Source organism: Oncorhynchus kisutch, linkage group LG26, assembly GCF_002021735.2.
Source record: "Oncorhynchus kisutch isolate 150728-3 linkage group LG26, Okis_V2, whole genome shotgun sequence".
NCBI classification, from domain to species: domain Eukaryota; kingdom Metazoa; phylum Chordata; class Actinopteri; order Salmoniformes; family Salmonidae; genus Oncorhynchus; species Oncorhynchus kisutch.
Window position 1 is genome coordinate 9818569 of NC_034199.2, and position 271377 is coordinate 10089945.

The window sequence follows — 271377 nt, forward strand, 5'->3', positions numbered from 1 at the left end:
TTATTTATTTCAATTGACTGATTTCCTTACATGAACTGTAACTCAGTAAATCATTGAAATAGTTGCATGTTGCTATTATATTTTTTCAGATTAGTTATCATACAAAGAATAATAAAAATGATTTCTATAAGATATGTGATTGATTAGTTGTTGTTTTTTCAAGACTAAATCGTCAACAATGTTTTTTGTGTGTGTACCCCTATAATTGTTTTCACCATGTACACAATTTTCTGTACATTTTGTCACAGGTAAAGGGTTCTAGTCAGGACCACTTCTAGTTTCCAAATCCACAGAGTTTCACCCAGAGGAGCGTGCTGCTCATTTTGTGGTCCTTAAATGAACTCAGCAACAAACAAAATAGGTCCTCTCAATGTCAACTGCGTTTATTTTCAGCAAACTTAACATGTGCAAATATTTGTAAGAACATAAGATTCAACAACTGAGACATAAACTGAATAAGTTCCACAGACATGTGACTAACAGAAATGGAATAATGTGTCCCTGAACAAAGGGGGGTCAAAATCAAAAGTAACAGTCAGTATCTGGTGTGGCCACCAGCTGCATTACGTACTGCAGTGGATCTCCTCCTCATGGACTGCACCAGATTTTTCAGTTCTTGCTGTGAGATGTTACCCCACTCTTCCACCAATGTACCTGCAAGTTCCCAAACATTTCTTGGGGAATGGCCCTAGTCCTCACCCTCCGATCCAACACGTTCCAGACGTGCTCAATGGATTGAGATCCGGGCTCTTCGCTGGCCATGGCAGAACACTGACATTCCTGTCTTGCAGGAAATCATGCACAGAACGAGTAGTATAGCTGGTGGCATTGTCATGCTGGAGGGTCATGTCAGGATGGGCCTGCAGGAAGGGTACCACATGAAGGAGGAGGATGTCATCCTTGTAACGCACAGCGTTGAGACAGTGTTTAAACATTGGAATAAAACAAGCTTTTATTTTGGGTTCTGATTGGGTACGATAGTTGAACTAAGCACATGTGGTATGAGTTAATCGTCAAGAATCAAAATGGGTGTGTGCATACACAATTAAGTCAAATGGATGTTGCAATGGATGATTACATTTAAAGCTGTTAACAATAAAATCAATGATATAGTATTATTTGTGCTATAAAGGCAATTAACTTTTCCCTTTTTTTCATATTGTTAAACAAAATTCTAAGTTTGCCAACATTTCCACATAAAATGTAATGAAATTCGACCATTTCTATCGATTTTTTACGATCTTCATTGCGGGACTTTTATTTTGAAGGGAAATCGCGGAGGTCACGGCTTTATTCTTGCTGGTGGAAGAGGTCAAATTAGCGCCTTCACACCTTTGGCATGTGATTGGCTGTTTGGAAAGTTAGTTCCTAACTAAGTACATCCGGGTCATGGATTTTTTGAACTCCTTCAGAGTAAGAGTTATGACCTGTACACTTTATAAATTAATAAAATGATGACAAATGTGCACAATTACTGATATATTTTATACTAGCTATACTAGCTATAATTTAAAGTATTTCCATAAGATATGATGTGATTCATTTGTATATTTCTTCAAGCCTAAATGGTCACAATGTTATTTTGTGTGTGTGTGTATTTCCTATCATTTATTGCACCTACATTGTGTCACAGTAAAAGGGGGTTCCATTCACTTGTAGTTTCCAAATCCACAGAGTTTACACCCTTAGGAGCGTTGCTGCTGATTTTGCCAATCAGTTTAAATGCAGTACTTGTTTTCATATTGGGGGGGGTTCAGGAGCACTTCTATATATGTCATTTATACCATACATAGATTCTGTAGAACCTACTAAGTACTCCCAACCCCCCTTTTACTTCGGCACATATATTAGTATTTTATTTTTTCAGCCAATGTGTAATTTATAGGCCTGTAGGGGCCGATTCTGACTAAGGAAATGTAAGCCTTTTCTATGCACGCCTTTCCTCAGCACTTCTCAGTCGTTAGTATTCAGACACCTTATGCAGGTGCTTAACGGGCTTTGCAGGCGTGGTTCCCTTCCGCGCTGAAGACATTTCATTCAACAGATTTTCTTGTGGCATTTTCATTCAATAGGGTTTTCAGGAAATTTATCTTAAGCCATCCCTATAAATGTGGTGTACCTTTAATTTCAAGTTTGTCAACAGACACTAGAATACATTGAGAGAACAGTGTCAGAATATAGGGATCAATGAAAGAAAGCCATCTAAATATATGCATATTAGTCTCCGCCTCAGTACCAACTGGTAGATTTTAAAATACTCTGATCTTGTAGATTATTTAGGCAAATTTAAGGGTTAGGAAAGTATGTATGAATCATACAAAAACATATTTGGAGAGCCTTTATACACTATAATATATTGAGGAATAAAAAATATAGTTTGAATTCATCCAGACTTTTGTCATATTCAAGTTCAATCCATGGAACATTGTAAGGTGGATAAAAGTGTACCATAGGGGTTGAACAATAGTCTGTCACTAATCATGGAACTGTATGACAATGGTGTAGTTGTGAACCATACACCAGGTTTCATAATGATTCCATAATGATTCAAATTGGCTGCATGTCAGCATAATATCATCCACTAACGCTAGCGAACCTCAGGAAAAACAAAGAAATTTAAATGGAATAGAATAGAATAATGCAAAAAGATAAACTACAAATTGAAGAAAACAAACACTAAAACACTGACAGTTATGTGACGGTGGCTTCCGAAAGTGGCTAACATTTAACATGATACAATTTGTCAAATAAAATAGAGAAAAGCCTGGGCATAGTCTATAATTAAAACATTCTAAAGTGCATACATCCTCTCAGCAGGTTCAGCCCAACAGCAGCCTATAGCTTGAGTGTCCAAATTTCATCCACGCAAATTATGCGGGCACACAAATAAAATTCTGAATAACGGCACAGCTATTTACAGCCTATTTCACTGTGGAAAAGGGGCTGCAATACCTCATGTTGATATTATTTTCAATTTGCTTCCATATGGCTGGTTTCACATTAATCTCCAGAAATAATAAGGAATAATTCTCTAAAACAATTGCTATGTGTATTTACAATCCCCTTTACCTTACTAACTTACCTAGCTCTTATCAATAGCTCTTAAGGTGCATGGAGAATGCTGTTATTTATATCAGGGGGAAAAAGTAGATACCTTTTCCCACTTGGAACCGGCAGGTTCACTCTACCTTATTCATGGTTTCCTTGCACGTAAAGGTGGTGGAATTATGAGGGCATTAAGTCAAGGTCAGAATACGACTTATCTGTAGACACATCCACCACACCTTGAATTCTTAGATCTCCACCACGAATTAATAGCGGGTGAATAACTCATACTTAAATTCAAGGTCAGAATACACAGAGAGAAAAGTACATAAAAGGGAATAACGTTCCATTTACATGCGCTTAACTTGGGTCGGAATCAGGGCCATAGAGAAAAGTGCATAAAAAGTTAATTATGTTCCATTTATGCACTGCTTAACAAGGGTCGGAATTGGCCCCATAGTGTTTTGCTTGGGACCAATGGAGTGAGTGCAATAGAAAGTGCTGCTAGGTATTTAGACCTCAGTCCCCCAAGTAATAATAACACCAAAAAATATTCTACAGACCCTACTGTGTAATCCCAACCCCACCTTTACTTCGGCACATAAAATAGTTTTTTTACTCTATAAGCCAATATGTAATTTATAGACCCAAAGTGTATTGCATTGGGACCAATGGAGTGAGTGGAGTAGCAAGTGCTGATGATTATTTAGACCTCAGTCTCCATGAAATAACTGCATATATAGATACTACAGACCCAACTAAGTATTCCCAACCCCACTTTTACCTCAGCACATAGAATCGTTTTTTCTCTACACCCCAATGTTTTGAACATACCAACCTGAACATTGTATTTTTCGAGAGTGGTCTTATTTTTTATTTTATTTAGGAGCATATTTGTATAATTGTTTCCATAAAGTCCTCTTTGCATTTGCTTATACGCACAATAAAAAAATGACATTGATTCAAATGTAATATCTTTGAATGAGTTATCCACATTGCAATGTTTTGAAAGGCTGTCTTTTATTTTTTTGGAGATTCCTAATTGCAACTCAAAAGTGACGTCATCGTTTGTGCCGCTAGTGAAGGGGAGCTTGGCCTTCTGTCGTTCTTACTGCCACGTTTAAAAACCGATTCATAACAAGGTACTCCAGTAAGTACATGACAATATCTGTGTTGACTGTTTGGTAAAATATTTGATAACACTATTGATATGCAAATATTGTGACTTATGTGTTGCTATTTTCACGAAAAAATAGCTAGCTAGCAAGTTAGCAATTCAACTGGTGTTGTTTCAACCATACAATACTTCACTTGACTTGTTGAAAGTAGCTGGAGCTTGGCTGTTGGCTAAAGTAAGCTAGCTACTTAGTTTCCAGCGGAATCGTTAGCTGGCACTTAAAGACATGTGAAAGTAATGGTAGATACCTAGCTAATGTTAGCTAGTGCGGCTAAGCTAACTAGAAATTAGCCATTGATCGTGACTCTCAGTTCCATTGCATTAAACATAAGTCATTGGATGAAGGCATCTTCTGTACGGGGGCGTTTTGTTAAAAGCCCCGACGCTCGGTCTGAACATTTTCACGCATGGCTTGAGTCATAAGGATCTTATCTTTCATATCAGTGAGAACCTTTTTGTTTTTTGAAAAGTATTTAAGTGGATATACACATTTTTATAGGGTTAGTGTTCCCACATGGCCATATCTCCATGTTATGGAAAACAGATGGAAGACAGGCACCACCTGTGCTAATTCGCTATCTAACGTTAGCATGATCGGGTGGAGGTACCCATAGCTGTATGGATCTGTGCTAAACAGCTACAATATCTTATTTTATTTTAAGGATTTTGTTTATCGCCGATGAAAGATGAGGGACATGTATACATACACCTATAATACATAAGACTTAATGTTTATGGATTTTTTATTTTATTTTTAAGAATGCATAAAAAGCGATTAAAAACCACCCCTTAGTACCGCAGATCACAATCAATCTAATCCCAGCCTATTGCACCAAACTACAACGGGAAGATGTGGTCAGAAAATGGGAGAATGATGCCAGTGAGACCTTAGAGGGCTGCTTTGACTGTGCAGACTGGAGTGTGTTCAGAGGGAGCAAGTCTTGAGGCCACAAATTCAGTGAGGATATTATTGTTCCTTCCAAAACTTAAAAGTTATTTTCTAACAAAAAACCCATGATCACAAAGGATCTGAAAAGAAAATAGCATTTACCACTGGCAACAAGATTGAAGGTAAACTAATTCAATCCAAATTAAATAAACAGATGAAACGGGCCAAGAGAGTGTACAAGGATAAGGTGGAAAGGCTCTTTCAGGAAGGTAAAGCCAGAGGTGCTTGGAGAGTGTGAAAACACTGGCAGGCCTTAACACCCAAAATAAAAAGATTTTGTTGACTTTGCAGAGAAACTCAAGTTTTTTTAATTTTTTTTTCGATTTTGACCAATATGACTTTGCAATGGAAAAGAAGGAGCTGAACTCTGACCTAACATGTCACACACTGTAACAAATGTTGAGCTTCAACCAAAAGATGAAGATGCTGTATTTAAAAGGATAAAGTACCATGGCCAGACAACATTAGTGGTTGCCTACACTCAAGTTTGCTTACAAGCGGCACAGGGGTGTTGATGATGCAGTTCAGTCCCTACTGCAGAATGGTATTTGTGGATATCTCGAGTGCCTTTTTAATATAGTCCTCACTTAATGGGTTAAAAGCTCCAGAACATGAATGTCAATCCACATCTGATTCTCTGGGTCCTCTCCGTTCTGACAAATAGAGAACAGCTGGTCAGATTCAATTGTCTCATTGCGGCTTGTCCAGAACCATCTTTACAGAATCACCACAAGGCTCCGTCATCTCACCTGTTTTAGGAGCTCAGACCCAGAGATGATGTTCATCAAGTATTCAGATGACACAGTAATTATGGACACAGCAGGCAACTCAGAAGGGCACCTCCAGGCTGAAATGGACATGTTTTTACTGTGGTGTATACAGAACTACCTGGACCTCAATGCAACCAAAATCAAAGACCTGGTCATTGACTACAGAAGAGACCACCCTACCATCCCCACCACTGGAGATGAACAGACAGATCATTGAGCGAGTGGAGGACTACAAATTCCTAGGAACCATCATTGGCAACAAGTTAGCTCTCCGACAAAAGAAACATTGAACACATTCACTCAATGTCAACAATGTCTGTTATTTATACGGAAATGGAGAAAGTTTAATGTACAATCAATCCTCCAAGCATTTTATGCAGGGCATTCGGGAAGTTTTCAGACCCCTCGACTTTTCCCACATTTTGTTACATTAGAGGCTTATTCTAAAAAGGATTACATAACCCCCCCCCTTCAAATCTGCACACAATACCCCATAATGACAAAGCAAAAACAGGTTTTTAGACATTTTTGCAAACCTATTAAAAACAAAGATACCTTATTTACATAAGTATTCAGACCCTTTGCTATGAGACTTGAATTTGAGCTCAGGTGCATCCTGTTTCCATTGATCATCCTTGAGCTGTTTCTACAACTTGATTGGACTCTACCTGTGGTAAATTCAATTGATTGGACATGATTTGGAAAGGCACACACCTGTCTATATAAAGTCCCACAGTTGACAGTGCATGTCAGAGCAACAACCAAGCCATGAGGTCAAAGGAATTATCCGCAGAGCTCCGAGACAGGATTGTGTCGAGGCACAGATTTGGGAAAGGGTACTAAATCTTGGTCCCGGGAGGTGACCAAGAACCCCATGGTCACTCTGACAGAGCTCCAGAGTTCCTCTGTGAGGATGGGATAACCTTCCAGAAGGACAACCATCTCTGCAGCACTCCACCGATCAGGCCTTTATGGTAGAGTGCCAGACGGAAGCCACTCCTCAGTAAAATACACATGACAGCCCGCTTGGAGTTTGCCAAAAGGCACCTAAAGACTCTCAGACCATGAGCAATGAGATTCTCTGGTCTGATGAAACGAAGATTGAACTCTTTGACCTGAGTGCCAAGCGTCACGTCTGGAGGAAACCTGACACCATCCTTACGGTGAAGCATGGTGGTGGCAGCAATCATGCTGTGGGGATGTTATTCAGCGACAGGGACTGGGAGACTAGTCAGGATCGAGGGAAAGATGAACGGAGCACAGTACAGAGATCCTTGACGAAAATCTGCTCCAGAGCGCTCAGGACCTCTGACTGGGGGCGAAGGTTCATCTCCCAACAGGACAATGACCCTAAGCGCACAGCCAAGACAACGCTGAGTGGCTTCGGAACAAGTCTCTGAATGTTCTTGAATGGCCCAGCCAGACTTGAACCCGATCAAACATCTCTGGAGAGACCTGAAAATAGCTGTGCATCAATGCTCCAACATAACAGAGCTTGAGAGGATCTGCAGAGAATGGGAGAACCTCTCCAAATACAGGTGTGCCAAGCTTGTAGCGTCATACCCAATAAGAATCAAGGCTTTAATCACTGCCAAAGGTGCTTCTACAAAGTACTGAGTAAATGGTCTGAATACTTATGTTAATGTGATTTCAGTTTATTTTTATACATTTGCAGAAAGAAAAATATATACTTTTTTTTATTTGTCGTTATGAAGTATTGTGCGTAGATTGAGGGAAAAAATACAATTTAATCAATTTTGGAACAGGGCTGTAATGTAACAACTTGAAAAAAGTAAAGGGGTCTGAATAATTTCTGAATGCACTGTATATGCTTTATAGAGTCCATCTTTGCCTTTTTAATATTACGGGTTTTAGGGAATATTGTTTGGTGCTCTAGGGAACAGATCAGATTCCATTTAACAGGGTAATAAGAATCGGTGGGAAGGTCATCAGAGCAAGCAAGTGTCTGCCATAGCATTGTTGCTGCACTTTTCAAATGAAAAGCCTCCGTGCAGCTGCTTTTGAATGCATGACCCTCATGGGACATTTGCAAGTGAATAGGTTGGTTTCCCCTTTAATGCTTGAAAGCGAAAATGCTACACACTTTCTCCAAATGGCTGAGATACCAGCAAACCCTATTCCAAGCATACTGGTATATAAACAAGGATAGCTACTTGCCCACAGTTACGTTTTTCGACATCACCATTATCAAGAACTTGAGAAATCTGAGAATTTATGACGCAACTTCAAACTTTAAATCTCAAGCCAACCAGTGGTCTGAAAAGCAACTCTCAGACAATTTAAAGTCCAAATAGGTTACAATATGTCATGTTGTGGAAAGTGTAATTTTAATGATTTGTCTGAAAACAACAGCAAGAGGTATTGTTGTGCAAGAAAGGTGAAAGTGTACTACATAGCCTAAGCAGATCATGTTCATTTTATTTGCGTAATCTATCCTGTACCTGCAGGCTATGAACTTTGTGTATTGCAGTAGTAATTGGCTCCCTGTTGGGATAATTTATGAGTGACACATTTTTGTGATGTTTTCAAAGGAATAAGGTGTATTCATCAGTAACACAATCCTCATACTCCTCTTGTTCACAGAAACAAAATGAATGTTGGCGTAGCGCACAGTGAGGTGAACCCCAACACTCGGGTCATGAACAGTCGAGGGATCTGGCTCACCTATGCCCTCGGTGTTGGAATGCTTCACATTGTGCTCTTGAGCATACCCTTCTTCAGTGTACCTGTGGTGTGGACTCTCACAAATGTTATACACAATTTTGTAAGTCATTTATCTTCTCATGCTTTAATAGCCTATCACCAGTTTGTTCTTCTTACTTTCAGCCATATCATGGTAACCCCCCCCCTTCCTTCAAAGTTGTTGCCTAGACAATTGTTGCTTCCTCATTGCACTGGCCTCTCATTGTTCCTTGCACAATCTGTTGAATAAAGAAACAAGGTCACTGACATGACAACTCACTATGTTTAACTGTTGTCCCCATATTGGAAAAGTCTTCTGTATCATGGCCCTAAGGATATATATATCCTGCTATTTCAGTTCAGCAGCTTATTGTTTACTGTATCTTTCGCTTGCCATTAACTGCTAATTCAGCAGGTATATGAAGACTTTTCACAGACCCTGTTATTTAATAGAATGTAGCATTCTCATTCAAATGACCTTATGTTCTCAGTGCCAAGTGTTGTAAAGGAACGTAGGAAGTGAATAACCAGAATATACTCACTCCAATGTCCCACGTATGACCTAGTAGTTCATAAAGTATCAGTTGAGGTAATTGTGAGAGGCTTTGGTCAGCTTTGCACCAGTAAGCAGATTTCACACGCACTCCGCTTCTTAGCATAAATACAGTTCCAATTCTATCCCAGCTCATTCCAAGGAAGGATGAATTCAAATAAACATTTTATTTTAATGAACCAAAAGGACACGTAGTTGTGCTGCAACATCTACCCTCAGTCTCGGGCACCATTTGCTACTTTATGATTAGTTTGTCTTGTCTTAGTGGACTGTCTCTCATCATCAAGATTTGGACTCATTCACTGTGTGTCTGTCTTGCAGGGGATGTATGTCTTCATGCATGCAGTGAAAGGCACTCCGTTTGAGACCCCAGACCAAGGCAAAGCACGGCTCCTGACACATTGGGAACAGTTGGACTACGGCGTGCAGTTCACATCATCCAGAAAATTCTTCACCATCTCCCCAATCATTTTGTATGTCGCCTCCCGTCATTTAGAACAAGAGGTTACATTTTTGTCCATTGGCTTTAGATACCCATTTTAGCATCCAATGCAGAAATAATTGCAAACTGTATGGGACGGTTTCCCGGACACAGATCAATCCTAGTCCTGGACTAAAAACCACTTAAATCCTCCATTGAGAATGTGTTTTAGTCCAGGATAGGCTTAATCTGTGTCTGGGAAACCGGCCCTATAAATTCCAACTGTTGACCATGTTGCAGAGCTTTTTTTAACTGACACATTTGCTAACTTGTCTTATTTTTTCTCTCCCCCTAGATATTTTCTTGCAAGTTTCTACACGAAGTACGACACTACACACTTTGTCATAAACACTGCCTCCCTTTTGAGTGTGCTGATCCCCAAATTGCCACAACTACACGGAGTCCGCATCTTTGGCATCAACAAGTATTAAGCTGAGTGTTGAGAGTCAGTGGTGTGACAAACTCTCAAAGGAGCTATTGGCTCATAGCAAGATGAATAGTTGACCCTATTTACTCTGTACCACTGGAGTTTGTACTGAGCAGTTTTGTACGGTATGTGTAATTGTCACTCATTGTTTAGATACGCCAGGTTAAACTATAGTGAGAGACTTGGAGAGCGACGATAATTCCATGTGCATTACTAACTTAAGTAAATATTTAATTATTATTATTTTTAATCTACATAGACCTGGGCTGGCCCATGTTTAAAAAGTGGAGCTTTTTTTGTTCTGTTTTTGTTTGCCCTCACTTCACACAGTGACAAAGATTGCGTTCCTCCTTGTTACAATAAATGTTTCTCATCGTAACCGAAAGCCTTGGAAATATCAGATGCATTTTTAAAGATCATTTCTCCATAAAAGTAGGAGCCTATGGTTCAATGTTTGACACTTATTTTTAGATGGGTTATCATTGCTGAAAAGAACTGAACAATATGAAATACACATTTTGTATGATGTCCTTGGTATATGAATCATTTCTCATTGTTACTCAGTTATATAGGGCAGGCATTTTTTTCAGTGTATATAGTTGTATGTATAGGTTCATGTCTTTCTTGATGATTTTTCATAAGATGTTTTGTCAGATGAAAGTGTTTACTGAGAGGGGTCTACGGTTTGCCTATGTACCTATATTCATGTAGCTGTACTTGTTTAGGAGATCTCCTGGATGGTATTACCAAGGCAGCTAGTCCTGTTCTGTTTGGTCATGGCTTATCCACGGTATTCTTGGAGCTTTGTCAGCCCCTGTATCTAACATCATTAAAACATTTGTGCCCTTAAAAGCAGTGTGTATGTCTTAACTGGCTAAATTTATTGAGGGAAATGGATGGAAACCCATATTTTGACATGCACTGACTACAGTGGGAGATGAGCATAAAAACAAGCTGTGAATGCTTTTAAGTGATGTCACAGTGGCAAAAGCTTTGTTTAAAATGAAATGCAATAAAGTAAAACAATTTATGTAATCCAAAATGTCGTTACACCTTGATCTTATTCCTAAACCGTGTGTGCATAGTAATCTGACATGTGAGACTATCCAATTATAAAGGCAGAGCATTCCTGTAACAATTATGTGAACCGTAGGAATTAATTTTGGTACTGTTGGCTCAAAACTCCTTTGAAAACCTCAAAGCGGTGAGTCCGATATTTTTGAGCATCGATTTTATATTTACTCCCAAATGCCACATCGGTAGAGGCTGTTCCATAGAAGACTTCCTGGACTGGACTAGCAGCGTGGCACAAAAAATACAAGGCTCTCAAGTTACATACAGGTTGTTCCCGGTGCAGATGTACGGCTGACCGCTCTCCTCTGCACTGTCCTTGTCCCGCAGGACCCCACAGGTTGGCATGGTGGTGGTGCCATGTATTTCAGAGGGTGAGGAGTCAGGCAAAACAAACTCTTCAGGAGGGGTACTTATCATGGGTGTAGGCCCCACCACGCTGCCCACGTGCCACAAGGTCAATGCAGACCATGACAGCATGATTAAGTGGGTGAAAGCCTTTCCAGCAGCAACAATCCTCACTGCCTCGGGCTCAACGACTGCAGCCCCCACAGCCTCCATGCCTCTCTCCTGCCCTGCTCTGCTCTTGCTGCAGCCACAGCAGGCATGTAGTCCTGCATCTTGGCTTTCATAGAGGAGGTGAACAGCTGGCCTTTTAGTGCCACCGTCACTTGCTTGTCCTCATAATAGGACTTTGATCTGGTCAAAGGAGGGCATGCTGGTGTCTTGACCAGGAAAAGGTCCCCTAGACCTCCACAGTTTATTCTACCTGAGGGCGACAGATCAGATATGTGCATGTCCTTACTGCAGTCAATGTCTGGTGCATCACTGGCAAGGCATATAATGATCCCCAGAGGGTGAGGGTTGCCCTTATCCTTGCATGCCCCGTACTCTCTTGATGTGCTTCAGTTCAGGTAACGGGTACACTGTGGCAAACTCCTTTATCAAACGAGAGGTTTCTTTCTTGTTGACGATGGGAGCTGCAAAGGCCTCGATTAGCTCAGCGTCATGTGAGTGAACGTTGGACAGCACAGGATTAGCGACCCAGGAGTCTATGTCACACTCAGATTATTTGATGCGTTTGGACTGTGGCTCCATTTCACATAGTACCTGTGTTAAAAAGATTTTCAACCACAAATCTGGCCAAAGAACTCAGATCCAGACAATGTTTACATAAAATGGGTGATTCTGCAACTTTGGGCACTTTGGCCAAGTTAAACATATTCAAACACCATTTTACCAGTATTTTAATTGTCTTTGATTTGTCTAGAAACAATATCTGAAAACAGCTGCATTTGTACTATTTTTGTCATTTTTCCCAGACAGCCAGACAAATGTAATTTGCATCATGTCATTAATCATCCATTTTAGTTGAAAATTAAATGAACTTATTTTTAACACATTTCTTATGTGTACATGAACTTGTATTGAATATTATTTTTTGTGATTAAGGTTTTCCTAAAATGAATAATTCAACACGACGCCTGAATGTATAAACTTGCCTTGGTGACAGCTGAAAACATTTATGAAAAATAAGATACCCAACCTTTTTGTGAGATTATGATTTCCCTATCTAAAACAAATCAATCAATGTAAATGATCAATCAATGTAAATTATACATATACTCATTTATTTAGAAATATGTGTTGTGGTCTATGTAAAAAAATGAACGTAGGAAAACAATATTTTATTGCTAACATTTTGAACCACAACCATTGTTTAAACATTTAAATAATAAAAGACAAAGTAAGATTCTAAAACACTGGACCTAGCACCTTTTTAACATGAGAACAATGTTTTGTCTTTGACTACACTTAGATGCAACAACTAGAACTTCCAGCACCTATATATTGAGGGAAAAGTTAATTGAGAGCTGCACATGTTTTATTTAATGCATGATTTTATGTCCTGCTTTGTACTGTATATGAGTATCTAAGGCTTAGAAATAGGGCCACGTTCCTCTCAGACCAACCATCCAGCTCCATGTACCTCTTGGTCTAGGGGTCGGGTTCAGGTGCAAGTCCAAGCACATGCTGTGGTCTGTACCATATGATGTTGTCTCTCATCGGCCCCCAAAAAAACAGTTGGGGCCAACGCAACTCATGGTTTTAACAAGAGCACCACTCTCTGTGTGAATGTCTTGCACGATGCCAGGGTAAACGTCCTGATCACACTCCACCCCACACCACTTTCCAATCAATGCTTCACTTAGATCTTCAACGGGCTGGAAGGCGCTGTGAGATGTGTTGGATTTTCCATCTTGGTCTGCCTCTATTTTTTCAAACAGAGTCACAGTCTGTGGAGTGCAGTGATGTGGAAAGGAACAGAAGCAACTGAGTATCCTCTGGACTGTCGCTGACGATCTGAAAAAAATCATTTCTAAAAGTTATGCACATTCAAAATATGTAATGATAGCATAGTCTAGTGATAATGTTTGAATAACAAATGGAAGATTTGACATAAAATAACCCACAACTATTACCTGGTGTATCTTCATTGTCCCACAGATTGTCTCCAGGTGATCTGGTGGGAGGGCCTCCATGCTCTTTATCGCCTTTGAGATATATAACAGCCGACTGATGTGATACTGTAGTTTGTCTGCCATGAACTGGAGGTTGGTGTAGGTTTTGCAGAGGCATGTGTCCCTATCCTGGACTGTTAGCTTGACAACCCAAAAAGGACGTATTCTGCAGAATGCATAGTAGGAAGAGGTTCTGAATTATGACATTAAAGAAGCGCTTCTGCTTTTTCCTTCATAGTGTGTCCTTTTCCCCTTTTGTTGCTCTACTGTTGTCATCACGTTCATAAAATCAAGTGATTTTCTCTTCTGTGGCTGTGCTAATTCTGTTACACTGCTTTTTCCTGTCATTGCTTTTGCTGAAAATTCAAATGATCCGTTTGCGGCTTTGACCAGGCCATACTTTCTCAGGATGTTGCCTCTAAGCATTTTTTAAGCCACTTGTTTGTCCTTGGCAATGCACATTTTTTTATATTTTTGCTTTAACTCTGCAAGGATGGCATTTTGAAACAATAAAATAAAATCCTTCTCAAGTTCTTTGGAGTTCCCTTCAGTTCCCTTTCTTCTTGTCTTTGGGGAATCTTTCTCCCCATTTTCTTCATCAGTTTTTCTCAGCTTTCTGTAATGCATTATCAAGTTTGACATTGTCATGCAAAGATCTGTGTATGTTTTTGAACGACCCCTTCCAACCTTTTTACTTCCAGCAAGTATTTGACTTCTCATTCCTGTTGCAGACGATGAGGAAGGGGCATCGGGGTGTGCATCAGGGGCAGGTATGTTGGCCTCATGTTTTGGCTTGCAAGTCATGTGGTGACTGAGGTGTTGTGTTGCCTGATAGGTAGGTCTCCATTGCAACTGCTCTCTTTCAAGCCTGTCTTCTATTCCGTTGGTTGCATTTCCATTGCCTTCTCTTGCTTCTTTTTTCTGGCTTTGTCAGCTCAGAGATAGATTTCACTTCTCCTTTCTCCTTTTTCTTCCAGCATCTCTCCCTGTCTTATTGCGAATGTTCCTGGTATCATATAGGATATTTTTTTTGTCATGTCTTTGACTTCTGTGCTGTTTTATGTGGCATCTTCTAAAAACAAAGAAAAATACACACCTTGGAGAATTTTCGAGATTAAACAAATTTAAAACAGGATTAAATAAGCCTAAAGTTTAAAACGAATAAGATAATGTTTTTTTTGTCATTTCCACCACTGTTAAGTTTGTAATAGAAATGACTGATGGAAATTATTCTACAGTTTTTGGAGAAAAATGACAGGCTGCTTAGCATGCTTTCGCTAGTATTACAGCTAGCATATAGTTTACACTAAATACATAAAATATAAAAAGAAAATATAAATATAGATATTTTTTTACTTATAGCCTGTTTGGAAATGACTGACAATAAAAATATTCTCTATACAAGCAATATTTACCTAGATTTTTCTTCAACTTCTGGACATTACATCTGGAACAACTGCAAGCTGCAGCCATGTGCTTCAGTGTCACAATACGTTTCCATTGTAACTAAATTAAGTCTTTTGAAAAAACTTTATTAATGAGGAATTTGTCCTCAGTGTAGGAAATTACACAACTACCAAAGGACAGGTATATTTTGTGTAAATATATATATATATATATATATATAAAAGGGCATACTCATAATAAATATTGATATACATTTCATTTAATTAACTCTCACTAGTAGATAACATTAATAATTACACATTATACAATGTTTTCCCATAGAACAACATAGTAGAAGCTCAACATTCTGGGTCAGGGACAAGGGCAAAAGTGAAATGTAGGTATAAAATAAATGTGAAAATATGCTAAAATTCTTGATAGAGAGGTGTTAAAAAAAGAATGGGGTGATTGTCGTGTGAACTTAGCATATAAAGAATTTAAAAATAAAACATTCCCGAGGACATAGAAGTGCCCGTAGTTGCAAAATCATCCAAATAAGATAAACATTGGATGCAGTACCGAAAAGATGTGAGGATACTTTAACATCAGACGAACAAAATACAACAAGTACACATTTTGAATTCCTATCGCATATTGATTGCCGAATTAAATGTGCCTTGTTGACCAGCTTTGATTAGAGCTGTAAAAAGTGAAATTTCATCCAACATTTCCGTAAATGCTTGTTGATGTCCAACTGCATATAATGTCCCCTTGAAACAAAGGTTATCACTATTCAGAGAAACCCACAGTTTTGTTTTCTAGGTTAATAAAAAAAAGTAGTTATTTAATTAAAACATATTCCCGTCGATATCCGTACAACATTTTAAAATGTTCTTTCATATTTTCAACTCGGAATAATGTAACTGCACCTAACTAGAAAACTATTTGATGTTTCATGGAGGAATTGTTTACATGTGACACAAGCTCCTCAGAAGTACAAGCGTGAGGTCGTGGAGCTCCGCACAAAAAAATTCAGCACCGCAATTTTAGCTTTTGCGACAAATGCAAACGTATTTAATTGTCACTGACAGTGGCATTGTCGTGAGACTTAAAATCAAGTTATTAATGAATGACATACCTTTAGAAAATACTAATAGACCATCGTAATGGTCCCTGGTAGCAGAGCTATTTTCCTCGCCTCTTGCGAATCTCTACGGATAGCGGTGCTTACCAAATTTCAGTAATTTAGCATGTATTTTGGCTAGTGCAGGAAAATCGGGTTTAGTGAAATAACATGTTTGCATATAAAGCTTCGGCTCAACAGGGCACACGTATGTTTAGAGCCAAGATTTTAAGCAAATGTGCTTTTAGAAGAAAAATGAGTTCCAGGCTTGTTCTCGGCATTGAGACGAGCTGTGACGAGACAGGTGCGGCTGTAATGGATGAAACAGGCTTAATCCTTGGAGAATCTCTTCATTCACAAAAAGAGGTGCACATGAAGTGGGTACAATCTTGTATTTTTTTCATGTTCATTCAACAAAAGTGATTGTCTTATTTATCAGTGCAATGCCCCCCATGGTCAAGAATCAAGATAAAACCTTGCAAAGGACATCATGTTCTCCATTTGTATTTGATTGTAGGACTGGTGGGATTATTCCCACTGTTGCCCAACGGCTCCACAGAGAGAACATAGGCCGCGTCGTCCAGGAGGCCATGGAGAGGAGTGGCGTCACCCAGAGTCAACTGTCTGCTGTAGCCACCACAGTGAAGCCGGGCCTGGCCCTGAGTCTGGGGATAGGCCTGGACTTTAGCCTGAACTTTGTAAAGCTACACCAGAAGCCCTTCATCCCCATCCACCACATGGAGGCCCATGCCCTGACAGTCAGGATGCTCCAGCCTGTAGTATTCCCCTTCCTCGTCCTCCTAGTCTCCGGAGGTCACTCTCTCTTGGCTCTGGCCAGAGGAATCGATGACTTTCTTCTCCTGGGTCAAACACTGGATGAAGCTCCGGGGGACACTATGGACAAGGTAAAGAGTATAACTTTTTAGAAAACACTTAAGAGGCCGGTGGGTTTTCTTTGTCTTGAATTTGTGACATTTGTGTGTTCACAGGTGGCAAGACGTTTGTCACTCATCAAACACCCAAAGTGCTCCATGATAAGTGGGGGTCAAGCAATAGAGATTCTGGCTCGAGATGGAGACAGGTTGAAGTTTCTCTTCAAGCCACCAATGGGAGCGCAATATGACTGTAACTTCTCATTTGCTGGTCTGCGAAATCAGGTGACGATGTCAATACAGAAAAAAGAGGAAGAGGAAGGTAATAAATAATTCATAAAGATATAATATGCATTTATATCATAACCTTTCCTTAATCAACTAATATAATCAGATCACTTAAATTGAAGGACAATTCCACCCAAAAAAACAATCTTTTGGTATTTGTTTCATTAGTCCATTGTTGATATCGGCCCAACATGTTTTGCATGTCAGCCAGCCGTCAAGGTTTCGAGATGTATAACTTTCAAAATACAGAAATCCCAGCTATATTTCTTTATTTTGAAAGTTATATCTTGATCCTTGATTGCTGATATGCAAAACATTTTGGGACTATATCAACAATGGACTAATGAAACAAATACCAAAAGACAAGTTTTGTGTGAAAATGCACCTACATGTTTTTTTTCATCCAAGGTGTGGAGCAGGGAACTTTGTTGTCATGTGTTAATGACATAGCTGCTGCTACGCAGCACACAGTGGCCTCTCACATTGCCAAGCGCACACATCGTGCCATTTTGTTCTGTAAGGCCAAAGACCTTCTGCCTTCCTGCAATCCAACACTGGTGAGTGAAATCCAATCATTGGATAGGGGTTTTCACAGCTATCAAGATTATCTAATCCACAATATTGCATTGAATTATCTCCTTCAGAAAGTATTCACACCCCATGACTTTTTCCACTTTGTTGTGGATTTAATTGTCATTTTTTGTCAACGATCTACATAAAATACTCTGTCAAAGTGGAAGAAATACTAACATTTGTAAAAAATGAACAAGAATAAAGCACTAATATACACTGAGTAAACAAAACATTAAGAACACCTGCTCTTTCCATGACATAGAATCCAGGCGAAAGCTATCCCTTATTGGTGTCTCTTGTTAAATCCACTTCAAATCAGTGTAGATGAAGGGGAGATAGGTTAAAGAAGGATGTTTAAGCCTTGAGACAATTGAGACATGGATTGTGTGTGTGTGTGCGCCATTCAGAGGGTGAATGGGCAATAAAAAATATTTCAGTGCCTGGTTTGTGTCAAGAACTGCAACGCTGCTGGGTTTTTCACGCTCAACAGTTTCCTGTGTGTGTCAAGAATGTTTCACCACTCAAAGGACTTCCAGTCAACTTGACACAACTGTGGGAAGCATTGAAGTCAATATGGGCAAGCATCCTTGTGGAACGCTTTTGACACCTTGTAAAGTCCTTGCCCCGATGAATTGATGCAGTCTTCAGGCCAAGAGGAACTCAATATTAGGAAGGTGCTCATACTGTTCGGTATACTCAGTGTACAATGAACTCCAAAAGTTTTGGGGCAGTGACACTTTTTTCGTTTTGTTTTGGCTCTGTACTCCAACCCTTTGCGAGGCATTGCAAAACCTCCCTGTTCTTTGTGATTGAATCTGTATTTGAAATTCACTGCTCAACTGAGGGACCTTACAGATAATTGTATGTGTGGGGTAGAGATGAGGTAATCAAATCCTGTTAAACACTATTATTGCACACAGAGTGAGTCCATGCAACTTGTTAGGCACATGTTTACTCCTGAATTTATATAGGCTTGCATAATTTGTAACAATTTTGAAAAACATAATTCCACTTTGACATTATGGGGTATTATGCGTTGGCCAATGACACAAAATCTCAATTTAATCCATTTTACATTCCGGCTGTAACACAACAAAATTTGGAAAAACTCAAGGGGTGTGAATATTTTCTGAAGGCACAGTATTTCTACAAACAATTGTATGGTGTCCATACGGTGTCCTAAATGTTTTGCTCTGTTAGGTGGTGTCAGGAGGAGTTGCCAGTAACCAGTACATCCGAAAGATTTTGAAGATTGTCACAGACACCACTGGATTACATTTGCTTTGTCCTCCATCCAAGTTTTGTACTGACAATGGAGTCATGATCGCATGGTATGTAGAAGACTATTAGTTATTTTGGTTTTGAAAATATTAAATTAAATAAATAAATAAAATAAATTAAAGTTTTATTGTCACATGCACAAGTACAGTGAAATGCTTAACTTGCATGCTCTACCCAACAGTGCAGTAATCAATATCAAAATAGTATAACTAATTAAAATATATATATATACACACCTACTCATTCAAGGGTTTTTCTTTATTTTTTACTATTTTCTACATTGTAGAATAATAGTAAAGACATCAACACTATGAAATAACACATATGGAATCATGTAGGTACCAAAAAAGTGTTCAAACAAATTAAAATATATTTTATATTTGAGATTCTTCAAAGTAGCCACCTTTTGCCTTGATGATAGCTTGGCACACTCTTGGCATTCTCTCAACCAGCTACACCTGGAATGCTTTTCCAACAGTCTTGAAGGAGTTCCCACATATGCTGAGCACTTGTTGGCTGCTTTTCCTTCACTCTGCGGTCCAACTCATCCCAAACCATCTCAATTGGGTTGAGGTCGGGTGATTGTGGAGGCCAGTTCATCTGATGCAGCACTCCCATCACTCTCCTTCTTGGTCAAATAGCCTTTACACAGCCTGGAGGTGTGTTGGGTCATTGTTCTGTTGGGGAAAAAATTATAGGCCATCCCATCTAGTTTGCGCTTAGTAAGACTATCGTCTCACATAGTGCCTTGAATTCTAAATCACAGTGTCACCAGCAAAGCACCCCCTCACCATCACACCACCTCCTCCATACTTCACAGTGGGAACCACACATGCGGAGATCATCCGTTCACCTACTCTGCGTCTCACAAAGACACGGTAGTTGGAACCAAACATCTCAAATTTGGACTCATCAGACCAAAGGACAGATTTCCACCGGTTGAATGTCCATTGCTCGTATTTCTTGGCCCGAGCAAGTCCCTTCTTATTGGTGTCCTTTAGTAGTGGTTTCTTTGCAGCAATTCGACCATGAAGGTCTGATTCATGCAGTCTCCTCTGAACAGTTGATGTTGAGATGTGTCTGTTACTTGAACTCTGAAGCATTTATTTGTGCTGCAATCTGAGGTGCAGTTAACTCTAATGAACTTATCCTCTGCAGCAGAGGTAACTCTGGGTTTTCCTTTCCTGTGGCGGTCCTCTTGTGAGCCAGTTTCATCATAGCGCTTTGTTTTTGCAACTGCCTTGAAGAAACTTTCAAAGCTCTTGACATTTTTCACACCTTCATGTAATGGACTGTCATTTCTTATATTTGAGCTGTTCTTGCCATAATATGAAATTGGTATTTTACCAAATAGGGCTATCTTCTGTATACCATCCCTACCTAACTGATTGGCTCAAACGCATTAAGAAAATAAATTAAGGCACACCTGTTAATTGAAATGCATTCCAGGGGCCTCATTTAAAAATGTTGCACAGGCACAAAAGAAGGCGTACACCACTTTCGAAGCAAGCTTTTTGGGATTTATAAAAAACAAACTTGACAGGAGAATGTGCGGTCCTCCACCGACACTTTGACCCATTCCTACGCACATAACCTGGAGAATTATTAAACAATACTTGCATGTTATGAAATCTATTCTCATAAATAAAAGGTGAACAGTAGGACAAATTACGTTTAAACTGATGCCGTTTACGATGCCTCAGTCGGACAGATACGAGTGCAGTTTCATATGTTATCACATGTTCGTTGCCCAGAATGTGATAATGGCCCTGTCATTGTCAGTTACAATCAGGGTAATTACCACACCTGAAGGTGTTAGGCAATTGGGTAGCTTTGACAATCAAAATCATCCGGTACGTCTTGCATGTCCCCCTACTCCACTCAGGAGGGATTCCCATATAATACTGGCAAGTCGCTCATCAAGGGGATTGTGATACGGTGTCCCCTTTCCCCCGCAGCACAAACACTTAGCCTTGCACAGACAATGTGCCACACTGTGTCTACCAAACAATATATTTTTTTCCTTGCTTCAACCTCCCCTTCAAGAACTTCCATTTCACACTAGGCCTTTCTGTTGCGATTTGCCATCATGCAGTCAGTATGGATGAATATTAATTAGGGGCGTTTCACTATTTATAGGCAACTTTGGGTGTTAAAAGGGACAAGATGCTCGCTCATTTCGCCCGTATGCCACCTTTTGACGTGAATCCTCTGCACAGTTTTATGAGGCCCCAGGTGACTACCTCATGAAGCTGGTTGAGAGAATACCAAGAGTGTGCCAAGCTGTCATCAAGGCAAAGGGTGGCTACTTTGAAGAATATAAAATATATTTGAATTTGTTTGAACACTTTTTTGGTTACAAGATTCCATGTGTGTTGTTTCATAGTTTTGATGTCTTCACTATTATTCTACAATGTAGAAAATAGTACAAATAAAGAAAAACCCTTGAATGAGTAGGTGTGTCAAATGTTGACTGGTACTATATATAATAAAGAAAACATGACAAATAAGCTATAATACACAGCTTATATATGGCTTTGGAGTCCAGTGCATTCAACCACACTTTATTTCAGGAATGGAGTTGAGAGACTGAGGGAAGGAAAGGGCATCCTGTCCCATACTGAGGAGGTCAACTATGAGCCCAAGTAAGTAAAAAAAAAGATGACTCACTTCAATTGAAAACAGTTCTATAACTTAATTGTTGCCCCTTGTGTTCTAGAGCTCCCCTGGGTGTGAACATAACAGCAGAAGTGAAGGAGGCAGCTATCAAACTTCCACCATTAAAGCTGAGGGTTACGGACTGACGTTCACTTATGTACATATCCATATAATTCCTACTATTTACCATTAAACTTTTGAAATACATCCTGGCAGAAAGGACTCCATTCTGTGTTAGGTGTTTCATTTAGTTTTTTTTATTCAATCGACTTCCAATATATTATACCATTAAGTCAGTCATTCCCATTAATAATATCAATGTAATATATTCATCTTGAACATAAATAGAACGGCTCCCTGAGTCATCATTTCACTACAACTTTAAGCTAGCCCAGTCAGGCTAGATCCTAGGCTGACCTCCAGGGTCACTGCTTTTGCCGGGGCCACTGGCTGTCCTTATCCAGCCTCAGTGACTCCAGGGTGGGCTGGGAGCTATGGGTTGGCCCCTCTCCCTGCAGCCTAACCTTGGGGTTGGCTGTCCTGCTCCTCTGGGGTTGAAGCTGGAGAACTGGAGCCGAGCTGGTCCTCCCAAAGTGGCCTGCAGACACTGACAGGCCAGGAGTGCGGCTTGTCTTTTTGGATAAACCTGCCGTAGGTAGAGGCGACAAAGACGATTGCGACTTTTTATTATATGAAATAGATTCAAATAATGATGTGTACAGCATAACAAAATGTACCTTTTTTGTTGCGCTGAGGAACAGGTGGGCCACCATTTATCTCCAAACTGTTTTAAAAAGGACAGAAATGATTGTTATCCCAGTTAGAAATATGAAAGCATAGCTTTTTAGGGCAAAAAAAACGAACGTACCTTAGTGATGGCAGCCCCACTATTTTCTGCCTTTCGAACTCTGCAGTAAAAATGTGTGAGATCTTGGCATCCTCGATGAGATGCTGGGTCAAAAGGTTGTACATAGATGGAGTGTTTCGACATTCCACCAACAAGAGGCGATGTGCGTGACGGTTAAAGGTGAGGTAGCCGAGGGCACTTGAAGATGCCGTTCGCACCTGAAGATATTCAAGATTTTACCACAATGCTTGTATCAAAAATCTGCACATCGTAACCTGAAATATGTCAAGTTGGATAGCATTTGATGGTTGTAGAATGAATTATCTTGATAGTCTGTTAGATTTCAGGCAATAGTCATAGACAGGAATGCTCCCCCTCACCACAAGTCCCATCCTTACCTCTTCCTCCTCAGAATACAGGTGAGCACATAGGTGACCAACAGCTCCCATGGTGACAATAGCATCAGGAATACCTGCCCGGGTGTGAGCCAGACTGGCTAGCAACTGAGCTATGGCAGAAATGTATGCAGTAAGGTAAGACTAGTGTTCTTCTATACTGAGCAAAAATATAAAAGATTTTACTGAGTTACAGTTCATAAGGAAATCAGTCAATTGAAATAAATTAAGTATGCATCTGTTGGTCACAGATAACTTTAAAAAAAAAATGGGCCTCAGGATCTCATCACGTATTTCTGTACACTCAAAACTGCACATTTTAGAATGGGTTTTTGTCCCCAGCACAAGGTACACCTGTGTAATGATCCTGCTATTTAATCAGTTTATTGATATGCCACACCTGTCAGGTGGATGGATTATCTTGGCAGAAATTCTCACTAAACAGGGATGTAAACAAATTTGTGCAAAAAATGTGTGAAATCAGCTTTTTGTGCGTATGGAACATTTCTGGAGTCTTATTTTAGCTCATGAAACATGGAACCAACAGTTTATATGTTGTGTTTATATTTTTGCTCAGTGTATATAATGTTCTTCCCATACATAGTACTGGGCTGAAGTTACCTGTCAGGACCACAGTGTTGGGATTAGTGGACTGCAGAAGGTCTACAAGGACAGTCACCCCTCTGGCAGACAGAGTCACCTGGTCCGTGTCTGTGATCACTTTGGCCAGCACAACTATCTGGAGAGACCAGTTACCACAAAACGAAAAGGTAGCGATAAAATTACCATTACCTAACACTAATTCCGTGTCAAGTCGGAAAACACATACAAATCAGCAGCTGTTAATGACTCATTGATATTACTGTGGCCCTCAGGTGATTTTTTTAATGATCTAGTTCTACCTGAAAAGCAGCTTTGGCCCTCTCCATCTCGTTCCTGGAGTTCAAGAAGGGCTCGTACATGGCTATGGGAATGCCACCATTCTGCAGGATAGCTGCCTGCTGGGTGGTGTTGTTGTAGGCAAACAGAGACAGGGCATAACCAGCCTCCAGGCAGATGTCCTGCTGGGAAAAAGGCAAACATGACAAATTGCCATGGGGAATGCACTTTACGGAGTGTCAACACCCCTTACTGCTTGAGCAGTCCTTGACCATTAAGTGCCAGTAGTTCATTGCACATTGCGATAACAGTATTGTATCTTGGATGCTTTTCTTTCTAATCTCTATTAGACCCATATCTTGTTCCACCTCATCTTGTTAGTGACTGTGCTGACAGCTGACATACCGAAAGGTTCTGGGCTAAAGTTATGAAGTAGCCCACAAACAGCCTTTCAAATGGTTTACCTGATCTGGCACTCGCAGCAACTCTAGAACTGTTTCGTAGGTAAACTCCTCTTTTTCCCAGAAGGTTGTTTGTAGTTCCTGGTTTCCCAGCAGCACACAGGCCAGCGTTTGAGCCACTTGGACCTGAGGGAGAAACAACATGTCACCCAGGCCTCAATTTCTTTCAATGGAAAGTCTAGTATTGGACGCCCTTGTTTGTAGGACTTTTGTGGCACTACCAAGGACATTTAAGGGGAGAGAGAGAACGCTTTTTTTTGTGTGTGATCGATTTCCAATGTATTTACCTTGACCTGCAGTGATTCTTGGTGCTTCACAAGTTCTAACAGAGTTGGAATGGCTTGCTCCTCAGCTATGACCCTCTGGCTGTTTGGGTTATTGGTGTGTGCCCCTCCTAAAATTAGATGTACAAAACATGCATGCACTAGAAGTTATGGTATATTATTAGCTTGTATACCATGACTTGTTTCCAAGTCAAGTCTGAAAGCCATGTTACTACTGTAGCACTGTTAAAACTTCAATGGTCAAAATCGTCAAGTAGTATCATGACAAAGGTTTACTCAAATCGCCCATTGATACCAATGCATGGTTTATGCAAACCTTTGATTGCCTTAATCTTATCTTGAGAAACACAGTACATGCAACAGTGAGAATGTACAAACCAATACACAGGATGCCCAGGGATCGTATAACACTGAGGAGGGTACGCTCTGTGGTCCGGGACCCCCGTAGTAGACGAACCAGCGGGGGCACCCCATTTTCTTTACACAGCCCGTCCTGGTGGCTCCGACTGTCCCTGCTCAGTGCTATAACTGCCTGGCAGCCTAAAAGACAATACTATTTGTTTACACTTTACCAAGCTGAATTGTATGTAAACCTCGACTTGAATTCTTTCATACGGTCCCTCTCTGGCCTGACCAGATCTGAAACCTCCACACCACATTTGACAATTGGTGGCAGTGCTGGGATGTGAGTGAGTGATGCCTTTATGGAGTATCGGCCAGCAGTGGTGTCCATCAGTGTAAAGATGACAGGACGAAGGCATAAGTTGCTGTCAGATCATGAAAGAGTCATGGCGGAAAATATTATCTAGGTAAGCTAGTTGGCTAGAGTTTTGACCTGTCAATTAGTTGGCCCTAATAACAATTTTGGGTTATGCATAGTGTAAAGTTAGTCACTAGGACTATAAGCTGACATTAGCAGTCATGACTGTTAGTGCCATTACTATGGTGGCGTTATGTAGACTTTGTGACAGACGGTTCAGGTAAAGTGTTACCTAGAATTCAATCTGTACATTCACTTTTTAAACCATTGGTCGGGGTGTTACTGTGGTCAGGCGCAGGCCTACCATTTCCACATCATTAACCTCAGTTCGTCTCCCTTTTAAGAGAACGACAGGCATTTTTTTGGTGAAAAAGAAGGCTGGAATGAAAGAACCATCTGTCCTCTTGTCTGGACAGAAACTATTTCAGAAGCTGCTGTACAGATGTTCTGTAGACATGTTTGACAGACCGAGGACCTGAGGGAAGAGTAGAGGCTCTTAAAAACTACCCGGGAACGCGTGTTTAAGGAATGACAGAGGTATGGGGAGTGACCCATCCCATTTCAATTGATACCCCAGTTCTTCCAAATCAACTTTGGGATATTGAAATGTTTGACTCATTCAAATTTTGTTTGAGATTGTGTTCCTCTTATTTTCAAGGTGTTGGGATTCCCAATGGAGGGATAGACAGACAGGCATTCCTGACTGCATGCCTTCCTGTGCTCTGGCTGCGGGTGATGAGTCTAGCAGAGGAAAGCCGTCTGGGGGCAGGAGGCGGCTGGTCTTGTGGTGACAGAGGTGAGCCTCGCTCCAGCACAAACCTCAGGGTGCCTGTTTATGGTACAGTCAATCATTTATCCGCATCGCCTGTCAACAGCGCATGGAAGTTTCGTTGTTTTACGACACTCAGTGTTTAGTTTCATCGATCCCCGGAGACGGCATCCCCTTGACCCGAATAAAATGTCTGGAAAAGCTTGATGTCAGCGAGCCAACTCTGTCCATGAACCGATGATTGCCATTTAACTTCCTCTTGTGAGAGAGATTACTTTGGTGTAAAATACCTATTTTGCATAAGAGACTTAGCAAGTACAGAGGGGTAGCGTTTAAAACAAAAATATGAGAAATGAGAGAACCTACCGACATATTGCATCCTGTCAGAGGAGGAGAGGATGAGCTCGAGGATGAAGTGGTAGCCAATGTGCTCTGCCATGAGTCTCTGTTGCTTCAGAGTGTGTCCTGCCAGGGCCCATAGAGAGACGGCCCCCTGCTCCCTCGCCTCCACCTGGAACACCTGGGTCACGTTCAATAGGGAGAAAACTTTTTTTAAAGATTTAAATGGGGAGGTACTATCTGAATTTGTCCCATAAGAGCACAATGTTAATTTTCTGTGGCAAAACAGTTTGATACAGTGTGCCCTACTGAACTCAACCCTGAACATGGCCCAGGGGACACAACTTAAAGTACATGAATATAAAATGTTCAAGAATTCCATAAGCATATTTAAAAATGAGGGAAGCAATGATTTGACTTGCTCAGGTCCTACCTTTAAGAGTCGTAGGAGGTGCTTGGCGGCCGACTTCTTCAGAAAGCGGGCCTGAATGGCAGGGTTGTGATCAGCGATGGCCTCCAGGGCTCTGGCTGCCGTCACCTGCGCGGCTATCTTCCTCCCCCGCAGTATGAGCACCAACGGGGCCACGGCGCCCACTCCACAGATGGTGTCCTGGTTCTCCCGGTGTCCCTTAGCCAGCTCAGCCAGAGCCGCACACACCTCCTCTTGCAACACTTCTGGAGATACATGGCCAGAAAGACGATTCATCATCATGTTCTATAACATCATGATCATCGTCTTACTCATGATTTAACAGTGTACCTGATCTGACAGTCAAGAGCTCCACAAGTTGTGGAATCCCCCCAGCCAAAGCCACGGCCGTCTGATTGCCGGGGCTACGGACACACAGCGCCTTGATGCACCGCACAGTGTTCACCAGCACATCATGTAGGTCCGAGCCCAGGAGCCTCACCAACGGGGCCACTCCACCCTGGACACACACAAATGAACTGTCAAACACGCATGCACGAATCGTCAAACATACACAAATACAGACAGACAGACACACACACACACAAGCCTGGTTATAACTGAACCCACCTATTAGTTACAGCAATACTAACCAGATGGGCTATGGGAAAGACTGATTATATCAGTAGTACTAACCTGCTGGGCTATGAGGGACTGGTACTGGTCACTGTGCCCTGCCAGGTCTGCCAGTATGAGGGCACAGCGGGAGTGGAGCTCGGCCTGCTGGCTGCCCAGCAGATTTACCAGAACCGGCACGGCACCATAGCGCACCAGGGCCTCACACACGGGTGTCCTCTCCGAGATGTGACACACCACGGCGGCAGCCATACGTTGCAGCGCTGGTCTCGTGCTGCGCATTAGCTCCAACAGAGCCGGGATCCCTCCTACAGAATAGGTCAACTGCTTTAGGGTCCTTCGATATTTTGATTCTATTGCAAGTGGCCTAGCTTTGTATTCAGTAGTACCAAAAATGTTTAATGCTTTAATGTTACTGTGATATGGAGTATAACTCTAAGGATGGTTAAAAATGAGCTAAATATAAATTGGCAATACAAAGCTAGTATTCATGGCTATAGTATAAAACAAGGCATTCCTGTCTGATATAGGCCCAAACTCTCCAAAAACTCACTCACCTGCATCCATGATATCCCTCCAGAAGGACTTGGCCGTGACACACAGAGCTTCCAGGCAGCGGATGGCCATCTCCAGCCTGCGGTGGTCCTCGCTGTGCAGCATCTCTGCTCCATCACACACACACACACACACACATATACATACACCTCAGTATCCGTGCAGACTCATCGAACGGATACAACCTGCGATCCAAACAAACATTGGCCTCGCTTAACCCTCGCTCGCTAGCTAATTCCCATCTCTTCCACCAGGCAGCGTACCCACGAGGATCTTCCAGACAGGCAGGTCCGCCAGGCCCAGCGAGATGAGGTGCCTGAGGACTTTCGGGTGGAAGTAGAGGGCGGCCAGCTGCACGACGTCGTTGCCCTTGCTGTCCCTCCTCCTCCAGTTGGCTCCCGCAGACAGCATGTAGTCCAGGGCCTCCACGGAGCCAGACGTGGCCGTCAGGAGCAACGGGCAGCTGCGGTACCTGAGGAGACAAAAAAACAACACCGTCAACCTGTGTGCACGTAGAAGCAGATGCATCCGTACCGCCTCCAATGCATTTTGTGGCGTCTGTTACTTGTATGTCAGTGGAGGCTGCCGAGGGGAGGACCGCTCATAATAATGGCTGGAACGGAGTCAATGGAATGGTATCGACGACATGGAAACCACGTGTTTGATACCATTCCATTGACTCTATTCCAGCCATTATTATGATCCGTCCTCCCCTCGGCAGCCTCCACTGTTGTATGTGCTGATTACAGAGCAATGTCATGCTAGTGTTACATTAAATGACACTGAAAGCTTCTGTGAACGATGCCAGTGGCCTGCTGTTGCATCCTACTGAATCCTGTTAGACATGTCATCTATTCTAAACCTAGAAGTGCCTCTTCACTCACTCGGCAGTGGTTTGCATCTCCACCAGCTCTGGGTCTTTCCTGCAAAGGGCCTGTATGCAGGCTACCTGGCCGTAGTAGGCAGCAAAGTGGACAGCCATCCAGCCCCTGCGGTCCACTAGCCGGTGGTCGGCCTGCAGAGCCAGCAGACAGCTGATGGCCTCCAGGGAACCACACTGAGCAGCCAGGTGCATGGGAGTGGAGCCTGGAACAGGTACAAACAAGTGGAAAGCGGTGTCTGAAAGCCCTATTTCGTTACAGTAGAGTGAGGCTGGCATGTTCACACTGGTATGTGCTTACCAGCTCCTTCTTTTGGGGGCCCACCGCCACCTCCAGATTTCACTGCAAAATAAAAGGTGTTTGTAAACAGTTTTGAGGACAGTGTGTAAATGAGAGTAAGGGAGAGAGAGGCATGTCTCTGACCTGTGCGGCTGAACCTGCCACTGCTTGTCTGGTTGAGGTTGACCCCGGTGGTGGCCAGCTGGCAGATGATGTGAGTGTGGTTGTGTTTGGCGGCGTGGTGCAGCAGGGAGTAGCCCTGCTCGTCCAGGACTCCCAGGTGAGATGGAGAGTTCCGACGGCACAGCGAATAGAACACAGCGGATAGGCCACGCTCTGCCGCAGCACGCAGGCCAAATGGCACACTCTGAACCCAGTGAGAAATAACACACACGATCATATAGGCCTTTTACATTTACTTAATACAAAAAAAAGAAAAAAAGAACAGCTTCCTATATTGCTATATCTTCTTCTCCATCAGCACCTTGCAATTGATGGCCTTTTTGTAGCCAAATGTCTTCTTGAACTGCTCATGCAGCTGGACGTCAGAGAGAGGCAGTCTCTTCCCTCTCAGGGTTTTGATGGCAGTGTTGAGGGCCTCCCACCATGGAACCACGTTAGGCTGAGGGTAGAATGAGCCCACCTCAATGGAGATCACATGATAGCTGCCAAAGACATCAAGCAGCGTGTAAGAGCCTGACCATTGGACACTGAAAAGCATGGGTTTGTGTTCTCTTACAAGTGCATCTGTGTGCGAGTGTGTGGGAGTGTAAGGCCTCCGAGCTCAATGTAAGTGAGATGTGTGTGTTTATGCGTGCATATTAAGACCGCTTCTCTGCAAGTGAACTTAACATACTTATTGCCGTTGACCTTGTGGACTGGTACGGGGAAGTGCTCTTTGTAGGTGGTGTCCTGACTTAGCAGATCTCTTAGGTGATCCACTGCAAGACTCTGCAGTGCAGCAAAGGCTTCCTGGAGGGAACCACAAGACAACCTGATTTCATTATGAAACTAGGGCCTCACTGTGGAAGTAGATAGCTCTTAAGTGGCTATTGACGGCTCACTAGTAAGTGAATCTAACTCTCACCTTTGTTTCCTCAGAGACTTCCTCTAGCTGAGGGGTTCCGATGTCAACTTCAATCCCACCGTGAAGGTGAAAATACTCATCTGACTTGTACGGAAAATGTTTACAGGCAAACGCAGGTCCAAGGAGCAATGGTGGTAATTCCCTCTCTGTCTTCAGTTTATCATCTACAAAAACAGAATGAAAACAAAGATAAGCACATCTGTTGCAACCCCAAAGTCAATGGTATGATAGCCATAGGGAACCTAGGCACGAAACGTGGCATCGCCACACAAGTTGATGTTAAAACATTCCAAACAGTTCCTACAAGTCAGAATGTTGAATAAACAGAATTTGAACATACTCTGCCGATTGTCTTGTGGCGTTGGTCCTTCAGTTGGTTGAAATTTGAGGCAATATCCAAAGGAATTGTTATTAGCCTGACTTCAAGATACGTATCTCTGTGTGTGGCAATTAAGATTGGTTTGCTTGTGACCAAAGGCACGTGCACAAGATGGAAGTACAGTAACCGAAGTCTGCAGTTGTTTACATGGTTTTACACGTGTCAGGTGATATACATTTCAACAGCAGTACTGGCGCTTTAAAAAAAACGCTTTACTGTGGATATTTTGTCAAACGTTTTGAGCAGCTGAAGGACCAACCACACAACCGGTATTGTAAGTTAAAAAGGAATTGTAGTCATTGTTGTCAACATTCTGACTTATAAGGAAAACTTTGATTTTGCATTGCTATGTTTCAGACTGTATATTAAGTATTGGTTATAAAAGTCTGATTTATTAGGCAATGGGGAACCTAGTTGTTTCAGTGACAGAAAATTGGCCTCAGTCTAGAATTCAAATACCGTTATGAACGCAGTAAGTAAGTAGCACAGAGATGTAGCTAGTGTTGCTCATGGAGATCCTGTAAGTTATATTTCATTGTTGCGCTGTAGCAACTGACCTGAGTAAGCCGGAAGCATCTGCGCCAGGTCTGGGATCTTCATCCTCTTCTTTAGCCCTACCAGGAAGGGCACCAGGAAAGTCAGGAGGCGCAGGTAAGCCAGGTCTCTGCACACCTCTGCCTTCCTCTCCAAGCAGCCCCTAACCAGGCCTGCCTGTAGACCCAGCCTCTGCTGCAGCCTCTGATAGGTGGCCAGCTCCAGCCTTTCCTCAGTCAGCCTCACCACACTGGCCAGACTGTGGGCGCCCTCGAACACAAACAGGTTGCCGTGCTGTTGGACAGAGGACAGGTAGGATGTCAGCTTAAGCAGGATGCTCTCCTGGTGTTGGGAAAAAAGCCTCTCCTCCTCTGCACTGTTGGGGTCGTAGGTAGGATCCACATTGACTTCCATGTTGTATATGCCCTGGTAACAGGGCTCCTCCGAGATGTCCTGAAGACCTGGAGGATTCAACAAGCATCACCAGTTGAGGGGAATCCTATTTCTAAAGTAGGCATGTTCAATTGAATCTAATCAACATCATTATTAAAAAGCAGACACAATTTTGCCTCAAAGTTAGGGCATGCATTTATCTATGTCAGTATTGATCTTGCATTACATTACATTTCGCTGTCACCCAAATTACCTGCAGTGAGAAACTCTGCAAACACATCTTTCTTTGTCTGGGGCACTCCATTTGAGTCTACACCCATGCTGCTTCTCCAGAGTTCAGAGAAGCGAATGCGATTTTCTCTAGGAATATTGGCTCCATGCCAAAGAGCCTTGATGGTGTAGTCAACATTAACCAAAATTTGTCCTACTCTCGTATCATAATATGCTGGAGACAGTTGGCACGAGGTGCTCTGGTCAAAGTTGGGCTCAAGACTTATACATGGCACTTGGTTGAAACAATAGATGCCAACTGTGAGCTCTCTGACTATTTGATGGACCACCTTGTAATCAAGAGGGACTCGCACATCCACAGGTGCGAGAATGATACAGTTTGAGTTAGTGAAGTTCCTCATTTGTTTGATTATGCCCGGCGGCATTTCAACTGGCTGAGTGAAGTCATCACCACCCAGAAACCAGTTACAAGAGGTCAGGCTCAGCAACTCCTGAACTTCACCCTTGTCGTACTTCTCAAAGAAAGCGTTGGCATTTCTTTGAGCTGTCAATGCAGCAAGGTAGGCCGTGTCATCCTTCTCCTCTTCAACAGAAGAATGTTGTAATCTGGACGAAGCACTGGATGTCAGTGAGCGCGCCATTACGTCCATAGTTTACGTTAGCTAGCAGGCTATTTTAACCTTTGCTTACACTCTAAAGTACTTGCATAGACCGTTTTAGAATAATGGGTTAAACTTGTTGATAGCATTACAGCACAACATTGTTGCCTCAAAGTCCAAATGAATGTGTAAGATTCTTTGCTCTTGGCAACCAAGACGCTCAGCCTTGGTTACGGGCGCGTTTTGTCTACAGACTTGGGGTGCGTTCGTAAATTCGTTAGATATTCTGCTCCCTGGCACACTCAAAGAGAGTGCTCTGAAATCGTAGTAGATAGCCAGAGTGAATTTTCGAACGCACCCCTGATCTCCTCATAAAGTTTTCCAATTTGTGACAAATGGGGGCGCTGTTCAATAACTTTTGAAGGCGTTGCTTTGTTTAGACTTTGTACTGTAACCTACAGCGCACAGTCGGTTTTCCCCCCCCAAAATTGTTTTTTTACGTCGTGGAGGAATGAGATTCTGATTGACACAGGTTCGTGTATTCACTATTGCACACAGATGTTAAGTCGTATGTTATCATTGCTGCTTTGATACGTATTCTTGACCTATAACTCACTGCTTTTAGGTAACTGTTTACAGCAACATTTGAACTAGCGTCTTATTTAGCCACCTAGCTAAATAAGTGACTGACGCTAAGTAGCCCACCCTGGCACGGTTGTTTAAATGAAAGCGGTTATTCTCGCTGCGGGATATGGAACAAGGTTGCAGAGAGATGTTGATAACGACACGAGCGGAAGATTCAAACATCTGGCTGGCATTGCCAAGCCACTGCTTCCTGTGGGGCACTGTGCCTTGATATCTCACTGGGTCCAAGCTTTGAATACCACTGGATGCGTGGACACCGTCTTTGTCATTGTAAGTATCAAAGTACATTAGAGAGAGTATTTTATGTGAATTATTTTACTCCACATGTAACTGTACCTGGCCAACAGTTTCAACATTCATCAGTTCGATGAATATCGATGACTATCTTTTTACCTTAACAGACCAATGCCCTTCACCACAAAGCATTTGAGGAGTGGGCCCTGGACTTCCCTAATGTCAAAGTACTAAGTGATGGAACAAAGAGCAATGAGGTTCGTCAGCTTGCATGATTTCCCCTGGGATAGTGTTGTCTCATGTTGATCCATGTGCATTGTCCAGGTCAAATATGAATGATACATTTGACCATTTTTATTCCACAAGGACCGTCTTGGTGCTGTCGCATGTCTTCAACTAACAGTCAAGCACTTCAAGATCGAAGACCATGTAATAGTTATCGGAGGGTACGTTTGAAAAAGCCTTCACTTGACTCAATGTAGAAAACATTTACTGACTCATGCTGACAGGCTCTTCTCCACACAGAGACACTTTGTTCAAGGAAGAGTTCAGTCTCATTAAAGTTAAAGAGAAGTTTTCTGAACTGCAAGCAATGTGTGAAGACAGCAGTCTGATTCTTTCCTACCAATGTAAAGATGAGGGTGAGTGAGAAGTCAGATTGTGTGCTTTTGAAGTTGTCATGCTAGCTGTAGCCCCAAAGAACTCAATCTATTTTGTATCTCTATCCTGTTTTTTTACACTAAAATCTTTCAAATGCTGCACAAATCACACGACTTGTTTGAAGCACATCCAGCTGGATAACATTTGTGAGAGATTATCATTACATGTAATAATATTACATTGAGTATACCAAACACCTTCCTAATGAGTTGTATTTCTGTATTTGCTCCCATAGAGACACAGAAGTATGGTATTTTGGAAGTCGATGAACACCTTCGGGTGCTCTGTATGAAGGAGAAACCTCTTCCCTCTGAGACAAAATCAAGGAGAGCAGTATGTGCAGACTAACACTTTTCTGTCCCTCCCTACAATATATATACAACCAAGACTTTTCTTACTTTGGAATGTTTATAATTGCAACATTGAACACAGCAGATAAACCCTTTGGTTTATGTTAAGGGCTCAAACTAGGAGCAAGTAATCTATTTGCTGATAAGCTCAAGAAGCATTTGCGACTTGCTACTAAACCTCCCAGTTTCCCAGAGTGTCTACATATTCGCCTATCGATAGTGTATGCCTTTTCTTTTTTTTTTGCAGTGTCCATGTTTCTACTTGTTTTCCAAGAAAATCCTTCATCTATTGGATGCCTTTCTTGATGAAAATAAGGTAAACAGTAATTTCCTTAATTTGCGCTGGTAATCCATCACTTGATATTAAACTAAAGCAGCTCTTTTGTCAAAGGAAGCACCAATCGAAGAAAAGGACGCACCTGGAAACTTTTTGTCATGGCTCATTTCAAGGTACTATTTCAAAATTGAGGATCAACATTCATGGCTGCAAAAACAATACATTCTCTCAGTATACTTTCCCTTTTCCTACCACAGAAAGCCTGTGTATATTCATCAGATTTCTGGCCGTTTTGATGTGGGAAACCTGCCCTCCTATGTTGAATGTGACCGGTACTTCAGAGAAAATCTTCAAGATGTGAAGTCTTATATGATGTAATGTGCACAGAGCCATGTTTGAGATTTACAATTTTCTTCACATTGCCACTTTATTTGTGCCTTAAATATTAAACATTTTGAAAATATTCAAATTATATTACAATCTAAATGTGTATATTTATTGGAAATTAACACGTCTGTTCATATTGTAGTTCACAGTGACCCTAATTAAGAGGATGACTTAGTTGCTTTGTCAAGTGTAAAAAAACATTTTGGGATGAAATGTTATGCTGATCTAAGGTGTAAGGAGTCTCTTGCACTTGTCTGAGGCCTTCTCGTGGCTGTTTTCCATCTTTGCAATGCGGGAACCAAACTGCATGGCTCTCTTAGGCAGTAGAGCAGATGCCCCCAGACCCAGTTTCTTGGCAGCCAGCCTCAGCAGCAGTTTCTCCCCTACACCTCGAGGCAGGGACAGATCTGCCTTATCAGACACTGGCAGGGCATTCAGGAAACACACCACATCCTCGTCCAAATAGGGAAACCTATACAAGGCCAACAAAAACATCCAGCATATCACCATTAATTCAAATACACAAAAGTATGTGGACACTCCTTTCAAATGAGTGGATTCGGCTATTTAAGCCACACCCGTTGCATTAAATCGAGCACGCGGCCATGCAATCTCCATAGACAAATATTGGCAGTATAATGGCCTTACTGAAGAGCTCAGTGACTTTCAATGTGGCACCGTCATAAGATGCCACTTTTCCAACAAATCAGTTGGTCAAATTTCTGTCCTGCTAGAGCTGCCCCGTTAAACTAAGTACTGTTATTGTGAAGGGGATAAGTCTAGGAGCAACAACGGCTCAACCGCAAAGTGGTAGGCCACACAAGCTCACGGAATGGGACCTGCGTGTGCTTTTGCGCATAAAAATCATGTCCTCGGTTGCAACACTCACTACCGAGTTCCAAGCAGAACTGTTCATCTGGAGCTTCATGAAATGGGTTTCCATGGGCAAGCAGCCGCACACAAGCCTAAGATCACCATGCGCAATGTCAAGCATCAGCTGGAGTGGTGTAAAGCTCGTCGCCATTGGAATCTGGAGCAGTGGAAACGTGTTCTCTGGCATGATGAATCACGCTTCACCATCTGGCAGTCCAACAGACGAACCTGGGTTTGGCGGATGCCAAGAGACCGCTACCTTCCGAATGCATAGTGCCAACTGTAAGGTTTGTTGAAGGATGAATAATGGTCTGGGGCTGTTTTTCATGGTTCAGGCTAGGCCCCTTTAGTTCCAGTGAATGGAAATCTTAATGCAACCGCATACAGTTACATTCTAGACGATTCTGTGCTTCCAACTTTGTGGAACAGTTTGGGGAAGGCCCTTTGCTGTTTCGACATGCATAAAGCGAGATCCATACAGAAATGGTTTGTTGAGATCATGTGGAAGAACTTGACTGGCCTGCACAGAGCCCTGACCTCAACCCCAGCGAACACCTTTGGGAAGAATTGGAATGCCGACTGCGAGCCAGGCCTAATCGCCCAACATCAGTGCCCGACCGTACTAATGTTCTTGTGGCTGAATGGAAGCAAGACCCCATAGCAATTTTCCAACATCTAGTGGAAAGCCTTCCCAGAAGAGTGGAGGCTGTTATAGCAGCAAAGGGGGGGGGGGGGGACCAACTCCATATTAATGCCCATGATTTTGGAATGAGATGTTTGACGAGCAGGTGTCCACATACTTTGTCATGTAGTGTATTTTTGGTACTGGAAAATCTGATTGCTTCTAATGACCGAGACTTGCCTAGCCTCCTTCCCGTGGTCCCCTATGATTCTGTCATCTCGACCCAGATTCCTTGTGGAGATTCTGCCTAGCTCCATGGCCAACTCTTGGACCAGACCCTCTTGCCCAGAGGTCTTGAAGCGGACTCGGTGTCTGGAGTACCCTGCCAGCTGCTCATCCGCTCCAATACCGGTCAAAATCACCTGCCATCACAGAGCAGTGGAACAGACAATTTACTTGAAAGGTTGTTAATTGTGTCTGATTTATAATAATTTTTTTTTAAAAGGAGTTAGAATATGAAACAGACTTTATTCACAACTTGTAAATGGAATGTTCCTTATTATTTTACCCATTTGATACTCTACTGTACCTTGGCAGATGATGTGAACCCCCTCTCTTCGTTGCTTTCTGTGAGGAAGCCGGTTCCTCTCGCCGCAAACCACACAGCACATCCAATGCTGTCATCCAGCACGGTATCCAATGGGTGCACCAGGTGACAGATGTGCTCCTGGCGCATTTTCTGCAGCTCTTCCCGAGAAACGTTGATTTCAACAAAATTCCATCTTCTCTCTGGGTTCAAGTCCTGAAGCTCTTGCAGACCTGCTCTACCAGTGATCCTGTCTGGAACGCCGAAGGGGTTGTACACATTGGAATCAGGAACGTCAGTTTTAGAATCCATTGGCTTCGTTTTGTGCTTTTTGCTTTTTTTGGTAGACTCCTTCACAATTTTTGGTTCCTGCAGTTTGAATGCCACATTCAGAAGATCGATTGGTTGGTGGGTTGGGATGTGGCGGTCGGCCAGGGCAGCCAGAACCATGGAATCAATCCCTCCTGAGAAAAGAATTGCAATTGCTGCCTGGTCATTGGTCAGTGGTGATGTCACCTGTGTATCAAAGGGAAGACATTGCACACGCCTCCGTACTGCCTCACTGAGAACATCAATGAGACGATTTACCACAGGCTCTCTCACACCAGACTTTAGCAACACCTCCAGGTCTTCAACTGAGGACTGTAAGCTTGGAACATGTTCTATCTCCAACAACTGAGGGATTGACATGTTCAGTGGGCAAACTGGAGACGTGAGGGAGAGACCTGAATTGTTCATCATTGCTGAGGTGTAACTTGGTAGACCCTCCCACTTAGATTCATGACTAACAGACGATAGATTATCGCCTGGGTGAACCCATGGATAAACCTCAAAGGTCAAACAGCCAGACTCTGCAAACGCCCTCAGATCAATCCTGTAAACACCAACTGCTGGAACCTCTTGCCACTGTGGTGGTCGGTCAGAGCCAGGGAGACAGGCAGCCACAGACGTCAGAGTCAAAGACTTCTCCTCAGCATCATATTGCCAAAGCAGGCTTCGCCGGCCAAAGAAGTCTCTCCCAAACCAAAGATAGTGTCCAGCCTGTTGGTAATAAGTGAAAGCCCAGGGTCCTCGGACATTGCCCAGGACAGACAGGATCTCTGTAGGGCTGTGGCAGGCTGCGAGGTGGTGGGAAAGAACGTCAGTGTCATTCTCTTCTGGTCTCAATAACAGTCCTCCAAAAACCTCTCCATTCCACATCAATACATTGCTGTTACGGTCTTGTGCTGGCTGAGGGGCAGGGCAACCTCTCATGTGAAGTACGTGAGCAGAGAACAGACACTGGTAGTGGGGATTTGAAGCTGTTTTGGTGATGTTGCAACTGGAGTTAGGCCCTCTTTTCCTTAGGTTTTCATGCACACGCTTCTCCAGCACAAGCTGGGAGGGGGACAAGCTCAGTACACAGCAAATACCACACATATTTATAGCTAGTAAGGCCGTATTTGTAGTTCCGTCGCAGATTGAGTAGATTCTACATATCCTTCTTCATGTTGTCGAGTTCCTCTGATGGAAGAGAAGTTCACATGTAGTGTATCTCACAAAAATAATGGTTAAGAGAGAACAAAACTTTAACACAAAAATGGTAATTCTTACTTTTGCATGAAGCAAGAGTCTGCCCTCTGTCTGCCAAGAAGAATATGTTACTGTTGGGCTGTTGAACATAGACCCTCTGAAAGGAATATGCATCAAGATTAGCATTATCTTCACAGGAACATCACACCGTAAAGAAATTAAACTAGGTTTTACATTTTATTAACCACTTCTCACCCGGTTTTTCTTCAGATTGGAGAGTTCATCAAACACAATTTTCTGTTCCTTGATCTGCAGACATGCAAACATGACTTTCAGTGAAAAAAAACAGATAATATAGACATGAGTTCAGTTCAGAGAACTTTCATGAAAAGATGGCACAACCAAAGACAGACGGCCATTAGCCTAAAGATTGACTTTACTCTCCCAATTTCCCTGTAAGGTCTGAATGGCAGGTCAACCAGAATCTGGGTACAGCAGACTGTCTCCTTTAAGCCCTGGAAGCAGCCATTCACCAGCTTTTCAAGCTTAATACATGTCAAATTACGTTCTGTACTTACCAAAGAATGGAGTTTCACTGAGCAACTACCGTCATTACTGCCGTCCCGGCCGGTATGTACAAAAAAGGTCTACATAGAAAGTTACATGCAACCCAAAAAAAATTTGTCTGGAAAGAATCCAGTTGTTTTTGAGAAGTTTTTTGAAAGAAGTATTGTTTTTGAGGAAGTGCGCCTGCGCCTGTTCTGCACCCCCTGCAATATTAGTAAATATAATTCAAATACACTAACTAAAGCATATCTAGAAATATACAATCACTAAAAAGATACCCTATATTGTGTACTTAATCTTCTTACATATTATTGCATTCCGTGTAGCGCAGGTGAAACAGATTGATATGACGTTCATAGCATGTGTTGTAGTACGAGACCGGCCTCAAGTCCAGTCTCGAGACCACAAGATTGTCTCGGTCTTGTGTTGGATACATTTGTACTCAGTCTTGAAAGTGAGGACTCATTTCTTCCTGAGACCAGCGGGTAATTTTTTTTTTAAAAACTCAGAATTAGCTTCCATTTTGTCAGAGCATAAAACCGCATCTGCAGGCCAAATATACACACTACTTTCTTGAAACAATATCTTAACAGCCTTTATATCTATTATAGACATGTTTGCGCAGTGGCGAACCTATAGGGCTTCAGTGTGTGTGACAGGTTTTTGATTCTGAAAGAACAGCATCCCTAATACCAATGCACTCATGTTTTCATTGGGCGTTGCATATGCTCACTTCTTAATCCCCACTGATGCGTATCAAAGTAGTCTAGTGGAGGAATACGATTTATCTGTAGTAAAAGAGAGAAATCATGCACAAAGTAGCCTACACAATCGCGAAGCATGTGAAATACATTCAACTGTGCGCCACACACAGCCTAGTTTCCACAGAATATAGTCTGCAGCCAGCAAGAATATGCACTTCTCAACTGGTTTTGGCATGGAGCAACTCACAGAAGAATGACATCGGTAGCCGGGAGGTTAGGAAAGACGTTTCAACTTATGACATCTACCAGTAAACCAGGTATTGAAAAAGGTTAGTCTGAAGTGTTGGTTAGTAGGCTATTTGTAATGTACAATTGTCGTGCTGTTTGCGTCAGGGGCGTAGACATGGATGGACCTGGGTGAGCCAGGCCCTGACAGGCCCATCCAATCAGATTTATGTGGTTTAAGCATTGTTGTGGACTTAGAATAAATACAAAAATGTGATGGTCTAAATAAAAAAAAGTGTGAATGAGTGAAAATGTGCCTTTCCTTTCAGTGGGCGAGCCGTTTGGGAACTTTCTGGCAAAATTAGAGTATACCCACTTCTCTAGGCACCACTACACAGGGCCGATGGAAAGACACCGCATGGTGTTAATTAAGTACTGCAGTGCATCTCCTCCTCATGGACTGCACCAGATTTGCCAGTTATTGCTATGAGATGTTACCCCACTCTTCCACCAAGGCACCTGCAAGTTCCCGGACATTTCTGGGGGGGGGCCCTAGCCCTCACCCTCCAATCCAACAGGTCCCCGATGTGATCCGGGCTCTTCGCTGGCCATGGCAGAACACTGACATTCCTGTCTTGCAGGAAATCACACACAGAACAAGCAGTATGGCTGGTAGCACTGTCATGCTGGAGGGTCATGTTAGGATGAGCCTGCAGGAAGGGTATCACATGAGGGAGGAGGATGTCTTCCCTGTAACGAAAATGTCCTGCACAGAAGCAGAGTTCGAGCATAACCTGTAAACCCAGGTTATCCTTAGGGAGAAACTCGGATGTGTCAGACGACATGAACCGGCGAGGGCAGCTAGAATAACTCTGGTTTATCCACCCCAACCTCCCCTCGCTGAGCCCATCGAAAACGGCGTCTCTGTGTGACCCAGAGGCCGCAATATGTCCAAAGCATGTTGAAATCACTACTACTCAGGCTTCATTCCGGGCCTACTTTTTGCACGGTAACAGCTGTCAGACTGAGCGAGTTACAATCAAGTGGGGCACCTCGACCTTGGCACGGCCTAGAGAATACCATGATGCCATATGACAACGCTTTCAGTGTTGATTTCAGCCTGTCCATTTGGTGATGGTTCATCACTGTTTAAACTTATTGGAAATGGACAAAAGTCAGCCATCCATCAGTCAATAAGATATCATACTGACACCGAAGCAAACCCACTTTGTCCAACTCGTTTAGAAGCCAACTATCCCATTTCAGAGCAGGCCAACAATTCACAGCGCCTTCTGTTAAAACCATTAAAAAGTCTTAATAAAACACAGTTACGTTTTAGCTGCGGGTCCAGTTCTGACATTGTCTAGACCTAGCTGAGGTGACCCCGAATGTTTTAATCTATTTGTACTGTATTGCGATCTGTCTCATGTTCTACAGATCATCCGCATTAAGATTGAATTCTGTGGAATTGTGAAGTGGACTAAACTCATTAAAATAACATTGCCTCTCTTTCAGATCTGCCAAGCACACCTCTGCCAACTTCTCCCTGTGCTGACCACCAATGGGCAGTGCCCAAGAGAGCTGCCGATGATGGGCTCCTGGCCAAGCACCACAGGGAGAAAGACATCCTGAAGCAGGTGGATGGGACATACAGCTGTGCCATCAGCTCTACCACCAGTATCAAGACTGTCATTGCCATTAGCTGCTACAGCTAAACTAATTTACTAAATGTTTATTGCACCATATATTATTGTTTTTTTTCCATACAAGATCTAGGGCGACTGTGCCTCAGAGTTGTTGGGTAAGCTCCTTCCTGGTTGGCCATGCCTGTTTAACAGGCCCACAGTCTCCCAACCCATCAGTCCCCAGTAATTATGCTGCAATAAGCTTATGTGCCGGGGGCTAGGGTCAGCTTTTCTTATCTGGGTTTACTGTGGGTTCTTAGACATGTCCCACTAATCCCCACCCTCCCTGTGTGTCCCCTTCTGGACAACCTGAGCTCCTGGGTCGTGCTGCTGCTCCAACTGCAGCTGTGTACTCCTGGCCTGATTTCACCGGGCGTGCTACCTTATCCCGGACCCTTGATTGAGCTCAGCCAGGTAGTCACTGTGCTTCTGCATTGCCTGCCCTTTACTGTTCTAGACTGGGTAACGAACGCACTTTGACAACTGCTGATGTAAAAAAGTGCTTTATAAAAATAAATTGGATTGATTAAACAAGTTCTGAAAACATGAACGGTGTTTGTAGGACTATGTACCGATTTCTTTGATTTCTATGTACTGATTTCTTTTGATTTTCCCATGATGTCAAGCAAAGAGGCACAGAGTTTGAAGGTAGGCCTTGAAATACATCCACAGGTACACCTCCAATTGACTCAAATGATGTCAATTAGCTTATCAGAAGCTCTAAATCCATGACATTTTCTGGAATTTTCCAAGCCATTTAAAGGCACAGTCAATTTAGTGTATGTAAACTTCTGACCCACTGGAATTGTGATTCAGTGAATTATAAGTGAAATAATCTGTCTGTAAACAATCGTTGGGAAAATTACTTGTCATGCAAAGTAGATGTCCTAACCGACTTGCCAAAACTATAGTTTGTTAACAAGAAATTTGTGGAGTGGTTGAAAAACGAGCTTTAATGACTCCAACTAAGTGCATGTAAACTTCCGACTTTAACTGTATAAACTCAGCAAAAAAGAAACATCCCCTTTTCAGGACCCTGTCTTTAAAAGATAACTTGTAAAAATGCAAACAACTTCACAGATCTGCATTGTAAGGGTTTAAACACTGTTTCCCATGCTTGTTCAATGAACCATAAACAATTAATGAACATGCACCTGTGAAATGGTAGTTAAGACACTAACAGCTTACAGACAGTAGGCAATTAAAGTCACAGTTATGAAAACGTAGGACACTAAAGAGACCTTTCTATTGACTCTGAAAAACACCAAAAGAAAGATGCCCAGGGTCCATGCTCATCTGTGTGAACGTGCCGTAGGCATGCTGCAACGAGGCATGAGTACTGCAGATGTGGCCATTCTGTGAGACGCCTAAGACAGCGCTACAGGAAGACAGAATAGACAGCTGATCGGTACAGCCGAACATCACACCTGCGGGACAGGTACAGGATGGCAACAACAACTGCCCGAGTTACAACAGGAACACACAATCCCTCCATCAGTGCTCAAACTGTCCGCAATAGGCTGAGAGAGGCTGGACTGAGGGCTTGTAAGCCTGTTATAAGGCAGGTCCTCACCAGACATCACCTTCAACAACGTCGCCTATGGACACAAACCCACCGTCGCTCGACCGGACAGGACTGGCAAAAAGTGAACTTCACTGATGAGTCGCAGTTTTGTCTCACCAGGGGTGGTCAGATTCGCATGTATCGTCGGAGGAATGAGCGTTACACCGAGGCCTGTACTCTGTTTTCAATTTGGAGTTTCCGTCATAGTCTGGGGCTGTGTGTCACAGCATCATCGGACTGAGGTTGTTGTCATTGCAGGCAATCTCAACGCTGTGCATTACAGGGAAGACATCCTCCTCCCTCCCTCACACTGACATGACCATGCCACCAGCCATACTGCTTGTTCTGTATGTGATTTCCTGCAAGACAGGAATGTCAGTGTTCTGCCCTGGCCAACGAAGAGTCCAGATCTCAATCCCATTGAGCACCTCTGGGACCTGTTGGATTAGAGGGTGAGGGCTAGGGCCATTCCACCCAGAAATGTCCGGAAACTTGCAGGTACCTTGGTGGATGTGGTGTAACAGCCTTATTAGTTTTGAGCTGGATTATGATCTGTAAACGAAATTAACACTTTCTGAATATTTGTTTTTGCTGTCTTTTGAGGAAGTGAAGTGGGCAATATGGAATATATTGGCGGAAGGGAGAATTAGTGAGTGACTTCATGGATGTATAAACAGAGCGCATCCCTAAATGACATGGACAGGGAATATGCAGGTAAATGTAGAGCGTGTCAATGACAACAACAAAAAACGGTTCAGAGAATTAACATTACTTAGGATAAAATTAGATAACGTTACATATGTTAGAAGGACGGGGCTAGCAAGTTGTTTTCAAAACATTGGACCAACTTGAGCACTGATATCTCAATTTTCTAGATAGCAAATACAACCAAACACGCCTTAACAATAATTTAACAACAACATAAGTACTTCGACCGATTTCTCTGTAAAACAACGTTAGATCCAGTCTATGACATTAGCCAGAAGGCTCTGCTGCTAGCAATCAGTCAAGTCTATGGAAGAGGTAGCTAGCTAGCATCAGCTTTGTAGTGGTTATAACTACTACTATGTTGAAACAGTCGTTTTAAAATGTCCTTACATTTCTCACAAGCACAGTATTGTAGATTTTAAATTACGCGAATATAATTTAGTAATTCTTACGAATTTAAACCATATTTAACGAGATATCCTCCCTGTTGGTTAATGCCTGACGCACCGGAAACGGCTCCCCCAGTAAGAGGGCTTGGAAAGTTCGAGCGTGTAACATGTATTGAGGCAATTGAGAGTTATGATGGACTATTTGGCTGCCAGAAACTCCGATTCTGGCTAATTTAGCTGACTATCTGCTCATTTCCCACACCAACAATCTGGAATTATCTAACGTTACCTTTTTGTTTAATTCCTCCTTCAGCGTAGACTCTTCCTCATCAATGTTTTCGTTCTCTCGCTGGTTCTTTGCAGACATTTTGATAAGGTAACACACAGCGAAGATAATATCTTATTTATTACCTAGCTAGCACTAGCAGACGAAAAACATTGTACAAGCAAGAGAAGTCAACGAGGTCTGAGTACTTTTATATATCATGGCGGTCCGCAAACAACCATGTAAGGTGCATGCCGCCCCCTACTGTGTTGGAGGTTGCGAGCAATCATGTTCTGCCTAATTCTGTACTACTACGAAAATCAAATGTAAAAAACAAATATAACTTCTACCCACCCGTGCGGTTGATGTCTTCGATTATCTGTTTTGCCTTTCTTTGACATCAGTTGCTGTAGGTGTCCTGGAAGGCAGACAGTGTGCCCCTGACAGGATGCTCTCAATTGTGCATCTGTAAAGGTTTCTGAGGATCTTAGGGGCCAAGCCAAATATCTTCAGCCCCCTGAGGCTGCCATGAATGGAACGGTATCAAACATATGGAAACCAAGTTTGACTCCGTTCCGTTGGCTCCATTCCAGCCATTACAATGAGCCCGTCCTCCTATAGCTCCTCCCACCAGCCTCTTTGATGCTGAAACAATCCACCCTTAGAATTATTCAGCATGTCAATAACCATTTCGACATTAACATCTGTTACCCCAAATAATTATTTTGCCATATCCACTATGACCTTCAATCTGGCATTCTGCTTTCCACATGTTGATAACCTTACCAATGAAAGCTATGAAGTTTATTCACTATCAAACTGTCCTCTGACACAGCACATTCATGATCTCAAGATTTCTGAACAGGTCTCGAAAACATGCCAGGACCAGCAGAAGCACCAACCCCAACAGTAGATCCACTTAGTACAGGAGCAGCCATGGAAGCGCCATCAGTTCACACTGTAGTTCCACCAACGTCTCTTACAGCCTGTGCATATGATACATCATGACTGATTCTATATTTCTGGGCCTCTCTAGCCTCTCTCCACTTGGCATCCACCAAATGCTGCACTATGTCGTCGTCGTCCTCCATGTCCCATTTTTTGGCATTTAAAACACCACACTGGGGATGGGAGAAATTCTCTGACAATGAAACTAAAGAATCCTATCTGTATTTTTCCAGGCAAAACCTTCTGAAACCTCAGCAGCTCTGATAAACTTTCACTTCTTTGACACTCTTTCCTACTGATCAACCCTTTGGCCTCAATCTTACAGAATCCCCCTGCCGAGGGTGCTGTAGGACTAATTTCCAGCGGGTGTTGTTGTTTTTGTCTGCCTGGAGCTGCAGTGTCTGACTCTCACCCATCCTCACCCTTTCTCCCACTCACTATAGAGATTGATATCTCTTCCAGCTCATGGCTTCATCCAATTGGACAAGCCATGTGTCTCACCCCTGGGCACACCCTGATTGGCCAGCCACCCTGACCCATGCTCTCCAAGGAAGTAAATATTGCCCGTACCTGAACGGTATTATTCCAGTCTTTGAGTAGACATATGTGCATGGAATGTTTGACTATAAAGTAAGCCGGCCAGAGGTAGGCCTGATCACCGACAATAATGAGAGCCTATAGGGAGGAGGTCAGAGAGCTGGCAGTGTAGTGCCAGGACAGCAACCTCTCCCTCAGTGTGAGCAAGACAAAGGAGCTGATCGTGGACTATAGGAAAATGAGGGCCGAACAGGCCCCCATTAACATCGATGGGGCTAAAGTGGAGCGGGTTGAGAGTTGAGAGATCCTTGATGAAAACCTGCTCCAGAGCGCTCTGGACCTCAGACTGGGGCGAAGGTTCACCTTCCAACAGGACAACAATCCTAAGCAACAGCCAAGTCAATGCAGGAGTGGCGTCGGGACAAGTCTCTGAATGTCCTTGAGTGGCCCAGCCAGAGCCTGGACTTGAACCCAATCATTGGATTTGGATTGAGTACATACCGAACATGAGTTGACATAGTGGGCGACGTCCTGAGCCAAGGTGAGCCACCAATATTTATTGGAGAGGGATTGGATGGTGCAGGTGATACCTGGGTGTCCAGCGGCAAGGGATGTGTGTTCCCAGGTCAACAGCCGTTCTCTCACCCCCGTGGGGATGTAGCTGCGCTCTGGAGGGCAGGTAGAAGGAGCGGGTTCCCTCTCCATCTATGTCCCAAAACATGAGCCAACGATATGGGAGGATCGATTGATGGGCTGGAGGACACTCACAGGACCCTCCACCGACGTGGAACCACAGGGTGCGGGAAAGAATGTTCTCCAGCATCCTGGCCCCCGGGCAGTGATTGTCACCTTTGACCTTTGCGGTTATCAAGTTGGAGCCACGGGAGACGGAAGGTCACGGGGTAGGCGTGGACCCCAGGTTGGAATGCACCGGACACCTCCTGGCCGCAATAGGGACAGAGTCTCAGCTGTCTAAGGCGACCCCGCTTTGACGTGAAGAAGTGTGTGGCCCCGACCTCCATGATTTCAGGCTCTGCCTCAGGACAGCCAAAGGAGGGAGGTGAGTGACGAGGTGGACACCGGAGCTCCCGAAGAAGATTTTCCAGACGGATGGCCATCACGATGAGAGCGTCCAAGGATATTTTGTCCTTTGTCTGACATGCCAACTCCATCTGGACCTCTTTGCGCAGTCCACTACAGAATAGAGTACAGAGCGCCAGCTCCTTCCATCAGCTGGAGGCAGCCACAGTCCAAAAGATGAGGCGGTACTCCGCAGTGTTCTGGGCATCCTGCTGGAGTTGTGAAAGTCACTCACCTCCCTCTGCCCTCTGGAGGATGGTTGAAGACCACCTGAACGGAGCCATGAACCTCTCATGGGAACCCAGCTCCTCCTCTCCTCTCTCCCAGATGCCGTAGCCCACTCCAACACTGGTCTGGTCAGCAGAGAAATGACCGTGGTAACCTTGGACCTCTCGGTGGTGGGGGATCCCATCTGATAGGCGAAATAGAGGGAGCACTGGAGTAGGAAGCAACGGCATTTCAATGGAGTGCTGTTATACTTCTCCGGAAGGGACAGTCGGGCATCGCTGACCTGGGTGGACGGCTGGGTAGGTTGGGGGACTGGCTCACTGTGACGACCTGTGGTAGGAGGCCCTCCATCAGAGGTATGGAGTAGGTCAACCGATTAATTGGAATGGCCGATTAATTAGGGACGACTTCAAGTTTTCATAACAATCGGCCATCAGCATTTTTGGACACCGATCATGGCCGATTACATTGCACTCCACGAGGAGACTGCGTGGCAGGCTGACTACCTCTTATGCGAGTGCAGCAAGGAGCCAAGGTAAGGTGCAAGCTAGCATTAAACATATCTTATAAAAAACAATCAATCTTAACATAATCACTAGTTAACTACACATGGTTGATGATATTACTAGTTTATCTAGCTTGTCCTTCATTGCATATAATCGATGCGGTGCCTGTTAATTTATCATTGAATCACAGCCTACTTCGCCAAATGGGTGATTTAACAAGCGCATTCGCCAAAAAAATCACTGTCGTTGCACCAATGTGTACCTAACCATAAACATCAACGCCTTTCTTAAAATCAATACACAAGTATATATTTTTAAAGCTGCATATTTAGTTAATATTGCCTGCTAACATGAATTCCTTTTAACTAGGGAAATTGTGTCACTTCTCTTGCGTTCTGTGCAACAGAGTCAGGGTATATGCAGCAGTTTGGGCCGCCTGGCTCGTTGCGAACTGTGTGAAGACTATTTCTTCCTAACATAGACAGCCAACTTCGCCAAACGGGGAAGGATTTAACAAAAGGGCATTTGCAAAAAAAGCACAATCGTTGCACGAACGCACCTAACCATATTTAGTTAAAATAAATTCATGTTAGCAGGCAATATTAAACTAGGAAAATTGTGTCACTTCTCTTGTGTTCATTGCACGCAGAGTCAGGGTATATGCAACAGTTTGGGCCGCCTGGCTCGTTGCGAACTAATTTGCCAGAATTTTACATAATTATGACATAACATTGAAGGTTGTGCAATGTAACAGCAATATTTAGACTTATGGATGCCACCCATTAGATAAAATACGGAACGGTTCCGTGTTTCACAGAAAGAATAAACGTTTTATATTCTAAATGATAGTTTCTGGATTTGACCATATTAATGACCTAAGGCTCGTATTTCTGTGTGTTATTATATTATAATTAAGTCTATGATTTGATAGAGCAGTCTGACTGAGCGGTGGTAGGCAGCATCAGGCTCGTAAGCATTCATTTAAACAGCACTTTACTGCGTTTGCCAGCAGCTCTTTGCAATGCTTCAAGAATTGCGCTGTTTATGACTTCAAGCCTAACAATTCCCGAGATTAGGCTGGCAATGCTAAAGTACCTATTAGAACATCCAATAGTCAAAGGTATATGAAATACAAATGGTATAGAGAGAAATAGTTCTATAAAACTACAACCTAAAACTTCTTACCTGGGAATATTGAAGACTCATGTTAAAAGGAACCACCAGCTTTCATATGTTCTCATGTTCTGAGCAAGGAACTTAAACGCTTTTTTACATGGCTGTCACGCCCTGACCATAGAGAGCTGTTTATTCTCTGTGTTGGTTAGGTCGGGGTGTGATTAAGGGTGGGTTATCTAGGGGAATTATATGTCTATATTGGCCTGGTATGGTTCCCAATCAGAGGCAGCTGTTTATCGTTGTCTCTGATTGGGGATCATATTTAGGCAGCCATTTTCCCCATTGTGCTTTGTGGGATCTTAACTTTGCATAGTTGCCTGTGAGCACTATGTTAGCGTCACGTTTAGTTTTTCTTCTGTTTTGTTTGGTGAGTTTTATTATTTATTAAACGTGGAATTCTACACACCCTGCGCCTTGGTCCAATCCTTATGACGATCGTGACAGAAGATCCCACCACAACAGGATCAAGCAGCGTGCTCGGGAGGAGATGGCATCCTGGTCTTTGAAGGAGATCAGGGAGAGAATAGCCTGGACTTGGGAAGAAATAATGGCAGGAGACAATAGACTGCCATGGAAGCAGGCGGAAGCAGCGAAGGAGGGACAGCGACAAAGTCGGGGAGGAAGGCCACAGAAACCCCAATAAAAAATTTGGTTGGGGGCACATGGAGCAGTGGGCGGAGCCAAGGAGTGAACCAGAGTCAGTCTGGGAGAAGAAGGAGACATTGGAGGAGAGAGAAAAGGGAGAGTTGTTGAGTTGGTGGAGGATGCACGGATTTGGACTAAAGGAACGTGTTATCAGTTTGGTGCCACATGAGTCAGCTCCCCGTACTCGTCATGAGAAGTGTGTTAAAGTTGCGGAACAATTGATGCCGGCTATACGCACCAGGTCTCCAATGCACCTTCACAACCCAGTATGTCCTGTGCCTGCTCCTCACACTCTCCTTCAAGTGCGCTTTCCATGTCAGGTGCGTCCTGTTCCTGCTCCTCGCACTCTCCTTGGAGTGCATGTCCACAGTCCAGTACGTCCTGTGCCTCCTCCCCGCACTCGCCCTGAGGTGCGTGTCATCAGCCCGGTACCACCAGTGCCGGTCCCATGCATCAGGCCTCCAGTGTGCCTCCACAGTCCAGTACGTCCTGTGCCTCCCCGCACTCGACCTGAGGTGCGTGTCACCAGCCCGATGCCACCTGTTCCCGGTCCCACGCATCAGGCCTCCAGTGCGCCTCCACAGTCCAGTACGTCCTGTGCCTGCTCCTCGCGCTCATCCTGAGGTGTATGTCACCAGCCTGGTACCACCAGTGCCGGCCCCACGCACCAAGCTTCCGGGGACAGTTCCCAGTCCAGAGCTTCCGACGACAGTTCCCAGTCCTGAGATGGTCCACCGTCCGGAACCTCCTGCGACGGTCCACGGTCCAGAACCTCCAGCTCCAGGGCAGGAGCCTTCCTCTGCGCCGAGGCCCAGTCCGAGCATGGCGTCCAGTCCTGCTCCATGGCAGGAGCCTTCCTCTGGGCCGATGCCCAGTTCAAGCACGGCGTCCAGTCCAGCTCCATGGCAGGAGCCCTTCTCTGCGCTGATGCCCAGTCCAGGCACGGTGTCCAGTCACGCTCCATGGCAGGAGCCTTCCTCTGCGCCGGTGCCATTCTACCCGGTACCGCAAGGGAGTGGGTACTTCTCCCCGCACTGGAGCCGCCCCCGACGTTAGATGCCCACCCGGACCCTCCCCTACTGAGTCTGGTTTGAGTCCACACCTTTGGGGGGGGGGGGGGGGGATACTGTCACGCCCTGACCATAGAAAGCCTTTATTCTCAATGCTGGTTAGGTCGGGGTGTGACTAGGGTGGGTTATTAGGTTATTGTATGTCTATGTTGGCCTGGTATGGTTCCCAATCAGAGACAGCTGTTTATCGTTGTCTCTGTTTGGGGATCATATTTAGGCAGCCATTTTCCCCACTGTGTTTTGTGGGATCTTGTTTGTGTGTAGTGGCCTGTGAGCACTCCATGACTTCACGTTTTCGTAGTTTTTTTGTTGCTCTTTATTGTTTTTGTGAGTTTCAAATCATAATCAGCTGACCTCTAGTATTGAGAACCTTGCTGGTGGTGTCGAGGCGGTGGAGAAGGCGGAAGATTTCCTTCATGGTCGTACCCAGTGGAGCCAGCTGGTCGTGGAGTACGGTGTCCATTTCCCAACAATTGTGGTATTACAAAGAGAAGGTAAATGAAGTAAAATAGGTTACGCATCATTCTTTGATAATTAATATATTGTTCAAACATGTTTCAAATATACGATGTAAAGAGACCATACTCTCACTTGTTACAATAATCTGCTCAGAGTGGATTGTGAAGCATGAAGCAAAATGATTGCAGACACTTTTTGCCAAGTCATTCTTCGTTTGTGTGCCTGCCAGGGGTGTATATTTAGATGGAAACTGAGATGTTGTTCCACCTCTAGCCTGGGAGAGGTGCTCAGTGAGGCATACATCCAGGTCATGTGATCCCAACATGAAACAGCAAAAGCCTTACTACTGAACATAGACACTGACAATAACAGCCCACTAATTGGACCAGTTCAGATGTTTTCACTGCTTTGAATGAGTGGTTGAATTTAAAGTATGGAAACATCTGATCATGTTTACATTTTGAGTGAACTATCCCTTTAATCCTGTATTGGCACATGACTTGCTGCACTTACATAGTACCAAGTTGGAGATCTACCTCTTGAGGGAAGTTTCACACACATCTTTAGATCCATGCACTAAGAGGAGAAGGGGGATATCAATAACCTCCTACTTTACACATTATTATGATACGCAGAATTATTCATCAATAACTAACCAATGTAAACATGACAAGCTCATTTTAAAGAGCAACACGTGCACTTGGGTATACTTAATGATGAATGCACAGCCATCATTGTTGTGTAAAAGGACTTCTGCAGCTGCAGCTCCAACTGCTTATTTAACCTCTAATTCACCTTCCCCTTTCAACAAATGTACTGCTTGCATAAGATCAGATATACAGTGAGCTCCAAAAGTATTGGGACAGTGACACTTTGGATTTGAAATTATACAAGGACTATGGGGTTAAAGTGCAGACTGTCCACTTTCATCTTTGGGGGTATTTTCATTCATATCGGGTGAACCATTTAGAAATTACAGCACTTTTAGTACATAGTCGCCACATTTTAGGGGACCAAATGTATTGGGACAAATTCACTTGTGGTTAAAAAGTTTAGTATTTGGTCCCATATTCCTAGCACACAATGGTTACATCAAGCTTGTAAACTCTACACAGTAAATTTGAAAGTGTTGATTTAACAGTGTTAAATGTAACACTGTCGGCAAGTACATATGGCCCCACTCTACACAGAGTAAAAAGTGATCAAAGTGTTACATTTCTAGTGTTGAGTTAAAACTGAGGAGTGCAAAAAGTTAACACTGCACTATACTGGCCGGTGTTATAAAATGTAACAATAAGAGGTAATCAACACTTTGAGTGTTATGGTGACACTCACGAGTGTTGATCTAGGGTGACTCCTTTTAGAGTAAAAATGTGTTTACTCTATACAGTGTTCATTTATTTACTCTTCCCCCATGTAAATATAAATTATATTTTGTAAAAGCACTTGGAATTTCACAATAAACTCAAGCAAAGCTGTTTCAACATTCAAATATGTGTATTATGACCAGCCCTGGCTTAAACTGTTATCAAGTAAGAGTACAATGTAGTCAAAAGAATCCCTTGCTCCATATGACATGAGCAAATGAAAAGGTTTGTGGTAAATGATATCATTTACATGAAATACCTTGCATGGTGGACTTTGCTTCAAAACAACTTTAAATGCATGCAAATGATCATCAAAACATAAGGTTTCAAGAGCTGACTCAACCCCCAAAATCATGTTCCTCTTTCAGAACAATAGCCTTTCACTGACTACTTCACCAGATATGACCAAATCAAGACGATATTCTGTACCATGGTGCTATACCCATTTAACTGACAAAACATGTGTGCACTGAGACATTCAGCTTGGCAGCAATCTAATGGCTTTCTTTCAGCTCATTGAGCCTTGACATATTTCCTGGACCTATAGCTAGTCTATCACCCGACTGAACGTTTCCCAATTATATGCCATGTCATTTTGGTGTTTCTTGGTTAAGGTCATTAAAACTCTTCAGTTGCTTTTTATAGAAATTATGTTTAGCCTCGTAGGGCATACACCACGAATGAAGAATGGGCCCAATATTCCTTATACGACGAGGATAATGCATCATGAAGTGGTGTTTCGGTAACAGATTTATATCAGGATACACAAAAAGCCTATGATGTTTAGCAATGAAGTGTGTCAGATAGATAGTCATGCCCTCTATTAGTATAGGAGAAAACACAATATTTACCATGTGTAGTAGTAACAAAAGCAGCTGCCAGTATTTATCATCTTTCTGTACCAGATCACCAAATATCAATGGCAAATTACAGAAAAGACACCAAGACTGAATAGCCTTTAGACCCAAATCATTGCCCCCATCATCCAATTTGAGTGCAGGTAGAAAATTCCTCCTCTCTGTGTAGCCATAGTAAAATGAACGAACTCTACCGTACACATCTTTAGCAGTCACAAAGTTGGCTTGTATATATTGTAACACAAGTTACCTCAAGTTGTGCAAATCCTACTAAAATGTCATGCATTATATCAACAGAAAAATTGTCTGTAGTATTGAAGCACTGCATAGAGTTCAATAAGCAAGCATGCTTCACACTGTACACATGAGGTAGTGTTGAGTTTGACTGAATAGTTTGACAATGGTCTGAGTGCATTTCCCAGTGTGGCAAAAACAGCAACAATAACGAGCACTAAATGACTCCACAAAACCGAACAGGTAATGTATACCAAGATTACGACCACTGAAGAAGGCAACTTCAATACCCTCAGTCTCAAGCACTTTCAAATCACTTACTATTGGCTCAAGAATGGAATCCAATCCATAAGTTTTAAGGTCCTGGGTATGGAAAAGTGCGCATAAGTGAATATTTACCTAAATTAAATTCAACTTTGGGGTAACATTTCTCAAAGTAAACTATATACCTTCCAACTTGTGAATATCCTTTTTTGATCCCAATGGATCAAATTAGCGGTCTCAAAGTCATAAGAATTGAATTTGCAACGCATTTTTCTCTTTAGAAAAGAGAGGATGTCTCTTGATATATAGTCCATCTTCCAAATCAAAGTTAACTCCATCTTTAAAAAAGCTCTGAGCTCAGCAACCCTTGGAGTCTCCTTAACCTTCCCAATGTCTATGTTGTACACAATTGTTTGTATGAAGGTGTACATGTTGCGCAGCATTCTATTGTAAGCAGTACCAAGAACAAAGTGAGTCTTGCAAAGCTCATCGAAGGCAACAAGAGCTCTCATTGACTTGCACAGCAAGGCTCGCTTGTCCAGGATGATGAAGTAAGCATGGATGCTGCTCTTCCTGGTCCCGACTGCAATAAGATATGGTTGGCGGCTCTGGTCAATCGCATCAAGGTGCTCCTGGATACTGGTTCCTGCCTGAAGAAGACAAAAACTAACACCATCATTAGTTCATCATAACGGCTGCAGCACTGTCCATGAATAAGAATGTCAATACAAACCTTTTGGAATATGACAAGATGCTGTTCAACATCTCGGTCCCCAAGGCAAAAACCCTGTGCTACCCAGGAGCACGAGTACAGGACATAAGGCTGCTTCCGACTGTTCTACCATAGATGCCGGGAGCTGACACTATTGTAGTCCATGGTGGGTCAAACAATATTAGGAGGCCTAGCTCGAAACATTTGAAAATGGATTTTAAAGAACTGATTTTAGCATTAAAAGACTCCAAAAAATGGCCAATAATTTCAGGTCCACGGGTGTAAAAGATTCAGCAGACTGCTGGAATTACACATCTGGCTAAAAGACTACTGCAGCTCTGCTGGAGTCACTTTTATTGATAACTTTGACACCTTCTGGAAACAGAAGATACTCGACAGGAATGATGGAGTCCATCTAAATCATCTGACCTTCCTGGACTCTGTCCACCCATTTCAAGGCTGCATGGAAACAATGACTGGTAAATGATCAGTTAATTCCTACCATTGCGACAATGAGTCATAATGCTGCATCAAATGTACATGATCTTAAGGGCATTGGTAAACACAATGTAAGTAATTTAATGTATGTACTCCTAATTGCACCGAATACATCTGTTTATCCTACAGTGATTGTAAGCAGTAATCATGAGCTTATACACCAGAGTTACACTGTTAGCACTGAGACGGTGTGCAATAGTAGGAAGACCCCTTTATGCAGCTCACCCTGCACTATCAGTTCCAATGTAAATGACATGAGTAAGTCTACCTCTGATAAGCTTCCCAGTAAAGCATTAAAAACAATCAAGCAACCCAGAAAAGTGCTAGAAATAGCCCATATTAATATATGTAGCCTAAGAAACAAGGTCCATGAAGTCAATAACTTGCATGTAAACAGATTACATTCATATTCTGACTCTCTGAAACTCACTTAGATAATACCTTTGATGATACAGTGGTAGCAATACATGGTTATAACATCTACCGAAAATACAGAAATGCCAACGGGAGGCGGTGTTGTGGTCTATATTCAGAACCACATTCCTGTAAAGCTTAGAGACGATCTAATGTGAAATACTGTTGAAGTAATATGGCTACAGGTTCATCTGCTTCACCTAAAGCTCATTCTTGTGGGAAGCTGCTATAGACCACCAAGTGCTAACAGTCAGTATCTGGATAATATGTGTGAAATGCTTGATAATGTATGTGATATCGACAGAGAAGTATATTTTCTGTGTGATTTAAATATTGTCTGGCTATCATCAAGCTGCCAACTCAGGAAAAAACTTCAAACTGTAACCAGTGCCTGCAACCTGGATCAGGTTGTCAGTCAACCTATCAGGGTAGTTACAAACAGCACAGGAATTAAATCATCAACATGTATTGATCACATTTTTAATAACGCTGCAGATATTTGCTTTAAAGCAGTATCCAATCCATAGGATGTAGTGATCACAATATAATAGCCATATTAAAAACCAACCATAGTGTATAAGAGGTCATACAATAAGTTTGTAGTGATTCCTATGTTGATGTGAAGAATATTTGCTGGTCTGTGGTGTGTAATGAGGAGCAACTTGATGCAATTATGAAACTACTTATTCCAGTTACTAATAAGCACGCACCCATTAAGAAAATGATTGTAAAAACTGTTAAATCCCCTTGGATTGATGAGGAATTGAAAAATTGTATGGTTGAGAGCAATGAGGCAAAAAGGTATGGCAATTATGTCTGGCAGCCCAACTGATTGGCAAATGTACTGCAAATTAAGAAATCATGTGACTAAACTAAATAAAAAGAAACTACACCATGAAACAAAGAAATTATATAAAGAATGATAGTAAAAAGCTTTGGGGCACCTTAAATGAAATTCTGGGGAAAAAAGCCAACTCGGCTCCTTCATTTATTGAATCAGATGGCTCATTCATCACAAAGCCCACTCATATTGCAAACTACTTTAATTACTTTTTCATTGGCAACATAAGCAAACTTAGGGAATGACATGCCAGCAACAGACGCTGACACCACACATCCAAGTATATCGGACCAAATTCTGAAAAACAAGAATTGTACTTTTGAATTCCGTAAAGTCAGTGTGGTATAGGTGAAAAAAATATTGTTGTCTATCAACAATGACAAGCCACCGGGGTCTGACAATCTAGATGGAAAATTACTGAGGATAATAGCAGACGATAATGCCCCTCCTATTTGCCACATCTTCAATTTAAGCCTACTAGAGAGCATGTGCCCTCAGGCCTGGAGGGAAGCTAAAGTCAATTCCACTACCCAAGAATAGTAAAGCCCCCTTTACTGGCTCAAATAGCTGACCAATCAGCCTGTTACCAACCCTTAGTAAACGACTGGGAAAAAAACACGTTTGACCAGATACAATGCTATTTTACAGTAAACAAATTGACAACAGAATTTCAGCATGCTTATAGGGAAGGACACTCAACAAGCACAGCACTTGACTGATGACTGATGATTGGCTGAGAGAAATTGATGACTAAATGATTGTGATGGGTGTCTTATTAGACTTCATTGCAGCTTTTGACATTATTGATCATAGTCGGCTGCTGGAAAAGCTTGTGTGTTATGACTTTACACCCCTTGCTATAATGTGGATAAAGAATTAGTTGTCTAACAGAACACAGAGGGTGTTCATTAATGGAAGTCTATAAAATAGAATCCAATTAGAATCAGGAATTCCACAGGGTAGCTGTTTAGGCCCCTTGCTTTTTAAAATTTTTACGAACGATGTGCCACTGACTTTGAGTAAAGCCAGAGTTTCTATGTATGCGGATGACTCAACCCTATACACGTCAGCTACTACAGGGACTGAAATGACTGCAACACTCAACAAAGAGCTGCAGTTAGTTTCAGAGTGGGTGGCAAGGAATAAGTTAGCCCTAAATATTTCTAAAACTAAAAGCATTGTATTTGGAACAAAACACTCACTATACCCTAAACCTCAACTAAATCTTGTAATAAATAATGTGGAAATTGAGTAAGTTGAGATGACTAAACTGCTTAGAGTAAAACTAGATTGTAAACAGTCATGGTCAAAACAAATTGATTCCGTAGTAGCTAAGATGGGGAGAAGTCTGTCTACAATAAAGCGATGCTCTGCCTTCTTAACAACACTATCAACAAGGCAGGTCCTACAGGTCCTAGTTTTGTCGCACCTGAACTATTGTTCAGTCGTGTGGTTAGGTTTCACAAAAAAATGACTTAGGAAAATTGCAATTGGCTCAGAACAGGGCAGCACTGCTTGCCCTTGGATGTACACAGAGAGCTAATATTAATAATATGCATGTCAATCTTTCCTGGCTGAAAGTGGAGGAGAGATTGACTTCATCACTACTTTTATTTATGAGCGGTATTCACATGTTGAATGCACCGAGCTGTCTGTCTAAACTACTCGCACACAGCTCGGACACTCATGCATACCCCACAAGACATGCCACAAGAGGTCTCTTCACAGTCCCCAAGTCCAGAACAGACTATGGGAGGCACACAGTACTACATAGAGCCATGACTACATGGAACTCTATTCCGCATCAAGTAACTGTCACAACTGCCGCCGAAGTCGGCTCCTCTCCTTGTTCGGGCGGCGTTTGGTGGTCGACGTCACCGGATTTCTAGCCATCACCATCGCCACTCCATTTTTCATTTATCCATTTGTTTTGTCTTGTTCCCTGCACACCTGGTTTTCATTTCCCAATCACACTGCATGTATTTATTCCTCTGTTCCCCCTCATGTCTTTGTGTGAAATAGTTTGTGTTACGTGTTTATTGTTGACGCGCCAGACTGGTTTGCCTATACCGTGTTGTTCACGAAGATGTTTGTTAAACATAAATTGTGACATTTTTGCGCATTTTGCACTTTTGCCTATAGGCTGGAGGTTTTTGACACAGTTGCGTCCTTCTGTTGGTATCTCCTGCCTCAATAAAGTGTGCCCCTGTTCACAACTCTCTGCCCTCCTGCACCTGACTTCGCTACCAGTACGCACACACCTGACAGTAACTGACGCAAGCAATAAAATTAGATTAAAAACAGATTTAAAAAAAACACACCTTATGGAACAGCGGGCACTGTGAAGCAACAAACATTGGCACAGACACATGCATACACACACACACACGATAACATACGCACTATACATACACATGGATTTAGTACTGCAGATATGTGGTAGTGGTGGAGTAGGGGCCTGAGGGCACACAGTGTGTTGTGAAATCTGTGAATGTATTGAAAATGTTTTAAAATTGTATAAACTGCCTTAATTTTGCTGGATCCCAGGAAGAATAGCTGCTGCTTTGGCAGCAGCTAATGGGGATCCATAACAAATACAAAAACAACCACAAATCGGTTCAACATGTCTCAGAACACATCATTGACCAGGGCCTGGAACACTGCAGGAGCGTTTGTCAATCCGAATGGCATCACCAGGTACTTGTAGTGCCCGTTAACCATGTTAAAGGCATTCTTCCACTCATCTCCTTCCCGTATCCAAACCAGATGTTAGGCGTTCCGAAGGTTTAACTTGGAAAAGATGATCGCCCCCTGGAGAGCCTCAAATGCTGAGGAGGTGAGTGGTAGCGGGTAACTTTAGACTTAGACAAGACATCCTAACCTCTAATACAGGACATATTCCATGAAATAGAGGGGTAAACACCTGACAGGTGTTTCTGATCGATAAAAAAAAGAAGAGTTTATCTGTCACATCACTGGCAACAGAGTGAGGGTTTGTTTGCTTGACCTCTCATGCCGTTGCATGTGGATCAAAATCAACATTTGTTTGCAAGTAAAGGCAGAGCAAACTACCACAGTCTCTGGCCACTTTTGAGTGAGCAGCACAGCAAAAAGCAGACCACCTATATGAAGGGGCTGTCTGCACATGAGTTGACTGAACTAAGTCATGGAATGATGAGATCAAAATACAGTGAAGTGTATCAGGTAAACCCAAAATGGATGCCCGCACATTAAAGCTGACAGTCTGCACTTTAGCCTCACAGTCATTGTATCATTTCATATCCAAAGTGCTGGAGTACAAAGCCAAAACAACAAAAAATGTCAATGTCCCAATACTTTCGGACTTCACTGTATTGTGATCTCATCATTCCATGACTTAGTTCAAAGTCAACTCATGTGCAGACAGCCACTTCATATAGGTGGTCTGCTTTTTGCGGTGCTGCTTACTCAAATGTGGCCGGAGATTGTGGTGGTTTGCTCTGCCTTTACTTGCAAACAAATGTTGATTTTGATCCACATGCAACGGCATGAGAGGTCAAGCATACAAACCCTCACTCTGTTGCCAGTGATGTGACAGATAAACTTCTTTTTTTTTTATCGATCAGAAACACCTGTCAGGTGTTTACCCCTCTATTTCATAGAAGATGTTGTTCACTGACTTGCCTAGGAAAATAAAGGTAAAACATATATTTTTTTTTAAATGGTCCCTATTCATAACCACAACATAAAACCAACCAACACAGAAACATTTGAATGGCATATAAGAATAACTAACCATATTTACATGGACTTTAATGAATTAGGGAAAGATCTGATCTAGTGATCTATTGGCACTGTCTGTGTTTTGAATTGAACTAGGTAAATTAAATGTTTTTCCAACAATGTGAACATGAATTAAATAATGGTAATAGGATGCCATTAAGAAAAGTAAGTTCATAGGACATTTATTACACCAACAATTGTGGTATTACAATGAGAAGATAAATGAAGTAAAATGGGAAAAATAGGTTACACATTGTTTGATAATTATTTGATATTGTTCAAACCTGTTTCATATATAAGATGTAGAGAGACCATACTCTCACTTGTTACAATAATCTGCTCTGAGTGGATTGTGAAGCATGAAGCAGAACGATTGCAGACACTTTTTTTGCCAAGTCATCCTTCGTTTGTGTTCCTGCCAGGGGTGTATATAATTTAGATGTAAACTGAGATGTTGTTCCACCTCTAGCCTGGGAGAGGTGCTCAGTGAGGCATACCTCCAGGTCATGTGACCCCAACATGACACAGCAAAAGCCTTACTACTGAACATAGACACCTCAGCCAGCTGACAACAGCAGCCCACTTATGGGATCAGGTCAGATGTTTTTAGCTCTTCAATAGTGCCAGGTCAATTCTTTACCCCTCTGACTTAACCATGAATAGATCAAAATAGATGAGGGATGCCAACTGTGACCACACAACACAAAAGTAACTGCTGAGTGTGAGGTTTGTGTCCTGTATACCCCACACAATGAGACTAAGCAGCCAACTTGTTACTTGTGGTCGAAGAGATAACCAAGTGTTTGACCATAAATACCTTATATTGAATACCTGAAGCTTGCTGAAAACAATAATGTGTTATGTTTCTCATGTTACTAAATTTGATTAAACCAAGTATGTTATTATGCATAGTATGGAAAGAGAGATAGAGAGGTCATCTTTTGTTGAGAGGACGATATAGAATGCTGTGTCATTATGGGATCACATTACCCGGAGGTATGCCTCACAGAGCACTTCTCCCAGGCTAGCAGTGGAACAACATCTCGTTTACATCTAAATTTACACCCCTAGTAAGAACATGCACAAAGGATGCCTTGTCAAAAAAGTCTTCAATCATTCTGCTTCGTGCTTCACAATATACTCAGAGCAGATTATTGTTGGAGTAACTTTTATTGTAAATAAGTGTAGAATATGTCTCTAAACACTTCTACATTCATGTGGATACTACACCATGATAACGGATTGAATCGTGAAGAATGAAGATTAGCATTTTTTTGGAGGGGTGGTATGATATTTATGCCTCTAACTCTCTCGCTCTCATTATTCACGATTCACGTAAATTAATTTGTCCCATTACTTTTGGTCCCCTAAAATGTGGGGACTATGTACAAACAATGTTGTAATTTCTAAACGGTTCACCCGATATGGATGAAAATGACATCAAATTAAAGCTGACAGTCTGCACTTTAACCTCAGTCAGCAAATTCCTTGCCTTTTCTGGCCATGATGAGTATATGTTCCCGAAGTAGCCATACAACAAATTACCACGCGCATCTGTAATTTACTTGGGGTTATTATATAGGCTATTATTGTTTTTGTATTGAATTCAAACGATCGGTTTACAGATCCACAACAATTTGCAAATGTTTTTGTCTTTCAGAAACCGCCAGATGCAGCAAATGTCACTGCAAGAGAAAACATTCTGCCAACAACTCCAAAGACATTTGATCAAGTTCGCCATTTATATTTCCTTTAGACACCGTCTTGGCATAATTCCAATATTTCCAAAGCATAGAGTAAATTAAAGCATTGTTATCACGTGCGCACCGTTTTACAACAGGTCTGATTTATAATGAGAAATGTGTATATATGGCGTGCGCCAAGTGTATAAATATTAATATTTTTGTGCATGCAGTCTTTTCAGAAATGGTGCACGCAGATATTTATTGCAAAATTTACGCAACGGTTATAAATGGAGGCCCCAGCTGACAGACGGCAATGGCATATGGTTTACATCGTTGTCATGCTCATCAAACCATTCCGGTCACTCGTGCCCTGTGGATGGGGGCATTGCCATCCTATGGGGGCATAGCCATGGTAGCCAAAATAATGGCCTGCCCAGCATTTTTATACGTGATCGTAAGCATGATTGGATGTTAACTGCATAATTAAATCAGGAACTACACCTGTGTGGACATACCTGCTTTCAATACACTTTGTATCCCTCCTTTACTCAAGTGTTTCCATTATTTTGGCAGTTACCCGTATTTAATTGACGACATATCAGCGGCCTTTGTTCCAAATATCTTTGTGGTGATGCATTGTCACACCAAAACAACAATATGACCAAGAATTATTCCACATTTTTGGACATTGTATGTCAGTGATATTACACAATGGCTTGACAGATACAATGTTTCTGCTTTTGCCAACTCTCTTGTTGCTGTCTTGACAAAAGGTTTGGCAAATTAAAAGTGATGCGTTGTTGAATGCCGAAGCAGTCCACCCAATCATGCAGAAATGTGCAGTAATTACACTAGTAGTACATACTTTTACAGTATGCCTGTTACAACTGTTCAATCAGATTATAATGGTATTCAGATTTAGGTGGAGATAAACCGTTTTGAGATGACTTATTTTCTAAGTAGGAAAACGATCATAAATCAGAAGTCTGTGGTGCAACAGGTCTGCCACAGGTCTGCGTATTTCTGAACTCTATGCTGTGATTGGTTAGTGCTCATCACGATTGCAGTTTCCATGAAATCTTTGAAAATATAATTTGTTTGACCACAGACTGCAGAATAACCCCACAGAATATGCAATCTTGACTATAATCATCAATTTGTGACTGAGGTTGCCTGAACAAAACGTGATAGTGTTATTGGTGTTAATGTGGGTTCTGTTTAGGCCACTCAGGGCATTTTTCAGCAGAACAAATGGTGAAACGCATAAGAAATACAGTATCTTGCTGAGTTTTGTAAACACAGCTCTACAGTGCATTCGGAAAGTATTCAGACCCCTTGACCATTTCCACATGTTGCTATATTACAGCCTTATCCTAAAATTGATTCAATAGTTTTTTTCCCCCTCATCAATGTACACATAATACCCCATAATGACAAAGCAAAAACAGGGTGTTAGGCATTTTTGCAAAAAATAATAAGACTGAAAGAGCACATTTCAATAAGTATTCAGACCCTTTACTCTGTACTTTTTGAAACACATTTGGTAGCGATTGCAGCCTCAAGTCTTCTTGGGTATGACACTGCAAGATTGGCACACCTGTATTTGGGGAGTTTCTCCCATTCTTCTCTGCAGATCTTCTCAAGCTCTGTCAGGTGAGATGGGGATTGTCGGTGCACAGCTATTTTCAGGTCTCTCCAGAGATGTTCGAGCAGGTTCAAGTACAGGCTCTGGCTGGGCCACTCAAGGACATTCAGAGACTTGTCCCGAAACCACTCCTAAGATGTCTTGGCTGTGTGTTTAAGTTTGTTGTCCTGTTGGAAGGTGAACCTTTGCCCCAGTCTGAGGTCCTGGAGATAGGTTTCCATCAAGGATATTTCTGTACATTGCTCTGTTCATCTTTCCCTCGATCCTGACTAGTCTCCCAGTCCCTGCCGCTGAAAAACATCCCCACAACATAATGCTGCCACCACCATGCTTCACCGTAGGGATGGTGCCAGGTTTCCTCCAGATGTGACGCTTTTCATTCATACCAAAGAGTTAAATCTTGGTTTCATCAGACCAAAGAATCTTGCTTCTTATGGTCTGAGATTCCTTTAGTTGCCAAAAGGCAGACTCCAAGCAGGCTGTCATGTGCCTTTTACTGAGGAGTGGCTTCCGTCTGGCCACTACCATAAAGGCCTGATTGGTGGAGTGCTGCAGAGATGGTTGTCCTTCTGGAAGGTTGTCCCTTTTCCACAGAGGAACTCTAGAGCTCTGTCAGAGTGACCATTAGGCTCTTGGTCACCTCCCTGACAAAGGCCCTTCTTCCCCAATTGCTCAGTTTGGCCGGGCGGCAAGCTCTAGGAGCTCTAGAGTCATGGTGGTTCCAAACTTCTTCCATTTAAGAATGTTAGAGGCCATTGTGTTCTTGGGGACCTTCAATTCGGCAGAATGTTTTTCTACCCTTCTCCAGATCTGCACCTCGACAAAATCCTGTCTTGGACCTCTACCGACAATTCATTCGACCTCATGGCTTGCTTTTTTCTCTGACATGCACTATGGGACTTTATTTACACGTGTGTGCCTTTCCAAATCATGTCCAATTAATTTAATTTACCACATTTGGACTCCAATCAAGTTGTAGAAACATCTCAAGGATGACCAATGGAAAAAGAATGCATCTGAGCTCAATTTTGAGTCTCATAGCAAAGGGTCTGAATACTTATGTAAATAAGGTATTTGTTATTTTTTCTTAAAATCCTGTTTTCGCTTTGTCATTATGGGGTATTGTGTGTAGATTGATGACGAAAACAATTAATTTAATACATTTTATAATAAGGTTGTAACTAAACAAAATGTGGAAAAAGTGAAGGGGTCTGAATACTTCCCGAATGTGCTGTATAATGCTTCTTAATGTAATTTCTGCTCGGCATCAGACTAATTTTGTGCTTCAGTTGCACTTCTCCACTTTGGATGAAAATTCATGAACAAGCATTCTATCAACAGACAGTGCTCTTACTGATGTGTTGCTACTTTTCTCTGGTACTTTTCTCAGTGTAGCCAGCCTCTGGTAAAATGCAAGGTTAACTTCAAGCAAAACATTAGGAAATGTAGCTGGCACCATTCTTTCTATCATAAACATATGTTGGACCATTCATAGTTATTTGCAAAAAAGGCCTTGCTTTTTCACTCTAAGAATTGACTTGTGTTGCACTTCTGTTGTCAGCTGATGAAAATGAAGCTATTTTCTTCCGAATATGTTGCACTAATTTATTTTTATTTTAATTTACCTTTATTTAACTAGGCAAGTCAGTTAAGAACAAATTCTTATTTTCAATGAAGGCCTAGGAACAGTGGGTTAACTGCCTGTTCAGGGGCAGAACGACAGATTTGTACCTTGTCAGCTGGGGGGGTTTGAACTTGCAACCTTCCGGTTACTAGTCCAACGCTCTAACCACTAGGTTACCCTGCCACCCCTGTGAAGGAAAACTATAGTTGCATGCCCCTGATCACTCTAGTTAAGCAAAAAAAAAATAATATGGTTGACATTCTATATAAAACACAGGTGAAATGGTTTAAAAACGCAGATTTTTTGATGATCTGTGTTTTGAAAATACGACCCCTTGCGATATAGCCAACTGATAGGGGAAGCTGGTTTAATGACTGATATTAGATTATGTAACAGAGACAGTAATATTATTATCTCCTATCCCCCTTCCTTGCGCATATACATTTGTAGGTTTAGACCCAAATAGACTGACCAACTTTATGCACACATGCACAGAAAATAAACACGCAGTGCTGCTTCAAGCATTGCCCTCCATATAGCCTGCTTGCATGTGCTACACAAAATGATAATTTGTGTTAGTTATGCCACAAGCAATGGATTATCCATCATTTATTATCTTAGTGTTTTATATGTATTTTTCACTTTTCTTCCTGTCAGGTAAGCAAATAGATAGGCTACTGTGCATTTATCTATCTGGGGTAGTCCACATCTGTAACACTTGCCACTGTTTTCTAGTGAGTCCTGGGATACAAAAAGCAATAAAAAATAGTCACTATATATGTCACTAACTATCTGCAACTATATATTTATATTTCTTTATCCCTCTCCCAATACATGCAGTTATTATACGCTGGGTGGTTTGAGCCCTGAATTCTGATTGGCTGAAAGCCATGGTATATCAGACCGTATACCACCGGGTATGACAAAACATTTAGTTGTACTGTTCTAATTACATTGGGGTTTGTGATATATGGCCGTGGTATATTGGCCAGATACCAAACCTCCTCCGGCCTTATTGCTTAATTATATAATTCATATTGTTGTAACAACCACCTAAATCATGGAACCTGTCAGATCTTTTGCAACAATGTATCAATAAGGCCTTTGTTTTGAATGCATTTACATGTATTATTTATATATGCATCATCACGCTGTGCTCGAGTCGTCGACTGGACTGTGCCCTGTGCTTCTGGCTGCTCACTGTATGCAGAGATACTTTTGAGGAGATGGTAAACTCCATTGGAATCGTATTACCGCCTATAGTGTACGTTGCCCAACTATGGCAATGCGCGATGCATTCTGGACGCTATCTCAAAAAAATCTAGCATTTGCATGAATTTCGTCAACAAGAATTACAACATTACAAGTATTTTCCAAGACGTTAGATACGTTACTTGGTATCTGTAATATTGTATATCTTTGGAATCGTGACATTGCGTACTTCCGCGGAAAATAGGCACGTTTCTCGTCTCATTCCCCGACTTTGAGAAGGAATGTGTGACGATTAGTTTAGCAACCATGTGACGCAACATGACAACGTGAACACGATTGGTCGGCAGTCTGCTGGGGTCCATTCATTTCCAAATGGTATTCATATCTCCACCTTTCTGTAATATCTCTGCTGTAGATATATTGACAGGGGACGGCGGGGACAAAAAACACTGTTGGCAGTGCAGAAAGGACGAGAGAAGGCTGCTGGAGCCGTCCAGGAGATTTTATTGTTTTGCATTTTAACTAACAAGGCTTTTCGGCAAATATATATCTTTCCAACTTCAGCTACAGTGATAGCTAAGTTTGGAAAGGAGAAAGGGGAGCTTTGGAGTGCGTTTATCGAAAATTCAATGAACCGAGTATCGCCTGCATCGAAAGCCTGTACAAAGGGAAATAAATATTGATTCAATTATTTTGAGAAAAAAAAATACAAATGGATAACGCGGGACCTAAGAAACGTTATTGTGGTAGGTCAATTTGATATTTTCAGTGCTTTTAAAAGGACTCATTCAAATGGAATATTTGATTAAGTATTGATAACTGCCGATCTATTGACCACAGTTGTTCCGTTATCAACAAAGAATCTCAAACATAATTTCCCTTGCAGAATCTGTCCAATCTTTCTTCACATCGCCAAAGTTCCTTATTTACCTTGGACATGCCCTCTCCACATGGGTAAGTGAATCAAACGTAGCCAATACAAAATGTCACAACCATTGTAAACCATTAATTTAAAATAATGTTTAGGTAGGCTATCACCCTAATTACTCATCATAGGTGGAGGGTCATTTGACAAAATCTTATAGCTTATTTATGTTTTAGAATAGGTACACACGTAGGAAATATGTATATAGGCTATTTCCCATCTCTTTAGGTACATTTTGCTTGAAAAAATAAAAAATAATAACATTGATCAAGTCCAATCAGTAGACACATGGATGTTTCCTTATAATGTGCGATCGTCTATTCAATATTTATGTCATGGTATTTCTAAATCAGGTAATTGCATTATTAAGGTCATGTTTATTTTGTGTACAGCCCTTGACAGTAACCATTATTAATTTATATAGGAAAGCTTTATATAGGCTCGATAGTAGGCTAGGATCATGTTTCTGCAAGCATTATCCATATACTGTAGCCCTACTGTGCAGTACATTTTAACAGCTGGTTGCAACCTGGTCTCAGAGCATTTCTTGTTATTCTGTATATAAATCCAAGACACTCCATTTAGTATAATATGTTACGTTTCGTATGGTGTGTATTAATTTCTGGCGGTCCAGCACCCATTTCATATGATATGTTGCAAATTACAATTCGTATTATGTTACGGATTAGAAAAATGTACAATGTTACAAATTTGCCAAACATACTATATGGTATGAATTTGGAAAACGTATGATATGTTACGTATTCTAGATAGATGGCTAACGTTAGCTAGGCTAGGGGTTAAGGTTAGAGTTAAGTTTAGGAGTTAGGTTAAAGGGTTATCTAAAAGTGTTAGGGTTAGCTAACATGGTAAGTAGTTACAAAGTAACAAAAAAAGTAGTAGGTAGTTGAAAAGTTGCCTGTGATGAGATTCTAACTTTGGGTTGCTAAACGTTCACATTATACACCCACCCATCCAACTTTTTTGGGGGGCCTTAAGTAACCATCTGTCTGATGTAACCATACCAAACGTAACATATCATAATAACTTTAGTGTGCCAGATTTACATTTTCTATGTTACGTCTAAGCTATGAAACCAGGTTGCTGGTTGAAACAACAATGTAACATGCATGTATTTGTAGGGAGATCGTATGTGGAATTTCGCTGTAGCTGTATTTCTGGTGGGGCTGTATGGCAATAGCCTCCTGCTCACAGCTGTGTACGGACTGGTGGTGGCAGGGTCAGTCCTGCTGCTCGGAGCCATTATCGGTGACTGGGTGGATAAAAACCCCAGACTCAAAGGTATGTAGCCATAAGTAGGCCTACTCTACAGTCAGTGTTTCTGAACAGAACTGAATACACAAAACATGAATAAGCAATATACAGTCTCAAAACATTAGTATATCGTTAATTTTGTTTTGGATTAGAACTTTTGGGGAATGTGTTGATTTAGATGGAAATTGGAATAATTCTCTATTCGAGACCATTAAAATAACTTGATGCGTCTTGGTGATTTCTTCAGAAATCAATTGTTTATGACCAACCCTACATCTCTAATGCTTGTCCTCTAATTTGATAGTGGCCCAGACTTCACTGGTTGTCCAGAACTGTGCCGTCATACTGTGTGGGATCCTCTTGATGGTGGTTTTCCAGTTCAAAGAACAGCTCTCAGAGTTATATAATGGATGGGTTCTGGTAAGGTTCCATTGTCTCAACTCTCTCATACTGTCATTTTAAACTTAGAATTGAATGGTTATTTGCAGCAGAAGCATTTACCCATTTGATAAGTACAACGTGACCTTCGTCTAATATGATCTGTAATTTAAAACAACCTTTACACATCAGTTCAGCCTCTGGACAGTAGCCTAGGCTACACATTGAATAATGTCTGAAAGCTTTCTTCACTATGCCTTTGAAATGAGCTACATCAGTATTTTACACTCAGACCTCGAGTTCACTCAATTACCTCCCATTTGAAACAGAAAGCCATGTCTTGCCTGAGTTGCGATCAAGAGAAAATTGTTTGATTCTTAAGATTACAAAGATTTGCCAGGAAACATGTTTGGCTTCTTGAAGGGGCTCGTTCTTTTGGTTGAATGTGTAGATCGGGTCCAAATGAGCAGATTTCATTTACATTGTTCAGCAAGACTTTGTCCCAAGGAAGAAATGCTGTGCCTTGTTTTTTGTTAATAAAATAAGACTGTTGCAATAGCAAATTTTACAATCTGCTGGCTGCTACACTATCAGGATCATGAAAGTGTCTCTCACGTGGTGCATTGTGGGACAAATCGTGTTTTTGTGAAGGGGCCCTTGGTTTTTGAGAGAGGGGGTTGCTGTAAGTTCTCTGGTATGTGTGTTTCTGGAGATGGGGGAGAAACAGGAGATTGAGTGTCTTGTTCATGACTGTGTAGTCAGCGGGTTCTTCTAGGGCTGTCATGTGAAGTCTAGAAATGCTGCCTAACCAGTTGAGCCAATCCATCTGTATTCCTCTGGCCAGAACAGCTGCAACCATAATATACACAACAAAAAACAGCAGGCCTGTTTGTTTCACTCTTACACTGGCTGATAATATGCTAAGAGGTACAATAGTAGTTTTTTCTCGTTGTTGTCGTGTAAGTGTTAGCTATAGAGGTCGATCGATGATTATTTTAATTTAATATAATACATATGGGCTTTTGGATGGGTGTTCTTAAGGTGATTCCACAGGTTGGTGGTATTTTTTTATTTAGCCGTTGCTGACCCCAAGCTTACATCTTTATCACAAATAAGACACCTTGCTTTCCCTGGTGCCAATTCCATGTAATAGTCCCACACTGGTGCTCTGCTTTTCTCTGCCATCTGTAAAACACACACACAGCTCTGAAGTGACAATGATACTGAAGAGTCTGCTTAGGAGACAAATACTCTCAACTGTTTGAATAAAAATAGAGTTTAAGTTACCTGTGATGAATGTTGAAATCAAAAACTGTCATTTCTATATATCTATTTTAATAATGGACATGGTAAGAATTGACTACCAAAGTGCGAGTCATAATTCCCATGACACCTAGCAAAATCGGAAAAGCGTTTTCTTCATTCATTTATTCCATAGGATATTTTTAGATTCACTTAAAATAATGTCTGTGTTTCGTGTAGGCTTACACCACCTTGCCAATGTTATAACTGTAGACATCCATAGGACAAGGTAACTGATCAATATTGGCTAAATATAAAGCGAAGATAATTTTTTTTGTAGAGTGGATTTATGAAAATACTTTGACAAACGTTACCTTATCCTAGTGAGAATTACACGGGTATCAAAACGCCGAGGCGGTTTAAGCCTGCACGAAACACAGACCTTACTCGAAGTAGATCAAGACATTCAAGACATGAACGGTAAAATAACGAAGGAGCCCCTTTCAAGTTCAGCCGCAAGTTATTACAGGAATTATAACGCGTCGACTATTTCTCTCTAAACCATATACAGTACCTTTGACTATTACAAGCCTGCTGCTGCCTACCACCCCTCAGTCAGACTGCTCTATCAAATCATAGACTTAACTATAATAAACACACAGAAATACGAGCCTTAGGTCAAATCCGTAAACTATTACCTCGAAAACAAAACGTTTATTCCGTTCTGTATTTTATCTAACGGGTGGCATCCATGAGTCTAAATATTTGTTACATTGCACAACCTTCAATGTTATGTCATAATTACGTAAAATTCTGGCAAATTAGTTCGCAATGAGCCAGGCGGCCTAAACTGTTGCATATACCCTGACTCTGCGTGCAATGAATGCAAGAGAAGTGACAATTTCACCCGGTTAATATTGCCTGCTAACCTGGATTTCTTTTAGCTAAATATGCAGGTTTAAAAATATATACTTGTGTATTGATTTTAAGAAAGGCATCGATGTTTATGGTTCAGTACACAATTGGAGCAATGGTCGTTGATTGATTGTTTTTTATAAGATAAGTTTAATACTAGTTAGCAACTTACCTTGGCTTACTGCATTCGCGTAACAGGCAGGCTCCTCGTGAGGCAGGTGGTTAGAACGTTGGACTATTTAACTGCAAGATTGAATCCCCCGAGCTGACAAGGTAAAAACCTGTCATTCTGCCCCTGAACAGGCAGTTAACCCACCGTTCCTAGGCAGTCATTGAAAATAAGAATGTGTTCTTAACTGACTTGCCTAGTTAAATAAAGATTAAATAAAGGTGTAAAAAATAAATAAATAAATAGGCAAAATCGACGCCCAAAAATACAGATTTCCGATTGTTATGAAAACTTGAAATCAGCCCCAATTACTAGAGGTCGACCTCTAGTTCGAAACCATGCTGTATCACATCCTGCCGTGATTGGGAGTCCCATAGGGTGGCGCACAATTGGCTCAGCGTTGTCCGGGTTTGGCCGGGGTAGGCCGTCATTGTAAATAAGAATTTGTTCTTAAAACGGACTTGCCTAGTTAAATAAAATGTTAAATAAAAAAAGAGAAATATTGCATGTGTAGTCTTTTGATAATAGAAAGGAAGTTGTCTAGGCCATTTACTGTATGTCTGTTTTAGATTACGGGGATATAATCTACATGCACGCAGCAGCTTCCACACTTTAACCTCTAGATGCTGTTTTCTATTGGGGTGGCAGTGTAGCCTAGTGGTTAGAGCATTGGACTAGTAACCAAAAAGTTGCAAGTTCAAATCCCCGAGCTGACAAGGTACAAAATCTGTCGTTCTGCCCTTTTATATCTTTATGTTTGAAGCCTGAAATGTGGCAAAAGGTCGCAAAGTTCAAGGGGGCCGAATACTTTCGCAAGGCACTGTATATAAAACTAGCTTGTAGTTTTTATGCTCCACAGATGTGGAATATGTTGCAAGGGAGGCTTGAATGCCCTTTAGGGACTTTAGAGTAATAGTGGGGGATATTCTAAGTGAAGAGATATATATATATATATATATATATTTATTTTATTTTTTATTATCATATTTTGTATTCAAGTGTGTGTTTTGTATTGTGCAGGGCTCATTTGAAAGAGACTTGGTCTCCATGACACCCTGTTAAAATAAAGATGAACACATTTAAAAAAAAATTTTTTTTTTTAAAGTAAGGTCACATGTTGAGGCCAAAAATATCACACTGGAAACTTTGTTCATGTTTTGATTTTTCAAAAGTATATTTATAAAGTTAACTTGTATGTTTTGATTTTTACCTAAGCGATCAATAATGGTTTTGTTTTCATGGTTTTCAGACATGCTGCTATATCTTGGTCATCTCCATAGCCAACATTGCTAACTTGGCCAGTACTGCCATGTCCATTACCATCCAGAGAGACTGGGTGGTGGTTGTGGCTGGACAGGACAGCAGCAAGCTGGCAGGTCAGTCTCCTTGGGAAACCATCACCAATCGATTGGCCTCGTGACCGGGCATTTATCTCCTTGCAGTGGCGTGACTTTGAACCCAACCAAAGCAAATCACTAATTGTTATTTTATAACTTCCCCAGTTTCACCTTGGTTTACAAACGCTATCAAACAGATTAACACAGTAAAAATGCAACACTTCCGAACATCTAATCTCAAAGGAATTTTTTCACAAGCCATAAAGACCCACAGTTCACAAATAACCAGAGCTATGTGCTACAGTTTGCTTATCTGCACCATTGAAGTAAATTGACCTTCAGGAAATCTATAAAAATCCCTGTCATACGAATTTGCTTTTCCTGTGGATAATGGACAATAAAATAATTCTGCGCTTCTTCAATAGACATGAATGCCACTGTACGGATCATCGACCAGCTAACAAACATCCTGGCGCCTATGTTGGTGGGCCAGATCATGGCTTTCTGCTCCAACTTTATTGGCTGCGGCTTCATCGCCGGCTGGAACCTGTGCTCTATGTGCTTGGAGTACTGTCTGCTGTGGAAAGTCTACCAGAAAACTCCAGCACTGGCCATGAAGGCTGTCAAGAAAGAAGACTACCAGGAACTGAAACGACTGAACTCCCCAAAAGGTATGTTCTAGCCCTCCAGTTCTCTGAAACATCAATGAACATCACTGATAGATATGTCTCAACATCAGTGTTCTTGTGAAATATTGTAACAAAAAAATGTAAACCAAATAGAAATCTGTTTTTGAAAGAAAGACTAAATGCTGAGATCTGGGCCCGTATCAACAAAGTGTCTCAGTGTAGGAGTGCTGAGCTAGGATCAGTTTTGCCTTATAGATCACAATGAATTAGTCTTAATTAAAGCTCAATATTAAATTAAAATCTCCCTACGATCATATCTAAGCCAATGTGACACCAATGTCTATGAAAATTTGCAAATCAACTTGGCAATACAAAACAACCCCCACCTCATCATAAGCAGTCCGGCCGTTACCGAGAATCACATAGCAGATAACAGGGTCGTTAGCATTAGGAAAAAAAATAAAAAAAATTCAAACCATCCCCAGAGCATGATGCTGCCACCACCATGCTTCACTGTGGGGATGGTATTCTCGGGGTGATGGGAGGTGTTGGGTTTGCACCAGACATAGCGTTTTCCTTGATGGCCAAAAAGTCCCACATGCCTTTCGGCGAACACCAAACGTGTTTGCTTATTTCTTTCTTTAAGCAATGGCTTTTTTTCTGGCCACTCTTCCATTAAGCCCAGCTGTGGAGCTTTTACCGCTCCTTCAGCGTTATCTTTGGTCTCTTTGTTGCCTCTCTGATTAATGCCCTCCTTGCCTGGTCTGTGAGTTTTGGTGGGTGGCCCTCTCTTGGCAGGTTTGTTCTGGTGTCATATTCTTTCAATTTTTTAAGAATGGATTTAACGGTGCCCTATGGGATGTTCAAAGTTTCAGATATTTTTTAATAACCCAACCCTGATCTGTACTTCTCCACAACGTTGTCCCTGACCGGTTTGGAGAGCTCCTTTGTCTTCATGGTGCCACTTGCTTGGTGATGCCCCTTGCTTAGTGGTGTTGCAGACATCGCGTCAAGTGGTCACATGAGTTTTGCTTGCACAACAGAATTTGGACAGCCATTGTTTTCCCCTCTCCTACTGTGAGATGTTTGCGGTTAATATATTATCGATTAAATATTTTAAAAACAACCTGAGGATTGATTATAAAAAACATTTGAAATGTTTCTGTGGACATAATGGAAACTATTTGGAATTTTCGCCTGCGTTGTCGTGACTGCTCTTTTCTGAACATAACGCGACAAACAAAGAGGTATTTTGGATATAAAAATCATCTTTATGGAACAAACGGAACATTTGTTGTGTAACTGGGAGTCTCGTGAGTGAAAACATCCGAAGATCAAAGGTAAACGATTAATTTTGATTGCTTTTCTGATTTTCGTGACCGAGCTACCTGATGCTGAGTGTACTTAATGTTTTATCGTGCGATCGATAAACTTACACAAACGCTTGGATTGCTTTCTCTGTAAAGCATCATTTCAAAATCTGACACGACAGGTGGATTAACAAAAGGCTAAGCTGTGTTTTCCTATATTGCACTTGTGATTTCATAAATATTACTATAAATATTTATATTTATTGTATGTAGTGCTATTCAGCGGTATTTGATGACTCTTATCCCGTTAGGGGGATGCAGCCATAACAGGTTAAATGGAGTGTTTTCAACAAATCAACTGTTTTAAACTGTCTTTTTACAAAGCAAGATAAATAAAGGGTTAGCTCTCCTAACCTGCTATAAAAAGTAACTTGTATCGAAGCGCCGTGTTTTTAGGGAGTGCTGTCCGTGGACGATGAAATCAAGGCCAGTGCAGACCGCACCAAAAAAATACGGTGTAGGTTCCCTTTGTGGGAAGTAGCCATCAACAAGTAAAAAAATTGGAGGGGGGTCTGGAAGGCTCTCCTTCAGTCATCCAATTTATTCAGTACTTTGAGAGTGACTTACAGGAACTGGTATGTGCTTATAATGTAAAGCAGCTGTCGATATTCACCCCCCTCCCTTTTTAAAAAGGGAGAATCCATGTGTTTTGCATAAATGCAAATAGACAATAGCCAGGGCCTGGTTTCCCGATATTGATGGAACTTAAGCTTAAGAGTGTTATAACAATCCATCGTTTCTATAAACGGCCAAAGAACTTGCATGCGTTTCCCAAAACACCACGTAGGGAGAAGTGTTAGAGCATGTCAATATCCTAATAGGATCGAAAGAAAGGCTGTGCTGCTCTCGGATCAGCGTTCTCCATTCAAATCGTACCTTATAAATTAGGTACTGACAACAGATCAGCTCCTAGAGAGAAATTATCATCTAAGGCTGCAAATAATTAGGCGGCTTATTCCAATGCTTAGGCTATGCACTAAATATTTAGGCTATGCACATGAATGACACATTGTGCACGTTAAGCCTGCAAATCCATGAAATTGAGACAAAAAGTAGACGACTTACAATTAGCAAAATATAATTAAATTGAACATGAAATTGATTTAAATATATAGGCCTATACTCTACTTACTTACTCTACTCATTTTAAGGCAGTCATGGATTATTTTATATGCTTTGCTGGTTTATAACAATTGCAAAGACATTGGCAACTTTGTACTGTAGTAAGCTTCGTTCAGAAGTTATTGTGGTCATAGAGATAGATAAACACATTGATTCTATGTTTAGCTGAGAATCTTGTGTGTATAAAGTGACACAAGGGCAACAAAAAAAAAGCATCCAACAACCCAGTTAGCTGTTCAATGAGTGGTCAGAGGCCATCTGTAAATAAGTGTTTAAGTGCAATTTCAGTAACGATCGGAGACGATGCACCTACAAAGGTTCTGATGATGAACTTAGCCTTAAGATGCTTTTGGGAAACCGGGCCCTTTTTTTTAACCTTTATTTAACTAGGCAAGTCAGTTAATCACAAATTCTTATTTTCAATGTCAGCCTAGGAACAGTGGGTTAACTGCCTGTTCGGGGGCAGAACGACAGATTTGTACCTTGTCAGCTCGGGGATTTGAACTTGCAACCTTCCGGTTACTAGTCCAACGCTCTACCCTGCCGCCCTAAATTGAGACACATTTGATTTGACATTTTAAGCGCAAATTAACCATGGGAAAAAGATTTAAGTGAGAGAAGTAGGGATTGGTCTGAAAGAAATTCATGAGCAGCACAATGCCTACTCCACCCGTGCTCTACCAAGGTTTTCCAGCCCGCAGCTTTGACCTATTACAGTAGCTATGCTGCTCTATTGTACTTTAAATAATGCGTATGCAGGTTGCTTAAGATTCAAATGGACAGATCCTAGGTCAGCACTCCTGCTGAGACACTGTGGATACGGGCCTTGAACTGTGTACAGTTGTGTGGCCCAAAACTCATGTCTATCTGCTCTTCTTCCTGTGGTCTGCAGAGCTAGAGAACGGCCAGGGCCCAGTGGAGGGCTCCCAGCTCATGAACGAGACTGCTGTCGTCAAGGCCGACTCTCCCAGGAAGACTGGCTGCTGCTACCAGATGGCGGAGCCCCTGCGCACCATCCGCGATGGCTGGGTGGCCTACTACAACCAGTCCATCTTCTTCGCTGGCATGTCCCTGGCTTTCCTCTACATGACAGTGCTGGGCTTTGACTGCATTACCACAGGCTATGCCTACATGCAGGGCCTCAACGGCTCTGTGCTCAGCCTGCTGATGGGCGCCTCAGCCGTGTCGGGCATCTGTGGCACGGTGGCCTTTACCTGGGTTCGCAAGAGCTGTGGCCTGATCCGCACAGGCTTCATCTCGGGTGTGGTGCAGCTCTCCTGCCTAATGCTGTGCGTGGCGTCCGTCTTCGCACCGGGCAGCCCCTTTGACCTCAGTGTCTCGCCTTTCCAGGACATCTATAGCCACCTGACTGGGAAGAGCAGCGCCCTCCCGGAGGCCGCCTACCCGACTAGCGTGCTAACCATCGATGGTCAGGGTCTGCTGGTTAATAGTTCGACCGTGCCGCCCACCGAGGAACTGCCGCCTCTGCAGTCCTACATGTCAGTCAGCCTGCTGTTTTCTGGGGTCATTGCTGCTAGAATTGGTGAGTTACTCGAAAGTCCACATTGGGAAAAGCGCTCAATGAGTGCTACTATGTTAAGTTACGCTGGCACAGAAGTCTAAAACAAAGCGTCACATCATTCCGTAGCGCATGAACTTTGTTGTATAAGGCAGGGGTTCCCAAACGTTATGGAGGCGGGGACCCCTTTTGTGATAGCAAATTCATCAGGGACCCCCTCAAAATCAGAACACAACTCCCAACTTTAGAATGCGCTAAAAATAGCATACAAAGAGTTTTACTATGACTGCTGCAGTGCATGCATGGCTAGACTAACCAAGTCTCGGGCCCTGGTATTTTTTTGTTGTTGAAAGACTCCCTCTTCCCAGTGGTGAAAATGTGCAATTTAGCAGCTAATTTCCTCTCCGTCTCATTCGTAGCCAATTATGAGGCTAATTTCCTGCAACTCTACACATTTTGCCATGGGGTAGAAAGAACGTTTTGCAGTTTTAAAGCTTAAAATTAGGAAGGAAATACAGGAAGTACTGAGTTGAAAATGGAGTAACTGTGGATCCCTGTGAGCCTCCCAGGCCATCCCTCTAAGGGTAAATTGTAGATTAATATGACATTGTATTGCACCCTCTAAACTTTTTCCACAGACCCCACATTTGGTTATTCTGTTTTGGCTAGAAATATTTATTTAAAAATGAAAAAATTGAGATCAGACCTCTCCAGTTTAGGAACCACTGGTATAAGGCAGCAGCCACCACTTCGCGGGAAGTCGGCTCCAGTCGGTGTTAATGTCACCATAGAGAAATATTGCCAGCCTTTGATGCCAATATAGTAGATAATGATTATTAAATCATTCGGATTATTTTTCTATTGCTTTTATGTGGCCGTAAAAATGCCATTCTGAATGACTGCTGTGCCGTCATCCCCTCTGCAGGTCTATGGTCTTTTGACTTAACCGTGACCCAGCTCATCCAAGAGAATGTGATCGAGTCGGAGAGGGGACTGATCAACGGCGTCCAGAACTCCATGAACTACCTCCTAGACCTTCTGCATTTCATCATGGTGATTCTGGCGCCCAACCCAGAGGCCTTCGGCCTGCTCGTCATCCTCTCCGTCTCATTCGTGGCTATGGGCCACATAATGTACTTCAGGTTTGCCTTTAAGAGCCTCGGGCGGCGCCTCTTCCTCTGCTGCTCTCCAGAGCAGCAGACTCAGGCCCTCCCCGGCTCTCCCTCCTTGCTTCCCACCACGGTGTAACCCATTAAAGAGACTCTTTCCCTGCTTACAGCTCTGCCTGCAGTACAAATACCCCCTTCTCCTCCAGCCCCCTAGTCATCAACCTAAACATGCTTGTAGCCCCGGCAGAACTAATGTATTTACTTTTGCGCCTTACCCTAGCAGGTGCTGTCCTTTGTCATTGTAGATAGCATTTACCGTTCGCTGAGGGAGGGTAGTGCGGCCGCAGACAGAGAAGGAGTCTCTCTCAGACAAACAACCCAGATCATGAGGTCATAAGCGTCACAAAAATACCACTTCCCTACTTCCAATATTTAAAATGTCGCAGTCTTGTCATGCATTCAGCTTAAAAGCTAAATTCAAATGTGGAAAATTGCAGGTATTGCCACTTGCAGTTACTACGGTTACAGCTGGGTACTGCTCAAGTATGTGCTAGTGCTGTTTGCATCTCATTACAGCTCTGCATCAGCCGTGGGATTCCCATTCCCACTTTGAAGCCATTTGTTTGTCAGTAGTTTATTGGTGCTATAAATCATTTGTGTTAGCATTTGTTATTTCAGCTTTAGTAATTAATGCTTTAGATGATCAGTTCTTGCTCATTTCTCTTTAATACATGGTTATAAGGGTTATGCAAATGTATTTATTCAAGGAGCGCAAATACTTATGTTTATCTATACAGTGTACAAAATATTAGGAACACCTGCTCTTTCTATGACGGACTGACCAGGTGAACGTTACAATCCTTATTGGAGATACCTAAATCCACTTCAAAGACAGGTTAAAGAAGGATTTTAAGCCATGAGATAGACATGGATTGTGTGTGTGCCATGGAGGGTGAATAGGCAAGACAAAATATTGAAGTTCCTTTGAACGGGGTATTGTAGTAGATGCCAGGTGCACCGGTTTGAGTGTGTCAAGAACTGCAACGCTGCTGGGTTTTTCACGCTCAACAATTTCCCGTGTGTATCAAGAATAGTCCACCACCCAAAGGACAGCCAGCCACAGACAACTGTGGGAAGCACTGGAGGAGCAGCATCCCTGTGGAACGCTTGACACATTGTAGAGTCCATGCACCAACTGATTGAGGCTGTTCTGAGGGCAAAAGGGGGTGCAACTCAATATTAGGCAGGTATTCCTAATGTTTTGTACACTCAGGTGTATATTCTCAATGTGTCACCACTATTGTCTTTCTCACCCAACGTTGGTGCTAATGTACTAGCTATAGCAAACAGCTGGAAAACTGTGCAAAAAACATTTAAAAAAAACATTAACACACTCAATGACCAAAGTGGACCTTCTTATATAGCTTAAAGGAAGTGAGGGGAAAACCGGTTTGTTACATTTTGTTTGAGCATTCCAAATATTTTTTGATGTGAAGTGACAGTGAAACTTGTATAAGCTCATTAACGCTATTGTAGACACTTGTGTACACTTAAGATCTCGACCCCCTCCCCGCAATTCTCTTAACTATAGTATAACAATTATTTGTCATAATTGATTTCTACACAGGTATTCACACGCCTTGTATTTTTCCACATTGTGTGTTACAGCCTGATTTCAAATTGAGATTGTGTTTCTAGCCTACACACAATACCCCATATTGTCAGTGGAATTGTTTCACATTTTCAAATTAAAAATGAAAAGCTGAAATGTCGAGTCAATAAGAATTCAACCCCTTTGTTATGGCAAGCCTAAATAAGTTCAGGAGTAAAAATGTGCTTAACAAGTCGCATGGACTCACTGTGTACAATGAGTTTAACATTATTTTTTAAATGACTAACTCACCTCTGTACCACACACATCCAAATAATTTTAAGGTCCCTCAGTCGAGCAGTGAATATCAAACAGATTCAACCACAAAGACCAGCAAGGTTTTCCAATGCCTCACAAAGAAGGGCACCTATTGGTAGATGGGCAAAAATGTTTTTAAAAAAAGCGATGTTGAATATCCCTTTGAGCATGGTGAAGTTATTAATTACACTTTTGATGGTGTATCAATACACGCAGTCACTACAAAGATACAGGCATCCTTCCTAACTCAGTTGCCGGAGTGGAAGGAAACCGCTCTGAGTTTTCAGCATGAGGCCAATGGTGACGTTAAAACCACTAGTTTAAAGGCTGTGAAAGGATAAAACTGAGGATGGATCAACAGCAATACGAACAAAATTGACAAAGTGAAAAGGAAGCCTGTACTGAATAAAACATAGTTGTGTTGTTTGTGGTAAATCCAATACATTAAAGTACCAATCTCCATATTTTCAAGCATAGTAGTGGCTGCATCATGTTATGGCATATTTAACATATCTATCTAATATCTATCTAATTGAAAATCAAATAGCAAGACCTGAAAATGGTTGTCTTGCAATGATCAACAACCAATTTGTAAAAGCTTGAAGAATTTTGAAAATAATAAAAAAAATGGGCAAATGTTGCACAATCCAGACGTGGAAAGCTTTTAGACTTACCAAGAAAAGCTCACAGCTGTAATCATTGCCAAAAGGTACAGGGGTATGAATACTTACGGAAACTATATATATATTTAAAAAAAAAATGTTTTCATTTTGTCATTGTGGGGTATTGTGTAGATGGTGAAGAGAAAATAAGTAATACATTTTGAATTCAGGCTGTAACAATGTGGAATAAGTCAAGGGGTATGAATACTTTAAGTGATTGTACTATGTCCATAATAATGGCTGAGCTCCTGCCTCCCCACTTTGAGGTTAACTGAAGGACTTTTAGTTTCCTGGCGGGCCCATGATACCGAGCCATCATTACGCGAAGCTCTGCCACAAATGCGTACACAGCGCAATCGTAAACCAAGAAACAAGGTGAGCATGAAAAACCGTACCACCTTTTTCCTGTGGGCGGCTTTCTAAATCCCTCCCAAGTGTACCTGTGATTTTCCTCTCTTCCCCCCCTAAGTCAAGCAGACCTCCCCACCTCGTGTTCACTTGCCAGAGTAGAATGTCAGCATCTTCAGGTTGTCTCAGCTGGCCATGGACTGCCATTACACCAACCAGATGGTTGCCAGGCAGAACTGTACGTTTGTAGCTCTTGGAGCTCTCCAACACCACTAAAATGTTTTCAGAAGCCTTTTTAAAAAAAAGTTGTAAATGTGGTTTGACTCACTAATACTCACATGTTCACAATAGACTATGGTTATTACCTCTGCCCATGAAAACCATGGCTGAGATTTTGTAATGAAAATATTAGGATTGGTGCAGAGAATAGCCACAGCACTTTAAGAGAACAGTGAGGCCTTTCTTTACATCTGCCTACAAGAGCCTTTTAATACACCGCCCAGAGCTAGAGTCAGACAGGACTGCAGGTTTGTGGAACTGCAGCTGGTGTTCTGTAGAGAAATGGCAGGAACTGAGCTCTATGTTGATGTTTGACATGGGTTACCCCTCAAATGTAAAGTAAGCACATTCTCCAGAAAATAACAGCGCATTTGTTCTTAACATTTATTCAGGAATACTTCATACAAGGCAATTTTATATTTTTCATATAACAATTGCCGTCAATTGATAGACTATTTGATACACTGTACTGGATGTAAAAATGTTTGTAGTTGAACATTGTCAGATTGTCGTCTTTAAATGTTGGTCTGGTTTTTAAATGTTTTTATATAAGTGTTAACTTCTCAATTAGCAAATAAATGTTTTCTGAACGATTTGTGAAATTTCTCTGCCTCGTGTTTACAAAGCAATGCTCTCATGCATAATAGTAATGGGATTTTGTTGTTGATTGTTACAGATCAATATTCTTTTTAAAACAGCGAGCCAACATATTTTCAGGACTTATTAACCTGACAGATCAAAACTAGTTGTTTCCTCATGCTCTCGTCTCTCTGCAGCAGACATAGTGAGATAAATGTTTGGAACATCAAATCGCAATACATATAGAATCATGAGAACCGCAATACATATCGTATCGGCACATCGTAAGTTCCCTAGCAATTCCCAGCCCTAAATGCATAAACCAAGAAAATCATGAGTACACTGTTCCAATGGACCATAATGTACTGTCCATAATCTCCCATCATTGTTAAATACAGAAAAAGCATTGTTAGATAATCTGTTTAAAAAAAAAATGGAATCATTGTGAAATCATTATGTAATCACAGCTTGCAACATAAATTGAGTAAATTGAGATGTTTGAATGCAAAAACTACATTCACTTCAAATGAGTGGAGGACAGTTATACAGCTTGTATTGCATGAGCTCTGAAATAAATAAAGTCTTCACACTGTCTCGTTGGTGTTTTATGTTATCACAGGAACCAAATCATTGTACTGTATAAGAAGACTGCAGCCATTTTAAGAGGCCCTCTCAGTCAGTTCCTAGTCCCCAGTTCTCTAGCTCTGGCCAGGCCGCCACTGTGCAGGTTCAAATTCCACAGGGGTTAGTCCCTAATTTGCCCCAGAAGCCCCTTTGACAGCCAGTGTTAAATGGACTGACTGGCTAAGCTGAGCTGTATGATCTAGATCTGTGTGCTTGCAGGCGAAAGACAAAGAGTGACCTGGTTTCCCACAACATGAGTGACAGATTGGGCAGAACAGACCCGTGTGACCAGTAGGTCGACTGGCTTTTCTGGATTTGCATCAGCGCCGCCTGTCCCCCAATTGCTCACAAGCTCTCTAAGAGGCCCAGTGCATTATATTGACACACTACCCAACAGTTACAAACGCTCCTCCTGGCCTTGAGGGTTCAAGGGGAAAAGTGCACTTTAAGAAGTCCAATGTCTACTTAAATTAACTAAGACTCCAGATAAAACAAACATGCAGAATATTTGAGTTTGTTTCCTCAGATAATGTCACACTGATCTTAAGAAACATCAACATACAAAATAGAATCTTAATAGTTCCGATTTTTTAAATATTTCCTGCTAAATTAATCCCTTCTTTAAAAATTAGGAGCACAGTGACCTATGGCCGGCCTGACATTGCTGATAGCACCTTAAGAACACAACTGGCTTTCTACCCTCAGTGATTTCTATTCTGGTTAAATGGGATCAGGTTTACAGTCCTAGGTGATATTGGGTCACTAACAGGCTAAACATACCTCACTGACTAAACATATCATTTTGGGCCAATAGGGAAACCAACTGAGCGTGACCCAGTTTCTGCTGAGGCAGACCTACGCACGCTTTGTCAACTTGAGGAACAGAAAAATGTGACTTGGTCAGTTTTAAGTGCCTTGTCAGGGCTTGGAGCTCATTCTACCTCTAGGAACTACAATTACAACCATGATGCCAGCAACCTTGACACATATAGTGTATGAATAACATTGATTGCATTAGCTGGACTTTGATAAGTGAGTCAATCTGCATAATAAACAATACTGCATGGTAGGCTTGGGCAGTATACTGGGGTATTTGGAAATAGCCAGGGGATGGTTTGGCAATACGTTAGGAGATAAAGCAGGTCGCGTTCTTTATTCCACCTGTCGCATTATGAAGCATACAGTAGTTCCCCAGAACAGTTGAGCCTGTTTGTTTGTAAATAGCGCAACCGTAGAAAGCGGGAGCAGGTGAGTCCAGCTGTGGTATTGACAGGGATCGCATTTTCTATTGAAAGTCAGAGTTTTTTTGCTTCACAGAAAATACATTAGTGCCACACATTTGTCTGAAAATAAATGTACTTTCAGATGACAACACAAGCGCAACACTATTTGGCAGGCAGCCATACAAGTAAATGAGCTTACAATGACAAAGCAAGGCATTTTTCTATAAAAAAACAACAATGCATGACCATCATATTTCTAAATGTTAATCATAGAAAGAATGTAGCCAGCTACATTTCCTAATGTTTTGCTTAAAGTTAATCTTTCATTTTACCAGAGAAAAGTAGGCTGGCTACACTGAGAAAAGTACCAGAGAAAGTAGCTACACTGTCAGAGCGTTGACTATCAGTGTTAGAATTCATGAATGGGCATTTTGAATGGAGAAGTGCAACTGAAGCACAAAATGTCTGACACTGAGCAGAAATTACAATAAGAAGCATTTTAGATGTGACTTTAGAAAACACGGCAAGATTTGACTATTTTTCCTGTGTGAAGAACGCAGAATCTCACGACCCCTACATTTAATTAGCTAGTTATCTAAGTTAAGTGGCTGAATTAATAAAGTGAGGGTGAATCATAGTGTTAGCTTTCTGCGGTGTTTGAGAAGTCAAAGCCCTTTGGATGACTTATCTGTAGGCTAGAGGGCCAGTGCTGTCTAGATTTCCTTTTGTTTTTCTCTTCTCATTTCTCAGCCTGTCTGCTCCTCCTCCCCCACTCTTTTTCGAGCAGGCAGGCTCGTTGCCGTAGCGACCAGTACTGTTCTTGCTTCAGACAAGCATGCCTCAAAACTTTGTTCATTTAAGTAATGTCTTTCGTTTACATTCGCTTGTAAAAGTCCAAACTCACAAAAGGACATTAAGTAAGTCCTACCTATACACGTATAACTTTATGGAGCTGGATTGCCTGTCTTTGCTATTTCATAAATTTTTTGTTTGCGCTTGTTAGCATATTTAGCTAGCAGCCCCTATGGAAATGCACTATTACTTGTGCTAATTGTCTTTTTTGGCGCCCTCTTGTGTAGTAAGCCGATAATACATAAATCTCGGGATGAGAGAAACGGTATGACGATACTGCCCAACCCTACTGCATGGAGACAGACATACTACACACATATATATACATATATAACAGACAGACAGACAGGACAGACAAAATATGTGTGTGTGTATATATGTATATGTGTATATATATCTATATATATATATATATCCTATATAGATATCTATATATATCTATCTATATATATAGATATCTATATATCTATCTATCTATCTATATATCTATATATATATATATATATCTATATATATATAGATAGAGATAGATAGAGATATATATATAGATAGAGATATATATAGAGATATATATAGATATATATAGAGATATATATATATATAGAGATATATAAAAAATATGTGTGTGTGTGTATATATATATATATATACACACACACATTTTTTTAAGTATAGCAAAACTATTGATCTTGGGGAGGGTGATGCCAAAAATGATAAGCATGATACGGCACATTTGAAAATTGAAATATTTTATTACATCAAAATACAGCCATAGGAAAACTATGACTGGGTAAAGTGTGTGTGTATGTGTGTTTGGGCTTGGTAAAAGGTTAACATTCCAGGACGCTACTGAGCCAGCTGTGGTCAAAATGTTTCACTCTCCTCAGTTCCCGCTCCTGGGCTTTCGTGAGAGCTGGTGCCCCCAACTCCTCACCTGGGCCCCATGCTGCCGACCCCCCCAGATCCTGCCTGGCGTCTCGGAGCTCTGCTTCCCCTTCAGAGTCCTCTTCCTCACTCTCCATTTCCTCTTCTACAGGTTCCTTTTCCTCGCTTCAGCAATTATAAAAACAACAAAACACTTGTATAAGGGAGTTGAAAGTCCCGGTCGTGAGGCCAACTAAGCAACTATTCCTAACAGTCAGCATAAAATGAAATTTTCCATAGCATTGTCAAGTTATCTGCTGAACCGAGGTGTATCAGCCCGTTTTCATGTCAAATAGTCAAGTAGCCATGTAACCTTATGTTTACGACCATTTAAAACCAACCACCTGGCGGCATCCAAGAACTAGCCTGAATACAAATCATGGGACATTATTTTGGATCTTTTCGGTCAGCATTTGAAAAGTTCTTACGGCATATTGTTGGTTTGAAAAAAAAATCAAAGATTAACGAGAGGCTGATAGTGTTTTCAGCCTCGCTGCCAAGACTGGAGCCATCTCTCTGATCTCCCAGGCCTTTAGCAGAGTGACCCTGAGCAATGTCAACACAGACATCATGCCAAGTCGGAGTGCAAAGGAAGTCAATGGCAGTGTCCGAATACCCATACTTGCTTTCTAAATAGTAGACAGTTTTCAATTTCAAGTGTAATACTATGTGACATTTCGAAAAATCAACTATACTTTAAATGCCCGGATGGCATACTCATTTCGGCTTTGACAACAGCTGATCAATAAGATATGGGGATGTGCTACAGAAGTGAACAAACAGCGGGAAACAATGAAAATCAAGTATGATCTAAATGCTAGGATGTTATACTAATTTCAGATCTAGTAGAATTTGATGCAGACTTTTCCACAATGCATTGGAAGAGGTGGGCTGCGAGTGACAGGCCCTAGTTCTCTTCAAGTAGCCAAACTACAAAACTAGGATCTTAAAATGGGAAGATGCCAAAAGCTTCTGCGGTGGAGTAAAAAAAAAAAAAGTGGGCTAAGTAGTTTTTGTTCTCCTAAAAATTAGTATTGCATCATAGGCTGCATATTTGAAAACAGAAGTATTTTTATTTCACCCACAGTGAATCTATTTTCTCACTGAAAAGTATGTTCTCTTGGCCTTCGTCAGAGCTTTTAAACTAAATACTAAACCATCTTGATTTCTGAATGTGTCGATACTGCATTATTGATGGCATGTTACTCAGGCCTTTTGATTTGAACATAATGGATCAAGCCTGAGCAGTCATTCTGATCTCGTTCCCAATGATCAGTGGTTTAGTTTATTACGTTGCTGTCCAGCAGTTCTGAATTTGCGATGCACCTGACCGTCCATGTTTTTCTGTGCAATAGCATTTTGATTTGAACATCTGAAAAGTTTGTGTACTAGGCTATTTGATTGAATTTATATTACACCGTTAAAAAGTTGAGTCACTTAGAAATATCCTTGTTTTTGAAAGAAAGGCACATTTTTTGTCCATTAAAATAACATGAAATTGAACAGAAATACAGTGTAGACATTGTTATAGTTGTAAATTACTATTGTAGCTGGAAACGGCAGATTTTTTTATGTAATATCTACATATGCATACATATGCATTATCAGCAACCATCACTCCTGTGTTTCAAATGGCATGTTGTGTTAGCTAATCCAAGTTTATAATTTTAAAAAGGATAATTGATCATTATAAAACCATTTTGCAATTATGTAAGCACAGCTGAAAACTGTTGATTAACTGCTGATTAAAGAAGCAATTACAACTGGCCTTCTTTAGAGTAGTTGAGTATCTGGAGCATCAGAATTTGTGGGTTCGATTACAGGCTCAAAATCTCTAGAAACAAAGACCTTTTTTCTGAAACTCGTCAGTCTATTCTTGTTCTGAGAAATGAAGGCTATTGCATGCGAGAAATTGCCAAGAAACTGAAGATCTCATACAACGCTGTGTACTACTCCCTTCACAGAACAGTGCAAACAGGCTCTAACCAGAATAGAAAGAGGAGTGGGAGGCCCCGGTGTACAACTGAGCAAGAGGACAAGTACATTAGAGTGTCTAGTTTGAGAAACAGACACCTCACAAGTCCTCAACTGGCAGCTTCATTAAATAGCACCCGCAAAACACCAGTCTCAATGTCAAAAGTGAAGAGGCGACTCTGGGATGCTGGCCTTTAGGCAGAGTTGCAAAGGAAAAGCCATATCTCAGACCGGCCAATAAAAAGAAAAGCTTGAGACTGGACAGAGGAAGAGTATTATTATTATTTTTTACAAAGTGTTATGGACAGACAAATCTAAGTTTGAGATGTTCGGATCACAAAGAAGAACATTCGTGAGATGCAGAAAAAAATGAGAATGCTGGAGGAGTGCTTGACGCCATCTGTCAAGCATGATGGAGGCAATGTGATGGTCTGGGGATGCTTTGGTGGTGGTAAAGTGGGAAATTTGTACAGGGTAAAAGGTATCACTCCATTTTGGAGTGGTCAGCACAGTCACCGGATCTCAACCCTATTGAGCTGTTGTGGGAGTAGCTTGACTGTATGGTACGCAAGAAGTGCCCATCAAGCCAATCCAACTTGTGGTAGGTGCTTTAGGAAGCATGGGGTGAAATCTCTTCAGATCACCTCAACAAATTGACAACTAGAATGCCAAAGGTCTGCAAGGCTGTAATTGCTGCAAATGGAGGGTTCTTTGACTAAAACAAATTTTGAAGGACACAATAATTGAATTAAAAATCATTATTTATAACCTTATCAAAGTCTTGACTATATTTCCTACTCATTTTGCAACTAATTTCATGGAAAACAAGGACATTTCTAAGTGACCCCAAATTTTGAACGGTAGTGTATGTTACAGCACTTTGGTTTCGCCAATAAATATGTTGAAATGGAATCAAAATAATATTTTTCTGTCTTCAGTCCTAGGAGAGATCTAATTATAAGCAGCCTGAGTAGGCCTATAACGCAATTCCTATACTATTCAGAGTTTAGAGAAATTAATGAGCTATTTTCATGCTGGTTAATGCAATGCATGTCTGTCCCACCCCACCTACTCAGCCAATCAGGAGCCGCTACTGTGTTGCACCCGGGGCATACTTTTTACTAACCGGTACGTGCTAAATAGTATGTGGCGAAGAGCAAATGGTGCAGTCTGTAGTAGACTAGTATGGGTATTCGGACACGGCCAGTGTGTGGTGGCCTGCACAACTCCAGTTCTTGAACCGGATGCGCTGGATTCAATTCTGGCCTTGTAGTTGGGATTAAGACAAACCAGGTGGTCAAATTTCATTTGATGTGGCTTCCTCGCCTTGTCTCCATCTGCACTGATGTGTCAGAGCAAGACTGGTGAAAGAGTCCTAGGGTGCAAGGCCATCATCACAATACTGCTTTGACCTTAATCGTTTTCAGGCCAATATAGCTTAACCTATTTATTGTGATTCTATGTCAATTGTGATGTATAATTTAATAAAATATCAGAATTCAGACCTCAATAGTAGAGGCATAGACAGAGGGTGGCCAAAATCTATATGTGGTCCTGAGTCGGAAGCCACGACCACTACACCAGACTGGCACAATGTCTTTTTTTAATTTTCTTGTCTGGGACAATTAAGTAACTACTAGTTACTGGACTCACCTGGCAGAAGAGCTGGAGATGAGCAGGGAGCGTACGAACATAGAGCAGAGGAACGAGGCTGAAGGCAGGACGTGGGCTGGGGTGTATAGCAGCTGAGGGGGAGAGAGGAATGAGTTATGAGGAGCTCCTGATGCTTATTCCCCCCCCCCCCCCTAGGAACCTGGTTTAACTTTCTAATACAATCTAGAAATATTTGTAGACCAATTTGTCTTAGCTAGCATCTAAAGTGAACTCAGTATATTTAGTAGTTCACAACATGGAAGTATACAAGTACTTGGCATATGCACTATTTAAGCTAAACATGAACTTTGAGGGCCAACACTACAGAACGTAGAAACACTAGCTTATTTACAAGTCCACAAATAAATAGTCAGTGGCCCTTGCATGAATGCGCGTGCGCACATACACACCTCCTTGATGGCAATGGAACCCTGTGGTAGCTGAATCCTTTCTGCCATGGGATTGGTCAGCGCTTCTTGATGCTGCCTGTGTTTCCCTAGCAACAGATAGAACGGCGTCACGGCAACACTGTCGTCCACCATGAGCTGAAAAACACCCCAAAAACAAACACAGTCAGGACTTCAATAGCGAATGCTATAGATGTAATCTATTCCTGTAACACTTTGGCAACATGTTTCGCAACTGCTTTGTAACAAAGTGAGATGGTACCCGTTTACTAGACGCCAACAGTCTGTCCTCCTCAGTCTTAGTGCTAAACGTCATCAAATCCTACAATGGAGAGAGGATGTCAGACAGAACTCTGTGGTTAGTTACCTGCCAGTGGAATAAGAAGTAAAACCCACACATGCGCCATCACCTCAGATGAACAGGTTCTTTACTTTCAATGTAATTTAGTAGTTTGGGGGATCTTGTATTCAAGGTTTGAATTGGAACAGAACATGTGGTGTGTCCAGTCCTTTAACCTATTAGGGGTGACAAAGGAAAGGAGACGAGGAAGCCATGAGTCTGGAGACAGTCTGTGTATTATATATTCACCATGTGTTGGGTGAAGAAGTAGAGCTGGGATCTGTTGAGCCACTGAGCGTGCTCCTCGCAGCTCTCCAGCATCTGGTCGCGCGGGGCAAAGACGGCACGCTGTACCTTGCCCGTGCACAAGGCCTTCTGGGAGTAGAGGGGCCGCGGCTCGCCGGGCTTGAACACAAACACTGGTGGGAGGAGAGTGCATTGATGAGTGAAGCCCATATTACCTATTTTATGTTTAGTTGGTGTTGCCATACCACACAGCCCAAGGACCCAAAGTTTAGCTAGTTGCACACATGTAACATGGCAGGTTCCCCTAGGTATTCTATAATATGTACTTTAGTCTTGTCATATGGTAGACCTAGCCAAGTCTAAATCTAAATGAGCAAAGACAAAAAGAGTCCTGTTGGAGCTAGAACCAGGAAGCACTCACAGTCGGAGCAGCCAGACTGACTGCAGAAGGCAGCCATGTTCTCAGACAGTGGGTCAGCCTGGAGCAGGCTCACATCCACAGGGGTACTCCACTCCACTAATTGAGAGAAGGGAAGAGAGAGAAACGAAAGTAGGAAAACAAACGTCAGGTCTATGGATTGAACAGATTTTATTTTAGGTTGTGGTCATGGTGCTTATAGGACAATTGCACATAGGCCCACGCACGTCAGAGACGTCTGTCTTACGTGAGCAGGTGAGGAGGTTCCAGCAACAGAGTTGGTTCTTGGTGCTGGTCCCCAACAGGTACTTGGAACAGCTTAACCTTCCAAAACAAAGGTCCCTGGTGGATCATAAAAAGTCTCATTTTTCAAACCCATTCACCATTCATGACCATACCACAACCCACTCACAGAATTAGTGGCAAGGACCTTTTCCACACCAGAGCTACAACAACAAATACAGTCATCTGAAATCATTTCTGTTCAGAGCACAAGCAGACGTCAAAGAGAAAATCTATAGGAGGCGGTTACACAAGGGGGTGTGGGCAGCTGGAATAACAGTGCGGAGGCCCAGTGCTCGACTTCCAAAGCCATTTCTGTACCAGCAAGTGTCTACATTACTCAGAGCACATATGAGGCAGAGCTAGCCCTATACATTACATCCTCATTTAGGTGGAGGAAGTAAAGGGATGAAGAGTGATGTATAGTTGACTCTTGGGACCATTGTGAATAACAGCACTAAAACCAGGGCATGCAAATGGAAGTAAAAAGGAATACATTTAAATTGGGAATCGTAAATGACACAGCACTGCAACAGTTAACATTGATCACGAGATCATAGGCAGCAGCTAGGCAGCTTCTGGCATGCAATTGAGTAAGACTCAACACCAAATAATAGTTTTCTGCACCCGCTGACCTAAGGAAGGGGGGAGTTGACTTGGCAAATATTGTTGTAGAGGCTCCCTCAATGTTGCGGAGCAGGTTCTGTCTCCCAAGTTGATGTGGCTGGCCAATATCACTTGTTTTTTTTGTATGTTCCCGATCTGTTGCCATAAAGTACACTCGCTTTGTGCCAGTGAAGTTAAATATTACAGACGTATCTACCACGGAGGGTTTTACACACAAGTAAACAATGTCAAGTGTGAATCTAAGTTCATATTATGAGTCATAGCTGCTAGTTTAAAAACCCATCTTGTTTGTTGATAGACAGCCATATCTGCTAACATACACTTTTTTTGTTAGGAAAGTTGTTGAAATGTCTGCTCGTTTGAATGGTCATGCATGTTTGTGTATACTTGTATAAGTGTGTGAAGTTGTTTAAGTGTGTCTGTCTGTTTATAGGTGTGTGTGAGTGAGCTCTAACCTGATGGCCCCTGGGGGCTGGGACAGGGTGGTAAGCAGCTCCCAGGAAGGGCTCCATACAGTCACCACTTCCTGGAAACCGACAGCCAATAGGGAGCCGTCGGCCGAGAAGCAGCAGCAGCCAGGCTTAAGGTGGTGGTACCCGCCCACAAAGTCACATGACCAGGAGGCGCCCTCTGCTGGTAGTCAGCGGCATAGAGAGAAAGGAAAAGCCGAGGAAAATATTAGAGCGTCAATGTGATTAAGCTCATCATCAATACCTTGATTAGCCGAATCATGTGTCAGTGAACAATAACTAGCAGGTCTCCAGGACCAGAATGGAAGGCCCTCAGGCTCAGTGATAGAAAATAACCATTTACCCTTGGTGTCCGAGTGGTCTGCCAGCAGCCAGGCTTTGAAGTGGCCGTCGAAGCTGATGGTCACCAGCATGGTGGTCTCTGGTGAGGGGCTGAAGCACATGGCTGTAATCTGGTCCTCGTGGGGGGCTATGACTGTAGTGTTCAGCATAAAACTACAGAGGGGGGAGGAGGAAGGGTGGAGATTGGACGAAAGATGGAAACCACATTTGTGTATATATAGTGTATGCTTAAGTATGTGGACACCCCTTCAAATTAGTGGATTTGGCCATTTCAGCCACACCCGTTGCTGACAGGTGTATACAATCGAGATATGCAGACATGTACAACAACATGGAACCAGGCTGGCTATGGTGTGCAAACAAATAGTACCTCTGAGTTTGCTCATCGTACACCCACAGCTTCAAATTGATTTCTAACTCAGAGCCTTTTTGCGTCCTCTCCTCCACCGTAGCAAGCCAGTCGCCTCGGGTGTCAAACGCCGCCTTGACCACTTCAAACTGGTCCAGACCCTCTTCGTGGATGTACTCCTGCTGTACTATGTCCAACTGAAGGTAGAAGATAAATAGTCAATCCATTTTCATCAGCTTGATTGGTCAATAAGAGTTCATTCAGTTATCAAACAGTTTATTGACAAAAGAGCAAAGCCAGACCTCCAAGACTCAGGCCATCCATTCTAGTCATTCTATGTCTAATAGTCACATGACATCAAAGTTCAAGAGCCTTCGGTAGCTCCCTGGGCCAAGTTAACAAGGACAGTGTTTGGTGTTCTTCATTATCAGCTCCAGGCAATAAAAGCTGTGCTTACATTGTAGAGCAGCTTGTCGCGATGGAGAGAGTAGAACTGCAAGTGGCCTGGTTTCCCGTTGAGCACCAAGGCTTTACTACGCGGGTCGATCGTCAGGTCTGTCCGCACACCCTCGCCCTTGACCAGCCCCTGGATGATGGCCGACACTTTAACACAGCTCTGGATGATAGTGATTTCTTGACGGGGAAAATAGGGAGAAAAAAGATGGATCAGGCCTACAGATTAAACTCTGTGACAACGTCCAAAAGCCCTTAGTTGTTTGACACAACATACAGTGGAGTCCAAAATGATTGGATCCCTTGATAAAGATTAGCAAAAAAAATAGAAAAATAAATAATACAAATACTGAGCTATATTGTACGCGCAATTTTTTGTTGTTGAAATTATATTATTTAATACTAACACAATTGCTCAGAGAAAGATTTTGTTTAACAAGTAATTTTATTAATTTTTTATTATTCTTTACCCCAGCACTCTCCCCTGGCGAAGACAACGAGACAGATTTGTTCAAAAACACTTTGGGAGGGATCTTAGACCAATCTGCCATTCAGAATCCTTCCAGATCCTCGATATGTTTATAAACTTCCCTTGTGAATTCAAACCACAGGTTTTCAATGAGGTTCTGTCTGCCAATGACCATCTCAGTCTGGAGACTGAGATGGCCATTGCAAAATGTTGATTTTGTGGTCAATTAACCATTTCTTTGTGGATTTTGGGATGTGCTCTTGTGGTTATTGTCTTGCTGAAAGATCGACGTGTGGCCAAGTTTCAGCCTTCTGGACAAAATGTTCTGGTACTTGGTAAAGTTCATGATGCTGTTTGACCTTAACTCATTTGATACCAGAAAATCCTCCAGTGAAAAAGCTGAAATTCTGATGATTCACCACCATATTTTACAGTAGGTATGTGGTTCTTCTCTGATTATGCATCTTTCTTTCAATGCAAAATCCACCAGAGGTGTGCGTGGCCAAAGAGCTCTATTTTCATGTCATCTGACCATAGCACTGGTTCCAAATCCAAGTACCAATGCGGTTTACAATGTGTTCTTCTCATAAAACGTTTTAGAAAAAGTCTGGGTCGTTATCCTTGAAAGGGGAATATTGAACAGGGGATCCAATCATTTTGACCCCTATCTTTGAGATGTATTTATTTATTACTTGTTAAACCAAATCTCTTTCTCTGAGCAATTGTATTAGTATAAAATAATAAAAACAACGGTGCATACAATATAGCTTTGGAACACAAGCATTTTGCTACACCCGCAATAATAAGTGTGTGTGACCAATACAATACGATTTGATTTATTTGTTTATATACAGTATTTTTTTGCTCATCTTTATCAAATGTTGGACCCCACTGTACATGGTGATGTCAGCACCAGCCATTGCTAAGATAAAATACTATATGCTACTTGGGAATCTGCTGTCCCTTTCAAGAGTGAGACTGAGGACCCTGAACAGTTTTAAGCATCTTTCCTTAAAGTAATCACTGAAATCCGCTCCATAGCAGTTACCATTCCAGTCATGTCAGATCAGTGATTACTTCAAGGGAGGGAGGCAAGATCGAACCATGAAATTATTGTAACAGGTTGCAACAGTCCTTACTGTTGTCAGAGTGGGAGGTGCAGAACAATGAACCGTCAGGTGACACGGCAATGTGTGTGATTGCACCGCCCAGGCGCGGCAGGAAGTCCTTCTGGTTCTCTTGTGTGTAATGCCACTGGACCAGCACCGATTCTATCCCCCCGCTTAGCAGGTTGGTGCCTACAGAAAAGAAGCGGAGACAAAAGCCTGGTCAGAATGCTTCCATCATGAACCAGGAAAACAGTTGGCATAGAGCATGGGTAGCATTAGCCTTTAGAAATGTGTATTTTCACAACGCAGACAATCAGAAAATCAGAGTTTTAAACCATTTCACCTGCATTTTATATTGAAAGTCAACCTTGTTTATTTGCCTAAATAGAATGATCAGCGGCATGTAACTATAGTTTCTCTTCACATTAATGCAACACATTCTGCAAAAAATAGCTGGGTTTTCATCAGATAACAGAAGTGCAAAATAAAGTAAATTAGCTTATAATGAAAAAGCAAGGTATTTTTTCCAAAAACAATGCATTGCCATCAGATTTCTCATGTTTATCATAGAAAGAATGTAGCCAGCTAAACGTCCTAATGTTTTTCTTGAAGTTCATCGAGGATCATTTTGATAAAGAAGGACTGAGAAGCTCAGCTCTGGTGACTTTTATAAAAAGGACATTTTACTCCAAAATGTAAGAAAATAAAGTTATGCTGACAACATCTAAAATATAATTTCCACTTTCAGAAATGAGCCCAATAACATATTGGTAAAAATGCATGGTCTATCAGATGTGCCATTAGCAATAAGCATTATCACCTGTAGCCCAATTGATGCAGCATAATGGCTATAACATTTACATAGGCTGAAGCATGGGGTTTGTCCATCTGCATTTACCCCATTGGACACAACATCCTGATTGTTGTTGTTATTCATAATTCATATTTTATTATAAATAATTGTTCACTTTCAGGCATTTCTATTACAAAGTTCATCATTGCCCTTTAAGATGCCATTGTCCACTTTGAGCTGTTGCGCAGCTGCTCCTAAACCATGATTGAAAACTTCAGTTGTAACTGCATCTGTAAAACGATGTCACTCGTGCCACCGGAGTAAAGAAATAGAATGGTAGCAATTGAATGTAAAAAAAAATGTTTTAAACAAAGGTCAAATACGCTTTCATAATACATTTACCAAAACGGCTTCGCATCAACAATTTATGTGAACTGATTCCTTGTCAGAACACATGTTTCCCTCCCCATGGCTCTCGCAACTTGAATGCGCCTCAAGAGGAATATTTATCTTACAGAACACATGGCAAGCCGACTAGGTAAATAGGTAAAACTATTCTGATTTTGTTTTAATAAGATTACATGGCAAAAATAATAGCACTGGAAAGTTGCATCCCGACCCGAGTGACAAAGTAGAGGCTTTGAATTACTTTGTCAGCAGTAGGCTACCACTGCTTGAGTTGAGTGCCACAGTAGTGCGCATTATAGCCTATTTAATTCCCTTCATCTGGACAATCAGTGTCAGCAACAATCAGTGTCAGTTCAGTGCACACAGTGCATGTGTTATATTTCATATAACAGACATGCTTCTCTACACGATAAATGTAGTGTGATCAAAGATGATTTGTATAGGTATAATTCTAAAGTTATAGGGTCAGGGGTTATAGGTTACCTTCAGGGGTGAATTGCAGTGTGTTGACTGCCCCGTGGTGCCAGTGTAGGGTGGAGTATGTGTACTCCTTCTTCTGGTTGAAGTTTCTCCTATGAAGACAGAGAAAGAACATTGATTGAGTGATGCCAATCCAGTGTTTCCCCTAAATTTGGTCTTAACTTCTTATGGCTGGGGGGCAGTATTGAGTAGCTTGGATGAATAAGTTGCCCAAAGTAAACGGCCTGCTCCTCAGTCTCAGTTGCTAATATATGCATATTATTATTCGTATTGGATAGAAAACTCTAAAGTTTCTAAAACTGTTTGATTGACGTCTGTGAGTATAACAGAACTCATATGGCAGGCAAAATCCTGAGGAGAAATCAAAACAGGAAGTGAGAAATCTGAGCTTTGTATGTATTCACCAGAGTCCCCAATGAAATCCCCTTGAGATATTAATGATGTTGCACTGCCTAGGGGTTCCACTAGATGTCAAACATCTATAGAAATTTGAATGAGACTTCTACGGTGTTGTGGGAGTGAATATGAGTACAGAATCTGTCAGGTGTCTAGCAGTCGGCCATTTTCTGATCACACTTATTCTTCATGGTATCCACTTGCGTTCCATTGCTCATGAAGACACAAAGGAATACTCCGGTTGGAACTGTATTGAAGCTATATGTTAAAAACATCCTAAGGATTGATTCTGTACTTAGTTTGAAATGTTTCTTTGACCTGTAATATAACTGAAGTTTGTGTCCGATGTAACACTGACCAGAATGAACGTTTGGATATGTATACCAAATGCACTAACAAAATAAGGTATTTGGACATAAATAACGGACATTATCGAACAAAACAAACATTTATTGTGGACCTGGGATTCCTGAAGTGCTTTCTGTTGTAGATCAAAGTTAAGGGAATATTTATCATGTAATTTCTTGTTTATGTTGACCCCATCATCGGCTATTGTGACTTTTACTTCTGAGCGCCGTCTCAGATTATTGCATGGGTTTCTTTTTCCGTAAAGTTTTTTTGAAATCTGACACAGCGGTTTCATTAAGGAGATGTATATCTATAATTACATGTGTATAACTTGTATTATCATCTACATTTATGATGAGTATTTCTGTTGAATGATGTGGCTATACAAAATCACTGGATGTTTTTGGAACTAGTGAATGTAACCCGCCAATGTAAACTCATATTTTGATAAATATGAACTTTATCAAACAAAACATACATGTATTGTGTAACATGAAGTCCTATGAGTGTCATCTGAAGATGATCAAAGGTATCTCTATTTGTGGTTTTTGGGACTCCGGCTGGAAAATCGTTTGCTGGAAAAATGGCTGTGTTTTTCTGTGGCTTTGTGGTGACCTAACATCGTTTGTGGTGCTTTTGCTGTAAAGCATATTTGAAATCGGACACTGTGGTGGGATTAACAACCAGATTAGCTTTAAAATGGTATGAGATATGTGTTTGAGGAATTTGAATTATGAGATTTTTGATGTTTTGAAATTGGCGCCCTGCACTTTCACTGGCAGTTGTCATATCGATCCCGTTAACGGGATTGCAGCCATAAGAAGTTTTAAGTGAGGCCATGTATGGTCATGCCAGAAGAACATTGCGGCCATCACTCACCACAGGCGAATTTTGCCGTCCTCGTGACCTGTGGCGATACAGTCCTCTTTAGGGTGGCACGAGACACAGGTGAAGGCATTCTTAGCTCCTTTCTTATTCCCCGACTTGAGGAAAAACCTGTGAGGCACAGAAACAGACAATACAGTTGAATGAGTGCTATGACTGGTGATGACCAATGTTTAGTTGGGCAATGTCAAATCCCCATAAAATACTGTAATGTAATCAACCCTGTTTCCAGACGAGGGGGTTGCTCAAAACAATCGAGAGGGCTGGCTGGCTGAACTCCCCCACTCCTGACCACAGACAAGCAGAAAGGCCACTCATCCAACAGACAGGACTGCCGTTCCTCGTGTTTGGACTTGTATTGCACAAACACTAGCCAGAAAGACATTAACATTCATGCTTACAGTCCTTGAAGGGGACAGCCTCCTGACAGAAAAGAATGTTGTTTACCTGTGAGACTTCTGCTTCTTGAAGAAAAACACCTCAAGCTGTAAACCTTTGACGGCAGCAATGTATTCACCCTGTTAGATTGGAGGAATAAACAAGCTTTTCACGAAGAGCTGGCGTCCATATTGGAGGTGGTAATAAAAAAAAAATCTAACCTCTCGCTTAACAATACCATGGCAAACTATGACAAGTGACCCAAGAGTAAGTTGTTTGCTGCCAGAGACTTGTTAGATACTGAAGTTCCAGGTAGGCCTACTACACATACCTTTCTGCCAAAGGAGGCAGCCCCAGAGGGGCTGACATCACACAGGACGGCCGAGAGCTCTCGCGCCTCCACTTCCTGGTCCCCACTTAAGGGCAGATGAACAGCCACCAGCTGGAACAGCTCTAAAGACACACACACACACACTCACACCACATCAGAGATCACCCTCCTCCACATTCTGCACTATTATGTTGACCAATTACAAAATAAATCACTTGTGACTTGAAAGAACACAAACTGACTGCAAAAAGGCCCTATATAGGCATTTATGGACAATTGATGTGCAAATGCCAACCTCTGATTTGTACTTACCAGAGCTTTTGTCATTTGCCATTGGGACGACGACAAACACAACTCCTCCATGATTTTCAGAGACGTATATAGAGTAGATGGGGTACCCAATAATGAAGGTCTGAAAAGTATTATAGTAAAGTGATTTATAAATACAGAACCAATCAAAAGTTGACAAACCTACTCATTCCGGGGTTTCTTTATTGTAGAAAAATGGTGAAGATATCAAAACTAGGAAATAAACACATGGAATCTTGTAGTAAACAAGTGTTAAATTCAAATATATTTTTATATTTGATTCTTCAAAGTAGCCACCCTTTGCCTTGACAGCTTTGCACACTTGGCATTCTCGCAAACATTCTAGTCAACTGGAATGCATTTAAAATTACAGGTGTGCCTTGTTAAAAGTTGATTTGTGGAATTTCTTTCCTTCTTAATGTGTTTGACCCAATCAGTTGCGTTGTGACATGGTAGGGGTGGTATACAGATATTGGCCCTATTTGGTAAAAGACCAAGTCCATATTATGACAAGAACAGCTCAAATAAGCAAAGAGTTCAACGTCAAACGACAGTCCGTCATTACTTTAAAGACATGAAGGTCAGTCAATCCGGAAAATTAAGAACTTTGAACGTTTCTTCAAGTGCAGTCGCAAAAAACATCAATTGCCACGATGAAACTGGCTCTCATGAGGACGGCCACAGGAAAGGAAGACCAAGTGTTACCTCTGCTGCAGAGGATAAGTTCATTAGTTACCAGCCTCAGAAATCACAGCCCAAATAAATGCTTCAGAGTTCAAGCAACAGACACGTCAACATCAACTGTTCAGAGGAGACTGCGTAAATCAGCAGGCCTTCATGGTCAAATTGCTGCAAAGAAACCACTACTGAAGTACACCAATAAGAAGATACTTTATTGGGCAAAGAAATGTGAGCAATGCACATTAGACTGGTGGAAATCTGTCTGGAGTCCAAATAGGAGATTTTTGGTTCAATCCGCCTTGTCTTTGTGAGACGAAGAGTACGTGAACGGATGATCTCCATATGTGTGGTTCTCATCGTGAATCATGGAGGTGTGATGTGTGGGGGTGCTTTGCTGATGACACGGTCTGTGATTTATTTAGAATTCAAGGCACACTTAACCAGCATGGCTACCACAGCATACTGCAACAATACACCATCCCATCTGATTTGCGCTCAGTGGGACTATCATTTATTTTTCAACAGGACAATGACCCAACACACATCCAGGCTGTGTACGGGCTATTTGATGGAGTGCTGCATCAGATGACCTGACCTCCACAATCACCCGAGCTCAACCCAATTGAGATGTTTTGGGATGAATTACACCTTTCCAGCGGAAGCTGGTTGAGAGAATGCCAAGTCTGTGCAAAGCTGTCACCAAGGCAGCTTATTGGTTATTACATGATTCCATGTGTGTTATTTCATAGTTTTGATATCTTTACTCTTATTTTTCAAAGTAGAAAATAGTGAAAATGAAGAAAAACCCTTGAACGAGTAAGTGTGCTTTGACGAGTACTGTACATAAAGCAAAAAAGGAAGCAGCGATCGCAAATGATCTTGGCAAAGAGTGCGGCTGTACCTTGATGAGGATGCCATCTGTGAAGTCCCACAATCGGACAGTGCCATCTGCTGAGCACGAGTATACCTGCAGGAGAGTGCAACAATGTCACGTCTACACACAAAACACTGCAATGAACAAACATTCCTCAGAGACACCAAACCATAGGAGCAACAACAAACCATTCTTTCGATAAACTGATTGCAGACACGTATGTAGCTACTGTATTTATAGCTACCAGATATCTGATAACTATGTCTCCATACTGGGCGTTACAGGAAAGCCCTATACAAGATGTCGCCATACATTTGTCAACTTAACTATTATTGGTGATACTTTTTTGACCGAATCGAGAACAAAGAAAGTATCTTAGAAGTGTGTGTGTCAATCTAAGGTTTGCACCAGGTGAGGTGTTCTCTTGCCATTTTAGCTGCCAGACATCTTGCATTTTCCAACATCTTTGCAAGAACTGTAGAAGTAGATGAGTGTCACACTGCGCAGCCAAAACAAAGATCTACACACATGCTAGAGGGACTTCTCACTCTGTAAAAAAACAAGATGACATTGCAAAAATAGTAGCACTGCTATTGCCATGCATTTCCGCAGTTTTTTTTTGTAGAACCACCTGCAACTGGACACAGACATTAAAAGATACTTTCTTCGTTCTTGAGTCAGTGAAAAAAGTATTGACAAGGACGGCTAGTTAAAGTCTATGGCTTTCCTGTAACGCCCAGTATGGAAAGTTCACACATATAGGGCACACAAACTGGTAGCTACTGTATTTACAAACCTGCAGGTGGTTTGAAGGGTTGCGGACAATGCCTGACACCAGGTCTGTGTGTCCCTGCAAATCATGGACGCATTCCTCGGAGCTGGAACTGTACACTTTAACTGACTCCCCCGAGGCACACAAGAGGAACCTGGTGAAAAGGACCGGAAAGACATCAGTTTACAGACTACGGTTATTCCCGATTCAACGTAGACACCCGACTGTTTATTATGATTAGCTAACTAGCTAGCTAAATACCAAAAACAGATCTAGCTAGCTTACGATACCGGTTAGGTGCTTTTAGCAACTCAGGTGTATTTACATACAATTGTAGCAACGCTAGTGTATTGGGTTGCACAAAAACAGAAATACAATTCTGGGAAGCCAGAAGTTAAAAACAGTTCCATTTCAACCTACTATGTCCGGTGGCATGGCGGGTTGGTCATTATGACGGGAGGGAATTTGAGACACATTATCTAAAAGATCGTATTATTAAACAGACTTTCCAAACGTGGGTCTGTTGTAGACCCACTTGCTCTCTGCTCATGTGCAGGACTTTTATTTTGACGTGTGCCATATGTAGACAAAAAGGGATACATTTTGGGGGACTTTTATTTTGACATGAGGTAAGCAGAGAGGAAGTGGGTCCCTTAAGTGTTTTCTAACGCGGGCCCCTCGATTGTGGGGATTGAATAGTGTAAGATGACAACATATTTGGTCAATCTTAACGGGGCAGTAGCCTTCATCGGGTGTACAATTTTCAATTACATTATGTATTCTAGTTATCCTTTTGCCATTTATTCTGTTACCAATAATATTTACATGTTAATATTATCTTCAGATTATAATTATTATGTCTCATAGTTTAACAAAATGCAAATGTATTAGCTTCCAAAATGTGATTAGGTATATCTAGCTGTCCGAAAATACATTCTGATAAAATGTCTCGTCCTGCACTTTGTAAAAACCCAGACTGTGGGCCAGCCAGAGTGCATTGAGTGAATGTTGCAAAAATACCTTGGTTCCTTTCTAAACATAGCAATGTGAATGCAGAAGGGTTTCGGACCACAAAATAGGTAGAGTGAACTGGCAAAAAAATAAAATAAATAAACAGAGTGTAGTCCCCATTCAAAGGGAACAGTTATTCTCCTTTCTTTTCTTCACCGGAGCTCACTTTAAAGAGGACTGAGATGACTGAAAACACCATAAGTTGAAATAGAATTGTATTTAAATTCTGGCTTCCCATGGACTGTTTTTGTGCAACCCAATACAATTGAAAGCGATGCCCGTGTATTTAAATAAACGTTAACGTTGCACCCTTGTTGCTTAAAGCACCTAGCTAGTTACCGGTATGTGTAACATTACATTTTGGATCAGTGGACTGCCTAGTTAGTTAATATATACTGAACAAAAACACAAGAACGCACCATGTAAAGTGTTGGTCCCATGTTTTATGAGCTAAAATAAAAGAACCCAGCAATTTTCCCATACGCACAAAAAGCTTCTCATTTTGTGCACAAATTTGCTTACATCCCTTTTAGTGATAATTTCTCCTTTGCCAAGATAATCAATCCACCTGACAGGTGTGGCATATCGAAAAGCGGATTAAACAGCATAATCATTAATTACACAGGTGCACCTTGTGCTGGGGACAATAAAATGCCACTAAAATTTGCAGTTGTCACAACACAATGACACATATTTCTGAAGTTGAGGGAGTGTGCAATTGGCATGCTGACTGCAGGAATGTCCACCAGAGCTTTTGCCAGAGAATTGAATGTTCCTTTCTCTACCATAAGCTGCCTACAACGTTGTTTTAGAGAATTTGGCAGTATGTCCAACCAGTCTCACAACCGCAGACCAAGTATAACCATGCCAGCCCAGGAACTCCATATCCGGCTTCTTCACCTACGGGATCGTTTGAGACCAGCCATCCGGACAGCTGATGAAACTGTGGGTTTGCACAACCGAATAATTTCTGCAGAAACTGTCAGAAACCGTCTCAAGGAAGCTTCTCTTTGTGCCTGTCGTCCTCACCAGGGTCTTGACCTGACTGCAGTTCGGCATCCTAAACGACTTCAGTGGGCCAATGCTTACCTTCGATGGCCACTGGCATTCTGGAGAAGTGTGCTCTTCAAAGATGAATCCGAGTTTGAACTGAACTGGGCAAATGGCAGACAGCGTGTAATGGAATTGTGTGGGCGAGTGGTTCGCCCAATGTGGGAAGTGGGCTTATGGTATGGGCAGGCATAAGCTATGGACAATGAATACTATTGCATTTTATCGATGGCAATTTTAATGCAGAAATAACGTGACGAGATCCTGAGGCCCACTGTTGTGCCACTCATCCCCCACCATCACCTCACATTTTAGCATGATAACGCACTGCCCCATGTCGCAAAGATCTGTACACAATTCCTGGAAGCTGAAAATGTCCCAGTTCTTCCATGGCCTGGAAACGTATCAGACATGTCACCCATTGAGCACAATTGGGATGCTCTGGATCAATGTGTATGACAGCGTGTTCCAGTTCCTGACAATATTCAGCAACTTCGCACAGCCATTGAAGAGGGGGACAACAATCCACAACCAAGAGCCTGATCAACTCTATGCAAAGGCGATGTGGGGTGCTGCATAAGGCAAATAGTGGTCACACCAGAAACGGACTGGTTTTGTGATCCATGCCCCTACCAGGTAAGGTATCTGTGACCAACAGATGCATATCTGTATTCCCAGTTATGTGAAATCCATAGATTAGGGCCTATGGTATTTATTTAAAATTACAGATTCTTATAAATAGCAACTCCGTAAAATCTTTGAAATTGTTGCCTGTTGTATTTTAATTTTTGTTCTGCTCAGTGGCATAATGTACTTAAAAATTGTACTACTACTTAATTTTCATTAGGAATCCAAAATAATGTACTTAATAATGTACATACAATTTCTGACATTTTGAATGCTTAGCAGGACAGGAAAACGGTCATCCCTACTCTCCACTGATTTGGTGACTCACTAAACACACATGCTTCATTTCTAAATATATGGTGCCGTCTGGTTTGCTTAATATAAGGAATTTGAAATAATTTATACGTTTATTTATTATAAGTATATTTTATCCAATTACATTTTTGATACTTAGGTATATTTAAAACCAAATACTTTTAGACTATCACTCTAGTATTTTACTGGGTGACTAACTTGAGTAAAATAAAATATACCTTAATAGAAAATGACTCAGTCATGTATGACAATTGGGTACTTTTTCCACCACTGGTTCTGTGTATAAGCCATTTAGCAATAACTTTTACCCAAAGCGACTTAGCTACGAGTATTCTTGCTTCGTCCCGCAAAGTATCGTTCCTAGAGATACTGAATATGCCGCTGTTAAGTGGAAACGTTATTTTCGTTTTGAGTTGGTTGATCAAGGACGCAAGACAACGTACGGAAGCTTCTGCAACGAGTCGTCTGTATAAACAATGGTTCGATGCGGGACGAAGCAATGGCCATGCAGGTATACATTTTACGTATGGGTGCTCCCGGGAATCGAACCCATAATAATTGCGTTACAAGCGCCATGCTGTACCAACTGAGCTACAGGACCACAATAATGAAACAATAGCCAATGTTACGTTTCTCTCAAGATTGGAATACTTGTGTTGTAGCTATACAGTACCACGTTAGCTAACGTGCTAGCTAGCTAGCCACAGTAGCTAGCCAGGGCTACAGTTTGCATCCATGCCATACTTGTGACATACAGTTCATTCAGGTTTAGCTCATGTCAGCTGCAATGTACACACACGTACCTGGAATCATTTGTAATAACTGGCTCTCTGAAGTTTATTTTGCTGCCACTAAGGTGAACCACGCGTATTTCTGCGTGCGCCACCATCTTTTCGAATTTCAACTATGAACCTTCGCCTCTGACCCAACAACACATGGCATGCTTCTGTCCTTGTTCATTCAAAACTGGTTCGAAGTCGCCCTCAAGCGTTCTTCTCAAATTACTGCATTTGATTTGTTATTTTTATTGCTTTAAATTATTTAACCTTATTTTATTTAGCCAAGTCAGATAAGAACACATTCTTATTTACAATGTTATGTATTGCTCATCATTGTTGTCGGCTGTTGTTTACTTATTTATTCGTTGTCTCATCACATTATTATACAAAAAAAACAGAAACGTAGCTAATACACCAGTATTTATTGTTTTGAGTGGTCTTTTTAGTGGTATGGGGATCCAGTATTGCGTCGCTGATCGCATTGATTGACAGATTATCCCTGAAGTTGTTTTATTACGTAAAAGTTCGTTCACATTATGACGTTGGCTGAGTTACCGTATAAAATGCGATAGCTTATCTCTTTGGTAATCACTTGGTAAAGTTTTACATGATGGGAACATAGGCTCCAGCCATAGACTTTAACCATGGAGGATAATGTAAGCCTATGAATTGCTAACAGAGAAGCCCTATGCAAGTGGTGCAGGAACCGCTGTACCGTCTTTTAAAAAATGCTGCGGCAGGAACCACAGGGTATACAGGACATATCGATAGGGGTGCCGTAAGTAGTGGCAGCTGGGTGGCGGTGTGGGCTAACGTTAATGTGCCGCTAATATTATAATTTTTAATATTGTAAAAACCTATGGGACTTGTTATACATAAAATATGATCCTTGTAAAGATAACAGCCGTAGCCGAGTTTTTACCTGAATTATAATAATAATAGGTTAATAATATAATAATAGCCATAACGTTTCTAGCTCCAACAGTGGAGTAATATCTAACAATACACACAATCTAAAGTAAAGGAATGGAATTAATAATATATACATATTTGGATGAGCAATGTCAGAGAAGCATAGACTAAGATACAGTAGAATGGGAAGGATACAGTAAATACATATGAGATGAGTAATGCATAATATGTAATGAAACAGGCAGGGAGCAGGTCTCAAACCCTCAACCTTCTAGCCCGAAGTCCAGCGTGCTATCGACTGTGCCCAAAAGCATGCTCAAGTGGCAGAGTCGATATCTGCGCTTATAAACCCAGGGTCGTTACAATATGTAAACAACATGAATAGTGTTCCATTGTTAAAGTGACCAGTGATTTCAAATCTCTGTATATAGGGCAGCAGCCTCTAAGGCGCCAGTGATGGCAATTTAACAGTCTGATGGCCATGAGATAGAAGCTGTTTTTCCGTCCCTCTTCTGGATGATAGCGGGGTGAACAGGCAGTGTGCTCGGGTGGTTGTTGCCCTTGATGATCTGTTTGGCTTTCCTGTGACATCGGGTGCTGTAGGTGTCCTGGAGTGCAGGTAGCTTGCCTACACTCGTTTGTTGGGCTGATTTACTAGGCTGTCCGCACCAACCTCTGTTGTGCCATGCAATGCTTTTACCATACCAAGCAGTGATGCAGCCAGTCAAGATGCTCCTAATTGTACAGCTGTAAAACTTTTTGAGGATTTGAGGACCCATGCCTAGGGCTGTGGCGGTCATGAAATTGTGTCAGCTGGTGATTGTCAAGCAAATACAGTGCCTTGCGAAAGTATTCGGCCCCCTTGAACTTTGCGACCTTTTGCCACATTTCAGGCTTCAAACATAAAGATATAAAACTGTATTTTTTTGTGAAGAATCAACAACAAGTGGGACACAATCATGAAGTGGAACGACATTTATTGGATATTTCAAACTTTTTTAACAAATCAAAAACTGAAAAATTGGGCGTGCAAAATTATTCAGCCCCTTTACTTTCAGTGCAGCAAACTCTCTCCAGAAGTTCAGTGAGGATCTCTGAATGATCCAATGTTGACCTAAATGATTAATGATGATAAATACAATCCACCTGTGTGTAATCAAGTCTCCGTATAAATGCACCTGCACTGTGATAGTCTCAGAGGTCCGTTAAAAGCGCAGAGAGCATCATGAAGAACAAGGAACACACCAGGCAGGTCCGAGATACTGTTGTGAAGAAGTTTAAAGCCGGATTTGGATACAAAAATATTTCCCAAGCTTTAAACATCCCAAGGAGCACTGCAAGCGATAATATTGAAATGGAAGGAGTATCAGACCACTGCAAATCTACCAAGACCTGGCCGTCCCTCTAAACTTTCAGCTCATACAAGGAGAAGACTGGTCAGAGATGCAGCCAAGAGGCCCATGATCACTCTGGATGAACTGCAGAGATCTACAGCTGAGGTGGGAGACTCTGTCCATAGGACAACAATCAGTCGTATATTGCACAAATCTGGCCTTTATGGAAGAGTGGCAAGAAGAAAGCCATTTCTTAAAGATATCCATAAAAAGTGTTGTTTAAAGTTTGCCACAAGCCACCTGGGAGACACACCAAACATGTGGAAGACGGTGCTCTGGTCAGATGAAACCAAAATTGAACTTTTTGGCAACAATGCAAAACGTTATGTTTGGCGTAAAAGCAACACAGCTCATCACCCTGAACACACCATCCCCACTGTCAAACATGGTGGTTGCAGCATCATGGTTTGGGCCTGCTTTTCTTCAGCAGGGACAGGGAAGATGGTTAAAATTGATGGGAAGATGGATGGAGCCAAATACAGGACCATTCTGGAAGAAAACCTGATGGAGTCTGCAAAAGACCTGAGACTGGGACGGAGATTTGTCTTCCAACAAGACAATGATCCAAAACATAAAGCAAAATCTACAATGGAATGGTTCAAAAATAAACATATCCAGGTGTTAGAATGGCCAAGTCAAAGTCCAGACCTGAATCCAATCGAGAATCTGTGGAAAGAACTGAAAACTGCTGTTCACAAATGCTCTCCATCCAACCTCACTGAGCTCGAGCTGTTTTGCAAGGAGGAATGGGAAAAAATTTCAGTCTCTCGATGTGCAAAACTGATAGAGACATACCCCAAGCGACTTACAGCTGTAATCGCAGCAAAAGGTGGCGCTACAAAGTATTAACTTAAGGGGGCTGAATAATTTTGCACGCCCAATTTTTCAGTTTTTGATTTGTTAAAAAAGTTTGAAATATCCAGTAAATGTCGTTCCACTTCATGATTGTGTCCCACTTGTTGTTTATTCTTCACAAAAAAATACAGTTTTATATCTTTATGTTTGAAGCCTGAAATGTGGCAAAAGGTCGCAAAGTTCAAGGGGGCCAAATACTTTCGCAAGGCACTGTAACTGCTGGTCTCACAGTAACTGACCGTTAATTAACACAAACACATTTAGTATCTCCTTGCTTCCACTCATAGCCTACAAACCACTGATGTAGACCTTTGGAACATCTACATATTAAAAAATCTAATAAATCCATGTAACATAGCCTACACCGTCACAATAAATCCAGTCTAAAATGTAGTCTATTTCAGAAAAACAGAATAACATACTCTGACTTGTCCTTATGTTAGACCCTGATCTGGCTATGCCATATGGCTACACTAGTTAATTTAGCAGACAAGATTTGGTTAGAATTCCATGGCATTATTTTATATTATTTTATAGTATGAATAATACAATTGAACATTGCTGAATAAAATTAAATGTTTTCTCCAAACGATTTGAGGGAGTGCGCACATGTGGCTATTCTGTGTTTAGCAGTTAACAAAGAAATAGGTATTCCTTTATGCTTAATTTAGAGTTATTTATGTAGTTGTGATACAAACATTGGGCAATCCATTTTGATTTTAAATACATTCTAAGGCTGTATGATGTGACTGAAATGATGATTTGAAAAAAGTCGCATGAAAGGCATGAGCTCTGCTTTATTTTTTTTGCTCAGGCTGCACACTATTATTCACAATTTGACAAGCACTTGATAATACCTCAAATTACCCAGCGACATCCCCTTTGTGTGACCATAATGCCCCCTAAAAAAATCCATGCTTTTTGCTGCCAGTGTCCATTGTGTCCTTGAATATAATAATTATAATTCCCTTCTCCACCCGAGCCACTGCCTGTTCACCCCGCTATCATCCAGAAGAGAGACGGAAAGCACCTCTCACTCACATGGCTCTCTCAGATAGCTCAATTCTCATTAGCCAATGCCCATCAAGTGATCGGGTCTTTCTCACAGGCTACAAGTGAAGACAGACACATTGGAGACTCAATTGTGTGCGTCCTTATCCAATTCCAAGGCGCGTATTGAAGATATTGGAAGAACTGTCCACATTTACTTTTCATCAGCTAACAAAATGAGTAGGCTTAATGAACAACAAAAGCACTAGCCTATGTCGATCTACTATCCCCATAGTACAAAAATGGACGTATTCTGTGTAAGATATAAATATTCCAAACATAGTCTGGGACAGCTGTGGGATGCGATAGATCCCAAAATGAATACAACCGTTAGCAAAAATGAATTTACCATGGCTAAGGGCTGTATCCAGGCACTTTGCGTTTCGGCTTGCTTCAGAACAGCCCTTAGCCGTGGTAAAATGGCCATATAGCACACCCCCTCGTGCCTTATTTGGGTCCTGGATGCTTATTGGCTGAAACAGAATTTCAGCCATGTGTATATATGACAATATACCACGGGTATGATGCAAAAATACTTGTTACTGTTCTATTTATGTTGGTAACCAGTTTGTATTAGCAATATGGCACCTCAGTGTTTGTGGTATATGGCCAATATCCTATGGCTAAGGGCTGTATCCAAGCAGTTTTGCCTAAGAACAACGCTTAGCCATAGTATATTGGCCATTATAAACTGGGTGGTTCGAGCCCCGAATGCTGATTGGCTGAAAGCTGTGGTATATCAGAGCGTATACCACGGGTATGACAAAACATTTATTTTTACTCTTCTAATTAAGTTGGTAAGCAGTTTATAATAACTCTGTGTTTGTGTCGTGTATAAGAACAGCTCTTAGCTATGGTATATTGGCCATATCCATGAGCATTTAAAGAATGGTCAAATTTTTTCCAATCAGAGTTTAAACGAAGATGATCCACATGATCCTCAAAGTTTGGAAGGTCAAGTCCAGAAAATGAAGAATGATATCCTGGGTTTAAACTATCCAGAAGATAGTGAAGTGAAGGATCCCCTGCCTCAGATCGAGCTGAAGGCTGTGACAAGGAGAAAAGTTAAGGTGAGAGAATAGATTGAGTAGAGAAAGGGAAATCTGGGGTCTTACTTGTCCACACTCTAAACCTGTCCAATATGCCATACAACATGTTGTTGTGAGGTTGGAGGATAAATTGTCCTTACAACAAACTTCCATCTCTTAATATTCAATCACCAATCGTTTACTGTAGTTGTTCTCAAAGGCCTGTATAGCCACGACAACATACAGTATGTCATTGACTGTATTGTCTTTTTAGACCAAGAGGAGGACCAGTGCAAACAGGTCCACAGTTGAACAGAGCACTGATACTGATGCAGCTGAGAGAGATTTTGTTGATAATCAGAATGATGAAGATGAGGAAGAGGTGAAGAAGGATCCCCTGCCTCAGATGGAGCAGGATGCCGTGAAGAGAAATAAAGTCAAGGTAAGGGAATAGATTGAGCAGAGATGTGGATATTTGTGATATCTTTCATGTCTATAACCTGCCCCTACAGCATGTTGTTCTGAGGAAGGGAAATTGCCCATACAATACCCTTTTATCTCCAAATAGTAAATCTAGGGCTGACCCCATTTGGTTGACTGGTCGATAGTTTATTCGATAGGCTGTTGGTTGACTGGGATTTCTTAAGTCGAGCAGTCGCAAAAGTTTTTTTTCTTCATGGTGCACATGGACACCTGTCTGATTCGCACCTGTCTCAGTTGACTAATCCATTGCTGAGGCCACAGGGATGGCACAGTCCATCACGCTAAGACGTGATACTAAAATTGTATATGGTTATATTATGTAAAAAATAATGGTGCAACACTGATAAATCAAATATTATTTTATAACGAATGCGCTTTTTCCCGCGTTGAGTACGGTCACTGTCAGTGGTTCTGAAACATAATCTTCACTGCGCCATAGAATTGGCGCCCTTCCCTATGTTGCTTTGTGCATAATACAGTAGCAAAGTTAACCAGCATATTGGGATTGAGAACAATGCTGCAGAGGCAGTAGCAGCAGCAGAGATGGGGAAACAGCCCTTGCCTTAGCCTAATTCTCTTAAGACAATTGAGGAGAGAGGAACACCCAACTTAATTACGTCTATAATCAATAGCCTAATTGTTAAATGTGCCTGGCTTTGTAAATCATCCATATGTATATTACCAGTCACAAGGGTTTTTCTTTATTTTTACTATTTTTAACATTGTAGAAAAGTAGTGAAGACATCAGAACTATGAAATAACACATGGAATCATGTAGGTATCAACAAAGTGTTAAACAAATCAAAATCTATTTTATATTTGAGATTCTTCAAAGCTGCCATCAAGGCAAAGGATGGCTACTTTGAAGAATCTCAAATCTCAAATATATTTTGATTTGTTTAACACTTTTTTGGTACCTACATCATTCCATATGTGTTATTTCATAGTTTTGACGTCTTCACTACTAATCTACAATGTAGAAAATAGTAAAAATAAAGAAAGACCCTTGAATGAGTAGGTGTGTCCAAACTTTTGACTGGTACTGTATACATATATACAGAAATGAGACAGATATAGCTTCTGTTGCCTGTTTGAATATTTGTTTAATAGCCTACTGATTCTGTGAGCACCAAGCCTCATGCACCGGCAAAATGTTGAATTAAGCAATTTCACAGATTCGTCTGTTTTTAATCTTTGCTATGCTGTAATAAAGGCTTTACAATTTTTTGTTGTTAGGACAGACTGGTATTGCTTAGAATTTATTTAGTGTTGTTTACACTGTTCCAAATGGTCAGAAAAAACAATATTGTAATCTAACAGCAACTGTTTGGCACACATAATACTCACACAAAGCTTGCTCCTATACCCTCCTTTTTCTTGATCTCCAGTAGTTTCCACAACTAAGTCAAATGTCTTCCACAGTTCTGACTTCCCCTTTCCCTCCTAAGCAACCAGTAAACATTCGCCTGTTTGGCGTTTATTTTTCACATCCTCCGCATCCATTTTGCTGTCGATATTACTGTGTTCGGAGTTTGTTATAACCAATTTATTGATTTGATTATGATAGGCTATAGGTGAGGCCCTATTTGTCACATGCATGCGATGCTTACATGTTTCACATAAAGAGAGCAAGGCTGAGGAAATAGGTCATGTTTTTTGCAAACAAGTTAGGGATTTCGGTAACAGAAATTTTCAGTCAGAAACGAGGAAGAAACTAAATGGCTGAAATTATGTTGCATCTTCGGCATGGACAGCACAATAAACACTTGCTGTTATGTGGTGCCTTTTCACTGCAGTAGGGAGGAGAGTGAGAAAACGTGCGCCTGTCACACAGGCACTCGCTGTCATTTATTTTAATACAGTGTCATCATCGGGCTCTTTCTTTAGTCATTTGTGTGTCTTAATTATTTAATCAAACAGTGTGCTTAAAGCATCAGACAAGCTCAGTGCCTATGTAGGTGATTGTATTCAAACACATAGGGTGTGTCTGATATGGAAAAATACATTTTAACATTAGAACAGGATGACTCGGTCGACAATAATTTTTTTTGTCGTGGACAGCCCTACAATCAGTCTTACCCTTGCTCTACTCAAAGGGCTGTATTGGAATGGCTTCATACAGTATCTGCGTGTATATCATTGACTGTATTGTCTTTTTTAGACCAAGAGGACCAAGAGAAACAAAGCGGAGCAGATCACTGATACAGATGCAGGTCATAAATTGAACTCAAATTTCACTGAATGTAATCCTTTTGCATGTGAATGTGATTTAGTATGGGCAGAGGACTAATAGCAGAGTGCACATGGTATCCTTTCTTGGGTACTTAACTTCACAAAGTACACAAAGTTGGCTAATACATACTTGCCTCACAAGGTTACATGTTTTCTGACTTCTTTACCTTGGTGAATGCTGCTTTGGATACAGGTCCCTCTACATCTGTGGAATTCTCTGGGATGGCAGTTCAGGGGACATCTCACCAGGGACAATCTAATGAAAAGATCCTAAGTGAGTGTGTCTCCAGGGCCTGTCAGACCAGGGCTCTTGACCTCCCGCCAATCAATCCGGATGCTTTCAACCCGATTATCATCCGGTTTCTGGAAAAACTTACTGAGGAGTATGTCCAAACTTCTATTGTAGTATTTGAATGCAATGTCATCTGGAGGATTTAATAAATTGTATGTGTGTTGGTGTGCTTTTTGGTACTAAAAACATCTAATTATCTCCTATAGGCAATGGAGGCAGTTAAGCATTGGCAGGATGGACCCTGTAAGTCGCTTAACCTTGACAATTATTCATAGATATATTAATAGATGTTTCAAGAAAATGAGATACAAGCCTTTTATCTATCTACAGTATCATCCACATTATCACAAACAGTTACATGCTTTCCAATGTATGCCACTTTCATCATTCTCATGAACATATGTGAGATTGTTGGTATCTCTTCGAGGACCTTTGGTTTCAGAGCCCGGCTATGAGTTATCTACCTACACTGTTTCGGTCCTACAGGTGATGAGGGCTTTGCTTGCAGAGATGTGCCTGGAGATTGTGCGGTTTGTATCTGAGGCCATCCTGGAGGTCATCATCCCTGCAATTTTCCGTTTTGTACGGATATACAGCCATGTGTCTCCAGTATCCGGCAAGTCTCTGACAGAATCAGAGAGATCTTCTAGCACAAACCTGAAGATTCGCAAGAGAGGCAGCAGCAAATCCTCAAGGTCTTGCACGGCCAAATCAAGCTCCTCTCGTAATGGGTATGTTCAGTCATTCCTAAAGAAACCGGTTTCACCTAACTACACATAACCCATTTTGTGAAAATATGTTTTGTTATCTGTATAACAGTTTACTCTTAATGACCAGTTTAACTGATTAACTGAATTATGCATTAATGTGACTGCAGTGTCTACAATTGAATATGAAATGCTGTATTGTTTGCTTTGTATTCTCAAAGGTCTCAGACAGTGTTGCCAAATACTCAGGGAGATGGTGAGTCTATATCATCTGAGCCACTCAGTGACTTTTTTGGGATCACTGAGGACAGTCTCCTCACTAGTGTCCAGGATTCCTTCAAAGAGTCGCTGAACAATGTCCTCTGTATCCAAAGAGAGGGCCAGGTAGACACTCAAAGTCTATCCCGGGTTATTGTTGGAGAAGTGTCAAAGAAGGTCAATTCCATAATCTCTGTGGCCATCCAAACTCCCATCTCTGGGTGAATATCCCCTGTCATTTTTGCCAGTGGTGGTGTCTCCAGCACCAAGGTGGTTGAGGAGATGGTGTCTGGCGTTTCCAACATACTTCAGATGTACATTAATGCGAAGAGTGTTGAGCAGAGTGTTGTTCTCAGAGAGGATGGTGTTGAGGTGGATATGACACATTTAACAGGACAGGTCATGACAGCCCTCAGTGGCACTGTTTTGAACTTCAGCAATAAGGAGGAAAATGATCCCAACAAGAGGGAACTGCTTTGTGTTGTTGCTGACCATATGAAGATGTTTGAATCTTGTAAAAGTTCTGAGGAGATGCTAAAACAAGGAGAGAGCAACCTCAATATCAAAGGTGCCAAATCTAGTCTTCGTCTGTCAACACAAAGTATGGACAGACTACTCACTGAGGAGTTTCAGACCAAGGCCACTGAATCGATCCGGGAGATCGTTAAAAGAATCAGGGGTTGTACATCATGTTGTTCTGGCACTACATCATCTAGTCCAACTCCTAGGATAGGTGAGATTGGAGACCTTATGATCGACCCTGAGGCCTCTGAGTTGGTAAGTACCTTTGTTTCAGACATGGACAATCTTACCCAGTCTATCAGGTCATCCTGCTCTCCTGCACAGAGTGAGCAGATCCTTCTTGAAAACCATCAGAGTAAGATCTGGTCTTACACTGTTGGTTGTTACTACGACATGAAAAATACGCTGAAGAGGCTTCTTACCTGTCCAGAAAAAGGGGATCTCTCAAGTACATTTGTGAAGAGCACAAGAGATTCTTTCACAATGGTTCCAACTTTGTGCCTGGACGTCGGTCATTTCAGTAATGGTGAGGCTGACACATCGGACTCCTTTTCTTGTAAACCACTTTTAATAACCCCCTCATCCATGAATGAACAAAAAGGACAAAGTGAGACCCCAAAACCTTTCTTGGCTCTCAAAAAGTATTTGCAAGACCAAGTCCTCCTTGACACCACAAAAGAGATTGCCAGCCAGGTTCTAGGCTTGTATAAGACTGAGGTGATGGAGAAGTTCTCATCTTCTGTTGGAGAGTGTGATTCTGAAGAGTCTCTGGAGGCCAATCTATTTGTGGATGGCATCATGTCTGACTTGAATGATTTCACCAGTTCTTGTTCCGCCTCACCATCTGAGTTGTTAGACAGTGAACAATGTCTCTCCGATCTCACTTTTCCACTTGGTCTGCAGGACAGCACCACCAACAGTGAATCTACCCAGAGTCTTCCAGTTATAAATATGACAAAACTCTCCAGTTTGTCTTTCCAGACAAAGGCTAGAAAGGCAGTGAGTGAAGCTCTGAGATCTGTCAACTCCTTTACAACCAGCTTACTGGGAGACTCTGAAGCATCTAAATTACAGGACACTTTTGTAACAGATGTGGAGACTATTGTTCAGTCCATGCAGGCACATGAATCTGAAATTCTAAGAATTTCAAAAGTGAGCACCCTTTCTGCTGCTCGTATTATATATCATAGATTTCGAGAAATGCTGAGGCGGTTTTTCACTCCCTGCCAAGACTCTGTGAAGGTCATCGATGGTGTTACACCAATACATGACGAGACTCTCAAACAGGCTCCCAGTGAAAGTTTAGATTCTCAGGTGACTTGTAATAGTGATTCTCTTGAAATCCAAGCAGATCTTCAAACCTGTACCAAGGAGGTCATTAGTCAGATCCTCACTGTGTATCACTCTGAGGAATCCATGGAGGAATGCCTCTCTAGCCTAAAAGGAGATACAGAAGACCTGTCCAAGCTTTTGGATGCCGTTGTTTCTCAGATTGACGTCCTTGCCGCCTCCAAATCATATTTATCTGTTGATGACTATGCTGTCAATACACAGGACAATATGCATGGTGAGATCAACAATGATGAAGAGGAAGCATCCGCTAGAAGTCTTAAATCCACAGCCTTTGACAAACTATGTACTGAGGAGTTTCAAACTAAAGCCTCACATATGGCTGGTGGGATCCTTCGATCAGGGTTGATTGGCGTTGTAAATACCAGCCTTAATGGTAGAAGTGCAGACATTTGTGCAGAGTCCAGTAATGATGGTGATGATAGAGATGTCAAAATCCTTCAGAAGAGTGGAACTCCATCTTTATTCACCTCTTCTCTGCACACCATTTCTGCAGCATCCAACATCGTCATAAGCATCACTAAAGACCTTAATAGCTTCACCCAGATGACTAAAATGTCTGATGCTTCAGTGTCTGGCCAGTTAGAGAGATCCCTGTCAGCTTCAACCCTTCCTGTCAGTGTTCACAACGGGGCCAATGTGAAAGGAAATATAATTTGGCCAGGCACTGTTAACCTGTTCAACAATGTGTTCACCAAGGTCAAGGACTTTTTTGCCCAGCAACAACCGGTCCTCCTAGACAATGTGCTTGAGGCCCCCAAACATGCCGAATCCATATGCAGAACAGCTACTTCTACACAAATGACTGACAGTGAACATGAGGGCAGCCAGACCAGCATGGTAAATTATTCCAAAGCCTTAATTAGTCAGACTCTGATGACAATCCAGAGGAGAGTGTCTATGTCAGAGAGGATGAGCACCTCAGAGAAAGGTTTCTTGACTCGTTCCATCGTGGGCTCCATGTTGGAGGATGTTGACATGGTGAGAACTGATGGACACGAGATACACCGGCCATCCTCCTCAAAGTCCTCCCTGTCCATCACCTCTGCCATGACCAGAGGGTCCCAGAGTGATTTTATAAATTCTCTTCCAGGCACTCCAGTCTCCAATGAGTGGCCTGTTGAAAGCTATTGTCCTATCATTAGGAGTTCGGTCATTGATATGAGTGACCCCTCAACTCATTCACAAGGGGCAACAAATTACACAAGGCAAACCATCTCTGCCATAGTTGACACTGTTATGGAGGTAATTCCAAGAGAAGATACGGAACACATAGCCACTGCAGATGATGTCACTTCTTTTACAAGAAGACTTGCGAGACTCAGCCCCAGGGACGGTCTTCAGAACTTCTCACATGAGCTCACTGACAAAGTTTATGAGCTCATAAAAAGTCACAACACCCCCCAGGCTCTTTTTGTGCCAGCTGGCAAGAGCGTGTCTGACTCTATTCTTTTGAAGCTGAAGACAGGATTGAATGCTTCTGAAGAATCCAGGGAGTTTCCATCTGACCTTGTGTACTCCTTTGCTAAGGAGTCAATAAAACGTCTGCTACAGCAGATTATCTTCTGGCTTCCTCCACCATCACAAGGATCCGGTTTCTGCCAAACTATCATCTCTGATGGTTCTCTGCAGGACACGAGTCGGCTTATCCCGAGCTCTTCTGCCATCTCCATTAGTTCCTCACAGGTTTACTGTGACACAAAGAGCCTTTTCACCAATATAATGGTCAATCAGGTCATGGATACCTGTTCTGTGGCCTCAAATTCATCAGTAAAATTATCAGAGTTGATGAACATAATCAATGGGTTGTCCCCAACTGATGCTGGAACACTTGACTCTGCCAGACCGGCTCTCATGACCACTAGCCGTCAGTCTAGTGCCAAATCATTGCCTAGACCCTCTCTGTCTGGCAGCAGCACACACAACGGTGGAACTGTGGATATTCAAGTTTTAGGAGAGGTGGAATCCAAGAATGACAACAAAGATCTGGAGATGTCTAGTGTCTCTGTGCATCCATCAACTCCATCAGCCATGGACTCCGATACACATGCATCGTTTGACTCCACTAACAATGACTACACCTCTTTGGTACTTTTACTGATTATTAGATTGCTGTCAATGATCACCCCTATCACATTACTGGAATCCTCTGACATTGGTGAAACATCAAGAGTTCTCACAAAGAGGATTCTGTCTGAGTTCTGTGGCACCTCAGGCCTTGAACCAACTCAAGCCTACCCCCAGAATCTGAAAATCAAAAAGATTTTCAAGGCTGTCTACAAGGGGCTTCTTCAAGAATTTGGGTCAGAGAAGATGCTCCAGGTTGCAATGAAGTCAACGGATTATGCATTTGACGATGCCCTGGTCAAATCATTAACTAGGGAACTGCTAACTAAATGCAATGAGGCTAGCTCTTCACCTCACTCCATGACCCAGTTGTCATCACACAATGCACTTGGCAGTGACGAGGTAGGTAATTCTGGGCTTCCAACAACTGGTACAAAGGAAAAGAAGAGAGGAAGATTCAACGCTCTCTGTGGATTCAACCCAAAGGTAAATATGTCATCAAAATACATCAAAATAAATATATTCATTACGTACAGTATGATGGTAAACACTGATACCTTTTGTGTGCAATTTCTCCTACTGTACAAATGACTGTTTGTTTTCCAGTGTACACAGAAGGTCAACAAGAGGAACCACTGCACTCCAACACCTTCCCAGAACCAGACCCCTGCTATCAGTGAAACAGGTAAGTCAATACACTCAAATGTGTACTGAACAAAAATATAAACGCAACTTGCAACAATTTCAAAGATTTTATTGAGTTACAGTTCATATAAGGAAATCAGTCAATTGAAATACGTTCATTAGGCCCTTATCTATGGATTTCACATGACTGGGAATACAGATATGCATCTGTTCGTCACAGATACCTAGGGGCGTGGATCAGAAAACCAGTCAGTATCTGGTGTGATCACCATTTGATCACCAGCGTGACACTTCTCCTTCGCATAGAGTTGATCAGGATGTTGATTGTGGCCCATGGAATGTCCCTACTCCTCTTCAATAGCTGTGCGAAGTTGTTGAATATAGGTGGGAACTGAAACACGCTTTTGTTCACGTCAATCCAGAGCATCACAAACATGCTAAATGGGTGACATGTCTGGTGATTATGCAGGCCTTTCGACATGGGGCCATGCATTATCATGCTGAAACATGAGGTGATGGCGGCGGATGAATGGCACGACAATGGGCCTAAGGATCTCGTGACAGTATCTCTGTGCATTCAAATTGCCATTGATAAAATGCAATTGTGTTCGTTGTCCGTAGCTTATGCCTGCCCACACCATAACCCTACAGCCAACACAACGCTGTGGTTGTGAGGCCGGTTGGACATACTGCCAAATTCTCTAAAACAACATTGAAGGCGGCTTATGGTAAAGAAATAAACATTCAATTCTCTAGCCACAGGTCTGGTGGACATTCTTGCAGTCAGCATGCCAAATGCACACTCCCTCAAAACTAGTCAACCAGCGTTTTTCCTTGCTCCTATTTTTCTCAGTTTCTGAGACATCTGTGGCATTGTGTTGTGTGACAAAACTGCACATTTTAGCGTGGCCTTTTATTGTCTCCCGCACGAGTTGCACCTTTGTAATGATCATGCTTTTTAACCCACAAGAGTCTAAGCCCTGTCTAGGCCGAGGGGTTTGTATCGGCCTTACTGCTATTAGTCCATACAAACGCATTGAATAACAGATTCACTACATGGAACTGAAGTGTCTGTCCTAAATCTGAGAGATATAAGAAAGTTGACGAATATATTTATATGTGTATATATATTTTTTGCATGTTTTTATCCCCTTCTTTTTGGCACTAAACAGTCTAAGCCCTGGGGGGGGGGGCCTATGTTACACTTCTGCGTTAAATAGGCGGATTGAGACTGCTAGGCTACCTGCCGCCCTACATTTGTAAATGATGTAGAATATTACAATTTAAATAATAATAATGCAATACTAACTATTCACACTAACTAGGGTCAGTTAAAGAAAATGTTATGTTTACATTTATTTTCTTCCAGCAATTGTCAATGATCAAGAATCCTGCCTTACAGAGAGTGTATGCTCCACCAAGAAGAAACCAAAGAAGCGTTCGCTCATTTCTAGGATGTTTTCAGCTATAGGCAAAGCCTTGTCCAGTCCCTTTACTTCCTGCTATAAAAGGAAGAGCACCTAATCTATATTTCAAAATATATATTTGAAATAAACATAATTGCATTAATTCTTCATGTTGAGTGTTTTTCATTATATATTATTGGATGATATAAAGTGTAGTATTAGTAATAGTAGAAGTTGTATAGTTGACTATATTACTTTTAAGATACATAAAAATAAAAAATAAGAATAGTGTTCATTTGAAGTCTGATGTTTACATACACCTTAGCCAAATACATTTAAACTCAGTTTTTCACAATTCCTGCCATTTAATCCTTGTAAAAATGATGTGTCTTAGGTCAGTTAGGATCACCACTTTATTTTAAGAATGTGAAATGTCAGAATAATAGTAGAGAGAATTATTGATTTCAGCTTTTATTTCTTTTCATCACGTTCCCATTGGGTCAGAAGTTTACATACACTCAATTAGTATTTGGTAGCATTGCCTTTAAATGGTTTAACTTGGGTCAAACGTTTTGAGTGGCCTTCCACAAGCTTCCCACAATAAGTTGACTGAATTTTGGCCCATTCCTCCTGACAGAGCTGGTGTAACTGAGTCTGGTTTATAGGCCTCCTTGCTCGCACACGCTTTTTCAGTTCTGCCCACACATTTTCTATAGGATTGAGGTCAGGGCTTTGTGATGGCCACTCCAATACCTTGACATTGTTGTCCTTAAGTAATTTTGCCACAACTTTGGAAGTATGCTTGGGGTTATTGACCATTTGGAATACCCACTTACGACCAAGCTTTAACTTTGATGTCTTGAGCTGTTGCTTCAATATATATATACTCTGCTAAGAAAAAACACAATGTAACTCCAAGTCAATCACACTTCTGTGAAATCAAACTGTCCACTTAGGAAGCAACACCGATTGACAATAAATTTCCCATGCTGTTGTGTAAATGGAAAAGACAACAGGTGAAAATTATAGGCAATTAGCAAGACACCCCCAATAAAGGAGTGGTTCTGCAGGTGGTGACCACAGACCACTTCTAAGTTCCTATGCTTCCTGGCTGATGTTTTGGTCACTTTTGAATGCTGGCGGTGCTTTCACTCTAGTAGGAGTCTACAACCCACACAAGTGGCTCAGGTAGTGCAGCTCATCCAGGATGGCACATCAATGCGAGCTGTGGCAAGAAGGTTTGCTGTGTTTGTCAGCGTCCAGAGCATGGAGGAGCACTGCCAGAGCATGGAGGCGCTACCAGGAGACAGACCAGTACATCAGGAGACGTGGAGGAGGCCAACAACACAGCAGCAGGAACGCTACCTCCGCCTTTGTGCAAGGAGGAGCAGGAGGAGCACTGCCAGAGCCCTGCAAAATGACCTCCAGTAGGCCACAAATGTGCATGTGTCTGCTCAAATGGTCAGAAACAGACTCCATGAGGGTGGTATGAGGGCCCGACGTCCACAGGTGGGGGTTGTGCTTACAGCCCAACACCGTGCAGGACGTTTGGCATTTGCCAGAGAACACCAAGATTGGCATATTCGCCACTGGCGCCCTGTGCTCTTCACAGATGAAAGCAGGTTCGCACTGAGCACATGTGACAGACATGACAGAGTCTGGAGACGGCGTGGAGAACGTTCTGCTGCCTGCAACACCCTCCAGCATGACCGGTTTGGCGGTGGGTCAGTCATGGTGTGGGGTCGCATTTCTTTGGGGGGCCGCACAGCCCTCCATGTGCTCGCCAGAGGTAGCCTGACTGCCATTAGGTACCGAGATGAGATCCTCAGACCCCTTGTGAGACCATATGCTGGTGCGGTTTGCCCTGGGTTCCTCCTAATGCAAGACAATGCTAGACCTCATGTTGCTGGAGTGTGTCAGCAATTCCTGCAAGAGGAAGGCATTGATTCTATGGACTGTCCCGCCCGTTCCCCAGACCTGAATCCAATTGAGCACATCTGGGACATCATGTCTCGCTCCATCCACCAACCGTTGCACCACAGACTGTCCAGGAGTTGGCAGATGCTTTAGTCCAGGTCTGGGAGGAGAACCCTCAGGAGACCATCCGCCACCTCATCAGGAGCATGCCCAGGCATTGTAGGGAGGTCATACAGGCACATGGAGACCACACACACTACCGAGCCTAATTTTGACTTGTTTTAAGGACATTACATCAAAGTTGATCAGCCTGTAGTGTGGTTTTCCACTTTAATTTTGAGTGTGACTCCAAATCCAGACCTCCATGGGTTGATACATTTGATTTCCATTGATAATTTTTGTGTGATTTTGTCAGCACATTCAACTATGTAAAGAAAAATGTATTAATTAAGAATATTTCATTCATTCAGATCTAGGATGTGTTATTTTAGTGTTCCCTTAATTTTTTTGAGCAGTGTAATCGATCACTGCCCGCACCTGCTCGCCCGTCTAGCATCACTCCTCTGGACGGCTCTGACAACTACAAATACCTGGGTGTCTGGTTAGACTGTAAACTCTCCTTCCAGCAACAAAGCATCCTTCACTCATGCTGCCAAACATACCCTCGTAAAACTGACCATCCTACCAATCCTCGACTTCGGTGATGTCATCTATAAAATAGCCTCCAACACTCTACTCAACAAACTGGATGCATTCTATCACAGTGCCATCCGTTTTGTCACCAAAGCCCCATACACTACCCACCATTGCGACCTGTACGCTCTCGTTGGCTGGCCCTCGCTTCATACTCGTCGCCAAACCCACTGGCTACAGGTTATCTACAAGTCTCTGCTAGGTAAAGCCCCGCCTTATCTCAGTTCACTGGTCACTATAGCAGCACCCACTCGTAGCACGCGCTCCAGCAGGTATATCTCACTGGTCACCCCCAAAGCCAATTCCTCCTTTGGTCGTCTTTCCTTCCAGTTCTCTGCTGCCCATGACTGGAATGAATTGCAAAAATCTCTGTTGCTGGAGATGTGACAGGTTAAAGGAAATAGTCATAGCCTGTTATACATTAAAAAGTATTAGTAAGTTCATAGTATGTGAGGATCTTAAAACATCTAAGGTTAAAAAGATGCATTCAGTATCAGTTGATAAAGATTGATAGCATTCATATAATTGTGTTAAAGTTCAAATCTGTCAAAGGGTACGAATTGTGAGAGTAATGTGTAAATGTTATATTGATTACTTGATTTTGTAGTGCCTAAAAGTGTTAATCTGTGATCTACGAAATGCTCTTAATCTATGAGCCGGAGATCGATTGCTCTGGTCTCCACCCATATTCCTGGGGAAAATCGGGGTCTTTTTCTCATTCAACTAAACGTTAAATTGAGAATACAACACCGTATCACTCTCGTGATTATTTCTCCCCTGTTTTCAGGTACTTTATTGATGATAAAAATAGTAATTTAAATGTTATAACTCACTAACATGTCAAGAGTGTTTAAGGTGTGTCTTAGTAACGTTTTGAGGAAGTTAGAGTTAAGTTTGAAGAGAGTAATATTAGCCCTGCTCGGTTGAAGTGAAGAATAGCATCGTACTGAGAGTAGCTGCCATTTTATGTCGATTGTGAATGAACATGTATGTTGTTAATAAGATATTTTGCTGTGTTTATTTGTATAATGGTTTTTCTGTTGTTTTGTAATGTGTTACTTTTGTGAAATTGATTCAACTAAACGTTAAATTGAGAATACAACACCGTATCACTCGTGATTATTTCTCCCCTGTTTTCAGGGGCGACTCATATCTCCCTCACTATCTTTAAGCACCAGCTGTCAGAGCAGCTTACAGATCATTGCACCTGTACATAGCCCATCTGTAAACAGCCCATCTACCTACCTCATCCCCATACTGGTATTTATTTATTTATTTTGCTCCTTTGCACCCCAGTATCTCTACCTGCATATTCATCTTCTGCTGATCTACCTTTCCAGTGTTTAATTGCTATATTGTAATTACTTCGCCACCATGGCCTATTTATTTCCTTAACTCACCTCATTTGCACTCACTGTATATAGACTTTTTGTTTTCTTTTGTTCTACTGTATTATTGACTGTATATTTTGTTTATTCCATGTGTAACTCTGTGTTGTTGTATGTGTCGAATTGCTACGCTTTATCTTGGCCAGGTCGCAGTTGCAAATGAGAACTTGTTCTCAACTAGCCTACCTGGTTAAATAAAGGTGAAATAAATCAAATTAAAATAAAACATATCCACATAATTTTCTCATTTCCTCATGATGCCATCTATTTTGTGAAGTGAACCAGTCCCTCCTGCAGCAAAGCACCCCCACAACATGATGCTGCCACCCCCGTGCTTCACGGTTGGGATGGTGTTCTTCGACTTGCAAGCCATTACGGCCAAACAACTCTATTTTTGTTTCATCAGACCAGAGGATATTTCTCCAAAAAGTATGATCTTTGTCCCCATGTGCAGTTGCAAACCGTAGTCTGTCTTTTTTATGGCCGTTTTGGAGCAGTGGCTCCTTCCTTGCTGAGCGGCCTTTCAGGTTATGTAGATATAGGACTCGTTTAACTGTGGATATAGATACTTTTGTACCTGTTTCCTCCAGCATCTTCACAAGGTCATTTGCTGTTGTTCTGGGATTGATTTTCTCTTTTCGCACCAAATTACGTTCATCTCTAGGAGACAGAACGTGTCTCCTTCCTGAGCAGTATGACGGCTGCGTGGTCCAATGGTGTTTATACTTGTGTACTATTGTTTGTACAAATGCACGTGGTACCTTCAGGCATTTAGAAATTGCTCCCAAGGATGAACCAGTCTTGTGGAGTTCTACAAAAAAAATTCTGAGGTCCTGACTGATTTCCCCATGATGTCAAGCAAAGAGGCACTGAGTTTGAAGGTAGGCCTTGAAATACATCCACAGGTACACCTCCAATTGACTCAAATGATGTCAATTAGCCTATATCAGAAGCTTAGTGTATGTAAACTTCTGACCCACTGGAATTGTGATACAGTGAATTAATCTGTCTGTAAACAATTGTTGGGAAAATTTGAAAAAAGAGATGTGGAGAATGAGGTTGGAGTTGGCTGTGTAGAACAGGGTAAACAGGTCCTGAGGGGAATCCAAGGTAGTGGTGGTGAGTAAAATCCAGAGCAAGGTAGTTGGGTGGTGAGATGTGGAACAGGAGACAGGATCCAGAGACAGCGCAATAACTACAATGAGAAGATACATGGTGTCAGGCAGGGAAACAGGCACAGCAGGGTAACAGGATCTTGAATAATCATAAATGGCTAGACTATATATAGAATACATATATGGCAGCTCTGCTTCTAGCTCCTAAGCAACTTTGCAGTATTTGCAGTGTGTTATTCCTTACATTATTAGGCCAGAAACTTTTTTGTGTTATTACATACAGCCAGAAATAACTTTTGGATGTCAGAGCGGTGGTAACTCAACAGCATTACGACCAGGAATTTAGTTTATTCCCGAGGCTGCTCCAAAACACAGCTGGCGGGGAAGAGGTATTCGGAGTGGACTTCTAGTCCGAGTCAGGAGGCGTTCCCACCATCCACCGCTTCCAAGTATATTATTCGCAAATGTTCAGTGTCTGGATAATAAAGTAGACAAGCTCAGGGCGAGGAGCTCCTTCTAGAGAGACATCAGGGATTGTAACTTACTCTGTTTCACGGAAACATGGCTCTCTCGGGATATACTGTCCCCATCCATACAGCCAGCTGGGTTCTCACTACCAGGGTTGGGTAGGTTACTTTCTAAATGTAATCCGTTAGTTACTAGTTACCTGTCCAAATTTGTAATCAATAACGTAACTTTTGGATTACCCAAACTCAGTAATGTAATCTGATTACATTCAATTACTTTTATATTACTTTCCCCTTAAGAGGCATTAGAAGAAGACAAAAATGTATGTTACCAATTGAACAACATCTATTGCAGGATAAATCAATGTTAAAGTTTACATAGCTGGCTATCACGTTTCAGGTAAGACACAAATGCAAACTGTGTTGAAGTAACCATGTTTATTACAGCAACAGAGGCAGGCAAACGACAGGTCAAGGCAGGCAGGGGTCGATAATTTAGACTAGTGGCAACGTATGGGATGGCAGGCAGGGGCAGGCAGAATGGTCTAGCAGGCAGGATCAGAGTCCGGACAGGAAAGGGTCAAATCTAGGAGGGTCAGAAAAGAGAGAATGGGGAAAAGCAGGAGCAGAGACAAAACGCTGGTTGACTTGACAAACAAGATGAAATGGCAACACACAAACAGAGAACACAGGTATAAGTACCCAGGGGAAAATGGGGAAGATGGGTGACACCTGGAGGGGGGTGGAGACAAGCACAAGGACAGGTGAAACATATCAGGGTGTGACAGCTGGCCATATATGATGTTGGTTATGTAGGCTTCTTCTAACCCATCGCTTTCTACTACATATAATAATACAGTTAAATGATAACTTTACATTAAAAACCAAAGTCTATCAGAATTCCAGTCATTACAATAAATGTTATACCCCTTGATATTCAAGAATAGACTTGGAAATATGGAAGTATGGATTATCCAAATTGTTTTGCCTGAGCATAACCCCAAAACGAAGGACTTATTAGCCAGATCTACTCTGTTGATTGGGCTCATTGATTCGAGTTGAAAAATCAATGCTGCGTTCATTTAATTGCATGCTTTGAACACTACTGAAAAGTGCAATTTACATGTGAAAAATGAATGCCATATGCTGCATTTGCTACAGGGTTATTGTTTACCTTTCTGTTGGTGACACTTGCATCAGAGGCATCCAGGCAACACAGAATGGCACTTGATCCAGACAGAAACTCAGCTACTGTTCTGTTCAATCGTTAGGCATCTTTTGAGTACAATATACACTACCGGTCAAATGTTTTAGAACACCTATTCATTCATGGGTTTTTCTTTATTTTTTATTATTTTCTACATTGTAGAATAATAGTGAGGACATCAAAACTATGAAATAACACATGGAATCATGTAGTAACCAAAAAAGTGTTAAACAAATCAAAATATATTTTATATTTGAGATTCTTCAAATTGCCACCCTTTGCCTTGATGACAGCTTTGCACACTCTTGGCATTCTCTCAACCAGCTTCATGAGGTAGTCACCTGGGTCCTCAGATCCTCAAAAGGTTCCACAGCTGCAACATTGAGAGCACCTGACTGGTTTTATAACTGCCTGGTACGGCAACTGTTCGGCCTCCGACCGCAAGGTACCAGAAGGTAGTCTGTACGGCCCAGTACATCACTGGGGTGAAACTGCCTGCCACACAGGACCTCTTCACCTATGTGGTGTCAACGGAAGGCCTGAAAATTTACGAAAGACTCTAGCCACCCAAACCATAGACTGTTCACTCTGAATTTGGCAGTACATCCAAGCAGCCTCACAATCGCAGACCATGTGTAACCACGCCAGCCAAGGACATCCACATCCAGCTTTTTTACCTGCAGGATGGGCTGAGACAAGCCAACCGGACAGCTGATGAAACTGTGGGTTTGCATAACCGAAGAAATTCTGTGACCAACAGATGCATATCTGAATTCATGTAAAATATGTATATTAGGGCATTATGCATTTATTTCAATTGACTGATTTGCAATTGACTGATTTTCAATTGACTGATTTACTTTTATGAACTGAAACTCAGTTTTATCTTTGAAATTGTTGTGTAAATATTTTTGTTCAGTGTAACTTTTCATTTATTCTTTAAATGTATTTTATTTTATTTGTATTATTCTTTTTTTTTTAACTCTGCGTCATTGGGAAGGGCTCATAAGCAAACATTTCACAGTTGTATTTAGAGCATTTCTGTATACATCTGGCCCTTCTTTGGACACTGCGTTAACTAACCTCCAAACGAGCTTCAATGCCATACAACACTCCTTCCGTGGCCTCCAACTGCTCTTAAACGCTAGTAAAACCAAATGCATGCTTTTCAACCGTTCGCTGCCCGCACCCGCCAGCCCACCAGACTAGCATCACTTCTCTGGACGGTTTTGACTTAGAATATGTGGACAACTACAAATACCTAGGTGTCTGGCTAGACTGTAAACTCTCCTTCCAGACTCATATTAAACATGACCAACAATCCAAAATTAAATCTAGAATCGGCTTCCTGTTTCGCGACAAAGCCTCCTTCACTCATGCTGCCAAACATACCCTCGTAAAACTGACTATCCTACCAATCCTCAACTTCGGCGATGTCATTTATAAAATCACTTCCAATAATCTATTCAACAAACTGGATGCAGTCTATCACAGTACCATCCGTTTTGTCACCAAAGCCCCTTAAACCACCCACCACTGCGAACGGTATGCTCTAGTTGGCTGGCCCTCGCTACATATTCGTCGCCAGACCCACTGGCTCCAGGTCATCTATAAGTCTATGCTAGGTAAAGCTCCGCCTTATGTCAGCACACTGGTCACGATAACAACACCCACCCGTAGCACGCGCTCCAGCAGGTATATCTCACTGGTCATCCCCAAAGTCAACACCTCCTTTGGCCGCCATTCCTTCCTGTTCTCTGCTGCCAATGACTGGAAAAAATGCAAAAATCGCTGAAGCTGGAGACTTATATTTCCCTCACTAACTTTAAACATCAGCTATCTGAGCAGCTAACTGATCTCTGCAGCTGTACATATCCCATCTGTAAATAGCCCATCCAATCTACCTACCTCATCCCCATAGTGTTTTTATTTACTTTTCTGCTCTTTTGCACACCAGTATTTCTACTTGCACATCACTATCTGCTCATCTATCACTCCAGTGTTATTTTGGTAAATTTTAATTACTTCGCTACTATGGCCTACTTATTGCCTTACCTTCTCACGCCATATTCTCCTTAATAACAGAGTGGTTAGATCTCAGGTCTGGAAAACCATTCCAGGAATCTCTGTCAGCATGTTGTCCAAGGAAGCAATGTTCTTTAACTCTATTGACTCCTGACCTGGGCTTGGCTTCAGCACATCACATGTACGCCCCTGTTTGTGTGGGATCGAATCCCAGTCCCTCTGCTATTCTGGTACAAGCTCTCTGTCTGTCTCACTCTCTGTGTCTCTGACCCACTCTTTCCCTTCTCTTTCTCTCTATTCCTCCCTCTGTTTGACGAGTTGCCTTTCTCATTCTGTGCATTTCAGGACCTGGTGTCTCTCTTTAACTTCCACAACTCCGACAAACTGAGGCACTTTGCCAAGAAGCACTGGGAACGTGATGAAAGAAATAAAATCTGAAAGAAATCATTCTCTCTACTATTATTCTGACATTTCACATTCTTAAAATAATTGATGATCCTAACTGACCTAAGACAGGGAATTTTTACTGGGATTGTGAAAAACTGAGTTTAAATGTATTTGGCTAAGGTGTATGTAAACATCAGACTTCAACTGTACCTAGAAGTGCACACTATTATTTATTTATTTATGTATCTTGAAGGTAAATGTAATATAGTCAACTATAGTACAACTTCTACTACTACTACTACTACTACACTTTATATCATCCAATAATATATAATGAAAAACACTCAACATGAAGATTATTGCATGATTATTGCAAATATGTTTATTTAAAATATATATTTTGAAATATAGATTAGGTGCTCTTCCTTTTATAGCAGGAAGTAAAGGGACTGGACAAGGCTTTGCCTATAGCTGAAAACATCCTGGAAATGAGCGAACGCTTCCTTGGTTTCTTCTTGATGGAGCATACACTCTCTGTTCGGCAGGATTCTTGATCATTGACAATTCCTGGAAAATTTAAAATGTAAACATAACATTTTCTTTAACTGACTCTAGTTAGTTTTTAAGAATTAGTATTGCATTATTATTATTTAAATTGTAATATTCTACATAATTTACAAATGTAGGGCAGCAGGTAGCCTAGCAGTCTCAATCCGCCTATTTAACGCAGAAGTGTTACATAGGCCCCCCCCCCAGGGCTTTAGTGCCAAAAAGAAGGGGATAAAAACTTGCAAAAAATATATATACATATAAATATATATATATATATTCGTCAACTTTCTTATATCTCTCAGATTTAGGACAGACACTTCAGTTCCATGTAGTGAAACTGTTATTCAATGTTTTTGTATGGGCTAATAGCAGTAAGGCCGATACAAACCCCTCGGCCTAGACAGGGCTTAGACTCTTGTGGGTTAAAAATCATGATCATTACAAAGGTACAACTCGTCCTGGAGACAATAAAAGACCACGCTAAAATGTGCAGTTTTGTCACACAACACAATGCCACAGATGTCTCAGAGACAGAGACTGGGAAAAATAGGAGCAAGGAAAAACGCTGGTTGACTAGTTTTGAGGGAGTGTGCATTTGGCATGCTGACTGCAGGAATGTCCACCAGAGCTGTGGCCAGAGAATTGAATGTTTATTTCTTTACCATAAGCTGGCTTCAATGTTGTTTTAGAGAATTTGGCAGTATGTCCAACCGGCCTCACAACCACAGACCACGTAATATGGCGTTGTGTTGGCTGTGGGGTTATGGTGTGGGCAGGCATAAGCTACGGACAACGAACACAATTGCATTTGATCAATGGCAATTTGAATGCACAGAGATACCGTCATGAGATCCTTAGGCCCATTGTCGTGCCATTCATCCGCCACCATCACCTCATGTTTCAGCATGATAATGCATGGCCCCATGTCGAAGGCCTGCATACTCACCAGACATGTCACCCATTTAGCATGTTTGTGATGCTCAGGATTGACGTGTACAACAGCGTGTTCCAGTTCCCACCTATATTCAACAACTTCGCACAGCTATTGAAGAGGAGTGCGACAACATTCCATAGGCCACAATCAACAGCCTAATCAACTCTATGCGAAGGAGAATTATCACGCTGCATGAGGCAAATGGTCATCACACCAGATACTGACTGGTTTTCTGATCCACGCCCCTACCTTTTTTAAGGTATCTGTGATGAACAGATGCATATCTGTATTCCCAGTCATGTGAAATCCATAGATAAGGGCCTAATGAACGTATTTCAGTACACATTTGAGTGTATTGACTTACCTGTTTCACTGATAGCAGGGGTGTGGTTCTGGGAAGGTGTTGGAGTGCAGTGGGTCTTCTTGTTGACCTTCTGTGTACACTGGAAAACAAACAGTCATTTGTACAGTAGGAGAAATAGCACACAAAAGTTATCATTGTTTACCATCATACTGTACGTAATGAATAAAAATTATCTTTATAATTTGTATTTTGATGACATATGTACCTTTGGGTTGGATCGATTCAGTGGCCTTGGTCTGAAACTCCTCAGTGAGTAGTCTGTCCATACTTTGTGTTGACAGACGAAGACTAGATTTGGCACCTTTGATATTGAGGTTGCTCTCTCCTTGTTTTAGCATCTCCTCAGAACTTTTACAAGATTCAAGCATCTTCATATGGTCAGCAACAACACAAAGCAGTTCCCTCTTGTTGGGATCATTTTCCTCCTTATTGCTGAAGTTCAAAACAGTGCCACTGAGGGCTGTCATGACCTGTCCTGTTAAATGTGTCATATCCACCTCAACACCATCCTCTCTGAGAACAACACTCTGCTCAACACTCTTCCCATTAATGTACATCTGAAGTATGTTGGAAACGCCAGACACCATCTCCTCAACCACCTTGGTGCTGGAGACACCACCACTGGCAAAAATGACAGGGGATATTGGCCCAGAGATGGGAGTTTGGATGGCCACAGAGATTATGGAATTGACCTTCTTTGACACTTCTCCAACAATAACCCGGGATAGACTTTGAGTGTCTACCTGGCCCTCTCTTTGGATACAGAGGACATTGTTCAGCGACTCTTTGAAGGAATCCTGGACACTAGTGAGGAGACTGTCCTCAGTGATCCCCAAAAAGTCACTGAGTGGCTCAGATGATATAGACTCACCATCTCCCTGAGTATTTGGCAACACTGTCTGAGACCTTTGAGAATACAAAGCAAACAATACAGCATTTCATATTCAATTGTAGACACTGTAGTCACATTAATGCATAATTCAGTTAATCAGTTAAACTGGTCATTAAGAGTAAACTGTTATACAGATAACAAAACATATTTTCACAAAATGGGTTATGTGTAGTTAGGTGAAACCGGTTTCTTTAGGAATGACTGAACATACCCATTACGAGAGGAGCTTGATTTGGCCGTGCAAGACCTTGAGGATTTGCTGCTGCCTCTCTTGCGAACCTTCAGGTTTGTGCTAGAAGATCTCTCTGATTCTGTCAGAGACTTGCCGGATACTGGAGACACATGGCTGTATATCCGTACAAAACGGAAAATTGATGACCTCCAGGATGGCCTCAGATACAAACCGCACAATCTCCAGGCACATCTCTGCAAGCAATGCCCTCATCACCTGTAGGACCGAAACAGTGTAGGTAGATTACTCATAGCCGGGCTCTGAAACCAAGCTCCTCAAAGAGATGCCAACAATCTCACATATGTTCATGAGAGTCATGAAAGTGGAATACATTGGAAAGCATGAAAAGCAGTAGGCTACTAAAACGCTCTTTGAATGTAACTGTTTGTGATAATGTGGATGAAACATCTATTAATATATCTATGAATAATTGTCAAGGTTAAGCGACTTACAGGGTCCATCCTGCCAATGCTTAACTGCCTCCATTGCCTATAGGAGATAATTAGATGTTTTTAGTCCCAAAAAGCACACCAACACACATACAATTTATAAAATCCTCCAGATGATATTGCATTCAAATACTACAATAGAAGTTTAGACATACTCCTCAGTAAGTTTTTCCAGAAACCGGATGATAATCGGGTTGAAAGCATCCGGATTGATTGGCGGGAGGTCAAGAGCCCTGGTCTGACAGGCCCTGGAGACACACTCAGTTAGGATCTTTTTACTAGATTGTCCCTGGTGAGATGTCCCCTGAACTGCCATCCCAGAGAATTCCACAGATGTAGAGGGACCTGTGTCCAAAGCAGCATTCACCAAGGTAAAGAAGTCAGAAAACATGTAACCTTCTGAGGCAAGTATGTGTTAGCCAACTTGGTGTACTTTGTGAAGTTAAGTACCCAAGAAAGGATACCATGTGCACTCTGCTATTAGTCCTCTGCTCAATAGATGTCCATACTAAATCACATTCACATGCAAAAGGATTACATTCATTGAAATTAGAGTTCAATTTATGACCTGCATCTGTATCAGTGACCTGCTCCACTATGTTTCTCTTGGTCCTCTTGGTCTAAAAAGATAACACAGTCAATGATATACACGTAGATACTGTATGAAGCCATTCCAATACAGCCCTTTGAGTAGAGCAAGGGTAAGACTGATTGTAGGGCTGTCCCCAACAAAATTAAATCTTTGTCGACCGGGAGTCGTCTTGTTCTTTCGACCAATTGATTGGTCGAAATGTTACAATTAATTTTTCCATATTAGACACTGTATTAAAAAAAATGACAGCAAGTGCCTTTGTGACTGGCACACATTGTCTCGCTCTCCTCCCTACTGCAGCGAAAAGGCACCACATAGCAGCAAGTGTTTATTGTGCTGTCCATGCTGACGACGCAACATCATTTCAGCCATTTAGTTTCTTCCTCGTTTCTGACTGAAAAGTTGTTACCGAAATCCCTAACTTGTTTACAAAAAGCATTACCTATTCCCTCAGCCTTGCTCTCTTATTGTGAAACATGTAAGCATCGCATGCATGTGACCAATAGGGCCTGACCTACAGCCTATCATAATCAAATCAATAAATTGGTTATAACAAACTCCGAACACAGTAATATCGACAGCAAAATGGAGGCTGACGATGTGAAAAATAAACACCAATGTTTACTGGTGGCTTAGGAGGGAAAGGGGAAGTCAGATCTGTGGAAGACATTTGACTTAGTTGTGGAAACTACTGGTGATCAAGAAAAAGGAGGGTATAGAAGCAAGCTTTGCGTGAGTATTATGTGTGCCAAACAAATATGTGTGCCAAACACATTCACTCTGCGGTCCAATTCATCCCAAAACATCTCAATTGGGTTGAGGTTGGGTGATTGTGGATGTCAGGTCATCTGATGCAGCACTCCATCACTCTTCTTCTTGGTCAAATAGCCCTTACACAGCCTGGAAATGTGTTGGGTAATTGTCCTGTTGAAAAACAAATGATATTCCCACTAAACGCAAACCAGATGGGATGGCGTATCACTGCAGAATACTATGGTGGCCATGCTGGAACCTCTTGAAACTCTGGGGGCGGTATTTCATTTTTGGATAAAAAACGTTCCTGTTTTAAACGGGATATTTTGTCACGACAAGATGCTAGGCTATGCATATAATTGACAGCTTTGGATAGAAAACACTCTAACATTTCCAAAACTGCAATGATATTGTCTGTGAGTATAACAGAACTGATGTTACAGGCGAAACCCAGATAAAAATCCAATCAGGAAGTGCCCTATATTTTGAAAGCGCTGCATGCCAATGACTCCTTATATGGCTGTGAATGGGCTACGAATGAGCTTATGCTTTCTACGTATTCCCCAAGGTGCTACAGCATTGTGACGTATTTTTACGCATTTATGTTGAAGAATAGCCGTAAGGGACTACATTGAGCAAGTGGTCACATGATGGCTTCCGCAGAAAATCTTGGGTAAAATACAGAGGTAGCCATTATTCCAATCGCTTCTAATAAGAAACCAATTGTTCCCGTGGATATATTATCGAATAGATATGTGAAAAACACCTTGAGGATTGATTCTAAACAACATTTGCCATGTTTCTGTCGATATTATGGAGCTAATTTGGAAAAAGGTTTGGTGTTGTAGTGACCGCATTTTCCGGTCGATTTCTCAGCCAAACGTGAAGAACAAATGGAGCTATTTCGCCTACAAAAAAAATAAAAAAAGAACATTTGCTATCTAACTGGGAGTCATGTGAGTGAAAACATCCGAAGTTCTTCAAAGGTAAATTATTTAATTTGATTGCTTTTCTTATTTTCGTGAAAATGTTGCCTGCTGCTAGCAGGGCATAATGCTATGCTAGGCTATGATAAACTTACACAAATGCTTGTCTAGCTTTGGCTGTAAAGCATATTTTGAAAATCTGAGATGACAGGGTGATTAACAAAAGGCTAATATATTTCATTGGGGATTTTCATGAATAGGAATCTTTTCTAGGGATATTTATGCCCGATGCGTTATGCAAATTAGTGTCAGGCGATGATTATGCTCCCGCATGCAGGATGGGGAGTTAGTAGAGGCTAATTAGTGTGCCTTGAATTATATTCAAATCACAGACAGTGTCACCAGCAAAGCACCCCCACACCATCACACCTCCTCCATGCTTCATGGTGGGAACCACACATGTGCACCTACTCTCACAAAGACATTGTTGGAACCAAAAATCTGAAATTTGGACTCACATCAGACCAAAGGACAGATTTCCACGGGTCTAAAGTCCATTGCTCGTGTTTCTTGGCCCAAGCAAGTATCTTCTTATTATTGGTGTCCTTTAGTAGTGCTTTCTTTGCAGCAATTTGACCATGAAGGCCTGATTCACGCAGTCTTCTCTGAACAGTTGATGTTGAGATGTGTCTGTTACTAGAACTCTGTGAAGCATTTATTTGGGCTGCAATGTGAGGTGCAGTTAACTCTAATGAACTTATCCTCTGCAGCCGAGGTAACTCTGGGTCTTCCTTTCCTGTGGTGGTCCTCATGAGAGCCAGTTTCATCATAGCGCTTGATGGTTTTTGCAACTTGATGAAACGTTCAAAATTCTTGAAATTTTCCAGATTGACTGACCTTCATGTCTTAAAGTAATGATGGACTGTTGTTTCTCTTTACTTATTTGTATTTATTTGTTATTTGTTCTGGCCATAATATGGACTTGGTCTTTTACCAAATAGGGCCATCTTCTGTATACCAACCCTACCTTGTCACAACACAATGATTGGCTCAAACGCATTAAGAAGGAAAGAAATTCCTTTACTTAACTTTTAACAAGGCACACCTGTTAATTCAGGAAATGCATTCCAGGTGACTACCTTATGAAGCTGGTTGAGAGAATGCCAAGAGTGTGCAAAGCTGTCATGGCAAAGGGTGACTATGAAGAATCTCAAATATAAAATAGATTATGATTTGTTTTAACACTTTTTTGGTACCTACATGATTCCATATCAAATCAAATCAAATGTATTTATATAGCCCTTCGTACATCAGCTGATATCTCAAAGTGCTGTACAGAAACCCAGCCTAAAACCCCAAACAGCAAGCAATGCAGGTGTAGAAGCACGGTGGCTAGGAAAAACTCCCTAGAAAGGCCAAAACCTAGGAACCTAGGAAAAACTCCCTAGAAAGGCCAAAACCTAGGAACCTAGAGAGGAACCAGGCTATGTGGGGTGGCCAGTCCTCTTCTGGCTGTGCCGGGTGGAGATTATAACAGAACATGGCCAAGATGTTCAAATGTTCATAAATGGCCAGCATGTTCGAATAATAATAAGGCAGAACAGTTGAAACTGGAGCAGCAGCATGGCCAGGTGGACTGGGGACAGCATGGAGTCATCATGTCAGGTAGTCCTGGGGCATGGTCCTAGGGCTCAGGTCCTCCGAGAGAGAGAAAGAAAGAGAGAAAGAGAGAATTAGAGAGAGCACATGTGGGGTGGCCAGTCCTCTTCTGGCTGTGCCGGGTGGAGATTATAACAGAACATGGCCAAGATGTTCAAATGTTCATAAATGACCAGCAAGGTTGAATAATAATAAGGCAGAACAGTTTAAACTGGAGCAGCAGCACGGCCAGGTGGACTGGGGACAGCAAGGAGTCATCATGTCAGGTAGTCCTGGGGCATGGTCCTAGGGCTCAGGTCAGTTGAAACTGGAGCATATGTGTTATTTCATAGTTTTGATGTCTTCACTATTATTCTACAATGTAGAAAATAGTAAAAATAAAGAAAAACCCTTTTGACTGGTAATATATATATATGGATGATTTACAAAGCCAGGCACATTTAACAATTAGGCTATTGTTTACAGACCTATTTAAGTTGGGATTTCCTCTCCTCAATTTTCTTAGACAATTAGTCTAAGGCAAGGGCTGTTTCCCCATCTCTGCTGCTGCCTCTGCAGCATTGTTCTCAATCCCAATATGCTGGTTAACTTTGCTATTATGCACTAAGCAACATAGGGAAGGGCGCCAATTCTACGGCGCATTGAAGATTATGTTTCAGAACCACAGACAGCGACCGTATCCAACGCGGGAGAAAGCGCATTTGTTATAAAATAATATTTGATTTATTAGTGTTGCACCATTACTTTTACATAATATAACCATATACAATTTCAGTATCACGTCTTAGCGTGATGGACTGTGCCATTCCTGTGGCCTCAGCAATGGATTAGTCAACTGAGACAGGTGCGAATCAGACAGTTGTCCATGTGCACCATGAAGAAAAAAAACTTTTGGGACTGCTCGACTTAAGAAATCCCAGTCAACCAACAGCCTATCGAATAAACTATCGACCAGTCAACCAAATGGGGTCAGCCCTAGATTTACTATTTGGAGATAAAAGGGTATTGTATGGACAATTTCCCTTCCTCAGAACAACATGCTGTAGGGGCAGGTTATAGACATGAAGGATATCACAAATATCTACATCTCTGCTCAATCTATTCCCTTACCTTGACTTTATTTCTCTTCATGGCATCCTGTTCCATCTGAGGCAGGGGATCCTTCTTCACCTCTTCCTCATCTTCATCATTATGATTATCAACAAAATCTCTCTCAGCTGCATCAGTATCAGTGCTCTGTTCAACTGTGGACCTGTTGGCACTGTTCCCCCTCTTGGTCTAAAAAGACAATACAGACAATGACATACTGTATGTTGCCGTGGCTATACAGGCCTTTTAGAAGAGCTAGGGTAAACGATTGGTGATTGAATATTAAGAGATTAAGAGAGTCTGTTGTAAGGACAATTTACCCTCCAACCTCACAACATGTTGTATGGCATATTGGACAGGTTTAGTGTGTGGACCGGTGTGGACAGGTAAGACCTACGAGCTCATGCCTTTCATGCGACTTTTTTCAAATCATCATTCGAGTCACATCATACAGCCTTAGAATGTATATAGAATAAAAATGGATTGCCCAACATTTGTATCACAACTAAAGTTACATAAATAACTCTAAATTAAGCATATAGGAGTACCTATTTCTTTGTTAACTGCTAAACACAGAACAGCCACATGTGCGCACTCCCTCAAATCGTTTGGAGAAAACATTTTATTTTATTCAGCAATGTTCAATTGTATTCTTCATACTATAAAATAATATAAAATAATGCCATGGAATTCTAACGAAATATTGTCTGCTAAATGAACTAGCGTAGCTATCGCATGTTATTCTGTTCTTCTGAAATAGACTACATTTTAGACTGAATTTATTGTGATGGTGTAGGCTATGTTACATGGATTTATTAGACCTTTTAATATGTAAATGTTCCAAAGGTCTGCATCAGTGGTTTGTAGGCTATGCCATGGAGGCCAGGATATGCTAAATGTGTTTATGTTAATTAACGGTCAATTACTGTGAGACCAGCAGTTATTTGCTTGACAAACACTTGCTGACAAAATTTCATGACCCCCACAGCCCTAGGCATGGGTCCTCAAATCCTCAAAAAGTTTTACAGCTGTACAATTAGGAGCATCTTGACTGGCTGCATCATTGGTTGGTATGGTAATAGCACCGCCCACGATTGCATGGTGCTACAGAGGGTTGTGCGGACAGCCTAGTAAATCAGGCCAACCAACGCATCACCGGGGGCAAGCTACCTGCCCTCCAGGACACCTACACCACCCGATGTCACAGGAAGGCCAAAAAGTTCATCAAGGGCAACAACCACCCGAGCCACTGGCTGTTCACACCGCTACCATCCAGAAGGCGGTGGTCAGTACAGGTGCATCAAAGCTGGGACTGAGAGAATGAAACAATGCTATCTCAAGGCCATCAGACTGTTAAACAGCCATCACTAGCACAGAGAGGCTGCTGCCTCCATACAGACCCAAAATCATTGGCCACTTTAATTAATGTATCACTAGTCACTTTAATAATGCCACTTTAATAATGTTTAATAATGTTATTGTGGAAAGATTCCATGTTAGATATTGCTGCACTGTCGGAACTAGAAGTACAAGCATTTCGCTACACTCGCAATAAAATGTGCTAACCATGTGTATGTGATCATGTGTATGTTTTTTTGTGTGTTTTTTTTGAACTCCCTGACCCCGTGTGAACAAAGTGTTTCAGATATTCTCAGCCCCACATTGGGTGTGTTTGCATGTGTTTTATCCTAACTAGCCTACATAGCCCATGTATGTTTATGACTGTGTGTCTGTGGGTTGATAAAGGTTGCTCCCTTTTTGTTTTGCTTCAGTTTCTCTGCCCTTAGGCTGAACCACACCATGCGGACTCTCACTCTCTTTGAGAAGCAGTCGCTACCTCTGTCACTACCTCTGTCTGTCACTACCTCTGTCTGTCACTACCTCTGTCTGTCACTACCTCTGTCTGTCACTACCTCTCTCCTAGTCTTTTTTTAAAGATGGGGATTGGGGGTGAGGATTCAGGAGATAGCAGAAAGGAGACACACAGTGGGGGCTTAATCCACAGCAAAAATCTCAGAGATGGAACTGGGTGTGAGATTTACTGCAGTATTACTCAGTGCTCTTTCATCCAGAACGGTTCGATCCAAATCGGACTGGTATATTATACAACATCCCCTCGTCTTGCACCAACATGTATCTAGACGTGAAGATGTGAGCACAACACCACTGTGTTCATTTGATCACAGATGTGGAAAGATTATTTAAAGACATCATGACAACATTGGTATATAGAGCAGAGCCATTTTCTGTAGGAACAGAGCTGACATGATTTCTTACATGTCAGAGTGGCATATTTGTTCTACACAATATATTCCTACCTGAACGTTTCACAATGTTGTGCCCTGCTGAATGCAGCCCAGTGATGGTTAAGAGCTGTAGGTGAGTGTTTCATGTGGTGCTCCCGGACCTCTCTGCTCTACTGCTATCTCATTTCGTATATGTTATTTTCTGATCTAGCTAGTTCTGTTCTGCTCGCGAGTTGTGTGCAACTGATCTGCTAAATGCCTGTGCTCTACTCTATTCTACTGTGTTCAGTTCTGCTCTATGCCACTGTGTGTCTCCTTTCTGCTATCTCCTGAATGCTGAGTTTTGCCCTGCTTCATTCTGTTCTGATTGGTGTTCTACTGTGATGTGGAGCTCCTTTATATTCTATTCTGGGCAGTTGTGTCTCTGCATTGGAAAGCATTGTGCAGCCTCATCAAAATGCATCAGATATGTTATACTGCAGAACTGTTCTTCCCCAAGTAAAATGTATTAATTGATTCGTTTTTACTGGTTTGTTGTGAATGTGAAGCAAGGGTTTTATGCTTTTGATTCCACAGCACTGTTTACTGTTTTTGTTTTTAATTCACTATTTTCATTAGCTCCAGTACAGTTGATATATAAAGCATCTAATTCCAGTCCAACCAGAGGTTCACATAACAATGTCTTTGAAGCTTTTGAGCTCTACCCACAATAGCACCACCAACACCCAATTGGAAAAACAGAGAATTTACTCAAGGCAATGTCACTATCCCTTCAGTAATGTTTCAGCACCCCCTAGTGGTTAATTGTCAGATTAGATTGGAGAAGGTTACTGCAGACCAATAACTTTGCAATAGTATTTGGTAGTATTTGGTCTGTAATCGATACTGGTAGCTCCTCAAACATGACTGTGCGCACTTTAAAATAGAAAACATTGGCTAACGAAACTGGCAATATCCCCTGCTTAGACATTATAAAGGGGTAATAAGAACTTCTGGCAAGTTTTACAACGCACTACAACTGCATTCTTAGCATTATTCCTTTCGGCTCTAGTTAGGGATGCCAATATTTTTTTAACTGTCGTTTTCTTACTTTTTCTCATTTAGTTTCCTAGTTATTGCTGACTTCATGAGTGGCTCGCGATAGCATTTTACTTCAAGTTATTACAGTAAACGACAAATCCCTCAATCTGTCGTATATTTTTCAGATTCACATAATTAAAGTAATACTGCCATTGCCTAGGGGTTTTGCTAGGAATTTATTGGTATCCAGAAGTCCTGATTTGACGGGTTTGACTCTGCTTCTCCTTTAGCTGGCACATGTCCCCCCACACACCCCCTGGCTGCCTGTGTGTGTTGCCTGGTTCCACAAACTGCTTTATTTTTTCACTCCAGGTCAAGTCTGTCATCAACCTCCTGTTTGCTGCCTACACCGGAGACGTCTCAGCACTAAGGAGGTCAAGTATGCAACTCTCTTACACACTCTCTTCCTTAACACACACGCACATACACGCACACACAAATTCACAGAAACACACCAAACATAATGACTGTCCCTCAGTGTGTACAAGGGCACTAAAGTCCTGCTGTCCATGATATGCAAATGATAACATTTTTTAATCATGTTAATTTCATGACAATGGAATGATTAGATCTTCATTCATAGTGATAAATCATCTTTTGCATCTCTGACTTACTTCCGTCTTCTTTCTTTGGCCGTTATCGTCCATCTCGTGACACTGCTGACCTGATTCTGTATGTCTGCAGATTTGCTCTGTCCTCCATGGACATGGAGCAGAGGGACTATGACTCCAGGACGGCTTTACATGTGGCAGCAGCAGAAGGTACTTCTCACAGCCTCCTTTTCCTGTCACACACAGGGACAGATTGTGTGTGTGTGTCAGGGTCATCTGGGAGTGTTTGGCAGACCCCCTCTGTGTCGTAGGGTTCATTTGTTGTCCCTCGGTTACTGCACCGTGTAGTGTTTGACGTCTTTGCTGCAGTGTGTGAGAGAGAAAGTGCATAGGAGTGTGTGTTTGTTTCTTGGTGCGCTTCCTCTTGGAGGCGTGCAAAGTGAACCCTGTTCCCATTGATAGGTATGGCCACTTTGTGTTTTGGGTGGGAAGGTAGGTGTGGGTGGGTGGATGAGAGACTGTATCATATACTTGTGTGAGAGTCTACAATGTAGTCCCACTCAAAAGAACACTTATGGTCGACCATGAGGGATTTATTTGAACTGTACCCTTTAGCATTTTCACACCTGAAGAGTCGTGTTAGTTCCCAAAAGGAATACCTTTGTAGGCCAGTCCAACCTCAGTCAGTCACACTGCTCATTATCTTTCCGGTAGGTGGGATAAGACCCCAATGGAAGAGGTCTTGCATTTTGGCCATCCTCCAGGACTATCAAAACAAGTACAACCCACAAGAGGCCCCCAAGAAGGACAAGGAGACAGCAGAGAACAACCTGGGCGGCCTGCTGTAGTGTAGACATCCAAGCCAGTTGATGGCGCCACGCTGCTTTTGTATCCTCTCTAATAGACTGCTGTTTCTTTGGTGGAATAAACACTTTTTGGAGTGACTTTTGTCAACTATGTATGATGACTTTATTTCTGAACTGTGTGTTTGATTTAATGTGTTTTACATTTTTTATACTCCTTTGTATTGCTTTACCTTTTGTTGTGCGCTTTGGTGACGGTGTTGCTTATTTTTGCTGTATCTTTCCTCTTTCGTCCTCTAACCTTTCCCTCACCAAGTGTGTGTGTGTGTGTGTGTGTGTGTGTGTGTGTGTGTGTGTGTGTGTGTGTGTGTGTGTGTGGTGAGAGTGAGTCCCATATCGAAGTGCAGAATCTGATTGAATCTTTGTGACATTGGTGTGCAATATAAAGTGATATTATTATACATATGCTGCTACATGTAAATTGTATATTTATGTACTGTATAAAGTAAATATATTTCATGATATCAAGTACGAATACTTAGTAATCTTTGGCCAAACCAGGCACACTAGAGTCTATGGTGAATCTGAAATTCAGTTTATGTTGGCACTAATATCACTCCATAACATTCTAGCTATATGTCTTGGTTAATGCCTGGTTGGAAAAAATGAAAAAGACTGTTGCTCCTAAAGACATGATGGGCCACCACTTGGGTAGAAGCACTATATGGTCCTGTAGCCTACTTTGTCAAATGTAAACAAGTTTAGGATGTCAAACGTTACCAAACATCCTACGCTTCCACGAGTCCCAGTCAAACTTATCTTGACCTTTATCAACCCTACTGCATATGCCCTTTAGCCTTCATTTCAATTTCATTTTATTGTACAGAATAGGGGAGTATCTGTGGCCACATGATAAAACACTAGTCTGGCATCATTAGTCTGAAAATAGGAGGAAACCAGTTGGACATGTACATAAAAATATGGCAGTTGACACTAATATTGTCAAAAACTCATCCTAGATGTCTCACACTTTTTGAATGAACTTGTGCCTTTGGCCAGGATCCAATTTTCCCACGGAGCTGGTGTGTAAAGTACCAATACTGATCAAATTAGAAATCAAAGCAGTGGTAGGTTTTATGGGGAAAACATGAAATCAAATCAAATTTTATTGGTCACATACACATGGTTAGCAGATGTTAACCTTTCTAGCGCCGGGAACACGCTAGCGGAACCCCTTGACAACATTCCGCTGAAAAGGCAGCGCGCAAAATTCAAAAATATTTTCATTCACAACAGTTTCTCAAATGAATGCGAGCGTAGCGAAATGCTTGTGCTTCTAGTTCCGACCGTGCAGTAATATCTAACAAGTAATCTAACAATTTCACAACAACTACCTTAAACACAGAAGTGTAAAGGAATGAATAAGAATATGTACACATAAATATATGGATGAGCGATGGCCAAACGACATAGGCAAGATGCAGTAGATGGTAAACATTATATAAAATGGCATGGTTTAAAGTGACTAGTGATACATTTATTACATCCAATTTTTTATTATTAAAGTGGCTAGAGATTTGAGTCAGTATGTTGGCAGCAGCCACTCAATGTTAGTGATGGCTGTTTAACAGTCTGATGGCCTTGAGATAGAAGCTGTTTTTCAGTCTCTCGGTCCCAGCGTCACCATCCTGTACTGACCTCGCCTTCTGGATGATAGCAGGGTGAACAGGCAGTGGCTCGGGTGGTTGTTGTCCTTGATGATCTTTTTTTGCCTTCCCGTGACATCGGGTGGTGTAAGTGTCCTGGAGGGCAGGTAGTTTTCCCCCGGTGTGCAGTTGCAGTAACATGCGGTGATACAGCGAGATAGGATGCTCTCGATTTTGCATCTGTAAAAGTTTGTGAGCGTGACAAGCCAAATTTCTTCAGCCTCCTGAGGTTGAAGAGGCGCTGTTGTGCCTTCTTCACCAGGTGGTCTGTGTGGGTGGACCATTTCAGTTGGTCCGTGATGTGTACGCAGAGGAACTTAAAACTTTCCACTTCTCCACTACTGTCCCGTCGATGTGGATAGGGGGTGATCCCTCTGCTGTTTCCGGAAGTCCACGATCATCTCCTTTGTTTTGTTGACGTTGAGTGTGAGGTTATTTTCCTGACACCACACTCCGAGGGTGTAGCATAAGAACAGCTTCATTGGCACAATGGACAATAACATTGCACAATGTTCAAATCTAACATTCTAATCTATATCTGGAGAACCCTGTCCTCTCTGTACATTCCATTTCTATCTCTACCATTACTTTTTCATTTGTGTAATGCACTGTTACTGTTTTGCAGCAACACTGAGATGGTGACATTGTGTATAGAGATATAGAACATGTTAAAATGATATCCAAAGAATGAGAAAGATAATGGAACATGTTGCCACAGACATTTAACCTCGTTCACCACTCCTCTAAAAGTCAGGGAAACACCTGACTTGAACCCTCCAACCAATCACCACCCTAACACATAGAGGAACAGGTCTCAAAATCTCACATTGCTTTTGTCCTTGTTATAACATGTCTGTTGTATTGGAGGTGGTTCGAAGAAGGGTAACCTTGCCTGAGCCCTGATAACTTGTATTAGCTGCCTAGGCTTTAGCTCAGAGGAGTTAGAATCCCTGGCGGTCATATGGACAGATGGTTTAAGTCAGATGTCACCAATAGTCGCAGACCAATCTGACATTACAACTAAAGACAGTTCTGAGTGTATTGCTGTACAATACATGGATGTCCTTTTCTGCTATTTTAAGACATACATGATCAAGTTCATTTGTTAAGAGGTGTGCAAGAGTGTGATTGCTCCTTGCAGTGGAATATGTACACATATATAAATATATTTGAATCAACAAGTTAAACAAAGCAAAGCTTTTCAGGCATGTGAGAGAGCTCTGATTTTTAATGAATTGAAACAATGAAGTCCAGGCAGTCGTGAGTACAGTTTAGAAGTACTTTCCATATAAGGGTCATTCCACAAATTCTGTATAACTTGTTACAACCTGGCTCAAGATTGTAACAAACAATGGGAAACCACACACTGAGTAAAGGAATAACAAAATTAATTTATACCATAAATAAACACTCACAAAAATAATCAGATGAGACATGAAGGTCAGTAAATTAGGTGTCAACTGCCAAAGCCACAACAACACAACCAAAGGTATGCACGGAGAGAGGAATCTCTTGCTGAATGGGGGGATGGGGGGGGGGGGGACAGTGGCTTTATGCCACAGCTGAGCTTTCACAGGTGTGCCCCAATCAGCACTGACGACCCTCCCAGCTCCGCCCACCTCTCCTACTCCACCCACCAATCTCCTGCAGAAAGTAAGCACAGCAAAACCCATAAACCAGAGCAGGGAGGGGCCGTCACACTTGGTCAAAGAAAACATTTGATATCACCAAATTTTCACATTCTGTCATAAAGAGCACATGTTCAACTTCATAAACATGTTTTCCCATCTCAAAACTATCAGTGCCAAATAAAGTATCAGGGTTGACCGTAACAGGGTTGATGATTTCTTAAATCAGCCATAAATCCCCTTGTGACAGGGGAAATGACAGCTTGTTGTGTGCTACAGGGAGTGGCAATTGCATGCAAGCTTCATCCCAAAAATGTAATTGTTAAAACCCTTCTAGCCTATCTATGGCTAACAGGGTTGGCATGTTACGCTCGACCTACACAGTTATCCACCACAAAACACCAGAAAATGTACAAAAAAAAGAGTGATCCAGTGCTCCTGCGTTTACTCTGTGATTTGACTATTAGATGTTCAATGTTTCTTTTGAAAGCAATATTTCAAAAGGAATAGTTTCACCAAATTAAAACGAGAGCTCAGTTTACGTAACAGGGTTGACCTTAAAATGAGGGACTGATGCAAATGAATCACTACTCACATGAAATAAAAAATAATCTTCAGAAATGACTTTGTCAAAGCAACAAAATAACTAGGGCTTGGAGAAACTTGGAGAAATGTTGGGACGTGATGTCCTTGTCCCATCGCGCTCTACCGACTCCTGTGGTGGTCGCCAGTTGTGCGGTGTTTCCTTCGACACATTGGTGCAGCTGGCTTCTGGGTTAATCGAGCAATGTGTCAAGAAGCAGGGTCATGTTTCGGCGGACGCATGGCTCTTGACCTTCGCCTCTCCCGAGTTCGAACAGGAGTTGCAGCGATGGGACAAGACTACCAATTGGACATCACTAAATTGGGCAGAAAAATGGGTAAAAAGTACACAAAACAATATATATTTGATGAATTTTGGCACTTTATCCATATTAAACATCTGATTTATTGAAGTCTCCGTGTGGTTTATATAAAAGGCCACTTCATTTAATATAACAGCCTTTTAAAATTCAATATTGGTGCAACATTTCTGACTAAAATATCAAAGGGCACTCATTTCGTGGAATTACCCAGAACATCTGAACCATTTTCCTTATTATAAGTTGCTACAAAATCGTATCTATTTACAAAGTGAAGAACAGCTTTCTGCATCCCTTTTTTGTTGTTCACATTACATATGCATACACAAAATATTACACTGTCCCACAAGTAGCGTAGAATAACATTCCTTATTACAAACAGCTGGACTCAAAGCCCCAAAACCTCATGCGTGTATATAAAACGATAACGTAGGACTACATATATATATATATATATATATATATATATATATATATATATATATATACAGTTTCAGTTGTGCTTTCAAATCTATTGCAAACGTCATCCTTTTTGTGTGGTGTCTTTGGTACTCGGCTCGGGAGCTTACACAAATCTTCCTGGGCACCACCTGAAGAGGGCAGATTAGTTTGGGAAGGGAGTGCACATCTGAAGGGAGAGGGACAACATAGGATCAGTCACATAGTAAATAAAAAAATGCATGAATTATCCCGACCCACGCATGAAAGATTTGGAAATTAATGCTTCAGTTATGACAGCGGTACAGCGGATTTGCCAGGACCATACATTCTAATTTTACCCCAGGGCTGTCTTGTCTTCTCAAATGTTCACATCTTTTCCACATTTTGTGTTTTATGATGATTAGATACGTGTTGTCTCATCTCTGTGTGCGGCTGGCGCTGTCTGTCTCTAACCTACCACACTGTGGGTTACGTTCCTCTGCCCAGGTGTTGCTGATGCATGCCAGATCTTACTACACCCGGATAATTATTTTACGTATCAGCTAACCACATATGTTATAGCAATCTGGTGCCGGGCGGCACAGTTGATGATGTTGCACGCAACCATTGGTTGATGCATGGAACGGCTGAGCAGGGGAACACGACCACTGTGTGTGGCTACTGCTGGCTGACTAACATACAACAGTGTCTCTACTCTGTGTGCGGCTGGTGCTGTCTGGCTAAAACCTACCACAGTGTCTCTAATCTGTGTGTGTGGCAGGTGCTGTCTGGCTGTAACCTACCACATTTTCAATCTCATCAGGGTTAATAATCCTGGTCAGCTCTCCATACACTTCGGGACTCATGGGCAGCATGGCGTCCTGTAGTCTGGAGGGGTGGCTGAGGAGAAACAGAAACCAACAAACAGTTACATAACCAGGAGAAAATAAATGTTTGCAGTATTTAATATGAGAGTGACAATCAATCAATGGGGGCCCCCCCGGTCAGTAATTCAACCATGTTTACTACCAGTGAAATATTTAGCTAGACTAATTTACCAAACATGTTAGCTGACATGGGTGAGTGACTGTCAGTGACTGCCATAACAAGAGACGTACACTTTTCATTTGACCTTTTCTTGTACTTTGGGCTGTGTGTGTTGTTTGTTGTGTGTATCTTAAATCAATGAAAACTATTTAAAAACAGTAAAAGGTGTTTCATAACAAGAATCACACTTACTTCAGACACAGAGATGAGCTCCTTCTTAATGTAGCCAGCCTCAGAGGCACTCTCCAACTCCATTGGCTCAGCAGCTGAGAAGGTCAAAGGTTATAGACGTCTAGAGGTTATCATTAGAACCAAACACAGGTGGCTGGTGGCCCCTAAATTGGGGAGGACGGATTCATAGTAATGGCTGGAATGGAGTAAATGGAATGGTATCAAACACATCACACACTCCATTCCAGACATTATTTTGAGCCTTCCTCCCCTCACCAAACTCCTGTAGCAAGGCATTACCAGTGGTCAATATTTCAATGGGGGAAAAGGGTGTGGCACAACCAAATATGAAAAGTATGCTATGCAGTGACTATTGTGTATAATAGCTTAGACTGGAATTGAATTCAACACCATTTGTACCGTTTTCAACTACTCAATCTTTCCTCAACATACATACATTTCTAACAGCTTGTTAGTTACCTTCTGTGGGGCGGCTGTAGTAGCGTGTGAAGGCGCTCTCTTTGGGGATGTTGGGGTAGAGGTAGAGCAGAGGGTTCTCAGGGATGTTCTCGGCAGCCATCACCTTGTAGTTGCGGAGGATGTCAGGAAAAGAGATGGCGGCCAGCTCCTTCTTAGTGTAGGGCTCCACCGCGTGGAAATGGACATCTATACAGTGGGGCAAAAAATTATTTTGTCAGCCACCAATTGTGGAAGTTCTCCCACTTAAAAAGATGAGAGAGGCCTGTAATTTTCATCACAGGTACACTTCTACTATGACAGACAAAATGAGTGGGAAAAAATCCAGAAAATGACATTGTAGGATTTTTTATAAATTATGGTGGAAAATTATGGTGGAAAAAACTGGCTAGGCCACTCCAGGACCTTGAAATGCTTCTTACGAAGCCACTCCTTCGTTGCCCAGGCGGTGTGTTTGGGATCATTGTCATGCTGAAAGACCCAGCCACGTTTCATCTTCAATGCCCTTGCTGATGAAGGAGGTTTTCACTCAAAATCTCATGATACATGGCACCATTCATTCTTTCCTTTATACGGATCAGTCGTCCTGGTCTCTTTGCAAAAAAACAGCCCCAAGCATGATGTTTCCACCCCCATGCTTCACAGTAGGTATGGTGTTCTTTGGATGCAACTCAGCATTCTTTGTCCTCCAAACACGACGAGTTTAGTTTGTACCAAAAAGTTATATTTTGGTGGTCATCTGACCATATGACATTCTCCCAATCTTCTTCTGGATCATCCAAATGCTCTCTAGCAAACTTCAGACGGGCCTGGACATGCACTGGCTTAAGCAGGGGGACACGTCTGGCACTGCAGGATTTGAGTCCCTGGCGGCGTAGTGTGTTACTGATGGTAGGCTTTGTTACTTTGGTCCCAGCTCTCTGCAGGTCATTCACTAGGTCCCCCCGTGTGGTTCTGGGATTTTTGCTCACCGTTCTTGTGATAATTTTGACCCCACGGGGTGAGATCTTGCGTGGAGCCCCAGATCGAGGGAGATTATCAGTGGTCTTGTATGTCTTCCATTTCCTAATAATTGCTCCCACAGTTGATTTCTTCAAACCAAGCTGCTTACCTATTGCAGATTCAGTCTTCCCAGCCTGGTGCAGATCTACAATTTTGTTTCTGGTGTCCTTTGGCAGCTCTTTGGTCTTGGCCATAGTGGAGTTTGGAGTGTGACTGTTTGAGGTTGTGGACGGGTGTCTTTTATACTGATAACAAGTTCAAACAGGTGCCATTAATACAGGTAACGAGTGGAGGACAGAGGAGCCTCTTAAAGAAGAAGTTACAGGTCTGTGAGAACCAGAAATTTAGCTTGTTTGTAGGTGACCAAATACTTATTTTCCACCATAATTTGCAAATAAATTCATTAAAAATCCTACAATGTGATTTTCTGGATTGTTTTTCTCATTTTGTCTGTCATAGTTGAAGAGTACCTATGATGAAAATTACAGGCCTCTCTCATCTTTTTAAGTGGGAGAACCTGCACAATTGGTGGCTGACTAAATACTTTTTTTGCCCCACTGTATGTTCATAGATATACAGTTGAAGTCGGAAGTTTACATACACCTTAGCCAAATATATTTAAACTCCAGTTTTTCAAAATTCCTGACATTTAATCCCAGTAAAAATTCCCTGTCTTAGGTCAGTTAGGATCACCACTTTATTTTAAGAATGTGAAATGTCAGAATAATAGTAGAGAGGATGATTTATTTCAGCTTTTATTTTTTTTCATCACATTCCCAGTGGGTCAGAAGTTTACATACACTCAATTAGTATTTGGTAGCATTGCCTTTAAATTGTTTAACTTGGGTCAAACGTTTCGAGTGGCCTTCCACAAGCTTCCCACAATAAGTTGGGTGAATTTTGGCCCATTCCTCCTGACAGAGCTGGTGTAACCGAGTCTGGTTTGTAGGCCTTCTTGCTCGCACACGCTTTTTCAGTTCTGCCCACAAAATTTCTATAGGATTGAGGTGAGGGCTTTGTGACGGCCACTCCAATACCTTGACTTTGTTGTACTTAAGCAATTTTGCCACAACTTTGGGAGTATGCTTGAGGTTATTGTCCATTTGGAAGACCCATTTGCGACCAAGCTTTAACTTCCAGACTGACGTCTTGAGATGTTGCTTCAATATATCCACCAAATTGTCCTTCTCGTGATGTCATCTATTTTGTGAAGTGCACCAGGCCCTCCTGCAGCAAAGCACACCCACAACATGATGCTGCCACCCCCGTGCATCACAGTTGGGATGGTGTTATTCGGCTTGCAAGCCTCCCCCTTCTTCCTCCAAACAAAATGATGGTCATTATGGCCAAACAGTTCTATTTTTGTTTCCTCAGACCAGAGGAAGACCCCATGTGCAGTTGCAAACTGTAGTCTGGCTTTTTTTATGGCGGTTTTGGAGCAGTGGCTTCTTCCTTGCTGAGCGGCCTTTCAGGTTATGTCAATATAGGACTTGTTTTACTGTGGATATAGATACTTTTGTACCTGTTTCCTCCAGCATCTTCACATGGTCCTTTGCTGTTGTTCTGGGATTGATTTGCACTTTTCACACCAAAGTATGTTCATATCTAGGAGACAGAATGCGTCTCCTTCCTGAGCGGCATGCTGGCTGCGTGGTCCTATGGTGTTTATACTTGCGTACTATTGTTTGTACAGATGAACGTGGTACCTTCAGGCATTTGGAAATTGCTCCCAAGGATGAACCAGACTTGTGGAGGTTCACCATTTTTTTGGCTGATTTCTTTTGATTTTCCTATGATGTCAAGCAAAGAGGCACTTGGTTTGAAGGTTGGCCTTGAAATAGATCCACAGGTACACCTCCAATTGACTCAAATGATGTCAATTAGCCTATCAGAAGCTTCTAAAGACATGACATTTTCTGGAATTTTCCAAGCTATTTAAAGGCACAGTCAATTTAGTGTATGTAAACTTCTGACCCACTGGAATTGTGATACTTTTTATTTTATTTTTTATTTTTATTTATCATACAGTGAATTAAAAGTGAAATAATCTGTCTTTAAAAAATAGTTGGAAAAATTACTTGTGTCATGCACAAAACTATAGTTTGTTAAAACAAGGAATTTGTGCAGTTGAAAAACGAGTTTTAATGACTCCAACCTAAGTGTATGTAAACTTCCGACTTCAACTGTACATAAATGCACACACACACAATGTGATATGAGAATGTGTTCTCAGTCAGCTTACCTGGTAAAATAATACAAACAGAAACACATATACCTGATACAGATGTACAGACACATACTCATAATGTGTAAAAACAATAAAAATATATAGATTTTTGTCTGTCCATAGGTATGTACACGGAGTAAATATACCACATATTAGGAACACCTTCCTAATATTGAGTTGCACCCTCCCCCCCACAGCCTCAATTCGTCGGGGCATGGACTCTACAAGGTGTCGAAAGTGTTCCACAAGGATGCTGGCCCCTGTTGACTCCAATGCTTCCCACAGTTGTGTCAAGTTGGCTGGATATCCTTTGGGTGGTGGACCATTCTTGATACAAACGGGAAACTGTTGAGCATGAAAATCCCAGCAGTGTTGCAGTTCTTGACTCAATCCGATGCACCTGGCACCTACTACTATACCCCCATTCAAAGGCACTTAAATATTTTGTCTTGCCCATTCACCCTCTGAATGGCACACATACACAATCCACGTCCCAATTGTCTCAAGGCTTAGAAATCCTTCTTTAACCCATCTCCTCCCCTTCATCTACAGCTACAAAGCTACAAAAACACATGCACACAAAAAGACACACACACCATTATTGGAGCCCTCCACCCAGGTGAAGGTAATGGCTCCCTCTCGGCTGCTCTCACTGAAGCGCAGCAGGAAAGTTCCAGGCTCCTTGTCCTTCAGCAGGGCCTTCTCTCTCTCCTTACTAACAAAGCCCATGATACACCTATAGACCATAGATATGTAGTTGATTATAGCACAATAAGGTAACTTTTCAAAAACATAATGTAGACCTAGTCTTCAGAAAGGCATACTGAAGTAATGTGAGTTGGAGAGATGTTTTACCCATCATTCCACAGACACAGCAGGTGTCTCTTGATCAGGTCCAGTATTCCCTCGATCCACAGCCAGAAGGGAAAGCTCTTCTCATTCACATTCTGCTCAGGCAAAGACACACTCAATACACAGCCCATAGTAAACACACAGGGGTTGGCTAAAACACTGAACTTCCAGTGAGATGTTCACCTTGCAGAACTTGGTCCAGGGGATGAGCCCATTAGGGTTTCCGGCTGCTTCTCCACCTGTCACAGGAGTTTGGTATTATTATTGGTTCACTTTAATGGAACGACCTTAGATGACACCGTTTTGAGCAACACATGACAGAGGTCATAAGCTTTTTATGCACCTTTTTATACGGTGAATAGATTTTAAGCAACATTTGCATTGTTAGCCTTTATCTGGGATTAGTTGGCCAAATTAGTTGGTCACCTTGACTCTCTTGCCAGATATCTGTGTTGAGAAAAACTAATAGCCACCTCACACACTGGATGTATGGCCACCTTTTATAGCCAACTAGCGCACCTTAATATCACAGATGGGCTGTGGCTGTGTCGTTTCACAAAACCACGCCAAGTCACAATAAGACTCACCCAGGAGCTTGTCTCCCAGCATGCTCAGCTGCTCGTTGTTGAGGCCTCGCTTGGTTATGGAGGAGAACTGCCAGCTCAGCACATCTGACAACTGGCTCCAGGTGGCCTGAGGAGGGCTCAGGAAGAACGACAGATTCTGAGGAGGAAGAGAGAGAGGGATGGGGATTGATAAGCTGATAGTTTGGAAGAGGAGTGTTAGTGCTGGGGTGGAACAAAAGCCTGCACAACACCTGGCTCTTCAGGACCAGGAGTTCGACCCCCTAGATTAAACCTGTCCAGTCTGGATCACATGACATAAGTAAGGAGGCAGTTAAGAGAACAAAAGTTACTGTAGTTCTCAGAGGGAAAATCTCAGTAAGTAGATAGATAGATAGATAGATAGATAGATAGATAGATAGAGTAGCTATGAGGATTTAGTCTTGAATGAGAAGGGTAGGTGAGAGGGGTTGTACCTTGGACTCACAGGTCAGCATGTTGTACCACATGACAGAGGCCCAGGCACTGGGCAGCTGGCTAATGTTGGAGATGACCACAATGGGCAGGGACATTGTCTGGATACACGCACGCACGCACGCACGCACGCACACACACACACACACACACACACACACACACACACACACACACACACACACACACACACACACACACACACACACACACACACACACACACACACACACACACACACACACACACACACACACACACGAGAAGTCAGATAGGAACATCAGTACAGAGAGTCAGGCTCCGTGGTGTGTATTACTAACAAATATTTCAGCCATGACAATAGTGTATACCATGTCTTTTTAAAAGCTCTACAGATTGGTTACTGTTGTTCTGACCTCTAGTTCGACCTGGAGTCCTGGCTGACAGAGTTGAGTCTCAAAGCTAATAGAGTGGAGCTCCTCCGTCACTATGAGAGGACCCTGAGTTGACACACAGACGTACATCATTTAAAAAATATATATGTATAACTATGACATTGCATAGTAATAGTTTTATACATCACAATCACCCTCACACTTGAGGTGCTTTGTTTACCTCATTTGATCTGTTGCCTGTAACTTTCTGTTCCTTTAGTTGCTGGGGAAGAAAATAGTTGTAAATAATTTAAAGTAACCAAAAGAAGAAGAACAATATCAACAAAACATAAAAACATGGTTCTGAACAGCACACATGATATACTGTTACAGCAATCGTCAGGAGACTTGAACCCTGGTCGCCTGACCTAAGGCAAGAATGCTAACATCAAACCACTTTCGTAATGCTCTTATGAAGGCTAGGGTCATTACTAGGGTTACAAAGGGACAGTATATTACAGAAAACCATGGGTTGGAACCAAAATTATTTTCCAATGGCCATTTAGAAGCAGAATCCATATTTATTTTTGTTCTGAACCTGTTAGAACCAAAAAAAAGTAAAGGTTCATATAGTTCCTTTTTGTTCCTTTATTCTTCCTGTGAAGTCAACATTGTTTTTACATTTAGTTCATTAATTTAATTATCGCCAATAGAGCAGCTTGTTGTGGAATATTTGTTTACATGTTTAATTGGTCAGATAAGTGCAGGCATGAGATACGACTGAAATTTCATTGGTGGGTCGAGAGCAAGAGAGGGGTGGACATGGAGACGACTGAAATTTCATGGGTGGGTCGAGAGCAAGAGAGGGGTGGACATGGAGGAAGCTTGGCTTGAAGCGCTGAACATCATGACATGATGTGAATTGGAATGTGCTTATAGGCTATTACTAGCATTATAACTTAACTGAATTACAGAACTATACAGTATAATAGACATTAGGAATATTTTTCTAACTTAAAAATGACATTTTTAAACGATTCTCAAGACTTGAAAATAACGATTCTGTTCCAGAAAACTAGAGATCACTTTCGTTCCAGGTTCTTTTTCCGTTCCTCAGAAAATTCGGAACTTATTCGGTTTATGGGATTTGTACCCTGAACCGGTTCCAACCCCAGCTGGAAACTTTTGAAGTTTACCAGTAAATTACCAGAATTTGGTAACTTTCAAGGTTTTATTTTCTAAGATGATATTTATTTGTAATGTTTAAAAAATATATACACAATTTTTTTTGTCGGGTGGCTCTCTGGAATGGTTTTAGCCATTTAGCAATTTTAGGAAGCTGGCTTTCGCTAGCCCAGATAGGTTCCCAATCTTCAAACCTCATTGCTAGCTACCAAGAAGCCAGTTCAGGCAATCAATCAAGTTCGAGTAACTAGCTTGTCTAACTATCTTAGCTGGCATGCCTGCTGGCAAGGTTGGTCGACTTTAGAAAAGCAAGCCATAACTAGATGAATAGAAGCATATTGTTTATTTAAAAAAATAATCATCAGTCAGGAGGATACAGACAGCTCAAGAGTTATGCTTAGATATGCAGAAAACTTTTTACATAGAATTAAGCATATTGATTATGACTCAGGAAAAAGCTGTTTAAGGGGTTTGAAAAATTATCTAACTTACAGACAGGGGGCATAATTTGTGGTGCTTGATGCCCATGTAAGTCAATATGTCATTGTTTTGGCGACAAACTGGTGGCAATTGTGAAAAAAGTAAATAACTGAGAAAGTTGCAGAGTTAATTGAAAATACTGAAAAATATGGGGGGGGGGGCGCCTATTGGGGAACCCTGATGTACAGTACAGTATATCATATGTACAATGTACAGTATAACATCTGAATGTGCCAGTTCATACCAGGTGTCTGAATTCTGCTGCCAAGCTTCCATTGGACTCCTCCATGTTCATAACCTTAGTGTTGGTTCCCAAGATGTTGAATTTCCGGACCCTGGAAATGACGTAAAATCTGAGGAAATGTAATGACTACTAACTAGGCTTCTTCAGGTTTAAGTAGGATAACAGAGACCAAAACATTTCCTACCCTCTCACTGTGCTCTTCTCAGTGACATTCCTAAAGAAATACAATACATCAGTGACTGAAGCTTTGACTCTTGCCATTGATAAAATATAACAATGTAATACAATTGATTAAATATAACATCAAGCAATTCCCAAAGACATATGTGTACACATGTGTGTATGTATATGGCTATGGTACGTACTTCTCATTCACTTACTTGTCAAACACAGCTTTGACTTTGAGCTGGTAGTTGAACTCCTGGAGCTTCACCAGGAGTCTGGGGATATTATCGGGTGCAAGAGTATTATGATACCAATTAAGTAATCACAATGCAAGCCAAATGACAACCAGGAACTAAAGTGGATGGAAGAGTGTAGTGTTAAGGTGTGGGTCTTAATTGAGGAGTTGCAGCATGGATGGCTAACCAACCCTCCTCTGGATTTGCAGGCTTCTTCTAGCTACTAGTCAACAGAGTATTGCACATTGTGTTTGGAGTGTGTAGCACTGGCGCAATCACCTGATTTTCACGGTGAACTGCACCCCAGTCTTCAGCACCATGGGTCTTTGAGGGTGAGTGGGCATACAGGGCTGTCTCTCCACCACGATAGAACTTAAAGACAGACGCCACAAAAACATCAAACATCCGGTAATGACACTCCTATGGCACTCCACTAAAGCCTAGAGCAGGGATAATCAACTTCAGCTAAAAAAAATTCTAGAGTGGACAGTCGGGGGGCCCGTAACATAATTACAAATAATTTGTACACTGCTAATTGACAGCAAGAAGCCCAAAGGGATATAATAGTTGACCAAAAGTATAATGTGGAAGGACCACTAGAGGGCAGGCTGCTCCCACGGACAGTAGCCCAGCCCGGCATGTGAGTCAAGGTGGTCAGAGGCAATTAAGCACAGCTGATGGTCCTAATGAGCTATTCTCTTTCCCCTACAATAGAGAGGAGGGAACCGGCAGAGAGGGGAGAAAGAAAAGAGTGTTTGATTCTACAGAGGAGAGGATGTACCTTTTGAAAATGTGAAGAATGGTCACCACCTGAAGGGAGCTCTGCACGGAAGGATCGTGAAGGCTGTGACACACCCGTGATTTATGTTCGAATTTAAAGATACTCACCTTGTGTTTCTTATTCTTGTGAAGAAGAAGATGTGTGTTTCCTTGGGATATCATCATTGATTGTGTTGGAGTGTTTGAGAAGGAAAAATGACCTCAATAGAGATCTTTGTACAATTAATAAAACCTGCTCCTGACTCGTTTATTCCACTTTGTTTATTCCGCTTTACAGCAACCTCCAAGTACTTGGTCCGCTCATTGGTGGAGAATGCGGGCACGAGGAGGACGAGTGACAAAAGGATAAGTGAGGAAAACTAAAATCTACCTGTAGACACAGGGGAACCATTCAAGAAGGATGGATAACACTCTACTACAACAGTTGATCACAGCCCAGCAGGCAACCATAGAACTCATGCAACAACAGCTGAGCCGGCGAGAAGAACCAAGAGTAAAGCCGAGAGCGGCTGCTCACGCCATCTTACCTCGCCTGTCAAAGGAGGACGATATTGAGGCTTTCATCATGACGTTCTAAGGATGGCCACCTTGGAAGAGTGCCCCCCCCCACAGAATGAGTAAGTGCGTTAACTCCCCTTTTGACTGGGATAGCCCAGGAAGTCTACTATGACCTGGACCCTCGTGAAGCTGCTGACTATGGGCGACTAAAAAATTTGATTCAGTCCCGGTACCAGCTGACCGCCCGAGATAGAGCCGTAAACTTCCATCAATGGACCTATATGGCCGTCCAACGAAACAGTGGCTGGAGCCCGGGAAGGGAGTAGGACATGTCGTAGAGACGCTCATTGTGGACAAGATTTTGAGGGAATTACCCAGGGTCGTGGGGCAAGCAAACCCATCGTTAGCTGATGACATAGCCCAGGCTGTGGAAACGTACCGATCTACATGGGAGTTGTTAAAAGGGGAAAAGGAGGACTGAAAGGACTCTGCCAAGCCTGTTCCCTGACTAACCCCGGCACGTCCGCCACCGAAACAACCGAACCCACTCTGGACGTGGAAGAAGTCATCACCCACACAACAGAGTCGGTGCTATAAATGCAAGTCTCCGGACCATTACACCCCACAATGTCCCAGAAAGGACGAATCCATTTCCACCGAGTCCTTGCTGCCCGTCCCCACGCATCCCGGTCCGAGAGGGCAGGATCACCTCTGTTGGTTAGCAGAAATGGCCCCAGAAATTCCGGTTCGAATAGAAGGACGAGATGTGGTAGCCATTCTCGACTCGGGAAGTATGGTTACGTCAGTGGGGGAGCAGATGGTGACCTCCGCAACACTGCTACCAGACAAAGTAGCCGTGTCCTGTGTCCATGGAGGCACCCACTATTACCCCACTGTGAGTCTGTCCATTCTCAACCCGAAAGGAAGGTGTACAGTCAGGGCGGGGAAAGTACCCCAGCTGAAGGTGCCATTATTGATCGGGAGAGACTGTCCTCTATATAAGGAGCTTCGGCAGATGACGTTACGCACTGGACAAAGGGGATCAGGTCTCTCTATCACACGCCAAGAGCCGGGCCACCGTAGGGGGGCTGGAAAGCAGAGGGAAAAAAATATCAAGTCCGAGCCCGAGGTAGAAGCCCTACAAGGAAACAAAGCCTCAGCCTCTGGAGCAACCTACGTTGAAGACACCTGCGAAGGGTTATACACCACGGAGGAAGGAAGGAGCCACCAGAGGCTAAGGACTATATTTGAAGCCCCATCAGAGGAGGGAACATGGAAGGGATTCTCCTCGGGCACCCCAGACGGGGATGGCGAACAACCTCCACACCCCTCTATCGAGGTCGACCTGCTCCAAGAATTAAAGGGACAGTTCGGTACCTCTCAGCATAGAGCCCCAGACCTACAGGATGCCATGTGGAAGGTGATTGATGGGAGGAATGTCGACGGTTCAGGTGAGCCCTCTCTTCCCTACTATGCAATCAGGCGGGGCCTTTTGTATTGGGTTGTGCAACGAAGGGGTGAAAAACAGGAATTACTAATGGTGCCTAGACCATACAGGGATACTGTCCTACAACTAGCCCATTCCCACGTCCTAGGAGGACACCTGGCACGGGACAAAACGATCGACAGAATCATGCAGAGGTTCCATTGGACCCGTGTCACCCGAGATGTAGCCAGGTATTGTAGGACGTGTGATCAATGTCAGCATACGGACCCACAACCACACCTGCGTAATCCTTTGATTCCTCTCCCCATCATAGAGACTCCCTTCGAACGCATAGCTATGGACCTCGTGGGACCTTCTTCTCTAGGTTAGGGGGCAGCATTCGGAATTTTGGATGAAAAGCATGCCCAAATTAAACTGCCTGCTACTCATGCCCAGAAGCTAAGCTATGTATATTATTAGTAGATTTGGATAGAAAACACTCTTGGACACACTTGGATAGAAAACGTTTTGAATCATGTCTGTGACTATAACAGAACTTATTTGGACAAACATTCAGATGTTTTTTTTTTTTTGAGGTCACTCTCTTTTCAATGGGTTTTAATTGGGAATCCAGATTTCTAAGGGACCTTCTTGCAGTTCCTATCGCTTCCACTGGAGGTCAACAATCTTTAGAAGTTGGTTGAGGTTTTTCCTTTGATAAATGAAGAGGTAGCCATGTTCAGAATGAGGCTCGAGGGAAGTGTACTCTTTGTTAGAGGCGCATGATCTGAAAGCATGCTACACATTGTTTTCCTCCTGTATTGAACGCTGATCATCCCGTCTTCAATTTTATCTATTATTTACGTAAAAAAATACCTAAAGTTGTATTACAAAAGTAGTTTGAAATGTTTGGACAAAGCTTACAGGTAACTTTTGTAGTCATTTTGTTTTTCTGGATCAAACGTGCCAAATAAATGGACATTTTGGATATATATCGATGGAATGAATCTAACAAAAGGACCATTTGTGATGTTTATGGGACATATTGGAGTTCCAACAGAAGAAGCTCGTCAAAGGTAAGGCATGAATTATATCTTTATTTCTGCATTTTGTGTTGCGCCTGGAGGGTTGAAATATGATGGTCTGTGTTTGTTTGCTTGGGTGCTTAATCCTAAGATAATAGCATTGTTTGCTTTTGCCGTAAAGCATTTTTAAAAATCTGACACGTTGGCTGGATTCACAACAAGTGTAGCTTTATATTGAATGTGTGACTTCATGAAAGTTACATTTTTAAAGTAATTTATTTGAATTTGGTGCTCTGCATTTTCACTGGATGTTGGCCAGTTGGGACGCTATCGTCCCACATATCCCAGAGAGGTTAAAAGCATGTTGAGAAGAGTGGTGTCCGGAGATGGGAAAAACTGGGACATGCTTCTGCCCCACTTAATGTTTGTCCTGTGAGAAGTACCCCAGGCGTCCACTGGGTTCTCCCCCTTGGAATTGCTCTACGGCAGGTATGCCGAGGGATCCTTGACTTAGCCATGTTATCCTGATGAGGGACCCCCTGTCCATAGTCTAGCCCTATGAGGAAATGGAAAGGGTCTCACCAGTCAATTACCTCATCAAGCAACCAGACAGGAAGAAGAAGGTCCAACTCTATCATATCAACCTGCTGAAGAAGTACCATGGAAGAGAGGAGGGTGTGGCATTGATGGCCGTGGAGGACAAGGAAAAAGAGGAGGCCCTGCTACAGGTGCGCAGTGGTTGAACTCTCCTGCAGGAGCAGTCGAGACAACTAGACAAGGTGATTATGCAATTCGGCAGGGTATTCTCGCCCTTCCCAGGACAGATAGATGTCCTGTTTCATCATATCCACACTCAACCCGGCAGGAAGGTGCATACCCGTCCTTACAGGATTCCTGAGGCCTGCCAAGTCATCGCAAAGAACGAGTTAAGGGAGATTTTGAGGATGAGGGTGAATGAGCCATCTACGAGTGAGTGGTCCATAGTCCTGGTCCACAAACGTGACGGTAGTATGAGGCTCTGCAAGAACTTTAGGGGTGAAAACGTCATCTCTACATTCGATGCGTATCCCATGCCCCACGTGGATGAACTCTATAACTATGTTATAGTGTTCCTTGTTCTTGTGACGATGAAGATTAAATTAAGAAAACCTGCTCCTGACTAATTTGTTCCACCTTGACTTTTTAGAGCAACCTCTAAGTACTTGGTCCGCTCACAATAATCATTTCAAACCTTGCTTACATTCGTATATGATTACGTGTCTCTCTATTATGTGTGGGAATACTTGGGAACAGATGAACAAAATAAAAATCAGTTGGAGCTGATTTCATGGTGTTTTTACAGTCTTCTGTATGTCCAACAATGACAATTTTGTATTTTTTTTAATAATAATCCTTTTTTTGCTTAGAAAACTTGCAGGAGAAAAAAAAAACACCTGCGGGCTGCCAGTTGGGGAACAGAGGCTAGAGTCGAGACATTAACACTGGGAGCTGACTCAAGTCTTCAGGTCTCAGGCAAAGTTACCTACCATTCAGTCAGTGAATATTTGTTTAGCATGTGTATGTGATCCTTAGAGGAAACATAGACACATAGTAGGTGTCATAGAGCGGGTCTCACTTGACAATGAGGTACTTGAACAGGGCGAGAGCGCGTTCCTCCAGAGCGCTTTTGCCCTGAGTGACGGGGTCATTCTCGTACGTGTACTTCTGTTCTAGCTCCTGGAGCATCTTCAGCTGCTGACGCACCTGCTGTAAGCCCTCTGCCACAGCAGTGAACCTGCATACAGACAAACACACACACACACACACAAACACACACAGTGAATGCGGGTTGAAAATATTGCTTCTGAAAGTATTTCAACAAGGTTTAATATAAGGGTTTGGATATGAACTGGGCCTAGGGGCTAAAGCTAACATGGACTAGAGGCAGGGCTGACCAGATTTGTAGCTGGTCCAAACAGGCGTTAGGCGGACCACCGATGCAAGCTATCTGCTGTCTGTGCTTCCACTCAGGTACCTCCACTGTCACCAGGTTGAACTGGATCTGCTCGGCCAAGCACAAGATGTCAGAAATCTGATTCACCACCACCTATAGGTTGGGAGAAACAAACATCAGTCTAACCATACAGCGTACAGACTCATGCAAGAACACACGCACACACACACACACATTTCTACCTCTCTGGTTATGTTGAGTTTGATGAACATATTTCTGATTACAATCTCCTCTTCGCGGATCTCTTTCCATACCGCCTGTGACTGTGCCATCCCATTCACCTCTTGTTCCACTGACAATGACAGAATCAACATTTACATAGCGGTAAGCATTCACAATACGATAGTAGAAGAAACACCTGGAATTTCACAGCACAGTTGTTTCAGCCTGGAAATTTGTTTTAGTACAGTAGGAGTGAGATATGTTTTACAGTGCCTTCACATTGGCTAAAGCATATACAGATATGGCACCAATCTAGTTTTGTGTCCCAGAAACCATGCAATTGAAAGAGACTAGGACCAGGCTAACTCCTACAGTACCTCGGCTCTGCAGTGTCTTCTTCTTGAAGTCGTGTTCATCCTGTTGGTCCTCCAGTGACTTAATCTCATGCTCTGAAACCTGAAGAGGGCAGAAGTCACACATTTTAATGGTCATGACTCATGATGGTGTTTGTGAAAAACATTTTCTACCCCTTTCGTAGGCTGTTCAACTGGTTATTGTTAATGTAGAATGACAAGACAATGGGCAGTGTTGTGGTAGGGTGCATGATAATATATCCACATAACCAATGACACATGGTATTGTCCAAATGACCGCACCTGAACTCGGTTCCTCAGGTCTTTAACGTTGTTGTCCAGCTCCTTCTGTTTCTCCAACACCATGTTGTTTGGTGTGGACCCCACATTATCCTGACAAAACAATTCACAAACATTTGGTCTGGTTTCACACTCAGGTCACACTGAAATGCTCCTTCTGTTGCAGCAATAATTTAACTTCTTGGTGACAGGGGGCAGTATTTTCACGTCCGGATGAAATGCATGCCCAAATTCAACTGCCTGCTACTTGTCCCCAGAAGATAAGATATGCACATTATGCACATTATTATTATAGAAAACACTCGGAAGTTTCTAAAACTCTTTGAATCATGTCTGTGAGTATAACAGAACTTATTTAGCAGGCAAAACCCAGAGGACAAACCATTCAGATTTCTTTTAGGTCACTCTTTTTTGAATGTGTTTTCATTGGGAATCCAATCCATTTCTAAGGGACCTTCTTGCAGTTCCTACCACTTCCACTGCATGTCACCAGTCTTTAGAAATTGGTTGAGGTTTTCCCTTTGTGTAATGAAGAAGTAGCCCTGTTCAGAACGAGGGTCACTTGTAGTATACTGTTAGATAGAGGCGCGTGACCAGAAAGCTAGCTACAGTTTGTTTTCCTCCTGTATTGATCATCCCGTCTTCAATTTTATAGATTATTTACATTAAAAATACCTAAAGATGTATTACAAATGTAGTTTGAAATGTTTTGGCAAAGTCTACAGGTAACTTTTGAGATATTTTGCAGTCACGTTGCGCAAGTTGGAGCTGGTGTTTTTCTGGATCAAACGCGCCAAATAAATGGACATTTTGGATATATATCGTCGGAATTAATCGAACAAAATTACCATTTGTGATGTTTATGGGACATATTGGAGTGCCAACAAAAGAAGCTCGTCAAAGGTAAGGCATGAATTATATTTTTATTTATCTGTTTTGTGTCACGCCTGCAGGGTTGAAATATGCTTTTCTCTCTTTGTTTACAGAGGTGCTATCCTCAGATAATAGCATCGTTTGCTTTCGCCGAAAAGCCTTTTTGAAATCTGACATGTTGGCTGGATTCACAACAAGTGTAGCTTTAATTTGCTATCTTGCATGTGTGATTTAATGAAAGTTGGATTTTATAGTAATTTATTTGAATTTGGCACTCTGCATTTTCCCTGGCTTTTGGCCAGGTGGGATTCTAGCATCCCATATATCCCAGAGAGGTTAACATACAAATACAATATCAAAGGCAGTTTAACCCATTTTTCATATCTATGTTGCTAAGAAATGTGCTGAAATATTAATTCTCCATGCAATAGCAACGTTTCTAAGAAAATGCATCATAATCACAATTCAGAACATGCACACACACACTACAACAGAAATACTCACAGAGTTCCATTAAGCAGTATGCAAAAGACAAGATCGGTGTCTCACCTCTTTTTTGATGATGGAGGCCAGGATCTTCTTCTCCTCTTTGAGACAGTTACAGATTATCATGGCCATCCGCAAAGGGTCTTCCTGGAAGTGGTCCTGGGAAGAGTTTCTCAACTTTACATTTTACAATTTAAAGTAGAGTTTTTGGTGTTCCTCAAGGATGCGTTCCAGGACCACTGTACTTTCCTGCTCATAAACTCAAACAATTAAATGGTTACTTATTGGCTTAAAGAACCTAAGATTGTCTAACCTTATTCTGATTAGGATGGCTGACTCATTACATTAGCTTGAAACATTGTTGAAGCCCTTAGTCCTTATTGGCCCTGATCTGACATTAAAACAAATCTTCAGAGTACCATTCTTTCTTATAAGAATCAAAACACCAGTCTATAGAACAATACTCAATACTCAGCACCTGAGTGTTTCCCTTATAAATTAATTCAGAGTTCGACCCTGGCCTTACCTGCAGGTTGCGTTTAATCTTGCGTATATTGTGTTGCAACAGGAAGTTGTTCTCCAGGGCGAAGCGGCTGTACTGAACATCCAACTGGGCCAGGAGGTCATGGAAACGGACCGCTGCAAGAGAATCGCTGGTGGCCACCATGTCCCTGAAAGGGGTCAACCAAAAAGACTTTAAGATTATTGTCATCCTTCGAAATGAAAGCAACCAGCACACGGAACACAGTAATTGCAAAAATGACTAGCTGGAGTCATCTGAGCAGTTGGCTTCTGAGCCTTCACCCGCTAGTGACTGAATGCTGATATACTTGGTTCTGACTCGCTACAGGCTGTCCGGCAAGAATGGTATGGATGCATCTCAGTCGAGGAATTGTATTAATCTTTATCACCACCACACATAGTAATCACACACACAATCTTATTTTACACTAGGAATGAACTTGCGGTTATTGCGGATGCACTGCCAAACACTTCTAGTAAAACACACTGGTAACTTGGTCGGCAGCCACATTTGCTATAACCACTCTGAGCCAGAGTCCAAATGCGGGCACTTTGATTGGCTCAAAGGAATTACTTTTTTTTTGCAGTACTTTGTGAGGTGAAAGTTGTGAGGTGAAAAAGGTCAACAACCTTACACCAACGACAACAAACATTTCAAGTAGTCCAGAACCTTTACAAGCATGTTACTTTTACTTTCTGTTTTCTTATTACAGTAGTTGGCGCAGGCTTTCTAATATCTAGATTAACAAGGCCAAACAAAGCACAATACATCATGAGAGCAGTTACACCACAGCCTTCAAATGCATCCACACATGCTGACTGTGTAAACTACACACCCCTTGGCAGTCTGTTGCTTACTGCAGCTCACTCACCAGTCATGGCTCTCTATCCAGGCACTGAGGTACTGGCGGATCTCCATAGGGAAAGTATCATCATACAGCTGGTCCACCTGCTCCAGGTACTTGGAGTCTAGCTGCTGCAGCTGGAACCACTGGGCCATCTAGAAACCAGGGACAGGGAATGGCAATCAGTGTTTTCCTGTATCATTCCATAGGCACCTCAGTATGGAGGTCAGAGGATAACCAGTATAGTGGGAAACACAGTACAATACGTAGCCTACTAACTGTTGCATGCCATATTTAGCGCCAACTACAGGCTGCATTGTAATCCTTTGCACAGGTCAAACTGTGCTTAATTTCGGATGCTGTGATCAAATCGTTACCACGTCCACGTATGACTACAGCCATGTACACCAGGGTTGGGCGCAGTTCAGTTTTCATGTCTGAAAATTCAGGAAGCGAATTGAAATATTGTCACAGAAAACAGTGGATAATTTTGTATTAATTAATTGAATTTCAATATACTTCCTGAATTGAAAACTGAATTGAGAACTCGGTCGAAGCTTCTTTAGTCTTTGGAGGGTTGAGGAAGAGAGGCAGCTACTCTATAGTAGGCTACTGCTGGGTAAGACCAAAGTTACTAATAGGATCCTGCCCAAATAGGTTTTTATGTGACATTCTCTTTGTATTACATTCTGTGTAACTCAGTGAATGGGTATAGTTTAATTAAACTAGGGTATGTAGGCTGAAATCAAATTGAAGTGCATTTCACATTTCCTGAAATATCACATATTGATTTGTACAGCAGCATGTCCCGTGTAGACTGATGGTGTAGGAATGTGATCTAAAAAGCAGCACGGCAGTGTGCCTTATGATGGTGAACCAGGCTGAGAAATGAATTAGTGGAGCTGTTGCCATCTTGGGGATTTCATACAGAGGTAAAGTAGGTTTTATATCAGACATTCAACAGACATTCAACAAACATTCACCATTTGCCTATTTAAATGTTGACAACAATATCCATTCCTCTCAGACTACTACACTGAATAAAAATATAAACGCAACATGTAAAGTGTTGATCCCATGTTTCATGAGCTGAAATAAAAGATCCCAAAAATGTTCCATATGCACAAAAAGCTTATTTCTCTCAAATGCTATGCACAAATTTGTTTATTTCGCTGCTGTTAGTAAGTATTTCTCCTTTGCCAAGATAATCCTTCCACCTGACAATTGTGGCATATTAAGAAGCTGATTAAACAGCATGATCACTATCACAATGCACTAACAATACCAGGGACAATAAAAGGCCACTCTAAATTGTACAGTTTTGTCACACAACACAATGCCACAGATGTCTCAAGTTTTGAGGGAGCATGGAATTGGCATGCTGACTGCAGGAATGTCCACCAGAGCTGTTGCCAGAGAATTTTATGTTCATTTCTCTACCATGAGCCGTCTCCAACGTCCTGTCCTGCAGCTCAGATCAGAAGGATGACTGCATCTTTGACAAAGCAGGATTATTAACTTGACCATGCTTAAAGACACAGTATATTCAATGTCTGATTTCTTATTGTTACCCATCTACCAATCACTGCCCTTCTTTATGAGGCTTTCAAAAAGCTCCCTGGTCTTTCTTTATACTTGAATCTGTGCTTGGAATTCAAGACTTGACTGAGGGACCTTACATATGGTGTTTGTATGAAGGACAAAGGAAGGTGTAGAGATTCAAAAATGATGTCAACCCCTATTATTTCATACAGAGTGATTCCATATAATGTACTATTTGTAAGAATATTCTAAGACAAATATCCTTGTCTGTATTTTTTTTCCATTTCAAAATATGTTAATTTCACATGTTGAAAATCTAGATCATGAATATTCAGCTTTCAAATACACAACGCAGTGGACTAGAGGTCAAGAGGGCCAGAGAGCAATGGAACGAGTGTTTTTCAGTTCAACATCTGTTTCAGATCTGTGTAGGAATTACAGTCTGGGACTCATAGCTACATGTGGCAAGTTCTCACATTTTTTTGTCTTCATCTGTTGTGGTCTAGTACTGACTTTTTGCTAACTAGGGCCATCTATTTTAAGTGCTGCCCGATTTCCCAGTGGCCTACTTGGTGTGTGAACTGCTGACTGCTCAACATTTGCAGATACCTGTTAACACATCAACAAAGATCAAGGGGCAGGGCAATTTGTGACTTGTTTTGGTAATCAGTGGCTTTATTGGAGGGGGAGTGGTTTAATCTGTTTTCTGAGTGTATATAACCAACTTCTCAGTGTCCATCTCAATGTGCTTCATTCTATAGCTAGAGTACTCCTGTTATCTCTCGGAGTGATAAGTGTAAAAAAAAATGTCTTCATCTGTTGTGGTCTAGTACTGTCTTTTTGCTAGCTAGGGCCATCTACTTTAAGTGCTGCCTGATTTCCCAGTGGCTTACTTGGTGTGTGAACTGCTAATTGCTCATAATTTGCAGATAGTTGTTGACACATCAACCAGGATCAAGGGGCAGGGCATTTTGTGACTTGTTTTGGTAATCAGTGGCTGCATTGGGGGGGGGGGGGGGGGGCTGTTGCGATGACCGTATTACTGCCACACCGGCGGTCACAAGTCATGAAGGCAGTCAAATTCCACCTGACTGTTTAGTCATGGTAATTAGGCTTCTCCAAGCTCTGATGCTGCTGATGGTTATTAGCAGCCTACCAAACTTGCTAACTGCCTGGTACTCAGCACTCTATTGTCCCTCTATTCACTCGGACATCAATGCAAAAGTAATTGAAAATCAAATCAAACACTTCATGAGAGCCTATGAGCTCATGTTGCGCAACATTTCTATAGGCTATGAAATTTCGAGTGATGGCCTCTATTTAAAAGAAGAAGTCACATCAGCTTTCCTACTACATAAAAAAAAAACTTTCCTAATATTATGCAAATATTAAGCTCATTGCTTATCTTTATAACAGGAGTATAGCATACATGGCTGGCATGAAAATTAACCACAGGAAAAGCATCCTCCATTCGCTATTTGAGTGCAGAGATTACATACTTTTTCCCCATGACCGTTTCGAGACAGGTGCATGATAATGGTCCATTCTAAATCAAAATTAATTTCACGCATACAGTGGGTTCCAAAATTACTGGCACCCCTGACTGGCAATGCACTAACTATACTTAAAAAAATATTAACAATGTAATTATAGAGAAACTCAAAATACCAACATGAGAGAAATACTGTACTTTATTAATGATTCAAATCATTTATTGATGTAATAAAAAATCAATGTCCTCCAAATCAAGGTTTCACAATTAATGGCACCCTTAAAGATAATGATGATTGTAATTAAAAATACACATGCAATATCCCATGAAGAAAACAAAAGAACTGGCAGTTCAAAAGAGACAGATGGTCGTAGACCTTCATAAATCTGGTCATGGTTACAAGATGATCTACAAACGATTGAATATACCACTGAGCACTGTCAGGGCAATTATTATTATTTTTTATAAAAAAATATGGAACAGTTGAAAAGTTCACGGGTAGAGGATGCAAATGCATTTTGCTCCCCAGGATAGGGAGGAGGATGGTGAGAGAAGCAACAAAATCCCCAAGAATCACTGTGAAAGAATTGCAGGCCTGGTGGCATCTTGGGGTCACCAGGTTTCAAAAAGCACCATCAGACGCCACCTCCACAATGACAGGCTCTTTGGAAGGGTTGCCAGAAGAAAGCCCTTTCTGACCCCAAGACACAGATGCAAGCGCTTGGAGTTTGCAAAACGTCATTTAAATTATGACTGGATGAAGGTGATCTGATCAGATAAGACCAAAATTTAACGTTTTGGTCAGATACAGCATCGGCATGTTTGGCGTAGAAACAGAGATGCATACAAGGAGAGGCACCTCATACACACGGTGAAATATGATGGTGGGTCAGTGATGTTTTGGGGCTGTTTTAATTCCAGAGGTCCAAGGGCACTGGTTAAGATTGACGGCATAATGAATTCCACCAAGTATCAGGCAATTATGGCTAACAATCTGGTTGTCTCTGCCAGAAGGCTGGGACTTGGCCGTAGGTGGACTTTCCAACAAGACAATGACCCAAAACATACCTCAAGATCCACACAGAAATGGTTCTGTGACAACAAAATCAATGTTCTGCCATGGCCATCTCAGTCGCCGAACCTCAATCCAATCGAAAACCTGTGGCCTGAAGAGAGCAGTTGATAAGCGCAAACCCAAGAATGTGAAGGATCTTGAAAGGATCTGCATAGAGGACTGGTCCAAAATCCCTCCAAATGTGTTCCTTAAACTTGTCAAACATTACAGGAAAATACTCCATGCTGTTATCCTAGCCAGAGGTGGTTGCACTAAGTTCTAAATGAGGAATGCCAATAATTATGAAACCTTGATTTTGGTTAAATTTATTTTGTATAAAATAGTTGTATGATTTTGGTTGGATCCATTGAAACATTAAAAGTACAGTATTTCTCACATGTTGGTATTTTGAGTTTATCTCTATAATTATATTGTTTATATATTTAAAGTATTGTTAGTGAATTGCCAGTCAGGTGCCAGTAATTTTGGAGCCCACTGTATATTATTTAGTATATGTAAAGACAAGATTAAATCAAGACTAGTCTGATGGGGGACAATATTAGTTTATCACTTGTGAATTAGATACTATCACTTGATGCCCAGCTTAAGGCAAGGAACAATGCCTTATTTAAAATACAATAAAATAGAATCATAGTTGCACACCTCATGTAGCCTAGTTGCGTCCCTGATGTGTATGTCTTCCCTTGTAGCCTGTGAGAAAGAGATCACGTGATGGAGAGCTATGTGAGTGAGAAGTGCATCGGAGCAGGCAGCACTCAGGGAGAAGTGCTGCAAAAGACATGGATTTTTTTGGGGTGATTTTTTAGGGTGGCCACACTAAAGGGGATTCTGCCGGAAAATTCGAAGCAATATCAAGTGCTTCTCAAATTGTGAATGAGAGACTGATGAAGTGTGTACAGCCTGCGCAAAAAAAGCAGAGTTCATGCCTTTCAAGCTACTTTTTTCAAATAATCATTAGTCGCATCATGCAGCCTTACAATGTATTAAAAATGAAGCATACAGCCCAATGTTTGTAGAACAAATAAAGTTACATGAATAACTCTAAATTAACAATATAGGTGTACCCATTTCTTTGTTAACCGCTCAACACAGAATAGTGCGCACTCCCTCAAATCGTTTGGAGAAAATATCCTTTCTATTTGATAAAATAAAATAATATAAAATAATGCCATGGAATTCTAAGCAAATCCTGTCTGCTAAATGAACTAATGTAGACCACAGCCATATGGCATAGCCAGATCAGAACAACTCAGAGTATGCTATTCTGTTCTTCTGAAATACACTGCGTTTTCTTAATATCATGTTTCTTTAGACCTGTCTAAAATGAATAATATGTTTATTGTGAAGGTGTAGGCTATATTACATGGATTTATTAGACTATTTAAAATGTAGATGTTCCAAAGGTTTGCATGACTGTGGAAGCCAGGAGATACTGAATGTGTTTACAGTGAGACTGACAGTTATTTGCTTGACAATCACTGGCTGACGAAATTTCATGACCGCCACAGCCCTTGTTTCACATCTCTTAGGCAATCAAATCAAATTGTATTTGTCATATGTGCCGAATACGGGTGTAGACCTTACAGTGAAATGCTTACTTACAAGCCCTTAATATCCATACTTTTTGTGATTATTTATTTGTGATTATTTATTTGAATTTTGTGATTATTTATTTGAATCCAGTTTCACGGAAAGTAAGGCCTAGCCTTAAGAAAATGTATTTCGATGGCTCACCACTCTTCGTACTTGGCGCCTTCAACCTCCTGACATCTGCCTTTGATTCATTTCTTCCAACTCTCTCTTTCCCCTCTTCACCTCTTTTGACCTCACCCTTTCCCAATACCTTCCAACTCACACGGCAGGCAATATGCTTGACCTCATCTTTACTAGAGGCTGCTCACCTACTGATCTTACCGCAACCCCCCTCCAGGTCTCTGATTATTACTTTGTTTCATTTTCTGTCTCCCTTTCCTCCAACCCTAATCACTCAGCCCCTACTCAGAAGGTCATACGCCATAGCAATCTTCGCTCTCTCTCTCCCACTACTCTCCTCTTCTATCCTATCATCTCTTCCTTCTGCTAAATCCTTCTCCCTTCGGTCTCCAGATTCTGTCTCTTTGACCCTACTCTCCTCCCTGTTTGCTTCCTATGACTCGCACTGTCCCCTTTCCTCCTGGCAGGCTCAGCCCTCCCCTCCTGCTCTGTGGCTGAGTGACTCATTGTGAGCTTACAAAACAGGGCTCCAGACAGCTGAGCGAAAAGGGAGGAAAACGAAACTTCTGGAGGACCTTTCATCATTTCACTCCCTCCTCTATACCTTCTCTTTCTCTGTATCCTCTGCTTAAGCCACTTTCTTACCCTAGGAAACTATTTTACACTTTCTCCCCCCTCCTTAATCCTCCACGTCCCTCTCTGCGGACAACTTTGTCAACCACTTTGAAAAAAAAGTTGACGACATCCACTACTCATTCACTCAGCCTATTGAGTCCACTGGTCTCACTCACACAAAACTACCCTATGCCTCTCTCCTTTATTCTCATCCTCTATCCGCTGCCTTTGACACCGTGAACCATCAAATACTCCTCTCCACCTTCTCAAGGCTGGGCATCTCAGGCTATGCACTATTGGATTGCATCATACCTGGCAGGCCGCTCCTACCAGGTGACGTGGAGAGGATCTGTGTCTGCCCAACGTACTCTTACTACTGGTGTCCCACATGAGTCGGTTCTAGGCCCTCTCCTCTTCACTCTATACAACAAGTCACTCGGCTCCATCATATCCTCAAATGGTCTCTCTAATCATTGCTTTGTGGATGACATTCAACTACTTCCCCCCCCTTCTGACACCCAGGTGGCGACATCTCTGCGTGCCTGGCAAATATCGAATCTTGGATGTCGGCCCACCACTTCAAGCTCAACCTAGACAAGACGGAATCTGCTCTCCCTCCCGGGGAAGGCCTGCCTGCTCAAAAACTCTCCATCATGGTTGACAACTCCGCAGTGTCACCCTTCCAGAGTGCAAAGAACCTTAGTGTGACCCTGGACAACACCCTGTTGTTCTCTGCAAACATCAAAGCACTGACCCGCTCCTGCAGGTTCATGCTCTACAACATCCATAGAGTACGACCCTACCTCACACAGGAAGCAGCGCAGCAGCTGTTGGCTGGGCTTCCCCCTTGTGCCATCAAACCGCTGCAACATATCCAGAACGCAGCAGCCCTCCTGGTTCTCAAACTTCCCAAGTTCTCTCATGTCACCTCGCTCCTCCGTACACTCCACTGGCTTCCAGTTGAAGCTAACATTCAAGAGGAACTGCCCCTCCCTACCTTCAAGCTACACCCCACCCCGCTCAGCCCAGGCCAAGCATTTCGCTGTCCTGGCACCCCAATAGCGAAACCAGCTTCCCCTTAAATCAAAGACAGCAGCGTCCCTGCCCATCTTCCGAAAGCATCTGAAAGCCTACCTTATACTTTTTTGCCCCACTGTATGTTCATAGATATACAGTTGAAGTCGGAAGTTTACATACACCTTAGCCAAACACATTTAAACTCCAGTTTTTCAAAATTCCTGACATTTAATCCCAGTAAAAATTCCCTGTTTTAGGTCAGTTAGGATCACCACTTTATTTTAAGAATGTGAAATGTCAGAAAAATAGTAGAGAGAATTATTTCTTTCAGCTTTTATTTCTTTCAGATATGTGGGTCAGAAATGTATATACACTCAATTAGTATTTGGTAGCATTGCCTTTAAATTGTTTAACTTGGGACAAACCTTTTGGGTAGCCTTCCACAAGCTTCCCACAATAAGTTGGGTGAATTTTGGCCCATTCCTCCTGACAGAGCTGGTGTAACTGAGTCAGGTTGGTAGGCCTCCTTGCTCGTATGCACTTTTTCAGTTCTGCCCACAAACTTTCTATTGGATTGAGGTCAGGGCTTTGTGATGGCCACTCCAATACCTTGACTTTGTTGTCCTTAAGCCATTTTCCCACAACTTTGGCTTGCAAGCCGCCCCCTTTTTCCTCCAAACATAACAATGGTCATTATGGCCAAACAGTTATATTTTTGTTTCATCAGACCAGAGGACATTTCTCCAAAAAGTATGATCTTTGTCCCCATGTGCAGTTGCAAACCGTAGTCTGGTTTTTTATGGCGGTTTTGGAGCAGTGGCTTCTTCCTTGCTGAGCAGCCTTTCAGGTTATGTCGATATAGGACTCGTTTTACTGTGGATATAGATACTTTCGTACCTCTTTCCTCCAGCATCTTCACAAAGTCCTTTGCTGTTGTTCTGGGATTGATTTGCACTTTTCGCACCAAAGTACGTTCATCTCTAGGAGACAGAATGCGTCTCCTTCCTGAGTGGTATGACGGCTGCGTGGTCCCATGGTGTTTATACTTGCATACTATTGTTTGTACAGATGAACGTGGTACCTTTAGTTGTTTGGAAATTGCTCCCAAGGATGAACCAGACTTGTTTATTTCTGAGGTCTTGGCTGATTCATTTGATTTTCCCATGATGTCATGCAAAGAGGCACTGAGTTTGAAGGTAGATCTTGAAATACATCCACAGGTACACCTCAAATTGGCTCAATTGATGTCAGAAACCTCTAAAGCGATGACATCATTTTCTGGAATTTTCCAAGCCGTTTAAAGGCACAGTCATAGTGTATGTAAACTTCTGACACACTGGATTTGTGATACAGTGAATTATAAGTGAAATAATATGTCTGTAAACAATTGCTGGAAAATTACTTGTGTCATGCACAAAGTAGATGTCCTAAACGACTGCCAAATCTATAGTTTGTTAACAAGACATTTGTGGAGTGGTTGAAAAACGAGTTTTAATGACTCCAACCTAAGTGTATGTAACCTTCCGACTTCAACTGTGTGTGTACATACGTACATACATACATACATAAATACATACATACATATACACACACTACCGTTCAAAAGTTTGGGGTCACTTAGAAATGTCCTTGTTTTTTAAAGAAAAGCAAATTTTTTTGTCCATTAAATTACTATTGTGGCTGGAAATGGCTACAATTGGCGTATTATCAGCAACTATCACTCCTGTGTTCCAATGGCATGTTGTGTTAGCTAATTCAAGTTTATAATTTTAAAGGCTAATTGATCATTAGAAAACCCTTTTGCAATTGTTAGCACAGCTGAAAACTATTGTGCTGATTAAAGAAGCAATAAGCTGTCCTTCTTTAGACTAGTTGAGTATCTGGAGCATCAGCATTTGTAGGTTCGATTACAGGCTCAAAATGGCCAGAAACAAAAAACTTTCTTCTGAAACTCGTCAGTCTATTCTTGTTCTGAGAAATGATGGATATTCCATGTGAGAAATTGCCAAGAAACTGAAAATCTCGTAAAACGCAGAGTACTACTCCCTTCACAGCACAGCGCAAACTGAGATGCTAGAAGGCCAGCATCTCGGAGTTGCCTCTTCACTGTTGACGTTGAGACTGGTGTTTTACGGGTACTATTTAATGAAGCTTCCAGTTGAGGACTTGTGAGGTGTCTGTTTCTCAAACTAGATACTCTAATGTTCTTGTCCTCTTGCTCAGTTGTGCACCAGGGCCTCCCACTCCTGGATAAGAGTGTCTGCTAAATGACTAAAATAAATGTAATGAAAGACATTATGTGAATAACTGCAATTGTGTTGAGCAGGGCAGAGGTGTAGGAGGTTGATGCTCTCTCTGCAACTACTTGAAGAAGACAGAGGATTTGGTGATCTGAAAAAGTCAGCAACCTTCACGCTAGCCATGATGAGCTGAGATAATGAGTGGGCTGGACATGTTGAGAGATGAGAATCTCGTAAAACGCAGAGTACTACTCCCTTCACAGCACAGCGCAAACTGAGATGCTAGAAGGCCAGCATCTCGGAGTTGCCTCTTCACTGTTGACGTTGAGACTGGTGTTTTACGGGTACTATTTAATGAAGCTTCCAGTTGAGGACTTGTGAGGTGTCTGTTTCTCAAACTAGATACTCTAATGTTCTTGTCCTCTTGCTCAGTTGTGCACCAGGGCCTCCCACTCCTGGATAAGAGTGTCTGCTAAATGACTAAAATAAATGTAATGAAAGACATTATGTGAATAACTGCAATTGTGTTGAGCAGGGCAGAGGTGTAGGAGGTTGATGCTCTCTCTGCAACTACTTGAAGAAGACAGAGGATTTGGTGATCTGAAAAAGTCAGCAACCTTCACGCTAGCCATGATGAGCTGAGATAATGAGTGGGCTGGACATGTTGAGAGATGAGTTCGGATTGGTCTGCCATATAGCACACTTCTGCCTATTTGAGCTGGTTAGTATGTATAGGCAATCCTGTCTAATGTGGCTTTAAAAAAATATTGCTTAGTAGAACTGCATAAGTGTTGCTCTCAACTTTCTGGACGACCGAGTTTTGAAATCAGTGGAATTAGAGAATGGAGAAAACACCTGTCTCTGGATTACATCTTCAAACTAAGGGCAACCACGGCATCCGTGACAGGGAGAAGCATCCAACCATGATGTATAGGGTAAGATAGTGTAGCTAGCTACATTTTCAGTTATTACATGTGTCTAATTTTGACAAAGTTGTTTTCATTTGAAGTTTAAGTGTCCTGTTAGCTAGCTAGCTAACAATAGCTGGCTGGCTTGCTAGCTAACATTACGTGTATGATCTTATTAGTCGTATCTCAGAGCCATTTGTTTTGCTTAATGTTAGCTAGCTAACATTGAACCTGGTTGGTTAGCTACCTGCAGATTCATTCAGGGTAGTAACGTCATGAGTTGTAATTATGGTTTATTGTTTAGCTAGCTAGCTACATGTCTTAACAAAAGACTCAAAAGACTGTTAGCCAGTATGCAAGTGTCCATTTTAATAGAATGTCACTGCGACAACTGTTAGCCAGTTAGCTTGGGTGCTTGACTGCTGTTGTTAGGACAGAACGCTCGGATCAACCCTTAAAGAGATTGGTGGAACTAAAGCTTAACCTTTCTAGCGCCGCTAAAAAGGCAGTGCGCGAAATTCAAAAATATTTTTTTTAAATATGTAACTTTCACACATTAACAAGTCCAATACAGCAAATGAAAGATAAACATCTTGTTAATCTACCCATCATGTCCGATTTCAAAAATGCTTTACAGCTAAAGCACAACATATGATTATGTTAGTTCAGAGCCAAGTCGAAAAAACACACAGCCATTTTTCCAGCCAAAGATAGGAGTCACAAAAAGCAGAAATATAGATACAATTAATCAGTAACCTTTGACGATCTTCATCAGATGACACTCATAGGACATCATGTTACACAATACATGTATGTTTTGTTCGAGAATGTGTATATTTATATCCAAAACTCTCAGTTTACATTGGCGCCTTACGTGTAGTAATGTTTTGATTCCAAAACATCCAGTGATTTTGCAGAAATACTCATAATAAACATTGATAAAAGATAATAGTGTTATTCACAGAATTAAAGATACACTTCTCCTTAATGCAACCACTGTGTCAGATTTCAAAAACACTTTACGGAAAAAGCATAATCTGAGAACGGCACTCAGAACCCAAAACAGCCAGAGGAATATCTGCCATTTTGGAATCAACAAAGTTAGAAACAACACCATAAATATTCACTTACCTTTGATGATCTTCATCAGAAAGGCACTCCCAGGAATCCCAGTTTGACAATAAATGACAACGTTCCATCATTCATGTCCAAATAGCCACTTGTTGTTAGCGTGTTCAGCCCAGTAATCCATCTTCATGAGGTGCAGGCACTTCATCCAGACAAAAACTCGAAATGTTCCGTTCTAGTCATTTAGAAACATGTCAAACGATGTATGGAATCAATCGTTAGGATGTTTTTAACATAGAACATTGTTGATGTTTTAACCGGAGAATTCATTTGTCTTCAGTAAAGCACTGGTACGAGAGGTAACTCTGTCGGGAGCGCGCGTCATGAGACCAAGGCTCTCTGCCAGACCACTGACTCAAAGAGGTCTCATGAGCCCCTCCTTTATAGTAGAATCCTCAAACCAGTTTCTAAAGACGGTTGACATCTAGTGGAAGCCGTACGAAGTGCAACCTCATCCATATCTCAATGTGTATTCGGTAGGCCAAGCTCTGAAAAACTACAAACCTCAGATGTCCCACTTCGTGGTTGGATTTTTCTCAGGTTTTCACCTGCCATATGAGTTCTGTTATACTTACAGACATCATTCAAACAGTTTTAGAAACTTCAGAGTGTTTTCTATCCAATACTACTACTAATATGCATATATTAGCATCTGGGACAGAGTAGGAGGCAGTTCACTCTGGGCACGCTATTCATCCAAAAGTGAAAATGCTGCCCCCTATCACAAAAAGGTTAAGAGTGTGTGAACAATGCTGAATGAGTGAAGACAAAGTGAAGATAAAGAAGAGCTCTCCAGCAGGTACTAAAACATTCAAAGGCCATTTTCTCAAAAGTGAGGTTACAAGTTTATCAACTTTCAAAGCAGAATTACTTTCCCATTGTTCCTCAAATTCAGTGAATGCTATACCATTTTGTAGCTGTGTCTCTGCTTTTATCCAGTGTAAAAAAACATAATTTCAAATTTTGATACATAAGACCGAATCAAGGCGGTCGGTCACATTTGTACAGACGAAACTTGTATGGCGGTGATGGCTTGCGTCAGTTCCATTGAGGGTTTGGTTTGAATCATTTGGATTTAGTTTTATGTTTCTATGACAATCCATGAAAACGTTATAGTGGACAAGAGATTTAAATGCAATTTTATATGATTTGATTATTTATACCAAAACAACACTTATTTTTATGCAAATCAAAGGTTCTAAAAGTAGGCCAGACTTTTTTTGGACTAATTTCACATTTTATTTGAGGTTTCTGTAAGAATGATCAAAACATTTATTGCAGTTAAAAGGTAAACATTTTTTAACCACATCACTTAGACACTCAAGGGCAGTTTCACCGCAGTCCCTAACTAAAAAATTACCTCCTGAAAGATCCTTTGTAGTAATCAGAGAGGAATGGAAACTGATGTCAATGTTTAAATAGGCTAACCATGAATGTCTTTTGAAAATCTGTTGAATGTCTGAGATATTACAACCTACTTTACCTCGTGGATTAAATTTCATGGTGAACTCCCTCCATGTCATGCTGCTGTGATTCACATGCACAGAACATTTCTATGCACTTCACTTGAATTCCAGTCTGCCAGAACAGGCTGCCAGTCAATTATTTAGTCAAACTTTAGTCACGGATAGTGGAGCTGAATCAACAGGCTTAGTAAAAGTCAGCCAGTCATGGACAGAAACTCCTGTCAAAACAGAAAAATATGTCTTTACAAGAAAAACACTGAGAGGAGATACTGCAGCGTTTCCTGCACTGATGAACAGGACTGTTTTGATTAGTACATTAGATTACGCATTGAACCATTGAGTGTACTGTCTCCTATTAAGAGAAAATCTATTAGAGTTACCTGTTCCAAATCAAGGATTTACAATCATTATCACATACTGACTGATTGGACTACTGCAACTCACTGTTGGCTGGGCTCCCTGCTTGTGCCATCAAACCCCTGCAATTTATCCAGAACACTGCAGCTTTCCTGGTGTTCAACCTTCCCAAATTCTCCCATGTCACCAAATTCACCCGCTCCTCCGCGTATTCCACTGGCTTCCCAGTCGAAGCCGCATCCACTACAAAACTATGGTACTTGCCTCCAGAGCAGCCTCAGAGCAACCTTCCGGGTCTGCTCAAAACCTACACGCCAATGCTAGGGCGGCAGGTAGCCTAGCGATTATAGCATTGGGCCACTAATCAAAAGGTTGCTGGTTTGAAAACCTGAGCCATCAATGTAAAAAATCTGGCGATGTGCTCTAATTTGCTTCAGGAGCGCCATGCTACTATGGCTGACTCTGTAAAACAACACGTTCCACTGCACCTATATAGTGTATGTGACCATAAAACCTGAGTATTCTGTTCTGGTCTCTTGGTTCTCCCACACCTACGCAGTCCAAGCTCTTATCTGGCCTGGCACCCCAATGGCGGAACCAGCTTCTCCCTGAAGCTAGGACTACTTTATTGAGGAATAATGGTGTTGTGGAAAAAGTACCCAATTGTCATACTTGAGTAAAAGTATAGTTACCTTAATAGAAAGTTACTCAAGTAAAAGTGGAAGTCATCCAGTAAAATACTACCGGAGTAAAAGTCTAAAAGGATGTGGTTCTAAATATACTTAAGTATCAAAAATAAAAGTATAAATCATTTCAAATTCATTATATTAAGCAAAGCAGACGGCACCATTTTTTTCTGCTTTAATTTACAGATAGCGAGGGGCACACTCCAACACTCAGACATCAAAAATGCAAAAATGCATTTGCGTTTAGTAAGTCCGCCAGATCAGAGGCAGTAGGGATGACCAGGAATGGTCTATTGACGTGTGTGTGAATTGGACCATTTTCCTGTCCTGTTAAGCATTCAAAATGTAACTTCTGGGCGTCATCAAAAATGTAGGGAGTAAAAAGTACATTATTTTCTTTAGGAATGTAGTGAAGTAAAAGTTGCCCAAAATATAAATAGTAAAGTACAGATACTCCAAAAAACGACTTTAAAATATTTTTACTTTAGCACTTTACACCACTGGAAATAATGTACTTACTATGACTGTGATAGTGCATTCATCTTAAGACAGCTAAGCGGGACTAACTGGATAAGAGTGTCTGCTAAATGACTAAAATGTAAATATATTCAGTCAACAGCTATGATTACAATTGTGGTGGTGTGTAAGCCTTCAGCTTAGCATAAACTTTTTCTAAACCTTTGAAGCATTGCAAGATCAACTTTAAACAGCTGAAGTGTCTTCTTTATACGATTATGCTGAGGGTTCAACCAAATGCATTCTGAAAACAGCATTTGAAAACAAAGATAATACAAATGTAATTAAGATTATAAAAAGATGGTAATCTACCACACTTGCAGTTATTACACATGTATTTACTGAGTATTTAAAAATTAGATAGCCTAATCACTTCTGACAAATGATATAAAATATTTTTATAGAACGTTAGCCAGTAGCCAGTAGAACCAGTTGGGCCAGTAACCGAAAGGTTGCTAGATCGAATCCCCGAGCTGACAATGTAAAAATCTGTTGTTCTGCCCCTGAACAAGGCAGTTAACCCACTATTCCTAAGCCGTCATTGTAAATAAGAATTTGTTCTTAACTGACTTGCCTAGTTAAATAAAGGTTTTAAAAAAATAAAAAATATAGCCCAATACAATTTACAAAGAAAAGACGTTAAAAAAGCATAATAACAAATCCAAGCAATTTGCAACTTCAATTTCTGCAATTGTGACAAATTAATTGAAAAGGTACACTTTAAATATCACCATATCAATAATATAAGAAAATGTAAGTGTAATTATTAGCAAGTATACTTTCAGTTTCACTCTTTCCTTGATTTGGTTTCCTTTGACACTCTGTTTTGGTCAAAATTCCCTGCATGCCAATGCTTTTTTTGGGGGGGGGGGGGGGTTTACCTAGGTAATGATTGCTGTAAGAACCAGGTAAATTCAATAACCTGCACCTACCTTGAATAATGTTGAAAACGGTACGAAAAGGTGAAGTCAAGATAAATAGGAAAGGTCCCTCCACTTCAGCAGCCTGGTGGCTCAGACAACATATGATATTAACATTTGTATTGTCAATAAAATAATTCTGAAAATACCAACTTTTATATGAACAGCTGTTCAATGGCACAGCCCATATGCGATAAAGCCTGTCATAGCTAAGCTTTTGCAAAGGTTGACGCCCATAGTAGTAGAGGACCAATCAAAGTACATATGCGTTTTAGCACTGTTCTTTCTATTCGGCAACCTCCCTCGTCAGACTGAAATCAGAAACTTCAAATTAAAAACGCAACTTATTCAGAGCGTAAATAGAAACCTAACATATTATTGAACACATAAGCTTTGGAAGTAATTCCATAGCTATTTGCTGGGTAGTTCATCCTGTACTCCAATGGCATGTTAAAAATTAACCATATTCCATTTATTACAATTGCTCGGCAACGTTCAAGAGTCGGTATAGTCACAAATAAGCTTTGCAAACGCTCTGCAGTTTCTGTCGGAGGGAGTAGCCGGAGATTATGGAATGGCTGTGTACAAACCACGTGGTTTCCAAGAAGGCGAAAGTAGAAGGAGCCACTGATAGGAAACATACTATAGAAAGGCAATGACTAGATGGGATACAGCTGCTGTCATATATGACGTAAATTATTTAATTGTTTCATTATTATTTTTCGCAATCCCTAATCCTTTTTCTAACCTTAACCTAATTATAATTGCCTGCTACGTTAATAACCTAACCTGCTGTGTACCTTCTAAACCTCCTACGAAAATGTGTGTCCCTTCTTGACAAAAGCCTATAGAACGAAATGTACTAAAATTCTGTTTTTTTTTCTCCAGCTTCCACAGTGCAGTAATAATGCCTAGAAACAACAAAAAATACAATACACACATAATCCAAAAAGTAAAAAGAAAGAAATGAAGAAATATCAATAACAGAGAACCAGCAATAACAGAGACCGGAATAGAACCAGCAATAACAGAGACCGGAATATAGACACTGAGTGTTCACATCATTTTGAACACCTGCTCTTTCAATGACATAGACTGACTAGGTGAAAGCTATTATCCCTTATTGCCACTTGTTAAATATTGTCACTTGTTAAATCTACTTCAATCAGTGTAGATGGAGGGAGGAGACAGGTTAAGGAAAGATTTTTAATCCTTGAGAAAATTTAGACATGGATTGTGTATGTGTGCCACTCAGAGGGTGAATGGGCCAGACAAAATATTTAAGTGCCGTTGAACAGGGTATGGTAGTAGGTGCCAGGCACACCGGTTTGTGTCAAGTACTGCAACGCTACTGGATTTTTCACGCTCAACAGTTTCCTGTGTGTATTGAACATCTAATTCCAAAATCATGGGCATTAATATGGAGTTGGTCCCCCCTTTGCTGTTATAACAGCCTCCAATCTTCTGGGAAAGCTTTCCACTCGATGTTCTAACATTACTGCGGGGACTTGCTTCCATTAGGCCTGGCTTGAAGGTTGGTGTTCCAATTCATCCCAAAGGTGTTTGATGGGGTTGAGGTCAGGGCTCTGTGGAAGCCAATCAAGTTCTTTCACACAGATCTCGCCAAACAATTACTGTATGGACCTCGCTTTGTGCACGGGGCATTGTCATAATGAAACAAGAAAGGGCCTTCCCCAAACGGTTGCCACTAAATTGGACGTGCAGAATCGTCTAGAATCATTGTATGATGTAGCATTAAGATTTCCCTTCACTGGAACTAAAGGGCCTAGCCCAAACCATGAAAAACAGCCCCAGATCATTATTCCTTCTCCACCAAACTTTTCAGTTGGCACTATGCATTCGGTCAGGTAGCGTTCTCCTGGCATCCGCCAAACCCAGATTCGTCCGCCGGACTGCCAGATGATGAAGCGTGATTCATCACTTCAGAGTGATGGCATTGCGCATGGTGATCTTAGGCTTGTGTGTGGCTGCTCGGCCATGGAGTCCCATTTCATGAAGCTCCCGATGAACAGTTCTTGTGCTGACAGTTTGGAATTCGGTGGTGTGTGGGGCAGAAATTTTACGAACTGACTAGATTGGAAAGGTGGCATCGTATGACAGTGAACTCGGGATCTGCCCCTCCGGGTAGAGTCCTGTAAACGTTCCCCTTGATTTTATTAGCCCTTTGCCCATTTCCAAGATCCTTAGCCCCTCTGCTGTTCATCTTCTGCTGCCCCGCACCCTCCGTATATATCCCACATTTCATGTATCAAGATTAAATCTCTGTCTCACAGCCCTCTGTCTCCTCCTTTTACCCGTACTCCTGTTTTTCTCTCTAGTCCCTGTTTTCTAGTTTTCCCGGTTTTGACCATTATGCCTGCCCTGACCCTGAGCCTGCATGCCGTTCTGTACATTTCGGAGGCTGCTCTGGATTACTGACCTCTGCCTGCCCTCTGTTTTTGTAATAAACTTTTGTTACTTCGAACTGTCTGCATCTGGGTCTTATCCTGAGCTCTGATATTTCTCCCATTCTTCTTTGCAAATCCTCTCAAGCTCTATCAGGCTGGATGGGGAGCGTCACTGCACAGCGATTTTTCAGGTCTCTCCAGAAATGTTAGATCGGCTTCAAGTCCGGGCTCTGGCTGGGCCACTCAAGGACATTCAGAGACTTGTCCCGAAACCAGTCCTGCCCTGTCTTGGCTGTGTGCTTAGGGTCATTGTCCTGTTGGAAGCTGAACCTTTGCCCCAGTCTGAGGTCCTGAGCGCTCTGGAGCAGGTTTTTATCAATGAACTCTGTACTTTTCTCCGTTAATCTTTCCCTTGATCCTGACTAGTCTCCCAGTCCCTGCCGCTGAAAAACATCACCACAGCATGCTGCCACCACCATGCTTCACTTTAGGGAAGACGTGACGATTGGCATTCAGGCCAAAGAGTTCCATCTTGGTTTCATCAGACCAGAGAATTTTGTTTCTCATAGTCTGAGAGTCCTTTATGTGCCTTTTGGCAAACTCCAAGTGGGCTGTCATGTGCCTTTTAATGAGGAGTGGCTTCTGTCTGTTCACTCTACCATAAAGGCCTGATTGGTGGAGTGCTGCAGAGATTGTTGTCCTTCTGTAAGGTTCTCCCATCTCCACAGAGGAACTCTGGAGCTCACCGTGACCATCTAGTTGCTCAGTTTGGCCAGGTGTCCAGCTCTAGAAAGAGTCTTGGTGGTTCCAAACTTCCTCCTTTTAAGAATGATAGAGGCCACTGTGTTCATGGGAACTTCAATGCTGCGGAAATGTTTGGATACCCTTCCCCAGATCTGTGCCTCAACACAATCCTGTCTCGGAGCTCTAAGGACAATTCCTTCAACCTCATGGCTTGGTTTTTGCTCTGTCAAGTAGACCATAATCTATGGATTTCCATTAACTGGGAATACAGATATGCATCTGTTGGTTACAGATATTGTACCTTAAAAAAAAGTAGGGGCATGGATCAGAAAACTAGTCAGTATATGGTGTGACCACCATTTGCCTCCTGCAGCGTGACCCATCTCCTTCGCATAGAGTTGATCAGGCTGTTGATTGTGGTCTGTGGAATGTTGTCCCACTCCTATTCATTGGCTCTGAAAGGTTGCTGTATATTTTTGTGAACTAGCATACGCTGTCGTACACATAGAAACTGCTTTGCCCTTATGTATCAAAGGTGCAGGGTAGAGTACCCGGGTGGTAGCCATCTAGTAACAGTGACTAAGGTTCAAGGAAGAGTACTGGGCGGAGGCTGGCTAGTGATGACTGTTTAAAAACGTATTCAGGATCGGAGGGTCCCCCACGGGATGGTTGAGCTAACATAGGAAAATGCGATTAGCATGAGGTTGTACGTAACAAGAAAATTTCCCAGGACATAGATATATCTGATATTGGCAGAAAGCTTAATTACAATAATCTAACTACACTTTGTAGATTGTAGAGGAATGCAAATACCTGGGTGTCCTGTTGGACAATAAGCTTCAGTGGAGTAAATGTACAGACCTGATCGACAAAAAGAGCCAACAGAGACTGTACTTTCTCAAAAAGCTGGGATCTTTTAATGTAGACTGTACTATACTGACTCTGCAAATCTTTCAATGAGAATATTTAAACTTTTTGTATTGTTTGTTGGTTTGGCAATGCCACTGTCAGCTAGAGAAATATGATGAGAAGGATTATCACCACAGCAAGCAAGGTACTTGGAGTCAAACAGGCAGGCCTGGATGAGATCTTTAAGGTCAGGGCCCACCGCAAGGTTCACAAATTATTTTAGACCCAAGCCACCCCCTGTACCTGGACTTTGAACTACTTCCCTCTGGGTGCAGGTATAGGGCACCCATCAGCAGGAAAAACAGAACTTGACAATAATTTGTGCCAGGTGTGACATCACTCCTAAATAGCTCGGGCTAATGTTCCTATCGACTCCATAAGGCCAGCAGGCTAGTCTTTTTAAATGTTTTATAGGTATGTAACTGGTATGAAAGTTGTATTGTCAATTTTGTTTTGTATTTAAACGCCACTTTAAACGTGTGCATGACACTGCAACAAAATTTCCCCATGGAGACAATAAAATCAGTGAGTAATTTCACTGTCCAATTTACAGTAGCTATTACAGTGAAAAAATACCATGCTATTGTTTGAGGAGAGTGCACAGTTATGAACTTGAAAAGTTATTAATAAACCAATTTAGTACATTTGGACTGTCTTGCTACGAAATTTGGATCAGAAGTGCAATAATTCATTGGATCAGTCTAAAACTTTGCACATACACTGCTGCCTTCTAGTAGCCAAGATCTAAATTGCGTCTGGGCTGGAATAATACATTATGGCCTTTCTCTTGCATTTCAACGATGATGGTACAAAAAAATACAATAAAACGTTTTTTTTCTTTGTATCTTCTTTTACCAGATCTAATGTGTTATATTGTCCTACATTCATTTCACATTTCCACAAACTTCAAAGTGTTTCCTTTCAAATGGTATTACGAATGTTCATATCCTTGCTTCAATGCCTGAGCTACAGGCAGTTAGATTTCTCTGGAGAGCCATACAGTTGCGGACGGTGAAATTGCCATACCAAGCTGTGATACAGCCCGACAGGATGTTCTCAATGGTGCATCTGTAGCAGTTCGTCAGGGTCTTCTGCGGTTGAAGACCACATTGCCTGTGTGAAAGGACCATTTCAGGTCGTCAGTGATGTGCACGTCGAGGAACTTCAAGCTTTTGACCCTCTCCACTGATGCCTCGTCGATGTGCATGGGGGCATGCTCTCTCTGCTGTCTCCTGTAGTCCACAATCAGCTCATTCCTTTTGTTGAAGTTGAGGGAGAGGTTGTTTTCCTGGCTCTCACTTTCTTCCTGTAGGCTGTCTCGTCATTGTTGGTAATCAGGCCTACCACTGTGACGTCAGCAAACTTGATGATTGAGTTGGTGACCTGCATTGCCACACAGTCATGGGTGAAAAGGGAGTACAGGAGGGGCTGAGCTGTAATCAATGAACAGCATTTTTTCATAGGTGTTTATTTTGTCCATGTGGGATAGGGCAGTGTACAGTGCAATGGCGATTGCGTCATCCGTGGATCTGTTGGGGCGGTATGCTAATTGTATTGGGTCTAGGTTGTCGAGTAAGGTGGAGGTGTTGTGGTCTTTAAATAGTCTCTCAAAGCACTTCAAGATGACAGAAGGGGTGATAGTCATTTAGTTCAGTTACCTTTTTTGGGGTGTAGAGGAACAATGGTGGACATTTTGAAACAAGTGGGGACAACAGACTGGAATATGGAGAAATTGAATATGCCCGTAAACACACCAGCCAGCTGATCTGCACATACTCTGAGGATGCGACTTGGGATGTCATCTGGGCCAGCAGACTTGCCAGGGTTAACACGCTTAAATGACTTACTCAAGTCGACGATGACCGAATAAAATTATCTTGGGAGGTAATGTGGTTGGCATTTGATGGTGTGGTATTCCATATCAGGAGAAGAAAAGGACTTGAGTTCCTGTACGTTACCACAATCACACCATTAGTTGTTAATCATTAAACAAACCCTTCTGCCTTTCTTTTTTCAAGAGAGTTCTTTCTTCCTGTCATCACGATGGATGGAGAACCCTGATGGGTGAATGGACAGGGTAATATATCCGGAGAGAAAAAGGATTCTGTAAAACAGAGTATGTTACAGTCCCTGATGTCTCTCCGGAAGGAGATCCTCGCCCTGAGCTCGTCTACTTTATTGTCCAGGGACTGAATATTAACGAGTATACAAGTACAATCAGAAACGGTGGAGGGTATGCATGCCGCCTGATTCTGACTAGGGCCCCACTTCTTCCTCTTTGCCGGCACCTGCATTTTGGTGCAGTCCCCGGGATTAATAGACCTCCCTTAGGATGTTCAAACAAAGGTTCCAGGTCAGGGAATTTCTGCTCAAATTTCTAGCACGTGACCGGCAAACTAATGTCCCAAAATTATTTTAGGTTGTAGTTAATAATACAAGAAACATTCTGACAAATAACACACAAAAAATAAATAATACTCTGTGACATAATAACTGTGTGACATAATCAGCCATGTCAAATGTGACATAACCCATTATGTCGAATATGATATAAGAATGTGCTTTATAAAGGGTCACATGTTGGGCTGAAGGATGGCATACGCTCTAAAGTGATATCATGTTAGTTACACTACACCTAGTCTCTTTCCCAGACACTTCTGCCAAATGCGTGAAAGGTTTGGTGAATCAACAAATCAAACTTGGCCTTCATTAGTTTAGGTTTAAAATCACATTTTAAAAGATTAATTGTGGAAATGGGTAGGGTTTAGCAATAATTATGACTTTTTGACTGTGTTAAGTAGTGACGATGACAAATACTTTACTCAGTAAGGTTACTTCTATAGAATTCTACGGTCAATCCCATTAAAGCCAACTTTGAATGGTTGATATCCCAGGCTTATATGTGTTGTGTGTGCAATAGCCTGGGGACGACGTTACACCAAGAAACACTTACCTTGATGAAAGCCCCCAACCTACATAAATTGAAAGTGTCTTTCTTCTGGATCCAAGTGACATGTTCCTCAGTACACAAACAAGCACACAACAAAAAACGAGCCATAACGCATGGTACTGAGCCCAGTCAAGCAAGTTTTTGACACATTCACCCACTCCCCCGCTGAAAGATAAGCCACAAAATGTTGGCATCATTGTGACAGGTTGTAACCAAGCCCTGGTCTCCAGCATGGGAACAGAAGAGGAATACCTGGTGCAGTAGTCTCCGGTTGGACAACTCCAAATCCTCTTGGTTATGACAAACACACACACACACACACACACACACAAACTCAAGCTTTGTAAGTCCATCAACCCACGTAAATACCTCTCACACCCTACAGTAACCTGCGAATAATGGATGAATCTTCATAAATCAGCAGAACCTTAATAGCCTATTTATTGACACTTTATGGAGTGTGCTGTAATACTTAGTTTGAAGTGAGACATCTGTCATTCATAACACATCTATTTAGGCTCTACATCGCATTGCGATGAATGCTCACTGAATTAAAGGGCAACTACACTCAAAAATCCAAGTTTCTTAGATTTTTCACAGAACTCAAAAGTAATTCCCTGATGTAGTTTAAGCCATCCATTTATTTTTCTTCTATTAAACAATTGTGAAAACACTGGGGTGAACCAGAAACAAATGGGGGGACACACGACACCTGGAAAAAACAAACAAGGAAACGTAATTTAGAGAAAAAATAAATAATTTAAAAGCCCTACCAAGGTTTTTAGCTGTGCATGACTGCACTTTAGAGTGTGTCATCTTTCAGCACAGCATTTTGGGGGAGGTTCAGATCAAATCCAATATTAACTATGCTCCCAAGAGGGAAAGAGTTTGGGCCATCCTAGAAATGTTTTAGTGAAATATAATATAATATATAACATTTAGCAGACACTTTTATCCAAAGCGACTTAGTCATGTGTGAATATATTTTTTACATATGGGTGGTTGAAGCCAATATCCTGGCATTGCAATGCTCTACCAAGATGCAGGACAGGGTTATGATTTATAAGGCCTTTATTAAGAGGTGCTTATTCCATCCTTTATAAAGCACAGATTTGTCATATTTGACATAGTGGGTTATCGACAGTAAAATACGTTTTACTGCAGCATACTGTAAATGATGAAAAATGTTGTGGGCGGGGAACGAATTGCTATATTTCGAATGGTACTGTCATACTGTATCCTTGAAGCGCCAAAAACCTTTTGACCACTAGTGGTGCATGATATTGTTGTCTCTGGTTCATCAACATGCCTTGTAAGAGGCTAAATAGGAGGCTATATCTGTTGCACCCGTGAGTGAGAATGCTGTACCAATTTAACTCCTTTGTGGTTATAGTGCCCCATCCATTTAAAAATGTTTCTAAAATGATTGAAGTGACCGCAAGTCTTATCCCTTAAATGGTTGAGCATTTTGCCATATCCTTTTGATCTGTTTTGCCCTACAGTCGTTGACAGTTTGGAATCTGATGTCCTCCAGCAATTTTGTACTTTTACTGTTGGAAAGCGATATCCCAAATATAAATACATGTCACGCCCTGACCTTAGTCATCTTTGTTTTCTTTATTATTTTTGGTCAGGGCAGGGTGTGTCAAGGGTGGATATATAAGTTTATTTGTCTAGGGGTTTTTATATGTCTATGGTTGCCTGAATTGGTTCTCAATCAGAGGCAGCTGTTTATCGTTGTCTCTGATTGGGGACCATATTTAGGTAGCCATATTCCTTGGGTATTTTGTGGGTTCTTATTCTATGTTTAGTTGCCTGTCTGCACTACTCAGATTTGCATCACTGTTCGTTTTGTTGTTTTTTCTTTAATAAATTAAGAATGTACGCTTATCACGCTGCGCCTTGGTCTCCTCTGTACGACGACCGTGACAATACATTAAAGTACACACACTAAATGGTAAATGTTTGCAAAGTTTAAGTAAAGTTTTGTTTTTTTAGACACAACTGCAAACTTCAAGGAGTTGGTCTGATGGGAATCAGTGATGTCATCGGCCTCCCCCTTGCTTGAGGAACAATGGAGGAGCAATAGAGAACAAAAGAGGAATTACATGACAACTGGACTGTAACATTAACTGGCTATACACTGTACTGTTTTGTTGCAGCTCCACAGACCTAATATGTGGATGGTGTGGGAAGAAGGTCCACGACAACCTTCTCTCTGCAGGATATTTATTGTAGACAAGTTAGCTATAACACGTTAGTTTCTGGACACCTACGTGTGATCTGTACTGGAGCTAAACAGAAACTAAACTGCTGAACCCACGGAAAAACACTGAACATAACTTATAATGTCATGACAGTTGGAACATACAGCTTTTAAGTAGAGATCAAAGTAAGAGGGACATACTGCTTCTGTGGCACAACAATAATGTATTTATATTAAAGTAGGTGTACTGTAATTTGAAATACATAATTTTACTTGCAACCAAGCTGCCTGTAAGCTACTGTCAAATTCACTGTAACCCCTTTACAGTGTAGCCAGACTATTAGCCTACTCCGGTACACGATGTGCATAAGAACAGCCTAAGTGTGCCATTCACAATAATCCCAGGGCATGCCTTATTCCTTAAATGACAGTTGAAGGGGAGAATGATATTTTTGGAGTGCATGGGTGAGTGCATAACCACCTGTGTCACAAACCGTTGGTAGAGGCAGTAGGCCCAAAGTAGGCCTACAACACTCTTATATCATGCCGCAGTGTCTCATTGCAAAGTAAATCCAGTAAGTCAGCGTTCATACTTGAAAGTCAAACATAAACCACAGTAGGAAAAAAGCTCTTGGCACCTTCTAGGCAAAACATTAGAAAAACATTAGAGATGATTTCCCCCGTGCAGTAACTTAATAAGGGACAGCCCAGGGTACTTTCCGACTTTACTACAATACAGTACAGTAGCCACTTCTTGATGCAAACAACTGTAGCAGGTCAAATGCCAAGTCGAAAATGAAAATCACTTCTGCATTTGGGATTGAACCATTCAGGAAAATATTTCATCATAAAAAGAGGAAATGTTACAGTTCTGAAGAACCTGCAAGGGGAAAAAAAACTGAAGACAAAAACCTAACATTTGGTTCATATTTGAATGCAGGAAAGCTACTCAAGGAGAGAAAGTCTGATTAAAAATATTGCTTTGTCCAGTATAATATTTTATCCATCCAGTGTGATTGTTGATTATGGACCATTACTATTATGACTATCTACAGGTATACTATTACTCAGTAGTAAAGAACATGGGGGAAATCATATTTTGTTAAGCCCTTTTACTATTGGAGAGACCTTCGACGCTTAGGTTACTCTTTGTACAAAACTTGTTTTTTTCATAGAGTAGCTATTTTCCAACAATAACCGACTAACATTACTTATGCACAGAGACAAACCGAAATCAAGTGTGCTAGCACACTGAGTAATAAAGATGTCCATTTATGAGAAGTGATATAACACGCTGCATGTAATATCTACTTTACGCTCGTAACATCATATGTATTCATGACAAAGGGCTTAAAGACAATACTAACAGTTGGGTAGAAGAGCAATGTATTGGTTTAGTTTAGTTTAGTTTATTAATTCGACCATTTAAAAAAAAACAAGCACACATAAAACTTGAAAAAGCCATACATGCACATGAATAAAATCATTGAGGATAACACACAATAAAGTCTGGGACTTATTTCCATTGTGGTCCTCTTGAGACAAGATGGCTAGACAAGATCGAAAAGAGTATGGCAGTGAAACAAAACAAAAACAGAGAAGAAGAACATCTATCACCTCATTCCAGTTATATCACAGGGGTTATTCATATGGGGACAGAAGACATCAAGCATATTTTTACTTTATTTTTTAAAAGCTGCCCAGAGAGGACGTTGTTTTTATGGGCAGAGGCAACTCATTCCATTCTGAGGCTCCAGTATACAAGAAAGTACCTTTCCCAGCATTACTCCTGAACCTGTATAAGCACACATCAGCAACACCTGATCTGGTGCTGTGATTGTGTGCATCCCTAACAAGAGGAAAGTAATCACGTAGATATCTGGGCGCAGGACCATAAATACTCCTGTAAACCAAACCTAGTCTAATCTGGGACACCCTAGCCATCTGGGACATCTGGGACACAGGCAGCCAGTTTAGTTCCTGAAAGCAGCTCCTGCCTATGTGAGTAAGTGGACTCACCTTCAATACTACAGCTTATTCTGCGCTATCTGGAGCTTCCCATTCATAAGTTTAGATAAGCCCCCAAACCAGGAGGTACTAGCATAGTCAAAATGGCATTGAATGAGGGCAGTAGCTAGCACTTTCATGGAGGAACTCCACTCTGATTTCAGACAATCTACACAATGAAGTCAGTCAAGTAAAGTAGACATGAATCAGTGGAGTATGTTTTTCTAAAACCCGACTGAAAATCATACATTAGACCCTGTTTGTTAACATATTCATACATTTTCTCATGTACAACTCTCTCCAGGATCTTTGATGTTACACAGATGATAGATACAGGCCTATAATTCCCAGGGTCAGACTATCCCTTTCTTATGCAGAAGTATAACTACAGCTTGTTTCATGTCCCTGGGAAAGGTACCTTGTTCAAGACAGAGATTAACGATATGCGTAATACAAGTGCCAATTTGCTCAGCAGAATCTATAAGACACCTTGCAGGAATATTATCCGGGCCTGTGGCTCTGGAGCATTTAAGCTCCAGAGTTTGGCTGAACCCCTAACTCTACATAATACTTCTTGACTTGGTTGCTTCCATACAAACCAGAACTGGTGGGCAGCTTGCTAACCAGCTTGCTGGCAACAGAAGTAAAAAAAAAAATAAAAAATAAAAAAAAAAGAGTTGAATTTATTGGCAACCTCGGCAACCTTTTTCCATCTCCTCCTTGATGTTCAGTCCGATACTGTTTAGTTTGTTTTCGGTAGTACTACTACAGCCAAGTTCCTTAAATGATTTCCAAAACTTTTTAGGGTCATTTTTGTTCTCAATTATTTTCTCAGCAAAGTAAACCCTCTTAGCTTCATCCATCCTGCTCTGTGATCAGATGTAAGAGAAAATCACACTTGTCTAGGGCTTCAGTAGAGATTGTAGGCAACAATGACAACTGGGGAAGAAACCAAAGGGAGTGACATATAAAGGGCAAGTAATCAAGGAGGTGATGGAGTCCAGGTGAGTGTCATTATGCCCATAACGCTGGTGACAGGTGTGCGCCCTAACGAGCAGCCTGGTGACCTAGAGGCCGGAGAGGGAGCACACGTGACATTGGTGTTACATTGTTTACGGACAACTCATCTGTTTCAAAAGCAAAGTATAAGTCAGACAAATGCATAACTGATGACAATGCAACCAGAAGATAAAGATTGTTTTGTGTGTTTGCAGGTTCAGTCCAATCACCACAGAGAATTACAAGAAGTCTTCATGGCAACCAATTTGTAAAAAAAAAAAAAGTACCCAAGTGTAACGGATGTGAAACGGCTAGCTTAGTTAGCGGTGCGCGCTAAATAGCGTTTCAATCGGTGACGTCACTTGCTCTGAGACCTTGTTGATGTGTGCAGAGGGTCCCTGATTCGCACCCGGGTATGGGCGAGGGGACGGTCTGAAGTTATACTATTACATAAGTATCAAGTTATAATTGTTAATAGCATTATTTAAGGCTAAGGCCAAAGCCTTTTGTATAAAAGCCTTCCTGTTTCCTTCAGGGGATCGCCTTACTATGTGCTGGTCAACGTGCCTTGGGAGAATGGGAGCGGCGATGGTATTTCTTGTAACAAAGTATGAGGAATAGGAATGATTGTAAATGTATTAATTTTAGGCATTGGCGCCTATATTCCACCTAGACCTACTCTCCTTCTTCCTGGGCACGCTCTCCTTGAGTGTTGCAACACATTATTATCGTCAGTTTGAGTATATGAATTAAACATATAAACCTAGTGATACTTGTTTGTGAGAAATCTGATATTGCTAACTGTTCAAGTCTATCTTGTAGGACAGTTGTACGAAGCTCCCGGAGCCCGAAGATGATGTAGGCCTATGGATGTTGTGACTTGTGACACTGAAAATTAAATAAATTGTTGTTGCATAATGTTGTCTTGATTCCCATGCTCCACTCCTTGATTGAAATAACCTGTGTTATGTTTATCTTAGTACCTCGCCTCGCTTCTTAAAAAGGTGGTGCGGCTGTGTCGACAGGAATATTATGTTAATTTCCCTGACGTCACATCCGCATTGCATACTTACTCCCATTCACAGATAATTTGTTAGTAGGACATGACGTGATCCAGCTTGTGTGTGTAATATAACTGCTTGACCTACCTTGCAGAACATGGACCAGGACATCTGCCATTCATTGTGGTAGGCTTGCTTGGGTCATAGACTGATTAACATTATTAACTAACTATTACACATTCAATCACTTTGAAAACAAGAATGCTGAGTCTATATCAAGCACTGTCTAATAAGATACTTTATGCAATTTTTGTACTACTCCACTATTGTAAAATAGGTTTTGGAAATGCATTAATTAATGTCTACATTTGTGCATTCTATTGCAGACACCTTAATGCATACTTTGAAATTATATTATATCAACTGAATAAAAAATATATATATGTACATATAAACATTCACAACATTCACAGACATGATGTAATGTTCCCAGTATAATGTTATTATAAAGTATTGTGATGTCCACTAGAGAACATTACAAATAGGTTCCTACTTCGCTCTGATAGGACGTTATCCTTGGGACATCCAATGACCACAAGGGGGCGTTTCCGACAGGTCCTGGATTGTTACAGACAGACAGACTATTACAATAAGATCTTAGAATGACCATTAGGGAACGTTGCAAAAAGGTCCGTGGGTTGTTCCAATGGGACTTATATTCAGGCTATTTAGCAAACAAAAGGGGACGTCCAGTACAGGACATTTATTTATTTATCATTAGGACATTGCATAATGGTCACAAGGGAATGTTCTCTGGAGGACCTAGGTCTAGTGCGCTGTGAGTTACCAGGATGACACTGAAGACCAGGTCGGGACTTTTTTAGGAAGTTCTCAGGAATTTCATTTTTCTAGTCATTAGGACATTGTGTGATGGTCCCAAGGGAACGTTCTCTGGGGGATCTTTGTAAAGTTCGCTGTAAGTTCCCAGGATGTCTTTGAGGACCATGTGAGGATATCTTCAAGACTTTCTCAGGAGATTTGTTCTCTGGGGGACCTTTAGCCCGGTTTATACCTGGTGCTAACATGCGTCCTGTGCCTCGATCATGTTTCTGATTGTGCCAACATTTTCAGACAGGTGTAGACAATTAAAAGACGCATTGTGAACTGATTTTGATCAGACCTTATAAGTGTAAATAGACAAGATCAGGACGAAGGAACTTTGTCTAGTTCCCTGTAAGTTTCCAGTTTTCATTGTTGAAGACCATGTCAGGACATTTTCAAGATGTTCTTAGGAAATTAGTTTTACCAGTCGCCAGGACATCGTGTGATGGTCCCAGGTGTCCCAAACCTTTATAAGTAAGTAAAGTAATGAAATGGGGGTTTTAGGGTAAGTGGGACACTGTTCAGTTAAAATAGTGTACAAACCTTTAATCAATGAAAATATGATTACATTTGACATGATCAATTTATAATACTGACTTTTGAATATGGCCACACCTGGGATTTTAACTCACAACCTCTGGATTTGGAATATGCTGAGTATGTAGCATTCACAGAGATCCCCTACAGATGTATTACCTATAAAACATCTCTGCACCGAGCGAAAGAGTGCCATCACCACTGCTATTTCAGTTATCAGTTAATCTGGCTACTCTCATTATTGATTTTATTTACTTATTTCAACAATTTGAGGGTTTTCTGTATGTAGTACATGACCCTGGGGAGTCGGTCGTTCTCATCTGAGGCGACGATGTCTCATTATAGTGATTTCTTTGAAAGCCTAGACTACCGGTCAAACGTTTTAGAACACCTACTCATTCAAGGGTTTGTCATTATTTGTACTATTTTCTGCATTGTAGAATAATAGTGAAGACATCAACACTATGAAATAACACATATGGAATCATGTAGGTATCAAAAAAGTGTTAAACAAATCAAAATCTATTTTATATTTGAGATTCTTCAAATAGCCACCCTTTGCCTTGATAACAGCTTTGCTGTACTCATACTTCAAGTTATCCGTCTGAAACTTTATGTCACGCCCTGGCCATAGAGAGGCTTTTATTCTCTATTTTGGTTAGGACAGGGTGTGACTAGGGTGGGCATTCTAGTTTCTTTATTTCTATGTTTTCTGTTTCTATGTTTTGGCCAGGTATGGTTCTCAATCAGAGACAGCTGTCTATCGTTGTCTCTGATTGGGAATCATACTTAGGCAGCCTGTTTTTCCACCTTAGTGGTGGGTAGTTGATTTTGTTAGTGGCCTGTATAGCCCTAGTAAACTTCACGTTCATTTTGTTGTTTCTTGTTTTTGTTGGCGACATTCAAAATAAATAAAAAACGCTGCACCTTGGTCCGGTCATTTCCCTGACAACGTTCGTGACACTTTGTGCATACACTGCTGCCATCTTGTGGACACTATCGTAATTACAACCAGAGTGATGGCTAGAACTGGGACTTTTCTCTTGCATTTCAAAGATGGTGGTAGAAAAAAAACGGTTGTTTTTTTCTTTGTATTTTCTTCATCCACTTCAAGCAGTGTATATATTTAAACATTTTGCTTAAAGTAGAATTTGTAGAGAATACTAAGGTTACTGTCCCCATTACAACAAATACATACTTAAATACATCTAATTTTGTCTTTTAAACAATTTATTGAAATACTGTATAATTCCATGAATTCCTATAGAGGACTGCTCCTTCCGAGGAGTACCAATATAGCTTTAAAGCCTCTCATTGGCCAATACATAGCATCAGTAATCCAGAGTGTATGCATCATCGTATAGGAAACAGCATAAACCAAAACATGCCCAAATCCCAAGTATTTCTTCTTCTTCCAGGAACATATCCTAATAGGCCAACCACATAAATCACAATTATTGAGTTTTTTTTTTTTTTTTTTTACATTGATCACTTTCTGAAATGTATATACAGTACAACTTTATTAAGGCCCTGGCTGGGAAATACACTTGGCCTATTGCTGGCTCCTACACACATACAAAGAAGCTCAAAGGCAAAATAATCAAGTAAGAGATCATGATTAGAAAAGTTAAATGGCAAGATTATGGTACAATACAGACAGTCAAACAAGTACAACGTGCTGGAATGTCCCAATTTGGAGGACTTGTTTTTTTTGTACGGTGCATAGGTACGTGCATAACCACCTGTGCCACAAATTATGTGGGTAGAGGCAGTATAACATTCACAGTCCATTATTACTGCATGGGGGGGGGGGGGGGGAATCCCAAATGCATTTCTAGTGTTTAATCAGTAATTCTGTACCTTTGCACCAGAAAAAGATCAAGCCCTTCAAATTGGGCATTCCAGCACTTTATACTTTATTGTCTGTCTGTATTGTACTATAGGTTATGACCTGAAGAGCAGTCATTACTAGTCGTCTATTAACAAAAACAAAGGAAATTAATATTCCAAGGAGGTGACCTTTATTCAAGGAGAGCAAATCTGATGACTTTTATTGCTTTGTCCAGTGCAGTATTGATACGTGACACATCCACTGTGAGTGTTGACCATGGACCATTACTATCATGTAGAGTTGAATATGTTCCCGGTACTTTACAAATGTTCCATCCTGAGAATAAAATCACTTTTCTCCTGGGTAACCCGGTATTTCCCGTATCATTCAAAACCATTATAAAGCATATAAAAGAGCTTTGATCCACATGAAAATCCAAACCTGATGCTACCTGAGCCTGATAAGAAATAGTCTACATTTTATGAGCCCCACATGAACGACATCTAATGAGCCCAAGCCCCCAAAAATATCAAATTATTGTGCCGTTATCCAACACATATACGATATAGGCTAAAGCACATTACGCACAACAGAAAAAAAGCCCATAGATGTAGCCAGCTATATGCTCTCTTGGGCAAATACATGAAACTAGCTCCTGTAGGTAAAATCTTTTTGAGTGTGAACTGTATTACTGTACTGTATTGTATTATACTGTATTATATGGGCTGGAATTACGCACATCATTCAAGCCATGATAAAGCAGAAGAGAACATGCAATTCTGATGAACCACATGCGGGCTACAAAGTTACAAGTATAGGCTAGTGAATTAGATTTTAATTTTGAAATATGATAGGGCCTATTTGTATAATTAGTAGGCTGATGCATATACAGTATATACCTTTGATAATATTTTCCCTAATGCTATTAGCCTACCTCCTCTTCCTCTCTCTAATGTTGCTTCATTCCTTCCTCGCTTTCAACAGTTAAATGAAATATGTTTAGTTGTCCTTATCTTATCATTCTAATGTCATCCTTGAATAATATAGGACTAGAATTAGATACAGAAGGCCTTCACTTGTCTTCACAAAGATTGAATGGTTATGGGTCTGAATAAATAACTCCTATAGCCTACTGCCATCGCGTGTTCACTGGCTGCTGCTGTTCTATTGGCTGCTGTATTTAACAGTCAGCAAAAAAAGCTTGCTAGCTTTTTAGAATAGTCTATTGGTATAAGAAATGCTAAAAATAAAACATGGTCCAGCAAGCTATTCTAGCTTTCCTGCAGGGGACTCCAAGAGCTAAGGAGAGTTTTTTAAGGAAAGGCCAGCTGAGCACAGGTATTGCGCAAGAGACAGAGGCCATAAGTTAGAAGCTTACTATGCTGGTCAACGTGCCTTGGGAGAATGGGAGCGGCGATGGTATTTCTTGTAACAAAGTAAGTATGAGGAATAGGAATTATTGTAAATGTATTAATTTTAGGCATTGGCGCCTATATTCCACCTAGACCTACTCTCCTTCTTCCTGGGCACGCTCTCCTTGAGTGTTGCAACACATTATTATCGTCAGTTTGAGTATATGAATTAAACATATAAACCTAGTGATACTTGTTTGTGAGAAATCTGATATTGCTAACTGTTCAAGTCTATCTTGTAGGACAGTTGTACGAAGCTCCCGGAGCCCGAAGATGATGTAGGCCTATGGATGTTGTGACTTGTGACACTGAAAATTAAATAAATTGTTGTTGCATAATGTTGTCTTGATTCCCATGCTCCACTCCTTGATTGAAATAACCTGTGTTATGTTTATCTTAGTACCTCGCCTCGCTTCTTAAAAAGGTGGTGCGGCTGTGTCGACAGGAATATTATGTTAATTTCCCTGACGTCACATCCGCATTGCATACTTACTCCCATTCACAGATAATTTGTTAGTAGGACATGACGTGATCCAGCTTGTGTGTGTAATATAACTGCTTGACCTACCTTGCAGAACATGGACCAGGACATCTGCCATTCATTGTGGTAGGCTTGCTTGGGTCATAGACTGATTAACATTATTAACTAACTATTACACATTCAATCACTTTGAAAACAAGAATGCTGAGTCTATATCAAGCACTGTCTAATAAGATACTTTATGCAATTTTTGTACTACTCCACTATTGTAAAATAGGTTTTGGAAATGCATTAATTAATGTCTACATTTGTGCATTCTATTGCAGACACCTTAATGCATACTTTGAAATTATATTATATCAACTGAATAAAAAATATATATATATATATGTACATATAAACATTCACAACATTCACAGACATGATGTAATGTTCCCAGTATAATGTTATTATAAAGTATTGTGATGTCCACTAGAGAACATTACAAATAGGTTCCTACTTCGCTCTGATAGGACGTTATCCTTGGGACATCCAATGACCACAAGGGGGCGTTTCCGACAGGTCCTGGATTGTTACAGACAGACTATTACAATAAGATCTTAGAATGACCATTAGGGAACGTTGCAAAAAGGTCCGTGGGTTGTTCCAATGGGACTTATATTCAGGCTATTTAGCAAACAAAAGGGGACGTCCAGTACAGGACATTTATTTATTTATCATTAGGACATTGCATAATGGTCACAAGGGAATGTTCTCTGGAGGACCTAGGTCTAGTGCGCTGTGAGTTACCAGGATGACACTGAAGACCGGGTCGGGACTTTTTTAGGAAGTTCTCAGGAATTTCATTTTTCTAGTCATTAGGACATTGTGTGATGGTCCCAAGGGAACGTTCTCTGGGGGATCTTTGTAAAGTTCGCTGTAAGTTCCCAGGATGTCTTTGAGGACCATGTGAGGATATCTTCAATACTTTCTCAGGAGATTTGTTCTCTGGGGGACCTTTAGCCCTGTTTATACCTGGTGCTAACATGCGTCCTGTGCCTCGATCATGTTTCTGATTGTGCCAACATTTTCAGACAGGTGTAGACAATTAAAAGACGCATTGTGAACTGATTTTGATCAGACCTTATAAGTGTAAATAGACAAGATCAGGACGAAGGAACTTTGTCTAGTTCCCTGTAAGTTTCCAGTTTTCATTGTTGAAGACCATGTCAGGACATTTTCAAGATGTTCTTAGGAAATTTGTTTTACCAGTCGCCAGGACATCGTGTGATGGTCCCAGGTGTCCCAAACCTTTATAAGTAAGTAAAGTAATGAAATGGGGGGTTTTAGGGTAAGTGGGACACTGTTCAGTTAAAATAGTGTACAAACCTTTAATCAATGAAAATATGATTACATTTGACATGATCAATTTATAATACTGACTTTTGAATATGGCCACACCTGGGATTTTAACTCACAACCTCTGGATTTGGAATATGCTGAGTATGTAGCATTCACAGAGATCCCCTACAGATGTATTACCTATAAAACATCTCTGCACCGAGCGAAAGAGTGCCATCACCACTGCTATTTCAGTTATCAGTTAATCTGGCTACTCTCATTATTGATTTTATTTACTTATTTCAACAATTTGAGGGTTTTCTGTATGTAGTACATGACCCTGGGGAGTCGGGTCGTTCTCATCTGAGGCGACGATGTCTCATTATAGTGATTTCTTTGAAAGCCTAGACTACCGGTCAAACGTTTTAGAACACCTACTCATTCAAGGGTTTGTCATTATTTGTACTATTTTCTGCATTGTAGAATAATAGTGAAGACATCAACACTATGAAATAACACATATGGAATCATGTAGGTATCAAAAAAGTGTTAAACAAATCTAAAGCTATTTTATATTTGAGATTCTTCAAATAGCCACCCTTTGCCTTGATAACAGCTTTGCTGTACTCATACTTCAAGTTATCCGTCTGAAACTTTATGTCACGCCCTGGCCATAGAGAGGCTTTTATTCTCTATTTTGGTTAGGACAGGGTGTGACTAGGGTGGGCATTCTAGTTTCTTTATTTCTATGTTTTCTGTTTCTATGTTTTGGCCAGGTATGGTTCTCAATCAGAGACAGCTGTCTATCGTTGTCTCTGATTGGGAATCATACTTAGGCAGCCTGTTTTTCCACCTTAGTGGTGGGTAGTTGATTTTGTTAGTGGCCTGTATAGCCCTAGTAAACTTCACGTTCGTTTTGTTGTTTCTTGTTTTTGTTGGAGACATTCAAAATAAATAAAAAATGTACGCTCACCACGTTGCACCTTGGTCCGGTCATTTCCCTGACAACGTTCGTGACACTTTGTGCATACACTGCTGCCATCTTGTGGACACTATCGCAATTACAACCAGAGTGATGGCTAGAACTGGGACTTTTCTCTTGCATTTCAAAGATGGTGGTAGAAAAAAAACGGTTGTTTTTTTCTTTGTATTTTCTTCATCCACTTCAAGCAGTGTATATATTTAAACATTTTGCTTAAAGTAGAATTTGTAGAGAATACTAAGGTTACTGTCCCCATTACAACAAATACATACTTAAATACATCTAATTTTGTCTTTTAAACAATTTATTGAAATACTGTATAATTCCATGAATTCCTATAGAGGACTGCTCCTTCCGAGGAGTACCAATATAGCTTTAAAGCCTCTCATTGGCCAATACATAGCATCATTAATCCAGAGTGTATGCATCATCGTATAGGAAACAGCATAAACCAAAACATGCCCAAATCCCAAGTATTTCTTCTTCTTCCAGGAACATATCCTAATAGGCCAACCACATAAATCACAATTATTGAGTTTTTTTTTTTTTTTTTTTACATTGATCACTTTCTGAAATGTATATACAGTACAACTTTATTAAGGCCCTGGCTGGGAAATACACTTGGCCTATTGCTGGCTCCTACACACATACAAAGAAGCTCAAAGGCAAAATAATCAATCAAGTAAGAGATCATGATTAGAAAAGTTAAATGGCAAGATTATGGTACAATACAGACAGTCAAACAAGTACAACGTGCTGGAATGTCCCAATTTGGAGGACTTGTTTTTTTTGTACGGTGCATAGGTACGTGCATAACCACCTGTGCCACAAATTATGTGGGTAGAGGCAGTATAACATTCACAGTCCATTATTACTGCATGGGGGGGGGGATCCCAAATGCATTTCTAGTGTTTAATCAGTAATTCTGTACCTTTGCACCAGAAAAAGATCAAGCCCTTCAAATTGGGCATTCCAGCACTTTATACTTTATTGTCTGTCTGTATTGTACTATAGGTTATGACCTGAAGAGCAGTCATTACTAGTCGTCTATTAACAAAAACAAAGGAAATTAATATTCCAAGGAGGTGACCTTTATTCAAGGAGAGCAAATCTGATGACTTTTATTGCTTTGTCCAGTGCAGTATTGATACGTGACACATCCACTGTGAGTGTTGACCATGGACCATTACTATCATGTAGAGTTGAATATGTTCCCGGTACTTTACAAATGTTCCATCCTGAGAATAAAATCACTTTTCTCCTGGGTAACCCGGTATTTCCCGTATCATTCAAAACCATTATAAAGCATATAAAAGAGCTTTGATCCACATGAAAATCCAAACCTGATGCTACCTGAGCCTGATAAGAAATAGTCTACATTTTATGAGCCCCACATGAACGACATCTAATGAGCCCAAGCCCCCAAAAATATCAAATTATTGTGCCGTTATCCAACACATATACGATATAGGCTAAAGCACATTACGCACAACAGAAAAAAAGCCCATAGATGTAGCCAGCTATATGCTCTCTTGGGCAAATACATGAAACTAGCTCCTGTAGGTAAAATCTTTTTGAGTGTGAACTGTATTACTGTACTGTATTGTATTATACTGTATTATATGGGCTGGAATTACGCACATCATTCAAGCCATGATAAAGCAGAAGAGAACATGCAATTCTGATGAACCACATGCGGGCTACAAAGTTACAAGTATAGGCTAGTGAATTAGATTTTAATTTTGAAATATGATAGGGCCTATTTGTATAATTAGTAGGCTGATGCATATACAGTATATACCTTTGATAATATTTTCCCTAATGCTATTAGCCTACCTCCTCTTCCTCTCTCTAATGTTGCTTCATTCCTTCCTCGCTTTCAACAGTTAAATGAAATATGTTTAGTTGTCCTTATCTTATCATTCTAATGTCATCCTTGAATAATATAGGACTAGAATTAGATACAGAAGGCCTTCACTTGTCTTCACAAAGATTGAATGGTTATGGGTCTGAATAAATAACTCCTATAGCCTACTGCCATCGCGTGTTCACTGGCTGCTGCTGTTCTATTGGCTGCTGTATTTAACAGTCAGCAAAAAAAGCTTGCTAGCTTTTTAGAATAGTCTATTGGTATAAGAAATGCTAAAAATAAAACATGGTCCAGCAAGCTATTCTAGCTTTCCTGCAGGGGACTCCAAGAGCTAAGGAGAGTTTTTTAAGGAAAGGCCAGCTGAGCACAGGTATTGCGCAAGAGACAGAGGCCATAAGTTAGAAGCTTACTATGCATAACCATCATTAATTTGCTAAATATAAGGCTAATAACTGCATTGAATTCTTTACCTAAAAGAGGTAGGCTAGGACATCTATATATAGGGCTATATATCAATATTCAACAGGATTGTCTGTTTTGGATGCAATTTGAATGGAGTTGATGGAGAGAAAGTAAGATAGAGAGCTTCTGGGGCATACACTGATTTAAAGCAAGATATTTGAGTGACAGGCTGCTTTAAAACTCTGTAGCTGCAATTAAACACATAATAATCTTTACAATTAAAAAACAAGGTGACCCCTGAAAGCCAGATGGAGATGGGTAAATTTGAGGCAAATTCGGCCTTTATATTACTGTGTCATAGACTACGCTGCGGCAAATGTAGGCCTACCTTTGACAAGAAAAAAAGTGATCGTGATGAGATGATTAGGTCTACATGCATTGTGAACTGTGCTCCATACTGAGATGTACTGTCTGTCATCACATATCATTCAACAGTTCCATTTCACACCATGCTGTTCATATAAAACTGTATAAAAATGTACGGGTTTCTTGCAGTTATTTATCCTGGGAAAGGGAGTGGATTTGGGAGATAAATCTCGCTAACCGGGTTCCCACTATTCAACCCTACTATCATGTAATGAATAGCACTTTAAAAGTTTCATGAATTATTATTTATTATTATTACCTACAGGTATACTATTATTCAGTGGTAAAGACAGTTGAAAGCGGGAAATCATATTTTGTTTAACCCTTTTGATGGTGGAAAGGCGTGTCAATGAAAATGGGACCATTACACCTTGGGCTCTAAGTGCAAAAATATCAAATTGGTAAACTAATGAAAACACAAAAAGTGATTAAAGCGATAATAAACATGTATTATTTGTACAAAACTTGGTTATTGATAGCGGGGCATGATACACTATATATATATATAATAACATACTAACATTACTTGTGCACACAGACACAAACAGAAAGCAATAGTGTGCTTGCACAGAAGTAATAAAGATGTCAATTTATGAGAAGAGACATAACAAGCTGGATGTATTCTGGACACATTCAATACCGCCTTGCTTGTAATATCTACTTTATGCTCAAAACATAATATTATATCTTTGTTTTCATGACAAAGGGCTCAAAGACAATACTAACAGTTGGGTAGAAGAGCAATGTATTGTGATCAAATGTAAGAGAAAATTACACTTGTGCAGGGATTCAGTAGAGACTGTGTTACTTGGCATACTCTGCAGGTCATCTTGTGTTACTCGGAGTACGGAGAACTCATCTGTAAAAGTCAAACAATACCCATAATAGCAGACGCCAATGCAACTAGAATATAAAGATTTTTTCAGCAGGTTCAGTCCAATCACCACAGAGGATTTACAAGGAGTCTTCATGATGACTTGTTTATTTCACAAAGGAACATCATCTTAAAAGTCGTATCTAACGTCAAAGCCAGAGCAGAGATAAAGTCAACCTAGGCTTCTGAACCTAGTTCATCTCCAGAGTGTTTTAATACCTTGCTGCGGTATAGCCTAGTCCCAACCTTCTACATGATGTGTTTCTATAGCCAACTCTTCTATCATTACTATACACCATACACCAAGTCAGTTGTGGTCAGTGCTGTTTAAGTTTTCTTATGCGCATGGCCTTATTTCTATTACAGCATATTGGATGACTGTCATTCATATTCCATTCACCCAGCTCAATGTAACATCAATAGGCTTAGGCTACTACATGATGCTCAAATTTCCCTATACCCCATCATGAGGTTGCTGCAACCTAGCCTATGAATTCAAGTTTAAAACGTCGGTGCACAGGTCGAAAGACAAAATTGGAGCATTCAAGGTGGCAGACAGTGACACAATCAATACCGCCTTGCACACTCTAGCTGATCTAGGGTGTAAACACTAGTCCAAAACAGTTGCAGACAAGAGTTTGTATTGGACAAACTCAGGTAGGTTTAGCCCCGTTTTGTTCGGCCTTCCTCCTCTGAGGAGCCTCCACTCATACAAGTGTAACAGAGTTGAAAATGCATTTCTTGTATTGTCACCAAAATTGAGACGAAGGTTATTGTATACCAGCACCTACTGGCTTAGAGAGGCAACTGTGCATCTGCAATGATGGAAGAGTTGGCTACATTAGATGGGCCTACAGTTTGGGACTAGGCTAGCTGCAGTGTGTCTGTTTAAGATAGGGTGGTTACTGTACTCACGGCAGTCTCAATCTCCAAGGGGCTGAGGTGCTGGGTGAGCATGTCAAACATCCCAGGGGACATGGGGGGTTCTGGGGAGGAGCAGGGAGGAGGTGTAGTTCTAAGGGCGGGGGCGGGAGCAGTGGAGAGAAAGAGAGAGAGATATAAGTCAAGGGAATGGTTTAGACTATAGAAACAAAGGATATCTAACATAGCCTAATATTTCGGATACACATCTTCGGCGCAGGTCTGCATTCAACTCCTGGCATGCACAGATTATAAGATCTTAACAAACTTAAACTTAAGTACTCACTGCAAAGTTGAGATGGGGATCAGCATAGATGGTATGTATGGAAAGACTGCAAGAAGATTTAAAAAAAAATAGGAGATTATGGGCATGTTAGTAAATAACCATTCAAATTGTTGGCAATATCAATCCTGCTTCCCAGTTCCAGAACATTTGATTGTCCAGTTGTGCTGATGATTATACAATGTTTGTATAAAACATTCCCCTGGCGTTGGAAGAACATTCCCAGAACACATTTAGTATTTTCTTTAAAAGGTTCCCAGAATGTTTCATTAGGTTGTGGGTACAGTCTGGTGGGAACATTGTGGGGACATCACAAAATATATATTCCAAATCACAAAAGCTTTCCAGTTGTGCGGATGATTATACAATGTTTCTTTTAGGGTGCAAAAAATATTCACTTGATGTTACAAGAACCACATTTTTTACATTCTTTCAAAGTTCCCAACAAATGTCTTTAGGTTGTGGGAACAATGTGGGGATATGACAAGAGATAGGTTCCCAAAACACAAAATCTGTCCAACTGTGATGACATTCTTAGAATGTTTGTATCAGGGTGCACAAAACATCCCCTCAATGTTCTTTGAATTGTATTCGTATTTTCCCAGAATTATAAAATGAAGTTTTGAACAGTCCATATGTCACGTCTACTCCCGCTCCTGCCCTCCAGCGTTCGACGTCGCTGGTATAATAACCACCAGTCCTGGGACCCATCATTACGCACACCCGCACGTCATCATTAGGCACACCTGGACTCCATTACCTCACTTATTACCTCCCCTATATCTGGCACTCCCTTAGGTTCTTTCCCCAGTCAGTATTGTTTATGTGTTTCATGTCTATACATTACTCGTTATTGTTCAATGTTCCGATTATTATTAAACTCACCACCTGCACTTGCTTTCTGACTCCCGGCATATACGTTACACCATGGAGGTTTCTTTCATGTGTTCGTGTTATCTTACTGTTGAGGAAATTAGTGGTACAACTCATGTGGAAACACATATGGAAATGATTCGGAATCACATGACAATCCATCAACATTAACTGAATATTCCAGGAATGTTTCTTTGAACAACTTCTATTGCGTCAACATTTTATTTGCCGAAGTATGTTCAGGGAAAGTTAGTAGAACCAACATGTCATAATGTCACACTATAACTTTGTGAGACCATTGTAGGAATATTCCCTGCTTGTTGGTGTTTTGAATAACATATCCATCAACATTAGCAGAACGCTCCTGTCATTTTTCTTCAGAACCAATTTACTGCTCCCACATTTTGTTGCGGTAGTATATTCTATGAATATGACCGGAACATTGGGTTATAATCCCTGGCAACCTAATGAGAACCTTATGGGAATGTTCTGTGGTAGTTTCTACAGATATTGTAAAGAACATTTTAGAGAATGTTAGGAGAACATTTCAAGGATTTCAAAACGTTTTTAGAAAAAAATATTTGGTGATCAAAAACATTCTTTCAATGTTTGTGGGACATTAACATCCTAATGTTAGCTCAAACCCTAACTATAATTTAATGGGAATGTGTCACACCCTGACCATAGTTTACTTTGTATATTTCTATGTTTTGGTTGGTCAGGGTGTGAGCTGAGTGGGCATTCTATGTTTCATGTCTAGTTTGTCTATTTCTATGTCTGGCCTGATATGGTTCTCAATCAGAGGCAGGTGTTAGTCATTGTCTCTGATTGGGAACCATATTTAGGTAGCCTGGGTTTCACTGTGTGTTTGTGGGTGATTGTTCCTGTCTCTGTGTTTGCACCAGATAGGACTGTTTCGGTTTTCGTTACGTTCTTTGTTTTGTAGTGTTTGTATTGATTCGTGTTTTTACGTTTGTTTATTAAACATGGATCGCAATCTACACGCCGCATTTTGGTCCGACTCTCCTTCACCACAAGAGAACCGTTACAGAATGTTAGCTGATGTTGTGGGAAGGTTCCCAGTTTGCTGGGCTGCTGGTTGTTATCAATACACATAATTGGTTGTTAGGCCTATACAGGATCTTAATTTGACCACCCGGTTGCTGGATAAATGTCCCTGTGCCACAGGAAATGAAAACTTGAAATGTATTTGAGGTTTAAAAATGTTTCCAAAGTTTGTAATTTCAACTTTAAAATGTCAGACTTGATTTGCCAAAACAAAAAATGTATCAATCCATACTAAAATGTATTAATTATAATCCACAAAGTAATTCACATTTCTTTTTGCTGCAGGATTATTTTCCTGCTGTGAGAAACTGGTCAATTTAAGATCCTATACCTGGGAAGGTGTCTCGGATGACATCTCCATTAATGTTAGCGAAACATTCCAGTAATGTTGTTTTCTCAGAAGCAATTTCATTGAATCCAGACATGATTGCAGAAGAGCGTTTAGGGAACGTTATTGGAACAATCATGCCATAACGTGAAACTATAACTTTGAGAGCATTGTGGGAATATTCCCTGCTTGTTATGGGTGTTCTTAATAACATCTCCAACATTAGCAGAACGTTTCCATAATGTTTTCTCAGAACCAATTCTATTGTTCTCACATTTTGCTGCGACAGTATGTTCTAAAAACATTACTGGTACATTGTGTTATTACATTACCTGGAAACCTAATGATAACATTTGGGGAATGTTCTGATGTGGTTGTTAAAGATGTTTTGCGCAACAATTTATTGAACGTTAGGAGAACATTCCAAGGATAGTTAAATAAAAAAATAAGAAAAAATACATTTTCTTATCAAAAACAATCTTAGAATACTTTTGGGTTGTTATTATCCTAATGTTAGATAACACCTGAATTAGAACTTAATGTGAATCTTAGCTAATGTTCTGGGAATGTTCCTGGTTTGCTGGGTTGGTTATGAGCGATAATTGCATGTTGCGCACCAACTCCCAACTCCCAGTAACACACAGGTAAAAACACATCACCAACATACAATGAGTAGAAAATGATGCAATCCCATAACATACTTACTCTCACTCACAGAGAAGTTGCTGGAACCTAGGTGGTCAGAATTATTTTATATACAGTACAAACCAAAACCCTCTCCATCATAAACATGTCTTGGCAGACATCTTGCCTTTGCTCTGCTGGCTGTTGTAAAGTCGTCCGAAGGCCTCGTCTTTGGGGATGTCTGGGTAGAGGAACTTTAGTGGGTTCTCAGGGACCTCTCCGTCTGCGATGACCTTGTAGTCCCGGATAATGTCGGCAAACGGGAGAGCGCTGAGGCGTGATTTGGTGTACGGCTCCACCGAGATGAACTTGGCCTCTCCTGTTGACACAGACACAACCAAAGCGCCAATCAGAGTTAAATGTTTACAGAATCAATGTTAAAGACACTGTGGAAGTTTAGATGCTAATTGTTTTGTGGATTTCAATGTTGACTGCATGGTTTAGATAAAATATGAATCAATTTATTATCTTATGAAACCAAACAAATCACTAGTTTTGGGCAAACAATATGATTTTAATGGGTGTGGGGAGGTGTGACCCTTTATGTCTAATCAGGTAATTTCTGGATAATTTTTCTCTCCATGTAGGGGTCCCCCTTTGGCTCAAGAGCAGATGCAAAAATTCCAAATAGTGAAGATAATTCTTTCACGACACCACAGTAATCGACAGCCGAACAGGCCTCACCACTATCGGACTGCTCCACCCAGGTGAAGGTGATCCCGCCCAGGTGGCTCTCGCTGAAGCGCAGCAGGAAAGTCCCAGGCTCCTTGTCCTTCAGACGGGCCCTCTCAGTCTCCTTACTGACAAAACCCATGATGCAGCTGAAGGAAGCACACCCAAAACACACCATCAGTTACAGCACCATTACATTACTTATTTTACACCCACTGATTTAACAGTACACTGTGGTCTAAAGCCCTGAGCAGTGAATAGATCAATCCAGTCCATTAAATCCATTCAAAATGGAACTGAACCTAATGATGCACAAATTACATTAAATTGTACTGCAACCCAACACTGTAGTTTAGCAAAAGGTAGCTTAGGGATCAGCAGTGGGGTACACAAAGCAGAGGAGTGTCCACAGACAACTTGTAGCCCCTAGCATCTATCACCTAAGCATTTATGTAGATCTGAGAATATTGTAGAAGCAACATGGCAATAATTCCATCTGTCCCCCTAATAATTGTCCACACATGGCATAGTGCCTAGGGGAAATGGGATAGGGGTTGTTTCTGACCGGCCCTAAATCTCACTTGTCGTTCCAGATGGGAAGTAGGTGCTTCTTGATGAGCTCCAGGATGGAATCCAGCCACATCCAGAAACTGAAATTCTTCCCATGAATATTTTCCTGGAAAAAGCAGACAGAATGGGAAAGAGATGAGAATTACCCTTAAAAGTTTTTATGGCATCTTTCAATAAAAAGACAGCCTCAAGTTATTAATTTAATATGAGCACTGGAAAAATTATGAGAACAATATGAGAACTGGTGCAATTATGAATTGTTGATGGAGAATGACTCCACTAGGAGCTGAAGAGAATAAGTCAAGTCAAGATGGAGAATGACAGTACAGTAGGTCTGTGAAAGATTCTATATGAAGTGGGAAGGGAGAGTATTTGTTACTAAGATATGACATCCTTCATTTTGTGTTTAAGACTTGTCGTCGTAGGACTATAAAGAAGCAATAGCACCGACCTTGCAGAATTTGGACCAGGATACCTGACATTCGTTTTGGGAGGCTTGCTGACCTATAGTGAAGATGATTCATAGATTTACGATTATCAACAACAACAAAAACATTACAATTTCATACACTAAGAATTCATATTCAATTATTCTTGAACAGAAATAACACCACCTTAGATAATATAGGGGGAGTCCATACTATTGTGGTGGTTGGAAGCCAAAGACCGATGTTGAACAATCTCATGACAATTCACATTCCTGTTCTCTCATAATTGAAAATACTTGTAAAGGGACAGGAGTGCTTTTCCTCATGACCTGTGCAAATAAATGGTGTATGTATGCTGTTCCAACACTGTTATGCCCCCATGAAAAGTGTTCCACTAGGCCACCGTACCCAAGAGTTTCTCTCCTAGCATGCACAGCTGTTCCCTGTTGAGGCCCCGTCCAGCGAAGGTGGAGAACTGCCAACTCAGTACCTCAGAGAGCTGGCCCCAACTGGCCCGCTGAGGACTGGCAAAGAAGCCCAGGTTCTAAAAAAGGGAGCGGCACAGAGGAAAGAGAGTGAGATAAAATATAAAACACCTAAAAGAATGGTAGAGTATGTGTGTGTGTGTGTGTGTTCAGCTCACCCTGGGTTCGTCAGTCAGCAGGTTGTACCACATGACAGATGCCCAACCTCCAGGCAGTTGGCTAACATTGGAGATGACCACTAGAGGAAAGGAGCAGGTCTGCAGAGAGAGAGACATATATGCACGCACACATACCACGCACGCACACACACACACACACACACACACACACACACACACACACACACACACACACACACACACACACACAGTATTTGCTTACACAAAGACTACAGTGGCTTGCAAAAGTATTCACCCCCTTTGGCATTTTTCCTATTGTGTTGCCTTACAACCTGGAATTAAAATTGATTTACAGGTTGTAATGCAACAAAATAGGAAAAACACCAAGGGGGATGAATACTTCTACAAGGCACTGTAATAATGACTGACAATGTATGCTAGGAAGACTGTGTGGGGGTTATTTGAGGTGTGGGATGGTGTGGATTATTGTCAGAATGTGTGTGTGGGAGAGTGTGTGTCTTATATAGGAGATATGAAGGAGTGTGTAGAAATTGACTGACCTCCAGGTCGATGTTAATGCCCTGTATGTTGAACTGGGCCTCAAAGCTGAGGGAGTGGAGCTCCTCCGTCACAGAGACAGGACCCTGGAACCAGCAGAATACAAATACGCACACACACAAAGATACACACACACACACACACAAAGATACACACACACACACACACTTTACTAAACGCCTTCCTCTTCCTCTTACAAACACTCTACTACACCACATTTCACAAACCCTTTTTCTCGGAACACATTAAATACAGTAGCAGAGGGAAAAAAACATTTTTTGTGCAGTGAGGGACACACCAAAAAGTTGAACACATCTCAATGAAAAACACGGCAGGCTCTATCAACGGGATAAGGAATTTGCCCTATTTACTAAAGAACAGCATTCCGTAACAAGGCCGTTGAAAAACTCAAGGAAATGATCTTTGAGGATGATTATATTCAGTATATATATATACAGTATATGAGCATTAGGGGGAAGTTTGATAGCAGTATTCATCAGTAATTTTCTGTAATAAGATAAGGATCCTGTATCCTAGTGTTTAAATTATGTGAATGAAGCTTTGTCTTGACTTTTGTTGAGCCACATGAATAAAAAAGCTAAATAAAATTCAAAAGTCAATCTATGATAAAACTTTCTCAGAAAGAGCACATGTTTTTTCAATTAAGAGTTTACTAGGGAGTTAACAAGGTTTTCCATCTGTGATAAGTTATGGAGCCATCTGAAAACGTACACAAAGCAAAAGCACCATTGTCCTGAAAAGGAGTTAAAACTTCAAATTAAGGGGAACATTTTGCAAATCCTTGGCAATGTTGCCTTCTACTGTTTTAAGAAAGCAACTACCTCTTTCTTAACAGAAGTGTTTTTGAGTTATTATAGATATTATATATTTAACTAGGCAAGTCATTTAAGAACAAATTCTTATTTACAATGACGGCCTACTTGGGAACCATGGGTTGTTCAGGGGGAGGGATTTGAGCCAGCAACCGTTCAGTTACTGACCCACCACTCTAACCACTAGGCTACTTGCCGCCCCAACCTCAGGCAAAGTAAAACAAAAGATTTACCTCTAAATAAATCATAAGTTTTAAACTCTTAATTCACTTCTGTGTCCAATGACTTCTAATCAAATGATCTCTGGTTGACCAGAATATATCTCTTGAAGTTGTTACAAAGATACAGAAGAAGAAGTGAGACATCCTACTCCCTAATCTTTTCTGGTTACATTACAATCAATAAACTAAGCAGATCAGACCCAGCTGCTAAAGCATTGGTGCCTATGGGAGAGCCACCCCGTTAAGCAGACCGGAACTGACCATTTTCTTCAATGGTAAACGGCCTGAGTGGGACATCTTCATTTATCTACCATCTTTGGCTCGACAAAGCAGTTCTACCATAGCAAACAAATCTGAAGGCCATGTTCCAAAGGTCAAGCTTTTCTAAAGGTCACTTTACTAGAGTGTAATCTTAGATAGGCCTGCGTCACTGACCCTTAATTAACCATCATTCATGGGAAAAATAAAAGTCTTGTTGAACTTCCATATCACTCCTCTCACCTCGTTCACCTTGGTTCCATTAACGTATTTCTTCTCTTTCAGCTGCTGAAGAAGATACAAATATGATATCAATGCATAATAAATGTACTTACATTAATATCAAATGAACTGTTCACACAATGTCATGTACAGCTAGGCCAGGGCGATCTTAATAAAAAATGTTTTCTATATAACAGGGTCTTTGCAAACAGTTGTCTGTTATTTCCAATATGACCGTTGTCAGCCAGCCCCATTGAACCAAATTAGTTGGAGTCCACTAAAATGTTTCACTAAACTGGTGAATGAACAGATTGAGGTTGAATTATTATTAAAATGTCAGTGTGTTAGTGGGGACAGTGAAAGTCAGAGGTTACCAAGTGTCGAAACTCTACAGACAGGCAGCCATTGGATGATTCCTCCACGTCCATTACTTTGGTGGTGGTAGTCAGGATGAAGAACTGACGATTTCTGAATGGAGAGGGACGGGGCAAAGCCGGAGTTAGTCGTCTGAACTAAGCATACACACGCGCAAACACATACAAACACAGAACAGCAACAACAACCAAATGAGCTAAGATACTGTACATGGCAAACACATGCAGCGGTCAGAAACAACTCAAATTCAAGTTGGATTTCAGGCAGCTAAAAAGGGGATTACTCTGCTTACTTAAACTGTGTCAACTGATAAGTAATCAAACACATCTCATATTTCTCTCTTTGTCACTGTTCTCACTACGCACTAAAAACAAAGTATAGTACGCACTATACAAAGTACACACTATACAAAGTACGCACTATACAAAGTATAGTTCTATATAGCGCCAAATAAAGGTTATTTGGCTTGTAAGCAAGAGGAACCCTTTTTAGTGCTATATGGAACCCTTTTTTTAAGGTTCTATGAAAATAACCATACTCATAAGGTTCTAAATGGAACATGTAATGTGCTATAAAGAACAATTTCCTAAGATTCTATAAAGAACCATTAATAAAGATTTGCACCAAAAAAGGGTTCCGCTATGGTTACAACCCTTTTTGGGGCTATATAGAACCCTTTTTCATGGTTCTTTATAGAACCTTTATGGAGAATGGTTCTATAAAAAACCTTTCTCAATCTCAAAGGTTCTTTGTAGAACCAACATTTTTTTAAATTCTGGTTTAATTAGCCACATTATATTGTTAAAATTCCATAGTTTTATTATTGTGTTTATTAGCAAGTTTAATCAGGTGTGCTAGCTCTGGAACAGCTGGGGGTCCCTGAGAAGAGAATTGAGAACTACTGTCTTAGTCGACAATTCTCAATTGACGCACGGCCATATGTGAGCCTTTCACAAGACACCGTCACTGGCCATAGTCATATACAGTGCTGTGAAAAGGAATTGCCCCCTTACACTCAATAACTGGTTGTCCCACCTTTAGCTACAATGACTACAACCAAACGCTTCCTGTAGTTTTTTATCAGTCTCTCACGGCGCCGTGGAGGAATCTTGGCCCACTCTTCTATGCAGAATTGCTTTAAACTCACTCCTCCTTTGCTGTTGTGTATTGATTTGCACTTTTCGCACAAAAGTACATTCATCTCTAGGAGACAGAACGCATCTCCTTCCTGAGCGGTATGATGGCTGCGTGGTCACATGGTGTTTATACTTGCGTACTATTGTTCGTACAGATCAACGTGGTACCTTCAGGCATTTGGAAATTGCTCCCAAGGAGGAACCAGACTTGTGGAGGTCTCCAATTTGTTTTCTGAGGTATTGGCTGATTAATTTAGATTTTCCCATGATGTCAAGCAAAGAGGCACTGAGTTTGAAGGTAGGCCTTGAAGTACATCCACAGGTACACCTCCAATTGACTCAAATTATGTCAATCAGAAGCTTCTAAAGGCATGACATCATTTTCTGGAATTTTCCAAGCTGTTTAAAGGCACAGTCAACTTAGTGTATGTAAACTTCTAACCCACTGGAATTGTAATACAGTGAAATAATCTGTCTGTAAACAATTGTTGGAAAAATGACTTGTGTCATTCACAAAGTAGATATCCTAACCGACTTGCCAAAACTAAAGTTTGTTAACAAGACATTTGTGGAGTGGTGGAAAAACGAGTTATAATGACTCCAACCTAAGTGTATGTAAACTTCTGACTCCAACTGTATACATCAAAATTGTTAAAAAGCAACAAATTTGACGTTTTGAAATGACCTACTCCAAGTCCAGACCTAATCCCAATTGAGATGTTGTGTCAGGACTTGAAACAATCAGTTCATGTTTGAAAACCCACAAAAAATTCCCCCACGGCGACGTGAGACTGATCCACAACTACAGGAAGCATTTGGTTGCAATCATTGCAGCGAAAGGTGGCACAATCAGTTATTGAGTGTAATTGTTAATTAAATCAATAAAATAAGCATGCATTTTTTTGTTATTTGTAACCTCAGATTTCCTTTATCTAATATTAGGTTTTGGTTGAAGATCTGATAACATTCAGTATAAAAAATATCAGAAATACTTTTTTACACCACTATATAACATGTAACGGCATAACATAACATATTAGATCAAGTAGAATGACACTCTCACTCATTGTTGCGCAAAAAAAGCTGTGCAAAAACCACGCCCCAAAATATTATATTGAGCCATGACCCTACATTTTAATTATCACTAAAAGAGGAAAGAAACCTTATTTGAACTACAAAGAACTACTGAAGGGCTCAAAAGGTTATTGGGGTCAGTATGGTTCCACATAGAACAATCACCCTTCCCAAAGAACAATGTTCACACATGCCACATGAGAAGGTTCAATATTGGCCTAAATAACAAGAACAGGAAATCCCCACAGAACATCCCACATGGAGGTTGCATGGATATACTCACACTCTGCCAGGGGGGAGGTCCCTACACACAGGGAAGATAATACAGTACATAAATTACTCAGTAATGTAGTGCTAGCTTGCTTATAAACGTCAATGAAGAATATCTTGATGTCTATGAAACATTACGTTTCTGAAATATATTCATGTTCACACAGTGTTGTCAGTTTGCTTAACAGAGCTTGCAAAGCGCGATCACTTTGAAGCAAATGCGCCACATATTGCTGTGTTACATTACACTAATACTCACTTGTCAAATATTGTCTTCACTTTTAGTTGGTAATCCACCTCTGGAAGTTTGACCAGCAATCTAGACAGAATAGTGACAAAACATAAATATTTAGAGAAAACATACACTCACCTGAGTTTATTAGGTACAGACAGTGAGTTACTTGGCCGTGGCTTGCTATATGAAGCAGGCAGACAGGCATTGAGGCATTCAGTTACTGTTCCATTTAACGTTAGAATGGGGAAATCGAGTGACCTAAGGGACCTCGAGCGTGGTATGATCATCGGTGCCAGAAACCAACAAATTGTTGGATTACCAACAAATAGAAGATGGCGCCGACGTAACTTCCCTGGAGCAGATCCTTTGTTCACTCTCCCCAGAGCAATTGAACTTATTCCAGAGGCCGACCCAAAAACATCACCGGTGGAGGAGAGGCACGGTGGCCTGCTGGTTCGACTTAGGAGGCGCACACCACCCACCGCTTCTGAGTATATTACTCGCTAACGTTGAGTCTATGGATAACAAAGCTGATGAGCTTAGAGTAAGGATTTCTTTCCAGAGAGACATCGGGCCTGTAAAAAAAACTTTGTTTCACAGAAACATGGCTCTCTCGGGATACTCTGTCGGAGTCGTTAAAGCCAGCAGGATTTTCAGTACATCGCACAGACAATAATAAATATCCCTCTGGGAAACAGAAGGGCGGAGGGGTGTGCTTCATGATTAACGACTCATGGTGTAATTCTAGGAGCATACAAGAACTCAGGTAATTTTGTTCACCTGACCTAGAATACCTCATAATTAAATGCCAACCATAATATCTACCAAGAGAATCCTCCTCCGTCATCACCACGGCCGTTTAATCTCACCTCAATCCGAAACCTCGATGGCCCGCGAAGAACTTTACTGGACTATATGCAAACTGGAAACCACATATCCTGAGGCTGCATTTATTTTATCTGGGGATTTTAACAAAGCAAATCTGAGGACTAGGCTACAGTTCTATCAAAATATTGACTGTCCTACTCGCGCTACTAAGACTCTCGACCATTGCTATTCAAACTTCCGGAATGCTTACAAGGCCCTCCCCCGCCCTCCTTTCGGCAAATCTGACCACGACTCCAACTTGCTCCTCCCGTTATAGGCCGAAACTCAAACAGGAAGTGCCCGTGCTTCATACTATTCAACACTGGTCTGACCAATCAAAATCCACGCTTCAGGATTGTTTTGATCATGAGGACTGGAATATGTTCCGGGTAGCTTGCGAAAATAATCTAGACGCATACACGGATATGGTGACTGAGTTCATAAGGAAGTGTATAGGAGATGTAGTACGCACTGTGACTATTAAAACCTACTCTAACCAGAAACCGTGGATAGATGGAAGCATTCACGCGAAACTGAAAGCGCGCACCACTGCATTTAACCATTTACCAGCCACGTCACTGAGACCGACGTCTTGCTTCGGACAGGCTAAACACATTCTTTGCACGCTTTGAGGATAACACAGTGCCACCGACGAGGCCCGCTACCAAGGACTTTGGGCTCTCCTTCTCCGTGGCCGACGTGAGTAAAAACATTTAAACGTGTTAACCCTCACAAGGCTGCCGGCCCAGACGGCATCCCTAGCCACGTCCTCAGAGCATGCGCAGACCAGCTGGCTGGTGTGTTTACGGGCATATTCAATAACTCCCTATCAAAGTGCACTGTCCCTACAAGCTTCAAGATGGTCACCATGGTTTCTGTACCCAAGAAGGCAAAGGTAACTGAACTTAATGACTATCGCCTTGTAGCGCTCACCTCTTTCATCATGAAGTGCTTTGAGAGACTAGTCAAGGATCATATCACCTCTACCTTATCTGCCACCCTAGACCCACTTCAATTTGCTTACCGCCCCAATAGATCCACAGATCACCATCACTCTGCACACTGAACTATCCCATCTGGACAAGAGGAATACCTGTAACGTCTGCTTCCAACTCACACTCTCAAACACGTAGATCCCCTGAACGCAGCTCACTTTCCAGCTTACACTCTCAAACACATAGATCCCCTGAACGCAGCTCGCTCTCCAGATCCCAATCACATGAATTCTGATCACACACCTGTATGTCACTATCACACACTATTTAGTTCAGTTATTTGCACCCCATCATTGTGAGGTATTGTTTGTTTTGTGACACACTTTTATTCGGAGCTCTGGTTTTCCGTAATTTACTCCTCCCGTGTATGATAGTTTTTGACTGCCTCACTAACGACGCCTTTTGCCTATTCCCTTTCTGTACTTTAGCCTATCAGATTTCCTGTTACCTATCTATTGCCTGATCTCCTGGATGACATTAACTTTTCCCTGCCTGTACTGTTGCCTTTTTGGACCCCCTGTGTATGACCTTCTGCCTGCCTCTGAAACCCAGCAACCTGCCTCCTCCTGTGGTCCTTTACAATAAACACCTGCCGCGCACTGCGCTTGAAACCAGCTCTCTGTCTCCCATCGTGTTCTTTACAATACCTATGTTAGAATGCTGTTTATGGACTATTACTCAGCATTCAACACCATAGTACCCTCCAAGATTATCATTAAGCTCGAGGCCCTGGGTCTGAACCCCGCCCTGTGTAACTGGGTCCTGGACTTCCTGACGGGCCGCCCCCAGGTGGTGAAGGTAGGAAACATCACCTCCACTCTGCTGATCCTCAACACTGGGGCCCCACAAGGGTTAGTGCACAGCCCCCTCCTGTACTCCCTGTTCACCCATGACTGCATGGTCAAGCACGCCTCAAACTCAATCATCAAGTTTGCAGACGACACAACAGTAGTAGGCTTGATTACCAACGATGACAAGACAGCCTACAGGGAGGAAGTGAGGGCTCTGGGAGTGTGGTGCCTGGGAAACAAACTCTCACACAATGTAAACAAAACAAAGGAGATGTTCGTAGACTTCAGGAAACAGCATATGGTGCACCCCCCTATCAACATCGACGGGACATCAGTGGAGAAGGTGGAAAGCTTCAAGTTCCTCGGCGTACACATCACTGACAAACTGAAATGGACCACCCACACAGACAGTGAGGTGAAGAAGGCGCAACAGAGTCTCTTCAACCTCAGGAGGCTAAAGAAATTTGGCTTGTCACCTAAAACACTCACACATTTTTACAGATGGACAATTGAAAACATCCTGTCGGGCTATATCATCGCCTGGTACGGTAACTGCGCCACCCACAACCGCAAGGCTCTCCAGAGGGTGGTGTGGTCTGCTCAACGCATTACCGGTGGCAAACTACCTGCCCTCCAGGAAACCTACAGCACCCGATGTCACAGGAAGTCCAAAAAGATCATCAAGGACATCAACCACCCAAGCCACTGCCTGTTCACCCCACTATCATCCTGAAGGCGAGGTCAGTACAGGTGCATCAAAGCTGGGACAGAGACTGAAAAAGAGCTTCTATCTCAAGGCCATCAGACTGTTAAACACCCATCACTAGCACATTAGAGGCTGCTGGCTATAGGCATAGACTAGGAATCACTGGCCACTTTAAGGAATGGAACACTAGTCACTGAAATAATGTTTACATATCTGGCATTACTCATCTCATACTGTATGTATATACTGTATTCTATACTATTCTACAGTATCTGAGTCACTTAATAATGTTTACATATCTTGCATTACTCATCTCATATGTATATACTGTGTTCTATACTATCTACTGTATCTTAGCCCGTTCCGCTCTGACATCGCTCGTCCATATGCATATAGTCTTAAGTATATGTTGTGTAATTTGTTAGATATTACTTGTTCGATATTAATGCACTGTTGGAGCTAGAAGCACAAGCAATAACATCTGCTAATCACGTGTATGTGACCAATAAAATTTGATTTGATTTGAAACGGCCGCCATCCAGGGCTTTTCACACACAACAGTGTCTAGGGTTTACCGATAATGTTCGTGCAAGCTAACAGGCTGGCCACAAAGAGACAGATAACGGTGCAGTACAACAGTGGTGTGCAGAATGGCATCTTGGAAGGCACAACTCGTTGGTCCTTGTCACGGATAGGCTGTTGCAGCAGATGACCACACCAGGTTCACTCCTATCAGCTAAAAACAAAAAGAAGCAGCTCCAGTGGGCACGCGATCACCAACACTTGACAATTCAGGAGTGGAAAAACATTGCCTGGAACATGACAGCGAGTTCAGTTTACTTGAGTGGCTTGCACAGTCCCAGACCTCAACCCAATAGAACATATTTGGAATGAGTTGGAACCGGCTGTTCGCAACATGAATGTACGGCCATCCAATCTGCAGCAACTGCATGATGCCATCACGTCAGCATGGACCAACATCCTTATGGAACGTTTCCGAACATTGTAAAATTCCCCGAAGAATGCAGGCTGTTCTGGAGGCAAAAGTACTAGACCCCGGTACTAGATGGGTGTACCTAATAAACTCTCTGGTGAGTGTATATTTAAGATGTACACACACACACAATGGATTGATAAGCACCAAGTATTGAGTTGTGTTATATCTTAATACACATACAGTACCTGACTTTGGTGGTGAACTGCACCCCGGTCTTGATGATGAGTGGTTTCTGGGGGTGGGTTGGCATACATGGCTGCTTCTCCACCACAAAGGAGCTGTGGACATTGTACAAAGGATGACACAACGATGGCCTACAAGAGAACTACAATAGCATAATAGCAGTTGTGTATGCCACCTAGATTTGGATGGCTGCAACATAACAGCCACAAGTTCATTTCCCTGTTATCTAGACTTCCCATTACTTCCCACTCATGCTTCCCTATGCTTCCAGTTCTTTGGAAAATCACTTTGTGATATGGATATTTCATGCACTTGGTTAGAGTAGGTGTTCGGCTTTGTTGAGGTCAGTACCTTTTGATGAGGTGGTAGATGAGGTATTTGACCTGCTCCTCCATCTGCGGTCTCTGCAGTGGGATGGGGTCACTCTCATACGTCACCTTTAATATAAGCTCCCCCAGTTTGTCCAGCTGACGCTTCATCTGGAACAGACTTTGGGCTGTCAGAGTAAACCTAGGAGAGAGAGAGGGTGATGGGGTGTGCATGAATTGAGGTTGACCTAAAATCCCACGTTATTTTGGAATATAGTTATAAGATTGAGTAATGTGTGTGTGTGTGTATGTGTGTAAGCAAGCTTGGTTACATTACCAGTTCTGGAGCTGGTCCAGTCCAGTGAGCAGTGGGCCACCTATACAGTTGACCTGCTGCCTGCGTTTCCACTCCATCAGCTCTGGGTTCAGCTGGGAGACTATCAGAGCATCAATCTCTTTTATCACGTCACTCATCTTAGATAGGTTCTCCTATGGGGGAACAATAACAACATCTCACTGCTGGTCCTGTGTTGCTCAGTTGGTAAGAGCATGATCCTAGCAACACCAAGGTTATGGATTCAATTCCCCCAGTATGATTGACTTGGAAAAAAATTATGTTTTAAGTTAAGTTAAGTTGCTTGTTTATAGTCTGAAGCTTCACAGATGTATGCATCGTTTTTGATTGGTATAAACAATCACGAAATATTTTTTTTTTTAAATTAACATTTTTTTTGCCCCTCAAATCAAGGAAGTTCCCACGCTTCCCCACAAAACGTTGGCGCCTAGGTTGGGAACCCATGTACTATTTATGTAAGTTACATTGAATAAAAGTGTCTGTTAAATGCCATATATTATAATATTATACATAAACGTGTGTTTTGTTGAATAGTCCCCGAAGCGAATTCAATAAATATCCTCAAGATTTCAATATCTAAAACTCACTCAGCTGTCTTGCAGTGCCAGACGAAAATCTAACTAGCAATATCGTGCTGGATGCAACAGTGCTCTCCACACTTTGCAGCCCCCCCAAAAAATTATTTTTAACCATTGTATCTATATAGTAAATATTCATATAGAATTGTATAGACTAAAAGTGTGTAAGACAGCAACTGCATGACAGAAACGGTGGCCCCAATTCAAATAAATGCATATTACTCAAAGATAAGGCATCGCTGATGTTCAACTGTTTACACGCTAAACACAAAGCTTAGGCCTATAGTAACAACCATAGCTGATTGCTGGTTTATCTAATCTATTTAGTGTGCCCACACCTTCCTCTTAAAGTCCAGGTTGTTGAGCATCTCCTGCAGTCGGGTCACTTCCTGTTTCATCGCCGCTGTGTTCCTGTCCACTGGATCTAAGGGACAAAAATACATCCAGCGTGACAGAGGATAAAACACAGTGGGAACCCATGTACTATTGATGTAAGTTACATTGAATAAAAGTGTGGCACTTCTTTGCACCACTTTATCTACCCTGAACAAGGCAGTTAACCCACTGCCATCAATGAAAATAAGAACTTGTTCTTAAATGACTTGCCTAGTCAAAAAAAGAAAATATTTTGGCTGATTTAAGATTTAAAATCGTCAACCCTGTTATGGTCAATTACTATTGTAATTTTTGTATTTAACCTCTCTTATTTAATTAAAAGTCCAGTGTAATCAAAAATGAGATTTTCCTGTGTTTTAAATGTATTTCCACACTATGAGGTTGGAATAATACTGTGTTGTGAAAATTATGATTGTTTGAGCTGTTTGAAAAGACCGCCTGAAATTTCAGCCCGTTTTGGTGGGATGGAGTTTTGGCCTGCCTGGTGACATCACCAGTCGGTAAATTGGTTAATATACCAACAAGAAAGAGCATTCCAAACCTCTCTGCCAATTTATTTAATTTTTTTATTTCACCTTTATTTAACCAATAAAAGATAGTTTTCAGTTTTCCCCTCCCCACTCAGACAACTCCAAAAAAAGGCCCTAGCAAAATTCCTTCTTGAGAAATTGCTCTTGCTAAGGAGCCATTTTTGCTTCTTTTGACCATTTTAATTGAACACAATCACTATTACCCAGAAATGATTTGATATTAAGATAAAAATGGCTGAATTGGACCTTTAAGTTGAACATGTGCTCATCATGACAGAATGTTACAATTTGGTGAAATAAAACATGTTTTTTTTATTGCCCCTTTGGTTGTCATTCAGTCAGGATCATAATGAGATGATAAGAATATACATTAAAAGGGGGTCAAACATGCTTATGACAAGTCTTACAATGCATTATAACCACATCATATTGCATTATTGTTAGGAATTTTATGAATAAATGACTAAACAATATCCCCATTTTAAATAGAACTCTCACTAAGTAAACTTATACTCTGTTTTATTATATCTGATTAACAATATGAGTTCATAAGTGAGGGATTGTGGAGCCTGAAACAGGGGGTAATTACATTTAAATAAATACCATTCCAGCCAGGTTGGAGGAGATTAGGAGTGTTTTTTTTAAGTAAGCAGAAAAGGTCTTTAACCTATGGTTGAACTGACGAAACTTAGCTCTGGGGTGTTTTAGATAAGGCAGTGAGTGCATTCCTAGGTTTTCTGTTAACTAGAACTGTCAGCTAAGTGGTGATCGATAATGGTGAGGGATCAAGAGTTAATTCAGTTATGTTGTGTGTCCTGTGTGTGTGCTAGTGGGTCGGAATGAACTTTTAAACTTTCTCTGTCTTGGTCGAGAGGAGGAGATTCATTCACCAATGACGTCATATTTTGTATATAAACTGTTGTTCGTGGTTAAATGGCAGCGCGCTCCGAGAATAAATACTATTATCCATTATTGATAAGACGGGTCTCTGTCTATTTTATGCAAATAAGAATCTTACAAATTCTCATAAAATAGACTAAGTGAATTCAATTAATGAAAACATATTGGAAATAATGAAATTACAGTAACAATTATACCTGCTGGGTTTAAGCAAAGATACTAAAAACTAAGATATCCAGAAACTGCCTCTCCAATAAAATCCCTCGATCACGCTTGTAGTTGATGTCATGGCAATGTTGGCTAGCTAAGCTGATGCACAGAAACGTCATCGGGTCTAACGGTTGTCTCGAGCCGAACTAAGGATGTGCAGGCCGTCTAATCAAAGGCATTCCTTTGATATGAAGTTGTTTTTGATGAAAATTAAAACGTGTCAGTTTGTCACCTTAACCAGGTTTCAGCTAATTAAGACATTGGCGCAAATCTAGGTTTTGCATTTATATTTTACACTTTTTTTCACTTCTATTGACTTGCTAAACCCCATACCCGATTGGGGCAGCGGTCTAAGGCACTGCATCTCAGTGCTCGAGGTGTCACTACAGACCCTGGTTCGACCCCGGGCTGTATCACAACCGGCCGTGATCGGGAGCCCCATAGGTCGGCGCACAATTGGGACAGGGTTTTTTTCAGATTAGGGGAGGGTTTGCCCGGAGTAGGCCGTCACTGTAAAATAAGAATTTGCTGTTAACTGTCTTGCCTAGTTAAATAAAGGTAAATAAATACCCCGGCCTAGTCTGCTTCGCAAGCGTTCCTGGAAGTATTGCGATATTGGGCCTCTGGGTTTAAAAACTATGCGGTTTAAGTCAAGTGTTGCCCATAGTTAGTCAATCATTTCACCACATCAGGCCGTCAGAGGGCAAGGTGCAGATATTGCCATTTTACTTACAGCTATCCAATATTATACGACAGCTGTAAAATCACATCAGATCTTAGGGTAGTCCATAAGGGTATGGATTGGGTGTATGGCTGACCTCGAGACTGGAGAGTTTTATAGCGGAAGTCAAAGTCGTCTTGCATGTCTTCTAGGTATTTCACTGCCTGGTCCATCATCTGCACACTACTCCTGATCACAGCCACCCTGTTGTCCATGTTCTTCTGTCTCTCGAAGGCCACCGAATTCTGCATTGACTTCTCCAATGGGCCCTATCAAGATGATGATGAGGTGAAGTAAACCACACACACAAATGCAGACACCCCCCCCCCCCCCCCCCCCCAGACACACACACACACACACAGATACCGTCCTATTGCAATTAGTCTTTACTCTTCCTGTTACTGCCTCTGTCTTTCCAGGTGTTTCGAGGAAGAAGATATAAAAAGGATAAGTGGGAAACACAAGGGACTTTCCTGATGATGTCAAAGAGTCAAAGAGACTCACCTGTTCCTGAATGCTGGCTGTGGAGATGATACGACGCTCCTCTCTGAGGCAAGTGGAAATGACCCCGGCCATTAGCAGAGGGTTGGCTTTGCATTTAGTCTGAAAAAAAAACATGGACATATGAACCCACAGACACATGTATACATGTACAGGAAGGCATGGAGATGTCAAACACCTAGAGACCTTGTCAAGTCATTCGAATCTCTCTGTGAAATTGTTCATGTGTTAGGTTGACAGTTGCAGGATCTGAGTTCGAGTCCTGGTCCAGCCTACCCCCCTCCCCCGAAATCGCTGCAATATTATACTGCTGTCTACACCTTTGAATCCTGGCCCCAGCGCAGTTCTTAACATTATGCCCACAATCTATCTCCCTCTTCATTTCATGGGTATCCCTGTCAATTAAAGCAGAAAATACTTACAAAATATATTTTAAAAACAACAACATTTCAACTGACTTGTCTATATGAGTGTCTGTCTCCTGAATTGTGCGAATTGTGTGAGTTTCTAAGAGCTCTTTGAAAGATTGCTCTCTCAACTGAGATTCTTCCTCGGAAATACAAAAGATTCTGAGTAAAACAGGGAGGTTTAGGTTTGCTCTACTTTCTCCTTATAATGTATAGTGTAAATGGGCTAATAAGGAAGTATTGAAAGGTGTTTTTCAGACACGGTAACTTCTCTCCAACCTCTCCACCGACACACCACACATAAAGTATGCCATCATGTGTGTGAAGAAACAAGATAAATCAGTCCATAGGAAAGAATGTGACTGAACCAGGTACAGACTCAGTATGAAAACAAAACCAAAAGTAATGTACTATGACAGTCTAAACAAGGAGACATTTAGTGTAAAAAGGCCTACAGACATGGGACAAGTTTATTAGGCCAGAAAAATGAAGAAAACAGAATGAAACGGGGTGGTACTACCTGAACCCCAACAAGAAGTACTTGTTTGCTACGATGATCCCTAAGGAATACAACCATGGATGGCCCATAATTTGTCCTTTTAGTTTGCGTTTTGTCTGTCTCTGGGATCTGAACCCAGTTCTGTGCAAAACATGTCTCAAACACCATGTGCATCTTGACATCTTTGTCTGTTTTTGACAAAATTCCACAGATTCTGTCTAGGCCTCTGAGACACAAGGGAAAGTTCTGATGTGAACATGTGAAACCTGATTTGTCTTTCAGTCATTGTCTGTGACTACTGATTTGAGTGTGCAACGAAAGACAGAAGGGGGATTCAATCTTGAAAACCTACGCAATACCCTTTACCATCATCACAATGACGACGACATCACAAACAAACAGTGTCAGTTCAGCAGTCTTCAGCAGCGTCATTCGGCCCACTGTATTCAGATCCTCCCTCAGACTGAGAAATCCCCTTAGAGCCAACCACTCAGCCTTTCCTAGCTTTAGATGAGACATAAGAACTGCAATATTTATTTCCAGTACTAAAAGTCCTAATATATATGCATAGTGGGTTGACCGTTTTCTTCACTCAGTGACACATTTATTTTATACAAGGTTAGGGTCAGATCCCTCACAACAAATTGCAATTCAGGTATGAACCAGTGGAGGAGGGTTCATTCAATTCATGAAATGCATTTCCATTGAATTCCCTCAATTGACTGAGTTCAAAAGAATGGATCATAAATAATGCTTGTATACCTTCAAGGTAGACTCAGCACAAATGATTGCATAGAAAGAGACACTTTCCATCTGTCATCTGTGGGTAATAGACAGCACAGCTAAACAATAACAAAATGCACATCTCCAAGCGCGACACCAAACCAAACCTCTTGTGTCCTCTTGTGTTTGAGCTACTACTTCCTCTGAGAAACATCACACCATCTGTACACACAAACAAACAGTCAAATACACACACAGACAAAATGGAAGTTCTGGAAACCACAAGGTTCTGATGAGGTATGTGTCTTATACAGAAATATGGCCTCACCGGCCTCAGCCATCAGCCTCAAACAGCTATTTCCTGTTCCTGTTACAGTGTTTTAAGGTACAATTCTCAGAAATTCTAAGAAATATACTGCCAGTCGATGTCCTGAGACCTCAGAGAGCATAATAGAATTTGGATTCCCCTGAATAGGGTAAGAGGTGAAATTGTCTGGAACAAAAATGACATACAACACACATACAACATCACAAGTGAAAGGAAGCTCAGTTTGAGGAATGCCACTAAACCATACGCCAATCCCTAAAGGTGACAAAAACACACAAATGAACAGTTCTCGTCTTTCACTTCCTTTTCCACACTGAACACATACACACACACATACATACTGTCATAACATACTACACAGTGCAACTCCCTATTTACGGGAAGTTGTTGGTTGCTTGTACTAAATCCCCTCAATGCTTAAATGCATCAATGACAAGGAGAGACTGTTTAATGTTATCAATGTTGGATCTGCAGGGTATATGGTTGCCTGGCAAACGGATTTAGCGCAGAGTTCAGTCTGGTTGTAACCAGGTTAGGTGTATGGTATTGTAAGGGAGGTTATTGTGGCACCTGTAACTGCTGGTAGATGAACTTCAAGTTGTGTCTTTGTAGGAAGTTCTGTTCCTGAGAACACTGCCTGTCCAGCTGAGACAGGAGATTGCTGAGGAGAACTGTCGCCATGGACTCATGGTTTGCGGCAGTATCCCTGTGAAGAAAACACATACATGTTGTCTTAGCTTTGTATCTAATTTAACAGTTTTCAGTGCCCAATAAAACAAGTTATTAATGAGAGCATGTAGAACATACTGTACACATCATGTTATAATCGACAAAGGAAAAGGGGGAAAATCACTCATTCTCCTTTTTCAGCATGTCATATCATCAAATGATTTCTTTTGCTGTTTTGTACAAGCGCAATAGGGTGGTTCCACGAAATGAGTCCCGTTTGGGTAGTGTAACTTGGTGGGGGGAAAAATCTTTTTATTTCACCTAATTTGTACATTCTGTAATAATGAGCACATCTACATGTTTTTTTGTTATTTTATCCCATCAAAAAAAAAACTATACTATACTAAGTGCCTGTAAGTGCCAAATAAAGTAATAGGGTTGACCGTAACAGGGTTGACCATAACAGGGTTGACGATTTCATCTTAAATCAACCATACGGGGTGGCAGCGTAGCCTAGTGGTTAGTGCGTTGGATTAGTAACCGAAAGGTTGCAAGATCGAATCCCTGAGCTGACAAGGTACAAATCTGTTGTTCTTCCCCTGAACAACACAGTTAACCCACTAGGCCATCATTGAAAATAAGAATTTGTTCTTAACTGACTTGCCTAGTTAAAATAAAAAATACATCCTCTTGTGACAGAGGGAATGGAAGATTGTTGTGTGTAACAGGGATGGGAAATGAATTACTGCAGTAAATAGGGTCACACATACTGTTTCTTGGTAGTATTAGGCAAATCTACTTTGAAACAAAAGTATACACCTCACACACTTGGCAATTGGCTTTAAAAAAAGAAGACTACTATGTCATAGAGTTAAAACGTATTACATTATGAGTTTGCATCCCAATATTATACTTATTTGGCACTAAAAATAATAAATGTTTATTCATTATGAAATTATGAAAAATATTGATAACATTCTACCCATGACACCACTAGAGGATGCTTTGGTCATTTGACTGTAAGCTTTAAAAAAAGAAGAAGCTATCTACAGTATGTAGTGTTAAGCTCTACACACTCAGTTTTCCACCACAAAACACCAGCAAATGCCCAAAGAGAGTAGAACCAGCTCACCTCCCTTAAACACTATGATTTGAAAAAAAATATTTAAAAAGGAATCGTTTTACCATATTAAAACTCTTTTTGTTTTTTTAACCTTCAAATGAATCCCTAATCACATGTAATAAATAATAATCTTCCGCCAAAGCAACAAAATAAATAGGACTTTACAATGATGGTGAAAACACTTAGTGGTTAACTGGGTTAAAATCTTCAGAGAAGTCACAGAGAATACAGAGACGGAAATATCAACATGTGTAATACTTTTTTTTCATATTACAAATCAGATTCATTGAATTGTCCATGTGGTCTATATTAAAGGGTACTTCATTTAATATAACAGGCTTTTAAAATCCAATATTGATTCACAATTTCTTCTAAAAATATCAAAGTGACTCATTTCATGGAATGACCCAATACATGAAAAGGCTACATGTCAGTCACAGCTGGATTACCATGATGTGTTAATGCAGTAAAACACTTCAACACTCATTAAAGTGTCATGGCTGGTCTCATAAAGGTGTTATGGATGCCTTATTGCCCCTTCAAGTAAAGTGTTATCAATTATGGTATCCACATGCTGTGTTTTAGTTCCTGAACATGCTCGCTGGAAACCCAACTTGATATCTATTATATATATTACTGTACAGTAACACAGGCACCAACACACATACAGACATACACACAGACAAGCATACAGACAGACACACACAGACCAAGACACACTCTCTCTCACTCACACACACACACGCGCACACACACACACACACACACAAACAAATGCATGCACGCACGCTCACACACGCTCACACATACAAACACACTCACCAGTCCTGGCTCTCAATATAGTTGGAGAGCACCTGCCGTATGTCCATAGGGAAGTTGTCATCATAAAGGTAGCCCACCTGCTCCTGGTATTTGATCTGGAGCTGTTGAATTTGTTTCCATTGACTCATGCTGAGGAACAATTCCGACAGCCCAGAGCAAATTAAAACAGCCAAATCAATTACACTTCTGTGAAAATGATTGAAGGATCGGTGCTTGTAGAGTTTTTGTCCAGGTACAGTAACATAATAGTTTAGGATAAAGTAGACTATTCAAAAAGAGCATACTCTAGGGCCTAGGCCTACCTATTCTAAACATGTGACGCATGTTGCGTTTCAAATGCGTATCATACTGCATATATATATATATTATTATTTTGTATTATTAAACTGTTTATGTCTGTCGTTATCCAATAACACAATATATTCGGAGTAATGAATAATATAGATCGATCAATTACTGATGCTTGTCGACTGGTATCTGTCTGTCAAGTAAGCCTACCACACGAGATTTCTTGTAAATCGCATTTTACAGCAGCATAAACTTTGCGTACCTTCATTTCTGTAGCGGAGCTAGATCAAATCGTTCTGGTTAATGACTATCAAAAAGTTTATAAAACGTCATCCTTTGTGAAAGCCTACCTGTGTCTTTGGACTGGTGCGCTATCACAGAAATATCCACGTTCGGCGACACAAGTCATGTGAATGCTTGTCAATTGCTCCTCTCGCTCTCGTTTCCTCTTTTAGCCTATTATATGTTTCAAACCTTATCGTTTTATGTTGTTCGTCGTGTCATAGGGCTGTTCTATAGGTTTTGTCACTTCCCTCCCTCGATACGCCCCCTGTGGCTCATTCATAATGTATTATATAAATGTATCATTTGATGTTTAGAGTGAGGGACATCTAATTTCTCAACAACATTTGAACTGTACAAAATAAACAGACTGGTTAAAAAATATATAATTCATAACCAATAGTAGGCCTCCCTACTTACTATTTGCAATGCATATATGTAATAGGAACTAAATATGGTATTTAATAAGCGCATAATTTTGTTGAACTATGCAACACATGGATTGATGAATTCAGGTATTTCAGTTTGATTACATTTTTTTTAGCCTTGGTGCAATTTTCACAAGTATGTGCTACATTTTCACACAAAACAGATACTCAAAAATGCAGTTGTTTCAAAACTCTAAGCACATTTTCAATTGACTAAGTACAACACACAAAATCATACTGTCACCTTTTCACCAAACTTAGTGTTTCATCTAGAAATACATGTTTCACATTGCGATACATGATCATATGAAGGAATTGCCTTTCACAACGCAATGCTCAAATTCCTTTTGATATGATTGTCTTCTCATTTGTTAAAATACATTTGACTATTACTTAACCTGACTGCTCTTAATTGTTAATCACTTAACCGTTTGGTAAACCTATAGATTTTACATGTAAACTTTTGTCTACTGCAGATTTTGAGAACTACATAATGAAATGTATGTATGTGTCACGATTTCTGCCGTGGTCGGTCCCTCTCCTTGTATGGGCGGCGTTCGGCGGTCGACGTCACCGATCTTCTAGCCATCGCTGATCCATCTTTCATTCTCCATTGGTTTTGTCTTTATTTTCTACACACCTGGTTTTCATTATCCAATTACATGTTCATGTAATTGCTCCATTGCTCGTGTTTCTTGGCCCAAGCAAGTCTCTTCTTATTGTTGTCCTTTAGTAGTGGTTTCTTTGCAGCAATTCAACTACTGATTCAAATCAAATCAAATTTATTTGTCACATACACATGGTTAGCAGATGTTAATGCGAGTGTAGCGAAATGCTTGTGCTTCTAGTTCCGACAATGCAGTAATAACGAACAAGTAATCTAACTAACAATTCCAAAAAAAACTACTGTCTTATACACAATGTAAGGGGATAAAGAATATGTACATAAGGATATATGAATGAGTGATGGTACAGAGCAGCATAGGCAAGATACAGTAGATGATATCGAGTACAGTATATACATATGAGATGAGTATGTAAACCAAGTGGCATAGTTAAAGTGGCTAGTGATACATGTATTACATAAGGATGCAGTCGATGATATAGAGTACAGTATCTACGTATGCATATGAGATGAATAATGTAGGGTAAGTAACATTATATAAGGTAGCATTGTTTAAAGTGGCTAGTGATATATTTACATAATTTCCCATCAATTCCCATGATTAAAGTGGCTGGAGTAGAGTCAGTGGCATTGACAGTGTGTTGGCAGTAGCCACTCAATGTTCGTGGTGGCTGTTTAACAGTCTGATGGCCTTGAGATAGAAGCTGTTTTTCAGTCTCTCGGTCCCAGCTTTGATGCACCTGTACTGACCTCGCCTTCTGGATGACAGCGGGGTGAACAGGCAGTGGCTCGGCTGGTTGATGTCCTTGATGATCTTTATGGCCTTCCTGTAGCATCGGGTGGTGTAGGTGTCCTGGAGGGCAGGTAGTTTGCCCCCGGTGATGCGTTGTGCAGACCTCACTACCCTCTGGAGAGCCTTACGGTTGAGGGCGGTGCAGTTGCCATACCAGGCGGTGATACAGCCCGCCAGGATGCTCTCGATTGTGCATCTGTAGAAGTTTGTGAGTGCTTTTGGTGACAAGCCGAATTTCTTCAGCCTCCTGAGGTTGAAGAGGCGCTGCTGCGCCTTCCTCACGATGCTGTCTGTGTGAGTGGACCAATTCAGTTTGTCTGTGATGTGTATGCCGAGGAACTTAAAACTTGCTACCCTCTCCACTACTGTTCCATCGATGTGGATGGGGGGGTGATTCACGCAGCCTCCTCTGAACAGTTGATGTTGAGATGTGTCTGAACTCTGTGAAGCATTTATTTGATCTGCATTTTCTGGATCTGGTAACGCTAATGAACTTATCCTCTGCAGCAGAAGTAACTCTGGGTCTTCCTTGCCTATGGCAGTCCTCATGACAGCCAGTTTCATCATAGCGCTTGATGGTTTTTGCAACTGCACTTGAAGAAACTTTAAAAGTTCTTGAAATTGTCCATATTGACTGACCTTCATTTCTCTTTGCTTATTTGAGCTGTTCTTGCCACAATAGGGACTTGGTCTTTTACCAAATAGGGCTATCTTCTGTAAACCAACCCTACATTGTCACAACACAACTGATTGGTTCAAATGCATTAAGAAGGAAAGAAATTCCACAAATTAACTTTTGACAAGTGGAATGAAATGCATTCCAGGCGACTACCTCATGAAGCTGGACTGGGCGGCAGGGTAGCCTAGTGGTTAGAGCATTGTACTGGTAACCGGAAGGTTGCAAGTTCAAACCCCTGAGCTGACAAGGTACAAATCTGTCGTTCTGCCCCTGAACAAGGCAGTTAACCCACTGTTCCTAGGCCGTCATTGAAAATAAGAATTTGTTCTTAACTGACTTGCCTAGTTAAAGGTAAAATAAAATAAAAAAGCTGGTTGAGAGAATGCCAAGAGTGTGCAAAGCTGTCATCAAGGCAAAGGGTGGCTACTTCAGAGAATCTCAAATATATTTTCCTTTTTTTAACACTTTTTTGGTTACTTCATGATTCCATATGTGTTATTTCATGGTTTTGTTGTTTTCACTATTATTCTACAATGTAGAAAAGAGGAGACAGTCACAGGTTTAGAACTACTGAATTTATTAAAGCGGCATACATAAAAGCAGGACGAAACCCAAAGTGCAAAATAGTAAAGTACTCAGGAAATAGTAGGCGAGATTCCTCTCAGGAAAACAAGCAGCATCTACAATGACCGACAAAGACAAATGACAGAGGGAATATATATACACTGATAGGGACTGGAACCAGGTGTGTGTAATGATGACCAGACAAGAGAAGGCAGGCGACGCTGAACGCCTGAGCTGGACAGGAGGGGGAGCCAAAGCAAAGGCTGATGTGACAGTGTGTCCAAACTGTTGACTGGCACTGTACATACCCGAATGTACAGTGATGATGATGACTATTATGATTTTAGTTCACAGTAAATAAAAATTAATCTGATATTGACATGATCAGAGACAAATGTAACAAATCAAATCAGTTGTGTACACAGATTAGCAGATATTACAGCAGGTGCAGCAAAATGTTTCTGTTTCTAGCTCATACAGTGCAGTAATACAATATCATACAATACCAATATGCAAATTATTCAGGAAGTCCAAAACAAGAAATAAATGAATCCCCAATACCCTTCAAACTCAACCGCATCTTTTTTCCATTGTCCCCCTCTAATCAGGGACTGAGTTAGACCTGGGACACCAGGTATGTGCAATACATTATCAGGTAGAATAGAAAACCAGCAGGCCCAATACCTCGCAGTTGAATACATACCCCTTCCCTATACAGTAAGCATGCATGCAAAAAAATAAAGTTGTTGGGGTCTCGTTGATGAGGGGGGGGGTCTGCTTTACTAAAATTGTATTGGTCAATACAGTACTGTAATACCGTAATATATTACATTTACATAGAATACACTTTTTTTTATCCAAAGTGACAACAGTGAACACATTTTGTACATGTGGGAGTCGAACCTACAATTCTGGTGTTGCTAGTGCCATGCTCTTATGATCTGGAGGTCTTCGAAAGCCAAGTCAACAAACAGGTCACTGACCATCTCGAATACCACCGTACCTTCTCCGCTGTGCAATCTGGTTTCCGAGGCGGTCACGGGTGCACCTCAGCCACGCTCAAGGTACTAAACGATATCATAACCGCCATCGATAAAAGACAGTACTGTGCAGCCGTCTTCATGGACCTTGCCAAGGCTTTCGACTCTGTCAATCACCATATTCTTATCGGCAGACTCAGTAGCCTCGGTTTTTCTGATGACTGCCTTGCCTGGTTCACCAACTACTTTGCAGACAGAGTTCAGTGTGTCAAATCAGAGGGCATGCTGTCCGGTCCTCTGGCAGTCTCTATGGGGGTGCCACAGGGTTCAATTCTCGGGCCGACTCTTTTCTCTGTATATATCAATGATGTTGCTCTTGCTGCGGGCGATTCCCTGATCCACCTCTTCGCAGACGACACCATTCTATATACTTCCGGCCCGTCCTTGGACACTGTGCTATCTAACCTCCAAACGAGCTTCAATGCCATACAACACTCCTTCCATGGCCTCCAACTGCTCTTAAACGCTAGTAAAACCAAATGCATGCTTTTCAACCGTTCGCTGCCTGCACCTGCACGCCTGACTAGCATCACCACCCTGGATGGTTCCGACCTTGAATATGTGGACATCTATAAGTACCTAGGTGTCTGGCTAGACTGTAAACTCTCCTTCCAGACTCATATCAAACATCTCCAATCGAAAATGAAATCTAGAGTCTGCTTTCTATTCCGCAACAAAGCCTCCTTCACTCACGCCGCCAAACTTACCCTAGTAAAACTGACTATCCTACCGATCCTCGACTTCGGCGACGTCATCTACAAAATAGCTTCCAACACTCTACTCAGCAAACTGGATGCAGTTTATCACAGTGCCATCCGTTCTGTCACTAAAGCACCTTATTCCACCCACCACTGCGACCTGTATGCTCTAGTCGGCTGGCCAGACCCACTGGTTCCAGGTCATCTACAAGTCCATGCTAGGTAAAGCTCCGCCTTATCTCAGTTCACTGGTCACGATGGCAACAGCCACCCGTAGCACACGCTCCAGCAGGTGTATCTCACTGATCATCCCTAAAGCCAACACCTCATTTGGCCACCTTTCGTTCCAGTTCTCTGCTGCCTGTGACTGGAACGAATTGCAAAAATCACTGACCCTCACCAACTTCAAACATCTGCTATCTGAGCAGCTAACCGATCGCTGCAGCTGTACATAGTCTATCGGTAAATAGCCCACCCAATTTTACCTACCTCATCCCCATACTGTTTTTATTTATTAACTTTTCTGCTCTTTTGCACACCAATATCTCTACCTGTACATGACCATCTGATCATTTATCACTACAGTGTTAATCTGCAAAATTGTAATTATTTGCCTACCTCCTCACAATGTATATAGACTCTCTTTTTTTCTACTGTGTTATTGACTTGTTTATTGTTTACTCCATGTGTAATTCTGTGTTGTCTGTTCACACTGCTATGCTTTATCTTGGCCAGGTCGCAGTTGCAAATGAGAACAGGACCACTACAATACATAAAGTGTATTACAATACTTTCAAATACAATAAACAATTACAATACAGTTGGGAGATGTAAAATTGCTATCCCCATGAGCGTACCACCCCGCTTCAGTCTATGGATGAGGCATGCACTGATTTCAATCCAGTCTTACTGTATGTCAGGCTTGGATTCGCCATGCCAAAAGGTTTTTCACCAGGTACATGAAAAATAGATATTTACTACAATCTATGGCCAAATGCTCAAGACTTGCTTGATGCAAACTAGTGCCTGCTAAACATTGTCTCTTCAATTTCTTTCATTTGACTACACTGTGAAAGATGTCTTCAATGATCACACCTTTGATCACACATGGGATTTTTAAAAGGTAGTGCAATTGTATTGCCTAATGTGAAAAGAATGTGATGTACTGTAATTTACAGTACTGTAGCAAACTACATTCAAAGGGCAAATTTCAAACATGTATCTTAAATGTTTTGCTATTGGATTAACTGGTTGTTAAAATAACTAAATTGAAAAGATTTAAATATGTTGTGTTTTGGTGATTAAACCAATGTATCATATTTCAGAGTAAACTTATATTTTGGATCAATGGTTGTGTAATGAAAGATGTCTTAAAACAAAATATATACACAGTGAAAGGTTTTGAATACCAGTACCAAAACAATAAAATACACTTTAGTAAAGCAGTGTAAAACTTACTGTGAAGTCAAATCATAATAGTCATTATCATCTTTTTAGTACATTTGAGTTTACAGTGCATTTGGAAAGCATTTAGACCCCTTCCTTTTTACACATTTTGTTACGTTACAGCCTTATTCTAAAATTGATCAAATATTTTTGTTCCCCTCATCAGTCTACACACAATACCCCATAAGGACAACGTGAAAACAGGTTTTGAGAATTTTTTTCAAATCTATTAAAAATGTAAAACAGACCCTTTGCTGTAAGACTCGAAATTGAGCTCAGGTGTATTCTGTTTCCATGGATTATCCTTGAGATGTTCCTACAACTTGATTGGAGTCCACCTGTGGTAAATTCAATTGATTGGACATGATTTAGAAAGGCACACATCTGTCTATATAAATCAAATCAAAGTTTATTTGTCACGTGCGCCGAATACAACAGTGAAATGCTTACTTACAGGCTCTAACCAACAGTGCAAAAAAGGTATTATGTGAACAATAGGTAAGTAAAGAAATAAATAGAACAGTAAAAAGACAGTGAAAAACAGTAGCGAGGCTATATACAACAGCGAGGCTATATACAGTAGCGAGGCTATATACAGTAGCGAGGCTACATAGAGACACCGGTGAGTCAGACTGATTGAGGTAGTATGTACATGTAGATATGGTTAAAGTGACTATGCCTATATGTTGAACAGAGAGTAGCAGTAGCGTAAAGAGGGGTTGGCGGGTGGTGGGTGGCGCGACACAATGCAAATACCCCGTTAGCCAATGTGCGGGAGCACTGGTTGGTGGGGCCAATTGAGGTAGTATGTACATGAATGTATAGTTAAAGTGACTGTGCATATATGATAAACAAAGAGTAGCAGAAGCGTAGAAGAGGGATTGGGGGGGGGGGGTTGATTACCTGTTCATGAGTCTTATGGCTTGGGGGTAAAAAACTGTTGAGAAGCCTTTTTGTCCTAGACTTGGCACTTCTGTACCGCTTGCCATGCGATAGTAGAGAGAACAGTCTATGGCTGGGGTCTTTGACAATTTTTATGGCCTTCCTCTGACACCGCCTGGTGTAGAGGTCCTGGATGGCAGGCAGCTTAGCCCCAGTGATGTACTGGGCCGTACGCACTACCCTCTGTAGTGCCTTGTTGTCGGAGGCAGAGCAATTGCCGTGCCAGGCCGTGATGCAACCGGTCACAATGTTCTTGATGTTGCAGCTGTAGAACCTTTTGAGGATCTCAGGACCCATGCCAAATCTTTTTAGGCTCCTGAGGGGGAATAGGTTTGTTGTGCCATCTTCAAAACTGTCTTGGTGTTGGTGTGTTTGGACCATTCTAGTTTGTTGGTGATGTGGACACCAAGGAACTTGAAGCTCTCAACCTGCTCCACTACAGCCCCGTCAATGAGAATGGGTACTCAGTCCTCTGTTTTCTGTAGTCCACAATCATCTCCTTAGTCTTGGTTACGTTGAGGGATCAGTTGTTATTCTGGCACCATCCGGCCAGGCCTCTGATCTCCTCCCTATAGGCTGTCTCGTCATTGTCGGTGATCAGGCCTACCACTGCAAACGTAATGATGGTGTTGGAGTCGTGCCTGGCCATGCAGTCGTGGGTGAACAGGGAGTACAGGAGGGGACTGAGCATGCACCCCTGGGGGGCTCCAGTGTTGCGGATCAGCGTGGCAGATGTGTTGCTACCTACCCTCACCACCTGGGGGCGGCCCATCAGGAAGTACAGGATCCAGTTGCAGAGGGAGGTGTTTAGTCCCAGGATCCTTAGCTTAGTGATGAGCTTTGAGGGTACTGTGGTGTTGAACGCTGAGCTGTAGTCAATGAATAGCATTCTCACATAAGTGTTAATTTTGTCCATGTAGGAAAGGGCAGTGTGAAGTGCAATAGAGATTACATCATCCGTGGATCTGTTTGGGCGGTATGCTAATTGGAGCGGGTCTAGGGTTTCTGGGATAATGGTGTTGATGTGAGCATTTACCAGCCTTTCAAAGCACTTAATGGCTACAGACGTGAGGTCCCACAGTTGACAGTCGGATATAAGGTCCCACAGTTGACAGTGCATGTCAGAGCAAAAACTAAGCCATGATGTTGAAGGAATTGTCCGTAGAGGTGCCGAGACAGGATTGTGTTGAGGCACAGATCTGGGGAAGGGTACCAAAAAATGTCTGCAACATCTAAGGTCCCCAAGAACACAGTGACCTCCATCATTCTTCAATGGAAGAAGTTTAGACCCACCGAGTCTCTTTCTAGAACTGGCCTCCTGGCCAAATTGAGCAATCTGGGGAGAAGGGCACTATTCAGGGAGGTGACCAAGAAATTAATAATCACTCTGACAGAGCTCCAGACTTTCTCTGTGGAGAATGGAGAACCTTCCAGAAGGCCAACCATCTCTGCAACACTCCACTAATCAGGCTTTTATGGTATAGTGGCCAGACGGAATCCACTCCTCAGTAAAAGGCACATGACCGCCCACTTGGCGTTTGGCACAAGGCACCTAAAGGACTCTCAGACCATGAGAAACAAGATTATCTGGTCTGATGAACCCAAGATTGAACTCTTTGGCCTGAATGCCAAGTGTCACGTCTGGAGGAAACCTGGCAGCATCCCTACGGTGAAGCATGGTGGTGGCAGCAGCATGCTGTGGGACTGTTTTTCAGAGGCAGGGACTGGGTGACTAGTCAGGATCGAGGGAAAGATGAACGGAATACAGAGATCCTTGATGAAAACCTGCTCCAGAGTGCTAAGGACCTCCGACTGGGGTGAGGGTGGTTGAGAGGATCTGTAAAGAACAATGGGAGAATCTTACAAAATATAGGTGTGCCAAGCTTGTAGCATCATACTCAAGAAGACTCAAGGTTGTAATCGCTGCCAAAGGTGCTTCAACAAAATACTGAGTAAAGGGTCTGAATACTTATCTAAGTGTGATATTTAGTAATATTTTTATATGAATTAGCAAAAAACAGTTTTTGCTTTGTCATTATCGGGTATTGTGTGTAGATTGAGGAAAATAAGCAATTTTAATGTAACAAAATTTGGAAAAAAAAGTCAATGGGTTTGAATACTTTCAAAACGCACTTAATATTATACTTTTTGTTTGTACTTTACAGACATACATTTTCATTATGTAGTTCTCAAAACTAGTAGACAAACCAGTTTACATGTCAAATCTATAGGTTTACCAAACATTTAAGTGATTATCAATTAAGAGCAGTTGGATTAAGTAATAGTAAATTGTATTTTAACAAATGAGAAGAGAATCATATTAAAAGTATTGTGAGCATTGTATTGTGAAAGCAATTACTTGATATGAACATGTATTGCATGAGTATGTTGTACTTAGTCAATTTTAAAATGTGCTTAGAGTTGAAACAACTGCCTTTTTAGTCTGTTTTGTACTGAGAGTTGTGAGAATGTACCACATAACTGTGAAAATTACACCAATGCGTTAAAACAACCGTAAAAGGTTTTGAATGCCTGTTCCACATTTTGTGTTAGAGTGAATTTAAAATGGATTGAGATTTGTTGGTCACTGGTCACAATACCCCATAATGTCAAAGTGGAATAATTTTTGTAGAAATTCTTACAAATTAATTTTAAATAAAAAGCTAAAATGTCTTGAGCCAAGTATTCAACCCCTTTGTTATGGTAAGTCTAAATATTTTCAGGAGTAAAAATGTGCGTAACAAGTCACAATTGTCATGTATACTCCTTCTCTGGCGCTCTAGGTCACCAGGCTGCTCATTAATACGCACACCTGTCACCATCGCCTCATCAGACTCACCTGGAGTTCATCACCTTCTTGATTACCTTCCCTATATCTGTCACTCTCTTTGGTTCCTTCCCCATGCGTTTCTGTTCTGTTGTTTCATGTCTGTACTTTGCTCGTGTTTCTTGTTTTGACCGTGTTTGTTTATTTATGAAATTATTCACTCCCTTTACTTGCTTCCTAACTCTCAGCGCGGAGCAACCAAGGATGCCTCATCCAGCACTTCAGGTTCACAAGAATTGGTTGGCCGGTCAAGCGTCTGTTGCTGAGTCTACCGAGGATACCTCAGCTAGCTCGTCACACAGAGTTACACATAAACAAATGTACAGTCAACACAATAGAAAAGTCTATGGCCAGTGTGTGCAAATGTAGAAGAATAGGGAGGCAAGGCAATAAATAAGCCATAGAGGTGAAATAATTACAATTTAGCATTAACACTGGAGTGATAGATGTGCAGATGATGATGTGCAAGTAAAGATACTGGGGTGCAAAAGAGCAAGAAGAAAGAAAAACAACATGGGGATGAGGTAGTTTGGTGTGCTATTTACAGATTGGCTGTGTACAGGTACAGGGATCGGTAAGCTGCTCTGACAGCTGATGCTTAAAGTTAGAGAGGGAGTCTCCAGCTTTAGTGATTTTTGCAATTCGTTCCAGTCATTGGCAGCAAAGAACTGGAAGGAAAGGCAGCCAAAGGAAGTGTTGGCTTTGGGGATGACCAGTGAAATACACCTGCTGGAGCGTGTGCTATGGGTGGGTGCTGCTATGGTGACCAGTGAGCTGATATAAGGTGGGGTTTTACGTAGCAAAGACTTATAGAATAACCTGGAGCCAGTGGGTTTGGCGACGAATACGTAGCGAGGGCCAGCCAACGAGAGCATATAGGTCGCAGTGGTGGGTAGTATATGGGATTTTCATGACAAAACGGATGGCACTGTGATAGACTACATCCAGTTTGTTGAGTAGAGTGTTGGATGCTATTTTATAAATGACATCGCTGAAGTCGAGGATCGGTAGGATAGTCAGTTTTACGAGGGTATGTTTGGCAGCATGAGTGAAGGAGGCTTTGTTGTGAAATAGGAAGCTAATTCAATATTTAATTTTGGATTGGAGATACTTAATTTGAGTCTGAAAGGAGAGTTTACAGTCTTGCCAGACACCTAGGTATTTGTTGTTATCCACATATTCTAAGTCAGAACCGTCCTGAGTAGTGATGTTAATCAAGCATGTATTTAGTTTGACTAGATTTAAGAGCAGTTGGAGGCCACGGAAGGAGTGTTGTATGGCATTGAAGATGTATACAGAATGGTGTCGTATGCATAGAGGTGGATCAGAGCAACACCAGCAGCAAGAGTCATCATTGATATATACAGAGAAAAGAGTCGGCCCGAGAATTGAACCCAGTGGCACCCCATAGAGACTGCCAGAGGTCCGAACAACAGGCACTCTGATTTGTACCACTGAACTCTATTTGAGTAGTTGGTGAACCTGGCGAGGCAGTCATTTGAGAGACCAAGGCTATTGAGTCTGCCGATAAGAATGCGGTGATTGACAGAGTCGAAAGCCTTGGCAAGGTCGATGAAGATGGCTGCACAGTAGTGTCTTTTGTCGATGGCAGTTATGATATCATTTAGGACCTTGAGCGTGGCTGAGGTGCACCCGTGACCAGCTCGGAAACCAGATTGCATAGTGGAGAAGGTACAGTGGGATTCGAAATGGTCAGTGATCTGTTTGTTAACTTGGCTTTTGAAGATTTTAGAAAGGCAGGGCAGGATGGATATAGGTCTATAACAGTTTGGGTCTAGAGTGTCACCCCCCTGAAGAGGAGGATGACCGCGGCAGCTTTCCAATCTTTGGGGATCTCAGACGATACGAAGTAATCTATTATCGTGGATTTATCGGTGGTGACAGTGTTTCCTAGCCTCAGTGCAGTGGGCAGTTGGGAGGAGGAGCTCTTATTCTCCATGGACTTTACAGTGTCTCAAAACTTTTGGGAATTAGTGCTACAGGATGCAAATTTCTGTTTGAAAAAGCTAGCCTTAGCTTTCCTAACTGACTGTGTATATTGGCTCCTGACTTCCCTGAAAAGTTGCATATTGCGGGGGCTATTCGATGCTAATGCAGAACTCTACAGGCAGGATGTTTTTGTGCTGGTCAAGAGCAGTTAAATCTGGAGTGAACCAAGGGCTATATCTGTTCTTAGTTCTACATTTTTTGAATGGGGCATGCTTATTTAAGATGGTGAGGAAATTACTTTTAAAGAGCAATCATGCATCCTCTACCGTCAGGATGAGGTCAATATCCTTCCCGGATACCCGGGCCAGATTGGTTAGAAAGGCCTGCTCGCAGAAGTGTTTTAGGGAGGGTTTGACAGTGATGATGGGTGGTTGTTTGACCGCAGACCCATTACGGATGCAGGCAATGAGGCAATGATTGCTGAGATCCTGGTTGAAGACAGCAGAGGTGTATTTAGAGGGCAGGTTGGTCAGGATGATATCTAAGAGGATGCCCATGGTTATGGATTTAGGGATTACCTGGTAGATTCCTTGATAATTTGTGTGAGATTGAGGGCACCTAGCTTAGATTGTAGGACAGCCGGGGTGTTAAGCATATCCCAGTTTAGGTCACCTAACAGAACAAACTGTGAAGATAAATGGGGGGCAATCAATTTGCATATGGTGTCCAGTGCACAGCTGGGGGCTGAGGAGGGTTTATAACAAGTGGCAACGGTGAGAGACTTGAGGATCTGAGGTCCCATGCCAAATCCTGAGGGGGAATAGGCTTTGTCGTCCCCTCTTCATGACTGTCTTGGTGTGTTTGGACCATGATAGGTTGTTGGTGGTGTGGACACCAAGGAGCTTGAAGCTCTCAACCTGCTCCACTACAGCCCCGTCGATGAGAATGGGGCATGCTCGGTCCTCCTTTTCCTGTAGTCGACAATCACTTAGTTGGGCAGGATATCAAACCTGATAACATGGTTTTTAACCCATTAGATATTAATGAAGCAAATTATAAATATAATGATTGTGTTTGATCCAGATTCAAATTTCTTGACATTTACCAGAAGTAATTTATTGTTAAGCAATTTATCAACCTGTATAGCAGTTTATCTAATTCCAAGACAAGCTTATTTTCTACCTTTCGTTTGAACGTTCAGTCTTCTTAAAAATCATGACCACCTTATTCATTATCTGTCTTCTCTCAGTCATGAACATTCCATTGTTGCCCTTCCAGAAACATGGTTGACAACCATGCTTTATGACATGTCTCCTTATAATGCTGTTCACCACTGTAGAACATCAAGAGTGAGAGGAGTGTCCATTTTTGTTCATCACCTGATTCTGACATTGGTAGTTTCATTGATATCCTTGCATCAACCTAGGATTTGATTAATAATGAAGATACAATTTGTTTTCTATTGGATGATTTCAACATACATTTATATAAAGTGAGAATCATATACCACCTTTATTGATAATATTTTTTACAAATTCTTTGAATAATGTGTCTAATACAGCTGTACTTTATACTGACATTTCGGACCACTTTCCAACTTCTCTTTGGCAGCTGGAAATGAACAGATGGGAATGATTAATAGCACATGGAAACCAAACGAGGGTGGTCTATGCTGATAGGTGGGATGGGCTGAGAGTGGTTGAGGGGTGGGATTAAAGAGTTTATGTTTGGTAATGTATTATTGTTATGGGACTGATTTATATAAAAGTACTATGTATGTAAAATGTGTATGTAAAATGTATATATAAAGTGTATGTATATGTAGCAGAAAAGCTGTAAAAAAAAATATATATATATATATTTTTAAAGATGCTGATTTAACAGCATGATCAGTTTTGTCATACAACAAAATGCCACAGATGTTTCAAGTTTTGAGGGATTGTGCAATTGGCATGCTGACTGCAGGAATGTCCACACAAGCTGTTGCCAGATAATTGAATGCTCATTTCTCTACCATAAGCCGCCTCCAACGTAATTTTAGAGAATTTGTCAGTACGTCCAACCGGCCTCACAACCGCAGACCAGATGTAACCATGCCAGCCCCGGACATCCACAACCAGCTTCTTCACTTGCAGGATAGTCTGAGACCAACCACCCTGGTCAGCTGATGAAACTATGGGTTTGCACAACCGAAGAATTGCTGCACAAACTGTCAGAAACGGTCTCAAGGAAGCTCCTCTGCGTGCTCTTCGTCCTCACCAGGGTCTTAACCTGACTGCAGTTCAGCTTTGTAACTGACTTCAGAAGGCAAATGCTCACCTTCGATGGCCATAGACACGCTGGAGAAGTGTGCTCTTCATGGATTAATCCTGGTTTCAACTGTACAGGGCAGATGGCAGACAGCGTGTATGGCATCGTGTGGGCCAGCGGTTTTCTGATGTCAACATTGTGAACAGAGAGCCCCATGGTGCGGTGGGGTTATGGAATGGGCAGGCATAAGCTACAGACAGTGAACACAATTGCATTTTATCGATGGCAATTTGAATGCACAGAGATACCACGACGAGATCCTGAGGCCCATTGTCATGCCATTCATCGTGCCATTCGTGCCACCATGACGTCATGTTTTAGAATGATAATGGCCCCATGTTGCAAGGATCCGTACACAATTCCTGGAAGATGAAATGTCCCCGTTCTTTCATTGGCTGCATACTCACCAGACATGTCACCCGTTGAGCATGTTTGGGATGCTCTGGATCGACGTGTAGGACAGCATGTTCCAGTTCCCATCAATATCGAGCAACTTCGCACGGCCATTGCAGAGGTGTGGGACAACATTCCACAGGGCACAATAAACACCCTGATCAACTGTATGCAATGGAGATGTTGCGCTGCATGAGGAAAATGGTGGTCACACAGATACGGACTGGTATCTGTGACAGGTTTCTGTGACCAACAGATGCATATCTGTATTTCCAGTCATGTGAAATCCATAGATTAGCCTAATGAATTGATTTTAATTCACTGATTTCCTTATATGAACTGTAGCTCAGTAAAATCTTAGAAATTGTTGGATGTTGCGTTTGTATTTTTGTTCTGTGTACATTTATGTCTGTGTTAGCATGCCATCTAGAGGCCTTGTCTCAAACTACAGGAAAAAGGGAGAATATAAATGGCATTTTCTTGGTTCCTCTCTTCGCCACCTTCTCAAAAGTTCAGAGGTTCCTCCCCTGTGAACTTCTCATCCAATCCCACCCCCTGACCTTTTCATCCAGTGGATTTTGAGTAGGCGACAAGGAGAGAAGGATTGAGGAATCAAGGAAATGCAATTGAGATTCTCTCAAACACTACTAGATTGTACATTTCACCACATTTGCACACAACAAACAGTATTCAACAAACAACATTGGGCCTACATTTAGCCTGCTATTAATGATAACTACTTTAATTTTGGATCTGGTTACAGTTTGCACTCACATCACGTGATCACTGAAATACATCACTACACTTCACTTATATTATCATTCGGCATTTTCAGATAAAGTGCATAATTTACTCACAAATAGTAGTAAATCAATTACAATTTGATTTGTAATCTATCTACTGAGCTTCTGATCTGCTATTCAATCCAACCATGAGGGTCTAACTTTCTTCTCACAAACCTTTTCACTACTAGCCAATGTCTGTTGGTAACCTAATAGTATCACATGATGACATCCTCTCTCTTATTCCTGATAGGAGCTTACACATCATTAGGTGAGTCACAACAAGAGTCACAACAACGCTTTGTTTTCCCTGGGGATCTGATCTGGTTTGTTCTCAATTGTGCAAAGAAACATAAGACTGGACTGGACACATTTCAGACCATTCTGAGAAAATAAGTCAACCTTGTAGGGTGCACCCATTGTGTAATGACAGCAGTCTTTCCACTAGATGGCCCTTACACCAAGTAAAAACATTTATTGTTAATTGAACTCTGACACTCGATGCAATCCTCCTTATCCTCCCTAAAAACATTCATAAACATGTTCAACTTCATAGTTAAATATTTAATTAAAAAGATTAAAGATTTGTTTTTGAATGTGTGCAGACTAGCTTATTCAGATTCTAACCTTGCTAGCATATTCCAACAGGAAATAGAAACAGATGCCAATTGATACAGTATTAGCCTTTGTATTGTACATAGTTTATGATAAAATAATCTAGAATTTTATAAACGAGCAGATCCACCTGTGTATTAGATGTCAACTTCCTGAAGTAGAAAGTTGTTGTTTACATTGCATAGATAAAGTATTACGTAAAGTGAGACTAAAAATAGCTATCTTTTGGAAAATATATCACAACATGGTAAAGCACAATATGTTCCACCCAATTCAGGAAGTGGTTTGCTCAGCAGACTGTCACATGCTATCATCAGTGACGGTTTCATAGTGAAATCATTCCACAGCCTCTTCTCTAATATTCTCACTGTGGACTTCAGTGGAACTCTGCTCTCCCTTGCACAGTGGACCTCAATGAATGCTTGAATGTGACGTTCATTTTTAAATACAATAAAATTTACAAAAAAAACAGTTTGTAAGAGAGAACATGAAATGTATTATTTAGACATATTGCTCATCACTTTGATTGATTTGCCTCCCAAGGCATCTTTGGATGAAAGTTTCCCTTTTTCCTTACAAATTAGCCTTTGGGGCCTTGGTCACAACATTACAAGCCATCTTTTGTTTCTTTTTGCAGCACCGACCCTGGAATCCATACACAGATACACATGGGAATACTCTATGTCACTGGAGTGCAGAGCCCCTGTCATGGCTGCAGGGCAAAGTGGAGCTCTATGCTGGAGTTGGTACCATTCCTCTCTTGATTTATTGGGCAAAGAGGATGATAAACCAAGAGAGAGGTCAACTTATTAATCGCAAGGAAACAGGAGAAAACATGGTCAATGGCCAAACAGAGTGGCTGGAGGGGTGGGCGTGGGAGAGAGCATGCAGGTGCTGTGTGGTGTGGCAGCCATCATTCATCCCTGGGTCAGTTAACTCTTTATTGTAATGCTCATTTGAACATCTCCCCCCTATTTTCTCTTTCAAATCTTGAGCTCCTCTCATTGGCTTTTACCTAAAAGTATGCAAATCTCTGATATATCCTTTCAGTTCAAGACATTCAAAGAAATGGAAAAATAAGTTAAAAACATTACAAAACCATAACCAGGCACTGCGTGTCCCCAGGCGTTCTCATTTGTTGACTTCTGTAACTGTAAAAGCCTTGGTTTCATGCATGTTAACATCAGAAGCCTCCTCACTAAGTTTGTTTTACACACTGCTTTAGCACACTGCGCCAACCCTGATGTCCTTGCCATGTCTGAATCCTGGCTTAGGAAGGCCACCAAAAATTCGGAGATTTCCATCCCCAACTACAACATTTTCCATCAAGATAGAACTGCCAAAGGGGGACGAGTCGCAATCTACTGCAGAGATAGCCTGCAAAGTTCTGTCATACTTTCCAGGTCCATTCCCAAGCAGTTCGAGCTTCTAATTTAAAAAATGAATCTCTCCAGAAATAAGTCTCTCACTGTTGCCGGCTGTTACAGATCCCCCTCAGCTCCCACCTGTGCCCTGGACACCATATGTGAATTGATTGCCCCCCATCTATCTTCAGAGTTCATTCTGTTAGGTGACCTAAACTGGGATATGATAACACCCCAGGCAGTTCTACAATCTAAGATAGATGCCCTCAATCTCACACAAATTATCAAGGAACCCACCAGGTACAACCCTAAATCCGTAACCATGGGCATCCTCATAGATATTTTCCTGACCAACTTGCCCTCCAAATACACCTCTGCTGTTTTCAATCAGGATCTCAGCGATCACTGCCGCATTGCCTGCATCCACTATGGGTCCGTGGTCAAACAACCACCCCTCATCACTGTCAAATGCTCCCTAAAACACTTCTGCAAGCAGGCCTTTCTAATCGACCTGGCCTGGATATCCTGGAAGGATATTGACCTCATCCCGTCGGTAGAGGATGCCTGGTAATTTCCTCACCATCTTAAATAAGAATGCCCCATTAAAAAAATGTAGAACTAAGAACAGATATAGCCCTTGGTTCACTCCAGACCTGACTGCCCTTGACCAGCACAAAAACATCCTGTGGCAGACTGCACTAGCATCGAATATGCAACTTTTCAGGGATGTCAGGAACCAATACACGCAGTCAGTTAGGAAAGGCTACCTTTTTCAAACAGAAATTTGCATCCTGTAGCTCTAACTCCAAAAAGTTTTGGGACACTGTAAAGTCCATGGAGAATAAAAGCAACTCCTCCCAGCCACCCACTGCACTGAGGCTAGGAAACACTGTCACCACCGATAAATCCACGATAATCGAACATTTCAATAAGCATTTGTCTACGGCTGGACATGCTTTCCTCCTGGCTACACCAACCCCGGCCAACAGCTCCACACCCCCCGCAGCGACTTGCCCAAGCCTCCCCAGCTTCTCCTTCCCCCAAATCCAGATAGCAGATGTTCTGAAAGAGCTGCAAAACCTGGACCTGTACAAATCAGCTTGGCTAGACAATCTGGACCCTTTCTTTCTAAAATTATCCGCCGCCATTGTTGCAACCCCTATTACCAGTCTGTTCAACCTCTCTTTCGTATTGTCCGAGATCCCTAAAGATTGGAAAGTTGCTGCATTCATCCCCTTCTTCAAAGGGGGTGTCACTCTAGACCCAAACTTTTATAGACCTATATCCATCCTGCCCTGCCTTTCTAAAGTCAACAAACAGACCACTGACCATTTCGAATCCCACCGTACCTTGTCCGCTGTGTAATCTGGTTTCCGAGCTGGTCACGGGTGTGCCATCGATAAAAGACAGTTCTGTGCAGCCATCTTCATCAACCTGGCCAAGGCTTTCGACTGTCAATCACAGTATTCTTATCGGCAGACTCAACAGCCTTGGTTTCTCAAATGACTGCCTCACCTGCTTCACTAACTACTTCTCAGATAGAGTTCAGTGTGTCAAATCGGAGGGCCTGTTGTCCAGACCTCTGGCAGTCTCTATGGGAATACCACAGGGTTCAATTCTCAGGCCAACTCTTTTCTCTGTATATATCAATGATTTCGCTCTTGCTGCGGGTGATTCCCTGATCCACCTCTATGCAGGCGACACCATTTTGTATACATCTAGCCCTTCTTTGGACACTGTGTTAACAAACCTCCAAACGAGCATCAATGCCACACAACACTCCTTCCGTGGCCTACAACTGCTCTTAAACGCTAGTAAAACTAAAGGCATGCTTTTCAACCGTTCGCTGCCTGCCCCCGCCCGCCCGACTAGCATCACCACTCAGGACGGTTCCGATATGTGGACAACTACAAATACCTAGGTTTCTGGCTAGACTGTAAACTCTTCTTCCAGAATCATATGAAACATCTCCAATTCAAAATCAGCTTCCTATTTCGCAACAAAGCCTCTTTCACTCACGCTGCCAAACATACCCTCTGACTATCCTACCGATCCTCGACTTCGGCAATGTCATTTAAATAGTCTCCAACACTCTACTCAGCAAACTCGATGCAGTCTAACACAGTGCCATCCGTTTTGTCACCAAAGCCCCATATACCACCCACCACTGCGACCGGTATGCTCTCGTCGGCTAGCCCTCGCTACATACTCGTCGCCAGACGCACTTGCTCCAAGTCATCTATAAGTCTATGCTAGGTAAAGCTCCGCCTTATCTCAGCTCACTGGTCACCATAGCAACACCCTCTCGTAGCACGCACTCCAGCAGGTATATCACACTGGTCATCCCCAACGCCAACTCCTGCTTTGGCCGCCTTTCCTTCCAGTTCTCTGCTGCCCATGACTGGAACGAATTGCAAAAATTGCTGAAGTTGGAGATTTATATCTCCCTCACTAACTTTAAACCACAGCTATCTGAGCAGCTAACCGATCTCTGCAGCTGTACATATCCCATCTGTAAATAGCCCATACAATCTACCTACCTCATCCCCATAGTGTTTTTATTTACTTTTCTGCTCTTTTGCACACCAGTATTTCTACTTGCATATCATCATCTGCACATCTATCACTCTAGTGTTAATTTGCTAAATTGTAATTACTTCGCTACTATGGCCTATTTATTGCCTTACCTCCTCACGCCATTTGCACACACTGTATATATACTTTTTCTATTGTGTTATTGACTGTACATTTGTTTATTCCATTTGTAACTCTGTGTTGTTGTTTGTGTCGCACTGCTTTGCATTATCTTGGCTAGGTCGCAGTTGTAAATGAGAACTTGTTCTCAACTGGCCTACGTGGTTAAATAAAGGTGAAATCAATAAATAATATCCGATGTGAAACATTAAACTATGAGTGCCTGAACTCTTGGTAGTGAAAAAATTTCCTTAAGAGTCGCATTAGGTAATTACTTAACGTTTTCATAGGATTGTTCCAGTGATGTGCAAGGACTGTTTCCAAGAAACCATTCCCTTATTGTCAAACTGAACATACCCAGAACTTGGTAACCATGTGTCCAGTTTTCTGAGGGTTAGGAGAATATTCCATCAATATCACATTTCAAACATACAACGAACATGGTTGTCATGATCTCAGAATATAAGATATTAACGTTCCAGACACGTTTCATGTTAAAGTTGCAAGAACAAACCCTGCAGGTTTTTGTCTAGTTCCCAGCTTGTTCTGGGACATCCCTAAAGACGTTTTTAGGACGTTGCTCGATGGTTCTCCAAAAAAAGAAACGTTTCTTTACACACCACGTCTTGTTACTGTTGCTGAGCCCATTAAGGCCCTGATTGGTGAACCACTGATCCATTCATAGCTCTTTGTATGTTGGCAAGATCAGGGACATCCACACAACCTTTTAACAACCTTTAAATCAGGGTCACACATATGGTTTGTTGGTAGTCAAACAAATCTACTTTGAAACAAAAGTATGAAATAACACATATGGAATCATGTAGTAAAATGCTGATTGTTTTCCTGAGAGGAAACTCTCCTACTATTTCCTGAGTACTTCATTATTTTGTCATTTGGGTTTCGTCCCGCTTTTATGTATGGTGCTTTAATAAATTCAGTAGTTATAAACCTGAGACTGTCTCCTGCCTCAAGGGTTTTTCTTTTCTTTTTACTATTTTTACTATCTACATTGTAGAATAATAGTGAAGACATCAAAACGATGAAATAACACATATAGAATCATGTAGTAAATGAAAAAAATGTTAAACAAATCTAAATATATTTTACATTTGAGATTCTTCAAAATAGCCACCTTTTGCCTTGATGACAGCTTTGCACACTCTTAGCATTCTCTCAACCAGCTTTACCTGGAATGCTTTTACAACAGTCTTGAAGGAGTTCCCACATATGCTCAGCACTTGTTGGCTACTTTTCCTTCACTCTGCGGTCCTACTCATCCCAAACCATCTGAATTGGGTTGAGGTCAGGTGATTGTGGAGGGCAGGTCCTTTGATGCAGCACTCCATCACTCTCCTTCTTGGTCAAATAGCTCTTACGCAGCCTGGAGGTGTGTCTTGGGTCATTGTCCTGTTGAAAAACAAATGATAGTCCCACTAAGCGCAGGCCAGATAGGATGGCGTATCGCTGCAGAATGCTGTGTTAGCAATGCTGGTTAAGTGTGCCTTGAATTCTAAATACATCACCGACAGTGTCACCAGCTAAGCACCCCCACACCATCACACCTCCTACTCCATGCTTCACGGTGGGAACCACACATGTAAGATCATCCGTTCAACTACTCTGCATCTGACAAAGAACCGGCGGTTGGAACCAAAAATCTCAAATTTGGATTCATTAGACAGACTTCCACCGGTCTAGTGTCCATTGCTCGTGTTTCTTGTTCCAAGCAAGTCTCTTCTTCTTATTGATGTCCTTTAGTAGTTGTTTCTTTGCATCAATTCAACCATGAAGGCCTGATTCGCACAGTCTCCTCTGAACAGTTGATGTTGAGATGTGTCTGTTACTTGAACTCTGTGAAGCAATTATTTGGGCTGCAATCTGAGGTGCAATAAATTGCTGATTTCTGAGGCTGGTAACTCGAATGAACTTGTCCTCTGTAGCAGAGGTAACTCTGGGTATTCCTTTCCTGTAGCGGTCCTCTTGAGAGCCATTTTCATCAAAGCGCTAGTTTTTGCGACTGCACTTAAAGAAATTCACATTTTCCAAACCCATCAAGGCCCTGATTGGTGAACCACTGATCCATTCACAGCTCTTTGTCTGCTGGCAAGGTTAGGGACACCCACACACATGAACAATGCTTTCAACGTACATATTTGACAAACAGGATTACATTGATTATGTTCATTTGAATTCACAACATCTTGGTTCACGGAATTCCGATCTTCCTGCTAAGCCACCATGTCTGTGTCAGTATCTTTAACAGAGCTAAGATTTACTTTGAAGTGCAAATTGTAGCAATACAGGTGAAGTCAGTCATTCACACAGATATGGTGGCGTAGTAGGAAGATCGGAATGCGGTGAACTAAGAGGTTGTAAGTTCAAATCCCAAGTGAGGACATGTTGAATAATAATTACTGTATAAATGAAAATGCCCAAGGTAGTTGCATGCCAAATATGCTCTATGTTGAAAGCACTGTGTGGGTGTCCCTAACCTTGCCAACAGACAAAGAGCTTGGAATGAATCAGTGGTTCACCAATCAGAGACTTGATGTTCTTGACAACAAAAACAAAACAAATTTGGGGGGGCCATAAGGTGATGTCCTAAAAATGTATTTAGGGTATGTCCCCGGTGAAAACTCTGGACCACCTTTACTCCACACACAGAGATGCATACAAAGCTCTCCCCCGTCCTCCATTTGTTAAAACTGACCATAATTATATCCTCCTGATTCCTGCTTACAAGCAAAAACTAAAGCAGGAAGTACCCGTGACTTGCTCAATGCGGAAGTGGTCAGATGCACCCCCACGCGGATGCTACGCTACAGGACTGCTTTGCTAGCACAGACTGGAATGTGTTCTGGGATTCATCCAATGGCATTGAGGAGTATACCACCTCAGTCATCGGCTTCATCAATAAGTGCATCAAAGACGTCATCCCCACAGGATTACAGGCAACATCCGCATCGAGCTAAAGGCTAGAGCTGCCGCTTTCAAGGAGCGGGTCACTAATCCGGACGCTTATAAGAAATCCCGCTATGCCCTCAGACGACCCATCAAACAAGCAAAGCGTCAATACAGGATTAAGGTTGAATCCTACTACACCGGCTCAGACACTCGTCAGATGTGGCAGGGCTTGAAAACTATTACGGACTACAAAGGGAAACCCAGACGCAAGCTGCCCAGTTACACAAGCCTACCAGACGAGCTAAATACCTTTTATGCTCGCTTCGAGGCAAGCAACACTGAAGCATGCACGAGAGCACCAGCTGTTCTGGATGACTATGTGATAACGATCTCGGTAGTGAGCAAGACTTTTAAACAGGTCAACATTCACAAAGTCGAGTGGCCAGATGGATTACCAGGACGTGTACTCAAAGCATGCGCGGACCAACTAGCAAGTGTCTTCACTGACATTTTCAACCTCTCCCTGACTGAGTCTGTAATACCTACATGTTACAAGCAGACCACCATAGTCCCTGTGCCCAAGGAAGCGAAGGTAACCTGCCTAAATGATTACCGCCCCGTATTACTCATGTCTGTAGCCATGGAGTGCTTTGAAAGGTTGGTCATGGCTCACATCAACAGCATCCTCCCGGATACCCTAGACCCACTCCAATTTGTATACTGTCCCAACAGATCCACAGATGACGCAATCTCAATCACACTCCACACTGCCCTTTCCTACCTGGATAAAAGGAACACCTATGTGAGAATGCTGTTCATTGACTACAGCTCAGTGTTCAACACCATAGGGCCCACGAAGCTCATCGCTAAGCTAAGGACCCTGGGACTAAACACCTCCCACTGCAACTGGATCCTGAACTTCCTGACAGGCCACCCCCAGGTGGTAAGAGTAGGTAACAACACATCTGCATCACTGATCCTCAACACTGGGGCCACTTTGGGGTTTGTACTTAGTCGCCTCCTGTACTCCCTGTTCAATAATGACTGCCTGGCCAAACGCGACTCCAACACCATCATTAAGTTTGCTGATGACACAACAGTGGTAGGCCTGATCACCGACAACGATGAGACAGCCTATAGGGAGGGGGTCAGTGAACTGGCAGTGTGGTTCCAGGACAGCAACCTCTCCCTCTATGTGAGCAAGACAAAGGAGCTGATCGTGGACTACAGGAAAAAACAGTCCGAACAGGCCCCCATTAACATCAACGGGGCTGTAGTGGAGCGGGTCGAGAGTTTCAAGTTCCTTGGTGTCCACATCCCCACTGAACTATCATGGTCCAAACACACACACAGTCGTGAAGAGGGCACGACAAAAACATTTTCCCCCTCAGGAGACTGAAAATATTTGGCATGGGTCCCCAGATCCTCAAAGAGTTCTACAACTGCACCATCGAGAGCATCCTGGCCGGTTGCATCACCACCTGGTATGGCAACTGCTCGGCATTTTACCGTAAGGCGCTACAGAGGGTAATGCGTATGGCCTAGTACATCACCGGGGCAAAGTTTCCTGCAATCCAGGACCTATATTATAGGCGGTGTCAGAGGAAAGCCCATAAAATTGTCAGACTCCAGTCACCCAAGTCATAGACTGTTTTCTCTGCTACTGCATGGCAAGCGATACCGGAGCGCCAAGTCTAGGACCAAAAGGCTCCTTAACAGCTTCTACCTCCAAGCCATAAGACTGCTGAACAATTAATCAAATGGCCACCGGACTATTACATTGACCGCCCCCCATTTGTTTTGTACACTGCTGCTACCTCCTGTTTATAGCCTCGTTATTGTTATGTTATTGTGTTACTTTTTATTTTTTTTTACTTTAGTTTATTTGGTAATATTTTATTAACTCTTCTTGAACTGCTCTTTTTTGTTAAGGACTTGTAAGTAAGCATTTCACGGTAAAGTACTTGATACTTGTTGTATTCAGTGCATGTGACAAATAACGTTTGATTTGATTTGAGCAAGCCAAACGCCTCCAGGGGACTATGGCAGAATGCCCTGTGTTTTAAAGTGGTTGGACAGAGGAATGTTAATGCAACATTCCAATGAAACATGTCTAGAACATTATTTTTATTTTATTTACCGAGAAATGTCAGTTCAAAACAAATTCTTATTTACCTTGGCTGCCTACACTGGACAAATGCTGGGCCAATTGTGTACTGACCTGTGGGACTCCCACAGCCAGTTGTGATACAGCCTGGATTTGAACCAGGGTGTCTGTAGTGATGCCTCAGGCACTGAAATGCAGTGTCTTAGACTGCTGCGCCACTCGGGAGCAGCAGCTGTGAGTGTGAGTTGGGAGTGGAACTCTAGTCTCATTTTCACCTTTTTTAACATTAGATTTACTTAACAAAAGGCAAATCTCAGTAGGTGGTCACGGTAAGTCATGGTATAGCACAAGTGGGTGGTGGGCTTTTCCTCTTTAGTTCTCTATTGCTTCTCTATTGTTCCATAACCAAGGGGGGAGGCTGATGACATCACGGATTACCATCAGACCAACTCCTTGAATGCCCTACTCTTTGAAGTTTGCACTATTTTGCTCAAAACTAATTTTTGTTACCCTTTAGTGTGTACTTTACTGTATTTATCCCTGGGATATCACTTTTCAACAGTAAAAGTAAAAAAATGGAATATTAGATATTCTGAGAACATGGCCACCACGTTCCAGGTAAGTTCTGTTTGACATTAACCTTTTACTGCAGTGGGCTAAATCAGTGTCACACAGAGTCTTTCTTGGTAGTCTTAAACAAATATACTTTGAAACAAAAGTATACACCTCACATACATGGTTATCGGCTTAAAAAAAAGAATACACCTGCACCATGTCAGATATAGGGATGAAATGTATTCAATGTTGAGTTTGCATCCTAATACTACACTTTATATACATAACGGAAGACTGAAATACTTTATAACAAAACCGTTTGACAAACAAACACTGGATTTTGGCTTTTTTTTATAATGTTTTTGAATTATGAAATTATTAAAAATATTTATAATATTCCACCCATGAGGCCACTAGGCCATTCGACTGCAGGAAAGGGGAATGTTCTCCTAACTCTAACACTTGTGGTCCATGCTTTTTTGTGTACTATGTCATCAAATTGTGTACTTACATCATCAATTTCATATGATGTGTTATTTTCTGCCCTTGTTTTGGTTTTGCAATTCTTATGATATGTGTAACGAATCCAATTCGTACTATATGTTACGAATTAGTTGTTAATAAGATCCTAGATCAGTAGAAGTATGCATGAGTTATGTAAATACTAAATGATTATATAAATGAATAAATAAAGGAAAATATTAGCACCATCTATTGGCTTTTCTCTTCATGGCCTGAAACATAATTCATATCAGATACAATGGAGCATACAGGCAATTCCTCCAATGGCTTTCAGTCCTTCCACATAATATACAACAGACACATGTGAATAGAAGAGCACTCACTGCACAGACAGGATTCTCTTTTACAACAGAGGTCTAGGCGTCATAAAATACCACCCAAGGGTGATTCTCTACATAGTTTTCCCTGCCAGGGCTTGAATTAGTTGTCTCTGTGTTTTTGGTGCTTCTCTTTAGAAAGTGAAAAGTATACACAAACAAAAACACAACAGTGCACACATAATTATGCAATAGACAGTTGTCTAACTGGTAATGCACATGCTACTTGTGTGTTTCTGTGACTTGGAGCAGGGGGTGGGGAACCTCTAACAGGCAGAGTAATTTTATCACTGAAGTCAAAACAACCAGGTCTGACCCTGATCTGTCTTTGTTAACCAATCACAGGCATTAGAGAGTGACAAGGGGTCGCTGGGGCAGAGATTTATGGTCACTGTGTCATATGTACAACCCTAGAGTGACCCAAGAGGGAGGCTTAGAAACTGCGTTATAAATTCAACTTAATAAGAATCTATAGTGACAGCTTTAGCTGAAACCGGGTTTGAAACCCAGCATGAGAATAGTTCTTAAAAAATAAAACTCAAAAACAACATCGAACCTCATGTGACACCTTGTTTCCAGTGTTTGTGTTTTGAGTTGTGCTCTCTTAGAACCACTTCTCCCAACAATGTTAACAATTTTATTTGCATGTATATATATATATATATATATATATATATATATACCCCTTTAAAAAATATATATATATATTTTTTTAAAAGAGGTGGATCAGCTTAATATTGCGGAAAGAATATTGGTTCCATCAATGTAATTGTCTGCATCATTTTGGTAAATATATATATCCATACACACATGCATACATATACACATATATACATACACATACCTATATAGACATACATACTTTTTAAAAGAATATACCTTTATTATTATTCCCCGCAAACCCTACCACCGATCCCCCAATTGGAGTAAACTAATAAACACTTTGGCTTTTACCTTCAATTTATACATCTAATACACATTTGACATACACAGTCTATTTTACAGTAGTTATTTTTGTTTTTGTTTTTAGTCCTTCCTCTTTTTCTGATGTCCATCCAGTTTGATTTCTATTTGTAACTGTGCTATTTCACAACAGTTCTGAACCTATTTACATTTTACAGATCCCGTATGTTTTACATGGTTTATCTTGCTATTAGTCCCTCCCTTCAGCTCCATTCAACCCCTCCCATCTATCTCTCAACATCATCCATTTTGGATTTCTATTTGCCATATATTTCTCAACTGTGCTTTAATGCTTCACAAACGAATTGAACCTTTCTATTCTCATAGCTTCTACAGATTGTAAATTAAAAATAAACGTTTTTGCTCAAATAATTATTATATTATTGATTGATTGACTATGGCTTTTCAAATCACCCAGTATTTGCTGTCTGCATCATTAGTTCTAGGCAAATGTTGCAATTCTTCAGCCATTCCTGGACCTGTGACCAAAAACGAGCTACATATGGACAATACCAAAATAAATGATCTAATGACTCTGCCTCCTCACAGCAAAATCTGCAGAGCTGGGAAGATGGTATCCCCATATATATAACATTCTAAAAGTTGCAAGAATTTTGTATAGTAATTTGTATAGTAATATTTGTGTCAACCACAGTGGGTCCTAATGTCAAGATACAGTGCCTTGCGAAAGTATTCGGCCCCCTTGAACTTTGCGACCGTTTGCCACATTTCAGGCTTCAAACATAAAGATATAAAACTGTATTTTTTTGTGAAGAATCAACAACAAGTGGGACACAATCATGAAGTGGAATGACATTTATTGGACATTTCAAACTTTTTTAACAAATCAAAAACTGAAAAATTGGGCGTGCAAAATTATTCAGCCCCCTTAAGTTAATACTTTGTAGCGCCACCTTTTGCTGCGATTACAGCTGTAAGTCGCTTGGGGTATGTCTCTATCAGTTTTGCACATCGAGAGACTGACATTTTTTCCCATTCCTCCTTGCAAAACAGCTCGAGCTCAGTGAGGTTGGATGGAGAGCATTTGTGAACAGCAGTTTTCAGTTCTTTCCACAGATTCTCGATTGGATTCAGGTCTGGACTTTGACTTGGCCATTCTAACACCTGGATATGTTTATTTTTGAACCATTCCATTGCAGATTTTGCTTTATGTTTTGGATCATTGTCTTGTTGGAAGACAAATCTCCGTCCCAATCTCAGGTCTTTTGCAGACTCTATCAGGTTTTCTTCCAGAATGGTCCTGTATTTGGCTCCATCCATCTTCCCATCAATTTTAACCATCTTCCCTGTCCCTGCTGAAGAAAAGCAGGCCCAAACCATGATGCTGCCACCACTATGTTTGACAGTGGGGATGGTGTGGTCAGGGTGATGAGCTGTGTTGCTTTTACGCCAAACATAACGTTTTGCATTGTTGCCAAAAAGTTCAATTTTGGTTTCATCTGACCAGAGCACCTTCTTCCACATGTTTGGTGTGTCTCCCAGGTGGCTTGTGGCAAACCTTAAACAACAATTTTTATGGATATCTTTAAGAAATGGCTTTCTTCTTGCCACTCTTCCATAAAGGCCAGATTTGTGCAATATACAACTGATTGTTGTCCTATGGACAGAGTCTCCCACCTCAGCTGTAGATCTCTGCAGTTCATCCAGAGTGATCATGGGCCTCTTGGCTGCATCTCTGATCAGTCTTCTCCTTGTATGAGCTGAAAGTTTAGAGGGACGGCCAGGTCTTGGTAGATTTGCAGTGGTCTGATACTCCTTCCATTTCAATATTATCGCTTGCACAGTGCTCCTTGGGATGTTTAAAGCTTGGGAAATCTTTTTGTATCCAAAACCTGGCTTTAAACTTCTTGACAACCGTATCTCGGACCTGCCTGGTGTGTTCCTTGTTCTTCATGATGCTCTCTGCGCTTTTAACGGACCTCTGAGACGATCACAGTGCAGGTGCATTTATACGGAGACTTGATTACACACAGGTGGATTGTATTTATCATCATTAGTCATTTAGGTCAACATTGGATCATTCAGAGATCCTCACTGAACTTCTGGAGAGAGTTTGCTGCACTGAAAGTAAAGGGGCTGAATAATTTTGCACACCCAATTTTTCAGTTTTTGATTTGTTAAATTTTTTTGAAATATCCAATAAATGTCGTTCCACTTCATGATTGTGTCCCACTTGTTGTTGATTCTTCACAAAAAAATTACAGTTTTATATCTTTATGTTTGAAGCCTGAAATGTGGCAAAAGGTCGCAAAGTTCAAGGGGGCCGAATACCTTCGCAAGGCACTGTATATCTCTTATCATTTAGCAGTGGTGTAAAGTACATAAGTAAAAATACTTAAAAGTATTACTTAAGTAGTTTTTTTATGGTGTATGTACATTACTTTACTGTTGACATTTTTGACAACTTTTATTTTAACTTTACTACATTCCTAAAGAAAATATTGTGCTTTTTACTACATACATTTCCCCTGACAACCAAAAGTACTCGTTACATTTTGATTGCTTAGCAGGACAGGAAAATAGTCAAATTCACGCACTTATCAAGACAACACGTGGTCATCCCCACTGCCTCTGGCTTGGCGAACTCACTAAGCACAAATGCATCTTTTGTATATAATCTCTGAGTGTTTGAGTGTGCCCCTGGCTATACGTACATTTAAAAAAGAAAACAAAATGGTGTAGTCTGCTTTGCTTAATATAAGGAATTTTAAGGTATTTATACTTTTACTTTTATACTTAAGTATATTTTAGCAAATACATTTACTTTTGATACTTAAGTATATTTAAAACCAAATACTTTTAGACTTTTACTCAAGTAGTATTTTACAAAGTGACTTTCACTTTGACTTGAGTAACTTTCTATTAAGGTACATATACTTTTACTCAAGTATGACAATTGGGTACTTTTTTCACCACTGTCATTTAGAACTAGTAGACCTACTACATTTCACTGTGATTGATGCTATTCCAACCACCTCTTTAATTATTATACACATTCCAGTGGTGTTATATATTACTTTAAAACCAAAACCAGAGGTCTAACATTGTGTCATCTTTACAAATTAGATGGTGATATAATCTGTAAATGACTGATGACCTTAAAATGTCTACTGTTTTAACTTGCCCAAGCTTTAAATCTTATCAGAGTTTGGATGGATGAACCACGGTGACAGTGTAAAAGAGCATCTACTCACATTTGCAACACTTTTATGTACGTTATTTGCGGGTCACTTGAAGGGTTAAAGTTTAGACACCTGTGAGAGCTTAGGCACCTGTAAGAGCTTGTTAGTTACACTAATAACTTGACACACACTGAGTAAAGACATAATCTCTGAAAGGGTCAACCAGGGTAATCTTTCCCTTACCATCACAGAGACCGTTTTCAGTTGACCGGTCCAAAACAAATTATTGTACTGTGTATTTTCTGAATGTCTCATTTCTGTAGTCCCTCGAATGTGTGGCTAAACTGAGTATTCCTAATTTCAGTTGAACAAATATAAACACGGCACACCAATCGTCTGGTAGTAACACAACCCATAGATATGTCCTTTTCTGCTCAATGAACAGCTGGTGTAAAGCCTCTCAGTAGGAGGGTTGCCACACTGAGCTGAGTATGGCCCTGTTCCATATATGCCATCCTGCATTGTCCAGAGCCACAAAGCACACTGGCCGGGCTTCACTCGTAGGCTTTCACAGTGGCCTGGGGATGTCACCGCCTTAATGCCTTTGGCCTTTGTGTCTATGGCCTGTTGAGCTAAGCACTGGCCATTGACTACAGACCAGGCACACTTCACCCCCCCTCATCCTCAACTGAGAGAACAGGCCATCTGCCTTATAGAGGGTACTATACAAGCACAATGACCAAATCAGAGGAACGCACTAATGAGGAAGACTTCAGAGCCATTAAATATTTATCCAGTGTCTCTTTCTATAAGGGTTAATGCCGTCGGTACAGAGATTGTTTGGTTTAGTTAATTTGTGGGAGGTGAAACTCACCACTTGTTTCCACAGGATTAGTTCCACAGTATTGTAAGGAGACTTTCACTTGGTAAACTATTACCTTTTTACAGACTACTGATTTTAGCCTGATAAGACAGATCCTTCATTTCCAAACGGTCTCTAACAATTAATGATGGTGTAAACAGGAAGAGTATTTTGACACAATCTGTCATCAGTTCAACAGTGTGCATGCAGCAGACACAAAAACAAGTACACTCACTTCCCAACTAACAATTATAGGGAGAGAGAGAACGTTTTTGTAATGTTACCTGTAATGTTCCCCTGGTGTTTGAGTGTCCCGTTTTCCTTAGTGACAATGTTCCCTAGTTACGGGAACATTCTATGTATGTTAGCTAAAAACCGCCTGAGAATCTATTTAGCATGTTTTGCATTTTGAGTTAGGAGAATTTTCACTTAAAAGGTACAACCACTCAAAAACTATATAATGATGATGTGGCAAGTGACAGATATTATCTTGAAAACTTGACTGCTGACATGCAAAACCTTTTGGCACTGTACAAACAGTGGATTAATGAAGAAAATACCAAAACATAGTTGGACACAGGAATGTTTTTGCAACATTCCCATGAAACCTTTCTAGAACATGTTCTGTGTATGTTTGTTGGGACGTTGTTGGAATATTCTCCTAACCCTCAGAAAACTGGACACATAACTTTTTTGCCACATTCCCATGAAACGTGTCTAGAACATTAATATCTTATATTCTGAGAACATGGAAACCATGTTCTGTGTATGTTAGGTGTGACGTTGATGGATATTCTCCTAACCCTCAGAAAACACTGAGTTCCAATGAAACATTAATATGGAATATTCTGAGAACACGGTAACCACATTCTGGGTAAGTTCTGTTTGAATGGTCTCTTGGAAACATCACTGGAACATTCCTATGAAAACGTTAGGTAATGAACTAATGAGACTCTTAAGGGAACATTCTCTCTTGTTGTGGGAACGTTTGTTGTTAGCTGGGTTCGTCTTTCTTGTTCTTCTAGCTCTCACACAAACCAAGATCAGGGAAGTGCACAGGGGTGGGGTAGATGAGTCTGTGTGATAGTGACTCATCAATCTGTGAGGCCTATTGATTTCACAGCAGCCCCTTCGGCTCTCAGCATCTGGCTCATCTATCAGAGGACACACAACATTCAGCAGACAGACAGAAGTAAAGGCAAAGTTGTGGTGTGATCAGTAATGAGTAAGCAGACAGAGAACAACAACAAGCCGTGGGACACCACTGTCGTTCGAGGTAACAGCTGCTGACTGTTTAGTAGGAGTTTTGTCAGGAGAGACAGTAAAAAATAGAACAGAGAACAATTTGTGCAAACTGGCTGCTTTTCCATCAGTCCCAAACAAAACTAAAGGTGTAATCGTAATGATACATAAGAAACTCAAAATTACCATCTTGGGTAAAGGCGAAGAACAAGAAGGAAGAATCACTTTCCTTACATGTATCCATAATGGAAAGAAAATGTATGTATATGATCCAAATTCATATGAATTATGAACTAACCGAATTCCATCAGGTTATTGGGACAGGCATACATCAAAACAAAACAAAAATTACACGCTGGACAAATGTAATAAGATCAACTACAATCCACATGCAACCAAGGCTTTCCAGCATATACTCTGATTACAACCTTATTGATGCTTAGCGAGCACATAATCCTAAATCAAGAGTACACTTTCTACTAAAACAGGCATAAATCATTTTGATATCATACTATTATCTACACATCTATTTTCTTTGATCCAAAAAATTGAAATCCCACTTATGAGCTTTGTCTGACCACCACGCTTACTACTGCCAACTTCAAATGTCAGAATCCCACCTAAAAGAGCCCCAACAGGGCATTTCAGCATTTCATTATCACAAAATATCATTACTGCAAAATTCTTCATTCTGTCATTCAGTCGATGACCCCCGGATTCTATGCGATGCCACCAAAGATTTTATACAAAATAATGCAACTGCATTTGGATATGAGTTGAATAAATCACAATTAAAGAAAATAGCAGAATTGGAAATATTGTTAGCTGTGTTAGAGCAAACACTCTTTTTAGACAAGGTAGCTATTACTCTTACCAAAGTCAAGACATAGATTAATTTATTGATAAGACAGAGAACAGAATTTGCCATCCATCGAGTAAGACTCCACCATTACTTCCATGGTAATCTGAACAGAGGAAGCCACCTCGCTGGGAACCCAAATCTCTCTCAATTAACTCAAAAAGGCATTGGATAGCATGAATAAAGGCAAATCACCTGGATGGGACAGTATTCCTCCAGAGGTCTATTTAAAATGTTGGACTCAATTAGGTCCACTATTGATTGACCTTATTAATAGAGCCATTCACAAAGATTAATTTGAGAGAGATGTGAATACAGCACTAATTTCACTTTTATATTTTTTTTTTTAAAAGGTAAGGATGCCACCCAGTGTTGCCACTGTCGCCCACTATCTTTGATAAACACAGATTTTCCAAAATGTTGTCGTCCTGTCTTGAGACTTACTTGGCAACAGCTCCTTGGCTGTATTATCTCTTGTTGCAGAAAAAGCTTTTGATAGGCTTGAATGGTCATTTCTCTGGTCTGTCTTGGAATATGTGGGACTTGGCTCCCATTTTATTTATATGATTAAAGTACTATATGCCAATCCCTCAGACATAGTTATAACAGGCAATATCTGTTATGCTCCGTTCAGAATCACTAGGAGCAGCATACAAGGTGATCCAATTTCACCTCTACTATTCTTGTTATGCGTGGAACCCCTGGCCCAGGCAATTTGTTAATTGAAGGAAATAACACAAATATCTCTCAAATCTACTGATCACTTCATGTCATTATACGCAGACAATATTTTGCTATATCTAGAAAAACGTTTCTCAATTGCTCCCAAGCTCATTGAAGATCATAGATAAATTCAGCTTCCTCTCAAGTTATAAAATGTATCTAGCCAAATCAGCCCTACTTCCTCTCAAAACCCCAATGGTGGACTCGATCTCTACTTATGGAATCCCGCTTGTTTCCCATTTTAAATATTTGAGAGTAGATTTCCTTCTTTAGATAAAACCATTGCCAGAAACTTGAACAGAATGCTCAAATCAATTAAACCCAACCTCAGTAGCTGCAATAAAATCCCAGTTGCTTTACCCGGTATAATATCTATTGTCAAAAAATATATATTGCTATGGCTGAATTTCTGTCGTTTAATGCTTCCCATGGCTCCTCCTCCTTCTGGCTATTGGGAAAAAATTAATAGTGTGGTTTCAAAATATATATGGCAAGGTAAACGATCCCGGATACAATGAACACATTTACTAAGTGAGAAAGACGTAGGAGAACTATTCGTACCTAACTTTAAATTGTATTTCCATGCACTAGCATTTTGCCCCATCTTAAATCTGTTTAAACATGATTCTTCTGCCCCTGGTTGAGTATAGAGAGAAATATGGTGTCTCCTATTGCCCTGGAAGAGGTGTTCTTCACTGATGTATCCCTTAAACAAAAATGGTGCCGTACTGGATGGCTGCCGTTTTGCAAGCTCCGACCCAACATTGTTATTTTGTGATTATTTTGTTGTTTATTTTTACTTTATTTTCACAAAATGTATCCTCTATTATTTCTTACAACCGACAAGAAATTTTGAACATCAGATTGGCAGCTATTTACCCCAATCCCAGCTTCAGCTTCTGCTCATCTTCCCTGGGCTCTCTCTGTAATTCCGGCCCTATTTTCAGGGGCTCCCCAAGAGGAAACGCTGACGTTACAGAGGCAAGGGGGGGGGGGGGGGGGGCTGGTGATATTAAGTTGAAGGGAAACCGGTCACCTCTTCCCTCCATTCTACAGTCACTTGAAAATAAGATGGATGACCTCAGATCACGGATTTGCTACCAACAGGACTCTCGAAGCTGCAATATTCTTTGCTTTTCTGAAACATGGCTCTTGGACAGATACTATCCAACTTGAAGGATTCTCCATTCACCAGGCGGACAGGAAAGTGATGTCAGGGAAATCAAGGGGGGGGGGGGTCCTCTACATCAACACCAGCTAGTGTGCTAACTCCAGCGAGGTGGAAGGTATAAACTATGAGCTATAAACAAACAAGAAAACCTATATCCAGAGGCTGCTTTTCTGGTTTGTCACTAAGAGACTTGATGCCCAACTTCCATCAACACGTCTTCAACGCCATTAGGGGCAATGAAGTCCTAGAACACTGCTATTCTACCCACAAGCAAGCATACAAGGCCTTACCTTGTCCGCCTTCCGGCAAATCAGATCATAATTACATACTCCTGCTTCCTGTTTACAAGCAGAAACTCAAACAGGAAGTACCTGTGACTCGCTTTGTTGAGAAATGGTCACCAGAATCAGAGATTATGCTACAGGACTGCTTTGCTAGCGCTGATTGGAATATGTTCCGAGACTCCACTGATAACATTGAGCTAAGCATCTCCGTCACTGGCTTCATTAGGAAATTCATTGGTGACGTTGCCCCACGGTGAGGGTTCGCTTCCCTGATCAAAATACATTGCTACAGGGACTTGCTTCCATTCAGCCACAAGAGCATTAGTGATGTCGGGAACTGATGTTGGGCGATTATGCCTGGCTCGCAGTGTCCCAATTCAACCCAAAGGTATTCGATGAGGTTGAGGTCAGGGCTCTGTGCAAGCCAGTCAAATTCTTCCACACCAATCTCCACAAAGCATTTCTGTATGGACCTTGCTTTGTGCACGGGAGCATTGTCTTGCTGAAACAGGAAAAGGCCTTCCCCAAACTGTTGCCACAAAGTTGGAAGCACAGAATGGTCTAGAATGTCTTTGTATGCTGTAGCGTTAAGATTTCCCTTCACTGGAACTAAGGGGCCTAGCCCAAAGCATGAAAAACAGCTTTTGCTTTCAGAGGCAGTGTTATTTTATTTAACCCTTATTTTACCAGGTAAGTTGACTGAGAACACATTCTCATTACAGCAACCACCTGGGGAATAGTTACAGGTGAGAGGAAGGGGGATAAATGAGCCAATTGTAAGCTGGGGATGATTAGGTGGCAATGATGGTATGATGGCCAGATTGGGAATTTAGCCAGGATAGCAGGGTTAACACCACTACTCTTACAATAAGTGCCATGGAATCTTTAGTGACTACAGAGAGTCAAGACACCTGTTTAACATCCCATCTGAAAGACGGCACCCTACAAAGGGAAATGCCCACAATCACTGCCCTGGGGAATTGGGATATTTTTTTAGACCAGAGGAAAGAGTGCCTCTTACTGGCCCTCCAACACCACCTCCAGCAGCATCTGGTTTCCCATCCAGGGACTGACCAGGACCAACCCTGCTAAGTTTCAGAAGCAAGCCAGCAGTGGGATGCAGGGTGGTATGCTGCTGATGATGTTGCAAACGAGGACAGACAATTATTACGCGCTACGTGCTTCAGCACCCGCCGGTCCCGTTCTGTGAGCTTGTGTGTCATACCACTTCACGGCTGAGCCGTTGTTGCTCCTGGACGTTTCCACTTCACAATAACAGCACTTACAGACCGGGGAAGCTCTCTCAGGGCAGAAATGTAACAACCTGACTTGTTGGAAAGGTGGCATCCTAACAATGACACAACTGAATAAAAAGTTGGTCACAAAAAAAGAGACTAAACGAAAAGCTGCATGTCCTGCACCCATCTTGAGGTATATCTCACTGTGTGTTTATGTGCTTGTTTGGGCCAAGATTAACTGGTGATGCCAACAACATAAACGGGTAGTGATTTGTATATTCTCCCACACAACCATATGTTGAACAGAACATCTGTTTGCACCATTTGTTCAAATTGTTGATGTTTAAAAGGGATAAATGTTCTTTCCTGGATTGGATTTTTTGGGATTATCTCCCTCTGAAATAAAGATGGACCTTGTGTTTGGATGGAATGAGATATTGCCACACTGATCCTACATTAAACAACTAGAAGAGCATTTTTGCAGCAGTAGAACAAAGGAAATAGTTGTCTGAGACCCAACATTACAGTATATAACTGATTGCAAGTGTATTCATTTTATGATGTGATTTATTGTATTCATTTTACTCTCAGTTACAAAGGGAATATGCCATCACAATCCCTTTGGAGAGAATGCCCTGAAGTGGCCTGAGATAAATTATGATTTACTAAACAACTTTTCTTTTGCCTATTATGAAAACCTGCCCGTGGGCACGAAAAGTACTTCATTCAATGAATCATGACTAAGAGAATAGCTTGGAAATGGGAGACTGTTGTCTTGAGGGAGAGGCACAGGTGGTGAGTCTGTGGTTGAGTAACTCTTTTTGGACATTGTTAGGCGAGTAAGACTGATGTACTGACTGACACACTGGGGTGTAGGAGGTCACAGGAGAGGACAAAGGCAAGTTATTTGAAATACATAAAAGATCTCCTTTGGATCATAATCACAATAATTGAATAACATCTAAGGACTACCTGATATGCACTGAGAATCTCCACTAAGACACAGAAGACAGTTCTGATATATACAATTAAATAACACAAAAATATTATTTCTCCTTTAATTAAATAGGCAAGTCAGTTAAGAACCTTAAGTGGGGAACAGTGGATTAACTGCCTTGTTCAGGGGTAGACAGACAAAGTTTTACCATGTCAGCTCAGGGAGACGATCCAGCAACCTTTCGGGTTACTGGCCCAACGCTCTAACCACTAGGGTACCTGTCACCCCATATATCTTTAAGTCACCTAATATTGTCAGATACATATGAAACCATATGGAAATATCCCAAGGGAGCGTACTACCCCTGATAATTCAATTAGTCTATAGACACACGTGCCTCAGTACCAGATATAAGCAGCTAGCTAGTGAACAGACATCATCCTGCAAGACAATACCCTGCAGATTGATCCTAACTAGCCCCTGAAGCAATGGGGCTCCATGATGGAACAGACATTGATTTGATTTGAAGGAAGAATGAAAGCCGACGTCTGTGCCCTCTGTTGGAGACGTGAACGATGATTGAATGATGAGTGTCCAGAGGTTTCACTGCAGCACTGTAAGTTGGCAGGCAGCCTGTTCTGAACAATCACCTTTGCTACAAATAAGTGTGAAATATAAAGGAATCTCTGCTTCATGAACATGGCTATAACTACATATGTACAATTTTTCTGTGATTACTGTCCAATCAGGACCCATTTGGATCATTGTGCTTAAAACAGGCACACAAATGTTTTTTACATTATGTTGTGATACAAGATATTTCCACTATGGGAATGACACAGGTGTATAGCGTATGTGGTAGCTGCAGTATATTCATGTATTATAAAACAACCAAATATACCAGGCTTATCTTGATACAGGACCGGAGTAAACACATGACCACTGTAAACAAAGATAACTGAAGGACCCAACTCTTACAGCAATGTAGATGCAGCTGATAACCGAGAGTGTCTGCTGCTGACACTTGATAAGCCTGTGGTCTGCCTTAGATGCCAATAGCCCAAAACAAATGTCAAAGTGTCCGGGTCCTTGGCAGATGACAATCAGTCAATACAGTATCAGTTTATACGTGGCTGCTAACAAGCTCTGTAAAATCCTTGATTATCTCAAGGTTGGAAGATAGATAAAAGATC

General features: G+C 41.5%; 13 protein-coding genes and 1 long non-coding RNA gene across 31 annotated transcripts; 5 read left to right on the forward strand and 9 right to left on the reverse strand.

The window, feature by feature from the left end:
• The first annotated feature begins 4073 nt into the window (after nt 1–4073).
• ormdl1 (ORMDL sphingolipid biosynthesis regulator 1) lies at nt 4074–11147 on the forward strand. 2 transcript variants are annotated; one of them, XM_020462071.2, is made up of 4 exons: nt 4074–4195; nt 8546–8726; nt 9519–9670; nt 9974–11147. In XM_020462071.2, exons 2-4 carry the CDS (start codon nt 8553–8555, stop codon nt 10107–10109), a joined length of 462 nt encoding a protein of 153 aa, XP_020317660.1. In that variant the 5' UTR covers nt 4074–4195; nt 8546–8552; the 3' UTR covers nt 10110–11147. The 2 variants fall into 2 exon arrangements, with proteins under 2 accessions (XP_020317660.1, XP_020317661.1); XM_020462072.2 differs by having other exon boundaries at nt 4080–4187.
• A 114-nt stretch (nt 11148–11261) lies between these two features.
• On the reverse strand, nt 11262–12398 carry LOC109871260 (probable inactive tRNA-specific adenosine deaminase-like protein 3). Its single transcript, XM_074933790.1, is given in 7 exon segments — nt 11262–11389; nt 11392–11531; nt 11578–11677; nt 11680–11758; nt 11761–12060; nt 12062–12228; nt 12350–12398. Coding segments are annotated over 7 exon segments (963 nt in total).
• A 9-nt stretch (nt 12399–12407) lies between these two features.
• On the reverse strand, nt 12408–15891 carry LOC109871282 (uncharacterized). Its single transcript, XR_002252276.2, has 3 exons — nt 15114–15891; nt 13660–14770; nt 12408–13540 (listed from the first exon to the last, which is right to left on the reverse strand). It is a non-coding gene; the product is annotated as an uncharacterized LOC109871282 (long non-coding RNA).
• Nucleotides 15892–16055: 164 nt separating this feature from the next.
• Nucleotides 16056–28575, forward strand: osgepl1 (O-sialoglycoprotein endopeptidase-like 1). 2 transcript variants are annotated; one of them, XR_004205616.1, is made up of 9 exons: nt 16062–16584; nt 16725–17112; nt 17197–17924; nt 19141–19271; nt 21795–21866; nt 21941–23259; nt 23726–23891; nt 26164–26301; nt 28468–28575. XR_004205616.1 is itself a non-coding variant. In XM_020462049.2 (7 exons), the coding sequence occupies exons 1-7, from the start codon at nt 16379–16381 to the stop codon at nt 22023–22025; spliced, it is 1236 nt and encodes a 411-aa protein (XP_020317638.1). In that variant the 5' UTR covers nt 16056–16378; the 3' UTR covers nt 22026–22132. The 2 variants fall into 2 exon arrangements, 1 of the variants encoding a protein (XP_020317638.1); XM_020462049.2 differs by lacking the exons at nt 23726–23891; nt 26164–26301; nt 28468–28575 and having other exon boundaries at nt 16056–16584; nt 17197–17401; nt 17776–17924; nt 21941–22132.
• Nucleotides 22125–32775, reverse strand: ankar (ankyrin and armadillo repeat containing). 5 transcript variants are annotated; one of them, XM_020462045.2, is made up of 23 exons: nt 32020–32775; nt 31397–31834; nt 30461–30624; nt 30230–30345; nt 29858–30038; nt 29518–29740; nt 29395–29436; nt 29098–29299; nt 28477–28685; nt 28216–28320; nt 27719–27966; nt 27374–27542; nt 27047–27288; nt 26641–26794; nt 25124–25285; nt 24749–24855; nt 24465–24587; nt 24024–24182; nt 23743–23860; nt 23125–23234; nt 22748–22944; nt 22617–22663; nt 22125–22525 (listed from the first exon to the last, which is right to left on the reverse strand). In XM_020462045.2, exons 1-23 carry the CDS (start codon nt 32645–32647, stop codon nt 22305–22307), a joined length of 4365 nt encoding a protein of 1454 aa, XP_020317634.1. In that variant the 5' UTR covers nt 32648–32775; the 3' UTR covers nt 22125–22304. The 5 variants fall into 5 exon arrangements, with proteins under 5 accessions (XP_020317634.1, XP_020317633.1, XP_020317635.1 ...); XM_020462044.2 differs by having other exon boundaries at nt 24024–24185; nt 32020–32671; XM_020462046.2 differs by having other exon boundaries at nt 24024–24185; nt 31397–31667; nt 32020–32194.
• LOC109871241 (mannose-1-phosphate guanyltransferase) lies at nt 32439–42443 on the forward strand. Of its 7 annotated transcripts, none has more exons than XM_031805570.1 (9): nt 32439–32557; nt 33222–33511; nt 33643–33732; nt 33842–33921; nt 34001–34116; nt 34371–34468; nt 34733–34801; nt 34877–34935; nt 35020–35236. In XM_031805570.1, exons 2-9 carry the CDS (start codon nt 33320–33322, stop codon nt 35138–35140), a joined length of 825 nt encoding a protein of 274 aa, XP_031661430.1. In that variant the 5' UTR covers nt 32439–32557; nt 33222–33319; the 3' UTR covers nt 35141–35236. The 7 variants fall into 7 exon arrangements, with proteins under 7 accessions (XP_031661430.1, XP_031661429.1, XP_031661431.1 ...); XM_031805569.1 differs by lacking the exon at nt 35020–35236 and adding an exon at nt 41754–42443 and having other exon boundaries at nt 32448–32557; nt 34863–34935; XM_031805571.1 differs by having other exon boundaries at nt 32448–32557; nt 34863–34935; nt 35020–35234.
• On the reverse strand, nt 35157–45120 carry asnsd1 (asparagine synthetase domain containing 1). Of its 2 annotated transcripts, none has more exons than XM_031805567.1 (6): nt 44874–45120; nt 38998–39051; nt 38824–38899; nt 37234–38733; nt 36885–37066; nt 35157–35621 (listed from the first exon to the last, which is right to left on the reverse strand). In XM_031805567.1, exons 4-6 carry the CDS (start codon nt 38647–38649, stop codon nt 35375–35377), a joined length of 1845 nt encoding a protein of 614 aa, XP_031661427.1. In that variant the 5' UTR covers nt 38650–38733; nt 38824–38899; nt 38998–39051; nt 44874–45120; the 3' UTR covers nt 35157–35374. The 2 variants fall into 2 exon arrangements, with proteins under 2 accessions (XP_031661427.1, XP_020317637.1); XM_020462048.2 differs by having other exon boundaries at nt 35171–35621; nt 38998–39071; nt 44874–45047.
• Nucleotides 35171–45056, reverse strand: asdurf (ASNSD1 upstream open reading frame). Its single transcript, XM_020462047.2, has 6 exons — nt 44874–45056; nt 38998–39051; nt 38824–38899; nt 37234–38733; nt 36885–37066; nt 35171–35621 (listed from the first exon to the last, which is right to left on the reverse strand). The coding sequence occupies exons 1-4, from the start codon at nt 44949–44951 to the stop codon at nt 38702–38704; spliced, it is 240 nt and encodes a 79-aa protein (XP_020317636.2). The 5' UTR covers nt 44952–45056; the 3' UTR covers nt 35171–35621; nt 36885–37066; nt 37234–38701.
• A 21901-nt stretch (nt 45121–67021) lies between the features above and the next one.
• slc40a1 (solute carrier family 40 member 1) lies at nt 67022–82972 on the forward strand. Its single transcript, XM_020461939.2, has 8 exons — nt 67022–67359; nt 67500–67567; nt 68681–68840; nt 69118–69233; nt 72767–72893; nt 73280–73525; nt 76868–77518; nt 78420–82972. Exons 1-8 carry the CDS (start codon nt 67326–67328, stop codon nt 78740–78742), a joined length of 1725 nt encoding a protein of 574 aa, XP_020317528.1. The 5' UTR covers nt 67022–67325; the 3' UTR covers nt 78743–82972.
• On the reverse strand, nt 80088–105744 carry wdr75 (WD repeat domain 75). Its single transcript, XM_020461724.2, has 20 exons — nt 105604–105744; nt 101822–101951; nt 101053–101118; nt 99474–99573; nt 99162–99283; nt 98900–98970; nt 98447–98563; nt 96827–96915; nt 95173–95331; nt 93569–93744; nt 93133–93308; nt 92764–92915; nt 92406–92580; nt 91289–91383; nt 91045–91140; nt 90627–90796; nt 90300–90359; nt 90041–90175; nt 89631–89722; nt 80088–86129 (listed from the first exon to the last, which is right to left on the reverse strand). Exons 1-20 carry the CDS (start codon nt 105687–105689, stop codon nt 85910–85912), a joined length of 2487 nt encoding a protein of 828 aa, XP_020317313.1. The 5' UTR covers nt 105690–105744; the 3' UTR covers nt 80088–85909.
• Nucleotides 105745–113725: 7981 nt separating this feature from the next.
• Nucleotides 113726–116610, forward strand: LOC116357676 (uncharacterized). The gene is made up of 4 exons (XM_031805391.1): nt 113726–113916; nt 114032–114068; nt 114312–114556; nt 114754–116610. The coding sequence occupies exons 1-4, from the start codon at nt 113756–113758 to the stop codon at nt 115013–115015; spliced, it is 705 nt and encodes a 234-aa protein (XP_031661251.1). The 5' UTR covers nt 113726–113755; the 3' UTR covers nt 115016–116610.
• A 13790-nt stretch (nt 116611–130400) lies between these two features.
• On the reverse strand, nt 130401–133414 carry LOC109870708 (uncharacterized). The gene is made up of 5 exons (XM_031806026.1): nt 133406–133414; nt 132933–133147; nt 132035–132735; nt 131830–131908; nt 130401–130546 (listed from the first exon to the last, which is right to left on the reverse strand). The coding sequence occupies exons 1-4, from the start codon at nt 133412–133414 to the stop codon at nt 131835–131837; spliced, it is 999 nt and encodes a 332-aa protein (XP_031661886.1). The 3' UTR covers nt 130401–130546; nt 131830–131834.
• A 12601-nt stretch (nt 133415–146015) lies between these two features.
• Nucleotides 146016–182378, reverse strand: LOC109871062 (signal transducer and activator of transcription 1-alpha/beta-like). 4 transcript variants are annotated; one of them, XR_004205619.1, is made up of 25 exons: nt 182184–182378; nt 166524–166651; nt 165656–165800; nt 165193–165288; nt 163774–163863; nt 163495–163573; nt 163138–163247; nt 162897–163048; nt 162578–162736; nt 157513–157605; nt 157213–157272; nt 157017–157046; nt 156833–156941; nt 155165–155206; nt 154966–155049; nt 154573–154671; nt 154121–154256; nt 153717–153772; nt 153537–153628; nt 153278–153417; nt 149456–149641; nt 148997–149070; nt 148561–148657; nt 147907–147965; nt 146016–147334 (listed from the first exon to the last, which is right to left on the reverse strand). XR_004205619.1 is itself a non-coding variant. In XM_031805609.1 (24 exons), exons 2-23 carry the CDS (start codon nt 166649–166651, stop codon nt 148583–148585), a joined length of 2235 nt encoding a protein of 744 aa, XP_031661469.1. In that variant the 5' UTR covers nt 182184–182301; the 3' UTR covers nt 146016–147965; nt 148561–148582. The 4 variants fall into 4 exon arrangements, 2 of the variants coding, with proteins under 2 accessions (XP_031661469.1, XP_020317453.1); XR_002252262.2 differs by having other exon boundaries at nt 146179–147334; nt 156833–156923; nt 182184–182366; XM_031805609.1 differs by having other exon boundaries at nt 146016–147965; nt 182184–182301.
• Nucleotides 182379–203915: 21537 nt separating this feature from the next.
• Nucleotides 203916–232432, reverse strand: stat4 (signal transducer and activator of transcription 4). 2 transcript variants are annotated; one of them, XM_020461402.2, is made up of 23 exons: nt 232273–232432; nt 231635–231763; nt 229591–229726; nt 227067–227165; nt 226660–226831; nt 224144–224229; nt 223210–223361; nt 222916–223074; nt 222567–222659; nt 218050–218109; nt 217804–217824; nt 215310–215403; nt 214957–215001; nt 213404–213487; nt 212883–212981; nt 212648–212783; nt 212263–212315; nt 211823–211917; nt 211254–211390; nt 210697–210888; nt 207620–207665; nt 207328–207427; nt 203916–206397 (listed from the first exon to the last, which is right to left on the reverse strand). In XM_020461402.2, exons 1-23 carry the CDS (start codon nt 232329–232331, stop codon nt 206374–206376), a joined length of 2271 nt encoding a protein of 756 aa, XP_020316991.1. In that variant the 5' UTR covers nt 232332–232432; the 3' UTR covers nt 203916–206373. The 2 variants fall into 2 exon arrangements, with proteins under 2 accessions (XP_020316991.1, XP_020316992.1); XM_020461403.2 differs by having other exon boundaries at nt 214957–214998; nt 232273–232380.
• Nucleotides 232433–271377: the final 38945 nt, after the last annotated feature.

Coding starts and splice junctions, on each gene's coding strand:
- wdr75 (XM_020461724.2), bottom strand. CDS start 105,689: ATGGTGGCGCACGCAGAAATACGCGTGGTTCACCTTAGTGGCAGCAAA. Junction 98,564..98,899: donor AAGAAGCAGAAGTCTCACAG/GTAAACAACATT, acceptor TGTGCCTCACAG/GTTTTTCCTCAAGTCGGGGA. Junction 91,141..91,288: donor GAACCTCCTCACCTGCTCAC/GTAAGACAGACG, acceptor TCTCTCAATTAG/TGGAGTGGAGTACCCCTGTG.
- osgepl1 (XM_020462049.2), top strand. CDS start 16,379: ATGTTTGCATATAAAGCTTCGGCTCAACAGGGCACACGTATGTTTAGA. Junction 17,925..19,140: donor CTTCCTGCAATCCAACACTG/GTGAGTGAAATC, acceptor TTGCTCTGTTAG/GTGGTGTCAGGAGGAGTTGC. Junction 19,272..21,794: donor AATGGAGTCATGATCGCATG/GTATGTAGAAGA, acceptor ACTTTATTTCAG/GAATGGAGTTGAGAGACTGA.
- asdurf (XM_020462047.2), bottom strand. CDS start 44,951: ATGTCTGCAAAGAACCAGCGAGAGAACGAAAACATTGATGAGGAAGAG. Junction 39,052..44,873: donor AGGAGGAATTAAACAAAAAG/GTAACGTTAGAT, acceptor GCATGTCTGCAG/ATCAAGGAACAGAAAATTGT. Junction 38,734..38,823: donor GACTCTTGCTTCATGCAAAA/GTAAGAATTACC, acceptor CTCTTCCATCAG/AGGAACTCGACAACATGAAG.
- asnsd1 (XM_031805567.1), bottom strand. CDS start 38,649: ATGTGTGGTATTTGCTGTGTACTGAGCTTGTCCCCCTCCCAGCTTGTG. Junction 37,067..37,233: donor GGTTCACATCATCTGCCAAG/GTACAGTAGAGT, acceptor CTGTGATGGCAG/GTGATTTTGACCGGTATTGG. Junction 35,622..36,884: donor GACCACGGGAAGGAGGCTAG/GCAAGTCTCGGT, acceptor GGCCTTGTATAG/GTTTCCCTATTTGGACGAGG.
- ankar (XM_020462044.2), bottom strand. CDS start 32,647: ATGGACGTAATGGCGCGCTCACTGACATCCAGTGCTTCGTCCAGATTA. Junction 31,835..32,019: donor TGCAGAGTTTCTCACTGCAG/GTAATTTGGGTG, acceptor TGAATCCTCCAG/GTCTTCAGGACATCTCGGAG. Junction 29,300..29,394: donor GCCCCCAAAAGAAGGAGCTG/GTAAGCACATAC, acceptor TACCTGTTCCAG/GCTCCACTCCCATGCACCTG.
- LOC109870708 (XM_031806026.1), bottom strand. Junction 132,736..132,932: donor TCAAGCTCCTCTCGTAATGG/GTATGTTCAGTC, acceptor GTATTCTCAAAG/GTCTCAGACAGTGTTGCCAA. Junction 131,909..132,034: donor TGAATCGATCCAACCCAAAG/GTACATATGTCA, acceptor TTTGTTTTCCAG/TGTACACAGAAGGTCAACAA.
- ormdl1 (XM_020462071.2), top strand. CDS start 8,553: ATGAATGTTGGCGTAGCGCACAGTGAGGTGAACCCCAACACTCGGGTC. Junction 8,727..9,518: donor CAAATGTTATACACAATTTT/GTAAGTCATTTA, acceptor TCTGTCTTGCAG/GGGATGTATGTCTTCATGCA. Junction 9,671..9,973: donor ACCATCTCCCCAATCATTTT/GTATGTCGCCTC, acceptor CTCTCCCCCTAG/ATATTTTCTTGCAAGTTTCT.
- stat4 (XM_020461402.2), bottom strand. CDS start 232,331: ATGACTTGTGTCGCCGAACGTGGATATTTCTGTGATAGCGCACCAGTC. Junction 215,404..217,803: donor GACCTCCCCCCTGGCAGAGT/GTGAGTATATCC, acceptor CTCTCCATTCAG/AAATCGTCAGTTCTTCATCC. Junction 212,982..213,403: donor GCATTAACATCGACCTGGAG/GTCAGTCAATTT, acceptor CTCTCTCTGCAG/ACCTGCTCCTTTCCTCTAGT.
- LOC116357676 (XM_031805391.1), top strand. CDS start 113,756: ATGGCAGTTCAGGGGACATCTCACCAGGGACAATCTAATGAAAAGATC. Junction 113,917..114,031: donor CTGGAAAAACTTACTGAGGA/GTATGTCCAAAC, acceptor TATCTCCTATAG/GCAATGGAGGCAGTTAAGCA. Junction 114,069..114,311: donor GCATTGGCAGGATGGACCCT/GTAAGTCGCTTA, acceptor TCGGTCCTACAG/GTGATGAGGGCTTTGCTTGC.
- LOC109871241 (XM_031805569.1), top strand. CDS start 33,320: ATGAAAGCGGTTATTCTCGCTGCGGGATATGGAACAAGGTTGCAGAGA. Junction 34,117..34,370: donor CTACCAATGTAAAGATGAGG/GTGAGTGAGAAG, acceptor TTGCTCCCATAG/AGACACAGAAGTATGGTATT. Junction 34,936..41,753: donor TTGTCATGGCTCATTTCAAG/GTACTATTTCAA, acceptor CCTCTCTTTCAG/ATCTGCCAAGCACACCTCTG.
- slc40a1 (XM_020461939.2), top strand. CDS start 67,326: ATGGATAACGCGGGACCTAAGAAACGTTATTGTG. Junction 73,526..76,867: donor ACGACTGAACTCCCCAAAAG/GTATGTTCTAGC, acceptor TGTGGTCTGCAG/AGCTAGAGAACGGCCAGGGC. Junction 77,519..78,419: donor GGTCATTGCTGCTAGAATTG/GTGAGTTACTCG, acceptor TCCCCTCTGCAG/GTCTATGGTCTTTTGACTTA.
- LOC109871062 (XM_031805609.1), bottom strand. CDS start 166,651: ATGGCCCAGTGGTTCCAGCTGCAGCAGCTAGACTCCAAGTACCTGGAG. Junction 162,737..162,896: donor TTGGACCAGCTACAAATCTG/GTCAGCCCTGCC, acceptor GTCTGTATGCAG/GTTCACTGCTGTGGCAGAGG. Junction 153,629..153,716: donor CCTGGACCAAGTTCTGCAAG/GTGAACATCTCA, acceptor TTGCCTGAGCAG/AATGTGAATGAGAAGAGCTT.